Source organism: Pelodiscus sinensis, chromosome 4 (assembly GCF_052426305.1).
Source record: "Pelodiscus sinensis isolate ZL-2025 chromosome 4, ASM5242630v1, whole genome shotgun sequence".
Classification (NCBI taxonomy): domain Eukaryota; kingdom Metazoa; phylum Chordata; order Testudines; family Trionychidae; genus Pelodiscus; species Pelodiscus sinensis.
This window is the reverse complement of record NC_143055.1, coordinates 84835837-85066174: the sequence shown is the minus strand read 5'-3', so window position 1 is coordinate 85066174 and position 230338 is coordinate 84835837. Positions and strand designations below refer to the sequence as shown.

The 230338-nt window shown below is 41.6% G+C and overlaps 3 protein-coding genes and 1 pseudogene across 5 annotated transcripts; 2 read left to right on the top strand and 2 right to left on the bottom strand.

Annotated features, from left to right (window-relative positions):
• Positions 1-15258: 15258 nt before the first annotated feature.
• Positions 15259-19384, bottom strand: LOC149524540 (zinc finger MYM-type protein 1-like; annotated as a pseudogene).
• A 7434-nt stretch (positions 19385-26818) lies between these two features.
• On the top strand, positions 26819-41784 carry MMAA (metabolism of cobalamin associated A). Of its 3 annotated transcripts, XM_075929983.2 has the most exons (7): positions 26819-26967; positions 33559-34039; positions 35477-35599; positions 37004-37174; positions 37481-37566; positions 38961-39110; positions 41426-41784. In XM_075929983.2, the coding sequence occupies exons 2-7, from the start codon at positions 33613-33615 to the stop codon at positions 41711-41713; spliced, it is 1245 nt and encodes a 414-aa protein (XP_075786098.2). In that variant the 5' UTR covers positions 26819-26967; positions 33559-33612; the 3' UTR covers positions 41714-41784. The 3 variants fall into 3 exon arrangements, with proteins under 3 accessions (XP_075786098.2, XP_089634100.1, XP_006114747.2); XM_089777974.1 differs by lacking the exon at positions 33559-34039 and having other exon boundaries at positions 26898-26967; XM_006114685.5 differs by lacking the exon at positions 26819-26967 and having other exon boundaries at positions 33637-33975.
• ZNF827 (zinc finger protein 827) lies at positions 39511-216905 on the bottom strand. Its single transcript, XM_075929977.2, has 20 exons — positions 216785-216905; positions 216129-216212; positions 215502-215695; positions 189576-190586; positions 185055-185227; positions 169205-169685; positions 157095-157328; positions 132705-132944; positions 131906-131963; positions 128207-128310; positions 92261-92398; positions 90607-90775; positions 88992-89158; positions 82739-82930; positions 82472-82649; positions 62105-76200; positions 61439-61531; positions 52396-52444; positions 43078-43168; positions 39511-41686 (listed from the first exon to the last, which is right to left on the bottom strand). The coding sequence occupies exons 2-16, from the start codon at positions 216185-216187 to the stop codon at positions 75393-75395; spliced, it is 4206 nt and encodes a 1401-aa protein (XP_075786092.2). The 5' UTR covers positions 216188-216212; positions 216785-216905; the 3' UTR covers positions 39511-41686; positions 43078-43168; positions 52396-52444; positions 61439-61531; positions 62105-75392.
• On the top strand, positions 41919-70220 carry C4H4orf51 (chromosome 4 C4orf51 homolog). The gene is made up of 7 exons (XM_006114686.5): positions 41919-44732; positions 48353-48429; positions 52427-52485; positions 57832-57910; positions 58029-58120; positions 65989-66064; positions 70072-70220. The coding sequence occupies exons 1-7, from the start codon at positions 44497-44499 to the stop codon at positions 70119-70121; spliced, it is 669 nt and encodes a 222-aa protein (XP_006114748.1). The 5' UTR covers positions 41919-44496; the 3' UTR covers positions 70122-70220.
• Positions 216906-230338: the final 13433 nt, after the last annotated feature.

Sequence of the window (230338 nt, the reverse complement as noted above, 5' to 3'; positions counted from 1 at the left end):
TAAAGCCCTTTTCCGGAGGATCTCTTATTCCTACTTTGAAGTAGGTCTCTAGTTTCCTTTATTTTTCTTATTTTCCTCTTTACAGATGAGCACTATATTTGCCCTTTTCCAATCTTCCGGAATATCTTCCAACTTCCATGACTTTTCATAGACGATAGCTAAAGGCTCAGATACTTCCTCTATCAGCTCCTTGAGTATTCTAGGATGCATTTCATCAGGCCCTCGTGACTTGCTTGCAGACATCTAATATTCCCAAGTAATTAACTTGTTTGTTTTTTTTATTTTAGCTTTTAAACCTACCCCATTTCCACTACCACTCACTGTTAGGAGTTCCATCACCATCAATCTTCTTGATGAAATGCGGTGACAACTCTAAAGAAACAAATTTGGAGGAGGGGGGGAGAAAAAGATTTGAGAGCGCGGGATTATTGTGGGGTGGGGGAAAAGGCAAAATAAATGCACAGCTAGTTGAAGGATGGGAGACTGATTTGTTGAGCAAGAAGAACTAGGAACCAGAATAAGGGAGCAGGGGGAGAACTCTGACAAGAATTTGAGGTAATGGGATAAACCTAGGACTAGTTGGGCAAAGAGACTGGAAAAAGGAGTTTGGGATGGAAGAGAGATTGTGACTGGGTGAGGAGCCTGGAGAAGGAGATTGGAACAAAACTGCTGTGGTCCCTTGATTCTGACATTTCCTAACTGAATGCTTTGTAACCTTTAATTCAGGTGTGTGTTTATAATATAGAACAAGAACCCACCCCCCCAAAAAACCCAACAAATTGTTGCCTCGAGGAGACCAGTTGGATATTTTCTTTTAGCCTTCTAAGAAACCAGGCCCTACGTATAAACGATCCTAAATTAATTGTTTTTACTAGACTTTCCCATGTCGATATGCTTCTGTCATGAAACTTTAATACTGTTACAAAACCCAGGGCATGATTCTCCACTTGGGTATGCCAGTGCAATTCAACTGAGTAATTAAAGGTACACTGGTGTAAGGAGGTGGGGAAGACTCAGGTCTGCAGTTTGATCTTGGTTGTGTAGATAAGACAAAATTGTATTATATAACAGCTAGGGCACAATCATTACACAGAGCTTCAGAAAAGTAAGGCATTGTGTAGAAGAGGCCTTTGTTTCTTTTCTTTTTTTATAGTATGAAAAAGCCTAGAAGGTAGGGTTTGCCAAGTGTCTGGTATTCTACGGACAGTCCGGTTTTTGGGCCCTCTGTTGGGTAAAAAAATCCAGAAAATACTAGACATGTGCAATGTCCGATATTTCCTGGATTTCTGGATGGGCACTGGATGGAGGCCTGGCGGGGGCAGGAGGACTGGCTGGGAGCCCTGGCTGCCTCTGATGCCTTGGGGAGGAGGAGAAACCCTGTCCCTGCTCCTGAGCGCGTGGTAGAGCCGCAGCCGGACTCACTCGCGCTTCTCCGGACCGTGCACGGGACTGACAGTGCCCTGGGATCTGCACGTGCCTGGGTCAGTCCCGCCTCCCCTTCCCCTGACCCGTCCCAACCAGCTCTGCTGCCCCCGACCTCCTCCCAGCCACCCCTGCTTTCTGCCAGCTGGTTCGCCTCCTCCCAGTCTCCCCTGGCCAGCTGCGCTGCCCCGATCCCCTGCTTCCCAGCTCCGCCCCCTGGCCTCTCCCCCTCTCCCTCAGCCAGGCGTGCTGCCCCCGATGACCCCCCCTCCAGCCCCGACCCCCTCCTGGCCGGTGTACCCCCCCCCCATCAAGTGTGTCTGGTATTTTTTCTAAATCTACCTGGTAACCCTACTTGAAAGGTGGCGTGCTGGATTGTTTAAAGGTATGTTTTTCTACTTATTTTTACATTACGAATACATTTTCTATCCAACCTTTATCCACTGACTAGAGCAGGGGTAACCAACCCATTAAATGAAGAGAGCCGAAACAGCGGCGGAGGAAAAAATGTGAAGAGCTGCACCAGAGTTTTTTTTGGGGGGGGGGTGGGGGGGGGAGACACTGCCCCTTTAAAAACCCACCAGTTATGCTTTTTGGCCACATTAGGCTTCCGTCAGCCGCCACCGTCTTGCCAACACCATTTTGCTGTGCCAGATGGCTCCCCTGCACCCAGTGAGCACAGGGAGCCGATGCCGTTTGTAGGGGCACATGGGGTGACTTTGCAAGCCGCACTTTCAGGGGTGAAGAGCCACACGTGGCTTGCGAGCCACGGGTTGGCCACCTCTGGACTAGAGAACTGGTAAAATGATGTTGTGATATCACAAGAGAGAATAAAAGCTGAGCTGGGGGCAGTCAAATGGGTCTTTTAATGAGATTTTAAATGTTCTTGTTTGTTGTGAAAGTTTAACCTTCTAAAGTACTTTATTATAGGGAGATGAGACATTGACTTGCTTAGTGTTTCAAAAATTAAAAAAATGCTAGGGGCTGTGCACTCTGCTCGCTATACTCGCTAACCCCTTCTCGGCTGGGGAGTGCTCTGGGGTAAGGCTGCTGCTGCCCCTGCCCCTGCCCTGGCTCTTTCCCCTCTCCTCCAGCCACCAGGGAGGGTCCAAGGTCTCCCCAGACCCAGCTCTCCCCCCAGCCACTGGGAGAGGCCGAGTGAGGTGGGATGGCTCTTTTCCCCAGCTGCTGTGAGGGGGGGGCAGGCTGGGGGGCTGCATCAGCCTCCATCTCTTCCTCCCCACTCCACCCCCGCTGCCGGGGAGGGCTGGGCCAAGGCTGCAGCAGCTAAGGCTCTACCCTTAACTCCCGGGGAAGGAAGGGGAGGGCTGGGGCTGCAGGCAGCCCTAGCTCTCTGCATGTGGCCTGGAGAGAGCCAGGCTGGGAGTGAGTGGAGTTTGGCTCCTGTGGATGCAGAGTAATGTCATGATGTCATTCTTGGCCCACAGGAAAAAAAAGTTTTAAGAAAAAAATCAGGACTTTTTATACATCATAAGTTAGCAATAATGGACATAAACCTAATTCTTAAATAGTCTTTTTCTGGAGTGAATGATACTGCTGAATGAATTTGATCTTTGCACTCTTTCTAGCCCTTCAGTCCCTGTGCTGAAATGTTCCCAACAACTACATTTGTTGAAAAATATATTCAGTATTGCACTTGATGGTGGCCTTTGTAAGCACAGCAGTGTTACCAGAAGTGATGCATAGTTTGAGAACAGGATTTTTTTCCACTTGGATTAACCCACAGAGTTTTGGAGTACTCTACAGTGATTTTAGAAATAAAAGATAGTTTCAAGAGAGTTCTTAACTCATTGCACTGTGCAACCTTTCTAATTATCAAAGAGATACTCATGGACTTTGCTAGTATTTTATAATGTTTTTACAAAATGTAACACTTTTTTCAAAACAGATGGGGATGTTTTTAAAAAAAATCTTAATATTTAAATACTTTATCAGGGTTTTTGGTTTCCTGATGTCACTGTTGTATTTTTAATCAATTGCATTTTGAGGGCCTATATATTTACCATATTGCTGTAATTCTCCAGTCTGGCTATTCCTAAACTTGAATTCAGAAATGGATACAATGTTTACTGTTTGGTGTAGCATCTCATTCAAAGATTTTGACTGGAGCTGTTGCTATAGATCAGTGGTCCCCAACCTTTTGGGGCTGCCGGGCGCCTGGGGGCGGGGCCGCTCACAGGCCACATGACTGGGGACAGGGCCAAGCATGCGCCGCACGCCCAAGGCCGGCAGTGGCATGTGCCATGATCCCGGGCAGGGGCTGCCCAGGTTCCGCGCGGCCGGGGCTGGTGCGGGCACGTGCGGTGCCCCCAGGGCCAGGGCCAGCACCAGGGCCGGCAAGGGCACGTGCGGCGCCCCCAGGGCCAGGGCCAGGGCCGGCAAGAGCACGCGTGGCGCACCCGGGGGCGGGGCCAAGGCCAGAGCCGGCAAGGGTACGCGCGGTGCACCCGGGGCCTGGGCCAGAGGCGGGGCCAGTGCCAGGGCCGGCAAGGGCACGCACGGCACGCCAGGGCCAGCCATGCGCCTGAGGCTAGCACCTGCCGCACGCCTGGGGGCGGGGCCAGCCCAGATTGCTCCACGGGCGCACATAAAGGGCCCGGCGGGCGCCATGGCGCCCGCGGGCACTGGCTTGGGGACCACGGCTATAGGTTATGATCTTTTGTGATGTTGCTTCAACAACATGTTCTCTTACTGGACAATTTTTGCTGTTATTTATTTGTGATTGTAGTGTATTGTAGTATATGGCAAAAATACATAGTACAGAAGGCGACTGATCGGTTCTTTTAGTCTGACCTTGGTATTTTGTTTTATCAGGGCACTAAAACCAATCCTACATTTCTTCAGTTTTCTAAAGCTTTGGACATCTTAATGTTGTGACTTTCTTCCTTATGAACCTTTCATGGTTTGCACCATTTTGGGAGGGATTTTTTTTTTTTGTATTGTAATCTTCAAAATCCCTGTAACTCCTTTTGTGAGTTACCAGTGTTTTCGTAGTCTGGTTTATTAATTACTTTCTTGCTTTTTCTGGTCAGCACAATAGCCTCTTATTCAGTTTCTTGAGATTCATGATTCAGAACTGTGTGAACTGGCAGGCATCCTACTTTGGGTGTGTGCCTAAATACACAATGTAACTCTTACCATCACCAGTCATAGTATAGCAATATATCTTTCACATGCATTTTACAATTAATTTTGCCCAAATCTATATTTCTTTTTGTGAGAGAGAAGTAAGTGGGCACTTAAATTCAGACTCTCCCTTGCTGTGCCTGACACGCTACAGCTCACTCCAAGCAGACTCTTTACAACATAATTCTGGGTAATCTTTTATCCCCGTCTACCCCATAACCACCTTTTCTCTACTTGATGGCTAATCCATTCCCTTGTGTTGCCCAACTCCTTCCACACAACTCTTGCCAAATGGTTTTCTCATAATTGTTGGATAGCATATGTTCCAATCAGACAACAAGGCTTTGAAGTGCAGTTGCCAAAGGCAGATGACGAATTATAGATTTCCATCAGTTCTGGAAACCAACCAGATAAAAATACATATTTTGTAGGCACCACATTTTGTTGTTGCTCTACCCCTCCAGTGAAGGAGGGGGACACTGTAATTTTTCTTAGCTGTGCTCCAGGTTGTGTACCAGCTTCCATTTTAAAGAAAAAATTCATTAAAAGCCCTTTTTCCAGTAGTTAGCATTTTATTTTCATCCAACTGAAACCACATAAGTTGTCAGCCAATATACAAGGGTTTTGTTTGTATTTAGTGGTTTGATTCCCTGACTGCTGCCTTGTTTTACAAACAAACTGTGTAGTTACTACATCTCTTATTGGATAGGTACTTGATTCCATTTTCCCCCAAAGTGTTTTTTAAAGGCCTGAGGTATTTAACCTTGAAAATTAGGTACTGCACATTTCCTAGTCTTTTACTAGTTGCAAACACTTCCAGTGGAGAGAATGGACGTAGGCCTGATCTCACCTTAAAAATTAGATCAACCTAGCTATGTCACTTAGGATTGTAGGAAAATGTCATGCCCTGCGTGGCATAGTTGTATGAACCTAGTTGCCAGTGTAGACACCGCTAGGTTGATGGAAGAATTCTTCTGGCTTTTGTGTTATTGGCTTTAATTAGCTTAGAGTGAAGTCTGAGGCTATGTCTACACTGACAATTGAATGATACAACTTTGGTCTTTCAGAGATCTTAATCCCCCCTCCTTCCAAAAGACACTTTTGCCATGACAGGTGCTAATATGAACAGCACATTGTCATCAGGAACATTGTCCTGCTAACAAAGGTAACCTTGCTCATTAATGGCAAAAGAGCTTATAAACAATGGCTGTGCTGCCAAAGGTGTAGTGACATGGCTGTGTTGCTTAAAGCTGAATAGGGTAGACAAAGCCTGAGACAGTCCTTGGGTGTTTAAAAAATGGAGCATGAAACCCCCAAATTGCATGGAATAATTAGAAGTGACCATGGTGAGAACGATGTCACTTGACAGATCCCCAGTTTCTGAAATCCCCAGCAGCATTCTGAGATTAGCCGTTGCTAAATGGCTTTATGCTGATAATTTGTCTACACTTCTAAAATTCAAGTGCCGCCATGGAGGCATGGCTGCAGCATGAGAGAGAACTCTCCCGGCATGATTATCAAAACCACCTCCTAGGAGGAAGTAAAGAAAGCTGGAAGCACAGCTCCCTCCCAGTGCTGGGAGCGCATTACAGCACTGTAACTTGCTGTGCTCTGGAGGTGGGGGGAAATGTTGTTTCACACCCCTGAACCTTAAAGTTGTGGTGCAGTGAAGTGGCAGTGTAGACTTAGCCTAAGACTGGAAGCTGGTACTTCTCCAGACAGGGTGTGTGTTTTTTTTTAATAGTTTGAGGGTCTGCTTCTCTTGTTGTCTATGCACAAAGTTTTCTATGCACGCTGTTAGAAAATTAATGCAAACCACAGTTAAATGGATTATGAATATAATTTGGATCACAGCAACCTAAGCAACAAGAGTAACTCGCCAGCTAACAAATTTTGAGAGACTTCTTTAGCTGAAGGAGGAGCAAATACGATCATGGGGCGAGTTTGTTTTCTCTACGTGCTCTGTGATAGTGTGGCTTGGTGGGGAGGAGGCTGTGCACTGAGCCTACAAGCCTGCTGAACCACACTTAGAGCTTGTTAAAAAGGCACTGATCCCTACGTACTCAAGCACCCATTAATGATTAAAGAAGAGGAGCTACTCAGGGAGAACATGGATTTAAAAACTTCAGAGGGGTAGCCAAGTTAGTCTGTACAGGATAAACTTAAACAACAACAAATGGTCCGGTAACACTTTCAAGACTAACAAAACATGTAGCTGGTATCATGAGCTTTTGTGGGCATAGCCCACTTCCTCAGATGACTGGAGTGTTCTGGATATCTAACACTCTGGTCATCTGAAGAAGTGGGCTATGCCCACAAAAGCTCATGATACCTGTTTTGTTAGTCTGGTAGCACTTTAAAGATTATTTGTTGTTTATGGATTTAAAAAGCCCGTCTTAGGTGACCAGGGACTGGTGTGAAAGAGCAGCTAATGGGAGTTTTGAGAAGGAACCTGGGATCCACACGTACCTGATTAATATTGTCTAAACTTAAGCCAATAAATATTCTACAATAAATAAATAAATCCACAGGACTAGGAGTAGCAGAGGTCCAGCTGCAGAGCGGTGCCAATTTACTTTATTACACAGTAGAACTATGCTCTACCCCCAGTCTTGTAGCCTTATGTTCAGAAAGATGGATGTTTCGGAGAAGGAGAACATCAAAGTGCAGTAGAGAGGAAACAATCTGATAGTTGGGACCCTTCTTCCCAATGATGTCATCCAGGGCCATCCCTAAGGAGGTGCATGGCCTGGAGCAACCTCCTACCCAGTGTCCCTAGTGTTGGGCCTGAGGCAACCCCCTTGCTGCAGGCCCCACCACTGCCCAATCTTGGCTGCCTCCACTCCACCCTTGGCCCCTGCTCTACTCCTGCCCTGCAGTTTCACGCCTCTGCTCCATCTCAACCCACCTCCTTACCCAAGCGATGTAAACAAGATTACCAGGGGGCCTGGCGTGAGGCAGCATCAAGGGTCAGGTCTCCTGCACTGAGCACAGCAGCAGGAGGTGGAGTACCCATGGGCTGGGCTAGATCACTCTGCTTGCCATCACCATGGTGAAGCAGAGCATAGTAGAATGGGATATGGGCAGAGGAGCAGAGAAAGCTGCTGCATGGTCTTGGCTCCTACTGCAGCAGTGAGTGCGGGGGTCCTGACCCCTGCTGTTGTCCCAGTCCAGGCCCTCTGGTAATCTCCCAGGCTGCCCTGGGCCTGACAGTTCCTGCCCATAAGATGATCAAGGCAGCCACTGCAGAGACCCCCCCAAAGCATGGGGCTTGAGGTGGCCTCCATGAACTGTCCTATGGATTGGATGGTTCTGATGTCAGGGTATCCTCTCTCACTGAGGATACCTCTCTGTAGGGGGGAATGCCAGTAATTAGGAAGATGGGTAATAGTAATTGTGGATATGACATTGGCAAATCTTTGGAGACATCTATGCAGGCTTATGTACAGTGCTGGGGAGGAACTTGTGGCAGTGGGAAGAAAAAAGAGAGAGGTTTTGGAGGCCAAATTTAGACTTAAAGATTAGAGATTGAAGTCTGGGATCTCTATGGTAGCATTCTCTGAAATGTTTTTTGTTCCACACGCAGGGCAAGTTAAACCAGCAGAGTTTTATGGTCTCTATGCTAGGGATGTTAGCGTGTAGACTTATTGGTTAATCTTGTTGACCACACACATTTTCCTTCTTCCCCCTTGCAACCTCTATATCCGAGGGGGCAGTGTGGTGCGGGAGCTGGTGCCCACAAGGAGCTGACTTTAAGCAGACTCCCCATGAGCACTGAATGCACCTGCCCTATGCCGCTCCTCATGGCAAGCAGTGCAGAGGATATGTGCGGAGAGCTGGCTTTCAAGCAGGCTTCCCTTGTGCCAGCTCCATGGACCCATGTGCCCCCTACCCTTGCTGACTCCTACAGAGGCAGCGGGAGCAGGGGGAAGGCAGGAGCTGGTGCTGGGGGGAGCAGGCTTAAAAGCTCTGTGGTGCTGCCTGCTCCCCCCCCCCTTGCGAAGGGACGGGAGCCTGCCGCAAAGCAGCCTCTGTCTGCGAGGAGCAGGGTCTGAGCTTCCTGTAGACAGAGGCAGCTCTGCATTTCACGGATCAGTCTTTGTCCACAGCAAGCCTGGGCCCGCCACAGACAGAGGCTGTTTCACAGCAGCAGCCCCTATCCTCTAGGGTTGCCAGATGGTTTCAACAAAAATACCAGACACACTTGACATTACATCACAGTCTACATTACATCTTATTTAGAAAATACCGGACATTTAAATTTTCTCATTCAGATTTTCTCAATTTGTTTCTTGAACAGAAAGCTCAAATACTGGACTTTCCAGTTCAAAACTGGACACCTGGCAACTCAACTCTCCTCTCCTCTGATAGAGGTAGCAGTGAAAGGTGGCAGGGGGGCTTCCCAGGAGTGGGGTCAGGAGCGCATTAGCTGCTGGCTCTGCCCCCAGGCACTATGAGAAAGTTGTAACAACTAAAATTTCATGACTATTCAATTACATAATATCTAACATCCCTATTCTATGCATGGATGAGGTAATGGTGAAGGGCGAGAGTAGGAACTGAGGAGCCTTTTGGGAAAGAGAGGTCTTTACAGAGGAGGTCCCCATACTGTGAGGTTTGTCCCCTGGCCAAGAAGCAGGAAGCCTGCCAAGCAATCAGTGAGGACACTGGACAATCAAGGTGCTAATGGAACACTTAAAGGAGCCAAATGAACTCTTTGCAGTAATCAGTCTTCATGTCTGCAGAGAAAGTCAGGAAGATTCCCAAAACCTGTGCTATTCTTTTTAGATGACAGATCTGAGGAATTGTTCCAGATTGAGATGTCAGTAGAGGAGGCTTTGGAAGAAACTGGTAAATTCAATATCTTGGTCAGATGGTGTTTACTGACTTGACATAGTAAGAGTGCTGAGAGCCATTGAACCAAGCTATAAAGCTTGTATGATGGAAATCCGTTCAAGCCCAGGGGCATAGCAGCACCCCAAGTTCCAATATTTATGTATTCACCCAAGCATTTTGAAATAACTCAAGTTTTAAATTGCAAACCTGCTAACTCTGGTATGTAATCTATTCCTTAAATCAGCTTCTGCACCAGAAGACTGATGGATCACTAATCTGGCACCAATTTTTAAAAAGGCTCCAGAAGCAATCCCAACTATTACAGGTCAGTAAGCCTGATTTTAATGTCAGGCAGATTGGTTGAAACTGTAAGGAAGACCAGAATGATCAGACACCTAGATGAAAATGATTTCTTGGAGAAGTGTCAACATGGCTTTTGTAAAAGGAAAGTATGCCTTGCCAATCTACTAGAATTCTTCAAAGGAGTCATCAAGCATTAGAAAAGGGATAGATAGTGAGACCTTAAATACTATAATGCCACTATGTAAATTCATGGCAGGCCCACACCTTGAATACTTCCTTGCGATTATGGTTACCCTATTTCTAAAAAAAGATAAAATTGGAAAAGATAGAGAGGCAACAAAAATGATTAGGGATATGGAATAACTTTCATGTGAAAAAAGATTAAAAAGACGGGGACTGTCTCTTTTCCAAGCTGAAACACTAAGGGAAGGATATGAAGGAAGTCTATAAAACCATGAATTATATGGTGTGTTACTAGCAAAGGCACACTAGTAAACTAAATTTAGTGGGGCCGAAATAGATGGAAAAATCTTTGTCCCAGAAGGTGGTCCAACCCGGAAACCAATGTATCTATCACCAGCGGATTTCTCCAGTCTGAAATAATCACAAGCACGAATGTCAAATTTAAAAGATGTATTGAATACAACAGGTAACAACACAAAGAATAACCCCAGAATATAACACTGCATAAATTAACCCCTCACCCCAGATATAACAGAAGATAGCACAGTATAACTAAACAAGGAAGTGCTCTACTCAGTATGTTCTAGAGTCAGAAGACAGCTGAGGCTCAGGACCTTCAACCAGTTGGCATAGGCAGCCTCAGGGGAGGAACACTGAGGAGTTCAATTGATGATCCATCGATGGTATGACGGTAGGTATGTTACACAGGCACCCGATGGTAAACAGTTCTCAGCTTCAAAGTAGGGCCTTCGTCACAATGGTTGGAGTGTAACTGGGCGATAGGCAGCTGCTTTTGGTCCGGAGCTACAGGTAGCTATAATCCACAATGCTGGGCAATTGCCACAGTAGTGAGCTAATGCACCTTATAGGTAGCGGTGGAATTGAGTCTGGTCTGATCTGTTGGGAAGTAGGTCCCGGTCTTCGCCACGGCTCTTCTACAACAGCGATCTGAACTGTCAGCTACCAGAAGGAAGCAGGAACCAGGAGCAGGAGGAGAGTGAGAGGAGGAGCTTATAAAGACCCCAAGGTGGGAAACAGCAGGAGCGTCTCTAGTGCACAAGGTGTAGTGTTGAGTGCAGATTTTAGTGCCGTGTGCAGAGCAACAATGTTGTGCGCACAACCGTGTGCTGTGTGCAAACATTGGATTTTGGTGGCAAAAGTATTTTAGTCCTTTGGGTTCCATTTTGATTTCTGTGTAAAACTCAAGACTCCATTTTGATTTTAGTGTCCTTTTGATTGAATGTCCTAGATCTTAATATTCTAACTTACTGTCAACAGGTGTAAGTGAATAAGGAAGTGTTATCTACTTATTTATATAATACAAGACCCAGGAGTCACCCAGTGAAATAGTCAGCAGGTTTAAAATTAAACATAAGGAATTACTTTTTTCACAAATTGTATGGTCCACCTGTTAAACTCCTTGCCAGAGGTTGTTTTGAAGGCCAAAACTATAACAGAGTTCAAAAAAGAATTAGATAATGTATGGAGGATGGGTTTATCAGTGGGTTAGTCAAGAGAGTCAGGGATGTGTTTGTTAGTTCAAGCCCAACCCAGGTTTTAAAGCTTCAAGGCACTGTACTAAGATGAATGAATGATGGGACTAAGGAACTCTGTCATAGTCTCTGTCCGTTAGACTGTTTTCCAAATGATGGAAAGCTGTCTTCATTTTAAGGCTGTTGGATGATGTATGTGAAATGAGTTAGGTGCTCTCATAGCAGTTACCAGTGGATACATGTCCACAAAGTTGCCTACTCTTATGGTCACTAGTGGTTCTCAACAGTGATCGATCCTTCTGGCAGTTTCAGCATGGAGATCTATTTTTTCACCTCTTAGTTGAGTACTGTAGGTCAGAATCCAGCAGCATAGGGAAATGGTCACTGTAGGCCATGCCAGAACTACTGGACTGTGGATAAACAGTGAACTTGTGCCTCTGGAATGATCAGTCGATGTTGGAGGCAGGGTGTATTGGGGGTTTTCATGCTTGATTTTTTTTTTTTAACATTAAAAACTTGGGTCTTTCTGTCCTCTTACCTGGAAAACTTGATGAATAACTAGAGAATTCTGATGAAAAAAAAATTGTTGGGATCAGTCTAGGCTAAATTACAAAGGTTTCTAGGCTAAAGGAAAGGATTGGGGTGTATTCAAGCTAGTCTTTAGAAAAGTGTTAAGTAATTCAAGTGAATTGGCAATCAGGTCAGTTCCATTAGAGTCAGTGATATTTGTTGAGATTGAAAGACTTTTTTTGCTTTTGTTTCTTTAACGCCTATTAAACTATAGCCGTTAAAAGAAAAGCTGCTGTAAGAATTTTAACACTCCCCTTAAAGATAAAGGCTGAGAGATCTCCCATTAAACATCTGCAAATCATCCAAAAAGTCTTCAGAAAAAGAAAGAAAGAAAATACAAGACTTGACATTAATTGATCATCCTAAAGGGGGAAAAGTAGGTCTTTGTCTTTCTTTTGGAAAACACACATCCTTCAGGTCCTTAGACATCATAAAGAAGAATTCCCATTTCTCCCCCACGTACACAAAATAAAAACACAATTACAGCCTCCCTCTGCATCTTCTCTCGGTATAGATCCCTCTCTTAATTTCCAGTTTAGAATTATTGTAGGAATTACAAACATGTGATGAGGTTAACCAACCTTACCTGTCCATTCAGTCTTCTAAAAAAGATAATTGGTAAATTTTTCAAAATAATCTTCACCAAAATAATTGCAGACTTGGTGGCTCGATTTCCAAAAGAGAAAATTAACTGGGGAAACTGCATATCAAGGTTCTCTTGTCTGCAATTGTATTACTAATGCCATGTGAAAAGCTTGTTCTACAAGTGAGTTGGTTGGTAGGCAAAGGACTTAAAAGTGACCTGCAAAGATTTTTTTAAAAATGTATCCCCTTTTTTAGTTTGTGATGTATAAAAAGGCCCTCTTAAGATCTCTGCTAAGATGTCACAATTTCTCCTATTTTTAAAAAAATCTGCTTGTTTTTAGAAGGAATGTCTAATCTGGTCTGTTTTCTGTTTAGTCAGAGACCTCACTTATGTGATTCAGGCTTTGCCTACACTTCTAAAATCAAAGTGCAGCCATGGCTGCACTCTAAAGCATGGCCACCTCACAAGCACTTCGAGAGAGCTCTCCCAGTGCTAAACTACATCAACCAGGGGAGTAGCTAACAGCACTTGGAGCATCCCGTGGAGTAGCCTCTGTCCGTGGCAAGCCTGGGCCTGCTGCAGGCAGAGGCTGCTTCGCAGTAGCTGCCCCTGTCTGTAGGGGGGTTCAAGCTCCCTGTGGACAAAAGGTGGTCCTGGGCAGCCCCCTGTCTGTGGAGGTCTCAGCTACCAATGGACAGAGGTTGGAGCAGCCTCTGGCCATGGGGAACTGGGATCCCCTGCAAACAGGGGCTGCTGCCAGACCAGCCTCTGTCTGCGGTGGGCCCAGGCAGGAGGCTCCCTGGGAGTGGGGCTGGAGTGCACTGACTGCCAGCTCTGCCCCCGGAGACTATAGAATAGTCGAGTAACCACTAAGAATTCATGCAGTTACTTGACTATTCAATTACCCAATAGCCAACAGCCCTAGTGTGTGTGTATGTGTTTTCAGACTTGTGAACCAGAAAGTTGCATTGCAGTAAAGTGGAAGTGTAAGCCTCTGATAATGAGCTAAAAGGGGTAGGGAGCTAACTTTTCAGTATGAGTTTTTCTCACAACTTTACTTGGGCATTTGAATTAAATAGGTGTTCACAAAAAACAGATTTGTCAAATTAGAAACCACATCCTTGCTTACATGCTGATCTTCCAAATGCTTATGCATATACTTTGTTTTGAATTGTCCAATAAATTTCAACAGAATGACTCGTGCGTTGGTAGGATTGGAGCCTTAGTTAATCAGATTTTACTTTTATGGTTTCTCTAACATCATGAATATATTAGTTCTTCAGTTGCCCAGGCAGTCTTCCAGTAACAACTGGGTACTCAAGATCTGAATTTCTAATCTTCAAACTAAGAAGTCATCCCACTCTCTCCCACTACTTCAAAAAAACGGTTACATTTATGCATAACAAACTAGGGCTGTCAAATTGCAGTTCAGTCACATTTTTTTTAGTTATTCATGTGAGTTACCAGTTTTAATTGCACAGTTAAAATCATGAGTGGTGTGGAGAGGGTGAATAAAGAAAAGTTATTTATTAGTTCCCATAATAGAAGAACTAGAGGACACCAAATTAAGTTAATGGGTAGCAGGTTTAAAACTAATAAAAGAAAGTTCTTCTTCACACAGCGCGTAGTGGATAGAAATGGTGTCCCTAGCCTCTGTCAGAGGCTGGAGTAGGATGGCAGGAGACAAATCGCTTGATCATTGTCTTCGGTCCACCCCCTCTGGGGCACCTGGTGCTGGCCACTGTCGGCAGACAGGCTACTGGGCTAGATGGAACTTTGGTCTGATCCAGTACGGCCGTTCTTATGTTTTTATGCCTGAAAGTAAGAACAGGTGTTTACATGAAACTGTTAGAGCTCTTATTGCAAGATGTTTACATGCCATATTCTCTAAAGATTCATATGTTCCTTTGTGCTTCAACCACCATTCCAGAGGACATGCATCCATGCTGATGATGAGTTCTGCTTGATAATGATCCAAAGAAGTATGGATCAATGTATGATCATTTCATCATCTGAGTCAGAAGCCACCAGCAGAATGTTGATTTGTTGATATATTTTTTTTTTTAATTTTGTAGTTTGGCTTCTCTGGTGTCGGCATTGGAATCTTGCTCTTGTCAGATTTCTGAAAGTATGCTTTGTATGTCAGCAGCCCTCTGAGGTTTTGGAAGTTAGTTCAATTTCTTAAACCATGGGTTGAGTGCTGTATAAATTTTTAGAAATCTCACATTGTACCATCTTTGTGTTTTATCAGATATATATAGTGGAAGTGTTCTTACGACAAACAAAATGTGCTGGTTGTGTCATCATTCGAGACTGCTGTAACATGAAATGTATGTCAGAATGTGGATAAAACAAAACGGGACATACAATTCTTCCCCAAGTTGTCCAGTCAGAAATTTAAGTAATGTTTTATTTAATGAGGTTCATGAACATGGAGGAACGTCCTCTGGAATGGTGGCAGAAGCATGAACAGACATACAAATATTTAGCATATATAGCATGTAAATATCATAGAATGGCCAGCTACAAAAGTGCCATGTGAGCACCTGTTCTGGTTTTCATTGTGACTAATTGGGCAGCATTATTTGCTCTAACTGTATACTAACTTTCTTGTTTCAGTGATTAGCTGAACAAGAAGTAGGACTGAGTGGACTGTAGGCTCTAAAGTTTTACATTTTGTTTTTGAGTGTTTTTACTATCTCTACATAATTCTATGGTTTACAGGCTGAGATTGAATATTTCTTGAAACAGTTCTTTTGGCTTGCAGTCCAATTTGAAGTTGGTGGAATATATACATTTCAGGAAGATGATTTCATCACCGAGATCTCTTGAAATTTTGTTGTGCCTTGGTTGAAATTGTTCAGCCACTAAATATAGATCTTCATCACTTAGTTCTCTGAACTTCTGAAGGAATCCAGAAAGGGTACAAATTTGTTGTTCTGATCCAGGAATTTTGGGCCTCAGTGATCCTGATAGCCCTGGCCTGGCCATGGCAGCATTGGTTCTTGGACCTCCTCACTCTTTCAGTAGAACAGCTCTTGGCCCTCCCCCTGCAGCCAGACCCAACTCACAGAAGTTTGGTAGGCTTAGGCTCCATGTACCTCATGGCTTGGAAGCTCCATGGCTGATGGCCTCTGAGAGACAGTGCTCGGAGAAGATCCAGGCGGTCCTCTTGGAAAGCCAGAAACCTTCAACCAGGTCTTCCTACCTAGCAAAGTGAAAGCAGTTTGTGATCTGGTCGGGTGGTAAGGGAGTTCCTCCTATGGAGGCACCAATCCCAATTATCCTGGATTACCTCCTGGCTAGCTTTGGAGTCACCTAAGTGGAATGGACATGAGTAAGCACTCGAAGAAAAAACGGTTACTTACCCCATAACTGTTGTTCTTTGAGATGTGTTGCTCATGTCCATTCCACATCCCACCCACCTCCCCTGTGTCAGAGTGTTCTGGCAAAAAGGAACTGAGGGGGTGCAGGCCAGCGGGGATATATATGCACTGGTATAGTGGTGCCACTCCAGGGGGCTCCCCAGCTGGCCCAACAGGTATCACTGAGGGAAAACTCTCTGGCAATCTGTGCACGTGGTGCATGCACACACCTAAGTGGAATGGACATGAACAACACATCTTAAAGAACAACAGTTATGAGGTATGTAACCGGTTTTTCTGAATTGACTTAAGCTCAGTGTGAGCCTGTGCTGTGAGAGTAAGATTCAAGCTCACTTAAATCCTTTCTCAGAGAGTCTAAATGCTGTGTAACTGGTTTAATGCCTTCAATTCATGCTGACTATCTCATTGTTGATATGTCATGAAGGGAAACAGGCAGATGCTGCTTCAGAATTTCCCACTTTCGAGGACTACTTCTAAAGAGGTTTGTACAATTGCTGGATTGTTCCAAAGTATATAATTGCTTCCTTGTATGATTCAGTGCAATCAATGCTGACAAGATTTAGTGTGTGGTTGCCACAAGTGGAGAAAATACAGTTTGGATTTTGCTCAAGAAGGACTGCTTGTCCTCCATTGTACTTCCCAGCCATATGGGATCCATTGTCGTAAGCTTGGCCAATACAGATTTGAAAACTTAATTTGAAGCCTTCCAGAAATTCCAGTACACGAACAGCGATTTCTTTTCCTATTTTTTTCATAAAATTATGGAACAAAATTATCATTCTTCAATTGAAACCTTTGAACTTCTTGCAGTTTTAATATATTGAACCACCATGGATGTCTGTTCTTTATGAGAATAGTCTGCAGTTGCATCAATAATGATTGAAAAGTACTTTGCATGTTGTATCTCTTCAAGAATTGTGGTTTGCACAAATGTCCCACACAACTCAATAAACTCGTTTTGTATTCTGGTAGACAGATAATGGACTTGCATGTGTTTTCTGCTTTTTTGTGATTCGTGAACATGCTTAACATGGCCTGATAAAAGTGGGTCATACTTGCTAAGAAGCTCGAGTATACCAAGAAAGTATCTATTTGTAGGATCGTTGATACATTTACTGGAACCAAACAAAGCCAATCTCCGTTCAGAAAGAAAAAGAACGACATTCAATATGCACTCAAGGAATCTTTTCCAGTTGTGATTTTCTGTATTTATTACACTCAGAGTAAGTTTTCAATTGAACTGTCAGCTAGTGCTGCTCTACTAGCTGATTTCCATGTAACTTAGCTATCTTTCTGCGATACTGAAATTTCATGTGCAGGTATTCAATCTTTCAACTTCCTCCAACCTCTAGTGATGCTCCAATTGGATGGATCAGACTGTACTGATGCATTTGAAGTATTATTGCTAAAAATGAAACAGAATACAGAGCCTGCTTTTCGATGCTCCAACAGAGCCAGTCTGTTGTGCAAGTCTCTCCATTTAGAAGAGTTTTTGTTAGCAGGTGAGTGGGAAAAGCATAATTTTCAGCATCTTTTGGAATAGTACTTGGAATCTGGAAACAACTGCATTTGAGCAACATTGTTCTTATCAAGAAGTCTGGTATTAGGTTTTGATGCCACTGTTGTTACACTGTGTCCTGTGCTAGCCATAAGTTCTTGCTCTTGATGTGCAGCGTCTCTGAGGTCTTCATTTTCTTCCTGCACAGTCTCTAAATCGAGCATAGATTCTGCATCTATTGCTACTGTTGGCATTTCTGTATCTTGATTAATGACCTCCTTATGTTGAGGCAGTGGCATTGAAATGTCATTTGTGGGGACAAAGTTTTCATCATAAGAACTGGAAGTGCCACTGTAAGTATGGTCACCATCTAATGGCTGAGGCATCTTTTCTATGAGAAATGATGTTGTTGGTTTTAAATTCTTAACTGCTGCTTTAGTCTGTAGCTTTCGCTGTTTCTTACTTGAACCACTTTCAAATGTTGGCTTCATTTTTTATAAAGGGGTTCTTTTAAAAACACAATAGCACAGTAAATTAATTTGCAAAAGGCTATTGGTTATAGAGAATTTTAATTGTAAATACTTTGCAATGAATATTATATAGTAATGGTTTGGGGTATAATTTACTACTGCCCTTATAGGCTTATATAGCCAAAGTCTTGAAAAATTGTCTAACGTTCTCATTATTAAATTCCTCTAATAACTGGTGCATTATTATGAATAGGAACACCGGACAATTGCCAAATTAGATATAAAGTTTATTAAACAACTGGAATTAAAAGTTTATTATCAGAAAAAGGTGTTTAAAAGTGAATCTAAAACTAGACCAAGAGAGCCTGATATATTTATTGTATACAAAGACACACAAGAAAAAAACGGGAATATGAAAATCTCCTAAGCAGAGAGAAACATCTAATTTAAAGGTTAAACTTACCCTCAGAGCAAGCAAAATCACTTTACAGTAACAGAATTCATTATGACTTTCAAAACCTCTAAGCTGTGCAAAGACTGTAAACGGTGTTTCATAATGTAGAATCACTGCTCTAGTCTCGAAATGAAAACTTGAGTGTAACTGAAAAATTGATGAAGGCCTATGGTCCCACAATAATTTAAATCAATGTTTTGCAGGTGTTTATATAGCTTCTTTTGTTGTGTCTGCTACAACTGCAAGGTGTATAATAAATGGAAATGACTTGGTAGAAAAGTGTCAAAAGCTGAGAGGCCCTTTTGTCTCCAAATGCTCCTCTCCCCCCATAGGGCCTGATTGTAATTGAAATCAATATATTTGAAAACATAGAAAACATCCAAAAGTATTTAACTAAATAGCATTTTATTGTTTAACAGCACAATGAATCATGATTAATTTTTTTAGGGCTGTCAAGCGATTAATAAAAAAAAGGGAGGGAGAGGCAAAGTCCTAATCCCCTTCTTTTTGCCTATTTGAGCTCATATTTGAAGTTCAAGGCCCGAGTGGCTGAGACACGTTATTGTATGGAAAAAAATAGGCTTGGGAGAATTTGGGGCTGGGCTCACAAACTTGTCAGACTCACTTGTGAAAGACAATTTAGTTGTGCCCAGGATAAATGTGACCCTTACAGTTAAGTCAGGCTTAGTGAGCTATATCAGTTCAATGAAAATGAGACCAGCATGTCTAAAAATATGGTAAGAAAGGTGATTAAAGTGTAATCTGAAATGCTTGTATGACACAAGGCTTTAGAGAGCCAAGATGGGTAAAGTACTGTAATATCTTTTTTTATAACCTATTTCTGTTTGTGAGAGACACAAACTTTTGAATTTAATCTCTTCTTCAGGATTAAGTTATTTTAACACTCAGAGCTGATCTACACTACTATGGTAAATTGATCTAATATATAAGACTTCAGTTATGTAAATAATGTAACTAAAATCAACATTGTTAGATCGACTTACCGCAGTGGCTGAGCTGTATTGGTGGAGACCATCTACTGTTAACTTCCCTTATGCTTCTCAGGGAGGTGGAGTACACAAATCAATAATGTTCTTCCATCAATTAGAAGATTAGATGGACTGAATATGCTCGATCCTTCACACCCTTGAGTGATTTAGTTAACATGACCTAAATTTAGGTGTAGACAGCAGCTTAGGTGTAAACAGGTGTAGGTCAATGGAAAAAAATTTCTGTCAACCTTGCTACCACCTCTCAGGAAGGAGTATTATGTACATGGACAGGCGTGTACAAATCCCTTCCATCAGTGTAGGTAGCATCTGCCCTCAGTCCTAGGGCATGAGCATCTGATGGCTTGGGTGGGAGAAGGCTCTGCCTTCCCAAACAGCCAGCCTGGTCCCTCCCACACTCCACCTCCAGAATGCCTGCTATAGGTGTACTGGTGATGGAGTGTTGCTGCCATGGAATGCCCGCCTTCCCCATGTTCCAAAGTGGTTGGGGCCACGGTGCCGTCTCCCACCCTGGTGCTCCAGGATCCAGGGAGGCTAGAGCCATGTGGCCTCTTCCCTTCCCGCTGCTCCAGCAATACTGGGATGTGGGCGCTCTTCCCCTCCCTGTGGTGGGGGCGTGTGCATGCTTGGCATGCTGCTTCTTCATCCCAACATGGGGAAGGGAGGGGCTCTACGTGGGGTTGGTGGCAGACAAGCCTCCAATGTAGATGTGCTGTATCAGTGTGAAGTGGGACTGGCGCTGCCTGTATAACTTAAACTTGGTTTGAAACTACACAGAAGTAAAAATACCTAATGTAGGTATGCCCTAATGCAGTGGTTTTCATTTGCGGAACCCGAAAATGTTCAAATGGAGGTGCAGACTCCTGTGAAAATCATAGACATAGTCTGCAGACCATACAGGCTGAAAACTGCTGCCTCAATGTGGAAGTGTCTTAATGTTCTGGAAAGGGAACTACTAAAACTCTTGCCACTCCTTGCAGAGAACATGGGATGGTGGTGACAGCCCTACAGGCTGAGGGGCAGTGATATTCAACGTTGTACTGGAGATACTACTTTTACAATGAGAAATGATATGCACATTGTCATAAAAGCAGATTCTTGGCACTGGCTTAGTTAGAAGAATGGATTCATTTTAAAAATGACAACTGAATTTATATGCCTTGCTCAGTCCAGGGTTGACCATAAATGTTTAATGCTCAGAACACTGGCCTTTTTCCAGAATGCTGGCCAAATTAAATTGAGGATGGTGTGTATTCAGCATTTTGATTTGCTTCCCCCTTTCCCTTTGTCTCCAATTAGATGAGCGATAAGGAAAAGGAGGAATGATGTCTCCATTCACTCTCTTTGTTTCACAGGGCTTTCTGCTCCTTAGTCTCACTGCTGCTCTAACTGGAGAATTGAAATGCTGAACCAAATTAACACAGCATGTAGCCCACCCTAAAAAGTAGAGCTTTTGTGAAATCCATCCTCACACAGTTGTAAGCACCGTTTAAGTGTCGAGTAAAATGGAGGGTAGGAGGTGGAAGGAAAGGTAGGTTTGTATGGTCCTTCATACTGGTTTTTTTCCCAATTATTTTTGGTAAATGTCCCCCATATGTTTTGTTTAAAGGTATTGTTTGTTTGCTTTTAGCTTTGAAATTGTCAATACTGTTCTTTCCTAGTTACGGTAGTCTCACAGGGGTTCTCAGAATTCTATATTGAGTTTTTCAACTCTTAACCAAAAGCGGTAAGCTACTGAAGCTGCCTTAACAAAAAGATCTTTTCACGTATATGTTTGGATTAAATAGTTGTGAATAAAGCAGAACAAAAATGTCTGACTAAAAATCACCTACTGTTGATCCCTTAACAATCAATAGGGAAGAGAAGCAAAATCATTTAGGTCCCTTCATACGCAACTGCGAATAAGACCAGTTGACTCCTTCCTCATTCTTCTAGGTTATATTTAAGAACTTCACATACGATACAAGGGGTGCATTAAGCCTACTGTGGACCTAAATGGAGGTATTTAAATACTACATTCTAGTGTCAAAGTACTGTTAAGAACAGAAGATAGCACAACAGGAGTCCATACTACTGGAAGAAATGTAACGAAAGCAGGAAAATGGTATGAACATGTAATGCAAACTGTTCTTCTGGCAATCTTTGTTTTCCTCTTTGCTTTGTCCTGTGAAGATTTGATGGCAGGCAGCTGCAGACTGCCCCCTGGCAGAGGTGTGAAACCAGGACTAGCCACTGGTCTTTCTAAAATGGCAAAAAGTCTTTAGAGAACTTGCCAAATAACACCCACGTGATGGATGTAAAACTAGAAAAATTAAAAGGAATTGAACACTGCCTTTGATGTCTGACTGTGCTAGTGTTACGGCCCACAGCATCAGGAGAAAGGCAAGCTAACACTGGCAATGGGTTAGTTTTTAATCAAATAAGCAGATATTTCTGCTTAGCATTGAAATAAGATATTTGATTTAAAAAGAAACAGTGGTTCAGTCTGTCTCTTTCTTGACTAAAATGGCAAAGCATCAAAATAAGCACATTCAACAAAAGTTGAATTTGGTTTAGAGAGGGTGAGAAGTGTTTACCATATACAGATGAGCATGAGTCGTCTGAGGCAAAAATGGCAGTTTTTTTTCTTTAAGCCTTTCAGCAATTACACACAAAGAATCTGATAAATATTGAACTATGGCATCATGTCACAGGGCAACTTGCTCATATGTTTAATAAGTTGTTTCCCATTTTTCTGCACATCCACGTTCCAAATAAATGCCCTGTCACAAAAACAAATACTAGTTACAATTATGCTTTCTAGTCTGCATCTGCTTGTGTAATAAAATGAAGTTCTCACAAATACCATATACTTTTAGGCTATGTCTATGCTGTAGTGCTATTTTAGGATACTGGAAGTATCCTGAAATAATTATTCCGCATCTTTTGAGTGCACTCGTTATTTTGAAATATAACAGGCTCGCTTTTCCAATATCCCTGTGAACCTCATTCCAAAAGGATTAAGGGACATTTTGGAATAGCACTCTATTTTGAAATTTGGCTCTGGGTAGACAGTGCCAAATTTCAAAGTAAGCGATTTTGAAATTAACTCAAAATAAACTACACAATTTGCATAGCTCAAATTGTGTAACTTATTTAGACCAATGGGTGTAGTGTAGGAGCACCCTTACAGAGCTCTCTTGACCCGTTGCAGAGCCCATGGAGGAGGCAACAACACAATTCTACCAGGATCTAGAAAGTCAGTGGTTCGCTGCAGAATTCAGGACATTTAAACTGGTTTAAAGTAATTCACTGCTGGTCATGTTTGAGTCAATGTTAAAATAAAACATGGATTTAAATCCTTTCACAGACAGATTGAGTTCTGCAAATTTTTTTCACACGTTCTAGAGTCCTACTGAATGAACTCTTGAGTATTTTTAGGGGCAAGTGATTAAAACTGCTGTGGCTGAACAGTACAGATTTATGATCAGGATGATGTAATTTATAATAAATCCAATGAAATCCATGCACATTCAAGCTCTTATTAGACAAAGATATAGCACTAGCTTCCCCTTCTGGCCAAAGGGAGCAGCAATCCCTGGGCATGAAAAGCTTTGCAGACATACAGCTCTATATTCTCGTATATGCTTAAGATAGGGATTATTAACATATCTTTTATCATCAAGATATACCACAAAAGCACTTTTCTACACTGGGAAGGTTTGTTAGTATGACTATACTAGCAAACTTTCTAGTGTAGACGTGGCATCTATCTTGTACTGCCCTGATTGAGAGGGAGAGTGTGAACTAGATTTTATTTAATGCTCTTCATCATTCTTTATACCTTTCACCCTATTCTCTCTTGTTGTTTGCACCTGTTTATTGTGACTTGTATAAACTAGATTGTAAGCTATTCAACAGAAATGTTTGGGAATTTTGTGATAAAGTACTTGTTTGTCACACTGTTAAATCCAAACTTATTGGTGGGAAAGGGGATCAATTTTGATAAATCTTCTGACTAATTTTTTTTTAAGTTTTAAAAATGTGGAAACTAAGTCAAGTTTTGTTTTTTCCAGTTTGAAATGACATTTTGTTTTTGAAAATTTAGTTAATTTATACAAAAAGGGTAACATTTAGAAAAGTCAGAGTTGAAACAAAATGTTTAGAAATTATTAAAGTAAAATGTTTTGGGGCAGTCTAACATTTTAATAGTTTATTGGTTTGTGTAAATTTTTGTTAGTTCAACTTTTCATCCTGATTCAGGACGAGGAAAAAAATTCAAAATAAAATGTCATGGGATCAGAAAACAGTTTCTCTGTCAGGGCTAGGTCTGTAGATCATCAGAGTGGATCTTCATTGAGCTGTAGCTGCACTGGGATTCCCCCACTTGCCCTGTGCTCCATACAGGGCTTCTGCTTTTGAAATGTACAAGAGCTCCGGTGGGGTTCTTGTACATTTCAAAAGCAGAGTCACAGCAGGAGCAGGGATTGCTTCAGTCCCCGCTCATGCCATTTCTACTGTGCCTCTACCTCCCCTGCCACTGCAGAGACAGTGCTTTTAAGCCAGCTACCCCCAGCACCTGCTCCTGCCCCCCTACTTGCTGGCTCTCTGATATAGGCAGTGAGGTGGCGTGGGAAGTGACTAGTCGCATCACTAGTAGACTAGTCTCTTAGGGTATGTCTACACTACAGCGCTAATTCGAGCTAACTTAGTTCGAATTAGCTTAGTTCGAATTAACGCATCGGACTAAAAATCTAGTTCGAATTAGCATTTTGCTAATTCGAACTAGCATGCCCACATTAAGTGGACCCTGAACCGGGGTTAAGGATGGCTGGAAGCAGTGCCGGCAGGGCATCAGATGAGGACTTAGAGCGTGGAGCTGCTGCCTCAGGCTAGCTGAGGGCTGTGCTTAAAGGGACCCGACCCCTACCGTGAACAGACAGTTCTCAGGGGTGCCCCGCTTGCAAAGCAGTCCTGGCTTGGAGTGCCCTGAGTGCCCACACTGGGCACATCACAGCACTCGGCCATCAGACCGGCTGCACTTGCCGCAGGCTGCCATCTGGGGAGAGGGGGCAATTGGGGGGGCTGCAGGAGAGCTTCCACCCCTAGAAGCCCGTAGAGCCAGCCCAGTCCTCCCCATCGGGGGCTTCTATCCCATTCCTCCCTCACCTCCTTCCACTTACCCTTCCCTACCCCCCTTCCTGATGTACAAAATAAAGAAAACGTGTGGTCAAAAATTGAATCTCTCTTTATTGAACAAAACTCGGGGAGACTGGGAAAAGGAGGTGGCAGAGGGGAAGAGAGAGGGTGGGAGAGGGGAGGGCAACTAAAATGATCAGAGGTTTGGAACAGGTCCCATATGAAGAGAGGCTAAAGAGACTGGGACTTTTCAGTTTAGAAAAGAGGAGACTGAGGGGGGATAGGATAGAGGTCTATAAAAGCATGAGTGGGGCGGAGAGGGTGCATCAAGAAAAGTTCTTCAGTAGTTCCCATAATAGAAGGACTAGAGGACACCAAAGGAAAGGAATGGGTAGCAGGCTTCAAACTAGTAACAAAGTTGCTCTTCACAAAGCAAATAGTCAACCTGTGGAACTCCTTGCTGCAGGAGGCTGTGAAGGCTAGAACTAGAACAGAGTTTAAAGAGAAGTGAGATAAAGTCATGGAGGTTGGGTCCATGGAGTGGTATTAGCCAGGGGGTAGGAGTGGTGTCCCTGCCCAAAGTTTGTGGAAGGCTGGAGAGGGATGGCACGAGACAAATGGCTTGGTCACTATCTTCGGTCCATCCCCTCCAGGGTCCCCAGGGTTGGCCGCTGTCGGCAGACAGGCTACTGGGCTAGATGGACCTTTGGTCTGACCCAGGACGGCCATTGTAAGCTCAGGGTCGGGGGTCTCAGTGGACCACCTTGATTTTCATGCACACCTGCTCCTGGGTGGCCAGGCTGGCAGCTCTCCTGCCCTAGATGGCCGCTTTACTGTGCCTAGTTCGGAGGTCGTGGACGAGGTCCACGATGTCCGCACTAAACCAGGCGGGTGCCCGCCTCTTGCGGTCCCGGGCAAGCTCCCGGGAGCTGCCAGCCTGGTCCTGGGAAGAGGAGGAAGGCTGGGGGGAATCGGGTGGCTGGCTCGAGCCGTGCCAGGTGCAGGGTCTGCTAGCTGGGTGCTGGCAGGCTTGCACCTGGCACGGGCATTGTAGCCAGCTCGTGCCCCTTTAAAGGGTCCGGGTCCAGGAGGGGGGCAATAGAGTTTCCCTGGTGTTGGCCAGAGTGGCCACCAAGGAAAGCTGGGGAGGGCTAGCCTCCCACTAATTCGAATTAAGGGGCTACACACCCCTTAATTCGAACTAGTAAGTTCGAACTAGGCTTAGTCCTTGTAAAATGAGGTTTACTTAGTTCGAACTAAGCGCTCCGCTAGTTTGAATTAAGTTCGAACTAGCGGAGCACTAGTGTAGCGCCTATCAAAGTTAATTCAAACTAACGTCCGTTAGTTCGAATTAACTTTGTAGTGTAGACATACCCGTACATCCCTACCTACAAATCCATATCACTGGCTATAGTCATGCTCCTATATGTGCTCTGTTATGGGAAAGGAAGCAGACATGGTTAAAACCTTTGGGGTTTATGGACCTCTATATCAACCTTCTCTCAGTCAGTTGCATGTAGGACTTATGGACCCTGGATCACCTGCATCCTACAGCTTGGATTTCTGGTGTTCCAAGTAGGTAGCTATTGCAATTACTATACGAAAGTCATGTGCATGCTACCCAATGGCAGCCTACTTTCCAGGCTGTTGGCCTGTGACACAGATGTAGGGGCTTTCTCATGATGGCATCTTTGTAGTCTTATGACCTTACAGCTGTTGCAGAATAAAACGGTGGAGGAACAGGGATACGTCCACCTATGCCAGAGAAGGCTGTGAGAATCCCTCTGGTGCTGTGATTCATTTTAAAATAAAGGAGGTAATATTTTCCCCTTGGAAATGGAAGAAAAATTAGGGTGTTTGGGGGAAAAACAGCCAATGGGGAATCTCAGGCTTTTCCTGAGATTATAAACAGGTATACACGCCTGCCTTATTTTTAATTCAAAGGGAGATGGCATACTGGTGAATGGAGTGAATTGTGGGGGTGAAGTTGCAATGGGAGTGTAGAAGTCCCACTGGTTGGAGCCTAATTAAGGGTGGTTTAGCAGCGTTCAGGACAGGTGCCAGGATACTGGGCCCTCTTCATGGGACCCAGCGTTGAAGGCTCCTCTTTGTGGCTGTGTTCTGGTCAGACCCGCTGGCAAGGACTAGACTACAACTGCAGCACAGTAGGTGCAGACGTGTGTGTGGGGTGTATGGAATGTGCGGGTTGTTGGTACAGGCTGCCTCTATGCAGGGATGGAGCAGTCTGAGCGTGTTGGGAGGGGTGTATGGGGGCGGGGCGGTGCAGGAAAAGCAGCGGGCTCTGAGCGCCGTTGGGGGGGGGGAGGGGAAAAGTTCTGCTCTGTTCACACGCGCTCTACAAATCGCCGGCAGCCCTGGCGCGCGCTCTATTGCGCGTGCCCGGAGCTCAGGCCCCGCCCCGCTCCGCTCGCGCCCCTTGCCCCGGATGTCCCGCGCGGCGGAGCCGGAGCAGGAAGCTGCTGCGGGGCCGGTAGGACTGGGCCTGGCGCGGCGGGATCCGTGGGTGGGGAGGGGTGTTCGGAGGGGCCGGGGCAGTGGGGAGGGGAGGGTTGGCGGGGTGAGGTGGGGGCGGGGGGGGGTGCGCAGCGGTGGGTGGTTTTGTGTGAGTGACTCACGAGTCAGTTCTAGCACTTTTGCTGCCCGTTGTCGGGGCTACACAAGCAGCCCCTGGTAGACCGAGCAGCTGAGCGTCCCCGTCCTCCCTGTGTTGGGCAGCAGCGCTGGGGCAGCCTGGTCCCTGCCTAGGACTCCGAGGCGCTGTGTGCGCCAGTAACGTTTTGTTATTGAGACTCCGTGTTCTTCTGCGCATGTCAGCACTGGTCTCTGAGACATTATGGAACCTTTTTAAAATTAAAATGGAACCGATCAATGAATTAAACATTGGTCCAGGGGGCTGCAAGCTATGGCTCTTGAGCCAGATATGGCTCAGGATGGAACCAATTATGGCTCTTCTGTCATTCCCAAAATACATACAACTTTTTAAATTCAAATGAAAAATTAATTCAAAAGTTTATAAGCGTGTAGTTACTCAGGTAGCTTGAATATGTGTAGCTCCAGGTTCTGAGTGGTATTTCCCCAGCTGACTCTGGGTTCCGTGTGGTATTTCCTCTCTGGAACGTGGGGTGAGCTGGGGAGTCCCCAGCTGATCCCGGGCTCCCCGCAGCATTTTCCCAGAACCCGGAGTCAGCTGTGGAGTCCCCTGCTGACCCTGGGCTCCATGGCTTTGAAATGCACAAGAGCCCCTAGTGCATAGGGGAGTCAGAGGGACTTTCCACTGGCCCCAGGCTATACGCGGAGTTCTGCATTCCTCCTTTGAAATGAATTTCAAAGCCATGGAGCCCGGGGTCAGTGAGAGACTGAGTCCTGCTGACTCTGGGTTCCATGCTGTGTTGCGGGGGCTCTTGTATATTTCAAAAGAGGAATGCAGAAGTGTCTATCAACTAATCGAGTAGTCGATGGAAATTTCATCGAGTACTTGACTAGTCAATTAATCGCATTTTAACATCCCTATTTTCAGTCATACAAATGGGCATTCGTATACTGGCTCTTTGTTGACCATATAGTTTGGCTCTTTGGTTTGAAAAGGTTGCTGGCCCCTGCATTAGTAAGTTCCCCAACTAGATGGCATTTCCACTGGAGGTCTGAAGGAAGTCTCCTAAAAAATTGCAGCACTACCGGATTTATGTAACCAGCATGTGATCACTGAAGGATAACAAATTATTAAGGTTACATCTCGGTCATGGATCTTTTTAGTAAAAGTGAGGGGACTGGTCAACAAAATTAATGGACTCTCGGGACCTGCCCCTGACTTTTATTAAAAATACTGGGAGAGAGGAGGCACACTAACAGAGCACAGCCAAAAGGCTGACTTTCAGCAGCTGCCCCAGCCCCAACACTGCTCATGTGGGCAGGGCCTGATTTATTGCTGTTCCAGCCCCAGAGGATTGCCTCATCCCTGGGGAAACTGGTCCAGGGCCTAAGGATCATTGCTTTAGCAACTGGTGGAGTGGCCAACTGCTCTAGCATCCCCGGGGCTGACCCCTAGTTGGTTCTCCAGTGGCGGGGGACCACAACTCTGGTGTCTCTTTCACCAGTGGAGCTGACCCAGCCTGGTTGGATGCTGCTACTCCAGTCCCTGAGGGGGTGTGTGTGTGGGGGGGGGGGGGGAAACTCAACCCCACCCTACCCCGCCCTTACCCTCACTGTGCTGCACTCTGGGGCCACTAGCTGCTGTGGCCTTGTCCTGGAAGAAATCTTGAAGGTCCCAGGATCTGTGCCCTCATGACAGAATCATATCCTTACTCATTTGATGCAAATTTTTAGAAAAGGCTCCAGAGGCAGTCTTGGCAATTACAGGTAATAAGTCCAACTTCAGTGCCAACCAAATTGAAACTCTAGTGAAGAACAGAATTATCAGGAACAAAGATGACTCTTCCCCCCCAACAAATTGTGTTCAACATAGCTTTTGTAAAGGGCATTCATGCCTCTACCTACTAGAAATCTTTGATGGGATCAACAAATGGGGATAAAGATTCAATGAATATGGTGCACTTGGGCTTTTGTCAGAATCCTTCATCAAAATCTTTTTAAGCAAAATAAGCAATTTTGGGATAAGAAAAGAAGGTGCTCTCATGGTTAAGATAGGGAATGAACGGTCAGTTTTCAGAATGGCAAAAGGTAACCAGGGGTGAAAGATGTTATGCTTAAAAGAAGCATTCGGGATCTTTTTCAGAGGGATAAGGCAACATACCACATTTATTGAACATACATATATAGATTAAATCAATACTTATATGCATATGATCTATATATATCACTCAAGCACTCTCTCTCTCTCTCTCTCTCTCTCCCCCCCCCCTTCCCCGTCTTGCTGTTGTTACCAACTAGTTGCTCCCCTTAACTTCACTGTCCAAGTGAATTAGACGGGAGAGGGGTGGAGCCGGGCTTCTGCCAATCCGGATCGATGCTCCAATGGTGATAAGACGAGACCCGGGGTCCTCTGCAAGACGCCTCACTTCTATAGCAGCTTCTCTCTCATGCAAATCTATCCCAGATTCAAAATCTGTGTCTGTGTCCGTTGGTCCTTTGTGCTGCTTCTCTCTGGGTGTTGTCCCGATGCTGTTCGGAGAGGGTGTTTTCCAAAGAAGGTGCTTGCCTCTAATCCCCAAGGCTGTCAATGTGTCTGCTTTTCTTTCTTGAGCCCACTTGACAAGTTTTATTGTATGTCCTTGGGTCTGGCTTCCACCCCCTCTTCAACTGTTGTAGCTGTCTGGAGGTGCTTGGCTTCCAAATCTTACTCATTCACAGGGCTTGCTGAACCGCGCTGTCCATGCACAGATCATTCTGCGCATGCGCAGATCGCCCAAACCCGGCTCTTCCGGGTTGCAATCTACTTGCTACGGGCGAGTAGATTGCATTATTTGTCGAGCCCTGCTCATTCACAGCTCATTCATTCATTCAACAGGGCACTTGATTACAGAGTGGGGGAAAGATCTTATTCTACTCATAGCAAAAAGACATTTTTCTTCCATTTTAACTATCTACCCAGTTTTCTACAAGTTTTCGATATAGGGTTCTAATACAAAGTTACAAGGTTATATGGATTCAGGTTCTAATACAAAGTTACAAGGCACAATGCCGAGTCATATGAAATAATATACTTAATACATAGATTTATCTACAAAGTAACATAAATTTCTTATAGGTACTGTCATATTGCATACCTCATTACCCCAGGGGAGCTTGGGGAGGAGAGAAGTACTGCAATATGACAGTACTTGTAAGAAAATAAATATGGGGTGGCGTGTAGGGGGCTCAGGACAAGGAGTGGAGATGTGGGGAAGGGAGCCAGGAATCAGGGTTAGGAGGGTGGGGAGCTAAAAGCAGGGGGCTAGGGTGTATGTAAGAGGAGTGTTGGGGGCAAGGGTGTCATTTGAAGCCCCTCCTCCAAAATTCATACCAGGATGCTGCTTACTGTCTTAGTAAGATGGAAGCACATAGTGAAAGATGAAAACATAGTATGGGCCATTCCTCTGCTCTCTAGCCAGGAGGTAGAACAGTGATTTCCAACCTTTTTAAGCACTAAATCACAAGTGCAATCCAAGATCTACTTCAAATCCAATTTCCTTGCCCCGCCTCTCTGAGGTCCTGCCCCTGCTCATGCCATCCTCCCTCCCTCTCTTCCCCCATACTCACTCGCTTTCACCAGGCTGGGGCAGCGGGTTGAGGTGCAGGTTCAGGTCTTGGGTTAAGGGATTTAGAGTGCGAGGGGCTCTGAGCTGAGCTTGGGGCAGGCAGTTGGGTTGCAGCAGGGGGTTCTAGGTGCAGGCTCTGGGAGTGTGTTTGTATGCATGGGAGCTCAGAGCTATGGCAGGGGCTTGAGGCATAGGATACCTGTTTAATTGGTCAACCAGGATCCCAACAGGTGGGGAGCCATGGCATGGTGGGTCTGGCTGTCAGTTAACTGGTACAGGTAAGCATCATCCAGTAAGGGTGATGCTTACTGAGTAACTGGTTAATCATTAGCATCCCTGTTTCCAATAATTCCTAACATTCCACTAGCTTTTTTGACTGACACTGCATAATGAATGCATATTTTCAGAGACTTATCCACAATAACTCCCAAGAATTCTTTTGTGAGTGGTAACAATTTGCATGGCTAGGATAAGAACATAAAAATGGCCATTCTGGGTCAGACCAAAGATCTTCTGACCGTGGCCAATGCTAGATGCCCCCAGAGGGAATCATAGAACCATAGAATACTAGGACTGGAAGGGACCTTGTGAGGGAATGAACAGGACAGGTAATCATCAAATGAACTTGTTTTCCATTCTGCCTTGCTTTGCTGATATCAAAACTGAATTCCAGTGGTCATTTTATTGCCCAGCACCCAATATCATGAGATCCCTATGTAACTCTGACTTCTGTTTTCAACTTGACTATCTTGAGTAATTTTGTACCATCAACAAACTTTGCCACATCAATGTTTACCCCTTTGAGTTCATTTATGAAGCTGATGAACAGGACTGGCCCAGTTCACATCTCTGTGGGAAAGTAAGGCAGTGCTCCCCAGTATGCCACTGAGGCAGGAAGGAGACAGCTGCCTGGGGCTCCCCGCTATAGAAGTAGGTGTGGTGCATTGACAGCCTAGCAGGCTGGTGAAAGGAGTTGGTTGGCTGGAGGCACCCTCTCCCACTCCGGTTGGGACTGCTCCAGCCCCAAGGTCGGGGTGGGCAAAAGGGCCTTGGTGGGTCTGATCCAGCCTGCCAAGCGAGTTGATCCGGCCTGCAGAGGCCCTACCACTCCCCCCATCCCCAGGCCAACTAGGATGGGCAAGGTGAGAGGATGCACTGCCGTTACCACACCCTGGCAGCCTGGGGCCAACCCGGAGGTGTGCTACCATGATCTGGGGCCAGTCCCAGAGGCACCACTACTGCACCCAGGCAGCCTAGGGCCAGCCATGGAGGTGCTGTGGCAGCAGCACCTCCAGCCTCCTAAGCCGGCTCCAGACTGAGTGTCTGCGGTAGCGCACCTCCGGGGCCGGCCCTGTTGAGGAGCCTCAGCCACAGCACTACTTCCTCTCCAGAGGCTGCATGGGAGGAGGAGGGACAGGGCTGAGCTCCTTCCCTGCGGCACACACCAGTTAGGGGGTGGAGCCTAGACTTGCCTAGTGGGCTGGATCAAAGCCCAAGGAGGGCCAGATTTAGCCCTCTGAGAGACTTTTGTCCACCCCTGCTCTAGAAGCATGCTGCTTATGAAACTTACAAAGAAGTGAAAATAGGATTATTGAATGGAATGTGTCGTGCATTGGGAGGCTATTTCTACATTTTTCTTCAAAAGTTCCTGTCACTGCTAATTTTGGCATAGCTCTGCTGAAGGAAGCAATAGTATAAATGCAGTTTCAGGTGGTTACCAACATTTTAACCAGTGGCTAAACCTGTTAAGAGTTGGTATGCATAGCATGGAGGTTTTGTGCTTCTGACTGCTTTTCTCCAGAATGCTCCCATGGTTGCTACAAGTATGGCACTGCAATTGTGTAACTTTTTCCAGAAAATAACTATGTGGATAAGATCTTATAGGCTTCATCTTAAATCATGAAAGTTATCAAATAATTTCCAAGTTCCCCACATTTATTTAGTATACCAAAGTATATCTACTTCTGGAGGAAAGGTACAAAAGGTAAAATCCAGGAGATTATTTGATTTGATTACAGGCAGTCCCCGGGTTACGTACAAGATAGGGACTGTAGGTTTGTTCTTAAGTTGAATTTGTATGTAAGTCGGAACTGGTACATACTGTAGGGGAAACTCTAGCCAAACATTTCTCCAGAGCTCAGTTTTATTCTCCCACACCTCACTTCCCTCAGTCCTTTATTCTCAAGCTGAGGTGTCTGCTGAGAAAAGCCGCTCCATGACTCCCTGGTCTGCTGGGGGGGGCACTAGCTTCGCGTCTCCCTAGTCTGCTGGGGGGAAGCAGCTAGTGTGGGGTTGCCTCACCCCGTTTGTAAGTAGGGATCCGATGTAAGTCGGATCCATGTAACCCGGGGACTGCCTGTATTGGTATGGTCTTCAGAGCAAAACAGATCCTGAGGAAACTGTTGGATAAATATAAGATCTGTTGTATCAGTAGCACAGAAGGGGGAATGTGTCTGAGAGCTTTCCTACCTGCTGAGGTACAATTTTTTGGTTCTTTGTTTTTTGTTTAAAAAGTTTGCTGGTACCCAAGAGGATACTGCTTTTATACAGTGAGGTTTTTTTTCTTCCTATAACTGGAGTATAAACTTTTTTAAATATTTGATTAATTTCAGCTTTAAAAATGAATAATTGTGTGTCCTAAATCCTGCTAATGTGTGGTTTTTCCTTGGTGATATTTCCCTAATAAGAATAAAATACCATTTTTGAGAGAGAATACTTACATAACTAATTTTATGTGCAAATCTCTTTTGTACATGCTGTGGACACAGGTGTGGATAAAATACAATCTCATGATTTGACCAAAAAAATAGATAATCTACATCTGTTAATTTCAATATTTTGAAAAACTATTTTTTTTCTCCTTTTAGGCGGTCTGCAAATTTAGTTAAGCTGATACCACTGATACTCTGATTCCAAACAAGATGAGCACATTGTCATTACTGCGAAGATTACCTCACTATCGTTTTCTTAGAAAGACTTCTTTCAAAAGCTTCCACTCAAATTCCACTCCTGGATCACTATTTCCATATTGTCAATCTTTTAATTCAGTATGCCTGTGTTATACAAAGCGGATGTTGCCACCAAGTGATTTGAAAAGATGGCTGTGTTATCAAGCAACTGTAGACCAACGAACACAGGGACTTTGTGTCAAGGAACAGAGACTTGTAGACAGACTTTACAGTGGATTAATCCAAGGGCACAGAGCCTGCTTGGCAGAGGCCATTACCCTCGTAGAATCAACTCAGAGCAGGAAAAAGGAGATAGCGCAGGTGCTCATTCAGAAGGTATTATCCTACCACAGAGAACAAGAAAAGTTAAATAAAGGAAAACCACTAGCCTTTAGAGTGGGTCAGTCCTTTTTTGTCTGTCCAGTAACTGTTTTTTGATCTTATGATATCACCTCTTGTTCCTGACATTTTTCATTGTTAAGAAAATGTGAAATATAGTCTGAAATCATTGGGTTATTAATAGCTTGTGACCATTTTTGAGTCACTTGTATTGTTCATAAGACTAGTTTCTTCACAAGGCTGGATAATACTTGGGGGGGGGGGAGGGGGAAGCAGGAGTTTTTAAAATGGTCCTTCAATTTCTGGGAGAATAAAGGGGAATTTCTCATGGATGATCAGATTAGTTTTGTTGAGCTGAAGAATGGGGGGGGAGGGGTTGTCTAGATGGCATAGCTGCACCACCTGGTCAAAGTTTGGTTGAGCATTACCAAATGGCTGTATCTTTTTTTTTCTTGAGGTGCATGTGTTTCATCAAAAAATATAAAAAAAAATTGTTTTATCATTTAAGACCCAACTTTAAAGCAACCTACTTTTCACCTGAGAAGACATGAGTAAGATTCCCTTTACAGCCTATCAATTACTTCAGTGTATATTGGAAGGATTGTTGTAGTGTGATGTAGTGCACAATTCCCTCCCTCCATCTTATGCATGTATATGCCCAAAGGAAGGAAGAACTGGAACATGGCATCTTAAATGTTAGCGAAAGGCACAAACCACAAAGCAACATGCCAATAGTAGTTTAGTTATTTTAAATTAACATGCAAGTTAACCACCTTCGTATCTGAAACAGCAACATAAATACTAAATGTTTTCTGAAAACTGAAGATTTGACGTACTGCACTTTTTTAAAGTTTGATGGTGCAAACCTTTTTGGGGAGGGAAGAAGGGGTTAAAGAAATCCATCTTATGTTGTGATGGGCAGAATGAGTAAGTATTAGAGAACTGAATGATCCCTTGCAGAACAGATTGGTGTAACACACTGCAAATCCACAATTGGAAGGTCTGGATTTCTTCATTAGAAAATTCAATTTTAACATGTAATTCTAGTCACCTTAATAGGAAGATGAAATCCACCAATATGTGATTTATGAAGGTGATTAATTTTAGCAGTTGGTTGCCTTTTGTTATATATCTGGATGAAGGAAAGGGGGAAGTTATTTTTTTCAGACAATGTAAATTAAATTAAAAAAAAAACCCACTCTATTATTCGGGGGTTTTGTGTGGATGGGAATGGTACAAAAGAGGAGGGGTAACTTACCAGCAGTGACAGGCCTCAGACTATTTGTAGTAAATAACTGGACTAGGGTCTGATTCTATTTTTCTTAATTATATTTTAAAAGACAAATTTATTTCCTTATGATGAATATGAAAAAGAACATGTAATTGTCATAGAAATATTTTTGGGATTAGTCCACAACATGTGAATAGTATTGAGAAGAAAAGATCAGTGGATGATGTTGCCTATTTCATTAAATGAATTTATCCTCCTATTGCTTAGGATTGTCTGGTCCCCCTGGTGCTGGGAAATCAACATTTATAGAATGCTTTGGGAAAATGCTTACAGAGAGGGGACACAAAGTGTCTGTGCTGGCTGTGGACCCTTCCTCTAGCACAAGTGGCGGTGAGTGTGTTTTAAGTTTTTTTTTTTTGTCAGCTCTCCAGCATTTAATCTTGATAGTATTTAATCTTGCGTTTCTGTTGTGCATGGTTGAAAGTTTTTTCCTATAAAGTTACATTAATGAACAATATATTGTACTATATTTAATCATTTTTTGTGTGGTGTAGAATTAGGTATTGTTCCAGTTTTGTGAGGTCCCCAAACTTGTGCTGTCTACTGGTGGGCTTGTACAGCTGCTCTCTCCTGTATGAAATTAGGTATTGTATGGAGAAAGGGAAAATTTCATTTTCTGTGATCACTACTGTTACTGTTGCAACTTTACAGTATAGGTTGGAAGTAATACCAGATAATCTCTTCATTTAGAATACACTTGCAACTCATTTCCCCCCATCCCCACATCTATGCCTGCTTTGCCTTGGATCTTGGCAAAATCTGCTATTATCCTTGAATGGGAACAAGTTGTTTAACTTCTGTATCTTGGTTCCAGGGTAGATTCTTCAGTATAGTAAGTCATGATGATGTTGCAATGTGACTATCTTTTGGGTGTCACTTGCTCTTCAGCATCAGGATGTCCAAACCCATATTGCTTTCATCCTAATGCATTTGTTTATCGGATAGTCAACTAGTCATTCATATCCCTATCCCACAGAACAATGCTGATTAAGTTTCATTAAAACATTTGACTTGGGACCTAAGCAGTATCAACTGAGATCTTAATCTTTCTGTCATAGATGGCTGTATCTAATACATTATCACTTTCTGTATATCTATCCCTCTTGAAATGTATTCTTCTACAGGGGGATGTTACAGGTTAACTATGAGTTAAAAACTGAGCAATTAGTTGTTTCTAGAAGGAATGTGCCTTGAATGTGTAGTGGAGACAACAGATTTTTAGGTCACCAGAGAAAGGGGTCAGGACAAAGAAGGACTGAAAGGGTCTGTGTCCTTTTACACTTGAGCAACACTTGTCCTATGAATAAATTCTCATTACATTCAAATAAAATTTGACTACAGGAGAGTTACTACTTTGGAGGACACTGTTTATCTCTGGGCAGTTTACTGTGGAGTGGGAGATGAGACTTTGCCCTCAGGGAGGGATAACATAGATAAGAGTTTGCTATTCCAGCTGTTCTCAGGTCACACAATGGGGTTCAGCACTTGCACAGTCCATGCTGTCATAGACAATGCCCTCTGATTAGGATTAGTGAGCTGCAGAAACTTGCTGTTACATTTTTGTGTTATTTTCATTTGTGCAAGCCAAAGAAGCCAGACAAGAACTTGTTAGAATTTCACATTATGGCATGCTCACTTGATTCTTCAGCAGAGAGATTCATCTGCTCACCTATTTATTGACTATTGAAAATTAACTCTCATTATTTTCCCCTTCTGAAATGGTTAATGTTTAAGGCTCACTCTTGGGTGATAAAACACGGATGACTGAGCTGTCAAGGGACATGAATGCTTACATCAGACCATCTCCAACCAGGGGAACATTAGGTGGTGTGACTAGGACCACAAATGAAGCTATCCTGCTGTGTGAGGGAGGAGGCTATGACATCATTCTTGTAGAAACAGTAGGTATGTGATTGTAAAGTAAATTCTCCAAATTTTAGCATTTGCACCTTATTGTACTTCCCAGGTAAACTTACTGCGCTAATGCATATTTCCTTTTAATGCTCTTCTTTTTCTTTGTCCATTTCTGATACTTCATCTTTTCTTGCCCCTTTTTGGTCCATATCTTTCACAAATAAACTAGATTTCATACTGACCTTCACTGTATCCAGTTTTGTTCAGCTCACTAAGAGAGGGAGCCATAGAGAGACCTCTGCTTAGTACGGTCATTAGAATGACTGTGAAAGGTCAATTCTGGTTTCAATTTTTCAGGTGTGGGGCAATCGGAATTTGCTGTTGCTGATATGGTTGATATGTTTGTTTTGCTATTACCACCAGCAGGAGGAGATGAGTTACAGGTATTTATCTTTTTGAAATGCTAATTATGTTTTAGGTCATAAGTAGGGATGTCAAGTGTAGTCCACTACACAATTAACCGATAATCCTTGGTTTATCAGTTAATCTTGTCCAATACATACACTCTCCCCACTGTTGCTGCCTCTGTATCAGAGGCTGCAAGGGTGGGAGGAGTGGGAGCGGGAGCCAGTGCCCGTGACGAGCTGGCTTTGCCAGCTCCCCACAAACACTGGATCTGCCTGTCCCCCTCACCCTCTTTCTAGCCAGTTTCCCATGCGTATCGGGTCCCGTTGATCCACCTACCCCCGCCTTGCTGCCTCCTAGAGAGGCAGCAAAGGAGGGGGGCATGCAGGAGCAGGAGCTGCAGGGATCTGACTTAAAAGCTGGTTCCCCCAGCACCAGCTCTGTGGTGCTGCCTCTATCAGTGTGGAAGAGGTGAGGGGGGCCAGGAGAGGCTATTGCGAAGCAGCTTTTGTCCACAGTGGCCTGGTCCCACCGTGGACAGAGGCTGCTCCTTGGGGAGGAGAACTGAGCTCCCTGCAGGGAGGCAGGGAGTCTGCACAGGGAACTGGCTTTTTAAACTGGCTCTGCTGGCAAACCAGCTCCTGCCTGCCATCCTGTGCTGCTGTCTCTGATAGAGAGGCAGCAGTGCAGGGTGGCAGGGGCCTCCCCAGGAGTGGAACCAGGAGGGCACTGACTGCCAACTGCACTTCTGGGGACTATTGAATAGTTGTGCAACTGCTAAGATTTCATGCAGTTATGCAACTATTGAATTACACGGTATCTATCATCCCTAAACATAAGTCTGAATTTGGAATGTTATGTATGCATTTTCTAGTAAACAAGTTTCAGTAGCATTTTCCAAAATGTTTGGTGGTATCCTCGCTCTTCTGTCACTTAAGTTGGGTAAGATTCTAACTTGACTTGCAAAATTTAGATCTTAATTTTCCCAAATATTACCAGTGTTAGGATTTAAAGTTTTGGTTCTGGCCAGTCTCTCTTCTCATCCACTTTATTAGTTAGATATGATTAATGTACTGTCACTTTTGAACTCTAGCAGTGGGTACATGACAAGTTGATCAGTTTAGCAAACTCAGTTATGATCCTTTCTGGTAAATTATACCAATCCATGTTATACATACATAAAGGATGTTAGTTTCTCATGTTAGAGGAATAAATATGTGAATTTAATGGTTCAGAAAGTCATAATTGCCTAATTACTAATGAAACTTGGACAGTCCTGATATTAGGAAATTCCTGGAACCTAAAGGTTAAGAAAGTCAAAGTGTGAGATAATACAACAAATAAGCCTCATCAGTTTATCAAATTTTTATGACTGAGCCTTAACACAATTTTTGTAAACATTAATTTTTCTCCTTTTCCTTGTTCCATTCAGGGTATTAAACGGGGTATAATTGAGATGGCAGATCTCGTTGCTGTAACTAAAGCTGATGGGGATTTAGTTGTGCCTGCACGTCGAATACAAGCAGAGTATGTTAGTGCTATGAAACTACTTCTCAAGCGTTCTAAGGTTTGGAGACCAAAGGTTTGTATGTTTTTATAAATGTTGTATTTTGTTCAGAAGAGGTGTATACATTAGAGGACCTAACTTTAGCCTAACTACATATTAATCACCTGAATATATTATGTAAAAGTGTCTCCTATCCCAGTTGTGCATCTCTACCTGAAAAAATCTTTGCTGCTACTTTCATATAGTCCCTTATTTATTGGATACTTTCTCTGGACTAGTTTGGAAAGATATTTTCTGTTCATGTCCTTCATCAGAACTTACTTCTGCCATGATACCTACAGCTAACTGATAATGGCTAGACTGAGGGTTATTGGTGCTTGCTGATTTTTAATCATTTCTATAGATTTAAGAAGTTTGGGAACCATTTTATTGTAAAACATTCTAACATATGTAGCTACTATTATCCATTTTGTTCTCTCTCTCTGGTTTCCTCCTTGATGTAATACCCACTTGTGATGCATTTCATGAGATTTTAGTATAAGCACCGTAGGTCCCCGATTCTTTGGGCCTTTAGGTGTTACTACAATACAAATGAGTAGAATGCTATAGTTTATGCCAAGAGTCAATAGTAATGCTTTTATATATAAATGAGGTTTCCTGGACACTTGATAATATGGACTTTTGGACAGATTTATTCAGCTGGACTGCATAAGGCTTGGTCATAGTTTTCTGGCCCTATTCTCCCACTACATGTACTCCCAGTGATGTGAAATTCAGTTAGTGACCGATGTCACTTCAGAAAGCAGGAGAACTACTACTTTGCTTCTTTGTCAAATTTTTTAGCTCCTGGCTTTTAAATCAGCTCCCTTCCCCCCCCACCCCCCCAGCACCTGCTTGCCCACTTGCTGCCTCTTTCTGATAGAGGCAGCAAGGGGGGGAAGTGACTAGTTGAGTCGACTATCCAATAAGAATATGCTTTTTGGATAATAGAGTAGTCGTTTAAATCCCTAGGTGGAATATACATTTGTGCTTTGCAGTGTCTAGTAATTAGTGGATTAATTTGTTTAAGCAGCAGAGCAATTTACACAGAGCTGAAATCTTTACCCCATAAATTTTAGTAGGGAATGTAGTAGACTTTCCCATGGCATCTGGTTCAGTTCTGCTCCATATATACACAAATCAGGAAGGATGACAAGTGACTAGAGATTACAACAACTGGCAGAATCCGGTGTCTTCCCTTCTTAGCATTGCCAACCATGGCAGCAGAAGTTTAGATTTTGAAGTGATAGTATTACCTAGATAAAAAGAGGTTGTCTGTCTGTATAGTTTCTTGTCCTCTAAATATCAGCAACAAGCCAATCATTACAACAGTAAAGCTTAAGTTTCAAGAGACATTATACAAGAATATAGTAATCTGATCTTTAATAGTGTTACTATGGTAACACTTACAGCATGAGCAAAAGTTCAACACCCAATATGTCATTTCTAAAAATTGTATCACATTGAGTGAAAGTTTCTCAACAGATACCTTGTCTATTAAACAGTGTTAATAGTAAGGAAAAAAAAATGAACCGGAGTGCTTTTTTGGGGAAGGCTGTGTATGAATAAAAACAGTTTTCTCTTTTTAGAATTTGTTTCAAATGGCTTGGACATCTGCTTTCTCACCTACAATTACTCTTCTAATGGATAGTGAAGTTAAAATGTTGTTCTTACTGTAGTATTGAATGATGGACGGTTTCATATTTATGCTATATTAGTTATAAATGTAGCTGAGAAGATCCAGTTTACTTCCCAATTAAGTAGTAATATTGTATATTTTACCTTTAAATTGTACAAATACACAGATCTCATTACTGACAGGCAGTAAATGCATGGGGATAAGCATAATCAGAGAAGAGGGGAGGGGAAATTTTGTTCAAGACTACTTAAGCAAAAACAAGTACGGTGGAATGAGAGTATCATTTTGAAGGTGACAGAAGCTTGGTTTTCAAGTCTCATCAGAAAGACACAACGTAAACTGCATAAAAAAGTAGAATCGTGTTTAAGATTGAGTTTGCTTTAGTAGGATTTTGTTCATGGGCTGTGCCTACTGTCTGCCATGAGGCCCCACTCCTGCTTGCTGGCCCTAGCTCAAGTAGGCTGCTCTGCTTCTGGGTCTGCACTGCCCAGCACTGGAAGAGAGTGGGAGAGCTGTGTCATTCCTTCCTGGTCCTCTGGGCTTTGGTAGTGCCTCCAGGCAGAAAGGGTAGTCTGGGGGTTAGCTTCCCTGAGCCCCTGGTTCATCCACTCTGCCTGTGATGGAGAATTCTGGTGCAGATACTGCCCTCCCCTCCCTGCCCCCAACCCAATGATGACTTAATTTCTTGTAAATGTCCTCCTTAATCCAACAGGTAATGCGCATCTCTGCTAAAACTGGAGAAGGCATTTCAGATATGTGGGATAAGATGATGGAATTTCATGACCTCATGCTTACAAGTGGTGAGTTGATCACCAAACGACGAAAACAGCAGAAAGTGTGGATGTGGAACCTAATCCAAGAAAATATGCTGGACCATTTTCGGAGTCATTTGGCAGTGAGGGATAAGATTCCACTTTTAGAAGAAAAGGTTCTCAGTGGTGTGTTGGCTCCAGGGCTGGCAGCAGACCTATTGCTGAAAGCATTCAAAGATGGACTTTAAGATACCATGTTCTACTGTGTCCACTGATCAATTTGCACAAATTATTTAAACATTAAATACACTTTTCCTAAGCAAGGTTTCAGATTTTTATTGCTGCAACATACTTGCACAGACAATTTATTTTCTGACTCAGGCAAAGATAATACACATGGGGAACAAAGCTAGGTTCTGGGACTACAGGTTGAACCTCTCTAGTCCAGCACCCTCGGGACGTGACTGGTGCTGAACCAGAGAATTGGTTGAACCCACAGGAGGTTAGTATTATCTGGCAGCATTACTAACCTTTCCACTGCTTTATGGGTTCTTAGAAGACATTTAGTGGTAAATTAAAACTAAACAACAGCATAGAACATTGAGAGCCAGGACTGGTGGCTGTAAACAAACTTTATGGGACTGTGGGAAACTTAGCTGAATGTCCACTTATCATGAGTGTGGCCAACTAAAACCATGCCGGACCAGAGTGTGCCAGACTAGAGAGATTCAAATGTGCATTTATAACACTCTTATTTGTATACAGCATAGTGAAGGATGTTTTAAAGCTTTTATTGAGATTATAATAGAAATTATTAAACTTTGTGGTACCATCAGTCACAGTAAGCTAGTTGATTTGTTTTCCTTTGTTCCAAATACTCCAGCACTTAATATATCAATGAAGCTCCAATATGTAGCATATAAACATACACCTCTCATCATTTTGTATGTAACTGAAATTACTCTTGGGCTTATCTGTATCTCTTTTTCTGCAGAGGACATCTGTTTAAGGTTTTGGTAAGTTATTCAGACCATGTACATTTTTATAAGTCAACACTACTGTGTAAGCTTGTTAAAGGATAAGTCTCATTTCCACAACAAAATAGTTGTTTAAAAACATCTGTGGTATAACATAGCTTACTGCTTTTGGAATCTTCTGCGGTTTAAGCCCACTGTTGTGGCCAAAGTTCGATGAAATCCACACTACAGATTTCAGCTTTGATATAGCAGTAGTTGCAGCAGGGGTGATGTTGCCAGCAAAAGAATTAGGTGCTGCATAATTACCTGAACATAACCTGTTCTTAGTGTTATAAAAAATTAAGGATGTTAAGGACTAGTCGACTATCCGATAAGCAAATGCTTATCGGATAATCGAGTCAACTAGGTCGATCCTCCCCCTAGCTGCGTCTATCAGATAGAGGCAGCAAAGGTGCGGGCAGTGTGGAGGGAAGGAGGAGGGCATTACTTCAAAGTGGCAGTGCCACACAGCTGAGTCAGGACTCAGTAGTGCAGCACTGCCCAACAGAGCAGCTTTAAAACAGAGCTGGCATTTCAAAAAGGGGCAGCGCTGCCCTTTCTGGCATCTGTATATTCAGTTTTATGATGTTACATACCGTTTCTCAAATAGTGCTCGATCAAGCCGTTTTGCAGCCTCTCGTCTTTTTTGTACAATGGGGTTGTGATCTCAGTTGGGGCATCTGAGTACTATTGCAATACAAATAAAATAACTCCTATTTTTATAAGTATGCAATTGAATGTGATGTGCAAGCACAAAATATGCTTTTAAATCTTTACAACTTTGACAATCAACAGCCAGTTTTTACAAATTACCAGCAGGTGGACAACTCCGTGCTTGCCAAATGTTCAGATTCTAAATCTACTCTTCAAAAGATATTGTAAAAGTATCTTAAAACGTAGTCCTCGTTCTCTTAAAGTTGATTACAACTTTTTTCCCTTAAAAAGTGCAAACAACTGAAAATAACATTTTCAATAATATCTTGGAATTATACTATATCTATAATGTTCCTTATTACCATCGCAATTTAAAATCTTGCTAAACAGCAAATAGGAAGACAAACAAATAAGGAGAAATGTGGTATGCACAATAGGCTGAAACAGGAGTGTTGACCAAATATTAAAATTCCTGCTTATGATGGAGGTAGGGATCACTGCAAATTTGTTTAATTCCTGGGTTGTATGGACTACACTAAAGATAGAATGATTATTTCAGTCTGCACATCTATTTAGTCCTTATTGTGTTCATCTGCCAAGTGGCACAGTTGAAAAGAAAATGTCCTTTAAGAACCAAAGGGAGATTAAAAATCACTGTCTTGCTAGAAAGAGACTGAAGTAATCAGATTTTAGATGTTTGAGTACATTTTTGTCTATTTACCTGTGACAAAAATGAGAACTTTTATATTGAGTGCTCCACAGTAGCTGACACTAAAAAATAAATGCCCCCCTTATTGCCAAACTACTGTAAGATAATTAGCTAAGCCTTAGACTTTATTCTTATTTACATAAATTTAAGTTCATTTTAAGGGTGCTTATTTTTGTATCTATTACTGTATATTTTCCTATTACATAGTTTTATCTGCTATTTTTCACTTCCTTTCTCATTTTTGCTATGATCACCCCTTCCCCAACGGAAGTGTCAAAGGGGAGATAATTCAGCTGACCTGTACTTTGAATGACTGTGAAGGCTGATGATGCTAGTACATACATAATAAGAAAATAGTCACGGCACGCATAACCAATGCCCTAACTGAAGTCATATTTCCTAACAGGAAGTATATACATATATTTTAGAAGTCCAGTTTGTTGTTTTCTAATTACTTCTTTTGCTGGTTGTAATCCTGGTGGAGTTTTTATGACCTGTTGCTTAGCAACTTTTATCAACAGCAGCAAAGCATTTTCATTTTCCTTAACCTTATGAAAGTTAGGTTCAGTCACCTCTAGCACTCATCAGCAGAGGAAAGTTGTTCCTAATGTAATGTACAGTTTCTGCTCAGAATCCATGAGCTGCACCTAAGATGAGCTATCTCTTTTTAGCTCCTGAACTGCCTTTGCCATTTAGTCCCCTTTCCCCTCAAGCTTTTGAAGAAATCCAGCGCCATGCCGGGGAAGCGTGGAAACGAGAAGCTCAAAGGCAGGCCAACTGTGCAACAACATATTCTGCTAGTTATGGAAAAAAGGAACTGCCTGAACCTGCAAGCTGGAGGGCCAAACCTTCCTCTCCTACCAGGATAAACAGACCTCATCCACCAGAGTAAGGCTTATTCCTATTTAGTAGAGCCTCCAATATGTCGTTCTTTGAATGGAAAAATAAATTCTTCCTAGAGGTAGAAGCTAGGAGAGGCTTACTACACTAGGTCTCTCTTATTCTTCACCTCTTCTTCAAAGAAGAATTTAACATACTAAACTAGAATGCAACCCAGGGCTGGCCTACAGCATTTTGGCACTTGAGGCGGGGAGCTCAAACAACACCTTCATGCCCCCTTGCTTGGGACAAAACTTTGAAAGGTCTCAATTCTGCCGACTTTCTGTTCTTCTCTCATGGTACTGCTCTGCTTCCTACATATGCACCAGCAGCAGACACAATTTTCTACACTCTGGGTCTTAGTGGTGCATGCCTCTCCCCTCTCCTCCCCACATACAGTCTGGCACCTGAGGCAGCCACCTCAGTTCACCTCATGGTAAAGCCAGCCCTGATGCAACCTGACTGCCACAGAATGCCTCATAAAAAGATCTCCTAATCAAATTTGTCAGGTTTTGTTTAACAGCCAGGATTAAGCTAGTCATACTTCATTTTCAGTCCTGGAATGGGAACAGCTAGTAAGTAACAGCAACAAGGATTTCTAATGAGATCATAAACTACAAGGGCTCATATTCTTTATGATGTCATCAGACTGCTAAACTGGAATTATTTTATCATTGCTTTACTATTCAAGTTTATAAGTTAAAGAATTGGACATCCATGCATGTATATATACACATTTACCAGTTTAATGAGTCAGACAGCTTTCACATTTCAGGCATTACATTCATGTGATCATGGGGCAGGCTTTAGTGTTTCTCTTCTAGGGCTATAAAATCTCTGTTAATCAGTTAATCATCTGGTTAACTCACCATTTAACCAGTTAACTGACTAAGCAGGATCTGGGCTGGGGACCACTCCAGCCAAGATGGAGGAGCCCCCAGCCCACAAGGCTCTGTGCTGTGGCTGCCATCAGCTCCTCCCTGTGGGGTCCTGGGCCTGCTATAGACAGGGAATGCTCTCCTCCGGAGCAGCCTCTGTCTGCGATGGGCCCCTTCGGGTATGGAACAGCCCCCTGCCTGCAGTAAGCAGGGCACTGCTCCAGCCCCCACCAGTTTCTAGTTATCCAGAACTGGTAAGCATTACCCAATTACAGGGTAACTAGTTAACCTTTCACATTCCTGCTTTCTTCATCTGTTTTTTGGCTTATGTCCTCTCCAAGTGCTTCTGGGTTTGTTAGAAGAGCAGCAATTAGTAGTGTGGTATTGAACTGTACCTTAGTATTAAAATTTACACTATGCTAGAAGATGGAAACATTTGCAGAGTACATGCTTATTATAAAAATCCATTTTTTATGAAATCCTTATTCAAATCTAACAGAAAAAAGGAGCCATCCATCAAGAAATCTCAAAAAAAATACATGAAGGTCAAAAACATTGTGTGTCTTGTTTCAACATCCTTACTGTTTGATGGAAGCAAATGTAGTTTGCCACAATAGCACGTTTTTACAAGCTGGTGAGAGAATGTGATGTAATTGTTTATTCTGATTAATCTTGGTTCTGATGGAAAACATCTGCTAGTATTTGTTGTCTGACAGAGCCAAAACATGTACATGAATCATGTCCTTAATTAGAAATACAGTATTGAAAGACATTCAGTAGCTTAGTAATTGCCTCAAGTCTGAGTTTATTATATGGGAGTTGAGACTATGTCAGACAGGGGATCCCTAATAGATGGGTGTATAAAAGGGGTCCCTTTATGTAACCACTGGCCTAATTATAAGAACTAAAATCCACAATGTTCCTTTTAAAAACAAGAAAAACAAACTCTTACAATGCAGACTAAAGAGTAAAAATATATTATCTTAGGGGGAAAAAAGTTCCCTAAGGGAGAAATCCAGGCCACATTGAAATCAATGGGAATTTTGCCACTGACTTTAGTGGGACTAGGGTTTCACACTACAATTGTAGGTGAGACTTTAAATGCCTAAATGTTATGAATTCTCAGACATAGCTGCAGCACCAACCTAATTTTTGCTGCTCTATGGTCTTATTTGCCGTAGATGGCATATACAGGCTTTCTATTCATTGTAAAAACTACTATCATCCTCATATCATGGACTGTTTTCCATCCTGCATCTTCCCCGTCTCCCTCTCCATATATGGGTCTGGAACACACTACATACATACATGAACAGTTGACGCATGAACTCTGGGCTCCATCTGCTATAGTCCCACTATAATTCTTTGCTCTGAGGCTTTTCTGTAGTGTCTAGATACTGCCCAGGTAAATTACATCCATGTTAGATCACAAGAACAGGCAGGGATATGTCTGTACGAGACTGGTGTACCAATGGAGAAGAGGTGGGATTGCATGAGGGGGCAGGCTGGAATACAGACTTTGGAAATGAAGTAGGTTCTGGAACATTAATTGAAAGTTTTCTGACCTTTATGATGTATCTATTCCTTGATAGGATTGTAGCAAATTTGAAACTTGCCTTCTGCTGCACTAGTTTCCAAGAGAAGGAAACAGAAGATGTAGTGAACTTTCACTTGGAGCAGGATCTTTGAGAGATTGACAGGGAAGGCTTGGTGGCCTGTGCACCATGTCTCTAAAGGACAGAGGATCACCAATTTGGTTAATGGGGTGTCTTTCCACCTTACCAGACAGTTAGTACTGTCAGCACCATGCTCTAAGAACTCATGCTACTCCCATTCAGACACTGACATTGTCCTGTCCGTCAATGGAGAATCTTGCCTGGCTGTCAAGTTTTTGTAATTGAACAGGGATCTTCTATCTCACAATGCCAGACACAGCAAGATTTAGGGTAAAATATTCCAAAGTACCTCAAGGATTTAGGCATCTAAGTCCCATTATCAAAAATGTTTTAGGCACTCAGGGCTGGATTTTTAAAGGGATTTTCTGATTCAGCAGCTGAGTGCACCAACACAACCTCTGGGTGGCTTAGTGGAAATGTTGAACCCAAGTTAGGTGACTCTATGCTACCTAGGTTCCCTTTAGATTTCTTGGGGATAGTTAAGACCTTAAACAAAGTTTTTACGTCACCTGAGCTAGGTAGGAGTGGGGGAGGGAGGAGAGAAGAGGTGGATCTAAGTGCCTAAGGAGCTGACCTGCTCTGCCTGGCTGATGAGCCAGAAATTAATTTTTCCTTTCACTCAGGATCTTGCTAACTGTCTCCAAGAATTAAGAACTGCCTCCTGTGATCCTGCTCCTAGAGACATACAAATCCTGTTAAACCACTATAGAACTAGAATGGCAAGTAACATTTTGAAAAGGCATGCCTTAGTGACCAGCTAGAGCGTAATGTGTGTTCTAAGCACCAGAGAAAAGAACAGTCCATTTGCTGTGCTTATTTCCCAAAGGTTTCTTCTTTCAAAGTAGCTTGTGAGAGACACGATACCAAACCAGATGGACCACCGTGCTCTGTTCTTGTAATGGGCAATGGCATAAAAAAATGTAAACAGATTTATATACTTTAAATAACAAAAACTGACCAATGACAAGGTAAAGAATGCTGCAAATGTATTTTCTTACACAAGTTTATAGAAATAAAGCAGTCTTTTGTTTGAGCTAAAAGACTTAAACGTTCTCTCCCCTTGTGTGTTCTCTAGAGTGTTTATGGTAAACAAGCTTCACTATATACCTGGCTGTTATGACAGCGATAAGCAAACTGCTGCAGCTGACAAAGGTAAATCTAACACACTGGGTTATTTTGAAGAGAATTCCTTAGCTAATCTGGCAATCTCTGTGATTTCTAGATTCTTGTAACTGGTGGAGCAATGACAATGATTCAGAGGTACTGAGAGACTTAGGTTTGGGTGAAGAGTGAACACACTTGGAAAATTTCATCTAGAGAGGAGGCAAAGAAGAGGGAAATATACCAGAGCGACTGGGCTCTACTGGCAGAATCGGCTGCAACATGACTGGACCTAGACTGCAGTGTTTCCAAGCAGTGTGTAGATGGTGCTGTGGCGCAGTGTTGCTTAGCTCTGCAGCCACAGCTAGCCAGCATCTGAGGTAGTGGCAGTTCAGCATTCAGTAAGCAGCTGCCCCTGCTGGAGTGCTCCCTCTAGCTAAGCTGGTAAAATGGCTTGGGAACTGCCGGTTGCCTGGTGCACCAGTCCAGGACTGCCACGGAAAGATAAGCAATTGTTTCCCAGAACTGTCAGGTGAAAGACAAGCAGTTGCAAAATGACCCATAGATTACGGGTACAAATAGGAGTGGACTGAAACTCAATAGAAGCTGGATCTGATGCAACCAAAGTCCTTTCACCACCCTCTTTCCTACATCTAATCTTTTCTCTCCCTGCGTGGAATGTTCCTTGCCTATTCAATGCTACCTCCAGCACTTTCTGGGTAATGTTTCCCCCATCCAAAGTTTGTAGGTCCAGAGGCTCCCTCTGATCCCAAATTCATGAATGCTGCCTGATTCATGAAAGCAACACTGGCTGCAGGCACCATTTATTAAGGTCACTATGTCATCTGTCATTAGTCACATTTTAATATTACATTTGAAGACAGACTGCTGTAATTGCTAAAATTTATTCCTCATACTAAACTGAAATGATGTATATTTCAGTCTGTCTTTGTAAACAGTGTTACTTTTAAATAAAACACCCATAGCATTTTATTACAATTACAGTACAGGCAGTCCCCGACTTACGCCGGATCCGCACTTATGAACGGGGCTTTTCTCGCCCCGGAGCTCACGGGCGGCGGGTCGCCACCCATGTCCTCCAGGGCGAGAAAAGCTTCTCCCAGTCTCCCTGGTCTGCTGGGGGGGGGGGGGGGTCCAGCAAAGCTGCTGGACCCCCCCCGCCCCCAGCAGACCAGGGACACCCGAGCAAAGCCGCCGCCTGGGCGGCTCTACGAGCAAAGCTGCCCAGGCGGCGGCTTTACTCGGGTGTCCCTGGTCTGCTGGGGGGGTCCAGCGGCTTTGCTGGACTCCCCCAGCAGACCAGGGGGACAGGAGCAAAGCTGCCCAGGCGGCGGGAGTCCTGCCGCCTTGGCGGCTTTGCTCGGGTCTCCCTGGTCTGCTGGGGCGGGAGGGGGCGCAGCTAGTGCGCCCCCCCCCCCCCAGCAGACCAGGCTTTTGTTGCGGGACGCCTCGGGTAGAGCAGCTGGGGTCCTGTGGGAACCTACCGGGCAGCGCCCCAGCTGTTCTGTCCCAGGCTCCAGATTCAGCAGCTGTTGAAACTGATCAGGCTGATTCCAGGAAGCTGGGGGCAGAGCAACTCTGCCTCCAGCTTCCTGTAGAGAGCCCCTGGTCAGTTTCAGTGGCAGCAGCTGAATCTGGAGCCAGTTCCGACTTACATACAAATTCAACTTAAGAACAAACCTATAGTCCCTATCTTGTACATAACCCGGGGACTGCCTGTAGTGTAGTATTGACTCCTTGAAATTCCTCACATTATCACAGTGTCGTATCTAACTTTTGACATAAACCTTCCTCACTGTATAACACTATTTCTAAAGTTAAAATTCATGGATTGGGGATCTGGATTGGGGACAGGAAACATACCAACAAATTGGATTATATTAAATGACCTTAATTAAAAACATTGAAACTAAGGTCCTAAGAGTTCAAGCTGTAAAGTAGATTTTATTTTGAAGCTGTCAGTGAACTTGTGAAAGACAACTGTAAGTACTTTCTACCTATATTATCAGTAATTCATAAACACCAACTGTCTATCACATCTGTAATTAGGATGATGAAAAATGAGCTATAGTGAAGAAGGAGATTTTTCTGTGAGAGGGTAAAAGTTAAGTTTGTTGTTGTTAGGGAATGTGACTCACTACAGCATGATAGGGTGCTCTTCCTTGTTTCTATTATTTTGAAGTATTTTAAATTCTTTCTAAACATACAGCCTAGTTCAGCAAGATAGTTCAGCATGAAGAGTCTGACTAAAGCCAATTATAATGATCTAATATTAAAAAAAAACCTTCTTATTGTCTGTTATCTTTTGTGTAATAGTTCGTATTAAAATGATAACAGTTTAAAAATGTTAACACTTTGGGATAGCCTATGACCATGGTAACAACAACTGAAAGGCAAAGACTATGTGCCTTAAGTTCTACTCATCCCAAAGCCCGAATACTACTGTGTTTATAAGCAGTCTTTATTATTACATGGGCCACATTTTTATTACCCCAAATATTGCCCTCAATTACTTCAACAGGAGCTGCCACTATATAGCTGGGAACAAAATGCATCTGATTCTTTTGTCTCCCTGTGCCTTGAGAAACTATTGCTGAAGTCACTAAGTATCCAGCTACTAGGTTAGTCTCCTTGATTTGTCTCCTGATTTTTTTTTAGAACTACCAAAGAAACCTTCATGATGCTTTTCCACCTTACCAATGAAAAGTGCCACATCACTGGCCAAATAGAGTGGTAAACTCTCATCTCTCAAAGAATGGGAAGTCCCACTAATATGTTGACCATTAACCTCTTGCTACAGCTGAGTTTTGCAGAATTAAAATCCTCAAACAATGGTATTGATATTTTGCATTGAGTTAGCACTTTGCATCTTCCAAGTGCTGTTCAGAGGTTTCACTCAGTAATTGTCTACACACCACTGTGAGGAAGGCAACTATTACCTTGGTTTTATAGGGGAGGAAACAGCCAAGGGGAGGTTAAAGTGACTTGCCAAGTAGCAGACAAGTCAGTAGTAAAGCTAGGATTACAGTTGACTCACTAGATTACACTGTTGAGAGAGGTCATATCCCAGAATAGTGCACAAAGTTACAGTTTATTATTGATAATGATCTAATAAAGGGCACTAGCTGTTTTTATGAGAGTCATTGTATAATGTCTTTAATAATCCAACATTAGCTACTCAGTAAAAGAACTATAGCCTTCCATTGTTATGGGGGTAGCAATGTATCCATAGTTATTTCTCCATGCTCCTTATATGTATTTTTGTGCTGGTTGTATTTCAGTAGTTTTAATTTAGATTGAACAGCATTCAAAAAGTAGATGCAAGGATTTTTAACTAATATTTACATTACTTGGTAAAATCCTCTCTCAGATCTTGCTTAACTATTCTAACCCAGACTGTGCTTCTTGGACCCACCACTGCAGCAACCACCTTGCAAGGTTCAAGGTCTGCACTAGAGGGACCAGGGCAGGTTAGAGAAGGATGCACATTGCATCCTCCCACCATGGAAATTTCTCAAATAAATAAATTCAGACTCAGCTTGTATTATTTTTCTCCTGGAGGCAGCCCAGGTCAGAGGAGAATCTTTTAGTACAGTCTCTATGGACTTGTGTTCCTGGGGAGCCAGTGAGTAGGGTGGGAGATGGTGGCTGCTGAGGAGGCACAAAAGCTCCATGAAGATGAACCTGACCTTTTTTAGACCCGTGGGGAGGTGCTAAAGTTTGCAAGCAGGCTTTGGGCCTTTCATTCAGGGATGCAAGCCTGCTCCTTACATGGCCCAATATAGTAGGGGAGGTGAATAACTGCAAAGAAATCACTTTTAGGTGGCCCCATCCCACACATTTTCCCCCGGAAGATGGAGGACGAGCCAGCAGATACTGCTAAATTTGGTAACTAATCTTCTTCTCTGTACATATTTGCATATTGTAAAATTCAACAGACATCTCAAACTTAAAAAGGACAATCAATTGTATAATGTATCGAGAAATTGTACTTACTATAAGGCTTCCATTTCTCATTTTCCTTCAGGCAAATGCTATGAATATCCTGGTTACAGAGAGGATTCAAAATATGTCAGGCAACGGATAGTAAGTACAGAATTTGAAGTTCATTTGTACCTGATCATTTTAATCTCTAGCTCTTGTGTTGACAATTTAAGGCATCAGCAGTTCATCCTAGTTAAATGATTGAAGATTTACAACAAAAGTTGGTTACCTGTCTGTAACTGTTGTTCTTCAAGATGTGCTGCAGACATGCATTCCATGTAGGTGTAGGCATGCCCCATTCACTTGAACCTGAGTACTTTGTCTGGCAGTACTCTTAAGCGTGGTGATCATGCCATCATGCATAGCCTTCCTCAGCTCATATAAGGATGACACTGCCCCAGACCTCTCAGTCCCTTTGCACTGAATGTCAGGAGTATAGACATTGGTGCAGATGGGAAGGAGGATGGACTATAGAGCATCTCTGCATCGCATCTCAAAGACCAAAAACAGGTGGGTGTTTTTTCTTCCTTGTAGAGATGCAGCTGTGTATTCCATGGCTCACAACTTGCATACAGTATTACTAGGAGGTGGGCTCTGAATGTACTTACAGAAGGACCACAGGACTGCCTTTCCAAAGGCTGGGATTCATCTGACTACAGACGTAATGGCGTAGTGGTTTGCAAAAGTATGCACAGAGGACCAAGTGACAGCCCTCTAAATGTCCAATATAGGAATGTCACTTAGAAATGCCTTTGGCATCACCTGAGTTCTTGTAAAATGAGTTTGTATCCCTTGAGGCACTGTAGTCTGGGCTACTTCATGCTGCCATGATACAGGAAATTATCCACCTGAAGACTGCCTGTGGAGAGACTGCTTTACCCGTCATTCAGTCTGCATAGGAAACAAGCAGAGGAGGTGAAGAACAGAAAGGGTTAGTTCTATCCAGATAAAAGGGTAAACATCACTTGACATCTGATGTGTGAAGAATCTGCTTCTCGGGGATTGAACGCAGTTCAGGGAAAAACACTGGTTGAATATAACAAGTCAAACTGGGAAACTGCCTTAGAATAAAACTTCAGGGTGTGGCTGCAGGGGTCCTTTGTCTCTGGAAAACTGTGTAAGGAGGATCTGACATCAAAGCCTGCAACGCACAGGCTCCACTTGTAGATGCAGAAGGCATTTTTCAGACACAGAAGGGGGTAAAGAGTTGCCAGAGGCTCAAATGGAGGTCTCAGAAAAACCACTCAAACTGTATTAAAGTCCTATAAAGGAACTAGCTCTTTAACTGATGAGCAGAGATGAGTAACTCCTTTCAAGAAACTCATTGCCATGGAATTTGAAAATATCAACTTTCCATAGATAGGTGGATGAAACACCAAAATTCTCACCAGGTGGACTTTCAATGGACCAACTAGAAGATCAGAAGACTGAAGGTATAACAAATATATTGGCTTGTATTCGGGATATCTTGGAATGTTGGCTTAACTCCCTGGGTTAACCATCATACCAAGAATCACTTCCATTTGGTTGAATAGGCTGTTCAGAGGAGGTTTTCCTCCTGCTAAGCAAGACCTGCTGGACATTAGGGATGTCATTGTGTAGTTGAGTAAACGATTAACAGATAAGTCTAAACTTATCGGTTAATCCTGTTGACTGCACACACTCCCCTCCTCCCTCCACTTGCTGCAAAGAGCGGTGGAGCAGGAGCCAGTGCCCATGAGGAGCTGGCTTTAAGCAGGCTCCCCCCATGAGCAATGGATCCATTTGTCCCCTCTACCTCCATGCTGCTGCCTCTGGTACAGAGGCAGCAGCGCAGAGCAGCAGGCAGCATGTCTGTGTGGAGAGCTGGTTTTTGAACTGGCTCGCCTCATGGACTAGCTCCCTCCTGCCACTCTGTGCTGCTGCCTCTGTATGCAGGATGACAAGCGGCTCTCCGGGAGTGGGTCAGAGTGCACTGGCTGCCAGCCCCACCCCCAGGAACTATCGAATAGTAGTGTAACTGCTAAGATTTCATGTAGTTACATGACTATTCAATGACACAATATTTAACATCCCTGCTGGACATCCTTCCTCCTCATTTAGCAATGCAATCGCTGCCAGGAAGTTAGGGGCCTGGTGAGGATAGAAACCCTCAAACCCTGGCTTGGGAACGAAGTATTGTTTCTCTGAACACTTTGCCATAGGGGTCAATGAAGCTGGGGTATTCCAAAGGGCCTTTGCAGGTTTCAGGAGAGTTTATTGGTAGGGCAAATCTCCCTGGAGCTGATGATTGAAGACTGTTCAGCAGCTTCTGCATAATCTTCTGCAGGAATTTCCTGTAGATGCCCAAAGTAATGTCATGTTCCGCAGGAAGTCCTGATGTATCTTAAAGTCCTCTGGCAGTGAGGGACAGGAAGATTCTGGCATGGTGGCACCATCCAGGCAGGAGAGGAGGCAGTTCACTACGCCAATGACGGATCCTGTTCTTGCAACACAAGATCCAGTCAGAAGAGCCACATGTAGGTTCCAAGGAAATGGATTCAGTGGTCACTTGCAGCTGAGGCAGTATGAGAACAGGAGTCACTGTCAGGACCAGTGATATCTCTGGATTATATCAAGGAGTAGGGTACCAGGGACCCTGTAGTGTCCCAGGGATTCCAAGGAAACCACTTGGCATGCAGATAAGGCACTGGCAGTCAGTGGGCACCAGCTCAAGATATCCTATCCTAATCTTGGTATCAATAGTGATCTCAGGGCAATCTTGGGCATGTCCAAGAAGGATGACAATGACACTCACCTGGCTCTTGAGGAATCTTAGAGGTTCTGTGGTGACAAATGGGCGAGCCAGCCCTGATGGGCCAAACTACTACTGAGACTCATCTGAAACCCAATATGGAGGCAGCATCGGTGCTGAAAAGGAGCGAGGAACTGGCACTACTAGCATACTAGCACCAAATGAGATCCATTCCTGCTTGGTACCAGGAGAGGTGTTGGCACCAAGGCCAGTACCAAACCTGATGATGGAATTTGCCATCATGATAATGACAAGACCCACGGATGCACAACACTAAGGGGATTCAGGCCCAGGTTTAATGCCATAGTTTGCAGCCCTTGTGGTGTGAGCTGCAGTGCTGGCAGACCTTGCAGCTCTGGAACATGGCCAGAAAGTGCAAGAGGCATAATGGAGGACAAGCCGGTAAAAGTCATAGCACTGGAGAACTCCTGAATAAGAGTCTAGGATTGACAGGCAAAAAAGGTCCGACGCTATCTGGTATGTCATTGACTTTGACATAGTTGGCTCATGTTCCAGTGTTGTCAGTACAGGACTTAATGGATGTCCCATAGCTGGAACCAGTCAGCGTTACAGGCCCTCCCTGCATATGGCATGATATTGTGGGGGTGGTTGAACAGAACTCTTCCACCCCACATGCCAGAAGAGTCAGCACTTCTCCTAGGAGTCTCCCAGAGACCTGCAATAGTCCTGACTCATTTTATAGCACCTCTTCCTTGCTGAACCAGAGAAGGATGAATGACATCTCTTCCTCTTGGGGAAGATGCCAAAAGCCTGAAGTGACAACACTTGCCAGATTCAAAGGTGACTGCTGATCAGATGAGGGCTTTGCACCTGAAGTAAATCTCATTGCTAAGGTTTCATTTTTGCCATGGGTATTTTTAGTAAACAGGTTACAGCCATGACCTGCCATGACTTATACTAAAAAACCTGTGACTAAATCTTGGAGGGTAGGAGGGTTGGGGGACTGTTGCTGGGTTGGTATATCTGGAACCATGGACAACGGATGCTTTGGCCAGCTGTGTGAGGACGTCTGCTAGGCAGCTGCAGTTGTTCCAGACAGTCACCAGAGTAATGCTGTTGGGGCCACGGACCGTGGCTGTTCCTGCCAGCTGCCCAGGGACTGCTGTTGAGGCCAGCAGATGCAACTGCCTCTGGCAGGCTGGCTAAGGACCGCTGTTGGGGACTGTGGCTGCTTCTGCTGGCCCAGGACTGATGCCAGGGACCACCCAAGCAGTGGCTAGCATAGCTGTCCCTGCTTCAACCACAGTATCTTGTCCCCTGAGCCTGTTTGTGGATGACTTGCAGATGGAGCATTGTGCTCTAACATGTCCTTGAGGCACCCCAAGCACCTTGGGTGGTTGTTGCTGTTAGGGATGGCTCCCCTGCATGATGTACAATGCCTGAACCCTGGTGTGGGCATCACACAGGGCAGCCAACTACTTTACTAACACTAGCAAACTACATCAAAGATACTACCACCACCACCACTATTACTATATCCAAGCAAAGGTCTCGGAGAACAGAGCAGATGTGTGAGGTGAAGACACCACACATCTCTGACTCATTTATCTAGCCGGGGAAGGGCTACAGCCAGGTGCTGCTAGGCAAAGTTCTCCAGCTCTGGTGCACAGCACGTGCCCACATGGAACGCACAGCACGTGCCCACATGGAACGCACACCTGCTCCTACTTAAAGAAGATTAGACGTTATGATGGGAAAAACACACAAAGCAAGTGGGGTAGTTAAGCCAATCCATGTAGAACAGTTTTGACTTCAGTTAGACAAATGCGTTCATTATGGGACACCCCATTTCAGGCAAACTGGAGAGAGAATATAGGAGAAAGCAACAAAAATACAAGGTTTGGAAAATAAAACTTGCAAGGAAAAAGTTAAAGAACTGGGTATGTGTCAAAGACAAGTTAAGGGCTTCTATGGTCACTGACTTGTGAACATGACCTATTGGAAGTCAAAACATTGGAGAGCCTTCTTTGAATAGCTCCCATTTTAAATAGGTATAATGTTTTAGCACTCTTAAATACTGTCGTGTTTTTTCCTCTCTGGCCTGTCTTAGCATTGCATTTTTGATTGTTTGGAGTCTAACTAGCCATTAGGAAATGGACTTAGAAGTTTGAAGATACTCCTCATTAATTGAATTTTGTAACTCCTTTTTAAGAGCAAGATATTGCACCACTGAAGTCAATGGAACTTTTGACATTGACTTCCTTTGGAGAAGGATTGATCCCTAAATGTTAGCCTGCATTTGTTGAATGGCATTGAGGCATATGATCAACAAACCTATCCTCATTGTGCATGCTGAACTACACACAAACCCTCTTCAGGAAGCTAGACCCACTAATCATAACCAGATGCTGTGGGCCTGATTTTTGTAAGTGCTAGCCATCCATTGCTCCTACTGATGTCAGCTGGAGTTGTGTGAGTAGGCAGCTCTTCTTAAAATCAAGCCCCTCTAATATAGCAGGCCTGGTTATAGTAGATCTGCTTGTTTTCACATGTCACTGCAGTACTCTCATTTATGTTTGCTGTTGCTCTGTGAAGTGTTAGGACAGCATCACATGGTATATCTGAATATAAGTACTTCCAAGTGATGTATTATGATGTGCTCAGATTGGCAGTGTTGGTAAAAGGAGCAATGATTTGTTGCTATCTTTTTACAGGTGTATCAAAATATGCACTGTGGGCCTTCAAAGGCACATCAGGCAGCTCAGAACTGGATAAAAGATGCCAGTGAAAATGGTGAATATAACCCTAAATCACTCCCCAGAGACCTCATTTGCTTCCCTAAAATATAAATCTTCCATGTTTCAAATTCCCTGCTGGTTTTTCAGCCTATTTTTTCACCACTATATAACAGGCGGCAGAACTATTGAGAAAATGAAAAATGTTGCAGCTGAAAGTCAGAAGATGCAGACTGTGCCACACAAGACACATACCCACACCTGTTCTGTAAGTAGCTTTCATAGTATAACTTTTCTAGAACAGGCCCCTTGCATGGCCTAGGCAGAAGACCTGGGTTTTAGAGCTACTGAAAGCAATCCATTTTCTTTGATAGCAGAAATTTAAATCCCTCTGTGGCTTCTTCCATACAGCCTCTGATATATAGTACACTTAGACCTGGGCAAAATTTTCTGATCAAAACTTTTTTCAAGCAACAAATGCAGGTTTGCAGGAGCTGAAACATTTTACAAATTCATGCAGAGTTCATCAAATTGTCAGAAAAAAATTCCTTCCCCCAAATCCAAATGTTTCATTTCAACATTTAAAAATGGAAACCTTTTGATTGCTTTATTCAAAATTTCCTTTAATTATAAAAAAACCCTTAAGAAAGCTTAAAATCAAAAGGAAATATGTAAAAACAAAGCGTTTATTACAATTTCTCACGATTTTTTGGAATTGCCAGTGAGTCAAATATGTTATTTGTACAACATTAGTTACGATCTTCCTGAACTCATCCATAGAGCCTTCACTTTGTCCATAGAATACTAGAACTGGAAGGGACCTCGAGAGGTCATTGAGTCCAGTCCCCTGCCCCTCACAGCAGGACCAAGCAGCATCTAAATCATCCCTGATAGATGTCTATCCAATCTGCTCTTAAATATCTCCAGTGATAGAGATTCCACAGCCTTCCAAGCAACTTATTGTTTAGCCACCCTGACAGTTAGGAAGTTTTTCCTAATGTCCAACATAAACCTCCCCTGTTGCAGTTTAAGTCCATTGCTCCTTGTCCTATCCTCAGAGGCCAAGGAGAACAATTTCCCCTCTCCTCCCTGTGATACCCTTTTAGATACTTGAAAACCGCTATCATGTCCCCTCTCAGTCTTCTCTTTTCCAAATTAAACAAGCCCAATTCCTACAGCCTTCCCTCTTAATTCATGTTTTCTAGACCTTTAATCATTTTTGTTGACCGTCTCCAATTTCTCCACATCTTTTCTGAAATGTGGTGCCCAGAACTGGACACAATACTCCAATCGAGGCCTAATCAGTGCAGAGTAGAGTGGAAGAATGATTTCTCATGTCTTGCTCACAACACTCCTGTTAATGCATCCCAGAATCATGATTGCCTTTTTTTGCAACAGTATCACATTGTTGACTTATTTAGTTTGTGGTCCACTATGACCCCTAGATTCCTTTCTGCAGTTCTCCGTCTTAGACGTTCACTTCCCATTCTGTATGTGTGAAATGGATTGTTCCTTCCGAAGTGGAGTAATTTTCATTTGTCCTTATTAAACTTCATCCTATTAACACCAGACCATTTAGAATTATGACCCTATCCTCCAAAGCAGTTGCAAGCCCTCCCAGCTTGGAATCATCTGCAAACTTATTAAGCGTACCCCTGTGAAACCCCACTTGTTATGCCGTTCCAGCATGACTGTGAACGGCTAATAACTACTCTCTGAGAAGGGTTATCCAGCCACTTATGCACCCATCTTATAGTATAATAGCTCCATCTAAATTGTATTTGCCTAGTTTATTGAAAAGGTGGTCATGCGAGACAGTATAAAATGCCTTACTAAAATCTAGGTATATAACATCCACTGCTTCCCCCTTACCCACAAGACTTGTTCTCCTATCAAAGAAAGGTATCGGATTAGTTTGACATGATTTGATCTTTACAAATCCATGCTGGCTGTTCCCTAGCACCTTATTTTCTTCCAGATGTTTGAAGATTAATTCCTTAATTACCTGCTCCATTATTTTTCCTGGTGCAGAAATTAAATAACTAGTCTGTAGTTTCCTGGGTTGTTGTTATTTCTATCTTTATAGATGGGCACTGTATTTGCCCTTTTCCAGTCTTCCAGAATCTCTCCTGACTTCCATGATTTTTCAAAGATGATAGAGGAGGTATCTGAGCCTAACAGCTCCTTGAGTATTCTAGGATGCATTTCAGCAGGCCCTCATGACTTGCAGACATCTAACTTTTCTAAGTAATTTTAACTTTTAAAAAATTTTAACATTGAAACCTACACCATTTCCACTAGCATTCACTATGTTAGGCATCCCTTCATCATCAAACTTTTTGGTGAAGACCAAAACAAAGACGTCATTAAGCACATCTGCCATTTCCAAGTTTCTTCTTGTTGTTTCTCCGTCTTCACTGAGCAATGGGCCTACTCTGTCCTTCATCTTCCTCTTGCTTCTAATATATTGATAGAATGTCTGTTTCTAGCTAGATTGAGTTCTTTTTGTGCCTTTGCCTTTCTAATCTTGCCCCCTGCATACCTGTGTTGTTTGCTTATTTTCATCCTTTGTAATTTGACCTAGTTTCCATTTTTATAGGACTCCTTTTTGATTTTTAGATCGTGCAAGCTCTCCTGGTTAAGCCATGGTAGTCTTTTGCCATACTTTCTATCTTTCCGATGCAACATAAAAGTTTGCTTTTGGGCCCTTAATAATGTCCCTTTGAAAAGCTGCTAACCCTTTTCATTATTTTTCCTCTTAGTATTACTTCCCATGGGACCTTACCTACCAGCTCTGAGTTTATTAAAATCTGCCTTCCTGAAATCCATTGTCTCTATTTTGCTGTTCTCCTTTCTTCCTTAGCATCATGAACTCTAGGATTTCACGATCACTTTCACCCAAGCTGCTTTCCACTTTCAAATTTCTCAACCAGGTCCTCCCTATTTGTTAAAATCAAATCTAGAACAGCTTCCCCCTATGTAGCTTTTCCAACTTTCTGAAATTTGTCTTCAATTCAGTTCAAGAACTTACTGAATAGTTTGTGCCCTGGTGTGTTAGTTTCCTAACATATGTCTGGATAGTTGAAGTCCCCCATCACCACCAAATCCTGTGCTTTGAATGATTTTGTTAGTTTAAAAAAAGCCTCACCCACTTCTGCTGCCTGGATAGGTGGTCTGTAGTATATCCTTAGCATGACATCACTCTTGGTTTTTTTTTTACCCCTTTTAACCTAACCCAGAGACTCTCAACAAGTTTGTTCCCTACATCCTTCTTGTATTTAAGTCCTTCTTAAAGACCCATTTTATTTGTTTACAGTGAATCAAGTTGATTTGTATAGAAATTGCCTATTATTCTTCACATTTTCCTATCCTCTGTTTACTCTGTTGTTAGATTGTGTGATCTACTCTGAGCAGTGTGTAATAGTGCCCCTTATATGCTATAAACTAACAACAAATCTCAGTTTTGCAAAGGCCTTTGGTGCCAATCTCTTCACTGATCATATCTTTGCATCCTCTTGAGGTGAGCTACCTACCTATTACTAACATTGTAATTGTTTCAACTTTACTGTGTGTCAGAATGTCTTACCTTGTAAATTCTGATAGATCTATCTCCAGGGCTAGAATTGCCAGGCAAAGGTAGAAATCTTGACAGCAAGAGATGCCTGTCAGGTGTTGCAATCTGTAGATGGTAAAGAAAAGAATGATGTATCACTTACCACTTAAAATCATAGTGTTGGATAAGGTTTACCATCAATCCCCTGTCAAAGTGCTTGTAACTCTTATCCAGTATATATAGAACTTCCTTCTCAAAAGTGAGTGATACTCCATTATAAAGTCCTAACTCAGAATCCCAGGACTTTCTGATTTACACTATGTTTTTGGGTCTGTCTCATTACAGTGAGGCTAAATGATGCTGCTCTAGATGTAAACACAAAAGACTAAAAGCAGCCAGATACTATGCTGGTTGGCATTCTAAAGAGGTAAGATATAGGTCTTTGACACTAACAGAACATCAATATTGCCAGTTAGGTAAATCTGTCTTTGCAAGTCATGAAACAAACTTTCAATCAACTTGAAGGAATCTAAACTTGATGTAGAAGCAATTAGAATATATTTTATAGAGTAGGTGTTTGATTTGCTTTTAATATTTTATATTATATACACCTATTTCCAATAAATTTGAGAAGTGAGCAAACACCCAAGAGAGACTAAAAATAACAAGAGTAAGAATTCAGAGCCCTAGAAAGTTCACCTTTGTGGTTCAGAAGAGACACCTCTTTATTCTGTTTTGCCTTCTGATATGGGTTCTTTGAAGCCATCTTTCTGCAGGGAAGAAGAAAAAGATGTTGCCACTAAAATAAAAGTGAAGTGATTTACTGCATTATGGTATTTATCATCTGGTATTTGCATTCTTTCTTGTGCTAAATAAAGGAAACACTGTCATGTAGTAAACTTACGTTTCTTGGCAACCTAAACAAAGCAGGAGGAGTAGTTATTTGATCAAATGATGGGAAGGGACTATTAATCTTCTCTGAAGATAAAATTTGACCGAATTCCTGATTTGAGTCTTATTGCTTTTAGTCAGAGATGAGGAGCTAGTGGAGTTCTTGCTTAAGCTTTTTTTGGTCCAGGTAGGTGAGTATCATGAACAAACTCTCAGTGTTTCAGAAGGAAAGTGCTGCTAATATCCAAAGAATAGTTTATGCCAGAAATATATATTGATATGATAGTATGATTAGAAACAGAGTAGGGAAGTAAAAGCTTTTCATAACTCTCAGTGGAAGTTGAGTGGGCAAGCAGGGAATCAAGCAGAATAACTTCAGAGAAGCTAACATGCAGGCTAATTTTCCCTTCTCTGAGCCCATTAAATTGACTGGATGACTACTCTTAGCAGTTAAAATGCTTAAAAAGGGCTCCAGAAAGCAACAAATTTTTCTAAGCAATAAAGAAACAAGAAATTATCTATGGTTATTTTGTGTGTGTCTTAGATAACTAGAGAGTTCCTTAAGCCTGTACTCCCGAGCAGGAAGAGGGACATTTGGGAAAATCTTGAATAAGTGGTCAAAGGCCAATGGCAGGGCCATATGTGGCTTGCACTCCTGTTGCAAAAAAAGACAAATAATGCATTCTTTTACTTAGTCACCTAGTTGAGGAGCTGGACCATATATCAGCAAAGTAGGAATTAAGACTCATTTGTGTAATTGGAAAAGGGCCACCTTAATGAAAAATCTGCATGAACTCTTCCCTGTGGAAACTACTTTGGTGATTAGATTCAAAGCCCATTGGTCAGATGCATTGTTGATAGAATTGTCCAGGAATTTCTGTCCCATGTGAAATTTTGACATTTTAGGCAACAATCTTTGGGAAGCTGAACAAAAACCCCAAAACTTTGAAATTTCCCATGACATGAAGTTTTTTGTTTCTTTAAAATTTGCTTTAGGTCAGTCAGCCTGTTTTATTTCAATTTCTATTTTGACTTGTATTTTAAATTACATTATTTTATAATACAAAGTCATTTCAAAATTAAAAATCAAAATGTTCCATTCTAATAAACTTGAAATTGAATGTTTGACCCTTATCAAAAGCTCCATTTTTTCCGAGCGAAATTTCATCAAAATCGTCATGTTTCTGTAGAACATTTTTATTTCAATTAACTGGCATTTTCCACTGGAAAAACATTTGTCAGAAAATGTTTGGTCAGCTCTAATTGCTGACTTTTTTATTTTTGCGCTTTTAGTGGTACAGGATACCAAAACTGGTACAGGATGGCATTTAGTGGTACAGGATACCAAAACTGAGAAACCAATGATGTGATCCAGCAGGAAAAATCTGGTTCTCTGTCCTGTACACAGCAACAAAAGATGTGCATGGGTGAATGCCAACTTATTTCAGTGGATACACAGGATGAGGAAATCCAATTATAGATTGTTCCATACGTTACCTGTCATATGAGTTGGAATTTGAGTAGGATACTGAAAAGTTCCAAGTGATTTTCAATCATCACAAGTGGCCTTGATGCTGACTGCAAAGGTGAAATCTCCAAACAGCTGTGTTCAGCACTACACCAGGCTTTGATTCATTATTAAAAGTAGGTCTATAATGGAGTCAGAGGGTGTCATTGCAGCTTAAATCAACATACTGGAGCTCGCTTTCATCTAGCTAGGTTAAGTTCTAGAAGCAGGCACTGACATGTGGGATAGCCCCATGTAGGATTCTGTAGGATACTGGAGGGCTTGAACACTCCACACCCTGCCATTGCTTCACTGCTTTGGTACCCAAGCTAGCTACATGAAAGGTAAGTTGGGTATGTCTACCGGGGCTGCGATCATAGTCCATGACTGCAGTATAGACAAGTGGGACGAGTGCCGCCTGTTGAAACATCTGCACCACCTACCACTGGAGTATGATGACATCTATTCAAAAATTAAACGAGGTTCATACTGCTTAGTTTTATGAGAGTGGACAGGAAAACACAAGATGATATGTCTGCAGTCAAGTTCCTGGATTGTTAAAACAATTTATACATACAAATAAGTATATATACAAAGTTTTTTAATGCATTTAGAATTCTCTCCTAGTAATAATTAAATGTGATTTAATTTTTTAAATAAAATTACTGATCATATCAGAGAGACTACTGAAAAACAACCACCATCTCAAAAGGCATTTTATCCATAAAATATGATAGAGAGATCTCTGAACTTTGGAAAAGTGATCTGTTTGTGGACTCTTAATTATGTACATCTGCCTTGTTTGACTGGAAAGAGAAGATTGCTGCTTTTGGTTTTCTCAAGAGAAATCTGTCGCTTTTTGAATAAGAATGAACCTTGACTGATGAAAATGAGATCTCTGCACTGTTTCACCATGTAACTGGGTTTTATTTATTTTAAATTGAAATGCCCACTTAAAAGGTAGTGCATATTCCTTAATCACATTAACATTTTGTTTAGCCTTTTCATTAAGTTCTGCTTAAATAGTCACATTACAAATTGCTAGCTAGATATACACAAATGAAGTCTTTAAGATGATTGCATAATAAATATTCAGAGGGCAAACAGGCATCAGTCTAGGTGCATGAGAGAAAGGAGCTATTTCGTTATATTTAAAAAAATGTCTTGTCTGAATGACAGACATCAATAAATGCCTAGTGCTTTAATCCATGGCATCATGTTTATAAAGCAACAACTCTTACAAATATTGGTCCATGTTTATACTCCCATTACATTTTAAAAAAAATATATTATTCAACAAGAGATTGTAATTATAATTAGTAAAGCAGCTGTTCCTAGCCATAATGCACTACAATTCTGTGTTGAATATTGTAATATCTAAATATGTGAAAATTCTATTTGTTCAAACAATTGATGAGATTTTAATCATGTAAATTAATCACTTTCTATAAATAATGTATGCTGCTAGATCTAGCAGAAGATTTGGCATTAGCTTTTCAGCTTGTTTTAGTGAATGATTTGTGTAGGAATCACAACTTTTTGCCTTACATCCATCCAATGGCTGCTCTAGATATCCAGTGTAGTCTTCTTTGGAACTTACTGTTCATTTGGATTTTTTTTTCAAATGAATGAAGAAGGGCAGGAGGTTGGTGGAGTGAGTTTGTTTGTTTTTTTAAACCAGGAAGCAATCATTGCCAGTACTTCAATATCTCAGCTGATGGGCTATGAGATAATGAAATGGGCCTTTCCTCTTAAGTCTAACAATTAACTGAAGCCAGGATTTGCCATTAAATTGTAAGTCTCCCAAACTGCACAAGAATATTCTAGTCACCTTCAAAACTGTAATTAGGGGAAGTAGCAGAAAATATGCCCCACTTTTTAGTACTTTTCTAAAACCAAGTCAGTTACAACTGACTGACACAAATGCTTCTGTAAAACTCCCAATTTATTAAAAATCAAATCTTTTGCTCCAGCCCTCAAGCTTCAATCAAAAATAGCAAACAACTTCACAAATCCTTACCTGTTGTCTAGCCAACTTCACAAATCCTTACCTGTTGTCTAGCCAAAGTGAGACCCTTTCTCAGCATTACTGGTCTCATCAGGCCAGAAAGAACTTCAGTGTATTCAGATGTCCTAAAGTATTCAGAGCTAAAGAGCACTTTTCTCTCTTTTTTTTTTTAAACAGGTGACTTACCAGGAGAGTAACAAGCCTGAGTTTGTTGTTTCAATGAATCACTGGTTGAAGAAAGCTGGAAGAGAAGGTACCTGACAGAAATGCTCTTTATAGATTTTAAAACTTAGAGGGAACATAAAGGTTTCTGTATTACAGACGACAAGAGAGAAAAGTGGACCATCATTTCAGTCTGATGGCCATACTTTACTTAGAGATGTTTTTTCCATGTGTGAGGAAAAGAGTATCTGCAATATGGACACACAACTGGAGGAAAGGGAAAAAAACCAGGGGAAAGGGGAAAAACCCCCCCAGAGAAGTCTGAAAGCTTCCAAGAATGGGTTGTCATCAATTAAGTGAAAGCAGGCAAGCAGACTGAAGAATAAGGTAGTTCAGTATTGCTGCATTTCGCTAGGCACCCACAGGACTCAGTCCCTCCCAGAACCAGCTTATAAAAATCAGCTGCTGTGCACATGCATGCAAACAAACAGCTGGACTGGCAGGCTGCACAGCCATATCTCCAATAACAGGATCAGTTCCTAGCCTATGCAGTATTACTATCCCAACAGCTGTGCAACGTATTTGTAACAAGACTACATGTCAAGTAAAACCCTGTCTTACTAAGTTTGGATATAAGCTCAAAACTTAGCCTAGATTTGTCAGAGCATTTGGGACTTGAGAGTAGACTTGACTAGATTTTTGGATTCATACCAAAAGGATGTGAGATTAACCGATCCACACAATTTTCATGAGAAGCCAGCTGAAAGTTAGCAATTTCAACTAAACTTTGCACTGAATTTCTAGACACAGGTGGTACAAACCCATAGAAAATAAAACTGACAGAAAGAGGAATCTTTCCACTCCCCTGAATAGGAATTAATGAAGCCCTAAATAGGGATGTTTGAGTGCTTATGGGTTAATGGTGTCAATTACAGTCAGCGAAGCTGCTTCCCCGGGGAGCTGGGCAGGCAAGGTCTGCCAGCTCTGCTCCCAGGGAGGGGGCTTCACTGCTGGCTCCATTCCTGGGGAGGAAGCTTTACTGCCGCAGCAAAACTGCCTCTCTGGGAGCCGGGCTGACAGGGGCTGGTGACCCCGCTCCCAGGGGGGCTTTGCTGCAGGCTCTGAAGCATAAAGCTAAACTGCGCGGCATAGGTAACTGTGTAACTGCTGAGATTTTCAGCGGTTACACCGTTACCCTATTACTTGTATAGGTAACTCTGTATAGACTGTAACTGTAATAGACTGTAACTGACACCATTAACCCATAAGCACTCAAACATCCCTACCTTCTTATCCCCTAAACTACCTCAGTACAGCAGTGGAAGATTGCATACAGTGATCCCTGGGCAGAGGGACAAGAGTATGTGACAAACTTGAGTTTTATTTATATTGCAGTAGAACAATGACAGTAGTTGCTATTACATCTTTATAGATGCGTGGCAAGTCTATGGTGCTGTTATTTCCTATACTGAGGAGAAGGGGTATTTCTGTATTATGATCTACTTTATAATATTACAGCGATGACTATTTTATGTGTATTTTAAAGACAGCATAGTAACTTTTTTGGGAAGGTTGTTTTTAAATCAACTACTGACTGTTTGCAGTGTTGTCATAGCCATGTTAGTCCCAGGCAAAGTTAGTAATATCTTTGAATGGGCCAACTTCCATAGGAGGAAGTTACAAGCTTTCAAGCTACCTAGAGCTCTTGGGTCTCTTCTTTCCCTAGACCTGAACAAGAACTTTGTGTAGCTCAAAAGCCTGTACTCTCCACTAACAGACGATGCCCCATTCAAAGACATTATTTCACTCACCTTGTCTCTCTCATTGGTTTGCTGTGTGATTTACAGCAAGTCATGTCACTCTCTGGCGCTCAATTTCTTCCACATTTAACATGGATTTATTCAGCTAATCGAGTAGTTGATGAATTTCCATCAATTACTTGATTAGTCAATAAGGAGGGAGGGGGGAGAGCGCTTGCTATCCCGTCTGCGCCTCTGCCTATTAAATGTAGTAAGAGCTGCCCACGGGGATCTTGCTACATTTAAAAAGCAGAAGTGCGGTGGGGAACCCGGGGCGAGCAGGAACTGGTTAGGTCCCAACGGTGCCAGATTAGAGAAGTTCAACTTGTATTAATAAAATACCGAATAAAGAATTCCTGCTAGTGCAGGGAGATTAAAAATAAACATGGGTCAAAAAAATGTGAATCCTGTCTTGCGTAAGCATACTGCTGTAAGGCAGCCAATCAAGTGTGCACACGGTGCTTTGCTTCTGACCTGAAGAGACCATTTCTGGGGGGTGAGTGAGCAGCTTACTTTCACCTACAGTCTTTAGCCTCTCTGCTGAGACTTGTCAACAAGGGAGCTAATTAGCACCATATATAATAGCTGTTGTTGTTATGTGGACACACACAAAAACTATAGCCATGCACAACCGATATTATCAACTACAAAAATTTAATGACTAAGGCACTTGGCTTTACGGTTTTATAGGTATGGGATTACAACAAATAGTGCCCATTCAAATGTTTAAAGCTCTCAAACTTTCTGAAGTAGCTTCTCTGTAATGTATGAGACATATACAGAATACACAAACTCCTTATACTGTACTCTCATGTATTTGCTCTCTCTGATTTAACAGAGTGGATCATCCCATTTATGTAACAATAAAGCCTTTATATCGCACACAAACATATTCTGCACATGCCAGAAAAACTAATTTAATAAAGTTTTAATAACAAATGAAACTGTGTATAATTCACAGGGAGATCTTTCAAAAGTTATCTAGTTTTTCTGTATAAGCAAATGCCATTTTTTCCATCTCTTGTTTTTCCCATACCAAAATTTGATTAACTTAGTCTTACTATTTACTGTTCTCATAGACTTTAAGGTCAAAAGGAACCATCAGGATCACTTAGTCTGACCTCCTGCACTTTGCACACAAGAAAAACCTCACTTGCTCACTCCTGTAACAGATCTATGTTCTGTATGTATACCGATCAGTATGTGGTTGTTACACACATATCCCTGGTCCGCGACTCTCGGGGCAAGACCATGGAAGGCCTCTGGGGAGACACCAGCCTCCCTGCTGGGCTTCTCTCCCTACCTCCTGTCCCGTGAGCTGAGGTAGCCTCCCTAGAGCCCCCAGCCACTCTGGCCTCGCAGCAGCCCTGCGAGAGCTCCTGGCAGCCTTGCTGGCTGCAGGCTCTACTGCCCCACCAAAGTGCTCAGCAGCCCCACCAGCTTCCCTGCTCTGCCAGCTAGGGGCTTTCATGCCCCACAGGCTCCCCTGGCCAGCTCCACACTGAGCTGGCAGGCAACCTGTGCTGCTGGGCCTCTCTAGTCCAGCAACATCCTGCTGGACCACGGGTGTTGTCGAACCACGGAGTCCCAGACCACAGAGGTTCAACCTGTAGTCATCTGAAAATCCCTTGTGTCACAGATTTGATTCCAGTGGGGACCTAAGGTTTGAACTTGTGGGGCTGGTCTAATCCCATCTCTCATTAAGAAAAAAAATGTCATTTTAGTTAATATATCAAACCTGACAAAAAGGATTTCTTTCTTTCTTTCTTTCTTTCTTTCTTTCTTTCTTTCTTTCTTTCTTTCTTTCTTTCTTTCTTTCTTTCTTTCTTTCTTTCTTTCTTTCTTTCTTTCTTTCTTTCTTTCTTTCTTTCTTTCTTTCTTTCTTTCTTTCTTTCTTTCTTTCTTTCTTTCTTTCTTTCTTTCTTTCTTTCTTTCTTTCTTTCTTTCTTTCTTTCTTTCTTTCTTTCTTTCTTTCTTTCTTTCTTTCTTTCTTTCTTTCTTTCTTTCTCTCTTTCTCTCTTTTACCCAAAATGACCAGATCTTCAGCTAATGTCAATTATGACAGCTCTGCTGATTTCAACTAAGCTATGATAATTTATGAAAGCTGATGATCTGTCCAAAATGTTTATTGTAAGGGAGCAAATAAGACATTATGAGGGTCTCATACTGCATATGAAAGATATTAGAGGCTTCTTGGGTTCTAGTTTATCTTATATAGTTTCACTATTGATGCCGATGTATTAATATTTATAGCTCCAAGTAAGTATAAGAATATAATTTTACTTTTCCTTTATTACAGAAACAGCTGAAGTGGAGAAAGCAAGGCAATCTTTTCTCACACACAACTGATTATGCAGCCAGGGCCACATAAGAAATAGAAGCACCTTCTTAGAACATAACTAGTTACCAATTGATGCAGGAGCAGAATTAAACACAAGACTGAAAGAGCATGATAAAGGATAGTCATGTTCACTACTAGGTGCTAGCATGGTACCCAAAGATTAGGATATTTGCTCTAGAAATACAGCCAAGAATTTTCCAGCTGATTAGAAGTTTATACCATGTCTTGATTTGCACTGAAGATTGCTATGAATAAGATAATTCCTTCATTACTGTGGTTTAATAGTCTATTCTAACTTCATTTTAAAGTGTCAAGCTTTTTTTTCTGATAACTTATGCCCTCACCTCCCTGGCTCCTAGCAAATTGTCAGACCTTGGATCTGTGCAAATGTTTCTCCTCTCTCCAGTACATCTGAATGTCTTAATGGCATTATCTTTTTTTTTTTTTAATTGTTGATCTTTACAAGATTTGACAAAATATACACGCTGTGTTGAATGACAGAAAAATTCACATTATTTCACCAGAAAGTACTAAATCAGTGTTTCTTAAACTTTTTAAGACTGAGGAACACCAAACAATATTTTTTTATGGGGAACAACAAAGATTTTTTTTGTTTGGGGGGGGGGGGGGGAAATCAGGGCAAAAAGAGTCGGGGGAAAGTTATTGAGGGAAAAAAAGGGTCAGGGGAAAGTTATTGAACAAAAAAAAATTGCTTGCCCCTTTAAGAGTGGCCATTTTGAATTCTGTTCTCCATGGTGTGCCGCGGAACACAGTTTAAGAAACTCTATACTAAATGAATATTCAAGACCAGAATCTACCACTTTTACTCACATTAAGTAGCACCTTACTCCACAATTAATTCCACTGGTTTCAGTGGGGGTACCTGTGGAGACAGATACTATTCAATATATGAGTAAGAGTGGCAGAATGTGGTTGATCGATCAGAATTTCATAGCTTTTACAGGGGAGAAGAGACCATTATGATAATCAACTTTGATCTGATCTGCTTGTCATTGACACTATTTCTTTATAATTTACCTAAGGCTATCACAAATAATTGGCCATACTTTTACACAGTTAGTAGGAGGAACTTTTATTAAATTCACAAAGAAACTAATTTATACACCCAACCTTCAAGCTTAAGGATCTCAAAGTACTTTACAAGGAAAATCATATGCAAATTATATTTAAGGATCACTGACCTACCTACTAAATATTGCCATATCTGAGGTGGAACACAGCAGTCTGTTAACAGTGCACAACAATACTACACATTATCATTAGGAAAGGAAGTCAATAATGCTGTATGTAATTAAAAGTAGTGGGAGAATATTTGGAAGGTAGCTAGAATATAGTTACGTAAAGTGATACCTGACTAGCAAGGAAGGATTACATTTTTGCTTTTAGAATGCCTCAGGTCAAGAGCTTGCTTATAGCCCATCTGAAAGACCGCACCTTCAGCCACAAAGTATGCCCCTTAAAAACATACTTGGGTATTGGTTCATTATTGAACCAAAGGCAAATGTACCACCTTCTGAATTATGCAACACCACTTCAAACAGTATGTGTGTGCTCTTTCAAGGTCTCCCCTCCCAGTAGTAAGTAGGTCTCACTCTATTTAGTTTGTTAGATTACAAAGGATTCCAGTGCAAGACAGTATGACCGAAGGCCAAACAATCAATTTCCTTACATTTTCATACTTTTCATCATAAAATAAATAAAATGTAACAACAACCACAATTACAAAAACCACATTTTCGTATAGTTAAAACTGAACAAAATGTTGTCTTACCTTTTCGTGTCTGTTACTCCTGTTGGGAATGCTGCCCTATCAAGATTTAAAAAAAAAAAAAAATCCCTAAATTTAGATGATTAGTTGACAAAACAATGGAGAAGAAGGGAGAAAAAATAAAAGAAACCAGAGTATAGGCAACCTTTTTTTTAATTAGAGTATATTGTACTTCCAAACTGGATACACTAGAAATTGGCAATGCAACATAAGATGCAAAGGAATATACCAGTTACTGTCAAAATGACCCTGTACAGCCTTATAATGCAAATAGCTTTATACAATACAAATTTTTATTAATGTACACAAACCTTGACAGTGTGATATTTGAACATAATACAAATAAAAAAGGACAGCCGAAAGAAAAAAAGAAAGTGCTGAAACTTTAACTGAATTACTGAATGGAAACCCAAGCCAACCTTCATTTAAGAATGCATAGTGAAAATAGCTATGAAATCAGCTTTGGAGTAGTGGAAGTTTACCAGCTATCTTTCCTTAGCTTTGAATTGCAAACCAATTATTGTATATGCCAGGGCTTTTATAAATACTGTATATTTTTTTTAACAAAAATAAAACACCTCCAAATACATTTTTCTCCCTCATCAGAAAGAATTAAATGTCTTTTTCCAAAGTGCTAAACAAAGTTGCTCAGTTATATCAAACATTATTTTCATTCAAATACAGGTTGGGCAGAAAACTTAAACACATGGGATTAACATGCTGACAGCTTCATAACACTCATTCCTGGGAGTTTCAGCCTTATTATATTGCAATTCAGTTTACAGAAAATATTCTTTAAACATTCTTTCCTCTTTGCCCTTATATACCTGTAGTTTACTTGCTGATGAACAAGCAGGCTTTTTTTCCCCGTTTGTTTAAGATCTTTGCTCTGTTGTGGTAAGGTCAGTCAGAAACACTGTGAGAATGTATTTTTGTAACCATTATATTAACTGAAAGGCCGACTGCATGATTCAGGGGGTAAAGAAACTCATCTTTTATCAGTTCTTATTTGAATGGGTTACTAATGTAGAGCCTATTCAGTACTCTCTATTTTGTCCATATTTGTAATGAAGTCAGAGGGTTTTGATGGAGTAGATGCAATAATGTGATAAACAGGGCCTGAATGGTTTGCCTTGCCTATTAATAGATTTACACAGCAATTTGGAACAGATGATTTATATTAATAGCTGAGCTAGAATAGCCACATGCTCACTGGAGCAAAAATATCTGTTGGAACTTAAACAATTGGGTGGGAAATCCTTTGTCATTATTTTACTTTTAAACTGGGTGGGAAATCCTTTGTCATTATTTTACTTTTAAACTGGTATATTACAGTCTGCTAAAATATTAGGTTCTCCTCATTCTGTATTTTCTCTTTTCAGACAGCTTCCAGTATTTTAACATGTATTAAAAGGTGTGAAAATGTACAGATGAGTTTAATGTCTTTGTTCCTGGCTTTGAAAGCATTTCACCACATGATTAACTTTAAGAGCAGTGGACCTTAGTCATATATTTAAATATGTTCTTAAGAGCCTTTCCTAAACACAGAAGCTTTCCTGAATTAGGGCTTTATTTTGGTATAGTCGTAGACCATAAGCTTGATTCAAAATCATTGAAGTTATTAGAAGTCTCCCAAACGACTTCAGTGAAATTTGGATTAGACTCTTAACTGTGTGTGAGAGAAGATGCTTTCAGATAGGGAATATGTGGAGGTAGAAAATTAAGTCTGATTAGGGCCACCTCTTTTAAAGCTTGATTGGGGGAAAACCCGAAGAAAGCTAGTGAGATCTCAAAATACATGGTAAAACAGATCTGGACCAAATGTCAATACTATGGAAAACAATAACACAATAAAAAAGCATTCTTGTACATCAACTGAATGTAAATGATAAATAATCTGAAAATGTTTAAATACTTTATACTTCACATTTCAACAGAAAGAACCTTTTATGCCTGACCTTTCTGTTTGTTTTGCACTGGAAACTTATCTTAAGAACTAGAGATCTATTAACATTCAGCCAAAGTTTTTTCCTCTTTCTTTAAGATCACTGTTTGCTTTTTAAGATTAACAAAGGTTATACAACCAATCCACATTTGCTTCTTACTGCAATAAAGTGCTACATATAAAATTGTCATTTTAATGACCACAAAGTAAGAGCATTAAATAAGTATAAAGTTAGCTTTCTAGCAGTGTATACCCTATCAGCCTTTAACAAAAAGGAATAAAATAGTACTAATAACAAGGAGGATAATATTGATAGGACCATGAAAATTGCAGATACAACCAAAAAGTTGAAGGTATAAAAGAACTGTATGATTAAACAGCACCTTTTTATATCTTTCTTTTTCAAAGAAGTTGCTGGTACCTTTTCAAACATACAATCTGATATGTCATCCCATAAAAGAAACATTTTCTTCTTTTTTTGCGAGTGACAAACTAGTGCAAGATTAAAGCACTGTGCAAAACTGCCTTTTTAGTCTGAGCATTTATACCCAGAATTTAACCTTTTTTTAAAATCCCCTCCGCTGGATTTAACCACCATAGAATTCTAGTTATACAAGTTGTTCTTTCAAACTAAAGGTAACCACTGCAGTAATGCAGTGTGTGTGTGTATGTGTGTGTGTATAATATATATATATATATATATATATATATATACGCGCCCTTTTTAAACAAAAGATGTACATTATGGGCCAGACTGTAAGCTTAGTTACACCAGCGTAACAGTAAAGTATCTGGCTTTGTGTATGTGTGTATATATAATACATACTCTAAAGGCATATATATATACACACACACCCTTCAATTTCACACACTCAGCCTACAGTGCTGACAGTAATTTCTTCCAGGTCTGTTCTACCTTAATCCTCAAATCTTTACAACTAATGATCTAAGGACAAGGCACCAAACATGCTATAGGAAACTGCAAACAGCATTGAGCCAATATACCAAACCTCACTGCTCTTCTCAACAATCATAGAGTTACAAAATTCTAAAATGTAAAGGGGAGTGGGAAAGGCAAAAGGAAAGGGGAAAGTAAATGAAAAGAGAATTAGTTTAATAATTATTAAATAAGCCAATACAAAGGATGTGCAAAAGCAATTTCATGGCACACTACTGACAGGCTCTCTTTCATACACTCACGCGCACACACCCAAACCAAAAATAAAACGCTTCAATATGTAGTTTTACAAGTGCTGATTGCCATTAAGGACACTCTTGTTTAGCTTAACAAGACAAAATTGTTTCTTAGATAAGAGTACTGGGAACATGCCTCTGAAGGTAGAAGTATGCAGTAGGTTCACCTCTCTGGAGATTTAATAAAGCAGCTTTCAGGCCAATGCAATAAGTATACACACAGAGCCATTTCCTAAATCTTACTAATGATATATATAGTACAAGTGTTCATACCTCTTCAGTTTATGTTTTGCAGCAATGAATACCTGCTGGGTTTGTTGGGGTATTTTTTGGTACAGAATGTAACTGTCCTCAGACAGTTTCTGCCCTTTCTGTTAGTCCAAGGTAGGCAAGGAAGGAGTGTTTAGGTGAGGTGCCATCTAGAGGTGCAGTCTGAGGTCTGGGTGGATGGAATGTGAGATCAAAGTGGTTCTTGGGGAAAAACATTGTTAAGGGAATGAGATGGGCAAATTCAGAGTTCCAGTATTTATCAAAGCACAAAGAGGCGCCATTTATGGCCAAGGCCTTCACTGCCAAGTTTGGGTCTGCTCCACTGCTGTGTGCAGCTGACATAGCCACTGTTTGCAGTGCCTGGGAGGCAGACATGACTGAGAGTGGGGACAAGAGGTTCCTGGAGCTATTGACTGTTAGGAGAGGGTTGGCTTGCTTAGAGGTTGAATAATGGCCCTTCTTCTCCTCATCAGGGCATTCCCCATTCTGGTGCTTCTTCACGTGGCGACTGAAGACAAAAGGGTGGGTGGTCTTGAACAGGCACTCTTCGCAGCTGAAAGTCTGGCGTGGAGCATGCTTCAGTTTCTTGTGCAAGTTGAGATTGTCTTTGCGTTTGCAGCTGTAGCTGCACTGGTCACAGTGAAAAGGGCGCTCCCCAGTGTGGACACGCACATGCTCTATCAGCTTGTTGGCTGTTTTTGAAAGATAGCCACACTGGTCACACTTGTAATGGTTGCCAAGACGATGTTCCCGGATGTGCATTTCTAGCTCCAGCTGATTTGCTTTCACTGCCTGGCAGATCCGACACTTGTATTCCATCTTGTAGTGTGTCTTCAGGTGGCATTCCATGGCTGCAGGGCGATTTGTGGAGTAAATGCAGAATGGGCACCTATTGAAAGAACAAAACCAAAGAAAAGATGGTCAAGTTCTGAATAGAATAGTCTCACCCTTTTCTACCCATTGACATTCTTAGGTTAGTTTGTCATTCAATCCATTTGAGTCTAATTACAAGGCAAACAGCATTATTTTTCAGTTCATTTTAGTGTATTTTGCTCTTCTCAGCTTGTGCCTCTAGAATAAAAATATGAAAGTAGGATGATTTACTACAGCAGGGTTAACATAATCCTAGGAAAACACTGATTCATCCCACAAAAGTGTCTCTCTAATCTTACTTCATCTCTTAATGGAAAGGGAGTTTGTCCAGAAATGTATGTGTCCACTTGTGTAAAGGAAGCATAAACTTGCCATGCTCAAATCCAAACACACACACAAAAGAATGAAGGGAATTCCCTTTAAAATAGCATCCAAGAACAAACTGACAGAGAATCAAACAAAACAACAGAAAGTTGGTTTGTTAGGGAGAAGTTCAATCAGTCCGGTCTGTTTACCAAATGAAAAGACAACTTACCAGTAAATGTAGTTTTTTCAAGTAGATTGTACTCATCTTACTCCTGGCATTGAAAACAAAATTCACTGGCACCAAGAATATACTCCCTTGTGAAACTGAATGCCACAGATCCATTTCCTTCACTTCCCTCCACTTACTCAAAATCTTTGATAAAAGGACTAAAAAGAAGTGGAGGTGGAAGGTGGGTCTGTACAATCTATGCAAAGAACTACAATTTCTGGTAAATAAGCTCTCTCGTTTAAGTACCGTCTGTAGTGATACTTATTTCTGGGAAATTAACTAGCAGCTCTACCTCAAAAGAGATGAATAAAAAGTGTCTGACAGTGTTTGCCTGAATTATTCCTTCTTGCTGGCAGGTCTTGATACTGCTGGGGAATGCTGAGTGGGTTTTGCTGACTCAGTCTATCTGGATATAAAAGAGGTGAGAGTGGCTCACAGCAAAGGGAAGATCTAGGTCACAGGCTGAATAGCCAGGAGAGAGGAACATTAGGCCTAACGGGGTACAGATGAAGGTTGATGTAAACATCGTGATAGTTAATTTCTTTATAAATGGAAGTGGGTGAGTTCTGACTCTATTTAGCATATGTACTAGAGATGTCATTGTGTAGATGACTACATGATTAACCGATATGCCTCGGCGGCAAGGAATGGCAGCCGGTACCCATGAGGAGCTGGCTTAAAAGCCGGCTCCCCGCTAGCACCAGATCTGCCTGCCCACCCCACCCCAGTGTTGCTACTTCTGATAGAAAGACAGCAGCTCGAAGGGTGAGGGGAGCAGGCAGAAGCCAGTACATACAGGGAGCTAGCTTTCAAGTCAGCTCCCCGCTTGTGCTGGCTCCGCAGACCTGCCTGCCTCCCGCCGCTGCCTCCAACCGAGGCAGTGGTGGGGGAGCAGTAAGCAGGCAGGAGCTGGTTCTTGGGAAAGCTGGCTTAAAAGCCGATTCCCTCCATCACCAGCTCTGTGGTGCCACCTCTCCTGCCTCTGTGCTACTACCTCTGTCAGAGTCAGCAGCATGGGGGAGAGGGACAGGGGAGGCTGCTATGAAGCATCAGTCCTCCTCGTGGACAGAGGCTGCTACGCATCCATTGGAGCAACCTCTGTCCACAGGGAACTTGGACCCCCCATGGACAGGGGCTGCTGCCACCCCATGATGCTGCCTCTATATCAGAGGCAGCAGCCCAGGATGACAAGCAGGGAGATGGTTTTTAAACGGACTCTCCTCATAGACCGGCTCCACCTGCCACCCTGCGCTGCTGCTTCTGATACAGAGGCAGCAGCGCAGGCTGATAGGGGGTTCCCCAGGATTTGGGTCAGTGCTGGCCCTGCCCCTAGTCATGTAACTGTTAAGATTTCATGTGGTTACACAACTATTCAATTACACGATATCTAACATCCCTAATACAAATTGTATTTGAGAGAAGGCTGGAGAAGGAAGAGCTCTGCATTGGCTCGGAAGTATCTACTATATATTTTGAAGAGTTTGCTTCTTGATTTGTTTGTTCAAAATAAAGTCATGCTCCGTGATTACCTACACATGCCAAATTTTGAATAAACAATCAATGCACTACAATTTTTATGGTTACAAATCACAAAATAATTCAAATTAGTTATGGAAAGAGTAATGGAAGCTTTACAAGTTTCTGATTCAAATGTACCATATATGGCAATTATTCAACAAATGAAGAATGTTTGAAGTTGAAATCCTACAAATTTAAAACTGTTCTTTTACTTCCCTTATGCCAGCACATTAAATTTATATCATAGTGTGTTTTACTAATGTCTTGAACTTTCCTATAAGTGTAATCTACACAAAATGACTTTGCCCGGTCGATGATAGGCCTCACCTGCTAGAATTAAATAAAGATTGCAGAACTGTCTCCCAAACTTGCTTTAGATCTACCTGCCAAGCTAAAATTAATTAATTAAAAGTAGAACTAGAGCACTTGCTGACAGCCTTACAGATACAGAAAATGTACTCCATTTGAGGCAATTTCTGAGCAGGTATCTTCTCTCTCAGGGTATATCTACACGGCGGAGATATTTCGGGATATCTCGGTATCCTGAAATAGCTACCCTGCATCTACACAAGCCACTAATTATTTTAAAATATTTTTTCCACAAGGGTTAAGGGATGTCTCAAGATAGTGCACTATTTTCAAATAGATTTGAAATAAGATACACAATTTAAGTAGTGCACATGGTGTATCTTATTTTGAGTTTAGGGTGCTGTGTAGACACACCCTCATAGACTTGTTACATCTACAAATAAACAATCTAGGAAGAATACACTCAGATTCAATTTTATCTAACCAAATTACCTTTAAACATAGGGAGGAAGATAATGACTAATGAAAGTACAGATGGATAGTAGCAACCAATCAATATTCTTGGTCCATAAAAAGATGCTGATCCAAAAAAGCAGCCCTGCAGTGAGGATGCCAAAGCAATTAATTGTACTAGAACCAAGGATTCTGATGTCAAAGCATCACTTATACTGGCCTCTCTTGTTGCTGACTCCACTTTGGATCAGAATCTTAAATTGTTTCCTGGAGTTGGATAGAAACTGGAGAAATAATGGTTTTCCTCATCTTTCCCCGCCGCTTCCCTCCCCCCTGCATGCACAGTGCTGAACAGGAAGCAGAAAAGTACAAGCTTATTTTGATATTTAAATCTCTTTGAGTTTCTTGGATGCTTTTAGAGCATAGCTTTTTATCGCATCCAGTTCTCAACTTGCCTCTTCACTGTGTAACTGAAGGACCAGGAGATGAGTTAGCTGGACTGCCACAGCTAGCCTGATGTATGCAGTATGTAGCTTGAAAGCATGTCTGTCTCTCTGACAGAAATTGGTCCAATAAAAAATATTACCTCATCCACCTCGTCTGTCAGCGCTAACCTGAGAAACCTTCAAAGCTCCTTACATCAGGAAGACTTGAGTCAAGATTCACGGTTTTTCCTAGCACAGAGAATAGATTCAGCATAGATTACATCCAGGCACAAAAGGCAACTGGTATGTGCATCTGAGACAGATGTCTTGTTTTTGCAAGATGCACGCTGTCTAAATCTGGTTTTCTTCCCAGATTCAGTCATCACATCAGAACCAAATACAGACCCGTGACTGATGGAACTATTGAGCTTGATACAGGAGTCTGACTGGCAGATGGAACCAATCCACTGAAATGCACAATGCACAGATCTAAAACTAAAATTGGCTTACCTTATCGCTAACGAAAACTAAACCAGACAAGTATTAATGTGAACATTTACAATACACCAACAGTCATTTGGTCAACAAATACAACAAAAGGAGGGAGGCAAGAAGTTCTGGTGTGTTGCCCCCCACTCACGGTTGAAACAGTTCCAACCTTATTGCCTGAAGTGGTTGAAACAACCAGAGGAATGCAACAGGAGCCCTTATATAACATCACATTGAATGTTTATCCCAGTGAAGGCATATTCCTGGATACCCAACAGTCACTGCTTGCCTGAGGGTTCCAACTTTGACACAATGGTTTATGTGCACTCTAAAAATAAAGGTCTGTATAGACAGTTCTCAAAGGACAACACTTGTTTCTTAAAAAAGTGTATGAAGCTTTCTTAAAAGGAAGATTGGTGAAAGGAACAGACGAGTAACGAATGTCCAGCTCAGACACACCTACATTAATCTGTACTTTTCCTGGGCAATTCTGAAACTCTTCCACTGTCCTCCACTATGAACAAAAAAATTGCATTATCTACATTATGAACAGGAAATACATAGTAAGTAGTTTGATCACAAAAGTAATTTGGACATTTACAGTCTATTACATTGTAAGGACATTTCTGTGACCTCTGCTTGATCTCTCAATTGCAGCTCAGGCAAAGCCTTTTTTTTCCTGCCTTATATTATTAAAAATATCTTTTGAAGCAAGTTAATCTGCTCAAATGGTCCAAAAACATACTGTATTAACAGAGGCTATCAGGATATTTGGAAAGTATGTGTTACTGGTCATGCTATAATTTATAAATTGATTATTAAAACCCGTGACAGGCCTATAATTTAAAAACAATACTGTAATGTAAGAAATAACTGAGGGAACATGTATACAAATGCACAGCTAAACTATTACCTTCCTTGTTACATTTACAGATTCTGAATTTGTAACAGAAAACAAAATGAATAATATGAAACAAAAAGTGATGGGGCAACAATGTATTCAATACTCAAGCAGCTAGAGAAGACAACAAAAATGACTTAGAACTGAAAAGATACTTGGATAGGTAAAAAGCCCAAATCAAAACACTGGACAATATCAGTTTCTGTTATTCAGCTGCATTTGTAAAAAGGACATTTTCTCAGGTACTAATGGGGGGGAAAAAAGGAGTCTTGTGTATTTACTATAAGAACATAACCTCTTCTCCCAAAAAATAATTGTTAAAAGGAGACAAAAATGAGGGATACAAAGTTTTGTGATACAAACACTTTTTCACTTTGAAAACAAAAACATGCATGATTACCAGTGAAGATTGCCTTTCATTAGGAACAGAAAAAGGCTGTAAAATCTTTGGAAGAGTTAGAATGACTTTATACCTTGTTATCTAAACAAAAGCTTGCATACTTCATCTGAGCTAACCGAATAGCAAAAACTGCTCTGCCTTTTTTTTTCCATATTTTTTCTTTCACTTTTCCTTTGAAAGGCAGCTTGCAAACTAAGTGAAATAAGTTGTCATCCATTACATTTGTGGCTACAGTTGCCAGGTGTCCAGTTTTGAACTGGACAGTCTGGTATTTGAAGGTTATGTCCGGGAAACAAATTGAGAAAATACCGGACATATAAAATGTCCGGTATTTTCTAATTAGGTAAATTACATTATTGTTAGGAGTATCAGTACATAGTTGCATATTGCCTGGCTGGTAGACGTGCTCACACTGCGTGAGCGTGTCTGCCAGCCAGGCAGTACGCAGCTATGCAACATGGGGGCAGGAGGGAATCCCTGGGGCTGGACTTGCTCGTGCTTCGCTGGGACCATGTGCGGGATAGGCAGCGCCCTGAGATCTGCATGTGCCTGGGTCAGTCCCACTCCCTGCTGGCCGATTCTTCCCCCACCTCCCAGCCAGCCTCGCTCCCCCCAGCCAGCCCTGCTTCCCGCTGGCTGGTTCTCCCCACCTCTTCCTCCCTATCTCCCCTGGCCAGGCCCTCCCCCCCCACCCCCAGCCCATCTGAGATCAAGTGTGTCCGGGATTTTTTTTTGAAGCCACCTGGTAACCCTATTTGTTGTATCCACTACTTTTGCTTTCAAAACCAGTGGCTGGTTCTAAACTATCCTTTGCCATGATGCCTACAATATACTTAGCAACAATTAGGCAGCTGGTATGTGAGACCACAGTCTACCATGTTGTCCAGCACTGTTTCCTTGTGCTCTGTCTGACTTGTCTATATCCAGTTGTTGTTTCTAGTCTTATATTGAAATTGTGAGCTTTGTGGGGCAAGAACAGTGTTTGTCTTATATCTAGCACATTGGGATCTTGGTTCACAATTAGGGCTTCTAGGGATGATAGTAACACATAATAATAACAACAACTAATAATTAATAAACTACATTTAACCTAGGGGACAGTGGCTTGGGCTATGTTACCCAATAAAAGATTAAAATAGTAGCTCTGAATCTGAATCATCGAACATTAACCCCTTCTAATTTATTTCCTTTACCTCCTATCCCCAGAGTATTGGAGATGCTTAACACAGTAAAAGTTTGTGTACTTGCTTTCCTTACTTGAGCCCACCGGTGGGGACAGTGTGGCATTTCTTGTGCTCCATTAATTGTTCAGGTGTTTTCATGAACTTGTGGCACACATCACACTCGAACATCCGTGTAATCAGGTGGATTTGCAAATGGCGCTCAAACATGTTTTTTGTTTTGCAGACAAAGTTACAGAAAACACATTCAAAACCTGAAAAATGAAATACAGACACATAACTCAAAATCCATCCAGTTCCCTTGCCTAAAAGAAGGGAGTTTGTCTGTTTAATCAGCTTTTACCTTTTTCTGATTTCTCTTCAGTGTTCAATAAGGTCTGGCTACCAGGCACTACGGAAATTACTAGGAGGTTGTTTGAACCTTTGTTTTTTTGGGTGATATCTGCATCTTCTTTGCTGTTGGCAGAATCACTAAGTGCTGACAGGGAAGATGAAGAAGGGCTATTTGATTCACTGGGTGTCTTCCTCTCTTCAACTAAAAAACAAGAATAAAGTCCACTTGGCCAATAGCATAAGGGAAAAAACTCAAACTCTATCATAGATTTCCTGTTATGTGTACTGATATTTTTTAAAAAGCCACATGTTAAAATGTGAAACAAAGTTATTTTGAACTCACAGATGAGTTTGTTTAGTATAAATCAGTTTGTTCTTAAGCATCATGGTTAAATTGCCTCCCTTCAATAAGGCTAGTCTCGAAATACAAGAGTTTATAACAGTGCACCTACAAATTTTCCTCTGTTGACTTTCAGTCTACCTTGGCAATGGGAAGAAAATGTGTAATTTTGTCCCACTACCAAATTAAGAAAGGTCAAAGGAATTTTCCTAATTAGCATAATATTTACAACCTAATAGGATTTTTTTTGTTAGTTTATTAAACTCCTTTGGGTTATGTTTTTACATCACCTCAGAAGACACAGGTATTTCTATCTCATGGTTATTCCAGCTATACTTTCCCTATACTTAGTAGTTATCCATTTGGTTAATTTAGGAGAGAGGGGAGAAAGGAGAAAAATCTCACAGCCCACTTCACTCATTCTCATGAGTAGAATTTCCTTGCAATTTGAGTCTTTGTCTCTCTCTAATTACTACTTCTGTCCCAGGCTATGTATAGACTGCAGGCTTCTTTCGGAAAAAGCTTTTCTCTTCTGAAAGAGAGCATCCACACTGAATGGACGCAATCTCACATTTAAGCTGTGATTACTATGGACTGAGTGGCCACCAGGGCACCTGTGCTTTTTCCTTTTTCCTCTTCTTTAGAAAGAAAACTTCTTCCCCATCCATACACGTCTTTTTCTGAAGGAGCTCTTTCGGAAAAAGGCTTCTTTCTCATAGAAAGAGGTTTACCAATGTTGGGGAAACCCCCTCAGTTCTATCTATTTTTTCCCAAAAGAATGCAATTGCAGTGTGGATGTAAGTGAAGCTTTTTTGGAAAAACGGACGTTTTTCTGAAAAAACTCTGTAGTGTAGACATAGGTCCACAGGCAGTGCTATTTTTCATTCCATTGGTGTTCCAGACTTTTACAGAGCACCAAAGGGAAGAGACAGAATCATAAACATTTGCAAGGCGTTAGTGTTGGTACAGACAAAATACAAGGGATCACATTCATTACTGGTGTAATTCTAATCAGGCCACTGGTGAGTTTGGCATCCTGGCAGAGAGGAAAGATCAGAAGCCTTGTGCGTTTTAAAATTTCTCTTCAGCCTTTTCTCTGGTGTTAATGATCTAGGACCAAATTTTGAAGGTACTTAAGGTGCCTATGTACATAGATAAGTAGCTAGTGAGATTTCCAGATGTGCTTAGGTGGCTTACTGCCATTGATTTAATTTTCATCTTTAGTTGCCCAAATATCTGTAAAAATCCAGTGCTTTCTGCTTAGGAATCTAAAACTAAAAGTACTTTAGTCATCTGCTGCATAGCACAACAAAGTACATTTGAAATAAATTTGGGTTGTTGACAACTGTATAATAGCTTGTGTTACAAAGATGGAGTTTATAGAAAAACTTTCTGTTGCTGGATCATGAAATTAGTAGTTTTCTCTGAAGGTCTGGTTATGATTAGAACCTTTTAATGATGAAAAACTAATTTTAGGAAAAAGCAAACAAACACAGCCTTCATCTAACAGCATACATGAAATCTCTGACTGATTCAAAACCTGTATGTACAATAGGCACATAACATTTCCAGGGGGGTAGTTCAGAACTGTAATACATGCTAAGTATGGAGATTAGATTATCTAGATGTTATAGCAATGGACTGGTAGCAAGGAGAATTTGGGTAATAATCAGCAATTAACTGTATTAGGCAACAGACAAATTATTAGATCTGCTTGTGCCTCAGTCTACTCAGCTTCAGGAAAGCCTAACTAAAAACCCTATTCCTGTGTATATGGTAAGGAACTTAGTTAAGAAAGGTTATCCTGTAAACAGTAAAGCATGGGCTTAATAACGCTAAACATATGAGTAGTTCCATTAAGTAATAGTTAGGGTAAACTTGAGCACAGGTTTTTGCCAGATTGGCACCCAAATAACTGAATTCAATATGATGAATGGAAAATATTTTTATGATAGAGCCATCAGAAAACAACCAAATACACAAATATTTGTAAAACTGGATTTGATATCACATTTGGAAACATTCAAAACAAACAAAGAAAAATCAAAGACAGACAGAAAAACCCATAGCTTGTCTTTTTCAAAACGTTATTCTTTGCCTTTTCAACCACTTCAGTTACTTTAATATATGTCTAATACAAACTCTTCAGTTTTCTCCATTGTTCCTCTTAGGGATGAAATGGTGACTTTGCCTAGAAATCATGCTCAGAATAAAACACATCTGTATAAAATTAAGGGCTTCTTAACATCTGTGCCATGAGCATTGCTTACTGAACCCAAAAAAGAACATTTAAAGCACAATGACTCCATAAAACTGGACATGCACAAATCCATAGGACCAGATTTAAAGCATCTGAGGGTCCTGATAGTTGGCTGATGGTATTCCAAAGCCATTGGCCATGATCTTCAAAATCCTGTGGTGATTGGGGGAAGTCCTAGATCATTGGAAAAAAGGCAAATGTAATGCCCATCTTTACAAAAAGGAAGGAGAATCTGGGGAACTACAGACAGGTCAGTCTCATTTCAGCCCCTTTATAAATCATGGAGTATGTTCTCAAGGAATCCATTTTGAAACACTTGAGGAGAAGGTGATCAGGAAGAATCAACATGGATTTACCAGGGCAGGGAGTTGGACTAGGTGACCAGCATTCCCTCCAATTTTTTATGTCCACGTGCAGAATTACATTCGTTATGTGCACCAATGTGGAGGTGATGGATCTCATATTAAGAGTCATTCTGCACATGGGGGGGGGGCTGAATGGGGGTTCAACTCTAAATAAAAGTGCTGGGCTAAGGAAGGTGGTTAGGGTATGAGAGGGGTGAGGGTCTGGCTAGGAGTGTGGGCTTTGGAGTGGGGCTAGGGGTGAGGGATTTGGGATACAGGAGGGGACAGCAGGTTGAGGGAGGGTTTTGGTGAGCAGGAAGGGGTGAGGCTTTGGGGTGGACCTGGTGATGAGGGGTTTGGTATGTGAGAGGGGGCTCCAGGTTTGAGGAGGGGCTGAGGCTTGAAGATTCAGATGCAGGAGGGGGTACAGGCTCTCAGCTGCAGGGATGGGCTTTGTGATGGGGCTAAATATGACAGGTTTGAGGTACAGGAGGGTGGCTCTGGGTTTGAGAGGGGGTCACAGTGGCCAAGGCTCAGGTTTACCTGGGCAATTCCTGATCAGCAGCACTAAGACAGGCTGCCTGGTGCCTGACTGTCCTGGGGCACCACACTGTGCCCTGGAAGTGGCCAACACATCTGGCTCCTGGGGGTGGAAAGCCTGAGGCTCATGAGACCAATGGGTATGCCCTCAATTGGAGTATTGTGTCCAGTTCTGGGCACCACATTTCAAGAAAGATGTGGAGAAATTGGAGCTCTGAAATTATTTTTTTAAACAGAGTATGTTAGAGAGATCCATCCTCAGAGTGTGAGTTTCCCCTGAAGCCCTACCACGTTTAAGTTCAGCTGGAGACTTTTGTACAGTCTTACCCAGTCCAGTGATGGACCATAAAATATATAACTAACAATAAGTACCTCTAATCCATGTTTACAGAGAACAGACAGATGCATAAGGTAATTTCTAAGTTTGAATTTAAGTTCCACAAAGATATGCAGAACACTAAGGTAGAAACATTTTAGGGGCTTCATTTTGTAAAAAAAATGGCAGCCCCTGCTTCTCAGAGAAAATGCAGGTGTAATTTCATATCTGCATATTGCAGAAATCATATGCATAAATTGGGCAAATATACCAAAAAGGTTTATTACCTACCTATCTGTGTTTACCCGTATGCATCTGCACACTGATCTTGGGCCTCATTTTTTAAAATATGGGTTCAAATGGCTATAGTATTATTCAGGAAGACTGGGATAGAGGAAGAAGTAAAAGAGTGATAACTTGCTCTATGGGTGATTGAGCTACTTAGAGAACAAAAATGTGCAACAGAGGCATTTCCTAATTCAGTCTAAAATAATATGAGCTTTTAACAAAAAGACAGACAACCTAAGATAACAGATGATTCCAGAGAGTATAGTATAGATGCATATAAATCTCCAAAAAAATATTTTCTGGTGTCTAACTGAGAATGCAGCACTCTACCATTTATGACATCAGCAATGAAGTCCTAGGAATAAATTCAGGCTTGTGTAGAAGAATAATGGAAACAAGCAAAGTTACTTGTGCTTACCACATAAATATAGTTTAAATACAGTTTTTCAATATTTAACATTTTAAAAAGTATTTTTCAGCATTATACACAACACTCTAGGAACACATCTCCCACTAATTACTGAAAGCTTCACAGATCACTTGGGTAGAGCTAAAACTATATACCTTATGGCTGTGTCTACACTGGCATGAATTTCCGGAAATGCTTAAAACGGAATACTATTCCGTTTTCAGTTTTTCCAGAAAAGGAGCATCTACATTGGCAGGCTGCTTTTCCAGAAAAGCCCTTTTTCCAGAAAAGCGTCTGTGGCCAATGTAGACGCGCTTTTCCGGAAAAGAGCCCCGATCGCCATTTTCGCGATCGGGGCTTTTTTCCGGAAAAGACTACTGGGCTGTCTACACTGGCCCTTTTCCGGAACAGTGTTCCGGAATAAGGACTTATGCCCGAGCGGGAGCAGAATAGTTTTTCCGGAATAGCGGCTAATTTTGTACAGTAGAACATCGTTGCTTTTCCGGAAATTCAAGGGCCAGTGTAGACAGCTCGCAGCTTATTCCAGAAAAGCGGCTGATTTTCCGGAATAAGTGGCCCAGTGTAGACACAGCCAATGGGTTTGTCTGGGCAGAACAGTGAGTGTTTAAAAGCATTTTCTATGTCAACAATACATGTGCTTTCAGCATACTTTTAAGTCATAATGTTATTTCACTGGTAAATGCTCCAAGCCTTAAGACACTAGAATGGGACGCAGCAGATCTGGAGTCATTTCCTAGCCCTGCTACAGATTTTCCATGTGACAATCTCCATTTTCCTCATCTGTAAAAGGGGGATAATTATAAAGGGTTTTGTAAGGACACATTTAAAATTTGTGTGAGGTGTTCATATATTATGGAGATGGGGATCATACCAGAACTTTGCACAAGCACTGACTTCATATTTTTATAGTTGCATTTATTTGCAAGCTGAGGGTGGGAAAATCCAATTTTATTCCTGATGGAACCGCAGAGCCAATTCAGTGATGAAAAACACAGCTGAATTCAATTCTCCCTAATATAATTGCCTACAAAATTGTCTGCTAGTGTCTGATGAAAAAATCTTTATGACTAGTGACTGAGAGAGAAATTAAGAGTATTCTAATTTTCCTCTCCTTACATGATGCCAGGCTTCATTACTTGGAATAAATATGTGTGATTTGAAAATTACCATTAATCAGAGGTAATGTACAGTTCTTTCTTTTGCTGATAGCTGAATAAAACCAGAGAAACACAGAAGCTAAAAATCATGACCTATTCAACTATTTAATATGATGTTGGGACAGTAAAACAACAGCCACATTAATTTAGTTACTGAATCAGAGTTCTAGCTAAATAGCAACAAAGTTTCCCAGGCAGAGAGACTGTGGGAAGGAAACAAAATCCACGTATTGTCTCAGCTTAGTACAGTTCTAGTTTATTATACACTTGCAAACTGGGGCATGTAGTTAACACCCAGAAATCAAAAGTAAAGAAATCTAAATAATAAAGAAAACAATAATTTGCAATTTTGACAATTTTAACTTCATAATAGTCCTTTATTTATGTACCCTGACTGCAAGGTAATATTCCCAAGCAGACTTCTTACCTGGGAGGCGTGAGGTAACTTCAACACTGTGGGATCATGACCATAATTAGTAAGAATTTCAGGGGAGGACAGGAGTGCTGATATGAAGTGTGAATGATTGCACTGAAAAATGGGGGTAGGGAGAAGAGAGATCACAGGAGCAGAAAATGTTGGAGCATCACCTGTGTGCTTGGTGCTGACATGAGCCTTCATATCTGATTCTTCCATGGTGACAAAATCACAGGCTGTACAGCAAATAGAAAACATCCACTGCTCTTTATCCACATGAAGGGACATATGACTGACAAACTGGACATTCATCTCAGTCTCAAATCCACATACATGACAGCTGCAGACAGAAGGGAATTAGAGAGAGAATAAGGAACATTAAAAAAAAATCACTGAGCAAATGTACAAACCTTCTACTTATTTTCATAAGAAAATTTTTGCATCACTAATTTCTTCTCTTCTGTACTGTTGAATTTTCAATGGAAAATTCTTTTGCCTGGTGAGCTGCCTCTAAACCGATGGCCATGCCAACCTGATTAAAGGGAGGCCCAATGCAACAATCCCAAACATGCTATAATGATGCTAAATAATCATAAAATTAATTAACAACTACACATTCCAGATGCTGCACATCACCTAGCTGAATCCTTTGGGCAATAAGATGTGCTGCAGTCTTGCCAAGATGTTTAAGAGAGCTGGTATACTGACAAACTGCACACTCCAGGAGCCATTTTCAAGCTCAGGAAACAGTCCCATGTTAAATCAGGATCTCCTGCAGAACTGCCTGGCTTTCTGAATACTATCAAGCAAAAATGGGTTCAGGGATTCCTTCTGCTTGACTGGACAAAGGCAATTACCACCATGCACATAATCAGCGCTGATTCAAATTTCTCAACTAGCAGATTTTTTAAAAATTATGTTCAGAGGTAATAGGAACTTATAGTTTAACTTTCTTTATACTATCTTCCTTTTGTTTTAATTAAAGCACTGACATTTAAAACAAAGCAAGAACACTGAAAACAGGCTTGCACTTGCAAAGGGATGGACAAGATAATCTAACATGGCTTGTGTATTTCTGATTTCTCTGTCTAATTAAATCTGTTGCTATCACTTAGATTGAAATAAGAGTGATCTTGTAGTCTATATGGACACTAGGATTCACATCAATGCTAGAAGAAAATGTTATAGTGTTTATATCAATAAAAATGCCTGCCCAACACAATTGTTGTCTGTACCATTCTTTTATCATCAAGAGCTTTCTGAATGCTCCCGTTCTCACCTTCATTATTTTGGCCTTATTTATATGGAAACATTGTTTCATAGGTAGTTGAATTATAAGACCTATCTGCCCAAGGCAATCAAAGAGAGTAATAAAATAGATGAAATTTGTGTATTTATTACATGCATTTTGATTGAAATGACTGAGCTAACTGAGTCAAATGGAAGGCCCTATCAATTATCAGACGTGTACATGCTAGTAACCTCTCATACACAAAAGGGAACTTATTAGATGTATGTTGTACTTGTGGTAAAAGTTCACGAGGTGTTTAAGGGCTTGTCTGCCTTTTAAAGCCATTTAAAAAGTGCACAGTTTTTCAAAGTGCCTAGCAAAGTCTGGAAGCATTCTGGGTTTTGTTGCTGAACCTAGAATTAACCAAGAGAAAATATTTCAGTCACATTCTACTTTCAAACAAAAAAGGATCATCCGCATAGTTTGTCTTTAGCAAGCAGACAGACAGATAAGGCATTTGGATTCTGGTCTCATGTACAGCCTTCTACGGTCCTCACCTGTAATAGTAAGAGTGCTTCTTTCCACTGCCTTCAGAAGTGACAGCGCTGACAATGTCCTCAGTGTCTGTACTCACCAACTTCACAGAATGGACAGTCAGGTGCTGGTTCAGATTAGCACGGCACTTAGCAGCATAGGGGCACAAATGGCATTTATATTTTCTCTCTTCTGAAAAACAAAAAATAATCTTGAATATGTGTATCAGTCTTAAGAAAGAACCTCATTTCAAATCTGCAAATACTTAGTGCCTTGGGTTACAAAGTCTGAGTAGCTTTTGGAATCACCCAGGTTGACATGTTTTGGAGGTTAGAAAATTTCAAAAAGTTATCAAGGTTCACAATAATAATTTATATAAAGCTAACCCGATTTCAGATTACTTAAGAGGGTTTTTGAAATTTGGTATAAAGATTGTATGATGTTATTACAAAACTTTTTATGCTGTCGAATAGTGGTGTAATTCCCCCTTGGCCATTATAGATTTAGGTCAGTAATGTGCAATGAGTTTCTTCACCTAGCACTATTTTTTTCAGCAGAGTTGAAGTTCCTACAGATGACTGTGTGAGTATTTTATCTGTCTTTCTAACTATAGTGTTTGATGTTTATGTACCAAAACTTGGAAAAAAGTCTGCACAGGTAGTCAAGTTCTGAACAGAAGAAAGTCAAAACATCTCGAAAAACAATAAAATGCAATCCAAACCAAATTCTTCAGCAGTTTCCGATGCCTCACAATTTTTACAAATAAAAAAAGTTAACTGATTTTTTTATCTCAATATTGGCAACGAAGTCATGGCACACAGCAGGTCTTATTTTGTATTTACTGGAGTTTTTAAAAACAACTAAATATTAAATTGCTTTTAAAGCCTTTCCTCTTTCAGAAGAGCTGTTTCACTGCTTTTGGAATAGAATAATACATTGTACCAGGGTTAACAGAGAGAAATTCAGAATCTTTAAGACAAAAATCTCAGAAAACACCATTTGAGACTTTTCTAGCATGGCCACACTAAGTGATACTATCTGTACCAGCATTATGCTAATATTTCCGAACTATGTCTGACATTCTTGCATCGCAACACATTTGTCCTTTGGCCTGAGTTTGAGGTATTCTTCCAAAAACATATGCCCCATACACGGACTACAACCTCTGATTAGACAAATCCTCTGTATAGAACTACCGGGCATAGAGTCAGATCCTCAGCTGATTTTACTAGAGCTAGTTCCACTGATTTTATGGAAAAGGATGTTGAAAAAAAAAAAAGAGAGTCATCCTCTACTCTTTTCTCTGGAGCTAAAAGTTCATGTTGAACATCCAAGGGACTAATATTTCAAACATTATGGGGTGGCTCCTCAGCTGGTCATTGATGTTTAAAGAGCCTGTCAGACAAAAAACAAAGCAAATTACAATTTTCCTCCTCTCGTTAGAGCCCTGTTCACAGGCTTGCTTAATTGGCAGTGACCAAAAGGTTGTCTGATATTGTCAGAACCAGGCAATTGGACAAATTCCCATCTGACTGCCTGTCTTCACCTCAAGTGAAGGAAACAGAGGATGGCTCTTTCTACAATATTATGTTTCCCTGCAGTGAAACTTCCCTCATGTTTTTTTTGTTACAATCTAGCATGACATTGTACATGAGAATGTCAAAGTGTGTGATTTACCTGTGTGCAGTGAGAGATGTCGGGACAATGTCTGCTGTCGACCAAACACTTTTCCACACACATCACAAGGAAAGAGCTGATCATTAAATTTCCAAGATGGCAATCCGTTTCCTGCCTCCAGCCCTATCCTTTCTGTGTCTAGACCAAAAATGCATAAATACAAAGCCTTATTTTAACAACTTAAAGGGACTCTTAGAGTTCACTCTATAAACTACTTTCATGTGTCATACAAAACACAACACTCTTAGCCCCACTTTGCTGTTCATGGCACATGAGTTCACTTGAACTCTGAAACAGAGAGGAATTTAATCTGCAACCTAAACTGCAAATATTCTTCTGCTCTATTGTCCACACTGAAATTTGAGTTTCTAATACAACATTCCAAAGCAGGGCTTGCACAGAACCACAAATATCCTTGGGCTACGTCTACACTGCAGCACCATTCCAGGATACCCAAGGTATCCCAAAATAGCTATTCTGTGTCCTTTGAGCACGCTGATTATTTTGAAATATCACGGGCTCACTATTCCAATGTCTCTGTAAACTTCATTCCACAAGGTGTAAGGGACATTTCAGAATAGCAATTTATTTTGAAATAAGTGCTGTGTAGACAGTTCCAAATTTCAAAATAAGCTATTTTGAAATTGACTCGAAATAAGCTACGCAATTTGCATAGCTTTTTTTGAGCTATGAGTGCAGTGTAGACGCACCCTTGGAGACCACAGCGGAACATACAAAAAGCAATATTACAGATGACTATGCAAGAATAGTATAGAGAGGTAGCAATCTGATAAAACCTCAAATCCATCATCAAACTTAAGAAAATAACCAGGCAACAAAATATGGTTTTGTGTTTTGTTTTTCCTTCTAAAAGGTCAAGAAACTGGCTGCTGTCCAGACTATTCTAAGGCAACTGAGGGCCCACCCGATCAGAGTTATTCCACTCAGCTACTATAATTTCTCTACTACTGTAATTTTTCCCCATAAAAAGCCTACCGTAGATCTGACTATTTTGTATGCCATTCTTTCCAACAAAAACTGTATAATGGAATACTTGAGAGTTACCATAAATGGTAGAATAGTAGTACAGGCAAGAGAGAGCAGAGAAAAGCCCTTAATTCTGTTCATCTAAATAGATAATTTCTCTAGCCTTTTCACTTCCTCTCAGTGTTTGAAGCAGTGGTAAGTTTTACACAAATTTTTATTATTCACTTTCTCAAGGCAATGTTTTCAAACATTACCAATTTTACTGGCTTAATTCTTTGGGGAACTACTGACACTTGGTCAGTTCAAAAGTGATTGGAAGGTTGCAAAAGAAGCTGCTAAGAGTGAGGCATGATCATCAGCTGATTAATGTTGAAATGTGTTCCATACTGCTCCCATGGCCCTTAAGAACAAAACCTTTCAATAGCTTGGGGAGTTCTGCTTTTCTTGCACTAAGAAGCTTAGGACCAGTAGTGTGTCATCTTTAGAGCGGAGGGAGCCTTCACTACTCTGACTAGATGGACTCTCCATTAACGAAAGTCTGTTCTGGACTGCTGGGGGTAGGATGGGGCAGGAGTCAGGGCACGGACGTGGGGTTGTGGTGAGCTCAAGGCAGGGGGGTGTCGGAATCAGGGCAGAGAGTTGGGAAGTTTGGTGGTGTTCCTAGCTCTAATTATTTCAGGGTTCCTGAACAGACAGACTCACTCTCAAATTGATAGAAATGTAGCCGTGTTAGCCTGGTGTAGCTGAAACAAAATACAGGACTATGTAGCACTTTAAAGACTAACAAGATGGTTTATTAGGTGATGACCTTTCGTGGGCCAGACCCACTTCCTCAGATCAAATACTGCTCCACACCTCAGTCTACAAAAGCAACTACCTCAACCCACCGGATAATATTGTTAACCTCTCCAGCTACAAACTCAATCCAGCAGAAGAGTCTGTCTTGTCCCGGGGACTCTCTTTCTGCCCCACATCCCCCACAAACTGGATACAATTTTGTGGTGACCTTGAAGCTTTTTTTCGCCGCCTCCGCCTCCGAGAATATTTCCAAACCACCAATGAACATCAATCTGACCTACCAGATCCCCCCATCAACACAAAAGGAAAAATAATTCTATATGGGCTCCCCCTGACGGTCGGAATTACAATCTGGATTTCTATATACAAAGCTTCTGCAACAACGCACAGATTGACATTATTCGCAAACGACAACAAGCAACACACAATCTCAGCCGCGCTGAACACCATGCCATCCAGAGTCTCAAAAACAACCTGGACATTGTAATCAAACCAGCTGACAAAGGGGGTGCTGTGGTCATTATGAATAAGGCCGACTATAACCAGGAGGCAACCAGACAACTCTCCAAAACCACATTTTCTCTCCTCTGATCCCACCTCAGAATACCAAAAGAAACTACACTGTCTCCTTAAAAGCCTCCCCACAGCTACTCGGGAACAAATCCACACAGAAACATCTTCTGACCTCCGACCAGGATTGTTCTATCTGCTTCCCAAGATCCATAAACCTGGACACCCCAGACGTCCCATCATTTCTGGTATTGGCACGCTCACTACTGGTCTATCCAGCTATGTAGACTCTCTCCTCATACCCTACGCAACCAACACCCCCAGCTATCTCCGAGACACTACTGACTTCCTAAGGAAACTACAAAACATCGATAACCTCCCCAATAACACCATCCTTGCCACCATGGATGTAGAAGCTCTATACATGAACATCCCACATGAAGACGGATTACAAGCAATTAGAAACACTATCCCAGAGGACACCACTGCCAACCTGATAGCAGACCTATGTAACTTTGTTCTCACCCACAATTATTTCCAGTTTGAGAACAACTTATACCTCCAGATCAGCGGCACAGCCATGGGTACACGCATGGCCCCACAGTATGCTAATATCTTTATGGCTGACCTAGAACAACGTTTCCTCAACTCCCGTCCCCTTTTATCCCTTCTCTACTTACGCTACATCGATGACATCTTTATGATCTGGACACATGGCCAAGAAACAATGGAGACATTCCACAGAGATTTCAACAACCTACACCCCACCATTAACCTCAGCCTGGACCATTCTACACGAGAGATCCATTTCCTGGACACCACAGTACAAATCAACAATGGAAAATTAGACACCACCCTCTACAGAAAACCCACTGACTCATACAGTTACCTACATGCTTCCAGCTCCCATCCAGCACATACCATACGATCCATCATCTATAACCAAGCCCTTCGATACAATCGCATCTGCTCTAATCCCACTGACAGAGACCAGAAACTTCAGGATCTCTACCAAGCATTTATAAACCTCAACTACCCACCCGGAAAAATAAAAAAGCAAATTGAAAAAGCCAGACGAATACCTAGAAACCATCTACTTCAAGACAGACCCAAGAAAACCAACAATAGAACACCACCTGTCATCACCTACACCCCCCAACTTAAACCTGTCCAACACATTATCAATAAACTACAGCCTATACTGGAACAGGATACTAAACTCCAAGAGGCTCTGGGAGACAGACCCATAGTCTCCTATAGACAACCACCTAACCTCAAGATGATTCTCACCAACAACCACAGGACATACCACACTAATACCAACCCTGGTACCTTCCCTTGCAACAAACCCCGTTGCCAGCTTTATCCACATATTCACTCTGCTGATACCATTATTGGACCTAACCAAATGAGTTATAAGATCAAGAACACATATTCCTGCGCATCCAGAAATATAATTTATGCTATCATGTGCCGAAAGTGTCCGTCTGCTTTGTACACTGGACAAACGTCTCAGACACTTCGCCAAAGGATCAATGCCCACAAAACAGATATTAGACAGGATCACAAAGAAAAAACAGTTTCTTGCCATTTCAACCAGAAAGGACACTGTCTCAACGACTTAATTATCTGCATCCTGCTTCAGAAGCCTTTTAAATCTGCACTTGAAAGGGAATCCTCTGAACTGTCATTCATGCTAAAATTCTACACTCTACGCGGGGGTCTCAACAAAGACTCTAGCTATCTTACCCATTACAAAGATAGCTTCCCCAATTATCACCTCTAATACCATTAGTTCACAGACATTTACACCCCCCTCCCCCCCGCATCACCCTTCTGTTCTCAAATTTGATTTGACCTTTTCATATGTGTTCATTTTTTTTTAATTGTATCCTTTGGTATGTATGATTGTGACTATTTTCTTCCACTATTTCATCTGAGGAACTGGGTCTGGCCCACGAAAGCTCATCATCTAATAAACCATCCTGTTAGTCTTTAAAGTGCTACATAGTCCTGTATTTTGTCTCAAATTGATAGTAGATTATAGCATGTTTTACTGGCGGTCAGACCTGCCAGCACCACCACAGCTACTTGTGGTGGGGAGGGTTAATTTGTTTTTCCTCTCATACCATATCTATTTGTATAACAGGTACTTGATATTTGATAGAGGCCTTTGGGTGCTACTAGGATACAAAAAACAAATAGTAGTAACAACTATACATTTTTCTTCAAGTATTTCTAGTGAGATGACTCAGGCATCTGTTAAATCAGTCATTTTGTATAAATTAATACGAAAAAGAATGTAGACCATATGTCACAACTTCCTAGGACATCAGTAAAGCACATCTCATTGATTATACTTGAGGGTTCAAAACAATGAACATTTTGAGTCTGAAGCAATGCTATGGATATTTAAACAACACTTCCAAAGGGGAATATGGTCATAATTATAAGAAAAGCGTGCAGGTTTTTTCAATATCACAACAAAAATGAATTTTGTCACAACAAAAATGAATTAATTGGGACAGATATTAAACAAGCAGACTCAACTAGAAGTAAACACACCTTTTAACAATTCTTTCCAGTATTAGTCATCAGCCCTCTTTTATCTCTCAAGAAGCTGAAATACAATATCCTGTTCTCTATGCTGGATTTATATCTATCAGAGCTGTGGGAAACTCACAGAAAGTCTGAAAGATATCCATTTTCAGACTATACAGTTCTGTTGAAAACTAGTCCCAAGGAAAGTACTGTAAATACACACTTTCCATTTATGTAGAATAAGATACGTTTGATGCTTTTAATTATTTAGTTTTATTTTAAAACTCTACTGCTGGGTTACAACCTTCAGTGATTTTTCTCCAGTAGTTGCTGAATCACTTTCTTGCCTGGCATACTGCAAAGTATTCCAGTCAGTGTGCTCCCTACTTTGGCTATATCATCAAAGTAATGCTACAAGGTGCTGACCACCTTCCACATTGTTCTGTGAGTGCATCATTCTCATAGAAATCAATCACTTTTGAGTGATGTCAAAGGACAGTATTTATCATCCATGGTAACCAAAGCTCTTTATCCAAAGAACAGATACAGCACACTTCCCCACATCCACCCAGTTAATCACCTCACCTATGACCTGAAGAGTCACTTGTGGGAGGTGAGTGAATTAAGGACATCAGTAGTAAACTGGTTAACTAGTAAGCATCACCCTGACCTGGCCAGACCAGCTCCCACCTGCACCACGGGGCTCCTCCATCCTGGCAAGGTCTGTCTCTCTCCTCACCTCTTCCTTCCCTCCTCCCCTTCCGCTTAAGCAGTTAATTGGTGAAAGTGTTAACTGGTTAAACACTATGTTTAATTGATAAAATGGGATTTTACATCCCGAGAGTGGATAGTTCAGTCCTCATATCCACTCATTTCTTGGTTCCTCTGTTCGGATGGCAAACGGGTGCTGATTAGCACCAGCTGTGATGGTACCAACTCAGATATCACAGTATTATGGTAGATATCTTACAAATACTTTAGACATAGGATCATTCAGACAGGGAGGAACTGGGTTGATACCAAATGATGCTGTGTAATAATCACCATTACATGGAAGGCTTCCCACAGAAATCCATCCTTCGTCAAATTGTCAGTTATAAACTGTTCCCTCACTGAACACCAAAAGAAAAATTTCCCACGTTGTGTACAAAATTGTGATAAGGTAAAAGACAGGCTCATCTGATGATTGAAAAGGCACAATAGACATTGGGTGAGTAGCGAACCTTCTTCAACAGGCATCTTTCTTTTGCAATGTCTTTGAATCCACAATTGTTTCCTATCCCAAGAAATGTTTACCTTCTTAAAAAAAGACAAGTGTGTTTGGTGTAAAATTTCTTGTTTAAACCCATATTTAATAGCAAAAGTGCTGCTGGAAAAAGAGCAAAGTTAAAGGCAAATTTCAAAGCTTTTAAGTGAAAATAGAACATATGCTAATTAGATGCTAAATAGTGATGTTCCCAAATCTACACTGTTATGAATAGAAATAAGAGTTTAAAATGTTTTAAAACAACGAAAACAATGTAATCAGCAAAAGGTCTCTACATGCTACTAGAATGCATAATTTTAAAAAGTAATATAGAGCGTTCTGAACTTATGGTTTTGAATATAAATATATGGAATTTTCAAGACTACACACTGTGTACCATGTTAAAGAAACAATGCTTTACTTTAAAAAACTGAAAGTGAATTTACAATAAATTTCTTGATTAAAAAATAAACTGTGTTAGCAATACTCCTATCATTTACGCTACACCTAGATGTCATTTTGCCACCAAACCTAGTAATTTCCTACTGACAATTAGTGTAAGGCTGATGGTATTAAAAAGGCTAGAGGAAGATGAGATAAAGCGGAAGTCAATATTACAACTGCAGAAATTTGCACCATAATACTGAATATTTTACGTAAATTCAATGGATGATTCGTGTAGATGGGCAAGTTTGATTTTGTATCTTCAAATTAGTGACATCAATATACACAGCATAAAGAGCCTTTTAACCTGAATTTTGCTTGAAAAATGTTGAGAGAAGATGCTTTGCTTAGTTGAAGGCAGCAGATATGAGGCAAGGGGAGGCAATGCCTTTCCTGGGTCTCAGTGTTCAACCTGTCCCCTCTTCCTATCCCTACATGTGGGTACAGGGATTTGGCTAGAATGGGTGAACAGAGAGAAGAGGCAGATAGCGAAGAGGGGGAAGGGCCTGGTGGTGCAGAGGTAGAGTATAACTGGGGCTACAGGCTGGTATGCTTGCCTCCTAAAGTGGCTGCTTCACCCATCACCCTTGCTCTCTCATGCAGTGGATAGGATACTTGCCTGGGTTCAAATCCCCCAACTGCCTGTTCAGTGGGGATTTGCACAGGGATTTCCTGCCTCCTAGGTGACTGTCCTTTGTGGTGGGCCATCCTTGTCCAAACCCCCTCTCAAGAGGCTTTTGTCTTCTTGGGATGGGGAGGGGATTTGGACAGGGATCGCTTACCAGTGACTCTCCCCAGAAGGGGAAGCCCCCAGTTCATGCCCCTCCAAAGAGCAGGGGAGTGGGCTGGGGTCTACCACAACCTGGGCCTGTATCATGATCCTGGGGGATAAGAGCAAGAGAGGCTGCAAATGGCCTCTGGTGTGTGACAGCATCCCCTCTGTAGCTGATTCCAGAGGCCCTCCTGTCTGGCAGAGCAGGGATGTGAGCTAGGGGTGCTCACAACCAGGTGAACACCATATCACAGAGGCCTTTGGAAGCTAACTGTGCCCTGATTAATATATAGTTAAAATAGAACACTTAAAGGTAATAGAGCACACTGCCACTTGTTCCTAAGCAAGCAGAAAGGGGGTTTGAACCAGCACACACTCAGCTCTAGTGCAGGTGCTCAAAGCACAGGAATACAGAGGAAGTCACAACAGTTAAGTGGCCAATTCTCATTTACTATTTATTGAACCTGGCCAGCCATCAACAGAAGAGGCTGAAGGAACCCCCACCTCTGAATACCAGCTAGGCCAACACTTAGACTATTCATTTGAGAAGTAAGAGATCAACATTTAAACCCGTCTCAGGAAGGATAAACAAGATCTGAACCAGAACTTTCACTGTTCAAGGGGTAAGCACCCAAACCCCCGGACTCAAGAGAGACTGATGGGGTGACTAGAGCTCAGTGACTATTTAGTTATTAACGATGGTGACCCATCCTGAAAAGGAAACACTGAGGGAGCTAGCATATTAGGCCAGTCACATGAGAGGTAAGAGATCAACAAGGAAAAAGAGGATGCGAATAACAAACTTCCCAATTGCTAGGCACACACCCAAACAGTAAGCTACACAGGGCTGTCTGCTGGGGCTTGGCCAGTGAAAATGGAGCATTTAAAGCAGAAAAGAGCAAACGAAGCCCCAAGTCAGAATAGCACCTAACCCAGCACTTTGGCTATTCACTTGAGTGGTAAAGACAAAGGTTCAAATCCTCTCTCAGCAAGCATAAAGGGAGATTTGAACCTGAAGCTAACACACACTAAGCACTCACCCAAACTGCTAGGCTCCATGGGCTGCTTGCTAGCCTCGGGACCCCCATGAACATGGAATTAAAGTGGAACAACTGTAGCTGAACAGGATGAGGCAGCAAACACCAGCTCCCTCGGCTCAGGGAGAATTCCTTTTAGTCGAACAGCCAGTGGTTCACTTAAGAGACAGCTGCTCAAGTCCCTACTCTGGAAGCTGAAGGAGCTGCACCCACATCACCTAGTTGTTAGGGGGCCTAACTGGTGACTGCAGGGAAGCAGGTCCTGGTTCCCATTTCAACATGGGAAAGCTATTAAAAAGGTGGGATATGCTAGAACTCTATAAACCATGTGGAGAAGTGAATAAGGATGTGCCCTTTGTGCCCTTTACACAACACACGAGTCAGGGTGACCCAAGGACATGAATAGGCAGCAAGTTTAAACCAAACTTTCTGCAATGCAGAGTCAGCATGTGGCCCTCCTTGCTAGTCAACGTTGTGAAGGCCAGTCTGTACGCAGGTTCAGTAAAATGAGCAATTGCATGGAGAATGCTCCAGGCATCCCTTAACCTCAGACTGCCAGTTGCTGGGAGTGGCCGACAGAGGATGGATAGTTGCCCTCTTGTGTCCATTGCCTTTGAAGAATCCAGCATCAGCTACTGTTGGAAGATGGGCAACTGGGGTAGAGGGATCATTGTTCTCACCCAGTCTGGTCATTTTTGATGGTTTAATTTTTCCATAGACTCATAGATTGGAAGAGACCTCAGGAAGTCATCGAGTTCAACCCCCTGCCCTAAGCAGGACCAACCCCAACTAAATCACCCAGACAGGGCTTTGTCAAAGTGGAACTTAGAGATTTTTAAGGATGAAGATTTCACAGCTTCCCTAGGGAACCCATTCCAGTGTTTCACCATGCTCCTAGTGAAATAGTTTCCCCTAATATCCAATTTAGACTTCCCCCACTGCAACTTGAGACCATTGCTCTTTGTTCTCTCATCTGCCACTACTGAGGACAGCCTCACTCCACCCTCTTTGGAACTCTCCTTCAGATAGTTAAAGGTTGCTATCAAATCCTCCCTCACTCTTCTCTTCTGTAGACTAAGCTCAAATCCCTCAGCCTCTTCTCATAAGCCATGTGCTCTAGCCCCCTAATAATTTTTGTTACCCTCCGCTAGATTTTCTTCAATGCCCCCACATCCTTTCTGTAATGGGCGGGAGGGGGGCAGGGCAGCATTGGGTGCAATACTCCAGGTGTGGCCTCACCAGTGCTGAATAAAGGGGAATAATCACTTCTCTAGTCATGCTGGCAATGCTCCTACTAATGCACCCTAATATACCATTAGCCTTCTTGGCTACAAGGGCACACTGTTGACTCATATCCGGATTCTTCTGAGGTAATGCCCAGGTCCTTTTCTGCTGAACTGCTGCTTAACCAGTTGGTCCTCAGCCTGTAGCAGGGCTTGGGATTGTTCCATCCCAAGTGCAGGACTCTGCACTTGTCCTTGTTGAACTTCATCATATTTCTTTCGGCCCAATCCTCCAATTCGTCTAGGTAACTCTGGACTCCATCCCTATCCTCCAACGTATCTACCTCTCCCCCTAGCTTAGTGTCAGCCGCAAACTTGCTAAGGGTGCAATCCATCCCCTCATCCAGGCTATTGATAAAGATGTTGAACAAAACCGGCCTTAGAACCAACCCTATTTACCATCTTTATTTATCAGGGATGTATTACTGAGAACCAGCCTCCAGAGGGCTGGAGTTTTCATTGGTCACTGCCAGCTGGAACTTTCTGGTCAGATAGTCGGCCTCAGAGATATAGTCCCTGAGGCCTGAAGGTTGGACTTAAGGTCAGGAGGAGATATTGCCCAGCCATAGACAGGTGGCAGTCTTGTGATCATCCATGATTAATTTGACTGTACCTGATCAGTAATAAGTTTGTGGCGATCTTAAATGCCTGGAATCAAGCCATGCAATGTGGCCATGGACTTTCAGCGCTATGGACCCACGCTGCCAAGCATGTTGTTGCTAAGAGCCCTCAGGTACACTGACAGATTCATAGCTCTTGCAAGCAAGCCTCAGTTGTTTTAAGGCTTTCCAGGAGAACCAAGTAAAGTCCCCCATTTCCAGGCAGTTACAAACTCTCATCTGGTTTTAGTTTTATAGTATGAATTCATTCTATCATGAAACGTAAGGTAAAATGCGTGCATGTGTGTGTGTGGGCATACTCCTTGCCATACTGAACACATATTGGCTCTAGCTCTGGCTTGTTCTGAAGGCTCTTATACAATGAGATCATAGAGGAGCACTATAGGAGTTTCTGTAAGCTGTGTGTGCTTGTACAACGTTTTACCTTGACACACAACTGGAATTGGTCCAGCTCGTGTATGGGTTAATACAGTATTGATAGACTAGCATGGACACCCAGTATTGTAGGCAGGGGGAGGCTGAGAATCCCCAAACAGCCTAGTGTGGCCCCTTCCCCAGGCCAGTGCACTTCCTCCAGGAAGTCGGAATTGGACATGTTCCCTGCCAAGTGGGCTGTGGTCAGGAGCCCTGGACCATGAGCCAGCTGGCCACACCACCTTGGAGCGGCGGGTACTGAAGCTGTGACACAGCAGAGCTTGGGCCTTACTTTCCTTCCAGCTGAACAGTGCTGGAGTCAGGGGCTGCAAATGTGGGTGCTTTGGGCTCCTGTGTGGGTGAGGAGAGGTAAAGGGGAGTACAAGGGGAGGGGCCAGGGTCTAGCTGCCCATGGCTGAAGGTATAAGAAAAGAAGAGAACAAAGTATGACCTAAATACATAAATAACTGTCCAGATTCACTAAATGAACATCGTACATTTCTTCTGGTAGCTCAAAAAATAAATGCTTTTGAGACTCTCGTTTTAGACTATGTGGTACATTAGTTTGATTATTTTCTTTTACTGTTTTATTTAGCTTTTTAGCTGTTTTTACACTAGCGCTTCGCAACATTGTAACTATTTTAAGCCATTGTATAGCACCAGAATTACCTTGATGAGGGAGAAAGTGAGAATGCTTTATAAATAAAATTAGCAAAAAATAAAGCTATGGGTCACAAAATCCATACATGGAGGAGGAATTAAGAACTTATTGTTGTTTCACTACCTGTATCACCACACATCCTATAACTCACATAAATGGCTGCTTCACCTGGATCTACTTCAAACCTCCATGTAATTACAAATGTAATCAAAGGTTGCCTGTTCTATAAACCATGCAAAGCAACTTGCATGGGTGAATCCTAATGTGCATGTAGAGTCCCACTTAAATGAATTATAAGGATTTTCCTGTGCTACAAATATCCCCAGAAAAGGTTGAAATTAAAGATGCTGGTGCTCCTAACAGGGGCTTTTAACATTTACAATACAGTGAAACCTTTATCATCTGGCACTCTGTTAACCAGCACTGCCCCCAACCACAATACTGTCACATCTTCAGGTGCACAGGCCTGGCTTTGTTTACCATGATTGTCTTAACAATTTTGTATTTAAGTAGTACTAACTCAAAATAGAAATGTGAGACCAACTGCCTCACACTACAAAACTACCAATATTAAAAACTTGAGTTTTACTATTATTGTCCATTGGTTTTTCCTAGGTTGATGAGACCCTCAGATAACCAGAATTTTTAGATAACCAGAACGTCATAATCTCCAAGAGTGCCAGATAACACTGTATCACCATTCCTCTGAACATTTCATTATTTTTTATATTTAAAAAGTATTTGAAGTTGTTGATATAAGGTTACAACTTCAGGATGGGATCCATACAAGCACGCCCACTCCATGTGATCAAGTGGAAGCTAGGTCAGTGATTCTGAAGATGAGGTGAAAGTTCAAAAGAGAAAAGTATGATGAAGAAATCAAAGAAGGAGCAGTACTTAGTGAAGACAAGATTCAGTGAGTGGCCATTTTGATTAGTTCTGGGTTGAAGGTTAAATGAGGAGGTGAGTGCAAGGTGTCAAGAGAGTAGATCAACATGGTAGCTGATGTAATCAAGATGAGACTGAGTGCCTGAGAGGGAGAGATGGATATCAAACAGAACTGAAGGCACAAGATGGAGATGAAAAGGACAGAAGAGATACTAAGAAAATGAACAGGAAGTTTTTGTACAGTTTCTCATTTGAGACTTTGTTTTTGCTTTAGAAAATTCTACTTGCCTGCTCATCCCTCTTCTGTGCCAATAGCACAGTACTTAACAACTGACTAGAGAACTCCTTTCCTGAACTATGCAATTAAAGTACTACTGCAAATTTGGTTTCTATAAACCACAAACAAGTTGCAAACTTAATAATATATTGACTGTATAAAGTTGCATCTTTTTCCAAATACAATACATCTTACTCTTATTCCCCCACTCACTTTCATAGTCACTCTGCCTGCAACATCACATGTCATGTTCCTAATAACCCAGTTAAAATAAATTGTGGATTGTTTCCAGATAGGGTAGTTCCTTTATAAAATATGCCTTCCTATTTACCTACTATAATTGTGGCCCTGGGTGAATGCTCCTTTCATTTGTCATTATCAGTACCATGCTGAACTAACTAGTAATTTATTTTTGGATATTTTTCATTGTGAAGCGACCCATTTGTGGAATCTTGTTTTATGTAATTGACCCACTATGAGCAACTTTGATCTTTTACTTTAAAACTCCCACATGCATCTCCTTGTCTTTAAAAGAAATCTCGTTTCTTTACCTCACTTCAGCTACAGTACTATAAGTTAATTTGTGCAGGTTCGTCTCAATATTTGTGTTATACTTTTTGTAGGTATAAAAATGTTCAGTACCGTCACTTGCAATATTTTTAGTCACAATGCATGTCAGGTACAAATGGAATATAAGGGGGATGTCAAGTTTCCATTTTATTCATTTATCTTCCAAATATAATATTTGTTCGATCTATTAGTGGGAACATTAGTTTTGTTTTATAAATCCTGAAACAATTATATACATTGTGCAATTCATGCTACAATATGTGTGTGTGTGTGTGGAGGGGAAGAACCCATTGCCAAATAAAACAATTTAGCTAACCTAAACCTTAGTAAATGCTCTTAAGGGTTTTCAGATATTTTTTGCAAATAATCATTATTACTATGGAAATACAGTGAATATCAATGTAATGTTATTATGGTAGTCTGATTTATTGACCAAAAAGATTTTTTCTCTATCAAATAAGGATAAAATGACATTTTATATTTCCATAGTAAGAAACTTCTGAGTTTTATATATATTTCTAAAATTGCCTGGGACTAAGTTTGGACTAAGGAACCAAGAAGCCCCCCCACAAGGAAAGTTTGTGCACTGAGGTACTCTGAATGAACAGAACTGCCCAAAAGTATTTGAAGAAATACTGAAAAGTGATACAGATGTCTGTTTTCATGAAGGGAGATAAAGAGAAGATGTGGCTTTAATAAACCTCAGATAGGAGTCAAGAAAAACATCTGTTCAAGTAAAGTGGATGGATGAGACAATTAAAGCTGGGAGCAGGAGTCCAGCACCACAGACACTAGTGATAGGCCAGTTTGCTAGAAAATGGAAGTTCACAAAGATGGTGATAAACATAAGAGCTGGAATCTGAATAAAACAGAAGGCCGACTAGGCAGAGGAAATTACAGACCAAGATGAGGGGACTTATTGTCTTTTATCTTTTCTAAGCCTTTCTACATGAACTACATTCATAGTACAAATAATTTTTGTATTTCAAAACTTTGAGTTTTGCTTTTATCAGTACTCTTTTTTCCCCCCATGTGATGGTGCATTGGGGTTTTCCGCCTCCTGCACCCCCGTAATGGCACGGACAGACTCCACCAGCCAATAGAATAGAAGGAGTTTATTGCTTCTCCAGGATACAACACAGCACAGATGTAATCTGATTACAGGGCAGACCTAGGATGCCTCAGCCTCCCTTGAGATGGGGGAGCCTGGGACCCTAAATCCCAGCCGGTTGCCTAGGCTGCTTCCTCCATGAAACCAGCCAGAAACCTGACTAATTCACTTCCAGCAGTGCCCCCAGCCAGGGCTCCACCCCCCTTCTTCCCATTGTTCTGCTCCCTGGGAGATAACTCTTCAGACAGGTTCGAAGCCCCTTTGCATAATGACTCATCCCCTGCCCTGCTGGGCCGTGCTGCAGCCAGCAGCCAGTGGAGGTCACTCACAACCCAAGCCTAGCAACCAGCATAGTTCCCACACTACGTCACACCCCATATTGGATAAATGTGTTTGATTTAAGTGATATAGGTTTCTGTCTTATCTGTGCAGAGGCAAACAGTGCTTTGACTTTTGAGGAGAGGCAGAGGAGGATCTAACTAAGTCTAGCTTGAGTTTAGAGTTGCCAAAAATGAAAAAAAAATTGCTTTGGGGTCTAGCTAAGCCTTATTGGACAAAAATGGCAATTAGCTATCTGAATAAGGAGAAATATTTTAATATGACCAATGCAAAAACCACAGAACAGATATACAAGGTCTCACGGTACATAATATCACATCCTGTAAAATGGACTAAAATGATAGTAAACAACAAATAAGGGATGAAGAAAACCTTTTTTCCACTTTGGTTTCCATACTGATGTGAGTTTCAAATGATCTCAGAAATATGTAGTGAAGCCTTATGTTGTTGGAAGACAAACCATGGGAAACTACTCAATTTTAGAAACATTTCCCATCTCAGATATTAAATCAGTCCATTTGTATAAGTTTTCGTGAAGCTAGCCTCAGTCACAGGTTTTTAACAAATCCTGAAACATAGTTAATTCTGCTATAGTTCCTTCACAGAAACAAGTTTTTACAACAAACATAGCCACCTCTTTTCATCAACATCAGATTGCACGTTACATGGGAAGAGACTCTACCTTCCACCATCTGCCCTCTTCAATATGAGCCATAAACAGGACTGCCTTCTCAGAAATTTCTGTCTTTACTAAGACAAAAGAAAAAGGCAATGTAAAATGTATGACGTATGCTAAAGTCGGGGGGCACTGGTCAGGAAATGTAGCACTGATGGCAAAAATGCCGTCAACCAGAAGTCCTTTCAGATCACTGTATTGGTGTCAGAAATGTATCTAACATCTTCACTATCATTAATGATGACCAATCAGTGTGACATTTAGTTTTCAAACTGTAGTAGAAACAATGCCCCGTAGGGAGAGTGGAAATTGAATTCTCTTTACACTGAGGGAATTGCAACATTACAAAAATCAGAAGAGTGGGTGAAACTGATGACAAATACTCTTTTCCCTCAGATATATATGCTTTTAAAAGCTTAACTGATCACTGCTGACAAATAGGACAATCAATCATCTGAGTAAAAAAAAAAAAGTCATTCTCTTTACCTGATTCATAGAAAAATCCTTGTTGTATATAAAAAAGTCTGTAACCATTCCCAGCAAAGAACTTGAGAATGTGTTCTCTATTTTACTTGCATGTTCTAATTTAGTTCAGCTTTACTATATGGATGGGATCATGGGCAACGGGGGCAGGGCCGACTTATCTATTAGGCACAGTAGACACAGTGCCTAGGGCCCACAATACTTTTAGGGGCCCACGAAAATGTTTTAATTTCTTTTAAAATCAGAAGAAAAAAATGAACTTTTAGGGCCCATGAAAATCTATTAAATTTTGCCTAAAACAGAAAAAAAAATGTTGAAGTATTTAAAGTTATATCAAAAATAATTTTTAATATTGATATTATTATGGTGGGAGGGGCCCACAAAGGCAAAAGTGCATAGGGACCACAAAAGTCATAATGCAGCCCTGATCGGGGGAAAGCCCAGCTGGGAAAGGCAAGTCCCAGCCCCAGGCTTCCCACCTGAGGCCCCGCCCCTGGAGCCAAGTCCCACCCACTCCCAGCCCAATCTTTCCAGGCCACATGGAGAGCTGGAGCAGATGTGATGGGGTTCTCACCTGGCCCTCCCTGGTGACTGGGGAAGCCGGACTGCCACGGTACATGCTTATCTCTCTTCATTGGTCAAAAGAAGCCAGGCTGCCACACCACAGCCCCATCTCTCCCCAGCGGCCAGGGGGAGCCGTGTTGCTGTGCCATGGCTTCATCCTTTCTCAGCAGCTGGGGGGAAGGGCAGAGGGGGGAGCCAGGCTGCTGCGCTGCAGCCCTATCCCTTCCCGGTGGCCAGGCTGCTGAGCTGGGCTACCTTCCCCGGCAGCTGTGGGGATCCGGGCTGCAGCCCTAGCCTTCCCCGCTGGCAGCCCCAGTTTTAGGCAGTCAGGCATGTAGGAAGTTTTGGGAAGGCTCCTCCTTCCCTTGCCTACAGTACCAACTGCCCATGGATGGGATGTTTTCACTTCAGTCAGAAGGAAGAGAACTGTACCATAAGGAATTTACATCAGCTATTCTCCTAATTCAGTTCTATTTAGCTCACCCTTTAGCTCATTCACTTACAATGTTACATGTATTTTGGGTGCTATGAAATCCAATCTGTATCTATTTCTGAACATATGAGTGACTGTGTATCTAGAAAATAGAATGTATTTATTTTCAATAAATGCCAAAGGAGATTTATTTATTCCTTGCAATACAGTTTGTTATGATAAATTTCAGAGACAATCCTACTCAAAACAATCTAGGTTACTGACACGCCTTTTGGACCGTTCTATGTTCTGTGTACATATTTAATAAGTGTTCTTTATCTGTCAATGTACCAATTTCATTTATGAGTCCTGTTGGCATGGTGACCTCTCTTTCACAGAAAGAAGGCAATGATACAATTAGGGATTTGCATAGAGACTAATATTAATATACTTCATTCACAAGTTTGATGATAATAAAAATGAATTTGCCTGACGGTTACATTTTTCATGCCTTGTTTGGCATCCTTTTCAATGTTCCAGATGAAGAGCTACACGAAACGTTCTATGCCAGTGGTCTCCAACCTTTTTACACCCAAGATCACTTTTTAAATGTCAAGGCAAGCCAAGATCTACCCCATCCTTTCCCCAAGATCTCACCCCTTCCTTGAGACCCTGCCCTCTCTGTTCCCCTCCTCTCCATCACTTGCTGTCTCCAGCCCTTACTCACTCTCACTGGGTTGAGACAGGAGGTGTGGGCTCTGGGGTGGGAATGAGGGATTTGGGTGTGGGAAGGGGTGAGAGGTGCAAGCTCTGGGAGGGAATTTGGGTGCAGGAGGAGATGGAGAGGGGGATGCTGGCTCAGGTAGGGGGCTCCAGGCTGGAGAGCACAGGGGTCAGGTGGAGGGCTGGGGTGCTGATCAAGCTGCAGGCTTATGGATGTGGGGTGCAGGAGTTTGGGTTGGGGAGTGTGTGAGGGGCTCAGGGCACGGGTGTTGGGAGTATGATGGGCTCAGGACAGGTTTGTGGTGTGTGTATGGTGCAGGAATGTTGTGGCAGAAGACTGAGAGTGCAGGAGTTTGGGGATGTGAAAGGCTCAGGGCAGAGGGTTCTGGTGTATGATAGGCTCAGGTTTGGGGTCGGGGGGGGGGGTGCGGGAGTGTTATGATGCTGCAGCCAGATGGGGGCTTGGCCCCAGTTTATGGCTTGTTGGCCAGGCTTCATTTTTAAATTAAATATGTCAAACACACAATGTTTCACCCTTGTCTTATTTATGGGAGGGGCAGGGAACCTGTTTTGGGTCAGAGGTCACTGACCCACATTAAAATCAGTCAGGGACCACAGAAGTGAAATGTAAAAAAACCAACTCCTCCAAAAAACTCCAAGCCTCACTGGCCAGGGGACAGGGACAAGGTGCTGGTGGGGGTTTGAGCAGGGTGCTGGTGGGGGCCAAGACAGGAGGCAGGTGGAGGGTGCTGGTGGAGCCCTGGGCAGTGTACTCATGGGCATCCTGGGCAGGGACAGGAACAGCTCAGCCAGTACCTGGGGATCCCACGGCCCGTGCTGGTCCTCGCCTCCCCCAAACAGCTGGCACGCTTCCTGAAAAGCCGGGTCTGGTGCGCATCCAGGGACTTCCTTCCCCCTGCTGCCTTGCCTACCTTCCTTCCTTCGCTAGTGGCTGGGGGGGAAGGGAAATCCCAGGCTGCGTGCCAGAGCTGGTGTCTCAGGAAGTGCATGGGCTGCTCCTCCCCTCCCCAGAACAGTCAGCATGCTTCCTGAGAAGTTGGATCTGAGATGTAGCCAGGGACTTCCTTCCCCATCCTGCCTGCCTGCCTTCCTGCATGGGGGGTGTGTGTGTGTGCGCGTCCTGTGGCCTGGGACTTCCCTTTGTTCCCTCCTCCTTCCGTCACCAGCAAAAGAAGGAAGGCAGGCAGGCAGCAAGGGGAAGGAAGTCCAAAGCTGCGCACCAGTCCTGGCTTTTCAGAAAGCGCATCAGCTGTTTGGGGGAGGGGAGGAGCAGCCAGCACACTTCCTGAGACAGTGGGTCTGGCACGCAGCTGTGGGACTTCTCTCCCCATGGTGCAGGAACCTGGCGCTACCTCCATTTTCCCAGGATGGAGTGCCAGTGTGGACTACTTCTTGGGAGCGAGGGGGAATGAGGGGAGGGCTGGAATGCCTCGCAATCGACTGGTCATGCCCCCAAAATTGACCAGTCGATCGCAATCAGTGGGTTGGTGACCATGGTTCTATGCCAACTGTTTAAGCTGGTGGGCAGATACACCAGCAGAGGGAGGTAAAAATACAGTCCAGATCTGAAGAAGTAGGCTGTGCCCATGAAAGCTCATGATACTACCTACATGTTTTGTTAGTCTTTAAAGTACTACCAGACTTTTTGTTGTTTTTTAAGTTTATCCCATACAGACTAACTTGGCTACTCTTCTGAAGCTTTATATTTCATGTTTATCTTGATTTCAGGTGAATGTCATATTCAGGAAGGAGTACAATTCAACCTTGACATTAAATTTCTACGTATACTGAGATACAAAAACAATAAAATTTGTACTTATTCATATCTGGATCTAAATATGATGAAGAGCCTAATACATGCAATACAATGTGTATTTGTAAACTAATGGCTCCATCTATCAAGAGTCATATAACTGGCAAATAGAGCCCCACACATCCACAGATACCTGCTTTATATTCCTGGATCATTTCTGCAGATAACAGCACAGATGCAGATACAAACTTTATATTTGTGCAGGGTTCTGATGGTAAGAGCCAGGTGGGCAGCTCTGAGGAACCATAGCGTGGACCCTCCAGCTGTCCTGGGTGGAGGACCTGAGGGATGGGAGCCGGTCATGCTCCCCCAACCCAGGGCAAGTGAAGGGTCTGTGTTGCTGTTCCTTCTAGCTGCTCGCCTGGCTCTTACTGAGGCTCTGAGAGATGATCCCTGGTCACAGCTGGGTCAGAGAGCGCTGCACTGGCAGCTATGGGGAGCCTGGGTCCCTGCACCCCAGGGCAAGTGGAAGGACCCAGAGGCTCCACAATTTCCTGCATGGCTCTCCCTGACCTGGCTCCAGCTGAGGAGGGAGGTGGCTTAGAGCTGCAGCCCGGCCACAGTAGGGTAACAGTCCCTCCATCTACCCTTGGCAGGGGAGAGGGTGTGGAGCAACCCCTGGCAGCTCTATGGGTATTTCTTCACCTTCCAGCAAGTGAGCCATGTCAGATCTTCCACCTGCTGGGGGAGAGGAAGTGCTGAAAGCAGTCCCTAGCTGTGTCCCTACACTGAGGCTCCCCACCTGGCTGAAAGCAGGCGGAGGGTCTGCAATGCTGGGCAGAGTCCCCACTGCTGCCCATGAAACTCCCCCCTACTGTTCTCTGGTGGGAGAATGCAGGAGTATATCTTGGAGCCTGAGCCCAGCCCCCAGCGTAGGGCACTACAAATCTGCGGATAGCTACATTTGAAGATACAGATCAGTTTTTGTGGATCAGACACACATTTTTATGTCTGCACAGGACTCTACTGATAATTTAATGTCACAGTTTTATCACTGAATTAATGACAGTGTAGAACATTCTATTTGCACTATTTCCAGTCATTTTATATATATTTAAAAAATCCTAACAGTAAAACTGCAACTCTGTTTTACTCCACAAAAAACAATTTTGCAAGAAGTAAGGATCAGGTTTCTTACATCTGTGACGTGGACTTTGGAGAGATGAAAAATGATAATAGGTGTCAAAAGTCATTGACCACGTGCTTCATTTCCCATGTAGAAGGAAACAATTACCTGTTGCTGTTTTGTCTTGGATTTGTTTTTTTATAACATTTGCGAACACAATCATTTGCTTGCTGGGTTTAATGACTGGGACCCAGAGTGGCTTTATTTTGAATGAAACTAGAAGGTTCAATGTGAAATTACATTGTTCTTGTGTTAGCTACAGGATTCTGAGCTTGCTTTAGAAAGGAACAGATGCAAATGGGGTATTACATGAATTGAAAAAAAACCCATCTTTTTCTTGTGTGGGAGGAATGAGCAGTGTAAGAGGAAAAGGCTGTGCAGATTAACGTTAACCCATAATAAAACAAGAATCACAATGTTTCAGTTTCAAAACAAGTGCTCTTCAACACAAACATAGACCAGACTTTGGGTTTCTACACCATCTTTCATCCTGAAGGTCCCTTGAAGCGTTTAAAAAGTAATTAGTGAGTGCAGTGACTCTGCAGTCAAAAAGAGAAGCCACTGTGTGCTCAACATTAGTTCTAGGCATTAGTATCTCTTGTACTGAGGAAAGGAATATTAGTCAAAACACCACGAGTTTCACAAATACTTCAAAAAGATCTTTAAATTCTGCCTGGAAGGCCATCAAACAGTGACTGGTAAACAACAAACAGGGCTTGATTTTGGTTTTGTTATTTTACAAAGGAAGACACTTCAAGTGACTGAATTAGAAATTAGATTGGGCACCACAGCTTTGATCCAGATTTGAACGTTCTCGGAATACATGGAATGTTCTTATTTAAGGTTTTTGTCCCATTTCCTAAAAGAAAAATGATTCACTTGAACCCATGAAATTGCAGGTCAGAGGAAAGAAAGCTACTGATAACCCATATCATTATTTTCCTCCCTCTTTTATGGACTGCTAGAAATACTGTAAATAGAGAATCTAGGCCACATATAGACTATTAATTTTATATATATACCCATGCAGAGAGTCTCTTTTGTGAGATCATTGTGAAGTGGTTTGTTCTGCAGAGTTGCACATTACTGTGCCCAGAAAATTCTTTCAAAACGGAAAGACCTCTTTGGCTGATGAGATCATGTAAGTTATAGTGACTATAATGGATAACAGGAGACAGTCATTATTACAATATCAGAGACCTGAAACACATGGAATCTCTCAGTGACAGGGACATCCCTCTAGGGAACACAGCATTACATGTAACCCTGTCTGGCACTAGCCCTGAAAAAGTTGCAAAAGGAAATGTACTAGAGAGAAACAGAAACATAACAGAATATAAGCATATGCACCCCTATATGGTTATAGCCTCAGTAAAGGGAGCCAGGGACCTGCTCTCTGTATGCAATTCATGCTGCCTATCAAGGCAGCTGGAGAATATGTGTCCATCAGTGAGGTGTCTATGCTGCAGTTAGGCACATGATCATAGGGATTTAAAGATATGATGTGATAATGAACAATGTGATGCAATGTGCTAAAGCCAGAACCATTGAAACATAGTTCAATGCTAAATTAAGTTGAACAAATGCTGTTAAATCTGTCTCTCTTGGAAAGAAAAATGCCAAACATGCCTGCTCCTATAGCATACAGGCAAACTGGCTTTCCTAAAATCTGTAATGAATCATCTGTCTCCTGCTACCAGTAACAAGATTAGCTGACACATCCTCTCTCTTGTAAAGGGTGTCAATGTAGAGTGAGCATACAACATAACAGATATTTTAAATTAGCTTTCTCTTTATGAAAAATCATAAATGCATATAAAGGTGCTAAGGAACCAGAAGCCATTATAACAAACTGATCAGCCACTCTGCCACAGGGAACTTCCTACAAATCCTGCATTTGTCACAGAGGTCAGTGATGCCATGTCAATAGGTTTTATTTTATCTATTTTGATTTATGGAAAAATAAAAGAGGCACCTGCACAAATCTAGACATTTCTGACATTGGTGAAGAATATATCCTTGTTTAACGCCAACAGGCGGAACCGGACCTGGGACATCTGGAGCTTAGTGCACGAGCTTCTACTGCTTGAGCTAAAAGCCAGCTGGCTCTTTAGCTAAGGCTGTAGAGGAAATTCATTCTCTCTCTCTCAGTGGTCTAAGTGTCACTACATGGGATGGTGAATCACACCAAGTAGGTATGTGAATTACACTTGCACTTGCTTCCATAGGGAATATCCATGGGGACCATCACTCTCAGAAGAAAGGACTATTACTTAACTTGCAGCAACTGAAGTTCTTTGAGATGTGGTTCCTCTAGGTATTTGCTGTGGGTGCAAATGTGCTCTATGAATCTATGATTGGAACTTTTTTTAACTGCAGTATACACTGATTTGTGCCTGTGTCCTTCATGGCCTTGTGCTCTCACGTGGGGGCATTAAGGGGCAGCACAGACTAACTGATTCTCCAGTTCCTACTCTGCTGCAAATCTGAGGGGATGAGAGCAAAGAGGAACGAGGATGAGACATGAATAACCATAAAGACCTACCATCCAGACAGTCTTCTACAAAGGAATTTCACCACCCAATTATCGACACACACTGCACAACTGGAATTCATCTACAAATTTGACGCTGCTACTGTGGACTTGAATAAAGACATTAACTGGTTAAAGCAATACCAAGCCAACTTCCCCTGCTTTTAACATCCACATTTTCACAACAAAAGCTATGAATGGGACACATCCAGATCACTTAATGAGACTAATTAACATGGGTCCTAACATTGACAAGTACTTCTTTTGATGTTTTTATATATATTTTGGTTTCTGTTATTTGCACTCCAACTCATCTCATGATGTGGGTTTTACTCATGAAAGCTCATGATACTATATATTTTGTTAGTCTCCAAGGTGCCACAGGATTGCTTGCTGCTTTTCAAGTGACAGACTAACATTTTCTGAAACTTTTCTACTATAAGGTAAGTAATTTTCCTTTCTTCTGTGAGTGCTAGTCCCTAAGAGTATTTCACTGTGGGTGGCTCCAAAGCAGCGTTCAATAGCAGGAAACTCTACAAAAGGTTCAGATCTTGAGCAGGAGAAGGTCTAGATACTGACTGGAGCATCCTGACAGTGCCTTTTTAGAACTTTACTGAAGACAGGGATGGGGAGGTAAGAACTGCGCAGTTCTCCAATAAAGGATGAAATGCACTAAAGTACCTCTAATGAACTGAGTTTCCTGCTATTGAGAAGGGTGGATTGGACTTACTCTCAGCAAACTCTCTCAAGTTTCTTGGCTTCTGCCTCATAGAATGAGGATTACCAATTCTGGAAAAACCCCTCTGTTCTTTCAATTTTCTTGTGGAAGAACACATTGCAGTGTGGATGTTCCTCAAGTTTCGTTGGAAAAGCGGCCATTTTCCCGACAAAACTCTGTAGTGTAGACATACCTTGGTTCTGACAATTGCACTGTTTTGCCCAATTGGATTGTGGGAGTAGTTTCTGTACTTTCTTACTGTGTGACTGAGTCTGTGATGGACTGGAATTTTTCATGGAGGGAGTGGGTATGTAGGAAGTAAATTAACATATGAATTGAGCTATATAAAGCAAAGTTTCTACCTTGTCCTATTATTGGAGTTGATGGATATCTCATTCAGACCTATTTTTCCAGTTAGGGTTTCAGCTCTGCCAAACCCCTGATGTCAAGTAATCTATCCAGTTCAAGTGCTATTCCACAGAAAACGTAATGGCTGGCTTGAAAAATAGTTCCAAAGATTTACACTGTGAGGCACTCCATTCTGATGAACTTGAAACTAATTTACTCATCAGATTAAAGATGTAGTGCTAAAGCTGCGAGATTTTTGAACTGCCGCTGAAGAAAAAAAAAATCACAGAACACTAGAACTTGAAGGGGCCTCGAGAGGTCATCAAGTCCAGTCCTCTGCCCTCATGGCAGGACCAAGTACTGTGTAGATCATCCCTGATAGATGTCTTTTTAACCTTCTCCTAAATATCTCCAGAGATGGAGATTCCACAACCTTCCTAGGTAATTTATTCCAGTATTTAACCACCCTGACAAGAAGTTTTTCCTAATGTCCAACATAAGTCTCCCTTGCTGCAGTTTAAACCCATTGCTTCTTGTCCTATCATCAGAAGTAAAGTCAATAAGGAGACAAAGGTTACCAGAAAACAAGAGTGAAAAGTTACTGATGATGAGACAGATATATGTTCAAGGAATGAGTTGGGAATTTGTTTTGGGTTTTTTTTGCTAGTGCAAAGCAAATATAGCCATGGAACAAATGACCAAATATCAAGTAATTAGAACTACTAGAAAAGCCCCAGATAAATCACACCCCAAAATTTTATACACAGACACACACACACACACACCATGCTAAACACCACCATTTCCACCTCATAACAAGGATGGGGGCAATGAACATGAGAATGGATGAGGAAAGATACAGGTCACTAGACTCCAACTGTGATGAATGGGTAATAAAATAATGTACATTTCAGTGAACTAAGAATGGGTGATAAAGTAGTAATAAAACTCAGAAATATTCAAAGATGAAGACTGTACCTCAAAAATGTAGTGGAATTCTTTGACTACATTGCTGAACTGATTAGAAAAGTTGAAACTGCAGAAATCATTTATCTGTATTTCAGAAGAGTAATCTGACTTAAAGAATGAGACAAAGGTAGTAGATAGCTATTAAGATAGATTAAAAATTGGCTATGGGTCAAGAAAGTTAACAGAAGATCAAATTTTAATCTATCTAGAGATATAGACCAAAGCATAGAGTTCCTAGTGCTTAGAACTACACTAAACTTCTTAGCCCAGGCACAGCCAACTATAGGTCGGTTGTGTTGCTGTCGGAACACCGGTCAGCATGTTGCAGTAGGATCCCCACTGACCCACTATTAGGGCCTTGGCCTGGGATCCAATGGAGTAGGGTAGTCCCAGAACCCCTACTCCTGCTACTGCCAACCCCATCCCTGGAGTGGCAGCCACCCCAGTTTAGGCCAAGAGGCCTGCATTTATCTGCGATCTACCTGAGTCAAGATGTCAGATAATAGTCTGCCTACTGCTCTGCTGTAGGTGCTCTGCCCTACCTAAGGCCCTGAATCTTAAGACTATTCATCAGAACCACCTTGCCTGAGGGCTTGAGCTCCTTAAGACCACTGTATTGCACTGTTCTATTTAAGGCTGGAGCTCTAATCACTGTCAGGGGCAGGGCCTCTGAGATATAGCGGAGTGGCTTCTTACTGAGCCAGAGAGAGGGGGACCACCGCTAATCTAATACAGGCCTGTGTACTTTGTTTGGCTCCCACTGCAAAAGAAAGGAAATCGAACTCTTCAGGCACAGGCTGTCTAGAGTAGTCTAAAGGTGTTCAAAAAGGACAACAGGGTAAAAAGAGGAAAGATATAAACACTCCACACAGAAAACATGCCTTATAATGACAGACTCAAAGACCTTATTTTATTTAGTTTAACAAAGAGAAGATTAAGGCATGACTTGCAACAGTCCAGAAGTATCTTTCTGGAGAACAAATATTTAATATTTCAACTTTCAGTGGTTGGAAAATGAAGCTAGACAAATTCAGGCTGGAATTTTTTTAAAGCAGCAAGAGCAATTAACTACTGGAATAATTTACCAAGAACTGTAGTGGAGTCTCCATCATAGACCATTTACAAATCAAAATGAGATTTTTTTTCCCTAAAAGATATGCTCTATGAATAATTTAGGGAAGTTCAAAGGCTTGTGGTATATATGATCACAATGGTCCCTTCTGACCTTGAAATCTATGAATGGCTGCATGTCTCACAATTATATAACAATCAAGAATCAGTGACATGGAAATGTTTAATTGAGAATTGAACCTATTACTTTTCTAATTTACAAATCAAGTACAGGGGAATCTTTTTACAATTCTCTGTTAATTGTTAAATAAAATGATATTCTCTCTCAGATTCAGTGGATTGCAATGTGGAAAGTGGAGTCTGTTTACAGTAATTCTGTGCAGTATATTGAGGGAGTTTAACAATAAGAGCTCTTAACAATAAGTTTCTCAATGTATGCAGAACAACTGCAGATCATAGGCCATTATTTTCTTTACCAGAAATTATTTTATTTGGCTGATATCAACACCACAGAAAGAAATGGGAAATTACATCAGAATGTTCAATAAACAAAGGGAAAAGAAGAAACGCCCTCACAACTTATCAAATGTTAGAATAAAACCAGCCATACTGGCTCAGGCTAATGCTCCATCTCATCCAGGATTCTGTCTTCTGACAGCAGCCAATGCCAGAAGCATCAAAGGGAATGAACAGAACAGGGAAATTATCAAGTACAGGCAGTCCCCGGGTTACGTACAAGATAGGGACTGTAGGTTTGTTCTTAAGTTGAATCTGTATGCAAGTCGGAACTGGCGTCCAGATTCAGCCGCTGCTGAAACTGATCAGTTTCCACAGCGGCTGAATCTGGATGCCAGTTCTGACTTGCATACAGATTCAACTTAAGAACCCCAGGCATCCCCAAGTCAGCTGCTGCTGAAACTGATCAGCGGCTGATTCCAGGAAGCCCCGGGGCAGGAGCTTTCTGTAGTCAGCCACTGGTCAGTTTCAGCAGCGGCTGACTTGGGGACGCCTAGGGCAGAACAGCTGGGGTGCTGCTGGGTTGGTCCAGTAGCACCGCCACTCCTCGGCACTACTGGACCAACCCAGCAGCACCCCAGCTGCTCTGCCCCAGGTGTCCTGATTCAGCCGCTGCTGAAACTGATCAGCAGCGGCTGAATCAGGACTCCTGGGGCAGAGCAGCTGGGGTGCTGCCGGGTTGGTCCAGTAGCGCCAAGGAGCGGTGCTGCTCTACCACAGGCCCGGGGCTTTGCTCCACATCTCCCTGGTCTGCTGGGGGGGGGGAGGGGGCACTAGCTGCGCCCCCCCCCCCCCCAGCAGACCAGAGGCACCGGGAGCAAAGCGGCAGCAGCGACGGAGTCCCGCGCCTCCCCGGCTATGCCAGAGCAAAGCCTCAGAGGTGCGGGACACCTCCGCCGCCCCGGCTTTGCTCCGGGTGTCCCTGGTCTGCTGGAGACGGTCCCCAGCAGACCAGGGGCACCCGGAGCAGCTTTTCTCACCCCGGAGGTCGACGTGGCGGGACCACTGCGCTCTGGGCGGTCCCGCTGCCTGCAGGCTCCGGGGCGAGAGAGCCCCATTCGTAAGTGCGGATCCGATATAAGTCGGATCCGCGTAACTCGGGGACTGCCTGTAAGCTATCCTCTGTGGTTCAGTCCTGGCTTCTGGCCGTAAGAGGCTTGGGGCACATCTACACAGCAGCGTTATTTTGGAACAACAAAACGTGTCTACACAGCAAGCCACTATTTCAAAAACATGTTGAGATGAGGGACTCATGTAACCCCCATTTCCTGAGGAGTAATGGAAATTGAAGGAAGAGCGTTCTTCCTTCGACTTCCTGCTATGTAGACAGCGTCAAAAGCGGAATTTAGCTATTTCAACAATAGCTTATTTCGAAGCAATTGACATAGCTGAAGTTGTGTAGCTTAATTCAACTTTTGCCCTGCTGTGTTAACGTGACCTTAGGGATATCTAACCATGAAGATGCATCTCTGATCTTCTTGTCTAATAGGACCTATTCTCCCTGAGCTCATCTAATTATTTTTTTAACCCAGTTATAATTGTTGGCCTTCACAATCTATGACCTTGGGGAGCTTTTTAAACAGAAGCCTATAGAGGTAAGGTAATTAAGATCTCTTGTAGGCCCCCACCTTCTGCACTTAGAGTGCCAAAGTGGGGAACAGCCTTGACAAGCCCCATCATTTTATATGTATAGTTAGGATTTTTTCCCCACTGAGCATTTCTATGCACTTATCAATACTGAATTTCATCTTCATTTTGTGGGATCCCTCTAACTTTTTACAGTTAGCTTTGGACATAAGTATCTTGAGTAATTTTGTATTGTCTCCAAATTTTGCCATTTCACTGTTCACTCCCATTTCCAGATCATTTATGAATACTGTATGTTGAACAGCACAAGTTCCAGTATAGATCCTTGAAGGACTCTACTTATTATTTCTTTCTGTTGTGAAAACTGACCATTTGTTCCTACCCTTTATTTTCTGTCTTTTAGCCAGTTACTAATTCATAAGAGGACCTTCCCTCTTATCCCATAATTACTTATTTTGCTCAAGAGCCTTTGGAGTGGAGTCTTTTCAAAGGCTATTTAGTTTAGGTACTGTTTCTAAAGGATACTACCTTTCCCCCTAAAATGACAACTCATCACAAATTATTAGCATGCTGACCGAGTGGCAAGACATACTGAAATTGCAATAGCTATCAGATTTCCTTGATTGCCCAGCCAAAACGGTGCAACGTGACAGTAGTGCCTCTTTCATGTGATATGCTTGCTGGTCTCTCTTCTCTGATGTTAATACATTTCACTACTAATTCTTAGGTTTGCCTACATTCACATTTAATTTGTGGAAAGCTGGAGTGTAAATCTATTCCAAGCTAGTCTGCCCTGACTAAATGTTTACATGGCCCCTACTACTGCCAACTAGGGATATGTCCATACAATATTTTGGACATATCCAAAGTTTAGGTCAACAGACTTTGTCTAGTTGGGCTCATACTACTGGTTGTACCTCTATAAACTGGAACTCTCTGGTCCAGCAACATTTGTGGTCCAGAAGGACTACAGTACAGATGTTTCAGAATCAGAGAGTCCCAGTGCGCTGCAAGGGATGGGAGGCCCAAGAGCCTGGCGCTATGCATGGTGGGAGGGAAATGCAATGCATAGCCCGGGGAACCTGGAAGCCTGGTGAGGGGGAAAGGGAGGCCCAGTAACAAGGGGCCAGAAACAACGCCCCCTGATGCGAATAATCCCTCATCCGGGACCAGTCAGGTCCTGAGGGTGCCGAACAGGGAGGTCCCACCTGTATTGCCCTAAAAATAGCTATCTATACAGTGCTTATAAGTTGCAGCACAGGCTCTAAAGCCAATTCCCGAGCTCACCTAATTCTTACATGGTCCTTTCTTCCTAATTATTTTTTGTTCCTTGTGGACCTCAATCTTGTATCCCAACCAGCTGGTTCTTCGTCTTCAGTTCCTGCTCACATAAGCTTTCTTTTTCCCATCTTATGTTTCCTACTTTCCATGAAATGCTCACACGTGGGTGCCAAGAAGCCCCCACATGGAATGCTGGCAGGAATCTCATCCATCTAGATCAGCAATTTCTTAGAAATAGATACCACCCACAAGCTGCGCCACTTAGGCAATAAATGTGACTGAGCAGTGAAAGCTTCCTCACTATATCCTGTCCATGTGCTCTAATCCTTCCTGAAGGAGTCATTGCCAAGAGTGAAAGGGTAATGTACAAACCGTATTCATTCAGTTCTTGGTCTCTCTGCTGGGACTGCCAGTTGTGGTGCCACTTATTGCCAACTGCAATGGTGTTGTAGAGTGTGGACATATGTTCCCTAAAGTCAAACTTTTTTCATGTTTGTTACTGAACACTCTGCCATTAAACAACCCAGGCTGGATATGAATTGGTGATGAAAGATACAGTTGCTTTGTGAATTCCTCATGACTCAAATCACTCTTGAAATTTTCCTGTCTCTGGGCCTATTCTACTTCTGTTATGTACTTTTTTAGATGAAATAACCCAAAAGGAATCTCAGGATTAGAGGACACTGCTTATTTATGGAATACCGCTCACTGATTTCCATAGCATTGTCTTGTTACTGATCAACAGTCTTCAGGTATTCATTCTTATTCCACTACCACTATCCACGGAGCAGATGACTTCACTGAGCTGTCCACAATTATCTTTTCCTGAGAGGTCACAACTAACACAGAACCCAACAGTAGAAGAATCCTATGTAGGTTGTTTTACTGCCCTCGTCACCGTAGGCTCTGAGCGTGTTACAAAAGCGCAATAAGCAATGGGGCTAACATCTGTCATGTGTGATTCATTCTTTCGCTCATCCACTCCTGAATGTAGAATTGTGTGTGTAGTGCAGGATTGTGTGCTGATGCTTTTTGTTTTTAAATGTACACACAGTTATATATTCTTATTAGAGATGGCAAGGTCAAACAAGGAAAAGACAGGTAATAGTTACGGGGGATTCGATCATTAGAAGCTTAGACAACTGGGTTTACGATGGCCGCATAGTGACTTGTGTGACTGGTGCGAAGATTGGGGATTTTTTAAGACATCTAGATTTTTCCGTAGTGCTTGGAGGGAAATGGTAATTATGGTACATGTAGGTACCAATGGCACAGGGAAGGGTAGGTGAGAGGTCCTGGAGGCTAAATTTATGCTGCTAGGTAAAAGATTGACCTTCAGGACCTCCATAAACATTCTCTGAGATGCTTCCAGTTTTACGCATAGAGCCAATTAGAGAGGCAGGGTCTCAATGCGTGGATGAGATGATGGTGTAGGTAGGATGGGTTCAGATTTATTGGGAACTGGGAAAACTTTTGGGGAACAGGGAGCCTTTGTAGGAAAGATGTGCTGCACCTAAACCAGAATGGAACCAGATTGCTGGCACTTAATTTTAAGAGGCTGAAGACCAGTTTTAAACTAAGTTGGGAAAAAGCCAGCAGATATGGAAGACCACACAGATCAGACAGAGGCATCCCTAAAGAGAGGATCTGTTAATGGAGATTCTCTGTATCCTAGTAAAAAGAGAGGATGGAAAATGATAAAATACGGGCAGAATCTGTAAGAGGCAAATGAAAAAGAGTCTTGTTTAATTACATCATGTAATAGACAGCTAAAAAGTAACAAGTTTTTAAAGTGCTTATATACCAATGCTAGAAGTCTAAATAATCAGATGGATGGACTAAAGTGCCTCATATTAAATGAGGATATTAATATAATAAGAATCACAGAAACTTGGTGGAATGATGGATGATCAATGGGACACAGTCATACAAGGATACAAAACAATAGTTTGTGCTGGTGGATGAGTGGTACTGTACTTGAAAGAAAGCATAGAATCCAAAGTATTAAAAATCTTAAATGAACCAAGTTTTACTACAGAATCTCTATGGATAGTAATTTCATGTTCTAATAATACGAAGAGAGCAGTCGGGCTGTATGATTGTGGCAGGATGGCAGTAGTGATTGTGAAATGCTCAGGGAGATTAGAGAGGCTATTAAAATAAAACAACTTAATACAAATGGGGGGTTTCAATTATCCCCATATTGAGTCCATGGATGGGAGGGAGAGATAAGGAGAAATAAAGGAGGATGGGATGGAAAGAAAGTTTCTTGAGACCTTAAATGACTGTTTCTTGGAGTAGCTAGTCTTGGAACTCACAAAAGGAACGGCAGTGCGTGATTTAGTGCTAAGTGGAGCACAGGATTTGGTCCAGGAAGTGAATAGAGCTTGACCTCTTGGCAATAGTGACTATAATGTAATTAAATTTAACATGCCTGTGGCAGGCAAAACACAACAGCAGCCCAAAACTATAGCATTTAATTTCAGAAAGGAGAAGTACACACAAATGAGGTTAGTTTAACAGAAAAAAAAAAAGGTACAGTCCCAAAAGTGAAATCCTTGCAAGATTCATGGAAAATTTTCAAAGACACCATAATAGAGACTCAGGTTATATGTATACCCCCAAAGTAAAATAAACAAAAAGAAGAATAAAAAAGTGCCATCATGAATAAACAACAAAGTAAAAGAAAGCGTGAGAGGCTAACAGGCATTCTTTAAAGAGTGGAAGTTCAATCCTAGTTAAGAAAATAGAAAGGAGCATATACTTTTTACATTTCATTTGCCAGAATTTAAGTAGGAAGGCCAAAACAGAACTTGAAGAGAAGCTAGCCAAACACTCAAAAAGTAACAGCAAAAAATGTTTAAATATATCAGATGCAGGAAGCCCCCTGAACAACCAGTGGCACCACTGGATGATCGAGATGCTAAAGGAGCACTCAAGGATGAGTGCAGAGAAACTAAATGAATTCTTTGCATTGGTCTACATGGCTGAGGATGTGAGGGAGATTCCCAACCCTGAGCCTTTCTTTTTAGGTGACAAATCTGAGGAACTATCCCATGTGGAGATGTCCTAAGAGGAGATTTTGTAACAAATTGATAAACTAAATAGTAATAAATTACCAGGACCAGATGCATAAACCTAAGAGTTCTGAAGTAACTCAAATGTGAAATTGAAGAACTTCAGGTTGGACCTGCCTTATCCGGCACCTTCAGGACCTGACTGGGGCCAAATGAGGGAGTCCCAGAGACCAGAGAAGTCAATTCCAGCTCTGCCAGCCTGGCTCCACTCTTAGTCTGGCTGCCGGTCCTGCCCCGCTGCCTTTCCCATTGCCAGCCATGCCCGGTTGTGGAAAGGCTCCTGGCAGCCTAGTCTCTCTTGTCTAAATGACTAGAAGAGAGCTACTGTAATGCTAATTTTAAAAAAGGGTTCCAGAAGTGATCAAGGCAATTACAATCCAGTTAGCTTGCCTTCCATACTGGAAGAACTGGTTGAAACCATAGTAAAGAACAATATCATCATACACATGGATAAACATAATTTGTTGGGGAAGAATCAACATGGTTTTTGTAAAGGGAAATCACGTCTCACCAACCTAGTGGAATTCTTTAAGGGGGTCAATAAGCATGTGGACAGGGGGATCCAGTGGCTATAGTGTTCTTAGATTTCCAGAAAGCCTTTGATAAGTTCATTCACCAAAAGCTCTTCAGCCAAGCTGCAATGGGATAAAAGGGAAAGTCCTCTCATGGACTGATAACTGGTTCAAAGACAGGAAACAAAGGGTAGGTATAAATGGTCAGAGGGAGTCTAAATTAACTTTTACCACTTAAGAAAGAGATCTTTGAAGTCATTTTGGATAATTCTCTGAAAACATCTACTCAACGTGCTGCAGGTGAGAAAAAAAGCAAACAGAATGCTGGGAATCATTAAGAAAGGGACAAAGAATACATTGCATTTGGTCTGTGGTCTGAGTCTGTCAAATGAACTTCCAAATTTCAAGAAAGCGTTATCTTCTGCACATACTCGGATATAAATGGTTTAAGAAATTCCTTCCATGTTTATTTCACCTATTTATATTGAATATAATCTCCAATCACATTGCCTAATTGTTGAGCTTTGTTAGATCCTTCTGGATTTACTCACAATAGGGTTGTGAAAAACTAGTCAACTATGCAATAATAAGCAAATGCTTATCGGATAGTTGACACACTAGTCCAGTAATTGCTTCCCCCCTGTGCTGCCTCTATCAGAAAGAAGCAGGAGGAGGGAGAGAGGTGAAGGTGCTTCAAAGCACCAATGCCATGTGGAGCCTTGGGTCAGCTGGGGACTCTCCTGCTGATCCCGGGCTCCATATGGTGCTGCCGCTTTGAAACTCCATGGGGAACACAGGGCCAGTGGATGATGGCTTGAGTCCCTCGCTGGTCCTGTGCTCCCCGCAGCGCTTTCACCTTTGAAGTGTAGCAATAGCCTTGGGGCTGTTGCTACACTTCAAAAGTGGAGGTGCCATTATCAACTAATTGAATAGTCAATGCAAATTGCATCGACTATTCTATGAGTCAAATCATCGAAATTTTACATCCCTAACTCACAATCCATCCAAGTTTTGACTAACCAAAATAATGTTGTGTTCTCAAGAAGTTTCATTCTCCAGATACTCTTTCAAGTCATTAATATATGGCAAAGCCTTGTTTGTAAGTACATTTCTTTACTACAGCATCTCTTTCCATAATAATTAGCCATTTTTACTCCCTTCCCTATCTCTTGAACAGCTTCTACTCCATGAAATGACTTTATTCCTCACTCTAGAGTAGCAAGCTTTCTTACATTAAGTACAGCTGCAGATCTCAACCAGAAGTCTGACACCCCCTGGGAGGACTGTGAGCAGGTTTCAGGGGCCCCACCAAGCAGGCAAGGCATTTGACTCTATGGGGTAGAAAGCCCAAGCCTGAGTCTCACTCTACAGGGATGGAGCCAAAGCCTGAGCAGTTTAGTTTTACAGGGCACCAAACAACTTGCCTGGCTGCTACCCACTATTGCCGGCCCAAGTTTTTATATGCAGAAAAATAGTAGTTGTGGCATAGCTGGCCTATGGAGTTTTTGTAGTATGGGAGGGAGGTGGCTTAGATAGAGAAAGGTTGAGAGCCTCCATGTACAGACCTCCGTGTACAGAACACAACTCTTACTGAGACCAATCTAAAGTAGTCCCAAAACACTGAGTACAATTCTGATCCAACATTAGAACACCTTATTTAAATCAGTCGATTTGTCCATTTGTTGAGTGGTTACTTAAAACACGTTTCATTTAGAAGAAAACTCTTGAAGGTAGATTTGACAATAGTATGGATTAGTTCTTAATTCTTTCCAGAACATCCACAATTTCCACCAGAAACACCAGAGAAAGATGAAAACTTTGTACCAACAAAGAATGAAGTCTTAGCTCTCTAAGATTATATATACTTTGTATATATCATTTTTATTTTTTAAATCACTTCCATAGTGCTATTGCAGTGTAAAGCTGTTTTGACATGTCAGTTGCAAACCTCATTTATCAAAGGGTTATTCACTTGTGGAAAGTAAATCTCATAAAGTAGAGTTGTTCCAAAAGTATAAGTTAAACATTGTAAAGGAAACTAGTATTTATGCAAACGTATCCATGCAAATTACATATTGATCCATCCTTAGACGCTTTACAATATTATCAGGAAACCATATGCCCCAACATATCTATATATAAATTAATAAATAAGTACCACTTATATTCTACTTGTAAATGGTAATACTGTAATACAGAATAAACTAATTGTTAAAAAAAGTTCCTATGCAATCACTCTCCCAACAATTTTTTGGCCATTCAAACTTATCTGATACAAAAACATACACCATGGTTCCAATTACCTCCGTTAAAACACTGACTCTTGAAAAGAATCATAATTTCATTGCAATAATTCTGATAATGTACATCAAGTTTTCATTCTGAGGGATAGTACAAGTTTGTTGGGCTCTACAAGCCATGTCTTCTGCAGTTTTGAGCACTTCTTGAAAGATGCTAAGAGTTCCTAGCTCCTAACAGGAATTGACAGTCAGCATGTTGTAGGTGGTGTTTAGCACCTTTCAGGATAAGATCCTAAATGAATGATATGAGTAAGAGAATTGCATTGGAAAGCTGAGTGAGTTTTCCCTCAAAATACAGGGAATTGATAGGGTGGGCTTGGCCACCAACAAGGGAACCAGAGGGCAATAATGACTTATCAGAGAGCTTCATGCTTCCCTTAAATACAGGCTGTGAAAAGAAACACACTCCATTTATAATACTGAAGTACATCCTTTTTAGGTTATTGTTTTGGGGTTTTTTTAAGAGAGACTTTTTAATATTAATAAAGATTAATAAAATAAGTGCTTGGGCAATTATGAAGAAACTTTTTTCTTTTAAAAAAATATTAATTTTTGTAGTGGCGGAGTTGTTTTTATAGAAAAACTAAGTTTTATTACGGAGAAGTTTAGATAATTAATGTACTGAATAAATACAGTACAGATAGTAGTATCTCTCAGAACTATAATACAGTTATTTTTATGTTAAGTTAAAAGTAATTCAATTTTAAAAAGGCCATACCTGGTGCTGATATCTTTCCAAGAAGAGCAGTTTCATTGGGCAGGAGATCTTTTGAATTGGAAGTGAATGGCGATTGTCTAAATGTATCTTCAGAAAAGAAAGGGCTGAGGGGGAGAGAGATTTCTTTTAGTAAACACAACACTGACTAGCTAAAGTAATAAGTGTGCCTCCTAATACAGTGAAACATTTGTTATCCGGAACTCTGTTAACCAGAAAACTTTGTTAATTGGCATTGCCCCCAGCCACAATACTGTCACATCTTCAGGTGCACAGGCCTGGCTTTGTTTACCATGCTTGGCTTAACAATTTTGTATTTAAGAAGTACTAATCATCTTTAACTCAAAATAGAAATGTGAGACCGATTGCCTCACACCACAAAACTATCAATATTAAAAACTTGAGTTTTACTATTATTACTATTATCCATTGGTTTTTCCTAAGTTGATGGGACCCTCAGATAACCGGAATTTTTAGATAACCAGAACACCTTAATCCCCAAGCATGCCGGATTATATAGGTTTTACTGTACTTTTATAACTAATGTTCAATCAACTGTTTTGGGGATAGAAGATTCCTACTAAAAACAGATGCAGTCTATGATGTTAAGTACAGTGGTCTTACTTCAGTGGCACCGCTACATCAAATTTCCTATCAAAGTGAAAAGTATGTCTCCAAAATGATTTTAATGGCATCACTTCAGAGTAATTTAGTGACAACCCAACATCAAGATATGCATCAGTAAATAAGAATAGATTTTTTAAATTAAAAAAAATGTACTCTTCTGACCATTCTGAACTTTTTAGGGGGTGAGGAGGGAGGAGCGGGACTGTTTTCATTAAGTCTTAATAAGAGCATTTAACTAATTAGTTAAGCTAATTAGGAATGGAGTTCAAAATAAGTCATGAAATATCCTGGGTGGTTCTCTTTTGATATGTTTATTTGGCTTTCCTTGTATCCTTCCCTATCCCGGACAGTATTATAAAATAATCAAATGTAGAAGCACAAAAACTGTTATAATTCACCAAAATAGAGCATTATCAAAGATTACAGAATGCAAAATCTATTTTGAGTTAACTATGATCTGATTTTGAAAGTATAATTTATTAATTGTAACAGTTAATAAGTTAGTTTTGATGCTGATTGTCATATGTCACAGAGCAGTTGTGTTATTCATTCAGCTGAAGACCAGAACAGAAACAACATTTGCATATACAGGCAGTCCCCGGGTTACGTACAAGATAGGGACTGTAGGTTTGTTCTTAAGTTGAATCTGTATGTAAGTCGGAACTGGCGTCCAGATTCAGCCGCTGCTGAAACTGACCACCAGTTCTGACTTACATACAGATTCAACTTAAGAACCCCAAGCTTCCCCAAGTCAGCTGCTGCTGAAACTGATCAGCGGCTGATTCCAGGAAGCCTGGGGCAGAGCAACTCTGCCTCGGGCTTCCTGTAGTCAGCTCTGGTCAGTTTCAGCAGCGGCTGACTTGGGGACGCCTGGGGCAGAGCAGCTGGGGTGCTGCTGGGTTGCTCCAGTAGCACCGCTCCTTGGCGCTACTGGACCAACCCAGCAGCACCCCAGCTGCTCTGCCCCAGGCGTCCTGATTCAGCCACTGCTGAAACTGACCAGCAGCAGCTGAATCAGGACCTGGTGCAGAGCAGCTGGGGTGCTGCCGGGTTGGTCCAGTAGTGCCCAGAGCGGCGCTGCAGGACCAATCGGCAGCGCCCCAGCTGCTCTGCCCCAGGTTCCAAAACAAAAGCCTGGTCTGCTGGGGGGGGGGGCACACTAGCTGCGCCCCCCCTCCCAGCAGACCAGGGACACAGGAGCAGAGCCGCAGCGGCAGTGGGGTGCCGCGCCTCTGAGGCTTTGCTCTAGCAAACTCTCAGAGGCGCGGGACCCCGCCGCTGCTGCAGCTTCAGTCCCGGTGCCTGTGGTCTGCTGGGGACGGTCCCCAGGCACCGGGACTGAAGCCGCAGCCGCGGCGGGGTCCCCGCCTCTGAGGCTTTGCCAGAGCAAAGCCTCAGAGGCGCGGGACCCCGCCGCGGCTGCGGCTTCAGTCCCGGTGCCTGTGGTCTGCTGGGGACCGTCCGGAAGCCTCAGAAGCGCGGGAACCTGCCCGGTGCCCCTGGTCTGCTGGAGACGGTCTCCAGCAGACCAGGGGCACCGGAGCAGCTTACAAACAGGGCTTTCTCGCCCCGGAGCTCGCAGGTAGCAATCCGCCACCTCGACCTCCGGGGCGAGAAAGCCCCGTTCATAAGTGCGGATCCGACATAAGTCGGATCCGCGTAAGTCGGGGACTGCCTGTAGTACAGATACTAGGAGGTACACTAAAATTAAAATAAAAGAATAGTCTACTTGTTGGAAAGTATTTGTTTGACATACACCTTTCCTCTTGTATACTAAATATGATTTTACCCAGAACAAAATGAAAATTACAACATTTCAACCTGATATTTGCTAAACTGAGACTCTCTCATAGATAAGGACAATTGTTAAGTTTAAAAGGCATCAGAAGGCAGGATTGTTTCCAGAATAGGAATAACCACATCTGCATTGTAATATCACATGAGTAATTAGTCTTGGGGGCTGGATGCAAGCCATGTGGGATCTGGATCCAGTCCCCGGGCCACAGGTTCCCCACCCCTTTGGATATATGTCACACATACTGTATAACGTTAATTCAAACTGAACGGCAAGTTGAAGAGGAGGCTTGGTAAATAAGTGTATAGTGCAGTGGAATTTTTAAAGAGGTCTCCCAGCCTCCATTCACTAAAGAGATCAGGAAGTTCCTTATATCAGAGCCGAAAGTCACCATTTCTCATTCAAACACCTGCTTCTTATGCAACATACTGTGCATAAGAACATACATGCTGGTCGAATCATAGGATAGTTCTCTTAATTCTACACCAATACTGCCCCATTTCCTAATCTTGACCATTAGTCTATAATAAAACCACTTTGAGAAACTTGTTAACTGGCCACTGTGGTTTATTTACTTTCCGGCGCCACAGCTACGGAGCCTTGCAGCTCCCATTGGCTCCAGTTTGCTGTTTGCAGCCAATGGTGAGTAAACACGCTGGAGTGGCCAGTTAACAAGCTTCTCAAAGTGATTTCACAGACCACTTTGAGAAACACTGGTCTATAATCAAATATTCCATTAGCTTTTAACTCGCACAACTTGAATAGATTTTTAAATTCATACCTGAAAGAAACTATGAGGGTTCACCTCAGTGGATCCAAACCACAAAACTGAACTGCTATTTGAGGAGTATTTTAGGAAAATTAATCACAAGACATAGCTGGTAAAAACTACACTGTCAGATCATTCCATACTCACCAATTGTACCGGATATTATTTTAAGTTTTAGTTTACTGAATTAATATTTTGTTTTGCAGAAAAAATAAATTTGCAAAATCAATATCTATGGAATATTTGCATATTTGGTCAGGGAAAGGAAGAATCATTACTACAGTTATCTGTGATATGGAGTTTCCCCTTGCCAGGACTGCTATTTTGTCTCATTTTATAACCACATAATATGCACTGATTTATAGGGATTAATTTTTTTTAATCACAGAAAATTCTCTTGCATGTATTATATGATATTACAATTGTGAAATGGTGTCATTTTGAAGTTTGCACTGTACTGTAATGTCAACCCTTGCAATGCATGCTGGAGTGCTTTATGAATGCTACATACCTGGTTGTGGTTCTGATGGTATTATCTTTAGTGTGATTGTGCTCTTTGCTCACCTTTTCTGCAGAAGAACAAAGAGTTTGAATTAGCATGAGTGACCCCATTTGTACAGATTTTTAATTATTTTTCTATGCTTGCTGGTTTATACTACCATACAGGAAAACTTTAATCCAATCATTCAAATGAGCTAACGCACTAGAATACTTTTTATTTTAAATTGTCATTTGTACTAATGTTTGTCTTGTTGCGTATTTTAGCCTCACTGTTCATTGCACTATTAGAATGCAATTGTTGCATTCATTCAGTTTATGGCAATGACAACTTTTACCTGTTCTCCGAAGCTTGCCCTTCTGAGAGCGGGAATCTGTAAAGCAGCCAGAAGAACTATTGATGCTGCAGCCATCAGGTGCTTATTCCAATAGTTATAGCGTGCATAGAAACCCTCCTTTATTTTCAAATCTGCATGCCCCAGCTGTCAGAAATTATTTAATTAGCTTTCAAGCCACAAGAGCTGAACTCTGTTTTTTTCCTAAACAGTTAAAACATTATGAAACCACTTTGACTGACAACGCCCAAAATTGTATTCTAACCAGCTAAAGAATTCTTGATCAACGCTATGAGGAAGCTTCTGAATTTCAAATGGAAAGCACAGAAGAAAGTGTTTCTCATTTCTAGTATTTTTTTATCCCATACTAGACTCACAAGTCTGTAAAATAAAATTAAAAAGTTAGCTATTTTCTTTTTATTTTTACAATTCCTCTTCTAAAGAGCACACAGGGACAGCTATTTCTACTTTCTTTACCTGACAGCTGGAAGAGCAGTTCTGAAGCCATTTTCACAGATATATCCTGGCTGAAGAGGTTTCTCTCCGGGAGCATTCGGGCCTCTGGTACCTTCTGTATGTGTTCAGTTCTGTCTCTCCCTAATAAAGTGCTGTAACCCAGAGTCTGGCTGGGTGAAATGGAGGGCTGCGATTCATGAATGTCAACTTCCATTGGTTCTTCTTTAATCTTTACCATCTGGGTTTCCTTGTAACTTTCAGCTGCAAATGTGTATTAAAATAAACAAAACAACAAACAAAGTTATTTAATTCAATTACAAATTTTCAACACAAGTAGGGAGGAATAACAAACACTAGTTTTATATATTACAAGGATATCAGCAAAAACAAGACTGAAAGCCAGACTCATAGCAGTACTAGCCTGTCTCTCCCCCCCCCCCCCCCATGCCCTAAAACTTGACTTTTAAATTAGGAAAATGAGTTGATAGTCTAAAAATCAAGTCCCAGTTCTGTTTTCTATAGTGCAGGTACATTTAGGTTATTCTTAGGTACTGCTGTGATGCAGCTACGTGGTGAGTGACCATTTCCCTTTGAAATATTGGCTCCCCTCCACTGCAAAAGAACCTCAAAAGCAACACTTCAAGGCAGCTTGACCATGGAACACCACAATATCTATAAAGTGGCCTGCTCTGAAGAGAACCTTAACTTAAAGATGGTTCCAGATTCCCACTTAAGTTTCTTCAATTATAAACAGAGTTTAAAGGTGAAGCCCTGCACGGATACAAAATTTGCATCCACAAAAATGAGACACAAATATCCGCAGATACAGACGCTCATGGATATAAAGCGGGCTCTACTTAAAAGGCACTAAGGAAAGTAGAATGCTCTATAGAGTATTTGGTATTGAAACACTTTTTAGTTTTCACATTTTTAATATTATAATAATTTTTAAATCAATATCAGAAGAAAATATTTCAATTTTATCCAGATTAAATGATCTGACTGACTAAATGCATTTTTTATCCACAAAAAATAATTTTGCAGGAAATTTCCAAATATTGGAATTTCCAGTGGGATAGAAATTCCCAATATTGACTAGCTCCTCTCCACAGTTTTGGCTTCATTACTGATCTTTTTGACTGTGGCATACCGTACTGATATCAAACAACATTTCCTCAGCTCTCGCCCCCTAGCAGCCTTACTCTGCTTATGCTACATTGACAATATCTTCATCATATGGACCCACCAGAAGGAGACCCTTGAAGAATTCCACAGGGATTCCAACAGCTTCCACCCCACCATCAACCTTAGCCTGGAGCAGTCCAAGAGATCACTTCCTTGACACTACAGCATAATTAAACGACAGCCACATTTCCACCACTTTACACCGGAAACTTACCGACTGTTACACTTACCTACATGCCTCTAGCTTCTACCCAAGACACATTTCCCAATCAATTATTTACAGCTAGGCCCTAAGATACAACCAGATTTGCTTCAGTCCCACAGACGGAGACGAACACCTATAGGATCTCTATCAGGAATTCTTAAAACTTAAATTTCCACCTAGGGAAGTGAAAAAACAGATTGACAGAGCCAGACAAGTACCCAGGCATCAGCTTCTTCAAGACAGGCCCAACAAACAAAACAACAGAACACTACTGGTCAACACCTACAGCCCCCAACTTAAACCCCTCCAGTTCGTCACTAACAATCTACAACCGATCCCGGAAAATGATCCCTCACTCTCACAGGCCTTGGGGGACAGGCCAATCATTCCCTACATACAGCCCCCTAATCTGAAACAAAGTCTTTCCAGCAACCACACAGCACACTCCATCATACTCATCCAGGAACCCACCTTTGCAATAAACTCAGGTGCCAACTCTGTCCACACATTTATGCAAGCGACATAATCACAGGATCTAACCACATAAGTCTCCACATTAGAGGCTCATACAGCGGCACATCCTCCAATGTGATCTATGCCATCGAGTGCCAGCAATGCCCCTCTGCCATGTATATTGGCCAAACTGAACAGTCTCTGTGACAAAGGATTAATGGACACAAATCAGATATTCAAAATGGTAACACACAGAAACCTATTGGGGAACATTTTAACTTGCCCAGGCACTCGTTAATGAATCTCAAAGTGACTATACTATTACAAAAACAAATTTCAAAAAACAAATGGAGAGAGAAGCTATGAAACTTGCCTTCATTTGCAAATTTTACACTTTTAATCAAGGTTTGAACAAAGACATTAACTGGACGGGCCTCTATATTCAACACTCTAATGACATCAAAAGCTAAATATTGGGCACTTACAGCCCTCTCTATTAGCTTAATTTAGCACAGACACTCCAATTGATAAGATTTTTTTCCTTCTCTTTCTCTCCCCCTCTCTCCACTTTTTCTATTGTTTATTTGTACCTCTGGATTCCTTGCTCCATTCATCTGAAGAAGTGGGTTGTGCCCACAAAAGTTCATACCCCCATCTACATTTTTTATTAGTCTCTAAGGTGCTGCAGGACCATTCCTTGTTTAAGTTGTTCAGTCACAGACTATCACAGCTACTTCTCTTAGCCCAAAAATTGTTCTTATTAACCTATAGCATGCACCAAACCCTAACTAAAGGAACTATTCTGATAAGTAAGGCAGCCAATAAGGACACTTTTCCTTGACATACTTTGCTCAGAAAACTGAGAATCCATGAGTCTCTCTCATTTGCACCACTCTTCTTTTCAGATCTAAGCCCACTCTCAATAAGAAAAGGTACTATAGTCTTAAAAAAAAATCCTTGCCTCACTTTAGATTCTTGTCCCCATTGGCATGCCAGAGTCAGCAGCAAATATAATGGCCCATTTCTGACAGAAATAGAAGTAGTCAATGGCTCTCTCAAAGAACATGGTAATCAACCAGCAGGAAACATGAAATATGTGAGCTGTCTTCCAAAAATCAATGGTTGATGCCAACGTCATCAACTACCATCTAGCAACAACTCACCTCTCCTAACCTGGCTTCAGGCTAACTTACAACTGGCAAAGCATTGATAACACAGATTGACAACTTCACAGAACTGAACAGAAGCAAAACAACAATGCTGATATTCTTTGATGTGAGGTGCTGATGATTCACATACACGTCCTGGCAGGAGTGGACTGAAATTGTGCATAGCTAACTATATTCTTTCCTTAAGTTTGTTATTCCATCCTTAGAGCTCTGACATATGGAGTTTCCTAAGTCTTAATTCTGTCATCCTTCTTGTTTAGTATTAGAGGACATCACATGATGAACATAAGCTATTACAACGGCAACAGATTTTATAATATATTTATCTATTTATATAGTCTTCAATACCATAGTATCTGAGTACCTCTCAGTCATGAATGGATTTTCATCTTCACTATGCTCAGTGCAGCAGGGAAGTATTATTTCCATTTTACGGATGTGGAACTGAGGCACAGGGTAGATAAGAGAATTGCCCAAGTTCACATAGGAAGTCTGTGGCTCAGCCAAAGACTGAATCCAAGTCTCAAGTGCGCTATCTACTAGGCCAGTCTTCCTACACAGACTCAGCTCCCCAGCACTTTTACTTAGCAAAAAGCGGCCCTGATATTTTACCATTGTAGGAAATTACAGCCCGGATAAAGAACAGCTGGTTCAAACTGACCCTTGAACAGGCAGAAGTCAGACTCATCGGAAGAGAGAAACTCTTTGAGGAACTAGGAAATTCCTAATATGTAGATAACATTTTGCAACGTTTAGTCATGCTAAGTCCATTACTAACACTGGACATCCAAATAGTGTCAGCAACAAAAAATGTTACTTCCTTCTCTGGCTAGCATGAAAACTTTGTCCATTCCTTTCAGATGATCAAATCTATCACAGCAGTTCATGCATTTATCAGCTCCAATCCTCCAGTCTAGAGTACTGTAAGTCACCATGTGGCTCCAGACAAAAATTCAGTCTGCACTAACTCTTTTTCACTTCCAGATTCACTTCATGGGCTGGTGCTGATCTATAAAGCTCTTAATGGGATAGGGCCACATTATCTCAGCTACTATACTGCATTCCAAAACTGGTCGAGGCAGCTGTAATTGTCCAGCACATGATAACTGGCGGAGCCCTGATCTTCCTCCATCAACTTTTAAAGATTCATTGGGTTTCAGGCCAAAAGGGACCTTCAGCTCATATAACCTAACTTCTTGTGCATGGCAAGCCATTAAATTTCACCCAGTTATTCTTTTCTTTTGCACTAAATATACTTAAATTCCTTCTCATAGTTCCAGGACAGGCTTTTAGTCAAAGTTGTTCCCTCCTTTCTTGATCATCTAATAAACTCTTTTTACAGAGCTTACAATTTCCTGTCTCAATTTTTCCTCACAATTTAATCCATATTTTTCCTCAGTTGTCTGAGTTCATCAGAGTGTCATAGTGAACTGTGTGAGCAGTGTGGTGCTAAGGGGCATCTGTGGGACAGAATATTGAATAACTGTATAGACGTCTGTAGGAGATAGTAGTTGCAGTATCTGACCACTAATCTGTTGCTGGGAGAAAAGGAGGATACAGCCTACTAGTGAGGATTGAGAGGACAGGCAGTTCCTGTTTTCTGCTAATCTTTTCTTCCAAGTGTAAGGATATTAGGGATATTTTTAAAAATCAAAATAACCACCATATAGTCCACCAATAAAAGTTCATTGATTCAACTAGGTTCATTCGGTGGTTACTCTGACTTTGTCTTTTCTGTTTCTCTCACTCCCAGTGAAGGATATGTTTTACACAGCACCTTTCTTGATTTCCATTTTTCTCCAATCCTAGTCGTCAAAGCTTCAAGCTCTGCCATGCATTCTATCCTGAACTCCTAAATATGTACAGAATATTGCAAGGTAGTATAATATGGTTCAACCCCATGCAACTCATGTCATGTCATGTCGTGCAACCCCAGTCTAGTCCTACAGTTTTTGTGTGGCTTTAGTATAAACAGCAAGTTTTCATAAAAGGACCCTTTTCATGCAAGATCAAGTTGACTTATTCACCAATTCCTTTTTATATCTCTAGGGCTTAGATTGTGGACCTGGTTTAAGGGAGTGGGATTAGTCTGTTCGGGGATTTTTTTTTTTTGGTTAATCAGAGAAAAGAGGCTTTATTATTTGCATCACTTGTGGAAATGAAGCTAGCAGTTAAAATCTAGTTGGGAAAGTTCCAAGAATGATTTACACGAAGTGTTTTCTGTCCTCTCATGACTTTTGTGCATTTTTTTTTTAAAAAAAGGCAAATTGATAAACATTTCCAGCATTCATTATCAACCTGATTTCTTTCAGAGTGAAGAACATTTTATATTGAGTTCTCAGTGGAAAGGTAAAAATGTTATAATTTAATACTATTTTTGCCCTATCAAGCATATTTCTGCTCTTTCCTTAGTAGGGATGTAAGCGACTAGTCGACTACCCGATAAGAAAATGCTTATCAGGTAGCCGAGTAGGAACTTGAGTAGTCGCTTCCCTCCCCATCAGAGAGAGGCAGCAAAGGGGGGCGGGAGAGAAACAGTGGCTGGTGCTGGGGGGAGCAGGCTAAAAAGTCCATCAACTATTCGATTAGCTGATTATCAAAATTTTATATCTCTACTTCCTACAACTTCTCTCACCCTCTTGTTAGAAGTCATAGAAAATTATATCAATGGTGAAGGGCAAAAAAGAAAATGAAGTGCACTGAAAGTGAACTAAGAATTTATTAAATCAAAATTTCGGGTAATTTGGCAAACAAATGTGCGCCTGATATCAAGAGTTTTCTGGGACCACTCTCCAAATTTAGGTACAGACACACCCTTTGAGGCTCTGCCTCTCTCTACAAATATTCTGTTTTTGTTTCTGTTTCATAGTTTAATTCCGTCCTGAGACACGCTGACACAAGCAGTGAAGAGGTAAGCATGGAATAATATAAGATTGATCTCTCTCATGATCGGATGAGACTTCCACAATTCAAGCTAACTTCACACATTTCAGATTTCTCTCTTCCTTCCCTATATTATATTAAGCCCCTATTTCATCCGGTCAGAAAAAACAAACATGAGTCATGCCTTCATCGCTTTCCTAACGACAAAGCAAAGAAAAAGTGATACACTAATAGACTAATTTTATCACAAGTTCTGAGCAAAGGGAAGCACAGAGTCATGCTGTCCAGGCAGAAGACCAGTCATGATTATGATTCAGTCATAACATAGTCTCTTGTTCATTCCTGCCCCAGGGTTAGATAGGGAAGCAATAGGAGTTGGTCCTACCTCTGGAACAGGTTACTACTCCTTCTGCACCTGCTCAGCTATGCTGGCCAACACGGTGGGTAAAGAAATGATATAGAGCCTCTGCCCACTCCTCACCCACTTGCACAGGTAGGAGAGTAGTACTTCATGGAAGCTGTTCTCCCCTTTGTGTGACAAACATGTAGGGTAGTAAGAGGCCCCTTGTACTCCTGCCCATGGTCAGAATTGGGCCTAATGTTATTAGGAATGAGGTTGTCACATTGAAAAGACTAAGATTAAATATGTAACAGGATGACAGCTTTGATTTTTCTTTTCTTTTGCATTACATCTGGATAGATGGACAGGGTTAAATTACCATCACAGTTAATGAACTATTCAAATAAACATCATTGACTAAATTAACTTGTGTCACTGCAGTTCTCCTGGTTTCCAAAACAGAGTCCGTTCTGTACCATAAAAAAAATACTGCAGAGAACAACTGCGGTTGGGCAGCAGAAGGACTAGACCAATGACTCTCAAACTTCTGTAAACCTCATTCTACGCCTATTTGGAAATAGTTATTTTGAAATAGGGGCTGTGTAGACGCTCCACTTCTGCTATTTCAAAATAGCCCCTCACCAGGGCCATTCTAAGTTATTCCTCCTGGGGCTCTGCCTCAGAGTGCCACCCCCACCCCATAAATTAAAAACAGGGGGAGGAGTAAACTTAGCTGGGGCTGTCAGCCCCAATGCATAGCAAGGCTGACATATGGAGCCCTGCCAGGGATAGGGCTGACAACTTGCAACCCCTAGATAATAATCTTACCACCCCATGAAGGTGAGAACCCCTTGACTAGATGATCTAACTTGGACTGATTTTCTATTGCTAACTTACAGGATACCCAACTAGTTTAACAAAATAAAGGGACCACTTACTGCATCTATGAAAGCACTAACACCAAACCACCACAGAGCTGTTACTTTACACGGCAATAAGCCTTTCAATCAGGTGACCCCTCAAACTCTCATGCACAGCTATTCTTATTAAGAGATACTATTTTCCACTTCAGTTATGAAAACAGAATACTGCATATGGTTTATTTTGGTCTAAAGTGCATTCAATGTAGGTTATAGGCTCTTCTGTGTTCATGAACACAAAGAATTGTCAAGTAGTAAAGGCCAAGAACCCCAAACCAAGCAGAGGAAGATGCTAAGAATCTAACTGTAGCACAAATGCATTACTAGGGTGAGAGGACACGAATCAGCATTCAGCTCCAGAGATCTCTCCCAATCCACCAGGCAGCAGGGCCTGAAAGTTGTGCAGAAATTCACTCTAAAGCAATGACCTATTTAGAAGTAGTATTGACTAACTTCAGAAAGACCATGTCCACGTTTTTTCCATCAAAACGCTGGGCTGTCACAATAAAGAGCCATAAGGTAGGAAAAGTGGGAGACAAGTAAAAATGATCATCTGAGATTCCATTCCAATAAAATAAGTCTTTACTAGGATTCCAGTGGTTCCATAGCATCATAAAATAGAAATGAAACTAACCCAAACTGTCAGCTCATATGAAGTTGAAAATCCTATCAATGTTAAATTACTCAGATTATTTTGCATGGAGGCAGTTTAAGTTAGGTTTACTGATATATTAATACTATTTTGTATAGCATTTTTTTCATTTAATTATCGCTAAGCATTTTATTAATACCAAGGAAAACGATTCCGAGCAATGGTTATTTTTTGGCTTATAATCTATAGAAATAAATTTCATTTATATAGAGAAGGTCTGATTCTCATCGTACCAATTTTACAGATATTCAAGGGAAATTTTATTCTCTAAAACTGCCAGTTGGCGTGTGAACCTGATTGGGATCCCAGCTAATAATCAGGCCATTCAGGCTCTTGGTTATCAGATATGAAGTTTCTAGATCGGAAGTATATATCTAAAATTACTCTGGAAACCAAATTTTTGGGGACTCGTGTCATTGCCAGCATCAGCCTTTACTACCTGATTTGTGATGTTTTAAGTAACAATATAGGCTTGTGTGCCACATTCAGAATCAAGCCTATACTGTTACTTAAAACATCACAAATCAGGTAGTAAAGGCTGATGCTGGCAACGACACAAGTCCCCAAAAATTTGGTTTCCAGAGTAATTTTAGATATATACTTCCGATCTAGAAACTTCATATCTGATAACCAAGAGCCTGAATGGCCTGATTATTAGCTGGGATCCCAACTGGCAGTTTTAGAGAATAAAATTTCCCTTGAATATCTGATAAATTGGATTAGTGCATTCGTTTTCACAATCAACTGGACGGGGTAACTAATGAGTCAACTTGCACTGACTTTTCAAAAGCATTCAAAATGGAGAATCAGGCATTTTGTTATGCTAATTTTTTGGTTTGCTAGAAATAAACATGCCCTACATCCTAAATAAAACCTGAAATTGTAGGAAACAGTTGGTGAGCCTCAGAGGTTCAGCTTCAGAGCCACGAGGAACATCAGATGTTTCCTAGGGCTCTGTGCTTGATTCCACTAACTTTTTTTTTCTTCTTACTGATGTTTTATGTAAGACAATGTTGATAAGGCTGGAATCAATGCAACAGGGTTTTGCATAAAAGAACAAAATTAGAAAATGGCTAATGTTTTGAGTTTGCACTTTGTCAAAATCCCTTGCTGCAGCATTTTATAATGAAAAGATCCAATTTAGTAACAACTAGAGCTAGAAAAAATTGGCAAAGGGAAGTAAGCTACCCACATAAGGATGCATCATATCCATGGAATACACATTTCACTTCTTTTTTATTATACAACTGTGGATGCTAATTTTAGAGATTCAGATTACAGAATTATCAACCCTTTAGGATTAAAAATACAATTGAAAAGTGTTTTAAAGTTTACACATGCAGTGAGCAATGTTGTTGCTCACAAAGACCATCCCAATCAATATAATTCACTTATATTCAAGATTTATCTATTGAACTTCCAGAATTTCAGTGACTACTGATAGACTATGTCTACACTACATAGTTATTTCAGAACATGCTATTCCAGAATAGTTATTCAGAAATAACTTATTTCAAAATAGCATATCTACACTGCAGGGAAGCCTCAAAATTAATCTGAGGCAGGCTTCCCTAATGTAGAGGTGTTGTCTAGATTTAGAGCCCCAGGAGGAATAACTTAGAATGGCCCTGGTGAGGGGCTATTTCAAAATAGAAGAAGTGGAGCATTTCCACAGCCCCTATTCCAAAATAACTATTTCAGAATAGGCATAGAATGAGGTTTACAGAAGTTGGAATAAGCCATCCGCTATTTCAAAATTATTTCAAAATAACAGAATTGCTGTGTAGACGCTTGCAGTGTTATTTTGGAATAACAGTCATTATTCCAAAATAACTTTATGGGTGTGTCTACACAGCAGAGTTACAGAGATCTTGGCTCCAATTCACCTATCCAATCGCATTGTGTGCTATGCAGGAATAAACAAAGGGAAGAGAGGGACACAAAGGTGGCTTCATTCTAACTTTGCATCTTCTGGATAGTGGAAGTACTTGGGGACTGGAAGGGTTCCCGGCTTTAAGTCAGAGCATCTCCAGAGACCGCTGTATTTTACAGTCTTCTTCAAAGGTTCTGTATGGGTTCACAGCTGCTCATAACATCTTGAGTGTAACAATCTCAGATACATTCCCTCTCTGTTCAGCATAAAGCAATTCCAATGACTCTACACCCAGGGAATCCCGTACTCCAGGTAATTCGCATACGTAGGGTGACCAATAGGTGAGAGAAATTGGGTCCAGGGTGGAGGGTAATAGGTGTCTACATAAGAAAGCCCCAAATATCAGGACTATACCTATAAAATTGTGACACCTAGTAACCCTGCCCCTATGGGCAGTTTTACCACCTCTATGGCTCCTGTATGCTTGTTGAACACCACAGAAGGACAAAAGCAGAACTAAGAATCAGGTCTCTTGTTTTTTGTTTAAACATCTCACTGAAAGTTAACAAAGAAGGTACATTTAAACTGTAGACATTAGCACTTGTTATTCCAAATGACCTCTCTCTTAAATTAATATGCTTTTCATTAGATGTCAAGATTACACTTACATAAAAAAGGGAAGGTCAATTATAATCTCTGATCTAACCTATTTAAAGATCTATTAACCATTAACATCTACTAAACTTTAAGCAGTGCTCAATTGTGATTAATATGCTTTTACATCTCTATGAATATGAACTTTTCCTGCTAGTGCCTTTTGCATTCTGTAGAAAACACTGTGATCTCACATGACTTCAGATACACATTAGCAAAGTGACACTTTTTCCAGATGGTACTTCAGCTAGTGCTTTGCACTGCTGTGTGGCATTCAGCTCAGTGGTCCTTCCTGGCCTCCATTCTCTGCACCAATACTCAAAAGATGATGCAAAGGTAACTGACTTGACTGGGTTTGCAGAGCCATTTTCTAGAAGGATGACCGGAACTGCTTGGTCCAGGTCAAAACCAATCACAGTCTGACAGTGCCAAAACTCACTCCCCTTGCTCTAAGGAGCCCTTTTATTGGCCATATTCACCCACTATGTTTAGATGGGGGGAAAGAGTAAAGGCCATTCACATTCTCCTCTTGAAGCATCAAGGTTTCCCCTGCCAGCCACTTGATAACAGAGCTTAAGGTCAGCCACTGGTTCTTATCCTTGCAAAACTGTATTGGTTGAATGTATGCTGTTATATTGACTAACAATTACGTTCTGGTTTGCTTTGCATCAAGCCAGCACTATTTTCAGGTTTCCACGTGTTCCTCAAATGTCACAATTTTAGTAGTGGACATAGTCTTTACAGGAAGGTTATTTTAGCTAGTTACATCAGGATGATATGGAAGGAGGAATATATATCTCCAGGTCTGTGGGACTGTGAGCTGATCTAGGGCAGAAGAGGCGGGACAGGGAGGCAGCCAGCCCTCTGCACCACCCAGACCGCAACACACCCTTTCCCCTAAGTGAGGCCTTAGCACGCGATGCAATGCCTCCATCTTTCCAGGCTGCTTGGACCTCTCAGCTTCAAAGGTGATTTAAAGGGCCCAGGGCTGGCTCCAGGAGGCCCCTTTGAATCTCCAGGCTTACGGCAATTGCCCCCTTTGCTCCTCCCTGTCAGCGGGTCTGATTTTGGGTAACTGGGACCAAAAAACTTGCCAGCAAGACATTGCCCTCCCTCTCCCTTCCCCACTACAGGCCTCAAGAGAAGGCAGTCTGAGTGTGCAGTGCAATGAGTTCTACAGAGAAGCTGCTTCCAGTTTGTGCCTCTGAAGCAGGGAATTTAAATGTGTTTATAATCAGAATGATTAATAGATGATTAACATAAGAAAGAGCTGTTATAACATTTATAAAGTTAAATAAGTAGCCTAAATGATAGAAAGTAACGATCGATTTTTCTACAGTTGTTTCAATTATTGTATTCAAGAGGTAGTAAATAGAGCCCTATGTGTATAAAAAATGTGTATTCATATCTGCATCCATCTCCACAATAATGAGCCACAGATATCTGCACCCACATCCATGGATGCAGATACCTGTGGATATAAAGCATGTATCCACGGATGTGTAGGGCTCTAGTGATAAGAAAGTTATATCATCTTTCTTTACAAGATATTGGATTTTTTAGACAAGGGAAATGTAGAAGATCTAATCTAAATGCATGCAAGTAAGGCATTCGATATGGTGCCACATGAGAAATTATTTTAGTTACATTAGAGAAGATGGGGATTCATGAGAGAACTGAAAAGTGGATAAGGAACTGGATAAAGGGAAGGCTAAAACAGGTCATACTGGAAAGTGAACTGTCTGCTAGGGGAAGATTACTAATGGAATTCCTCAGAGATCAGTCTTGGGACCAAGCTTATTTAACATTATTGACTATGGAACAGAAAGTGGGAGTGGCTCATAACATTTGCAGATGACACAAAGTGGGTAGGAAGGATGTTAGATAGCAGGTAATAGAATAGTCAACTAACTGCATGAATTCTTAATGGTTAGTCGACCATTCTATAGTCCCTGGGGACAGAGCTGGCAGCCAGTGCACTCTGGACCCACTCCCAGGGAGCCCACTGCTGCCAGGCGGGAGCCAGTGTGTGAGGGGAGCCAGTTTAAAAACCAGCTCCCCTCGTGGACCAGCTGCCGCCCCGCACTGCTGCCTCTGATACGAGGTGGCAGCAGTCTTTGTCCACAGGGGGCCCAAGCTCTCCACGGCAGGGACTGCTGCTGCAAAGCAACCTCTGCCCGCAGTGGGCCCAGGCTCATCGTGGAGAGAGGCTGCTTCAGCAGCAGCCCCTGTCCATGGGGAGCCTCGTCTGCTCCCCCTCACCCCCGCTGCCTAGGCTTATCAGTTAATTGCCTATTTGACTACTCATTCACATCTCTTGTCGATAGGTGCTGCCAATACTGAGGAGGACCAGAATACCATGCAAGAAGATCTGAAGAACCTTGCGCAATAGAAACAGGATAGTATTTAATAGTGCAAAGTCTTGTATTTAGGGACTAACAACAAGAATATTTTATAGAAGTTGGGGACTTATCAGCTGGAAGTGACAGTGGAGGAGAAAGAGATGGGTGACCATAAGTCAGTGGTGGGCAACCTGTGGCCCATGGGCTACATGCAACCCATCAGAGTTCTATGTATAGCCTGCGAAACATTTTATTTACTGTTGCCCATGCACAAGATTGCTAAATTCCACTGGTTTCTGTCCACGTAATTAAGAGACTCAAAGTGCTTGGGCTTGTTTAGTTTACGCAATAGCAGGCTGAAGGGAGATATTCATACACAAGAATCATATATCAGAGGGATAGATACCAGGAAGAGAGAGGAGTTATTTAAGTTGAGCTTCAATTTGGACCCCAGGACAAATGCATGTAAACTACACATCAACAAATTTAGGTTTAAAATTAGGCAAAGGTTTCTAACCATACAAGGAGTGAAGTTCTGGAGCAGCCTCCCAAGGAGAACAGTAGGGCAGGGGAAAAACCCTAACTGGCTTCAAAACGGAGCTTGAGAAGTTTATGGTGGAGATGGTATAACAGGACTGCCTACAATGGTATGTGGCCCGTTGGTGACTGCCTACGGCAAAAATCTCCAGTGGTTGTAGATGGAACACGAGGGTGGGAGGGCTCTGGGTTACTACTGAAAATTCTCTCTCTGTTATCTGCTTGTTGGGTCTTGGCCACATGCTCAGGGGCTAACGGGATCATCATATTGGGGTCAGGAAGGAATTTCCCCCCCCCAAGTCAGATTAGCAGAGACCCTGGTGGTTTAACTAGTGTAAATGGTGGATTTTCTGTCACTTGAAATCTTTACATCATGATACCAGAACATCAGCCAGAGGTGAGGATCTATTACAGGAAGAAGTGGGTGAAATTCTGTCGCCTGCCATCTGTAGGAGGTCAGACTAGATAATCAGAATGGTCCCTTCAGACTTTAGTAAGAGTATCTGAGTAAGAATATACATTACAGTGTTAAACCTAATCAACGTCCCATAAATGGCTTGCCACAAGATGTTAGAACAAATGTCAGTATTTGAGCTGAGTGAGCCTAGTATTTAATTTTTTTTACTTGATATAGGAATTAGCAGGGCTCAACAAACAGCTGAATCTACTCGCTCCATGCACCCCGTTCACTGGTCTGGTGCATGTGCGGTGCGGGGCTAGCGAGTAGCTCTTGCTGGGGTTTGTCAAGCCCTGGGAATTAGAAATATGAGAGGAGCATTGTAAGTTATCTGCAAAGACACTAGAGTTTTCAGTTGCCTAAGTAGCCCCCATTAAAGTTGTACACCCCTCAAATATGAAATGGCACCTTGTGGGCAGGCACAGAATTTACACCCCCTCCCATGTACAGTACCATTGGCCTGACGGGAGAACCTCCCCCACAAATACAGAAGTCACACTATGTCTTTGGGACTCTCTCTCAGTGATGCCTTTAATCTGCTCTACAGAAGTGGAGTATAGCTCAATGTAAGCTGTGTCCAGGCCAGGGGGTGCTGCCAACTAGGACAAAAAAAACCCAACTCATGTTTGGGCTGAACTACTAGATGCCCTCTGTCACAAAGACTCCTGCCGTTTGCATTCTTCATGGTGGTTTATTTCATAAAATTGCTGCCTTTGTGACAAACATGAGAAACAGACAAACCCACACTTACTGTTACTTGCACCAAAGGGGCACCTTAATTAGTGGCCTTATCTAAAGCCTACTGCACAGAATGAACAGCATCCCTTTGACTCAGCAGGCTTTGGAAGGACCTGTAGACCTTCACTCAAGGGATTTATTCTCACTTCCATGCATAAAATGATTTAATTCCAACAGTGAAAGCCAGCAGCAACTTAGGGAAAGAGTGTCCTTGTTAATCATTTCAAACTTTAAAAAGCACACATACAATCGTAAAATCTATTTTAGAGGAGTATCCTTAGAGTGACAAGGAAATATCATGTCAGATGCCTTGTAAAACTTAAAAATACTAAACTGGAAATGGTATTAAATATTTGGGAAATATTTATGTTTTTACGAAAGAAACAATTTTTGGTTTCCTACAATAGGCAATAAAATGTATACAGCAGCTAAAATAATGTGTGTGTGTGGGGGGGGAGGCTCTATTTGCGATCCATGTAGGATCCAGATTCAGGGAAGGAAGTACCAAAAATAGAGACCAATGTCACCCTTCTCTTCCTCCTCATACTTCCAAAGAGGGGCACCAATTACTGCAGCAGTATTAGATTCCTGGGCACCATAAGCCTGGTTCAAGAATGCTAATAAAAATTGCAGGTGACACAAATTTGGAAGATACTGCCAATAGGAAGAACAACCAGAATGTCATACAGCTTTGAAAACTGGAATATTAGAAATGGGAATAAATTTAATAGTGCAGAGTCTTGCACTTGGGAACCAACAATAAGAATTTTTGCTATAAGCTACATTTTTGCGTATCAGCTGGAAGTCACTAGGGATGTAAACAACTAGTTGACTCAACTAGTTGCTTCCCCTGCCCTTGCTGTCTCTATCAGAGAGAAGCAACCAAGCGGTAGGGAGCAGGAGCTGATCCTGGGGGGCCACCGGTGAAGTCGGTCCCTCCCCACACTGTCTCAGAGAGGCAGGAGAGGCACAGAAGGAAATGGCGCAAGCGGGGACTGCTTCCGTGCCTGCTCACAACAGTTCCCACTGTGAGAGCTTCTGCTTTTGAAATGTACAACCCTATGGGGCTCTTGTACATTTCAAAAGCAGAAGTGCTGTAGGGAACATGGGGTGAGCAGGGACTCACGCAGTCCCTGTTCACCCCATGCTCTCTGTGGCCCCCCCTTGCTGCCTCTCTATGGAGGGTGGGGGGAGTTTGACAGGAGCCGGCGCTAGAGGGATCCGGCTTAAAATCTGGTTCCACCAGCACTGTCTCCAGGGTGCTGCCTGCCTCCTCCCACTACCTCTGATAGAGGCAGTGGCAGGGAGGGATAGGAGACACTGTTGCGAACCAGCCCTGGTCCGCAGGAGTCCTAGCGGGGAGCTGGGCTCCCCCATGAAGAGGGGCATTTGCCACCAAGCAACCCACAGTGGCTAGAGCTGGCCACGGACAGGGACTGCTGCCTGAGCAGCCTCTGCCTGCGGCCAGCCCTGGCCACCATGAACAGGGGCTGCTGGACTCAGCAAGAGTTGGGACTGAGTAGTCCCAGCTTGTGCTGAACACCGTGTCTCTGCATTTTAAACACAGTAAGAGCCTAATGGCTCTTACTACATTTAAAATGCAAAGCCACAGCACAGGTGGCTCTGGAGCCAGCAAGAGCCAGGACTGCTCAGTCCCAGCTTGAGTAGGCTCCTCTGGAGCTAACCCCACTGCAGCTCTGCAGAAGCGATTATTGACTCATATAATTGATACACATTGTGCCCACGAAAGCTCATGATACCTTTTATTTGTTAGTCTCTAACAGGACCTCTCGTCTTTTAGGGTTTGGTATTGTCATCCTTACTTCCGCATTGCTGCTGGCAGGGCACTGCCTTCAGATCTGGGCACCCAGCCAATAGCTGCTGCTCTTTGGCCACCCAGCTGTGAAGGAAGCACAGAAGTAAGGTGGCAATATTGTGACACCCTGAACACAAATAACCTTGCCACTCCCCATGCAATTCCCTTTTGGGTCAGGACCTCCAATTTGAGAACTCCTGGTCTCCCCCCGTGAAAGCTATACAGGAGGCCCTCAACTTGCGACGCAATCCGTTCCTGGGGAAGTGTTGCAAGTTGGGGGTGTCGTCACTCAAGCTCTCATTTACGATAGGTGCCATGCACCATCGTAAATACGGGCCAGGGATGTAAGTCGGGGGTTTTCGGCCCCTTCTGCACTTACAAAAATGGTTGTAAGTGCAAGGGGTCAGAACTCGGGTGGTTGCATGTTGGGGGCCTCCTGTACAGTATAAAGTAAAAGCACACACACACACACACACACACACACACACACACACACACACACACACACACACACACACACACCAGATTTCTCCAAGGAGAGGGGAAGAGAACAGATTTCATGGTTTGTGATGCATTTTTCACGGCAATGCATTTGGTAAGACCCTAACTGTAACCTAGCAACTTAAAGGGCACCAGTAAAGAAACACTGGGTTTAGAGAAGTGGGAGAAGGAAATCCATGCACCTAACAAACTTACTCTAAACTTAGGCCAATTACCCTCTCCAACCAACACAAAAAACAACCAACCGAAAAATTGCCCAAACCCTGCAAGAGTAAAAAGAATGAAGGCAGAAGTCCAAAAGCTGAGTGAGAGCTAGCCACTGAATTGCACTGAATGCAACAGGTACCTGATCATGAATGCAAGCAACTCAGGGCCTTCAGAGCCACAGTATAGGATCTTGAAGCCAGGCTGACTGAACTGGAGGAGCTATGGATATAGATGGCACAGGTAAGAAGACTTTCAGGATCACAAGAATGGTCCTACCCACAGTCTGACAGCCTCTGTCAGGAAAGGAGAGCAAACTGGAGCAGAGGGGAATAATCCATTCGTAGGGACCTTCCTTCCAGATGATGTTATGACATCCTCTCACACGGAGGATACATATCCTGTAGAGCAGGGCAAAAGGGCCTCTGCGGGCTGGATCTGGCTCACCAAGTGGATTGATCCAGACCATGGAGGCCCTGCCGCTTCCCTGCCCCAAGGCCAATTAGGACCTAGGGGTGGGGAGAAGTGCACAAAGTTTCCTCTACCTTGCCAGGAGCACGCAGCCCTTTGAAGAGCCACATGCTCCCGGCAGGTGGGAAGAGACTTCACGCACTCCCCTGCCCCCAAGCCAATTAGGGCTTGAGGGTAGGGGGAGCACATGAAGTTTCCTCCACTCTAGCCGTGCCCTGTGATGAGGGTGTGGCACTTAGAAGCACCACGTGCTCCTAGCAGGGCGGGAAGAGACGTCACACACTCCCCCGCCCCCAAACCCTGATTGACCTGGGGGTAAGGGAGCACGAGAAGTCTCTTCCCATCACCAGGGGTATGGGTGCCTAGGGGAACCTGGGAGGGGCAAAGGGGCTCCTCCACCCCCAGACTAATCATGATCTGTGGGTGGGGAAGCCCCGAAGCATCCTGGCCCCACCCCTTCTGCTTGAGGCCCTGCCCCTTTTGGTGCAGCCCAGAGCCACTTAAATGTTTTGAAGTGGCCCCAGGCAAAAAATTATTGACCACCTCTCCTGTAGAGGAAACCCCAGTAACTTGGGAAGGCACAGTAATAGTAATGGGGGATATGATTATTACAAATATGGAGAGGTGGTTTGTAATGACCAGGAGAACTTCATAGTACATTGTCAGCCAGCTGCAAAGGTTGAGGACCTCATGAGATATCTAGACAGACATCTGGGTGGTGCAGGGGAGAAGCCGGTGGTTGTGTACTAAGATCATGTCAATCTGCTGAAAGCCAGATGTGTAATATTCAGCAATGAAAATGTGATTTTATGCCATCAGGATGTGACAGGGAAATCAGCATGTAAAATTAGGGAAATTCCTTGAAATAAGGGAAAACAGAGATGCAAAAGGAGTCACATGGGGTATGTGTATTTTGCAGTTAGACTCCCACAGCTGCCCTGAGCCCGCTATTTCAGAGTCATGGGGCTCAATTTAAGGAGTTGTTTAATTGCAGTGAAGATGTTCCCACTGGTCTCAGGCACTGACTGTGTTCTGGGACACTCCCACCTTTCAGGAACCACCCCAAGCCCACCACTTCTATATGGCCATTAAGTAGCTCCTTAGTCTACACTCCAGCAAGCTCGAATCAGCAGGCACAGGGCAGTCACTGGTGTTTCATTGAAGGGTCAACATATCTTTTCTTTTCTATGGCCTCTTCAGTCAAGAGGGCTTTAACAAACAATTCTCTTATAATGGGTGAGGCACCCAGTCACAAACAAAACCCCACACAAAACACATCTTTGATTACATGGATAATTTACACGGAAACCTGTATTTATAAGTCTGTCTCAGAAACTGTACATTATAGAATACCTCTGTATGTCTGGTTTTTTGTTATTTAACTGCCAAAAAGATTGGAAGTTTGTACTGAGCAATCAAACATTTAGTAGAAAAGCTAGCTCTTTCATTTCTAGACAACTTTGTGACATGTGCTCCCAAAGAGTTTCTTCAAACCCCTATGTGTTGCTTTTTTGTAGATGTCAGCCTGGCATGGTTTCAAATTACTTCTATGGATCATTGAAGATAAATAACTAACACTTGGAACGTTTCAGTAAGAGAGATTAAAGTTACTAGCAAAGACAGGAATTCACGGACACTTTCAGTCAGGTTCGCAATCCACAAAACTATGCAGTCTCAGAAAGCATAAGAGAGTCGGGTATTCCATTAAAATATTTTTTACTTCATCTGGGTTTGACTGGCAAATATCACTGTTCAACAACAAGCAGACTTGCTCTATATACAGCAATTAAAAATCTCACCGACTCATGCATCATTTCACACACCTTCAAGATAGAGTTGACTCAGTGAAACATGCCGTGTTTGAAGTGAACTCTGACATGTGACTGATATTCGAAGTGAAGCTGACACCGTTACAGATACATCATAAAAAAATCAATTTGAGGAGTCTTCAAATAGAGAACGTTTTAGACAGGAACTGATTTTTTTTTTTTAAAACAGGCAGAGGGCTCCAAACATTTTAAGTAATAGAGAAATGGTTCTGCATGGGTTTAAAGTCCATCCTTACACCACAATTATGTACATAGAGCTATATACAGTAAAAACTCTGTTATCCGGCATGTTAGGGAAATGGAGGCACCGGTTAATTGAATATTCTTATTAACCGAGAGTTACACTTTAACAGTGGAATACTAGCTTTTAGAAAATTAGAATACAACAAAATGAATTACGTATGAAATAGTATACTAGTACTCACCAATCCAGTAGTAGTACTGCACTGCAGAATGTTTGGTTTCTTGATGCACTTAGATGAATATAGGTAACATTTTCTATACAATAGGTTATTTTATGATACTACATATCACAAACTATACTGAACATAAATTAGTTTTTCTTCTGCAATTCAAAAGGCACTTCAGGATCTCATAGTGCCTCAGGGTCATTATCAACAGCAACCATCATTGCAGATGTAGGTAGGAGATGGGGTCATTACAAATTCAGCTCAATGACACACCCTTGAAGTTTTGGGGTGTGTGGGTTTTTTTTAAATAAATCCCTGATTTCAGCTTGTCTACTTCTCTTCTGCTTCTTTGGTATAAGCAAAGAGACAGAATATGCAATTGCATAATGGGCAATACTAATCCCGGTTACTAGCTTGAAAACGTGTACTGGGAGATATCAGAAATGTTTGTTAATTGAACTTTTTGGTTGAGTGCCAGAGAACAGAGCTTTCAGTTAACCATTTCCAGACATAGGGATCCTGAGGAAATTAAGATTGTATAAAGGAGAAAACGTTTTACATATTTCCAGGTCTGTGATAGTGTTGGTGCAAGAGGGTAAAACAGTCAATGATTCTGAAAGATAACACATCAACAAAACAATCTCCCTACTGTTTTAGTGGAAATGACTTTTTCAAGTGTAACATTTAGACTGTAAACGAAAGTTAACAAGACAGCTTGCACTGGTGACTGAAAGTTACAAGAAATGCCTGCAGCGAGACTGGATGCATTAAACTTAGATGAGTACAGTGTAATGCTTGAATAACCTACTTAAACATTTTGGGGCTGAACTGTTGCTTTTCAATATTGGAGAATGGATACAATTGTAAAAAAAAGCAGTTTAGCTACATTTGAAAAAAATAGATTTCTTGCAAGACTTTTTGGAATGTTACATAAGAATTAGGGAGGCAAATGATTATCCGGTAAGCCTCACCCTTAATGGATGAGGCTCACCAGTTCCAGTTAATCGGTAGGGGCTGGAACAGTTCCCTGCCTGTCCCAGGCAATGGGCTGCTCCAGCCCTGCCAGCCCCTGTACGTGGCTGGGCCGATCCCCTCCCAACTGCAGGCAGGAGCTGCTCTGGCTGGCTGCCTCCTGCCTTTCCCCCCACCCCCACCGCAGGGTACACGCTGGCTCTCCGGGAGCTGGCTGCAGAGCCTGCTGTGAAGCCTCCCCGGTACCCAGCTTTGCCACAGACTCTGCTGTATAAAGCTCATATAAGCTTTATATTGCAGGGCCCACGGCACATGTAACTGTGAAACTGCTGGGATTTTTAGCACTTATACAGTTACATTTTTAAACAACTTATTAATCCCCAATAAGAATAGTGCCAACATTTTTAATATAAACAGGAAAATGGAACCATATGTTTGGGTAAAGCTCCTAAGTGCAAAGACAGAAATCAACATTTTACTCCATAAGAAAACATTTGTTAGACTGTCAAGGGATAACGGACAGTGAGAGCTGTTGTGGTTATCGGTTTTTTGTTTTGTTAAGGAATAATATGCAGCAGAATAGCATTCAACAGGTAAGCAATGTTAGCCATTTGATTTTTACCATGCAGATACATACTGCAGGAGGACCTGTTTTACACCTGATTATAGAATACATATCTGAGGGCCCTTGATAATTCCTCCCCCCCCCCAAATCCCCCTGCCAAACACACACATACACAGGCACTAGAACATCTAGATATACCCATTCTCTCAAATCCTCGCTCCTTCTGACATTAAGAAAATGGACATGGTTTCTTTTGAAGATACTTCCAAGTTACTGAAAATTCTAATCAATTCAACACAGGACATAACTACATTTCTGGGACTCAGCAATGATTTAAAATAATTCTATTTTAATTAAAATCAAACGAAACTTTGAAAGCTTATCTATATGACATGGCAAAACACAGCAGGGGTGGTGTGATCTGTATAGCAAAAATGTGGCACACTAACTGCCCTGTGTAGACCTTGCTGTCACACACTACATAGTACCTAGTTCATGCTAATGGGGTCCCTTTTGAAATCACACCCCTTTAGCGCACTTTGCTGGCGCTGTATACACAAGCCCCAAGAAAAAAATTAAAAAGCGTTTTTCATTCATAAAATATTTTTCAGCATGACCCACACTGAACTAGGGATGTTAATTAGTTGGTTAATCAAAATGTGAGTAGTCGATGGAATTTCCATTGACTACTCAATTAGTCAATAAGAGGGGCGCTCGCTATCCTGTTGCGCCTCTCCCTTTGAAATATACAAGAGCTGCCCACGGCTCTTGAACATTTCAAATGAAGAGGCGCAGCAGGACTGCTCAGATCCCTGCTCCTGCGCCTTTCCCTTTGAAATGTACAAGAGTTGCCCTCAGCTCTTTCACTTTTCAAAGGGAGAGGCATAGCAGCAGGGACGCCTCTGCCTCACCTGCCCCCCACAGAGATGGTGCTGGGGAAAACCAGCTTTTACATTGGCTCCCCCTAGCACCAGCTCCTGCTCCTCCCCCCCTTGCTGCCTCTCTCTGACAGAGGCAGCAAGGGATGGTGGTGAAGTGACTAGTCAAGCGACTACTCGACTATCCGATAAGCTTATGCTCATCAGATAGTCGACTAGTCACTTACATCCCTACACTGAACTCTATCCTTATGCTCCTAAGAGTGGTCAAAAACTATACATCTGAAATGTTTAAGCACCAACACTGTATAACTCCATCCATAAGCTAATACAGGACTATCAACTTCAGTATGTGTAAATAAATCTCAATTAATTCCTTACTCTCTCAACTATTGATCAGCCAGAAACACCATGAGCAAGTTTTTCTGAATCACTGAAATGATCAAAGAAGAAACATCTTCTTACTTGCAGTATTCAGTCAACTCCCAACTGAAGATGACTGAAGATCTGTGTAAGATTTTAGAATTCCTGAAAATTCCCTTTTAGCAGCAGATGTGGAAAAGCGATCCTATTTGAATAGATATTTCAACAAGGAATAGTCTAACCTTTTGTAATAAAAAGCCAACAACAAAACTATTTTATAAGAGGAAGAGATTCCATGTGACCACTTATTAATCACTGTTATGATTTATAGTTTCTCCAAAACACTGGAGGAATTTATTAAATTTCATTGCTATTACCTTGTATGAAGAAAAATAGAAAGCCACCATTTCATATCCATTAGATTGGAGAGTTTTATCACTAGAACACAGTGGTTGGAATTCCGTCTATTTCTAGTCATAAACCAACCGACTAGTAACAAAACCAGGCTACGCGATATAAAACATTTTATAATCTTCAGTGTTCTATGGGAAATTCCCACTCCAAAACTCAAGTCATTAAGTTTTTACATTACGTATAAGCATTTTGTGTGTGTGTGTGTGTGTGTGTGTGTGTGTGTGTGTGCACGCGCGCACGCGCGCACGCATACGTGCTCTATGCGTTCTAACCATGAGGCATCCACACTGAATTGATGAACTGGAAAAAAGAGATACTAGAGAAGACACCGCTTAATTGCAGGAGTTTAAGTAGCATTCTGAATTTAGGTTCAAATTTGACAATACAAATATCTTGTTGACAAATTTCAGACAAATGGCAGCAATCACTAACGTCCCTGATCTCTGAATTTCTGCTAGTGTTTCTTGCAAGACTTTGATATAGCCAAACTGCAAGAAAAACCTCTTCCAATTTTGGATATGGAAATGGAGGTATGAATTCCATTTTCAGACTGAAAATATTGTGTATATTTTTAACAGGAAAGGTTAATAACTAATTTTAAATAAAAATTAAATGGTTTTCCTAACACATGTGCTCTAGAAATTATTCTCGGGAAGTTCTGTGGACTGTGTTATACAGAAAATCAGACAATATGATCACAATGGTTCCTTCTGGCCTTGGAATTTATGAAAACTACCACTCCCCTTTCTCCCATCTCCTTCCCTCCTCACTCATTCAATGAGTTTGGGTCTAAGGTCCTAATGTTCACTGTACTGCACCGAAAACTGAAGTTTAATACAAGAGCAACAAAGTCACATTATCTTTAACCAAAAAAGTAATCAAATTAATCCCCTGCCTCGCAACTCTTACACCCAAAATACATATGAATGTCTATATACACTACTATAATCGGAGGACTGAAGAAGAAAATTATGTTCCTTCTTTCTATGCTTACAGAGTATATTATATACATAGACATATACACACACAAAACCCAACACAATACAAAAGGTAATATTTCTATTGATGCCATAGAGAAAAAGTAAAGCAACAGAATAATCAAGTTTAGGTGGTTTGTATCTTGTTACAAAGCCTGGTCAGTTTACAGTGTCTGCTTAATAATAATATCCTACAATTTAGGATACTATACTCAAACATAAGGCTTGGGAGCCTGTAATTTGTAAAGTTATGTCAGGTATCTGCATCATTCATACAATACAAATACATACTCTTACAACGTTAAAGACAGACAAACTTAAATAAATTAGGTATGGAAATATTTTGGAATGTTCTAAAACTAAACCCATACACATTATAAATCAGTTCCATTGACTGATTTTATAGCATTAACTTGAACCACTGAAATCTATGCACTGCAGTAATTAGACATTAGGTTGATAGGCCTACTGTCTACTGACAGGGGGTAGAGCCTTGCTGCTCTTTCAATTGTAACTAATACCATATGCCTTTTCTTCAACATATCCCTGCTAGCATACAGGCAAACATTTAAGAAGCTGAATATTTTTAAATTCATCAGTTACCTGATAGCTTCATAAGGAGCTCAGATGCCGCCTTGACGGACATGTCCTGCCTTAACACATTTGTCTGCACTTCCTGTGGCTTGACAGTCTCCCCAGGGATGCTTGGGGCTGAGGCTTCAGATCCCTGGTTGAAGACATAGCAGGACTGAGACAAGATTGAGCTTGCAGCTTCTTCATCCCGAGGCTCGTCTTTCACTTTAAACGTAGGAGTCAAGAGCTCTTTTTGATTCGCAGCTGTCAAAGGAGTTAAAAGGCTGGACTTAATGAGGTATGTAATGCATAATTATACAACAGCAAGTAACAAACCAACCGCCACCTGAGAACAGCTGTAGTAGGTATTAGTCAATAGAAAATGACACACAATTTAAAAAGGCTGGTGAGGTAGGTAGGTAGCTGCATCTTTTGTACAAACAGCAACTTTGGGACACAAGATCTCAGAGTTTTGAATCTTAAGGAAATGTGTACTTCTCACCCCTCCCTTTCTTCTGCCTCTGCCCTCACAATAGCTTTCCAACAGCTTGTGTTACCTTGTATGTCTCCCACAAGCCTCATGGACATCTAAGGATAACAGTTGATATAACAGCCAATTGGGCACAGGCTGTAACTGTTTAATTATGAAGCCATTTTTTTAAAAGCAGCATATAAAAGAGAGGAATAATACAGGATAGCAAGAGCAGAGGCAGAAAAAAGGCGCAAAGGGAAATGAAGAGAAGCGCAAATTAGTTACCCAAATCCAAATGGTTTGTTTTAATAATCTTACAAATGGACAAAAGATTTTTTAGAGGTCCCAAATACTTCTTGGAGTAGTCAGCCTTGTGTTATCCATATATTTTGAAGACCTAGTTAATATTTTAACTCCCGAGTCTCCACCTCTGAGAACAAAACAAAACAAAAGCTAGCAGATTCTTTTTAAATATCTTAAAATGCCTCATGTAAGCAAGCAATTGCTGCTTCTGAGAGCAGGATCCAGAGACCTTGGTGCTGCTTATGCTGGGCACAGAACCACTTTGGCAAATAGTTCTTCAGTTAGTAGTGGATGATGTTGGATCATGGTACTGGATTTGGTCAAATCAGGAACCAGGAACTTGAATATCATTGAAACAATATTCCCAACCTAAAAACATTCTAAGGTCATGACTCAGGCCCCCTAAAATTATGAGAATTGAAAATAAAAGTCCTGATTTACAGAAGAGTATAATTGTTTTTCACCTGCCTTTTAATTTTTTAACTTTTAGGCAAAGCCACCTGTTCCCAGTTTGCTTGTGATTATCTATTGTTCAACATTCCACCTTGTGTGCACTCAAAAATATAAGCCTCCATGTTACAGGGGGATTCTCCTGACCTGCACCCCAGGTCCCTGGGGAGCTGCCATTCTATACTTAGTAATGGAGTAGGCAGCTGTGCTCAAAACATTCTCCCACCCTTCTCCTGTCCATTCTCCTGTCCTTCACCCGCTGCACCCCTACATGTTGCTCAAAACAGCCAACTGTGGGGACCGTGTGCACTGTGCACTACAAATCCCAGAGAGGGAGAGAGGAAGCTTCGTGCACTATGCCCATCCCCAGCATAATCTTGCATGCAGCGCGCAGAGGCCTCCCCGAAGGGGCACACACAAAGCACATGGCCCCTGCAGCCTGCCACTTCGAACGGTATGTGGGGCCACAGCAGGCAGAGAACCTGCCCAACACTCCTGCGTGGGTGATGGCTGGGAGCTGCCTAAGGTAAGCACCTCCTGGCTAGAGCCTGCACCTGGCATCCCACCCTCTCCCTCACCTAACCCTGTGCCACCCCTCCTGCATCTCTGCTCTAGGTCACAACCCTCTCCTGCCCTAAGTCATTATCTAAGCTTTTCTGATTTCTCTTGTATGGATGTATTAATGTAGACAGAAGTCATAATTCATACAGCAGAAGAGAGGCAGAATACATGTTTAGCTGAAAGCAATTCTTGTTGGCACATTTCCTGAACTGTCAAAACTCTCCCCAAATGAATACTTCCAACCCAAAGGGCACACAAAACCAGGACCGTTATTACCTGGGCTTAAATTCTCAGACACTGTTTCCTAGTGTCTCCACATCTGTCCCTCTTTTGGGGCTCCAGGCTTCATCTGTGGGTCAAGGCTTCCAGGGGCCTGAACCCTGCAGGAGGTGCTGCAGGGCTTGAATCCCACTAGGGCTCCCATGGGTTTCGAAACATTTTCAAAACTCTGCTCTAGATGGCGCCAGCTGAACTTAAGCCCTAGTTATTAGAATTAATTTTTTAAAAAAGAACCAACTGTATCAATACTACAGCTCCATTTAGTATTCCCTGTCACTCTAACTTGAGAGAGAAAAGAGGATGCCAAGCTAAATCAAGCCTATCTAGAAGGATGATCAAACACAAATAAGGTTATTCAGAGTGATGGATCTGCACTAGAATAAATTAAAGTAACAGGTAAGAAAAATAATCTAGTCTTTTTCCAGTCCTGGTTTCACTGCTCTGGACAGAATTCATAACACATGGGAAGTAGTATGCAGTGACCAGTCCCCAACCACATTGGCAGATATAGCGAACAGATGTAATAGTCATTACAAATAAGGGAACAGAAGGTTTTTGACGGAATCTGCCGAACAAACCAATTCACTTACTGTGTATTTCTAAGTGCTCACAATGCTTACGATTGAAAACAGGAAAACAAATGAAGCTTGGTGTTATAAGTTGGGCACAGTGATGAAGACTGGTCTGTGATCTAATGACTAGAGAGTTGAAAGTAAGAATTTAAGAAAATAAAAGAATCCCCACACAACCTTCCTACTGAAGGGAAGGGTTGCAAGAAAAGAGATCTACAGAGCCAGCAAACACACACATATTGGTTGAAAATAGCTGTAATGGAAGGCTCTACAAAGCAATAATCTTAGGGCCCACAATGCCTTATAAATGGTGTTTGTGAGCCACGACTACAAAGACATGAGATAGCAGGATACAACCAAAGACATTAGTGGGATAACATGCTGAGACTTGCTCCTAAGTTGGCTTAGCTTCAAATCTTTCTGTAGGGAACCTTAAGATATATGGGGGGGGAGGGTGGAGAAGGAATAATGTTTTAGCCAGGTTCCCACCGAAGCTAGAACATCTGAGTGACTCGGTAAGTGAATAGTTACTAAGATTCCAGGTAGGAAGTTGCAGGCACTGGCAACCAGGACGACAAAAAAAATTAAGATAATTCATATTTGCTATAGTCGAAAGGATCCATTGTTTGATGTTGAATATTTACACCCGAAAAGGAAACTGTGATCAGTAAAGGGCTAGCAGAATGACTGACGAGTGTTCCTTGCTATTTTTGCAATTATATTGGGAAAGTTGAAGAAGGGGAATCCTACAGATGAATGCCAGCAAAGAAACTAATTCACGCTTACAGACAACCAGAAAGTTAGTAAAATCTTCAAAGTCTGCAAATGGAATAAGGGCTGAAATGGTTTCTTTGCAGGAAGCAACAGCATGTTAGAAACTGTTCAGAATAAGATCCCATTTCTCTGATCGTTTCTGTTTGACTTACAGAAGTCAAGTCCTGACTCTGTAATGGAAATGGAAAGATGCTGATCCGCTTGGACAGAATCTAGCTGGGTCTCTCACCTTCTCTTGTTGTTCCTGGTGCCCTCTCCTCAAAGGATCTGATATATTACAAAACACCTGTTGTCACTCACCAATTGTGCGGTAACACAGTTTCCAACTCCTTTAGTACTCAAACCTCTGCCTCAGGTAAACCAAGTAGACTACCACCCAGCCTCCCCACTCAAAGAAATTTGCCTCCATGGGAACTATTGCCCACCAATTCACTATGTGTGTTTAAGATCCTCAGCGAGGATGTGAATTAAAATATACCTTGTGAAAGAGAACTAGGGTGGTAAAACTTTAATGTGGGCATGCCCTAAAGGGAAGGGATCCTTGAGCACCCACCTATCATATGCAGCATACTATTTAAATTCATGGTCATCCAAGTCATTATAGGAATATTATGGCAAAATCTAAGTAGTAATAGAAGTGAAAGGTTTAAAAACAGTTAGCTAACTAGTCCCACCTTCTCAAACTGGTTTGAACCTAAGTTCTTGGGAGAGACCTTTAAGGAAACTATGGAGTGCTAATTCAAATCACAAGTATCGCCCAAAGAAGTCCTTTCCCTTACCATTACTGGCTGGATTACAGCTACCCCCTGAACTCTGAACCCAGAAGAGAGAGCTTGCAGAGAAGGAGAATGACTGACCATGATGCTCAGAAAAATGGGAACTTCTTGCCTATATGGAGCCCACTGAATGAGCTGTCCTTCCCTTACTGGGAACCTGCTTGCAGGCTATATGTAATGCAGGTTGTGGTAAGGTGAAGACAAGAAAATATGGGTTTAAAAACCCCTCTGCTATGGTCTTTAGGGCCATTCCTCAGTTTGTCCATTGCAACAGAGGCATGATAAAGCAGATCAGTACCAAGTGCTAAAACTATCCTGCTGAACCCATTGACATATCCCTTATTGTTGTGCAGCAAAGTCAGACCCTTTGGGGGGCTTTTTCCAACCCCCCAGATTAAGACTATGCTGGGGGAAGATGGGAGGAAACAATTTATTTTCTATGGGAAAGAATTCCTTGCAAAAATCTCTCAGAGAACAGCAGAGGAAACATCTGCTCTCTCCCATGAAAGTAGAGAGCCTGGGGAAAGGGCAGTTTGACTTAGCAAAAATGCCATTAGAAGGGATTTCCAAACAACAAGTGAATGAAACTCTGCCTTTCTGTCAGTGGTTCTGACTGAAAGGCCCATAAGTTACATCTTCTACCCAGAGAGTGGCTCTATCCCAGAACAAACAGAATTTACATTATATTTGATTCTATGAATAATACTTTGTGTACATTTTCAATATAGTTCGAAAATATACACTTGTGTATTCCTTGCCATGGCTTGGGCAAATGAACTGAGAAGCTTCAAACTACTCTCTTCATTAGGGCAGACTTTGCATTCCTGTATACTGCGGAATTCTGTGCATTTCTGGAAGATGTAAGATATATGTGATTTGATTTTGATGCCAACCAATTCTTGGATGTAAAATGGCAATCTATTGGGGAAGGGGAAGATGAAGTTATTAAGAGCTTGTATTTAATTAACTGTGCTATATCCCTTTTTGGGTTTTATTTTCAATTAAAAACCTAGATTATGAAAATATGAATGTGAAGAGACACTTTAAAGAGCTATCTTGACATCAGGAATAGCTATATTGACAGCAGCATTATGGAATGTAGAATATTTTTAACTTAAGGACATGAACTAATATTTGCCAGCCCCGAGTGCTAACACATTCAATCTGAGATATATGATTTGGTCATAAACTATGAACCTTAAGTATGTGCAATATATTCTTTTCCTTGAAATTGCTAAAGTAGTACATCAGTTACAACAATTTAATTGGGTGTACTTTTATTATTTTAAAAACCTTTTGAAGAATCTCCAAACCAGCCAATTCAGCACTGTTGATGGGAAATTTTGAAGGGAGAGTTTGTTTGACACCACAGAAGCACAAAGGTTTTCAAGAACCCACACAGTATGGATAATCTTTCTAACTAATCATGGAATTTACCTAATATACTGTATGTAGCAGTGAGCTGATTTAGGAGCTTATCATTCTATCAATGAATTCAATTGAGAAAACATGAGCACAGAGTTTAGTATTTTGCACAATCATCAGAATCAAAGATGGTATTATTTCCTAAAATATGTACCTTTGTATAGTTATCACATCAGTCATGAATTAAAAGGTTTCCCCTCCCTCATTGAATATAAACTATAGTTTAGGGGTGGGGAAACTTTTTTGGTTTGGGGTCCACTGACACAGAAAAATCAGTTGGGGGGGCCTCACACAAGAAGCAGAGAAAAAAAAAAAACCAAAAACTTCACTGACGTAGCCCGCGACTGAGAAGGGAAAAAAAACATTCTCCACATTCCCCTCACACACCACAGCATAGGCTAGAAGATTTTGTGTGCTCCAGCCCTGCACTGGGGTGGTTAGGGTTGCCAGATTGTTGAAACAAAAATACGGAACACCTCCCCCCGCCAAAAAAAAAACACCGGGAAAAATTCTGTTGGGGGTGAGGGGGGAACAAAGTAAGAAAAAAAATAAAAAAGGACTCCAAGGACTTAAGCCAAAAAAAATTAAAATAAAACAGCATTAAAACAGCATGTACCCTTTAAGAATAAGTACAGGGATAGGAACATGTCTTTTGGCCGGCAGCCATTTTGGGCCGACAGCCTTGGGGAACCAGGTATGCATGGGGGCTGGGGTAGGGGGACTCAGGGGGAAGAGGCAGGTGCTGAGTGTTTGTAGGGTTGTCAGGTGCCTGTCATTTTGGCTTCCTGACCGGGGAAAAATTCAGAAAATACTGGACATCTTAGGTGTCTGGTATTCTCTGAATTTTATACCGGACAAGAACCAAAAATATCAGACACCTGGCAACCCTAGGCGATGGAGGGGCTGGACTGCCAGCATGGCCTCCTCAATGCTAAAGGGGGGAGAGCTCTGAGCCTCAAGGGCTGGATCCAGACAACCCCAGAGGGCTGCATGAAGCCCTCTTGTTTTAGGTTCTCCACCCCTGCTATAGTTTCTTTAACAAGCAAGACTGGGCAAACTTTATATATTTACAAGTGCTCCTGTTATCAGAGTATTACACATGACCAATTTGAACATAAAAAGAACTGTAGAAGCAAAGCACAACTGAAAATGTTACATCCTAAGATGAAAAGAAATGTTGTCTAGTGCAATGCAATTGGGTGAACACAAGGAGGAGGAAGAGAATGAAGTATGCTTTACAATTATTGTTTCCACACAAAGTCCCTTTGAAATCAGTAGCTCAAGAATGACATTTATTTCAATGAAACTCATTCATTTTAAAATGTGATGAAAAGTAAACACTGTGCATAAAACTAGCACACTAAGGATGTTATTATTCTATGCTGGCCATGGCAGTTCAGCATAATGTGAGCAAACGCTGTTTTATAACAAAAGGAAATAAATTTTTTAAAATGAGTGGAAGGGCAAATATTTTTACACAGATGCATACTTGGAATCTGTTAAAATTGAAACCATAAAAACAGAAGCTAACACTCTGCAGATTAACTTACAAATGCAGCTACACGGTTTATGTATGGAACTGATGTACAGAAAACCAACTAAAACAAAATGAAAACACAGGTTTGCCCTGATTCAACAAAGCACTTAAGCTTGTGTTTAACTTTAGGCATGTTTGCACTTAAGGAAATGCAAAAAAATAAAGCCCATGCTTAAATGATTTGCCGGATTGGATCACTGCACAGAGTCAAACAAATATGATTATAATCAATATCTGTCAAGCTAAACAGAAATTACTAAACTGAAGAAGATGGGGATTAGTAGAAAAAAAAAAAAACTTTAAATGGGTAAGATACTGGCAACACTGAAAAAGAGAACTGTAGAGCTGGAGGGAGGTTATTAGGGGAGTTTCTCAAGAATCAATCTTGGGACCAATCTTGTTTTATATTTTAATTAATGACGTTGGCACAAAAGATCAGCAAGTGCTAATGAAATCTACTGACAACAAAATATGGGAGGTATCAATACAGAAAAATTCTGGGTTATTAAAGGAAGAATCGAATAAGCTTGAGGAACAACAGAAGAGGAGAAAGACCTGGATGCACTGGTAAAAACAAAAGGACTGTGATCAATGTGATGTGGCTGTGAAAAGTGCAAATACAATCCTAGGAAATGTATCAAGCAAGGCAGTGCTAGTAGACATTAATGTCATTGTACAAGGCACAGGAAAGACCTCATGTAATGGAGTGGGAACTTTCTGTAATATTTTGTATGAATACTGTAACTCAGTTTCTCTTATATGCTTCATGGTCATCTCAGAGGTGGAAAAGGGCTATTCACTCTCAGGCAGGCTACCATTCAGCTGTGGCCAAAGCCTAGCTGTCTTGAATTTGTGGCTCATGTCACTGGAAAGTCCATGAAGACAATAGAAAAGCCAACCCCTGGGATATTTGCTACCTAGCAACTAAGGATCATCAATAGTCCACAGCTCTGCAGCAAACCAGCCATGTTTGACAGAGGTATGTAAAATCCCATTTAATTGGTTAACCAGCTAAACTAGTATATCTGATTAATGCAGAGGTGGGCCTCCAATGGGGGTGGGGGGAGGAGGAGAGGCTCTGAGCTTTACATGGGGCTGCTAGCCCTACACAGGGGTGCAGCAGGACTGGAGCCACCTGCCATGGGCAGGGGGCTGCTCCCAGGTCCCAGTCAACTGTTACTCTGTAAGCATCACCCATTAAGGTGATCTCTAGTTTGATCAGCTGGAGAATGAAACTGAGGAGGGGCCAAGTGTGACTTGCTGGGCAATTTGCACACAAAGAACAGAAGATAAAAGAGCAAGAGCCAAGGACACACACTGGGATTCTGGGCTAACCTGGACGGACCAACAAGTAACCTTCTTCTTGCCCTGCTAACCAAGGTCTTTCTGCACTGTATTCTACACCTCTAATAAGCCAGAGATTCTTAACCTTTTTCTGTTTGAGGCCCATCCAACATATTATAAGAAGTCCACAACCCACCTGTGCCACAGCTACTGCCTTTCTTTATATAAAAGCCAGAGGTGGCATTAGTGGGTAACATGAGGGCAACTGCATAGGGCCCCACACCAGAGGAAGCCACATGAAACAAAGTTGCTCAGGCTTTGGCTTCAGCCCCAGGTAGCAAGGGCCAGGGCACTAAGCTTCAGATCCAAGCTGAGAGCCACTGCAGTTGCTGAAGGTGGAGGGTGCATTGCTTCATGTGAGTGTTTAAGATGCCCATTTTAGGTGGAGTCACTGAAGGGAGCTCATGGCATGAATTGGGGTGCTGCAGGCTCCGAGGCCCAGTCCAAGGAGGCGGTGAAGCCAAATAGCTTCACCCCAATGAAAGAGAGAGACCCTAAGGGGGTGTAGCAGAGCAGAAGCCAAGCATATGGCTTGGCTGGGACTCTGGGCCAACCAGAATGTAGACTGCTCCCAGGGATTGCACCAAAGCAGTTCCAGAGCACGTCATCTCAAATATTGTAAACTCATGCTCACCCATGGTCTAGAAAGTTGAACTGGAGCAGGTGCAGAGAAGTTCTACTAGGATGATCATGGAATAGGGAGCCTGTTTTCTGATGGGAGATTAAAAGGACTTGGTTAATTTAACCTAAAAAAAAGGTGGCTCCTAGGAAATATGATTGCTTTCTATAAATATGTTGTGGAAGGGAGGCGGGAGAGGAGAGGAGGAGGGGAGGAACCACTAGGTAGGGAGATGAGCTATTTAAGCTAAAGGACAATGTTGTCATATGAACAAATGGATATAAACTTGTCACGAATATATTTAGGCTGGAAAGGAGACCATTTCTAACTATCAGAGGAGCGAGAGTCTCGCACAATCTTTCAATAGTAGCTGGAGCAAACCACCCTAGTTTTAAGACAGAGCTTGATAAGGTATAAATTGTCCAGGGAGGTTGTGGAATCTCCATCTCTGGAGAATTTAAGAGTGGGTTAGATAAATGTCTATCAGGGATGGTCTAGACAGTATTTGGTCCTGCCATGAGGGCAGGGGACTGGACTCGATGACCTCTCGAGGTCCCTTTCAGTCCTAGTATTCTATGATTAAGGTATGAAGAGGATCCTATGACTGGCTTCCTTACTACAGCTGGGGACAGGACTCAGTGACTGAGGAGGTCCCCTCTAGTCCTGTGCTCCTAACCAAATGAAATCTGTAGACCAGCCTCATTTAAAATAAAACTCCAGGAAGCCTTGGCCCAAACATCTTGCAAATATTCTTCTAAACTGAACTGGTTTGAGTCCTACACGATTAAACCTGGAAAGTAGTTCAGGTTTTTTCATTTAGATTTTGGTTTTGAAAATTGCCAAGTTGGTTTATTTCTTTTATTTCAGAAGGGGTGAAACATACTAAAGAGTCACATGTGGCTTGACAATTTCTCTGGACAGAGTTTGTCACATGCCAATTGAGGAGTCAATAGATTTATAATCTTGAAAAGTTAAGGTCTGAGAGTTAATAGTGTCATTATAGGAAACTAATAAAAAAAGGACAGGATTCAATACACTATCTGAAAAAGCCTGAAACGGGAGGAAAAAAACCAACCCCAGATAATATTTATCAGGCTTGCTACTGCTATATAGTGATGCATATTGCACAGGTAATGGCACCAACTAAACATAGTATTAAATTATGTTTCAAAATATCAACTGCTGTGGAAAATACATTCCTTCCCCTTTAACATAGCTTTTCTTGTGTAGTAAACTTGGTGACTGTGGCAGTACATTTTCATCCAAATATGCACACACACAAAATTACAGATACATCTCACTCCCCCAGTGACTTTATAGCATGTTGCTAGGAAACAGTGCATACAAGTCAGGTTTCAGGACCTTTAGTAAGTCACCATAAAATAACTGCATGGGTCTTTTTGCATGAATAATGTACAGTTGTATCCTTTTTCTGATGCCAACAGATCAGTCATTGAAAACACAATTGTCTGCCAAACTGTAAACAGCTCCCCATCAACTGCTACATGAAAAACAACAGATCAAAATGTTGTGGTTTTTTTCAGTTATCAGGCTGTTTTGCCTCTTGCTTTCTGCTCTCAATTCATGCTCTAAGCAGCCATCAGGAGCTCTATTATCTACAGTGCAGTACAGCTGAGGTCTAGAGAGCCACTTACTGCATAACATGCATCTCCACACCACTAATCTAAACTAGTTGTCAGAACCACAACAAAAATGGGCTTCTTCTAGGGTTTAAGTTTGAAACTCAACAACAAAAATATTTTTCTAAAACAAAAAAAAAGGGAAAAATGTCAACATATACATCTAAAATCCAGAGGGTTCTGTGGCTTCTTCTGAAATGTAATGAGAGCTGTTTGATATTTCCATCCCTGCCTTCTCAATCCTCTTTTTCTCACCTTTTTTCTTTTTGTTGGACTGGCTCTATGACCCCTGAGATTTTATTTTCCATCTCTCCTCCTCCTAATCTGTGCTCTCAGGTAAGATTCTCTGTGCTCCCAGGGATACAAAGATCTGGGGACAGATGAGGACATTAAGCCATTCCAAAAGACAAGACTGAAGTGTCGCTGAGTAAAAGGCCATCAGAGTAGACTTTGATCCTCTGATTCACCTGGCAATGACATTTACTGAAACGCAAGTTGCATTCCACTTAAAGAACTGCAGTGACCAGTTCTTCTCCATTTAAAAGGATATTTTCAGTCTTCAGAGGGCAGAAATGGCATATGGAAATCACCACAGGGACTGCCATCTCCATGTAAGACAGAACTGACCCTCTACCAATGCTGTTTTACTTTCCTCTCCTTTAAATTTAAGTCCAATCTTTGAAGATGTTTTGCTAATAAATGCTCACCCCCCAACCGCTGGCATACTCCCAAAACTGAAATGTTTAGTCAAATCAATAAGAGAAGACAAAAAATACAACAGGCACATATAGTCCATTTCATAAAATTAGTGTGCAGGCAACACTCTGTGGGAGGGAAAAAAACCCAGAAGCGTGGTCTGCATGAAACAGGGATTTCAATTAAAACAAAAGGTTTTCAGAAGTTCTTCACATGCCTCTTAGGCTACCAACATTTTGATGATAATAATCAAGGAAATGAAGTAACATCTTCCATTCTTTATTAGCTTTGAATAACTAGGCCTCACACCTCTGTAAAGTGGAGTCAAGCGTTATTAGCCCCATTTAAGAGATGGCAAAGGACAGCGGAAGGTTAAAGGCTAGATTCTCTAAGAGATATTGGGCAATAGCTCTGAGTGACTTTAGCTGCAATTGGGGAGGCTCAGCATTTCTGAAAATTATGCCCAAGAGGACTTGTCTATGGTCACAGACTTAATATAGAATCTAGAGGTGCTATTCTCAGTGCCCTAATATAGTAACTGTGACCTCCCAAAAAACAAACAGGAAATTATGTTTTTAAATCAGGTGGAAAAAAAAACCACTTATGGCAATTCCAAGAATTAATGGATGCGGAACAGAGGGGTATCTTACGGTGTGAGGAGGAGCAGCAGCTGCTGCCTGCCATTCAGTTACCTGACAGCTTCATGAGAAAGTCTGATGCCATCTTGACAGAGATGTCCTGGCTAAATAATGCTGACGCTGTATTGGCCACATAGTCTGAGGTGTCTTTCAGCTTTGTGTTGTTGGTGGCTCTGTCAATAGTGCTGAAAGCAAAGGATGTAGAGGAAATACTGTTGTCATCTTTGGGTTCTTCTTTTACTACTAAAGGTGGGATACCAGCACTGGCCTGTATAGGCATCTCAAGGGTTTTAGACATGGATGCTGTTCCTGTAAGCTCAGATCCTCCTTCCCTTTGTTGCCCAGGGAAGGAATCATTATTTAGCTGTGGTGAGCCCTTGACTTCAGTTTCTGGGATTTCCTCTTTCACTTTGGCTTCTGTCCTGAGGAAGTGCTGATGGCAACGCATGTGGAGTTTCAGGCTGAAGTGGCGTGAGGAGGTAAAAGGGCATAGCTGGCATTGGAAGGTCTCTCCCCTGTCCTGGTGCTGATGAACCTGATTATATGGTTGAAAACAAACACATATATTTAAGAAAAATGTTATACAAATATTTGAATGGTCTCTGAGACGTACCTCCCCCTCCCACTTTATGAAATGGACTTATGGAAATAAATAGACTTGTGTGTGTAAAATTAGACATATGGAGTAGGGAATACTTTATGTTTTTTAAATGTGTAAATGGAAAGATATCAAGCAGGGCCTCAGTGTCTGGGAAAATCACATGCAATGTCCTTAAGGCTTAACAGAGGTACGTAGGGAGTGGCCAGGCCCATGCAATGAGGGAATCTTTAAAAACAAGAGGAAAGTAGGAGTCTGGGTCTTTGGCTGGCTGGACACACCCAGGGAGGGTTGAACCAGAGACCCCAGGGGAAGTAAGAGTTTTCCCTGGTTTTTGGGTGAATTTATAAGAAGTTTGTGCTGAGGATTTTAGTGTTAGAATGATCTAAGCATTTTCTGTTACTTTTGAGTTTGTAATCTACTTTGCTCTGCCTGTTCTCACCTATTACCACTTAAATCCTGCTGCTTGTACTTAATAAAAATCACTTTTACTTACTATCAAACCCAATGATTGTTACTGGGGGGGAGGGCGGGGGGGAGAGAGACAAACAGAGTGTACATTCCCCCTCTCATTGCTAAAGGGAGCTTACCCAAATAATTCATTGGTGGATTTGATCCTATTTGTGGAGTGATGCCCCAGGAAACTGGGTCCCAAACTGCAGTGATCTCAGCTCAGGGCCTTGGCTAAGGGAGACCAGCGGAGCTGGCCCAGCAGGACTGGGCAGTGAGAAGCCCCAGAGAGCAGGAAGGTGAGTAGCAGTGGCTGTGTCAGCAGTCCAGGAGGCACCGCCCAGGTGTCTTCTGTGACCTCACCCCATCACAGTCTCTCCTATACATGTGTCCTCACACTTTTTTTAAATGTGTCAATTCATTAGGGAACCTTTTATTGCAAGACTCTAGCTAAAAGAACAATTTCTAATAAAAATAGTATGGTACTCCTAAGATAAAGAACATAAGCAAAGAACATAAGATTTGAATTCTGTTAAAAAACCAGATATGTCCTGTTTCTGCATCATAGAAACCGGAGGTTCTTTTTGCATGAATCAGCCTTTATGACCTGGCCATGCTGCTTATTACTGTACAGGCAGTCCCTGGGTTACATGGATCCGACTTACATCGTATCCCTACTTACAAACGGGGTGAGGCAACCCCGCACTAGCTGCTTCCCCCCAGCAGACCAGGGAGACGCGAAGCTAGCGTCCCCCCCCCCCCCCAGCAGACCAGGGAGACGCGGAACAGCTTTTCTCAGCAGACACCTCAGCTTGAGAATAAAAGACTGAGGGAAGTGAGGTGCGGGAGAATAAAACTGAGCTCTGGAGAAATGTTTGGCTAGAGTTTCCCCTACAATATGTACCAGTTCCAACTTACATACGAATTCAACTTAAGAACAAACCTACAGTCCCTATCTTGTACGTAACCCGGGGACTGCCTGTATAACGTTTTGAACCTCAGTTCTGATAGGCAGCTGTTTCTTGGACAAGAACACTGTTTGAGTACTTTGTGAAGTGCAAGGTCTATAGCATTCTGTAAATAATTTCAGAACAAACCTAGAAAACGTTAATTTGTATAGCAAATCCTGTAATCAATTTAGGTGCCATCTCAATCCTCCATCATGTGAAAAACAGTTTTTATTTATCCTACATAGTTCTCAACAAACTATTTCAGTGACTAATACTAGCAGTAAATGAAAGTCCATTATGACATGTTTTGATAAAGTGCTTGCATCACTTTCTGATTTATCAAGTGTTACCTCAAACACTCTTTTATCATCCGTATTTTTATACTACAAGTTCTTTCATGCAGGGACTGTGTCTTCCTGTTTGTATAATGCCCAATACAATGGGATGCCAATCTTAACAATGGAGTTACCACTTGTGAACACACACTCTCTCGCTCTCTAATTTGTAGCTTAATTCATTATTAATAACAGGGAGAGAAAATGCATAATGCTACCAAACTTTCCCACTGCACTTTAAATCTGGACTGAATCAACCATCTATTCCAGGCCTGGATATTCCTTTTACAGAAACTGCTAGAGATGTAAAATTGTTCCATTCTATTTGGTGATTGCCTAATTGGCACAAAATGGCACTCAGCTGAGATCACCACACTCATTTCCACTTGTGACCTAAACAGGATTTGAACACAGGTCTGCAGAGATGTAAGGTTAGCAAAGCAATCAAATTTCAGGTGCCCTTCAGCCCTTCCACATTCAGTGAAAGTACATTTCATTGATGCTAAAATTTATATGGTAGCAGCACCCAAAAGCCCCAACAAGCTCAGGCCTCTTTGTGAATGTGCTATATAAATAAATACACAGCAGAAAATAATCCTTGCCACACCAAGTTTACAAAATGACATTCTCAATGTAACAGAAAATGTATTATTTACAGCCAGAAATAATTTTAACATGTTAAAAGTTGAAATTAACAAAAATTAAGAAATTAAGAGCTAATGCTGAAACCAATTCCTTGTTGCAACCAAAGAGGGGTTTAAAAAAAAAAACCCTGTTTACAACAGAACATTTGTGTAATATTTCATAAATAAGATTTTGTAATGAAAATGCCAACACATTTAATTATCTACACTCCTGAGATATAGAAGCGACTTTCTTCTTTATAAGGAGGCACTGATATGCTAATAGTCGCAATGCATGCACCTTCAGTATGGCAACTTTGTCTCCGACCCACTGAGTTCCTCTGTGCCAGACTGCATGTTTAGAATCCCCAATCGATGTCTCCCGGCTCCTATATTTAACCATTTATGACTCCTTTTGAAGGCTGTCAAAGCCATGGCTTCTGTCTGGTGGCAAAGTTTGTGTGGAAGCCCAATTTCTTATCCTAGGGGCTCAAAATTCCACATCTGCAGTTTCCACAGAGTTCAGAGGGGGCAACAGGTCTGTCCCATGTGAATTTCTCGTGTGTCAGATAATACCAGCATCACCCAGCTGACCATGACTTGCTTTATTTTGAAATTGGGATGTTAAATTTAGTTTAATCAACTAATCGACTAGTCGATGGATTTTCCATTGACTAGTCAATAGGCGGGGGAGCTGGCAGGCTCTTAATACATTTAAAAAAGCAGAGGTGCACACTGGGCGTGAGCTGGAAATCAGCTGATTCCTGACTTCCTCCCTGCCTCCCCTGCTCCCCACAGAGATGGTGTTGGAAGGAACTGGCTTTTAAGCTGGCTCTCCCCAGCACCAGCTCCCCCCCTTGCTACCTCTGACAAAGGCAGCAAGGGGGGGAAGCGACTAGTGGAGAGACTCATTGACTAGTCACTTACATCCCTATATTGAAATAAAATATACGAAGTTACAATTTTGTAGATTACACAAAAGAAAAAGGAAAAATTCTTGTTCACTAGAACCAAATTCAGGGATTCCTATTTAAATAATAGGAAATGGGTGAAATAAGTTCCCAGAGCACTGGCTAGCATGCTTACAGTAGTATTTAAAAAATTCCAATAAATAAGTTAGTTTGAAAATATAAGTACTGGTAAAAACAGAATGACAAGTTTAATATAAAGCAGGGATCTCAAACTCATGGCCCATGGGCCATTTATGGCCCAAGCAGTTCCACAACTGCCCTGCATGATGCTGTCAGCACGAGTCCCTACAGCCCTGTGAGGTGTGTGTGTATCCTTCCCCCGAGCCCAGCCCTTGCTCTGTCCCCATCCCAGTTCTTCCCACGCCTGCTCTTCCCTCTCCTCCACTGTATCTCTTCCTCCAAGCTCCCTCCCCCAAGGGACATGGCCTCGAGATGACCAGGGAGCCTGGCACAGGGCAGCAGCAAGGTTGGGATCCCTCCACACACACTGCGACAGCAGGAGCCCCGGGGAATCACCCGGAGCTGGCAGGCAGGGCAAGGGCATACATGGGGGGCAGAGACCTAGGAGGATTTGAGGACTGGCACTGGCCCTACAGTAAATTTAGTTTGAGACCCCTGACAAAGGGATTTTAACCATCATTCATGTCCTGGCCTCGGACTGCTGGAAAGAACTTAGTTACTGACACACTGGATGGTCCATCTACAGTTGTTTAGCCTCTTCTCTCTGACAAGGATTACTTCCATTGTCACAGGAAGAAGCAATAAACCCTGTAGTGGATAGCTTGTAATGTAGCCTGTCTATAGAGCAAATTTCTTCCTGAATCATATCTAGCTTATGCCTCGGAGCATGAGGACCTTATTTTTTTATCCTATTTAATAACACTGTGATGTTCTCATTGTCTGTATAATTGCCTCAGCTTTATTTTACTCCTGCAGTGCTCTTGCTCTGAAAAGACATCTTGTGGCAATGAATTCGGAAGTCCCTGTCGCTGAAATAACTTTTGTATAACTTCGTCTGAAGCATGCTTGTAGACCCATTGGCTTCAACAGATCTACTCATTTAAACTTTAGCAAGTCCCTATTAGATGGCAGTTGAAATATTTCATCAATTTTAATTTGTTTCTACCAGCTGAATTCAGTACCCTCATATTCTCTTATTACAAGAAAGAATAAAAGGAACCTCTTATGATCTCTTCTCTAAACTAAGCAATTTAATTCTTTTAAGTTTTTTCATAAGGAGTTCTTACCAGCCTGCTAATCATTTTGTCGTCTGTTTTTGAATTTCTCCTAACTCCGATATAGTTTTGTGATTGAGCAGAACGGAATGTAGAATTATGGGTGAGAGGCATGTCATCTACTTCTATAATGGCATTATAGCATTTTCAGTATTATTGCAGCCATTCAAACATTTTGCTTGCTCCTTTAACTACAACTGCACAATGAGGAGACATTTTCAGTGATACCTCAATACTTTTCCTGAACATGCATGACTAGTTTAAATTGTTCTGTCTAATAAGCATAACCTTGCATTTATCAACAATTATTTAATTTGCCACTGTGCTGACCAATCACCTAGCTTTCTTAGGCCTTATGAAGATCTTCTCAAATCCTCTTCATCTTGACTAACTTAAGTAATGCTTCCTCATCTGCAATTTTGCCACTTCACTATTCACTCTCCCTTTTCTAGACCATCACTAAATAGATCAAACAATACTAGTCTTACTATAGAGAAATCTTACTTCACACTGATCAATATATTCCTAACTGTTGTTTTATTGTCTCTTAACCAGTTTCTAATCTGCAAGAGTACTTCATTCCTTACTTCACAACTGCTTACATTTTCTTGAGAACCTCTTAGAGTGAATTTGCCAAAGGCTTTTTTAAAGGTCAAATTAATTATCGCAACTGAATCTCCTTTATCCATTATTTTGAGGATATGACTCAATGTAGCCTACTATATGACTATTATTTTCTTTACAGAAGTCATATGCCTCTATCATATCATGTTATTCAAGGTGTTCTATTGTTATATTTTTGTCATTTTAAACAGTTTCCGTTATATTGTCTGTGATTTGCAGGATCAACCCAGTGGGGCTTTTTTAAAGCCAGGTTCAAGACTTGGAGTCTTCCCGCTGGCTGATTTTAAGTGACTTTTTTCTCAACAACTCAGTCACTTTAATTTTAAAATTCCTTTGGAACTTTTGGATATACATTACCTGATGTAGGTCACTCATTGTTCTATAAATTTATTTACTTGTGCCAGAACTTCAACTTTTGGTACCTTAGCCTCTGACAGTGCCTCCCTCACCTTTATTACTTGTAAAGGGTATCTCTTAATTATCTTCCCAAAATCCCAGTGTAGTGAATTCTGATGTAAAAAGAGTATTTAGTTTCTGTATAACATCATTAATTGTTCCCTTAACTCCTTGGCAGACCCACTCCAAGTAGACCCACAAATTTTCTCATAGACGTGAGAAAATTAAGTAGCCAAAACATATTTTTATTTCTGACCTCCTATTTAGTGACAATTTAGCTGCCTTAGTTTATGCTCTTTGTTTCCTACTGATTTAGTTTGGAATGGATTCCATTTATGGAGAACATCACTGGCTAAAATACTTTCTTGACCCTTTTATTTAACCGTATTTCTCCCCTGACCCACTCTGCCTTCCTGTTTTCTTTTTGGGTTTAGTGATATGCACACTTTTGAAGTCTACTGAAGATATGCTTGAGAAGTCACTATGTTAAGACCAAAATGTTCTCTTTTCATTAAGGGCATAAACCTTCTCTTAAACAATAACAACAAAAATCCCTCTGCCCTTTCTAAAGTTTAGTGTTACTGTGCTAGTTTGCATATGGTCCTTCCCTAAGAATGTTGAACTCAAACTGGAGTCACTTTTCATTAGCAACAAGAGTTACTTCTAGAACCAATTCCTTTGCATTATTTAGACTACATTGAGAACAGCCACTCCCCCTGCGTGCTCTAGGACTAGCTGTTCTGGAAAAACAATAATTCAGTTGTCAATTTTTCTATCTTTACAGGTTGGACCTCTCTGGTCTGGCACACTCAGGACCTGACCAGTCCCAAATGAGGGAATTTGCCGGATCAGGGGAGGTCCCCTGCCACCAGCCCCCCAGATACTGCCCCTCCCTCTGGCTGGCTCTGCTTCAGCCCCCTTGCCTCTGGGCTCCAGCCCTGCTGCTACAGAGTTTGGACGTGGCACTGTTGCCAGCCGGCCAGGGCTCTCTGGGGACAAAAATCCCTAGCCACCATGGCCACGCTTCTGTCCCACTTGGGGCTTCCCAGGGATGAGACTCCACGGCTGCCCTGCGACTGTTGCGCCCCGCCAGCGCTTCCCAGCTACAGGGCTCACTGGCTGATGGCAGCCTTGCTGCTGTCACATCCTGCCAAGACTCCCCTGGGACAGGGCTCCACAGCTGCCCCGCTGCTGCCGTGTCAAGTCGGGGTTCCATGGAGACAAGGCTCACTGGTCCCACTGCTACACCCCAGCCAGGATTCCCCTGGGACAGGGCTTTGCAGCTGCCCTGCTGCTACTGCTCCAGGATGGGGCACCGCAGGGACAGGGCTCACTGGTCACGCTGCTGCCCTGCCTAGCTGGGACTTTCCGGGGACAGGGCTCACTGGTCTGATGGTGCGGATCCCCTCCACTGGACTCCCTGACTGGCTCGTGTTCCCAGCGCCAGGTCTCTCTGTTCCAGAAACATCAGTGATCCTGCCAGACCATGGATGTTGTTGGACCAGAGAATCCTGGATTTAAGTGGTTCAACTGTACTCTGTTTTAATATGAAAACCGACCAATTTATACAGAGATATTTGCAGTCGGTCACCCAATATTATCATATTAGACTTAGCTGCTTCTTTATTATTCCTCAGCATTGTGCATGCAGTACCTTTTTTTCCCCTAATCAGGAGGCTAATATATTTGTATTCTTATGGCATGAAATTTTTTACACATTCCACAGTATGGTCTTCTTCACACAGAATCTTTGATGGAGTATAATTCTACTTTTTCCACATTCTAATTTGTGTTTTCTGAATAGTTTATATCCATGTAATATAGATAGTTTTTTGTTATTCCACAGTGCCTCGGTAACATTTACTATGTCAAAATGCTCTTCAATTGCCATACAATCAAGTTCAAATCTATTTTTTGCTTTAAGCTTCTTGTATCGTCATATAGATATTTATAGTTATTTTTGGCCAAAAACTTATTCTTAAATCCTTAGGCTGATATGCGATTGCTCTTTTGGGATGTAACTTTGGGCTTGTCTACACTATAGGGTTGATCGATACTGCAGTGACTGATCCACTGGGAGTTGGTTTAGCACAGAGATGGGCAAAAGGTCCTCTAAAGGCCAGATCCGGCCTGCCAAAGAGATTGATCCTGCCTACAGATGCCCTGCCGCTCCCCTGCCCCCAGGCCAATCAGGGCTTAGGGATAGGGGAGTACACCAAATCTCCTCCCAAGTATGTTGTCTTTTGTTTTGTTAAAAATCACCTTTTTAAGACTATGATCTGATTCCTGTGTCCTAGAAGGCAGGAGGTTCTGTGTGCACGTGCCTAAAATTGCCAGGTCATCTATTAGGAATTACAGTTTGTTTTTAAGCTCTCTCCAGAGGGAGGGTTAAAGAGCTTGAGTGTATCCCACCAGGAGAAATTCCCAACGTGCATCTTCCTGAGGTCTCAAAGGGGATTTTGCATTGGCAGCACGCCACCCAAGGTCAGAGAATCTGTGGCCTTGGGGAGTTTTTTAAGCAGATGCCTTTTGCAGCAGGGTATTTCAAAGTTTCTTGTGGACCTTCTGCATTTGGGGAACAGCTTTGAAACCTGCCCTTTGTTATATCAACCAGTCCCTCTGCAAATAATGTTGGAAGTGGTGTAGGAAGCTGTGTACTAATATGTGCATGCTCCAAAGATATGGAGTGGCTAAAAGCTAGGTGACTGAAGCCTGCAGCAGTGATGTGAAATCAATTTCAGCCATATCTACCAGAGAAAACTGTAGGGGGAAAAAATGGAGTTTTCTTCCCAACTTATTACTTTCTTCCATTTCAAAATAAGTACATAAAATATTATTTTTTAAAATTAGGAAAACAAATTCCAATGGTATGTAAGCCCAGACAGGGAAGAGCTAAAAAAATGTCATCTTTGTTGCCTCTTTTTATCAAGTCCCCTCTCTGTTCCATGCTTATGTCAGTCAATGTCACTTCCCACAGTTGTGGCATGAGTTTAAATCATGTTACAATACCAGAAATGAGCCCTGCATTCCTGAAGAGCAAGTCCAATAGCTATAACTTGGGGTTATACAAGGTGTTCTGATTTTTGGCCCATCACAGGCAAATAAAACAAAACGAATTTTAGTTTACATTTCCGTATAGAATCTATTTTAGTTTTTTCCACTAGCATTATTATGGAATCCAAGTGCCACGCAACTGTTAAACATAAAACTCTGTGTGCCCCATGTCACAATATTCTCATAGTATGCCTTGTTTATAAAAAGCATATGTAGGTATTTTTCCTTCCCTCCAGTTATAAATTGGCAATGGAAAGGGGTCCTTCCTGGATAATGGATTTATCAAAAAGATAGGTATAAATCTGAGCACAAACATGGTTAGAATCAATCCAAGTCACTGTAGCCAGATGTTCTACAGATGGGGTCAAGACACCATATGTGCTCTGCTCCTTGCAATGTTGTATTCTGGGCCAAACTTATTTGCATGTCATAGTTAACAAAGCCACCAAAATTGATTTTTTTTTAAGAAATGAAAAGGCCAAAAAAAAAAAAACACCCCACACACCACACAATATAAGCAAACACAAGTCACCAATAGAAATAAAAAAGGTGCCCAACATTTTTAGGGGAGAAGTTACTGTGACTCAGGGCTACACTGCCTGGTAAAATAAAAAATTAAGAAAAGGCTCTTAGCTTTTGAAGACTATCATAAAATGGACTCCTTGAAAGGTCTTGTCTACCATTGTGCTCTACTAAACTTAAAATTGGAGACAAAAATCTCGCAATACAAAACTACACAAAAAAGGGTTGGATTTTGGTGGAATTCTGCCTGAGCAGATGGTTCAGATTGACAAGGAAATTCATTCTACTACAGACTTCATTTTTTGAGTCATTCTTTTATTTTGTGAAACCATAAGCTCTGGAAATGGCTGCAATCTTGGCTGCAGATAGGGATTTAGCCTGAATTTGTAGTAGACTCAGTGGGTGCAGCTTGTGGCAACAGTTTACATAGGAGGTAGGGATGTAAAATCCCATTTAATTGGTTAACTGGTTAAATGTATTGTCTGGAGGGGAGCTGCTCCCGCCCCCACTGGTTAACCAGAAAGCATCATCAATTAAGGGTGAGTCTTACTGGTTAATCTTTCACATACCTAGTAGAAGTCATTCCTCTTTATCGTATTTGCCAGAATAAGACAAAAGGGGTTCCAGAGAAATGGGAGCAAATGAAATCTCCAGATAGAGAGAAAGTCAATAGCGTCTCTGATTAACGGTGCCAGTTTTTGTTTCACCTTATTACTTATTCTTAGTTTATTTCTTTTGGTTTTGTTTCCAGGATTTATTTTTTTTGTTTGTGTTTTATGTCTATGTACTTTTTATTTCTGAAACTTTTTTTAAATAGAGAATTAAGGAAACACTTTATACTGTGGTAAAATAAATCTGTGCCTTTTCTTATCTTACCCCATCACAAAAAGAGAACTCATATCATTCTGGCACAATCAACATTTCTTCATCAACATACACTCTGTCTTCCTCACCAGCCATACAGAAATTAAAAAGTTACAGTGACAAAAGTAAAATCCCTGAAAGCTGCATGGAATCTTTTCACAAACACCATAATAGAGACCCAAATTAAATGTATACCCCAAAATAAAAAACACAATAAAAGAACCAAAAAAGTGCCACCTGGTTTAACAACCAAGTAAAAGAAGCAGAGAGAGAAAAAAAGGCAGAGTTTAAAAAGTGGAAGTTAAATCTGAGTGAGGAAAATAGAAAGGAGCATAAACTCTGTCAAAGTAAAGAACAGTTAGCCAAAACCTCAAAAAGTAATAGCAAAATGTTTAAGTACATCAGAAGCAGGAATTCTGCTAAACAACCAGTTGGGCCCATGGATGATCGAGACACTAAAGGAGCACTCAAAGACGATAAAGCCATTGTAGAGAAACTAAATGAATTCTTTGCTCCAGTCTTCACGGCTGAGGAGGTTAGGGAGATTCCCAAACCTGTGCCATTCTTTTTAGGTGACAAATCTAAGGAATTGTCCCAGATTGAGGTGTCATTAGTGGAGGTCTGGGAACAAATTGATAAACTTAAGAGTAACAAGTCACCAGGACTAGATGGCATTCACGCAAGAGTTCTGAAAAAAATCAAATGGGAAACTGTGAAACTATTAATTGTGGTTTGTAACCTATCCTTTAAATCAGTTTTTGTACCTAATATCTGGAAGATAGCTAATGTGATGCCAATATTTCAAAAGGGCTCTAGAGGTGATCCTGGCAATTACAGACCAGTAAGCCTAAAGTCAGTACTGAGCAAATTAGTTGAAACTATAGTAAAGAATAAAATTGTCAGACACATTTCCTTAACAAACTATGTTAATCAAAGTCAACATCGTTTCTGGAAAAGAAAATCATGCCTCCCTAATCTACTAGAGTTCTTTGGGGGAGGAGGTCAACAAACGTGTACAAGGGGGATGCAGTGGATATAGTGTACTTTGATTTCCAGAAAGCCTTTGACAAGGTCTCTCACCAAAAGCTTTTAAGTAAAGTAAGTTGTCAAGGGATAACAGGGAAGGTCCTCTCATGGACTGATAACTGATTAAAAGACAGGAAAAAAAGGGGTGGGAATAAATGGTAAGTTTTAAGAATGGAGAGAGGTAACTAGTGGTGTCCCCCAAACAGTCTGCACTGGGACTAGCCCTATTCGAGTTATTTATAAGTGATCTGGAGAAAGGGGGTAAACAGTGAGGTGGCAAAGTTTGCAGACGATATTAAACTGCTGAAGATGGTTAAGACCAAAGCAGACTGTGAAGAGCTTCAAAAAGATCTCACCAAACTAAGTGATTGGGCAACAAAATGGCAAATGAAATTTCATGTTGATACATGTAAAATAATGTACATTGGAAAAATAATCCCAACTATGCATACAATATGATGGGGACTAATTTAGCTATAACTATTCAAGAGAGAGATCTTGGAGTCATTGTGGATAGTTCTCTGAAAACATCCACTCAATGTGCAGCAGCAGCAGCCAAAAAAGTATACAACATTAGGAAACATTAAAAGAGAGACAGAGAATATCTTATTGCGTCTATATAAAACCATGGTATGCCCACATCTTGAATACTGCATACAGATGTGGTTGCCTCATCTCAAAAAAAGATATATTGGCACTGGAAAAGGTTCAGAAAAGGGCAACAAAATGGTTAAGAGTTAGGAATGGGTCCCATATGAAGAGAGATTTAAAAGACTTGGACTTTTCATCTTAGAAAAGAGGAGACTAAGGGGGGATATGATAGAGGTCTATAAAATCATGATTGGTGTGGAGAAAGTGAATAAGGAAAAGTTATTTTCTTGTTCCCATAATGTAAGAACTAGAGGCTACCAAATCAAATTAGTAGGTAGCAGGGTTAAAACAAACAAAAGGAAGTTTTTCTTTGTGCAGTGCACATTCAATCTGTGGAACTCCTTGAGAAGGCCAGAAATTTAACAGGGTTAAAAAAAGAACTAGATACATTAATGGATGCTATTAGCCGGGATGGGTAGGAATGGTGTCTGGAGTTTGTCAGTCAGAGGCTGGAAATGGATGACAGGAGAGTGATCATGTAATGATTACCTGTTTTGTTCGCTCCCTCTGGAGCATCTGGCTTTGGCCACTGTTGGAAGACAGGATAACTGGGCTGGATGGACCTATGGTCTCACCCAGTATGGGCCTTCTTATGTGCATTTTGGATTCATCTTGATTTTGTCCTCCCTGATGCACTACATTGTTGCCACAGGCCTTCATTATATATATATATATATATAAAAAGCTCTCAAGCCCCTATGTCATTGAACTATCAATAGAAAATAGAGACCACCAAAGTGAGTATGTGAAACCAAATGTTGTCCATGGAATCCTTGTATGTCCTCATCTTTAGTATGGTGGAGTGACCAGTGAAGGCTACAGTTCCCAGCATGTAATAGTTCAATTTGATTTGTGACATCAGACTGTGGTGATTGCCAACATTTTCAGCCTGCAGACTTCACCTATATATCAAGCATAAATGGGCTGTAATTTTTTCCAGCTTATTTTACTTCTTGATTCATTTATAAGATCTCATTTCTTACAATTGCTCATTTCTTACAATATGAACACTATTGTTTTAAATCCCACCAAATTAGTTAATCAATATTAATCCTACGTTGATATACTTCATCCCACAAAGCAGCAGTAAACTTAACACAACGTCCTTATACCCACCCACTTATAGACTGAGAAAACTGATGAGCTTTTATTTCATATTCATATGCAGACTCTATTGGAACAATGGAAGACTAAATGACAGAGTTGAGGGCCCTCCACTCAGAACACTATGCATCAGCCTCCAGAGGTTTAAATCTGGGAACACTTTGTTCAAGTACATGTCAGTTGATCTCAGTATTATGGTGAAATAGGGGAAAATACAGGCTTACAGATACAAGTTATCTGAGCCATGAAGAGTTTGAAATACACCTGGAAGCTCAGAGGCTTCATGGCATATTGATCCGAAGGGGTGTTAGAGTGAGACCTTGTAGAACCATCCATGCGACCAGTTTTAGGGCAAATTAGTGGTTACTGAACACGCAACGTATTGTTATTATGAACTAAAGGAATTTTATATCAAAGGGTATGTCTACACTACCCTCCTAGTTCGAACTAGGAGGGTAATGTATGCATACCGCACTTGCTAATGAAGCCCGGGATTTGAATTTCCCGGGCTTCATTAGCATAAGCGGGGAGCCGCCATTTTTAAATCCCCGCTGCTTCGAACCCCGTGTAGCGCGGCTACACGGGGCTCGAACTAGGTAGTTCGGACTAGGGTGCCTATTCCGAACTACCGGTACACCTCGTTTCACGAGGAGTAACGGTAGTTCGGAATAGGACCCTAGTCCGAACTACCTAGTTCGAGCCCCGTGTAGCCGCGCTACACGGGGTTCGAAGCAGCGGGGATTTAAAAATGGCGGCTCCCCGCTTATGCTAATGAAGCCCGGGAAATTCAAATCCCGGGCTTCATTAGCAAGTGCGGTATGCATACATTACCCCGCTAGTTCGAACTAGCGGGGTAGTGTAGACATACCCAAAGAGGGTCTTGGTTTGGCCATATGTGGACACTCCTCATGTGTAAACATATTAAAGAAAGCAGTGATGTAACCAAGTCTGCAGCAAAACGTGTGTGCATCTGGTGATCAGTAGGGTTAATCACATTTAGAAAATTCTAATTCAGGGGTTTTCTTTTATTTTATTCATACCCAGATACAGAAACACTTGTCTCAATGGTTATGATCAAGAATTTAAATAAATTTCTTACGTCCCCTACTGTACCGGACTTTTTATTTGTTCTGAAAGCATTTTAAAACAATATAACCTATATAATATCACAACTGAGTTGCAGGTGTTATCACAAGCTAGAATATGTATCATAAAGGTCCATACAGCTAATGTCATAGGAGTTGCAATTTTTATTACAGCTTTGCTTTTATGGGTTTATGAATACATTGTTTTAACTGATATTGGCATAAAACTTGGCATACTAGCTGTCAAAGTAATTGCAATTTTTCAGCTCGTGAATAGCTTGTTTTGGTAAAACACTCTCTCAATATATAATAGAACAACAAAAAAATGTTTGTGCTGTTAGACTTGATTGAGGACTCTGCTTTACCTAATTAATTCCTTGGAGTTTTTTGTTATCTGAATTGTTTTGTTGAAGACATATTTTGAAAAATAGCTATTGGACAGTTTAATGTTTGTATCTGTATTAAATCTAGTGATAGAAATGTAGCCGTGTTAGTCTGGGGTAGTTGAAGCAAAATGCAGGACAATGTAGCACTTTAAAGACTAACAAGATGGTTTATTAGATGATGAGCTTTCGTGGGCCAGACCCACTTCCACAGATCAGGTCTGGCCCACGAAAGCTCATCATCTAATAAACCATCTTGTTAGTCTTTAAAGTGCTACATTGTCCTGCATTTTGCTTGTATTAAATCTGTATTTTTTCCAGTATAACATGGACATTTAACTTTCAGGTAAGTTAGGGCTGAAATGTAAGTTACTAAAAACATTGTTAACAAAAGCATATTGCAGAGAAAACAGTTATTGTTTTCCTTAACATTTCCTTGAAGTGCTTGCAAACCAAACTTTACAGCAGCAGGGGTGGGGAACCTCAGGCCTGGAGGCTGAATGCTGCTCCTGGCTTGCCTGGATTCAGCCTCCAAGGCTCACCATTGGAGAGCCTGTGCTGCCATTCCAGCCCCCTGCCACTCACCCGCAGCGCTGCAGCACACAAAATCTACTAGCCTGGGCCCCATAGGCTCTGGTGTGAAAGTGGAATGTGGGGAGTGTCTTTCTCCGTCTCATTCAGGGGCCTCCCATTTTGCTTCTCACTTTTGTGTGGCCCCTGACTGATTTTTCTGCGGGTCAGCAGCCCCAACCCAAAATAGATTCCTTACCCCTGCTTTACAACATTGTAGTGCCTATAAAAGATAGCCAGAAAGTGAAACCAATAAGACTGTTTTCATTGACCAAGTTATACCAAATCCAAAGGGAAAAAAATACATTTTAAAAATCTAGACCTTTTTGTGCTTTCTTTTTTAATAAGATGTTATTAATAGCATGGGTCCAGAAACGAGTTCTGTGATTTTTAACCAGATAGCCCTCTTTTTATATTTTTTTCCTCACTTAGTCTCTTCATTGTCAATAAACATTGTCTTTACCTTCATGTGTGATTTGAGATTGTCCTTGCGTGCACAGCGAAATGGACAGAGTGGGCACTGATGACTTTTTAAACCTGTATGAATCACCATGTGTCGCTTCCAGTAACTCTTCCTCTTTATAACCAAGCCACAGATTGGACACTGAAAAGGTTTTCCTCCTTCTTCTTCTGGAGCTTAGTGGAAGGGTAAAAGAAAAAAAAAAAGAGAAGAGAGAAGGCCATTTACAACCATTGGTAGAATACTTTCCCCTTCAAACATACCAAAATACAATTCTGCAACTTTCGAATTTCATCTGCAGAGACACAGTACTGTTTAAACACCAACACCCACCAAAGGATTCAATTCCTCTTTCTATGTTCCTGTGTGTCTAATCTAGTTATGGTCTATCTTGAAAGCTGTAAGTTATGATTCATGTATTAAGTTAAAGTCTCAAACAATCATTGGATAACTAGTAGGCAAGGATACTGGCCCTCACGCTCATTATGATCTGGTTGTATTAAGATGACCCAAATTTCCTAGCCACTTGATCAGAAAAAAAAATATTTAAGAAGTGATGCATTCCATTGCTTGATGGAGGAGAAAATAAGATACTAAATATAAAATAATTTGTACTTCTTAACTGAAAACCATGCTGGTGTCATAAACCTGACACATGTTGAAGACCAGTACTGAATGATTTCAGAATCCTTGCTGTTGAAAATTTTGCTTATGGCTCAAGCAGATGTTGCCACCACTTCGATCATCAGGTTGTCTTACGGTCATGGGATTTTTTTCTTCTATCCCATTTCTCTGGTTACCACCAGTGCATTAATCTTATCACCTTTCCAGACATTTGGACTCTATTTTGCACTGTATCATCCATTGTAGGAGAGAATGTCAACCAAGCCTCAGAAAAGATTTTCGTATTTGTTTAAGCAGGCTAAGAGGAAGGGAGATTCTTTGCTGTTGATGCAATTAAATATTCTAACATCTCACTATGAATGCCCCCTGCCCATTAGGAGGAAGTTTGTAGTGTTGTCGTTGAACTAGAAGTCAGTAGTATCTAGCCTGCTATTTTGAATTATTTCCAGTCTATTTCGGGTCATTAGGTAATGTATTCAAAAGCTATTTTCTACCTGCAAGAATTCATGAAATTTACCATTTTCTGTGATTGGAAACCAACTAATAAAGCCTCCAGGATGATTTTGTAACATTGAGGTATAATTTCTCCTAACTGGTTGGAGACAAAATTATAATTCGCCTGATTACAAAGTCCTTCTGACCTAATCAACAAGCCTGAGAAAGAAAAATGTACACAGAAAATGTACTCTATGTATGTTTTGCAGCTCCAGGAAACTTAAGTAAAATTTCTATCACAATCAATATATTATCAAATTGCTCCCTCATTGCATTTTTGAAAAGTCAGTAGAAACCAACACTCTAATTGATAGTGTTTCACTTTCTTCATGTCTTCCCTTATTGCTTTACAAAAGATAAGAGACAAACAACAAAAAAATGTATATTTGTTCAATTTTTATTCATCAAGTCATTTCTTTCTATCATATTTCCTTTTCAGCCACTAGTTATCAGAAGGGAACCAGAAATATAAAAAGTTCTGTCACCTGTCTAACCTATTAGTAACAGGTCTATAAACAAGGTGGTTTACAAGCAATTTAGTACATTACTTTAAGCCAAACCCAGGACTGGAATGAGCAAGTACAACTCCAACAACAATAAGAATTTCCGACAGACAGGAATTACGTGATCCACCACAAAATATCCATTTCTAGGAAGGAGCACAAGAATTGCTTATAACACACAATGCTTTAGCATAAGCAATGAAGAATATGGGCTTTGAGTCACCTCTCAATTATACTGATGTAAAATTAGGAACAACTCCAGTTAATCCTACGGAGCTACAAGATGTGAAAGGAGAATCAGAATCAGGACTTCATTTTACATTTCATCCAAAAGATAGCATTACCAAATTTAAAATGTTCCATAGCACTGCTGGTATAATGATTTAGTGGGTGCCACTTCAGTCTCTTTCTGCACAACCTAGCCATCTCCCATCCAAGTAATGATGAGGCCTAAATAAGGTGAGCATCTGAGATGTGACAAGACTACCATCTGATGTGCTATTGCTGTTTATATACTAAAAGTTTCTGAACTTCGAGCTTAATTCATGGTGTAGGCTTGTTAAGAGTGGCTTTTTTTTCTTTTTTTAAACACAAATACATTTCCCCCTTTGCTGGCTCCTTATTTTCCCCCAATATCTCATAGTTGATCTCACTGACCATTGGCCATCACTGATATCTTCACAGTTGGTGAAAGAAATTGACTCATAATAACTGGAAGCAGACTTTTTTCAATTATAAAATATGAAAAAATCTGCCAATCAGTGCCTTCAGGGAAAATAAGTTTATTTTTCTAGAAACAAACATGTCTTCAAGAGAAGGCCCACACAAACAGACAAAACTTTATAAAATGAAATATTATATTATACTTTCAATGCCATAAAAATGTGGCTGCAGAAAGAATTACTGCTAAAAAACCATGGCTGCAAAAAGAATTAAAGGAATGTACGACATTTATTTTCATAGCAAATATAGTGCCCAACTCAGTATTTTAGAGGAGTGCTGTTAATGTCTACTACTCAAAAGTCACACAACAGTGACCTCTTTCTGCAAGCTGTACGTCTCGACAGCAGAAAGAATGATTATGGAGATCCAAATTCCTTCAAAATCCAAATACCCTGATTGCTTTTCTTGGTCCTTTATTTTTATTTGGATAATTCCTTTCAGTCAAAAACTAATGAACATGTCAGAAATAAATATCCCTGTTATTAATCTATCATGATAAAGTTTGTTTGGATGCCAACTGAAGTTGGTGAAGGCCCAGTACTATATAAACTGATCGTATTTGTTTTTATAGAGAGAGAGAGAAAGCACGCGCGCGCGCAAAAAGAAAAGATTATTTCATGGTTACCAAGGCCCTGAGGTAACATGCTCCTATCACTGCCTTTCAGCCTTCATGTGTCTTAAGCAAAGAGAGTAGGCGCTAGAGATTTCACTGAATCACAGCCAATTTATGAATTGCCAGCACTGCATATATATCTACACTCCTTTTCTCCCCCAAGGTGTACCGATAAGATTCCACCTTTCATTAGCCAAACATATAGAAGTCGGATTTTACTACGATAAAGTTTCTATTCTGCATTACTCTTTCTTATCAAGTAACTAATCCTGTGACTATGTTTTGCACATGCAGTAAATAAGCAGATAATATTAACATTTTTAAAATTATGTAGTATATTAAACAACACTGAATCCTTGGTATCCTCTCTCTTTAAGAGCTTTTCTATATGAGAAAGTTATACCAGTATAACATTAAGGCATGAATTTAAATCATACAGTTACATTAGTAAAACTCTATATGCAAACAGTCTTATTCCTGCATAAGAAGTTTTTTTTCCCAATTTAATGTAAATCCCTTCCAAAGTAACGTAAGCTTACTTGGGGGGAAAAAAACAACCTCTTTGATGAATGAATAAAACTGTTCACAGAACTGTATCAATTTAACTATACTGCTAAAACTTTGCCATATAGATAATTCCTAACCACGTAACACCCAAGCCTTTTATTTTGTGAATGCTTTTGATCAGCTTTATCATCCTGTTTGTCAGAATTTCATTATTAGCAAGATAACACCTAAATTCCATGTAGATGTCCATGGAAACATGAACATGTGATTCATACAATTTTTTGAAGACATGATGGTATATAAGAAACATGAATATTGCTTATGTTGATCATTGAAATTATGTAATTCTCCATATCTTGCCTGATTTTTTTTGTTAGCAGTATTGTTTGCAACAGGCTTATATCTCAGAATGCTGACAGAACTAGGGAGGAAGCGGGGAGAGGGTGGGGAGGTCAAGTAGTATAAAGCAGGTTTTGTTGAGCAGAATTAGGAAAAAAAGCAGTTCATTTTCTTCTATTTTTTATGACAAAGAATTGTGAAAGAATGAACATGTGAGATTTGTTCGTGCTTCTGCAGAAAATTCTAATGAAAAGTGGCAACATAATAATATACTCTGGTAAATTAGGACAGGGTAGTAAGCGATTATACAAAAGTCCATTTGTGACAGAGACAGCAGGAGGCAAAATTCTCCCTTGTCCAATATTTCAAAAGCACTGGTTTTGTACATGTTCACTGATACCATGAGCTCCCTGACAGGGATTCTTTGATCTTCCCCATTAAATATTTCTTGTATGGACCTATTCTGAACTTGGCGAGGAAAAAAATACATTTGTATGGAATAAAAAAAGTATTGAACTGTACACTCATTACCTTTCAAATATGGAAACATTTGTGAAGGTTTGATCTTCAAATGGTAGTTTAAAATCTATCCTATTGCTTATTTTCTTCTTATTTTTGTAATAAGTGGAAACAATACAAACCAGATCAGGGAAGAAGAACTAAATAAATCTAGAGGAAAGCAAACATGCCTTATTTGATGGTTAAAATCTGGGTCCATACCTGTATTAGTGGGTTTAGAAATTCTTCCTTTAGGGACTGGAAGTAACAATAATTCCAAAGACTGTGGTGGAGTTACTTTCTCTTGCTTCATCTCTGAAAGCTGCAGAGGATCCTCTGCAACTACTGACTTTTTCTTCTCCGCCAACAGGCTGCCTGCAGCCCTTGCAGCCACCTCCTTGAGTAGGGCAGCTGAGGAGGTCATTGAAGCCAAGGAAAGGAAAGAACTGGCTGGAGGTGGGTGGTCCTGCCCAGGAGTCATGCTTCTTTCACTAACTTTCTTTGATAAAGCCGCTAAGGTGGAGCTGGCAGACTGGGAACTAAAAGGTGAAGAAAAAGATTCAAATCTTATAGTATCTTCAGTCCTTGAAACTGATTTGTCCTGAAGAACTGCATTGGCTGCGGCTTTCAATTTCAGAATAGCTGAATCTGGGGACAAACCACAGGTGGTGGTTGAGTTTGGCAACCACTTACCTTGATTCCATATGAATCGATTACTTGCATTGTACTGGTCATTTGGTTCCTGTTTCTCAGCAAGCTTCCTGGCAAGAACACTTAGCTGCTGGGCATGATGAGTAGGTGGGGAAAAGGAAAGATTTGAACCAACATTTACAGGGGACTCGACCTTGCCATTGACTGTGACAGCAGCATCCAGCTTGAGAGAACCAGCTTCCAAAAGCCTTCTCAGGTTACTACTCAGTGGCTTATTTGGACCAGGAGGTTCATCTTCACACAAAGATGACACGTCAGAAGAAAGGTGTTCTTTGCTCTGTAATGTCTCTCTTAAAGCTTCATTGTCAATAGCTACCAGCTCCAGCGTGTTGCTGCTAGGAGTTGCACTTCCCAAAGAAGTATCTGGGGAAGTAGACTGTTCTTGGATTCTATCCTCAAGAGATAACTTGAAGTTTTCCTGTACTTCTCCATATGATGCTTCCGATGGAGTCTCCGAAGAGTTTCCAAACCAGTGCTCTTCTTCACTAAGTTCACCTTCCACTTCTTCCTGTCGAGTACCATCTGTGGGATACCAAGAACAAGACGTTTATTTCCAGAACATGAATGTGTGTCCTTAAAGCTAAGTGTGTGAAGTTCTTCTAAGACCTCCAGTTCTCTTCCCACCTCAACAAAATTCTAATTAAGGCCAGGGACAATTGCATCAGGGTGAACCCTAAAATTGGAGCATTTTGACCAGTTCTGAAACATGTGTCTCCAGTGCTTTAGCTTGGCATTTAGACAAGTCAGAAAAGGCAGCTTTCAGACAAAAAAAACTGAAAGAGTGGACTACAAAAAGAACATAGCGGAATAAATATTAAAGTGTAATGAACTTATTACCAATAAGCCCTTAAAATTTGCTTAAACTATGTAATTTGCATGGCCAGAGAGCATATGCATAATATATATAGCTATTATTTAAACCAACATGGTCTGCTAATTCTTTACAACATTATAATTTCAATGGTGTTAAAGCAGAGATGTATTTGACACACTGAGTATTATATGCTTACAACTCTGTAAGCTTAGTATAGCCATGTCTTCAAAAAGGCAGACCAGGTGTTGAATCACTCATATTAAAGTAGTAGCCTATAGTTATTTTAATCTCAGTCCAATCCTGCACTGTGCCCTATTTTTAAAAAAATGAAAATTTGTTGTTGGAATACATGATGTTTCTTTCCTGAATAGCTGGGAGTAATAACATTTGAACTGCAAGATAATGCATTGATCTCACCAGCTATTTAGAGAGGAAATGTGATGTACAGCAAGTTTTCTTGCAGTGGAGACATGTTTTACAAAAAATCTAAAGGAAGAGCTAGTTAAAACAATGAATATACTAAATAGAATAAAGAGTGTTTCTTTTGTACAGTTAGCCACACTCTCTTGACAAGTGATTCCAACATATTCAGTCTCTCAAGAGCGGACTGGCAGTGTTTAAAGTATGGCAACCACGGATTGCTCTTCTTCATGAGAGTTATTCAGAGAGATATAGATGTGACTAAAGATTTTTTTCCATTTAGCGGGTCAATCAGAATGCAGTCAAGAACAATAGCAAAATTAGAATTAAATGTATGTTATCTCCTCTTGTCAGATACCTTTCTATTAGACTTGAATGTCCCACAGTATGAGAGAGTCAGTGGAATCATATGACAGCAAATCAACAAAAGGATTTTTAAAAATATGGACACTTATTAGGATCGTATGATACATACTGTATATTTCCTGATTCCTTATTAGTTTCAGCAAGTAAAAGAACTTTAGCTAGCAGCTGATGAAACCGTAATAATTACTACTTAGCACTTATATTGCACCTTTCATCCAACAAACTTTACTAAAATAAACCTACACAAACACCCCACCTATACAGCCCTTGCCAACAGCTATTTAAATAAAACCTGCCATAGAAAATGCATGAAGACAGATGTCTTCATATTCAGTTGTTCTCTCAATATCCTTTCCTGGGAACTTTTCACCAATACTTGGCAAGGGCACTACACACAATAACTTAACACATGCTTTAAAATGAGAGACATTCAGAAGCATTGTAATTAAAAAATAATATAAAATTATTTTGATATTAATCTAGGATCAAATAGAAGGCCAGAATGGTTCCCTGACAAAAAAAAAAAAAAGGTCAGGATTGAGGAAAAGGTTCATTGAAGGGCTAATGTGTACTGAGATGAGGGATGCTAGACTGTGATTAGAGTTCCAACCTAGATAGTGGATGACATTGTTTCAAGTCCCTGCTCCATTATACATTTGGGCTACACTGGCGCGTTCTCATGCAAAACTCTTTTGCGGAAGACTTCTTCTGCAAAAACTCTTCCAGAAGAGAGCATCTACACTGGCATGTGCTTTTGCGCAAGATATGTGCTTTTGCACAAGAACATCCATGCCAGTGTAGACGCTCTCTTGCACAAGAAAGCTGTGATGGCCATTTTAACCATACGGCTTTCTTGCACAAGAAATTCACGTTGCCTGTCTACACTGGCCTCTTGTGCAAGAGGGCTTATTCTTGAGCGGGAGCATCATAGTTCTTGCGCAAGAAGCCCTGATTTTATACAGCAGTACGTCAGTTTATTTGTACAAGAACACACGGCCAGTGTAGACAGGCAGCAAGTTTTTGCACAAGAGCAGCCGCTTTGGCGCAAGATCGCGCCAGTGTAGACACATTTATCCTGTGTTACATTACGCAAATCGGTCCCTATGCTTCAGTTTCCCACCTGTAAAATAGGGATAATAGTATTTCCCAGTTTCACGTGTATGTTGAGACACACTTAGAATCAACAGGGATGGAGGCCATATAATTATCTTATGAGAGAGAAATCTGGCCCTTGGTGTAAAAACTTAGTTTTAGCCCTATCGTGTTCCTCTATTATATCATGTTACTAACGATGTTTCTAGTTACAACCAGCCTTTTGCAACATGAATTAAAACACATCCTACCAATCTGCAATACAATTCTTGTGTCTCACGATGATTTTTTTTTTTGTCCTAAGCACAGAATTTATGTCTTTAATTAATTTTCACAAGCCAACCCTCCTCTTCGAGAAAATTTGAATGGCTGAGAAATGGGACACCAGCACATACAGGACTGTCCAAGTCAGAGTCCCTTATTCAAAACACAAAAGGGTGGGGAAGAACCTGTATCTATTATCAAAGAACCATAATGAAACCTTTCAGGGCTAACACCAGTTTTACTATGTGCGCGCTCAGGAGGTCAGAGAAAGAGAAATGAAGTAGAACAGAAGTTCCCAATGTGTGGTCCCTGTCAGTACTGCAGGGAGTGAGTGGAAAGTTTAAAAATAAGGATCAGGCCCACCAGGTGGGCCCAATCCCTTTTTTCCCCCAATAGATTTTCAATTGTAATAGATTGAAAAGAGGTCCGCATACTTAAAAATGGCAGGAACCACTGAGTAGAGAGCAGCTCCTGTAGTATTTTCCCCTCTCCCACCCAGCACACAAATCCCCCATTGATTCCACCCATAAGTGAAGGGGACCAGAAAGGAGTGCAGCCATCCCTTCCTTTACCAAAGGGGAACTCTCCCTCTAACTTAGGTGTGTTGCAATGAGCACTTCCTATTTAGTCGGAGTGGTGAGAGTTCCCCCTCCTGTTTCACTCTGCTTTAACAACTGCAATGTGGCTGCCTCTAGGTCCCAAACTTGCCTCTAATCTGAATGTGGAAAAAGTTTTTCCCCCAGCATCTCTACTCCCAAAACCCTGTAGGATTTTTTTACCCACTCAGCTCCTTCAGTGTCCTGAAACTGGATCTCTTCTACACTGTTCTAATTCTCCACTTCTCAGTCCTTCCTTCAGTCACTGCAGCATCAAGCCCTCATTACTTTAAAGTTAATGAGGAGAAGTGGCATCTGAATCCAACACAAACACAGTTCAACTTCCTAAACACTAATGCTTTGGTTTAAAATTAGCACTATGAAGTCTGATGATTTGGCATCACAGGAGATCAGATACCTGTTGGGGAGGAGTTCATATGAACTCATGCCTCACTGAGCTTGAACAAATCTGAAAACAAAGAAACTCATCCAACTTTCCTATGGTTTCAACGGATATCACAATCTCCACCCCCATAATCCAGGAAGTTCATTTGACAGTTGCAAGTGGTCTGCCTGAATTGTGTACCACCCTCAGAGAGCCTATCAACAAACCCTGGTTGTATTTTGTGTTTGCATTGGACCACTTGTATAGAGCTATTTCAAAAAACACAAGATTTTTTTATAATCATATCTGACTCACTGTTTATGAGGAGTCCTGGAACACTTGGAATGAAAATATATTTCCTTACTTAATTTTTCCATCTCCATCCTACACATACTATAGTCTCTTATTGTAGGGATACTTGTGAGCACAAGGCTGTGGTACTGATTTTTTTTTTAATTAGAAAATAAGTTCTGGTCCTGGGGGATGGGGTGGATATAAATCTCCAGATTTTGCAAATGGGTAAGTTACATTAAATTTTGGGCCAGAGTTTCATTAACTTCAGAGGGAGCAAAATTTGGCTGAGCATCTTACTAACTTCTATATAAATTACCCAACAATTGCAAGTGTCTCTCCATGTCAAGGATTAAGGGGCTGATCCTGTAAAAGACTCCTTTGTTGTCTCCCACCGAGCATTCATAGGGCTGGTACTTGAATTGTTAGTCAACGTTTCACATGAGTGGAAGTTGTAAGTGCTCTGCATGTCTCAGGATTATACCATTAGAGGACAGAAATGGGCTACCTAAAGTATTTCCTAAAACCTGCTAACAGTATTTAAAATCCAATTAAATACTTCAAACACATGTTGCCAATGATTGAGTTCAGTATGAGGCATGTTTTGATAGATCCCCAAGTATGTGCAAATGTAAAAGTGCCAAACCCTCTATTGAGAAGAAATCAGATTCAAAGGTAAATCCTAATGATAACTAATGTCTAGATAAATTCACGGATATGGTTCAAAAAAGGACTCGGTAAGTTCATGGAGAATAGGTCCATCAATGGCTAATGGGCAGGATGGTGTCCCTAGCCTCTGTTTGCCAGAAGCTGGAAATGGGTAACAGGGATGGAACACTTGATGATTCCCTGTTCTGTTCATTTCCTCTGGGGCACCTGGCATTGACCACTGACCGAAGACAGGATACTGGGCTAGATGGACAATTGGTCTGACCCAGTATGGCCGTTATTATGAAATAATATTTGCTATGGGAATTTTCCCTTTTATTTAAAAGTATTGGTGCATTGCAATTTATTGTGGATATTACACAAGCTTCAATAAAAAAAAAAAAGACATTTCTGAAAACTGCAAAGAACAGTTTTCCAGCCCAAATCAACTGCTGGGATTGTTTCTGTAGCACCAATATATGTTTTCCACTCATGAGACCAAAAGGAAGATGTTCTGCAGCTGCATTTTGAATGGACTAGAGGTAGGGGAATGTAGATGTCAGAGTCTCCAGGGATGGTAACGATGCAGTAGTCAAGACAAGCCAAATAGAAATCCTGAGCAAGCTTTAGCTGTGTAGATAGAAATAAATGATCAGATTGTACAATGTTAGAGGCAAAATGTGAAAACCTAGAGACAGTTCAGAAAAAGGAAGCAAAGATGTCTCCCAGATAATCAGCTTGAAGATGATTGAAAGGAAAACTAAGAGGTTCCATCTGGCCATATTAAGCCTACATTGGGTATGTCTAGACTACATTGTTTTTTCAAAAAAATTTCACCTGCGTCCACACTGCAATCGCGTTCTTTTGAAATTAAATCAAAAGAACGCAGGGGGTTTTTCGACATTGGTAAACCTCACATTACGAGGAAGAACGCCTTTTTCGAAAGAGCTCTTTCAAAAAAATATTGTACATCAGTATTAAAGAGCTCTTTCGAAAAAAGGAGTGCGTGAAGACAGAACAGGGACATTTTTCGAAAGAAGAGGCAATCAAAAAAAGCACAGGTGCCTCGGTAGCCATTCTGTGAATAGCAATCAGAGCTTTCTTTCGAGAGCGTGTCCAGGCAGTCTGGACGCTCTCTTTTGAAAAACAGATCACTTCTTTGATCTGGTTTTGAGGTGGGGATGCCCTCTTTCAAAAGAAGCTTGCAGTCTAGATGTATCCACTGAGAATGAGATATCCAGAAGAAAAGGTTAGAGACACAGACTGACTGTGGTATTGGACTGAAGAAGTCAGGTGAAGAGTACAAAAGTGTATTTGAGACATTAGTGTAAAGACTGTAGTTAAAAGCACACGAACAGATAAGTTAACCTAGAAATGAGATGTAAAGTGAAAAGAGGCAAGGGTCATATGCTTTGGACATAGCTTTGTCCTAAAGGACATAACTTTGTCCTAAAGGGGGCGGAGGGGAGGAAAATAAGTGGAATCAAGATAAGATGGAGTCATGGAAGACAATGAAGGGCAAGATTTGGAGAAGGCAGGTATTGTACATCAGTATTAAATGCAGCTGAGGAGGAGAAAGGAGCAGAAATTTAGCCAGTAAAAAACTGCTGGATACCTTCGATAGAACAGTGCGAGTGAAGCAGAGAGGATAGTAACCAGATTAGAAATCAAAGGAAATCAAAGGAAAGGCATTCAAAATAGTTGTTGTAAACAGCACATTCAGTGGGTGCTGCTATATCGACCAGCAATAGAATCATATCACAAATACAACCATGGAAATTAGGGCTGCCAACTTTCTAATTGCACAAAACTGAACACCTTTGCCCTGCCCCTCCTCACTTCATCTGCCCTCATTCACTCATTTTCACTTCACTGGGACATGGGGTTGGGTACAGATGCAGGCGAGGGCTCCAGAGACCGGTCAGAAATTAGGGTTTCAGGATGTACTTTCATGAGCAAGGACAGCAACAGAGCTGGTGTCTGCGGTGGGTTTTGTTTGCAGAACCCCTGTCTTTCCTGAAAGCAACAAGGAGCCAGGTGTGACTTTTAATGGCCTGGTCAGCGGTGTTGACTTGCACCACCAGGGTTGCTTTTCACCCTGGTGTTCAGTTAAAACCTATCAACCTTACTGGAAAGATATGGAAGAAAATCGTGGAAAAACAATAGATTTTCAGCTTTCCTAATACAGTACAGATGTGCACAATGTAAATAATTTACCTGCAAATGCATTATTTTTAAATGCTGAAACCCCTTCTTCCCCCTGACAAGATCACATGCTAATTCTGAGCCATTTTTATCTGTGTGCCTCTGGCTGTCAACTCCACATAAATCTTTGTTAATTTCACACCAAGGTGTGATAGTCAGCAGCCATACACCTAAAGAATAGTAGCAATGCAACCACATGATAAAAATACCTGGAAAGTTAATTTTATGGTATCCCATAAAAGTTGTCCAACCCAGTGTGAAAAATTGCCCGCTAGTTTTTTATTTTTTTGAAATGCAGGGAAAAAAAGTCTTTTGAATTATAAAAGCTAATATGAAATTTTGGGGGCTGGAGAACTTAGGGGGTCCTGCACCAACTGAACTGTTCTAATATTTTAGAGACTATGGAAGGGGAAATACATTCTTCACTCAAGTTCCAGAGACTCCCCTCCACAGAACAGCATTTACAACAGTCTCAGAATAGACTATACATTCAGAGTGGTAGAATGCTGACATTCCCACAGGGATGCTGAAGAAAAATCATGATTTTAATAAAGGCCTGCCTTAGCTTCTGTATTACATTTACAGCACCAAATAAAACTGAAAAGACACAGTTGTGTAAACAGCACATGGATGCTGGAGTGCACTCCATCCCCTATAACTCCCTCATGATGATGGTGACCTATAAGAGGTAAGCCTCACAGGAAGACAGTTTTGTCAGTGGAACTTTTGGTTTACTGATGATTCATCTGGAAAGGATCATTCAATTCTTGGCCTCATCACAAAATGTTTCCTGGTGCCTGAACCCGAGGGGTCAACCCCCTCTCCACCGTAGACTGGCTAGAGAGTAGCACAGCTGAAACAGGAAAAAGCCAGAAAATAACAGCTTCTACATTCTGTCTTTCTCCCCCATGTTTAAAATAGGTGTACACATAAACACAGTTAGATGGAGAGAAAAGCCCTGGGTATCTCATTTCCATGTCTTCTTAAATAATGATTTTTCCCAAGGGAAAAACCTACAATTTTAAGGCAAAACATGGCAGCTCTATTTCTATTCTTTGTTTAAACTGTCATTATAAACCCCAAAGAAATTATTAGGTTGAATACTCTACAAACTCTTTAAACAATAACATTCTGAAATCAGATGCCATACGAATATTTTCAAAGGAGACTATCTTGTAGGCCATAGCATGTCATACAAGAGCAGGCTATTAAAAATGCTGATATTCATAAAGTGAGAGAAAAACCTAATCTCCTTTTGAGAGAGTCAAAAGGAAATAAACCTTTGTTAGTACTGTTAATGTCAACCAGCTACATAGAGAAGCAGTTCAAAGACTGGTGAAGCACTGGAATGGGTTACCTAAGGAAGTAGTGGAGTCTTCATCCCTAGAGGTGTTTAAGTCTCGGCTTGACAAAGCCCTGGCTGGGTTGATTTAGTTGGGATTGGTCCTGCCTAGAGCAGGCGGCTGGACTTTTCCAGAAAAGCACTAATGATTTTACATGAGATCGTCAGTGCTTTTCTGGAAATTCAAGCGGCCAGTGTAGACAGCTGGCAAGTTTTTTCGCAAAAGCAGATGATTTTGCGGAAAAACTTGCCAGTCTAGACACAGCCCATCTGATCACAGAATTGGCAGAGATTCTGGCTTTGCTGACATGTAAACCATTAGCTACGTTCTCAAGATTTCTGCCATCTCTTGCATACAAGGAAACTGTCATCTATTTCCATTTAGGGAAGGAAGAGAAACTGGAGTCTTGCTACTAACAGAAGTTGTCTGAAAGGCAGTAGGCAAAGACCATTTAAGCTTTCCTGTGGAGCCCATCAATATGGAGATTAACTAATATAATGTCAATCAATCACCAGAAAAAGGATCCAAAAGGATCCCTAGACATGTGATATTGACATCTGCAACCTATACAAGATCTCTGCAGTGTCGGTTCCAAATCGAATTGTTTTAAGTGATGGCCAAGTGAATAATCCTTCCTGCTTGTCCCAAGGGTCCTTCAATGGTTTTGGGACATTCTTGAACAAATATTTGGCCCTGTGGATGCTGAAAGAACTTTAGCTGCTTATTAATCAAGTTCTCATTGAAAAGTTTCACATTAGCCACAGACCCATAGTCCAGATTGGTACTTTTTGAGCAGAAATACGGCAGGGCTGAAAACTAGTTATCTGCAGATGGCAGACTTAGTTACCTGGCAACCCCTTTCAAAAAGTTCAACTCTTTGCACAATGGCCAGATTCTAGTGAATGGACTGCCACCTCAGAAACCATAGCCTACAAGGCAAGGTATAACACCACATTTGTTCAGACACGATCCTATGGTGCTATCAGTGTGCTGTCCTTCCCAGACACAAGCAAATGAGGAAAATAGGGTCAAATGAAAGTGTCATTTTAGTGTCAGCCAGCAAAGTAGTATAATGGTCTCACCGATCAACATGCAGTTTCATCTAAGATTTGTGGAATGTGAAATTTAATTAGGGATAGTGTTCCTTGTTAGCTGTGCACGTATGTGGCCACTCAGCAAAGCACTCACAGCAAGGTTTTGTGTTTCTATTGGTGGTGTACATTTGCATATGCCTCAGTGCACATAGAACATTTATTCCACACATGGGAGGAAAAAAACTGCACATGGATGGAAAAGATTAAAGCAAAAACTGGTTGGGAGGGATGAATCTATTTGAGGAAATAGGGAGAGTCATGCCACATGCTAAGGTATGTGAGGGTAAATGAGTGGAGCAATGATCTTTGTTCATAAGGATTTCTTTTATGCATTGAAAGACAATAAATTGGAAGAAGGGAGCTCATAGATTTAAAAGAGGAAGGACCAGACAAGACTTAAATATAGCAATCTGAGTCAGAGGGCTCAGAAAATATCTCATCCACATTTTCAGAAAGGAAAGAACAGTAACAGATAGGTCCTGCCTTGAACAGCTCGGCTGTGTCTACATTGGCATCCCTTTCCGGAAAAGGGATGCTAATGAGACACTTCGGAATTGCAAATCCGCAGGGGATTTAAATATCCCCCGCGGCATTTGCATTTACATGGCTGCCGCTTTTTCCGGCTCGGGGTTTTTGCTGGAGAAAAGCACCAGTGTAGACGCGATTTTCCGGAAAATAAACCCTTCTCCAGAAGATCCCTTATTCCTACTTGAAAGTAGGAAAAAAGCGGCAGCCATGTAAATGCAAATGCCGCAGGGGATATTTAAATCCCCCGCGGATTTGCAATTCCGGAAAGGGATGCCAATGTAGACACAGCCCCCAAGTAATACAGCAACTGCCCTATTGTTTTGAAAAATCTTTAAGCCATTCTTGTAAATGGTGCTCTGGAGTTGTCATGCTCATTCCCCAAGCCTAACATGTTATGGAGGATATAGCTGCCAACAGGCTACACCAAGGTATTTATCAGAAGGTTACTATATTCTTCCTTCTTGTCAAAGCTGTGGCAAACACCAAAAGAAGGGAGGGAGGGAGGAGTTCCTATGCAGCCGGTTGTTATGGAACAGCCATTCACGAGAAAGGGCCCAGAGAGGAAATGGCAGAGAAGTGCTTAGCCTATGTGCTATTTATGCAAAATTGGTCTTCTACATTCTGGAAAAAAACAAGAACGAGAATCTTGCCTTCTAATCCTGATTTAACTGGATAGCTACATCTGATAAAAATGGCTGTCCAATCTGTTTTACACAACATCTATATTCTACTATTCATTTCACCAAAATCTTACACCCCAGAGCCTCCTGCCTATTCCCTCAGTGCATTCAACTGTCTCTGACTCATCTAAATTAGAGTCTGCACAAGATCTGCCATTGCTCCGTAAATGTCTGCACCCATAGCTCTTTTGACTGCTTCTTGAAACAAAGTGCATCTTCCTTCACCTGAAAAGTATTGCAAGCCTCACCACACTTTCAGGCCCTATAGCCAGAGGTAGGCATAAGCATACTTCTATGTACTGAACAATTGAGAGCAGCCAAGACTGAAGTGATTTGTTTAGGCTATAGATCATTAAAACTTCAATGCACCTCGATGCACGCAACTCATTTGAGTGCAGCTAGTCATTTAAACCTGCCAGGGTCGTCAAGACAACTAGATTTCAGTCACCCTTCCAGTTGAAAAAGAGGGTGGACAAGAGGAAGTTGTGAGCGTCAGTTTGGATAGCACAAAGGACTGACTAAAAGTAAAAGAAATATATACACATGCCTTGCTGCACACACACAATTTGCAGTGAAGCTAAGAGTTCTCTGCTCATAACGGCAACTTATTACCAGGGTCTACCAAAGGGACTTCAGTTATCACAGTAATTCTGACAGCCTGAAATTGGCTTAAAGGCTATTGGAAAAGGCAGTAAAGCACTGGAGTTATTAATTGAGCAGATCAGGATCATTTAAAGTTTTCCTCACAGAACACACCCAGAGGTGCTGAAACCATTTTTATAGTGAGGATATGGAAAGCCATTGAACAAAATTGTAACTCCTGTGTATATAACGGAAATCACTTCAAACCAGGGGTGCCGCTGTACCCCCATCTACCCTAGATCCAACACCTAAGGACACACCATTAGTCAAAAGGCCAATCTAGGAGGCAGTTACACAAGCTGAATATCTGCTCCTTTACCCATTTGCTTGAAGGGGTGGCTATAATCAGGCGTGCTGACAAGAAAGTAAAGGGGACAACTGCCCCAAGACCCAGTGATCCAAAAAGGCCCATGGCTCCTGCTGATGCTGCAGCAGCAGTGATGACCAGAGCGCTGGGCCCTTTAAATTGCTGTTGGAATGCTGAGTGCTGCGTGTCTGGCAGCCCTGATGGCTGACTGCGGGGGAAGAGGAAGGAGGGTGTGGCCCAACGTGGCATGTGCCATGCTGTGCTGATGGTTGACTGCCCTCCCAAGAGCACCAAGTCCCTCCCTCCCCTCCCCACACACCTTGCCCAGGCGCTCAGCAAGTCCGTCAGCTCCCCTGGCTATTATGTGTTTTACACACCATACAGGATTTATCCCCTTAAGCAATCAGAAGTAAATTTACTATAGCTGCCACAATATTATCAGAAAAAATTGTCTGCTAAGGTTGATAAATCGGTCAATTATCTGCTTCCTTGACTTTTATTTTTCTTGTGTAAATATTTTCATCATTACATTACCAATACCTGTTGCAAGATGATGTGTGCATTGCCAAAACAATGGTTTAAATTACCAGGAGGTTCTTAATTGAGCTAAACAGAATTACAATTGGCTTATTAAAAAAGGATTCTAGAAACAAAGCTCTGGCCTTGGAAAATGAAGATTACTCACAAGTATTCTTTGAAAACGTTGTCTATGCATTTGTGGGATTTGTACCCTTCTGCCCCCACCTTCCAGAGTGCCTACTGGTTGTGCATCAGTGCCCCATTGTGCGGCCAATGATACATAAAAGGGCCATGCAGTCCCCCCACCATCTCAGTTCCTTGTACTACATCCTGAAGTCCTATGTGAGCATAGAACTCTGACGCACCACTCTCAAAGAACTGTAGTCATTGTTTTCAAATTCCAGGGGGAACTCAGCATATTCCCACTTGTGGGTTTCTAAAGAACTGTACAGTTCTAAAGTTCGAATGTAGTAGCACCTGAAGATCAAGGCTCCATTGTAATAGGTGCTGCACAAATGAGACAGAGATGTTCCCAACCTAGAAGTGGAGAACTGATCTAGGTTCAGAGTGAAGTATCAAATTTGTGGTGGGGCAGATGCAGAAGACGAGTAAGCTGAAAAAAAACTTCATCTCTAAAATGAACTTCAATTGCTGTTGAATCTAGTCTCTTTTTCCAGGAGTTCCAGAAAGTGTCCATACTGACTCTGGAATCTGAAAAGAAGATTTAAAAAAATGCTCTTTTTCTTCTGGATATAATCAATCAGTCCCAGAAACTTCACAATATATTTGGTTTCTTTTATCTTTCAAATGAATCATCTCTTTTAGAACTGAGACGACCCTCTCCTTTCCAGGGGAGAATTCTACCTTGGCCTTGTTCCAGCTTAAAGGCTGGAAGATTTAAGCTAGGGAGCTCTTTGAAGGGTTACACCTGTTGTTGAAGAAATAAAAACATTGTAAAATGTTTGCCAAAAAAGTACAGAAACCATTTGACCATCTTAAGGCAATGTCCACGTTTATTTTACCCAAGCTCCTCAAAGAGAGATGGTCACAAAGAGAAACATTCAGACAAATAAGTACTGGTATTTAGCCATGTTGGGCTGATAATTAGCAACTTCTGAATTCCCAGTATACCTTTGTTCTTCCCAGCCCCTCTCTCAGATGACATTCTACTTGACCACCCTTCAAGATGTCTATAACTAACCAGATAAACTCAAGATTCAGTAGTGGGTGAGTGAAGCAAGCTGAAGAAGGACCTGGTATAAGTGATCAGTTTTCTTGACCTCAGATGTAGATTCCAGAGTTAACCAGATTCCCAAGCAAGGTTCAACATGCCTTCATTAATGGAAATGGTAATTGACACCTTTTCCTTAGTCTTCAAGGTATTAAAGAAACAGTGTGCCTTCTCCAGAACCATAGTAGCATCCAATTCCAAATAATCTCTCATTCAAACTATCAATTCCTGAAACAGGTTGTAGTCATCAGAAAATGACACTGATGAAAAAATGATATTACTGAGAAATGGATGATGCTGCATCTTATCTGTAGGAAAAGACTGACCAAACATCACATGCCATGTCTTCTCCATGTAATCTAGAAAAGATATCGTGAACACTAGCTAGAGACGGAAACTGAACAAGATTTATAATCAGTTGCAGGAATGAAGCAAGGGGTTATTATACTCTAATTCTTTTAGAATAGGCAAACGAGGAAAAGAAGAATGCACGTTTCCCCTACCACTACTGTATTCAGAGACGTTCTTGTCAGTATAGCAATATCAACCAACAATTAATCAGGAGGGCAAAGAAAAGTAGTCTGCACTGTGTTAGCTCAAGGAGTAAGGGTAGACTCTCAACAAAAGTTCCTAATTCAGGGGTGGCCAACATGAGCCTGAAAAGGAGCCAAAATTTACTAGGGATATTAAAATGCATTTAATTAAATAACCATGTAATCACTGGAAATTCTGTGATTACACGTGGGAGGAGAGAGGGCAAGTGGCTCTTTGGGAGCAAGTGGACACAGGGAGCTGGCTTTAAAGCTGGCTCCCTGCAAATACTGGCTCCCACCTCCCCCCCCCCTCCTGTACTGCTACCTCTAATACACAGGCAGGAGTGTGGGCGGGGGAGGGTAGGCGGCTCCCTGAGAGCTGGTATGTGCATGGAGCTGGCTTAAAATCCGAGTGCCCATGCATACCAGGAGCCTGCGTGTAACCGTGAATATTAACCAATTAATCCAGTCTCATGCACTTCCACATCCCTAAAATTTACCAATGTACATTGCCAACTCTCCCCACCCCCACATCTGCTCCCACCTCCTGCCAATGAGCACCTTCCTTTCCCTGCCTGCACCTCCTATCCACTGCAATCAGCTATGTCACAGCATCCAGGAGGCTGTGGGGAAGGACTGAGGGTGCAGCAGACTCAGGGAGAGGCAGGATATGGGGAAATCATAGAATTGGAAGGAACCTCGAGCGCCAGCACTCATGGCAGAACTAAGCACCACGTGGGGGTTAGGCAGTGAACGCTCCCAGGACAGTGGAAAGTTGGTGCCTATAACTCAAGCAAGGAGCTGCAGATTAGCTTCTGAAGAGCCACATGTGGCCGTGGAATCAGAGGTTGGTCACCCTGTCCTAGATGATCCAGAGGAAAAACAAGAACCCTGGAAATTTGAAGCCCCTTTCCTGTGAACTGTCCAGATGAACTTTAAAGTTCATCTAAGTTGGCATTGCACCGGACCCAGAAATCTCCCAAAACAGAGGCAACACTTTGTTCAGGTCCAAGGACTGCTCTAACTTATGTCAGCTGGCAACAGCCTACTAGCTGCAGATAGCTGGAAAGCTCTGTGCTCCAACCACAACCTCCTCTCCACCACTTTCTACCCCAACACACTCCCTACACTGGGCTGTAGAAATAAAAGCCAGTTATGCTGGCTTTCAACCCACCAGGAACTCCCCAATACCATCCACAAGGAGGAACACACAAGCAGCTTCCACTGCCGTTGCATCATCCAAGAAGTCCAAAGGCAGCAGTGTGAGGGCCTGTGAATCTGGCCCATAACTGACACTCTTCGTTTTAAGTTGTAATTTAAAAATAAAGTTAATTTGAATTCAGTGAATTTTAAAGTTTAAAAAGCAGTTATCAAATGTATGCTGTAATTGTTTCCTTTTTATTAATAATGTTTTCTATAGTAATGGTTCAAAACACTGAATCTTCCTAGTGCTACTACAGTATTGGGAGCTATTGCAAGAGACTAGCTGTATAATGGTTATTCAAGTGATTAGTCTAATAAAACAAACAAGGAAATCAATTAAAAAACCTTGTTACCATAGTATTTAGACTGAGATAAACAAAACAAGCTCAAGCTGCTACAGTGTCCTTAATTATCCCTATTGTGCTCACGTCCTCTATCAAGAGGTCACAAAGTAAAAGGTGATCTCATATACCATATGCACTGCAAAACTCGAGCATAACCCATGACATCAGGACAGCGTGGCAGCTCTAACAAAGATTTTTATGTTTAATTAGTGTTTCATTTTTCTGTATTTAATTTCTACTGCAATATTTCTCATAGATAATATGCATCTGATTTGCCATTTAAAATGCTTACTTTTGTTCCCTCTCCTGCTCATTCAAAGTACTTTAAGTATGATAGCATTCCCATGGGTTCAGAAACAAAGATTTCAGCTTGTTGCATTCCTGCCTCTTGATAGTGAAATTACTCCTCTATGCTATAAATGTCACGGAAATCCAGCTCGCTGTAATTTGACTTTTTCCCCTCTTTCCTTAAGTCAGATTAGAACATGGTAAATTATATTCTTTGTGTTTTTAATTTTTCCCACAGAGAAGGCAGTCTGGTACCTATCTACAGGAAACTTCAAGTAGTGTTTGTTTTGTCATGCTGTGTTTTCTACCAGCTGCTTTCTGTGCCCCTGAGAGGATTGCTTGGGGTTAACAAGCAGAGCCAAATGAGAGCGGATTAGGAAGCTACTCATAGTTATAGGCTAAAATGGTGAAGCAGTCCTCTCCATGTGGAACTAAGCATTGCTCACTCTGCAACATGTTAAGACACTGCCCCAGCTTTTGACCCTGGACAGAGGTCAGAGGTGATATAAGCAACATTCTAGGACTGAAGAAACACCTTCTTCCCTCAAACCTTGTTTTATTTTAAGGAAAACACAGACTTCATCTCAAATCAATGATACAGGAAAATAAAGTCTTGTAACTTCCTATCAAACAGTTACTGCATAAACAACAGTAATGCATTTCTCCATCCTTCCCTAATAATGCATCTAAATTCTCTCTCTGGGGACCACATCAAGAAGCGAGGGAAGTTTCCTCTCCATGTCCAGTCTTTGGTTTCACTGCTGAGACAGTGTGCCAACTGTGATTTTTAAAAATTATATATGCACACTTTTACTTTCAGAACACTAATAAGTTCGCCAACTCATTTCATACAGGCCACTCAATTGCCTTCTAACGCAATGATTTCAAGAATTTGAGTCACACTTTTGTCAAGGCCCTTTTACATCAGTGTAAAAGGACATTAAAATGGACAGAAGGTACCCCCTCAGACTAGCTCATGTGCATAGGGTTTCTCGTTTCAATGCAGAAGGCAAAAGAGCTCTGTCAGTTCACAGGAAATGGGATGGATCAGGATATAGTTAAAATGCACTGGATCGGGGCCCATGGGAAGCACTGTATAAATTAGAGTAGCCCCAAGGTCGCTGTATCTTACACTAGGGACTGGTAAGGGACACAGAGTATGAAAAATATAGTGGTGGAAGATGCATTACGAGTGGAATGTGCAGTATAGTACAATGTCAGTGTAAAGAACCGAGCAGTTGACCACACGTCTAATTTGAAGTTGGAAGTACACAGGCAGCAGAGACTTAAAAAAAAAAAAAAGAAAGAAAGAAGGGCAAATTCAGTGGGTTAAAGCAGCATTTTTCTTTTGCATTGTAAAGTTTCAAAGTATTAAGTCAATATTCAGTTGTAAACTTTTGAAAGAACAACCATAGTGTTATGTTCAGCGTTATAAACAACTTCCATTCCCAAGGCTTCTGTAACTGAAGTTCTACTGTGAGGCTTTGTCAACACTGCTGGCTTTTGTGGGCAGAGAATATGCAAATGAAGTGCTGATTAGCATTTTGTCATGCTTCATTTTCATAATCTATTCAAGCCGTTTTTGTGCGAGGGGTTTTTGGAATATCCACAGAAGACGTTTTCTTTTTGCACGAAAAGGAAAAATCCATGCTGCTTGTTTTTACGCAAAACCGCTTGCGCAAAAATGGCTCAAATAAATTATGAAAATGAAGTGTGACAAAATGCTAATCAGCGCTTCATTTGCATACTTTCATGTAGACAAAGCCTAAGTGTAAATGTTCTTGTAAGTTGGCAGGCTGATCCACCAGCCAGGAAAGTGAAATAGTGACCCAAACATTTGCACTGTTGCACCATTCCAGTTCCTTTACTCAGGGCCTTTTCTTTATTGCAGAAACAAAGATTCAGAAAAACTCAAAGCAACCCAGTCTCAAAGTCCTCTAGCCTTGGTGTCCAGTGCTTTGCCATCCTTATAGCCAGGGCTGGCAACACTTTGCTAGGACCTGGACAACGTCGGGAGGTAGTAGACTACAGGCTCCCCGGAAAGGGTAGGGCCTCCAGTAGAAGAGGTGAGACTTTGGAAAGACACTGAGCTTGGGCCCTTTTAAATCACCAGACCCCCCCAAGGGCAAATGCCCTCATCTTCTCTCCCTTCCACCCCCCAAACAACAGCCCTGCTTATAGCCTTTTCTCCAGGTCTTTGGGGCCCTGCTCAGCTGAGGCTTCCCTCCATCTAGGTTCTGCTCCCTACAGGTGTCTCCATCCAGGCCTCCTGACTGATAAATATGAAGAGTCCTCTCTCCCAGTTCTTTCCTTGACCTTGGATTTGCAGCCCTGCTTCAGATAGAAGTACTGGGAGCCTTATGTACAAGTTCCACAGTGTTTTCTCTGGCTTTTTATTTACAGTCAGAACATTTCACCTCTAAGTTACTATTTCACAGGCAGACCTGGCAACTGGTGACTGATTCTTATTCTTTTTCTGCATTTGAGGCAGTGATGAAGGGATCAAAGGAAAAGAGAATTCGATTTCCTCGGAGGTCTTATAGTTTCTCCTACCACCTACTTCTCTTCTAGTGCTTTTTTGCTGCTACATGAGTTAACCGTCATCAGTTCTACCTATTCTCTCACTCCATTTGTGCTACCAAAGTGTTGGCGTGAAAAGAGAAAAGGCCTCTTGAAGTCTGTTTTTTCCTCTTCTTTTCTCTCTCCAGGAAGATAGATGAGACTTGTCTTCTGTGGATATTCCAAATGAATTGAATTTGGATTTTCAGTCTGGAGTCTTAAAATTCAGTCTGTGCTGCAGAAAAGGGAGTATTTTCTTTGTTTTAACCAGGGAACCAATTATTCAATCGAATCACCTTGCACAGCAGGAAATCCTCTGCAGGACAGGAAGAACTAAGGGACAGGACTGTACCTCTGTTGAGCTAACTGAGGTTAGAATTAAGCCCCCAAAAACTTTGGTGTCTTGACCCAAGAGGAAGTCAGACTATTCATGCTGACACAGATACATCTATAAGAGAAAAAGTGCCTCCTGGGAACATCACACTTACTGCATTTAACTATGACCCAGAGTCCATCTGTGAAAAAGAAAGGCACTAAAAGACATTCTTATCTCAGACCTCTGGGTTTGTATCATTGAACATTTTGTAAAATTAACTACACTGCAATTTATGGGAGTAGCTTCAGTAGCTTGATTTTACAAGATATCCAGCAAAATGTGCCCGTGTATCTAAGATCAGAATCAAGCCTAGGTTTTCATTATTTTAATTTATGAAACTATGGTAGAAGAAATTCCTTCTAAAAGGTCACTTTAGGGAATAATATTCACCTTCTTGGGTCTTTTAGCTTCAGAATCTAGTCATGTGCTGTACTTTCATGCCATATAAATGTAATTTACAAACTTAGAATGAAAATACAAGGCTTGCTTGTGGGAGAAAAAAAAAAGAAGAAAACAAAACCCTCAAACTGGAATTTATTATGTACTGTTGGCTATTCTGAAGACTAGACTTTGGCAAACATTTTCTTAAAAAATATATCAGAAGACTTTCAGCTTCCTTACACTATGAAGTGTTTTGTACATTTATACCTAAACGGTATGAATTATAGTACTACACCTGGCAAACTAGGCAGCAGAAAATTGTACAACAGGGCACATTATTTACAAAATACACTCCTCAATTATGACTGTGAAGTGGTTTAACTAAGATGTAACTGTGAAGGGATTCTAGGCATAAGCCAAATTGCCTCTTCATAGACATCTGAACTGATGTCTAGATCTTGATTTCTTTCAATAGGGATAAAACAAAAAAGTCTCTCACATATGGTGTTTTATGACAAGTCACATGGCTTATGCTTATGCTAGAAAACCTTTTAACTTCCAAAAAGTTCTCTTTTGTAGGTCACGCTCTCATTATCTTGTTCTGGGATCTGGTCTGATTAAATTATAGGAAATTACTAATACTTCATTCTGAACAGACGAGCTTCTCTTGGCTGTTTGGTTTTATTTGTTTCCTTAATTCCCTCCATCCCTACCTTCTTACGTATGAAGAGAACAAAAAAGAAAAAAAATCACTTCATTTACAAAAGGTGAAGTTAAATTATTTAAAAAAATGCACTCTGTTCTGATGTCTCCTTACGCCAACCATCCACACTATGCCACCACGGTTCCTTTTGTTGGGGCTGTTACGAGTTGCACTGGTACTTTAGAGATAGGGTGGGGATGCAAATTAGTGTAATGCCATTCAAAAGATCCTAAAATCAGACATGGCTCAGTGAGCACCAAAGCTGGCTCTTGGGCAGTCTAATTTATGCTCTGGCAACATGATGTATTAATGTTTTGTACTACTGCACAGCTTTAGGACACATACTACCTTTGTGTGACTTTTGACAAGTATCCCAGTGTACTGCTGAGAAATTATTTTTAAAAATTTAACAAGAGTTAATTCTTTGGGGTTAGAACTATGTACCTAATTTATTTCAGCATACCTTATTTATGTGTTTTTTCTTCCTCAAGGGATCCATGGGAAGGACCAAATAGAATCACAATATTTTTAGGTGGAACAATGCAGACAGCACTGCATGCATCTCACACTGCTCTTTAGTTAAAAGATGCACCACAATACCACTAGGATAACTACAGTGATAGCAATGAAATTATTAACCCAAACACACTAAGACTAATAATTTTCCCTACATGTATTCTCTTGTTGGCAATGAGCTATATCATGACCCCTGCAGTGGCAAGAGGTTAAAAATAATAAATAGAAACTATGTTAAAAGCTTTTCCACGTACATATGATGTCTGCGGGTAAGGTAATAAATACTATTAAAAGAGAGAGGGAGACTCCTGTTGCTGACAAAAGCCCATTTCATTGGCAGCTCTAGATTCTAGCATGAAAGCAAAAAGATTCTTCTAACATATGGATAGCCTTTTCAAAATCTCATACCTACTGTAGTCTCTACCTATAAAATTCCAAAACAAACATAAAATAGAGGAAAGAAACTTTAAATAATATTGAATTTATCAAGCACAATTTTCTTTACGCTGCTTTTGTCAATACATTTCAACAAAAAATGATATAGAAAAAGCCTTTATGGTAAATTAGGTATAGAATATGAGACAGTTGAAATTCAGCTTCATAATAACATAAGGGAATATTTAGTTATGCCTAGGATACAGTCCTAATCAGTTATAAGTATCCTCCTAAAATACAACTATGCTGTTAGTACCAATCTACTCAATTAGCAAAATAAATCCAACAGAAAGGTATACATCAGTTTGGTCTTGATTAGACACATTCCTCAGACAATAGCAATTCAACATCTGAGGGCACTGTCCAGATGTGTTAAATTATAAGTATATAGTATATAAACTAAATTACATCAGTCTACTAGTTTGCATTCTGCACATATTGTAAGCCCTTGAAACTGAATTAAAGACAAAAACAATAGTGACTACTATAGTAATAGTGACTTGAAAGTTTCCATTCTAATCACCTGTTTCAAACCTCAATTTTCTGAAACTTTCACATTTCAGACTGGCATGTTTCCAATAAGGTCTGGTCTCTGCCAGAAAGTGAATTTTTATTGGAAAGTCCTAGAAAAACAATTCAGAATGAGAAGAGAAAGTAAACAAGCAAAGCACATACTTACAACTTTTTTAAAATTACCTCTAAGCACTGAAGTAGATATGCTATGGGAACGTCCCTCATTGAGGATACACTTAAACAACAAATAGTCTGGTAGCACTCTAAAGACTAACAAAACATGTAGATGGTATCATAAGCTTTCATGGGCACAACCCACTTCTGTCATCTGAAGAAGTGGGCTGTGCCCACGAAAGCTCATGATACCATGAGCTACATGTTTTGTTAGTCTTTAAAGTGCTACCAGACTATTTGTTGTTTTTAAGGTTTATCCAGTACAGATTAACTTGTCTACCCCTCTGAAGCTTTTGAACATGCAAGGCATCTCATTGAGGAGACAGCCTTTGAGTGTCCCGGTGAAAACCGATTGATTTATGTTAATCACAAACATTTGAAAACCACACCCAGTATGCATGGCAAGAGTAATAACAATATTATTATAAGGTTTGTAAATTAACAAAGCAATGTGTAGCATAGTCTCACTTAAGTGTCCAGTGAAAAATGTTGTGAGGATGGGTAGTAATGGAGCCAAGGACTCCACAGCAATTTGTTAAATCTTAGCCTTACTCATTTGCACCTTAAAAAAAAAACAGAAAAAAGCATCCATTGTATTTTATAAGGTGTGGGAGGTAGGCATTGTGTCAGTATCTAGTTAAAAACTTCAATTATGGAATGTCTTGCTCATAAAAAAGCCCCAAAATAGGCAATTCTGTTTCTCAATACAACATAATATACCTTTTATTTTACAACCTTGGAAACATATGGCTAAAATCTTGCAATTGTTTTAATTCTCCTATATTTACATTGCATTCATTGTTGTAACAGTGGAGTGTAACTTTGATAAACTTTTTATATACTTTTTTCTCAAAGGCGCGTGTGTTTTAATAATTGAGGCCCCAACCTTACAAATACTGGTAACTTTACATATGTAAATGGTTTCAACTGTGGGCAATTTCTGTAAATACAGAATTGGGGCTTTAGTCAGTAACCATGTATTATGCTGCTGCAATTTCTTTTTGATGGACAATACTATCTTTCCTAAATGTAATTCAAGGAATAAGGCCATTAACTAAGAAGCAACTAGTGCATAAATCCTGAAAATATACATTTTTGGGCAAAGTGAGTCCTATTAAAGTAAACAGGCCTAGTCATAGAAGACAAGTTGCACTTTTAAGTATACTAAGTATGTCTGCACATTTTCACTGTATTTTCAGTTATAGTTAGCCAGTAGTATGTTGTGAACATTTTACTGTGTGTTTTTCAATATAATGGACTTTAATACACTTTACCTGGTACATATCTTGTACACAGCAACTGTAGATATACAGCAATATAAATATATTGCATTTAAGAATTAGCAAGTTATTATGCAAATATAAACCATCATAATATAAATACATAATGGATGGAAGGGTTAAGGTTGTGAGGACATGCTTAACTATTTCATTTCCAGCCTTGAGTGCTTATTTGTGCAACCACAACATTCTCCTATTACAGTTTCAATGATTTTTAATGAAATTATTTTAAATTAAGTACACAACACTACGTGTCACAAAAGTCACTATTTATAGCATTTGCACACTAACTGCAATGAACTTCCAAGGCATTTTCTAACTCTGTAGGACCATTTGAATGCATAGCAGCATTCATACAATTCTTACTGAATTACTCAATACATTATTTGCCAAGAATATCTTTTAATCCCAATGCAATTTGTCTATAAATATATAAATCCCAGCAAGCAAAAGTGACATTAGTTTAGAAAAATCCAGTGCATACAGCACACATCAGGGAAAACAACACTACTCAGCTCAAAAATGAGAGTAAAAGCTCTGTAAATAAGGTCCTGTATTTAAACACCTACATTTGCACAGTACTTCAACAAAGGTAATTGCTCCTCAATTCACCCCTGGTTCCTTTACTAGAGCAAGGAGTCTTGTGTGAGGGGGTAACAGCATGCAACCTGAGGGGTGAGGAACAGCCAATACATAAAACTGAGCATAATTACCAGCTGTCTATGAATATGAGAGGCACACCCCAAGTGAACTAAAATGGAGACTGAATTTCATCTCAGCCCTAGAGAGTCAGACAGAGGGTAGTCACACCAGGTCAGGGTCAAGGTCACCAGCAGGGCTGTCTGCAGCTGCCTGCAATGCTATCTGATCTGCAGACACAGAACTCAATTTCCAAACTCTGTCAATCCAGAAGAATTGTCTGCCCTTACCAAGTCACCCCACCCTCGAAAAAAGTTAAATTTAAAATCTTGTTTTCTCACTGTTCTCAAAGTTCCTATTTTGTGCACGTTTGAGGTACATGCCAATACCCACATTAATATACATACAAAGTAGAGAGAGCCCCCTCCAATCTCTTCTTTCTTTTATTAGAGACCAGTGAAGTGGAGGAGAGCAGTAATGGTGCAAAACACAGACACTGCACTTTCATGACCTCACTTGTGCAAGCTTCCTGAAGTAGATACATTTCTATATGGGGAATTCTGTGCGTGCTCGTGTGTTTCAGACTCAGATCCTCTAGCGGGCAGACAGCGAAAGGACTGCACAGGGGCAAATAAAAAAAAAGTACAACCCCAAGCCCTCTGAGTCGGCTCCAGCGGAAAGGGAGAGAGAAATATTTGTGGAGCTGCAAGTGCCATTTCTTCCCCCACCTCCGCGTTGGCTTATGTGCCAGGTTACCAGTGTCCAGGAGGTGGTAAAGGGTTAGGACGGGAAGCGGTGCCTCAACCCTCTTCCCCGATAGCTATATATATTATATATATATATATATATATGGAGAGAGTAATCGATCGCACTCTGTCTGCAGCGGAAAAAACAGAGCACACACCATATACCACAATCTTAACCCTCCCCCTCCCTGGTGAACTTCAGGTGACCGACCATGGCTTTGACACATAAGCAGTTCAGCTCTCACCAGACACTGAACCCTGGGGCACAGCGAGGAGGGGCTGCAGACAGGCACTGAACATATGTGCTGGAGACAGAAAAATGACCCCGAAATTCACCCTTAGACCGACCCTACTGCCACGCCGGGGCAAGATATTTATAGCACTTTCCCCCCTCTGCCTCGCTCCATAGCATCCGCTCGCTTAACGCCAGCAGGGAGGGAGAAAAGTTAACTGTTTTGCAAAGAGGGAAAAAAATTGGGGAGGGGGCAGCAAAGGAGCCGGGGGGGGCGGGGGCTGAGCTCTCTGTCAACCCCGCTGCCTGAAGCTTAGTAGGGCTGGGATGCACTTTAGTCCCGGGCTGTGCTTTTTCTAGCATGGGGCAGCGGTACCGAAGCCGGAGCGTAGTCTGGCTCGTCTGACCCTTCATTTTATTGCGGCCAGGAGCAGCCCCCATCCTGTCTCCCGCTGCTGCTGCCGCCGCCGCCGCCGCCACCGCCTCTCTGCTCTGCAGGGACCTCGCATGCCACGATCTGCCCTCTGCCGCCCCCCAGCAGCAGCCCCGGCTCCGTGTGTGTGGGTCCCCCACCCCCTGTGCCCTCCTCGGCCGCTCCCCGCCTCGCCCTCCCCCGCTTCCCCTCCTCCTGCCTCCTCCCCGGCTCCGGGGCCGACAAGCCCAGCCGCAACCTTTAGCCGGAGACGGACCTCTCGATTGATTCTGCACAAGACGCCAGCAGCCGCTTCCCCTCTAATGCCACCCCCCTCCCCACCCCAATAAAACAGCCCCCCGGCCGGCCCCAGAGAGAAACCCGCACTCCGGCACAAATGCACAATCAGCGCAGAGGGGAGGGCAGGGGGGAAGAGGGCGAAGGAAGCACAGCAAGGGGGGAAAGGAGAGGGAGAGGAAAAATTAAAAGGGCACAAGGCTGTTCATCACCAACATGGCTGCCTTAGCTCAGACCTAAAAGAGGAATAACCCAGGCTGTGTCTTTGTCAGTTTCACCTCTGTAACCCTAAACTAATGCACAAAACAACGGAGGAGGCTGCAGAGGGGAAGGAGACAGGGAGAGAAGGAAGGAGAAAATGGCAAAAGAGGGGGCACTTACGTGAAGAGAGGCGCTTGGGCTGCTCCTGCTTCCTCCTGGGCATTTTCCCCCTTTTTTCACATTCTCTTCCTTGGTTTAATGGGAGATCAAATAAAACCAAAGGGGGGCAAAGACAGGCAAAAAGCGGGGGCCGGGGCCGGCCGGCAGCGGGGGGTTTCCTCTTCTGCTGGGTAACGGGATTGAAGCTGGTTTTCCTGGAGCCAACAAGAAGGGGGTTTCTTTTGCTTCCCCCCTTTTCTTTCTTTCGTCCCCCCACACCCCCTCCCCCGGTCGTGCACCTGGCTTGTCCCCGGTCGCAATATTCTTCAATGGGAAGGCTCTAATCTGTGTGAGAGTGAGTGTGTGCTATGTGCGGTGTCAATAATGAGGGCTGGTGCGGCGGTGTCTATGGCTGCTCTCTGTGTGTCTCCAAGCCCCTAACTAACACTAATGCAGGGATCAAAGGGCAGCGGCGGCGGCAGCAGAGCTCCCAGCTCACACACAGGCTAGAGAGACACACACACACACAGAGGCAGAGCAAAGAGGAAGGTGCCCCCAGGCTCCCAGGCTGTACTTTAGACACCGAATTGCAAGCGCTCCGTTTAGGAAGGGTTCACCAGGGGAGGATGCAATTCCTAAATTATTTACCCAGTTGTTTTCGATCTGAAAAGGGGTGGTGGTGGGGAGTGTGTGTGTGCGCCGATCATTCACATTGCAATTCAGCCAGGTTTCCTGTAAAACCAAAGGAGAGAACTGATTACTTTTAAAAACAAATCTGATTAAAGTCTTTTCGGGGAGAGGAGAGGGAGGGGAAAGGGAGAAGGAAAAATTGCAAGATTTTAAAGAGAATTCTATGAGGGTGCTTAGAGAAAAAGCAACACCTTGTGTAGTTAATTTCAATATATTTAAGTGGGGGGGGGAGGGTGGAAAACCTCTCTCCAGCCCCCTCCTCCAAAAGTAAGTTGTTATATGGAAAAAAAGGGTGGTGGGTAAATAATTGCATTGGTGCAATAATATAATATCAGATTTTGAGAATTCCCAGAGCACTTAAAAGAACTGAAAAAAATGTGGTCAGCATAAAAAAATAATCACAACTCTTTAACAAAAAGGGGGGGAAATCAAGATTAGATTGCCCCAATGGTTGATTTAATTGCTACATAATACTCCTACAGTGCACACAGCAATCTTAACTTCTGAAATTTATTTTTTTCCTGCTGTAAAGCAGGTATATGAAGCTTTATCCAGGAGCAATTCCAATGTGCATTAAGAACCCAGTATAGCAGTTTTCATTAACTGATACCTACTTTCATTACTTCACAAATCACACATCTTTCTTCAAAGAAAGACATGAAGGAGGAGGAAAAAATAGAAAAAGGACTAGGTCTTACTAAAGCACAAAAGGTAGTTGGTGAAAGAGAAGTGTTCTCTTTGTGACTTGCAGTCATTTGGATAAAAGTTCACTTAGAGGTTGTTAATGATTTAAACTCTAAAACCTGCAACTACAATTGAAGTAAAATGGTTTGAAGCACAGCTGTTTCATATAGCTCTCTTTGTGAAAGAAAACTTTGAACTTAGTAGAATGCATAATATAAATCATGAGTCAGAGTTAGTAAAAATAAAAAAATGCATTATTCTGCTATGTATAACTTTTTGGATTTTTGCTTTTGACAACTTGACTCATCATTTTATCCTGCTAATTTAAAAATGCTCACATTTTAGCTACAACTAGATAGTTACACAGCAATAATGAGACACTACATCTTTAAAGCACAGTACACTTATTTATTACTTAATTCAACAATCCTGTGTGGTAATTAATTATATACCATTATGCCTATTTTACAGCTGAAGAAGCTAAGATACAGAAAGGTTAAATTGCCCAAGGCCAAACCCAGTTAAGATTCTGGGGACAGTTCTCCAGACTGTGCTGTGTCCCAAAACATATATAAAATTAACAATGTGTACTAACAGTATCATAAAATATGCTTGACTAAATCCATATCTTGGCACATGAAACATACTGTAATATTAATGACCAAATTTGTGGGACTTTAGCTACATATATTTTGTTAAAATTAATAAAAGTTGTGGGGCTAAATCCTCCTGTACCATTTTTAAAATGTACACCACATGGAAATCTTTTTGTACTGAACTACACAAGCTTTCTGACTAGGACTTCCCTGCAGTGAAGGAGACCACAGAGTAGTGTATCCAGGCAGGGAGAGAGTGCTGGCCCTCGGATATTATCACTGATGGGGAGAGTGTGAGGACTGTTGCTTTCTGCAATATCACCTCTATCCCTCCCTTCTATTCCACGTGGATTTCTGGCACAAATTAACACAGAGAGTGTCAGCATTAATTTACAATATGCTAACCTCCTGTTCCTAGTTTGCAACCCCCTTGGGGGAGGGGGACAGCTAGATGGCTGCAGTAATCAGAGACATTAGGAGGACATGGATCCCTTGAAAGAGCTGTAGGGTCATGGGGACTGGCAAGCACTACAGTAGTACAGGGCCTGTGTAGCTCTTCAGTGATCCAAAGGTTTTGGAGACCAAATCCGAATTCTGTTCCACGGAGGAAGAAATCTTGCATCTTCAACAAACTATCAGGCAGAAACTATAAATCCAAACCTGAGGGGTTTCTAGTCCTGTGTGTGGGAATAACCCATATAAGTACAAGGTGGCTTTTTGTTCTCTCACCTAACTGTATCGTCAATATTGCATGGGTCTTAAAAGGAATATGACACACTGTATTTTCTAGGCAAAATGTGAAAATCAAAGTTGCAGCAGCAGTTTTAAGAGGAGGTTACTCACCTTGCACAGTAACTGACGTTCTTCAAGATGAGTGTTCCCATGAGTGCTCCACAGTAGGTGTCAGTGCAGACTGGCCATGTGCTCTGGCCATGTGTATTCAGTGTCCTGAACCATGCATGCATGCCCCCCTTCAGTTCCTTCTCTACTCGGAGAGCCAGCCTAGCTACTCCAAAGTAGAGGGGAGGCAGGGAGGGTAGTAAAGCACCCACAGGGATGCTCATCTTGAAAAATGTCACTTATTGCACACGGTGAATAACCTCTTTGAGAGAAAGAGAGAGAGAGAGGGAGAGAGGATGCTCCACAGCAGATGACTTCAGAGCAGTATGCATCATGGAGGTAGGGACTTTGGATCAGGCAGGAATGCCATGGACAACACAGCCTTGGCCATGTTAAGACTAGAAAGCAATCCCTGTGAGAGTGCATAATGCTTAGTGAAAGTGTGATCAGATGTCCATGTGTCAGCCCTACATATGTCTGCGATGGGAACCTTGGGTAGGTAGGCTATGGATGCAGCTACTGCTCTGTTGAAATGGGCTCACACAGAGGTAGGTGGATCAACTCAGTTGGAGCAGTAGTAGAGGCAAATGCAGTCAGAAAGCCTCTGAGAGGAAATGGCCTTGCCTTTGTTATAGTCCACAACCAGTACAAACAATTTAAATGAGAACTCGAAAGGTATTATCCTATATATGTAAAAAGAAAGTGCTCAGTGGATATCCAATGTATGCATCGTTGACTTGAATTGATTGGCATAAGGCTTAGGGGAAAAAATAGGAAGGTGTATCATCTGATTTATGTGGAAAGGTGATTGAATATTTGGTAAAAATTTTGGATGAGTACAGAGGGTCACTTTGTCTTTGAAAAAGATAATATAAGGAGGTTGGCCATGAGAGCAGCAATCTCTCCGACTCATTGAGCTGATATAATGGTAACCAAGAATGCCATTTTCATTGACAAAAGTAATAGGGAACAGGTAACCATAAGTTCAAAGAGCTGTCAAGTATTTAGCACTAAAAGGACATCCCAAGGTTCAAGTGGTGATCTAACATCAGGATAGAGGGCCTGGAAACCTTTGAGGAACTTTTTCGTCATTGGATGTGGAAAAATTGTGGTATCATCTTGGTTTGTACAGAATTTCATTATTTCAACAAAGTGTACTTTGATAGAGCTCATTGAAAGTTTGAAAGTCCTGATTGTTTAAGGTGTGGATAGGGGTGCTGCTTCTGGTGGCATCTGTCTTTCTGATGCCAATAGAGAACAGCACTTCCATTTCTGTATATAGGTTTTGCGGGTAGATTGGGATCTGCTATGACATAGAACCAGTTGAAATGGTTCAGACCATTCTAGTTCCTGAGCAAAGAACCATTGAAATACCATGCCTTGAGGTGAAGCATGGGTAGGGTAGTGTGTTGTTTTCCCTGGTTGGTAGAGGCGATTGGGGGTCAGAGGGAGTGTGACTGACATCCTGGTGAGGAAGGGATACCAGGCCTATGAGTATGACTATGGCTTTGCCCTATCTAATTTTCTGTACTATTTTGTTCAAAAGTGGAATGGGTGGGAATGAGTATAGTAAGTGGGAGTTCCACTTGGTGAGAAGGGCATCTCCTAAAGATTCTTTGCTTATCTCCACTCTGGAGCAAAAGAGGATGCACTTTTTGTTGTCATAGGTGGCAAACAGATCTATTGCAGAATGCCCCCCAATGATGGAAGATAAGTTTGAGAATATCATCGTTCAGCTGCCATTCATGCTCAGGAGGTAGGGGTCTGCTGAAAGTATCTGTGATGGTATTGAGAGCCTTAAGATAGAAAGCATTTAGGGTGATTTTGTGCTTGAGACACCAATTCCACAGGGCAATGGCCTCCATACAAAGTGTGTGTGAACAGGCACCACCCTGTCTGTTTATGTAAAACATACATGCTACATTGTCGGTGTAGACTCTGATGTAGCTGTTGGCAATGAGCTCCAGGAAATGGGCACAGGCATATCTGACCACCCTTAGCTCTTGCACGTTTATGTGCAGAGATCTTTTTGTGCTGGACCATAGTCCCTCAGCCATATGTTGTGCCAGGTGTGTTCCCTATCCAGTAAGGGAAGCATGTGTTGTAATGGTCATAGAGGGCTCTGGGGTAGTGACTGGTAAACCTGTGTGTAGATTTGTGGTTCTTTTCCACCACGGTAGTGAACGTTTTACCACTTGAGGAATGGAGAGAGGCTTGGACAGAGGGTGTATGTTTGATCTGTAAATGGTTCAGGGCCAACCCTGAAGATAATGCATGAACAGGTGTGTGTTTTGTACCGTTGAATTGTAGAAGGTCATATGTCCCAGTAATTGGAGACAATTGTGGGTTGTGACCTGAGGGCTGAGCTGAAGTCTGGTGGCAAGTTCCTTGATTCTCAGGAATCTGTCCATTGGTAAAGAGGCTGTTGCATCTAAATGAGCCCCTATACTGTACGATTTGTGATAGAGTGAAGGCTGACTTTGTTTTGCTTATTTGCAGGCTGAGATAGCTGAAGCATTCAGCAGTGATGTAAGTGCTGCGGTGGGAGTTGCTGCAGCGGCTGTGGATCTGGTGGCCATCTCAGAAGAGTTGAGGGCCACCAGTAATGCTGTGCACGAGATCGTGTTGTCCTCCAAGATAATTGTCTTAAACTGTTGCTTTTTTGTTTCTGGAATGTCATTAATAAATGTGCTGAGTTTGGAATAATTGTTGTGGATGCATTTACTCAAGAGGGCAGCATAATTTGCTACTCTAAATTGGAGCATAGATAAAGTATTTACTTTTCTTCTGAAAAGATTCAACCTTTTGCTGTCTCTGTTGGAGGATGTAGGCCGAAATTGCTGTTGCTTATTCCTTTGATGTGCCGCATCCACAACCAGAGTTTGAGGAGGAGTGAGTAAAAAGAAATTGGGAGTCCTTAAGAGGGACGTAGTATTTTCTGTCCAATCATTTACAGGTAGGTGGTAAGGAAACAGGTGTCTGTCACATGGCCTTGGCAGGGTCCATTATTGCAGGACAAGGTTACCAATTGTAATATGTTGATAGGCTCAGACTGGTTCTTTGTAACCTTCTCCAGGATAATATTAAGGTCTTCTGTCACTCTTTTAAAAACGATCTTGGACATGAGTGAAATTATCTGCTGCTATTGGAGGTGGTGGCGCAATGTTCTCATCTGCAGAAGATGACCAGTTGGTGTCCAGGGATGTACCTGGGGCTGTCGTTTGGGAATGTGTGACTTGGGATACCTCCTCATGGCACTGTGATGATGAGGATTTTGGAGGCGGAGATAGGTCACATGGTACAATGCACCGTTTAGTAGATTGTTGTCTGTAATGGGGTCACCACAAGCTCCAATACTGCCAATGCCCTGAGTAGGGCATAGAAGGTAGCATCCGTGGGTGGCCAGCCCAAGGAAGAAATTCTTTAGTTTCAGGGTCTCTTGGCCAAGTACGTGCTGATAGTATGGACTGATCAGTATGAGGAAAGATTTAAGGTAAGAAAAATATTTCTACAACATCACCTTCATCTCTGGAGAGATTTGTAGATGGTGGATGTTGCTGTGGTGCTGGGGTACCTGGTGAATTATTGGTACAGAGGAATGGAGAATTTGATCTCCGTGCTGAGTATATCTCGGTGCCAGAGTGGATGGTGCCGTGCTGGCCTTCCCTGAGGCAAGATTCAGAGCCAAAGGCACCGAGACACACTTTTTAAAAATTCTCTTCCTTATCAAGCTGAGGTGCTTCTAAGGGCTCAGTCCCTGGGTCAGAGGCTGGTTGAAGTGATTTTTCCAGTAAGCTGATCTTGAGGCACAGGTCTCTATCCCTGTGGGCTTGCGCCTTCAGTTTGGAACAGTGGTGGCAATTGATGGGAACGTGGGACTCCCCTAAACATCAGACACACTTAGAAGGCCCATCTGATATGGATGTAGCATCATTACAAGTGCTATAGTGCTTGAAACCTGGAGAACCAGGCACCTAACTATTTAAAGAAGAAAATAAACTGTAGAAGAGAAACACATATTTTTCCTTGTAAACAGGACTCAGAGAACTAACTAACTAATTAAAGAAAATGAGAGAAAGAGCTACTTATCCAACTGTAAAAATGCAACAAAGATAGGTTGCCAAGGAACACTGCAGAGCTCCAATTCTGACTGGGGACTGTAAGAGAGAACTGAAAGAGGGGCCTGTGCATGTGAGGTGTCAGGACACTGAATGCATGTGACCCAGGCACCGTGCATACGTGACCCCAGGACTCTGCTCTGAAAGACTCCAGTCGACAGCGCAGGGGTGCACCAATACCTACTATGGAGCACCCACAGGGACATCTCTCTCTCAAAGAATGTTTGTTTATGGGTTTAGCACAGATGAGATGGCTATTACATAATTCTTGTATTCATTTTCCATCAAGTTACTAATGGTTGAAATATTTTATAAATATTGAAAAAATGCAACTGACCACTCTTCTGAGAGTTCTCAGATCCTATGGATCTGATAGATAAACACCAAACAATGACAAGTATTTCTGTTGTATAAATAATTAATTACATCTGCAGGCCTTACTAAAATAAATTATAATGATTACTTTGCATTGCTAACTCATCTTCCAAACCACAAAACCTTGTTACAGACATGAATTAATACAATCTCTGTAAATCTTTGTGACTAAAGTAAACATTTCACAGGTGAGGAAACTAAGGCATGAATAGCAGTTGTCTACCTCCCAGTCATACATGTTGTAACAGCATACTCCACTGATATGACATCTTTGGAACCTTCTTCAGGACATTCACTTTAGTCTATTCACAGACCTAGCGCTCTAACTGCCTGCAGGGCTGGATTAAGGGGGAGGGCTAGCCAGGCAGCTGGACCGGGGTGCCAACCTATAGGGGGGCGCCTGATTGAAGTGGTACGTAGTGCCATGAGTGGGGCCGTGCATGCGCCGTGTGCCCACTGCCCTGACCGCAACTATGGCTCAGTCCAGCACCGACTGCCTGGCTTCTATATTTGAGTAATAGGGCATTATTTGCATGGTGCCAACAATATGGCTAGAGCCTGAAAGTTATTAATGAGCCCCCTAAGAAGGTAGCAAGTATCAGAGGGGTAGCCGTGTTAGTCTGAATCTGCAAAAGCAGCGAGGAGTCCTGTGGCACCTTATAGACTAACCGAAGTGTAGGAGCATAAGCTTTCGTGGGCAAAGACCCACTTCGTCAGATGCATGTAGTGGAAATTTCCAGAGACAGGTATAAATATGTCCAGTTTGGCCGATGTATATAGCAGTGGGGCATTGTTGGCACATGATGGCATATATTATGCTAGTAGATGTGCAGGAGAATGTACCAGTGACAGTATACTGGACAGTCCCTACGTAAAAGAATCAATGGACACAAATCTGATATTAGGAATGGCAACATACAAAAACCTGTAGAAGAACACTTCAATCTTCCTGGAAACACAATTGCAGATCTTAAGGTAGCCATCCTGCAGCAAAATAACTTCAGGACCAGACTACAAAGAGAAACTGCTGAGCTACAGTTCATCTTCAAGTTTGACACAATCAACTCTGGATTAAACAAAGACTGTGAACGGCTTGCTAACTACAAAAGCAGCTTCTGCTCTCTTGGCATTCACACCTCCAAATCAGCTGCTAGAAGTGGGCCTCATCCTCCTTGATTGGATCCACCTCGTCATCTCCAGCCTGATCCTGGCCTGCATATTTATACCTGCCTCTGGAAATTTCCACTACATGCATCTGACGAAGTGGGTCTTTGCCCACGAAAGCTTATGCTCCTACACTTCGGTTAGTCTATAAGGTGCCACAGGACTCCTCGCCGCTTTTGCTAAGAAGGTAGGCTAACCTTTCTACCAGAAACTGGAACTGGAGGAACAAATGTGAATTCAGTGGTTGTGAAAAGTAAAGCTAGTGTAAGCAAATCTTGGGCCTCCCATAAGCCATACAACTACTAATAACAATAAACAGACCACCGCAGTTGCAATTTCAAAAAGTATGGTGTCTCAACCTGCCCCAAACTGTTCTGTCAGGCCAGTTGAATGTGCATAATAAGACTACAAATCAGGTTTCTTGGGCTCTCCTGAAATGGTGTTCAGTCTTGTTCGATTAGAATTGTAATTTTGTGGGGGCAAAAAAGACATTACAATCTAATCTTACCTATCAGCCTAATTCTCCTAAGCCTTATTATCAAGTGTGGCATTTACCACCAGACATACACTTACTATCCTACCCACTCAAGAAGACACATCCCTTAGCCTCTGCTTCAAACTCTTCTTTTCTCTACCACTACTGATATCAATGGCAGCACACTCAGGCCCAGATTTGCAGAGGTATTTAGGTGCCTAATTCCCATTGATTTCCCATGCAAAGGAATAGCACTATGTAATTTTTTTTTAAATAATAAACAATGGAAAAGCTAACAACTGGTGAGGCTATCAATGTGTTTCACAGAGGCCAATGAACAGCCATCAATTTTGGATCATGACCATTGAGGAAAAAATTAGAAATAACGACACAAAAGTGAAAATCAGTGTAGCCCAGCAGCTCTTACCAATTCAGTCCCCTGCTTTAGTTTTTAAACAGACAACTCACCCTGCCTTCTCCCAAAAGATCACTACCCTAACATCTCTAAGTACATTTATTTAAAAAAAACAAACAATTTGCACTATTTGTGACCTCACAAAACCAAGCCTACTACAGAGTTCTTCTTTGAAATCACAGATATATACTGATAGTACTTCTCTTACTCTTAAATATCTGTGCCATGCTTGTGAGCAGATAATGCATTGAAACAACTCTCTTGGAAGTGCTCAAAGATCAAACTTCTTCTAAATTTCAATATATTCTGCATGCTCATAGACTTAGAGCTGAAAGGCACAAAGAAGGAAAAGCACAGTATGTCATGCTGGTATCTAAGATCCAAAGCACAACTGGTTTTGTAAGTGTCTCTAACAAAACCTGGCAAATGAACTAGCAAGAATTGTATTGCAGTAACAGTGCCACAAGATACTGTTAGCTGCTTTGATAATGTTAGTATATATTCTTTACAGTAATGGTGGCACTTTCATTTTGTGGCTGTTTGAATACTACAATCTATACATGGAAGAGATGATGCAGAGCCCAACTGCTATTTTAAAAATCAATATTAATAAGCTCCATGTATAGTGGCTGCTCTTAAATCTCCATGGGTATATACCCTTACAAATTTGGCAAGCCAGGCAATTTGCACTGCATTTCAAACATATTTATTGTTCTAGGGAAGGCTTATGTTATTGACAACATTTTAAATGTGGATGCTTAACTCTGGATTGCTGCAGTCACAAGTTTGGACAGACAGACAAACATAGGGCCTGATTTTGATTTTGTAAGTCAGAAGTAACTACTATCAAGTTAGTGGCCCTACAACAGTGTCACACTGATGTAAGTTAGCTCAGAATTATGCATTTTTTCCTTTAAGTTAACATTTGGCCTCCAATTTGACTTCCAAATTGTGATTGTTTGGGACAAGGCTCTCTCTCTCTCTCTCTCTCTCTCTCTCTCTCTCTCCCTCTCCCTCTCCTTCTCGCTCTCTCTCCTTGGAGTATCTTGTCCACAATGACCTCATGCATCCTTCTTTCTTCATGAAAACAAACATTAATTAGCAAGCACATGCATCAATTCAATGTTTAGCTATCTTTATTGTTCTTGTTTGTTTTCTCTTATTTATTCAGGCCAGATTCAGATACCTTTACTTCTAGGCTATGTCTACACTGCAGGCTTCTTGTGCAAAGAACTTTTTGTGCAAGAGTTCTTGCACAAGAGCGTGTCCACACTGCCATGTGCTTTTGCGCAAGAGATGTGCTTTTGCACAAGAGCATCCATGGCAGTGTGGACATGCTCTTGTGCAAGAAATCTCTGATGGCCATTTTAGCCTGTTCCCATTCACACTAGCCTTTTTGCACAAGAGCTCTTGCACAAAAAGGCTTATTCCTCGTGGGGAGAGCAATAACTCTTGCAGAAAAAGTCCTCTCTTCTGACGATGTACTGTAAACTTTCTTGGACAAGAACGGGCTTGTAGTGTGGATGCTCCACAAGAAGCCTGCAGTATAGACATACCTCTAGTCAGTGGTACCTTACATTTCATATATGAGATATTCCAAATGATTTCACTCTGACTACTCCTGGCCTAAAGTACTGCTCAACATAGACAATGTTGGCTTTCAGCCAGGAGAAATATAGCCTCACTTCCAGATGGCAATATGGCCCAATTCATCTTGCTCTGCTCCCATACCTGGAGCAGCACTTGTGGGCAGGGTACAGAGGAGAATTGTGCAGTGAAGCTTTTTGTCCCTCTGCTCCCCTATAAAATCGTATATAAATAGGTAGTGCACACATGCAGGTTGGGGAGAGGGAATGTAATGGAAAGAAATGTGATTTACAAGAGCAATACAACACATCTGATTTATTCCATTGTTTTATATGCAACAACAAACTCATCTTCATTTTTGTGATTTTAGGTTATATTAGATGGTAGAAACACTTCCTGCTTCTCTAAGGACAGGATTACTTCTGCCTTCATCCTTTCCCACATTTGAAGAATTTTGCACCAGTCAAATCAGTGCATGGTTTGAATGAGTTGGAGCGAAAGTACTTCCCACCTCTGTAGCCAGAGAGGAGAAGAGTTCGTAGACTACATTTTAAGTCATTGATTAGGAAGGGAGGTCCAGACCAGCAGAATAAGAGAGTAAACATCTAATGAAGTAGTAAGGTTGAGCAAGACATAACAGTGTTGTTAAAGCTCTCATTTTCAATAGCTGTTTACATATACATATGTACTCATTTGTGGGGGTTTTGTTGGATTCTCCTACATCTAATGAGAAAATAAATAAAGCTGTTGTATTCTTTACATTTTATATTCTATTCTCTTGCTGTCTTATGCTCTTTAAGAGTAAGTCAGGTAGCCCTCTGATTAACCCAATATGCACACCTGCCAATTGTGAGATGAACCCCTTCGTCCCATTATTTTCCCCTAAGAACATGTGCACAGACCAGGTGGCATCAAGTGAGTTTGGCAGAGTGGCAGAGTGTTTATGGTGTTGGGGTGCTTTCGTTCAAAGGAGGTGAAGACAATGATAGATTTTCAAGGGAAATTAAAGCTGGGGGAGAGAGATGAAAAGGATGCCATGCTGGACATGAGTTAAGGAAGAGAAATGTTCCATGGTATAAAGCAGCAACAAAGTGAGTTTCTTTCTGATATTTAAAAACACAAGATATAGCAAGCTACTCAATGTTCACTTGATAAAGGGTGTGAAAGAGAAGTGTTGCGAGGAAGACACAAGGAGTAGAAAGTGAGTCTTTCAGGGCAGGGATTGTCTTTTTTTCTGTCGTACAGCACCCAACACAATGGAGCCTAGTAATTACTAGGGCCAATTTGACTCTACGTTCCTCAGACGAAGGCACTGAACACATTGACTGACTCTATTTCATCTCACCCCCCCCCCCCCCCCGGCTACCTCTTTGTTGTTTTATTCTGCCCATTGAGGCCTTGGTTATTAAGAAGTGTGGAAAGCTCAGCATGCTCTTACAAATATGAAGGGTAGTATAAAGATCATCTTTCTCTCATAATTACACCTGAAAATGTTGATGATCTTCACAATGCCTGTCCTTTCTCCACTGAACACTTATTTATTCAGCAAAAGCGGCGAGGAGTCCTGTGGCACCTTATAGACTAACTGAAGTGTAGGAGCATAAGCTTTCGTGGGCAAAGACCCACTTCGTCAGATGTTATTTATTCAGAGGTACCACCTCAAACTCTAAGTGCTTGCATATTATTTATAAAAGAGCAACCCTACAAAATTATAAAAGGTAAATAGTTCCCAAATTTCCATAAATAGAATCTCTGCTTCCTAGTGCACTACTATTTCAATCACTCCCCTAGATTAATCCTGACAATATAAATAGTCCTTCTAGGATACCCTAGCAGTAAGTCTAGACTCAAGTAGCTCAAATGGTAAGTATCAAAGTTGTAGTCCTCTCACTTAAAGGGTTCTGCTACTAACACATCTTTAATTTTGAACCAAGGGTTTGATAACCCAAGCACCTCAGTTGTAGGGTTATCATATGTGAACTTTCAAAAAAGAGGACACTCCTGAGAGGGAGTATCAGTATCAGTATCTACCAAACCCACATTGTATTAATGTGTTATATTATATGTTATGCTATAGGGAGTGTATCTGTATCAGTATCTACCAACCCATGTTGTATTAACGTGTTATAATGTATGTTATAGCATATAACACATTAATACAACATGGGTTTGGTAGATACAGATATACTCCCTCTCAGGAGTGTCCTCTTTTTTGAAAGTTCAAATATGGTAAACCTACTCAATGGTTTGTAGTTGCCCGACTATCATGTAAGACAGATAGACTGTCTAAGGTCCAAACCAATTAAGGTTGTTAGCCAAGTTTAGTGAAAAGAGAAGTAAGTTCCTTTTGCATATAAAAAAGATAAGGAAGCAATGAAGTTATATAATCCGTAGAACTTTTCACCTGTGTCACCTCCAATCTGTCATCTCCCAATTTTTCTCCCTCCTCCTCCTAGTAAAGCTAATACAATCACCTTTCTGAACCAGGCACTTCCCCACTGGCTCACACCTCCAGCTTCAATGGATGCCTACATTTAAGTATTGAAAGGCTGAGCAGTGCAGCACTTAACTACACTAGGCACTCAGACACCGGCCTACACAATGTATGGAGAGAGTTAGAGAGAGGCCTTTTAAAAAATAAGGAATTAATGGAATATAGCACGCTGAGCAGGGACTTGCCTAAACTGGAAACAGCAGGAGGTGTTGAGGAGAGGCATGGATCTAATCCTTACCCCATAAAGAGAGACAGGCCTCCAACTTCAAGCTAGAGTGAGTTGCCTACCTCTGTTTGGGATGTGCAGCCATGAATCTTTTCCTGGAGTTAGGCACTTTGGCAAGATCAGCCATCTCCAGGGAAATAGCAGTTAGAGCACTAGCCCAGGACGTGGGAGAGCCAGGTTCAAATTCTCTCCATATTGCCTGATTCAGAGCAGGGATTTGACCCCAGCTCTTCCCCTTCCACATGAGGAGCAGGGCCCTAACCACTGGGCGATGACATCATTATTAATTTTGATGGCCCAATTACTATTTAAGTATTTTATACAAAGTAGAACAGCTTCAACAAGGGAGACCCACTCCTGAATACTCTTCTGTAGCCCTGTGGTTAGGGTACTCACCCAGGGGCTCTGTGTTCAAGTCCTTGCTCTGACTCAGGTAGAGTGGGGAAGGTCTGAAACTGAGTCTCCCACCTTGAGAGGGAGTGCTCTGGACATTGGGGATGCATCACCTCCTTCAGGCCATCATTGGGATCAGTGAAGCATGCTCTGGGTCTCCCTATCTAATCAGGCACTGTACATGGGTGAATACCTACTTTATGAAGCCCACCGGGGGTTAGGCACTGAGTTGCTCGTTAGCAGCAGGAACAAGGTGACTTTGCACGGGCCCTTCAACAGAAATGTAGGCATAGTGGAAACATTGATGTTTAGGGACATTAGGTATCTGCACGGTTAGGCACAGCTGAATGGTAGTTTTGTGAATGCCACAGGCAGATAAGTTCCCCTTGTGAATCTAACCCTTGGGCTATGTGTACACAGCACTGTTATTTCAGAATAATATAGCCTTATCTACGGTACAAGCACTTATTCTGACATAATGTCAAAATAATGTTGAGCTGGAGGATTTCTTACTCCAACTCCTGTAACCCTCATTTTACGAGGAGTAAGGGAAGTCAGAGGAAGAGTGCTTTTCTTCAGACATCCTGCTGCATAAGCAGCACCAAAAGACAAAATAAGCTATTTCAACTTCAGTTATGCAATTGACATATCTGACGTTGCATAGCTTATTTTGGCTTTAGCTTTGCTGTGTAGACATGCCCTTAGTCTTTATATCCTTTCCTTTATCAGCTACCCAGAAATGCCATTTAGGGAGGTCTGGCAGAGCCTAACTCCCCGCCCCTTCTCCCTGGGTTTCATACT

What these genes read in the sequence shown, in the direction of transcription:
- MMAA (XM_075929983.2), top strand. Translation starts at nt 33,613, where the DNA reads ATGAGCACATTGTCATTACTGCGAAGATTACCTCACTATCGTTTTCTT. An exon ending in ACCACTAGCCTTTAGAGTGG is followed by an intron (nt 34,040 to 35,476) that starts GTCAGTCCTTTT and finishes CCTATTGCTTAG; the next exon opens with GATTGTCTGGTCCCCCTGGT. An exon ending in CAGGAGGAGATGAGTTACAG is followed by an intron (nt 37,567 to 38,960) that starts GTATTTATCTTT and finishes TGTTCCATTCAG; the next exon opens with GGTATTAAACGGGGTATAAT.
- C4H4orf51 (XM_006114686.5), top strand. Translation starts at nt 44,497, where the DNA reads ATGAGCTATCTCTTTTTAGCTCCTGAACTGCCTTTGCCATTTAGTCCC. An exon ending in AACTGCTGCAGCTGACAAAG is followed by an intron (nt 48,430 to 52,426) that starts GTAAATCTAACA and finishes ATTTTCCTTCAG; the next exon opens with GCAAATGCTATGAATATCCT. An exon ending in CACATACCCACACCTGTTCT is followed by an intron (nt 58,121 to 65,988) that starts GTAAGTAGCTTT and finishes TTTTTTAAACAG; the next exon opens with GTGACTTACCAGGAGAGTAA.
- ZNF827 (XM_075929977.2), bottom strand. Translation starts at nt 216,187, where the DNA reads ATGATCGGCGCACACACACACTCCCCACCACCACCCCTTTTCAGATCG. An exon ending in TTCAGATCGAAAACAACTGG is followed by an intron (nt 215,696 to 216,128) that starts GTAAATAATTTA and finishes TGTTGGCTCCAG; the next exon opens with GAAAACCAGCTTCAATCCCG. An exon ending in TTCTAAACCCACTAATACAG is followed by an intron (nt 185,228 to 189,575) that starts GTATGGACCCAG and finishes CCTTCCACTAAG; the next exon opens with CTCCAGAAGAAGAAGGAGGA.